Source organism: Asterias amurensis, chromosome 6, assembly GCF_032118995.1.
Source record: "Asterias amurensis chromosome 6, ASM3211899v1".
Taxonomy (NCBI): Eukaryota; Metazoa; Echinodermata; class Asteroidea; order Forcipulatida; family Asteriidae; genus Asterias; species Asterias amurensis.
Window position 1 is genome coordinate 10,314,836 of NC_092653.1, and position 264,149 is coordinate 10,578,984.

General features: G+C 38.4%; 3 protein-coding genes and 1 long non-coding RNA gene across 10 annotated transcripts; 3 read left to right on the top strand and 1 right to left on the bottom strand.

Annotated features, from left to right (window-relative positions):
* Positions 1 to 7,734: 7,734 nt before the first annotated feature.
* Positions 7,735 to 43,817, bottom strand: LOC139938440 (cytosolic arginine sensor for mTORC1 subunit 2-like). Its single transcript, XM_071933972.1, has 11 exons — positions 43,797 to 43,817; positions 24,089 to 24,255; positions 22,627 to 22,751; positions 21,758 to 21,828; positions 20,820 to 21,007; positions 17,944 to 18,085; positions 16,295 to 16,421; positions 14,908 to 15,006; positions 14,404 to 14,483; positions 11,580 to 11,674; positions 7,735 to 8,493 (listed from the first exon to the last, which is right to left on the bottom strand). The coding sequence occupies exons 3-11, from the start codon at positions 22,737 to 22,739 to the stop codon at positions 8,380 to 8,382; spliced, it is 1,029 nt and encodes a 342-aa protein (XP_071790073.1). The 5' UTR covers positions 22,740 to 22,751; positions 24,089 to 24,255; positions 43,797 to 43,817; the 3' UTR covers positions 7,735 to 8,379.
* LOC139938437 (unconventional myosin-XVIIIa-like) lies at positions 24,327 to 173,520 on the top strand. 6 transcript variants are annotated; one of them, XM_071933963.1, is made up of 39 exons: positions 24,327 to 24,427; positions 25,388 to 26,512; positions 44,119 to 44,316; positions 45,311 to 45,487; positions 49,656 to 49,667; positions 59,341 to 59,551; positions 60,405 to 60,547; positions 61,474 to 61,574; positions 62,035 to 62,095; positions 62,937 to 63,081; positions 63,886 to 64,144; positions 64,911 to 65,103; positions 66,029 to 66,109; positions 66,540 to 66,684; positions 67,758 to 67,917; positions 68,602 to 68,785; positions 69,544 to 69,757; positions 70,678 to 70,778; positions 71,441 to 71,464; positions 73,328 to 73,393; positions 83,563 to 83,691; positions 87,127 to 87,270; positions 88,685 to 88,774; positions 90,826 to 90,945; positions 91,666 to 91,783; positions 92,777 to 92,904; positions 94,973 to 95,127; positions 95,664 to 95,787; positions 96,409 to 96,720; positions 97,540 to 97,791; positions 98,272 to 98,385; positions 99,715 to 99,831; positions 100,821 to 100,904; positions 105,246 to 105,383; positions 106,741 to 106,926; positions 143,120 to 143,253; positions 143,919 to 144,077; positions 144,873 to 144,959; positions 166,660 to 173,520. In XM_071933963.1, the coding sequence occupies exons 2-39, from the start codon at positions 25,409 to 25,411 to the stop codon at positions 166,883 to 166,885; spliced, it is 6,396 nt and encodes a 2,131-aa protein (XP_071790064.1). In that variant the 5' UTR covers positions 24,327 to 24,427; positions 25,388 to 25,408; the 3' UTR covers positions 166,886 to 173,520. The 6 variants fall into 6 exon arrangements, with proteins under 6 accessions (XP_071790064.1, XP_071790070.1, XP_071790068.1 ...); XM_071933969.1 differs by lacking the exon at positions 144,873 to 144,959 and adding an exon at positions 147,094 to 147,132 and having other exon boundaries at positions 166,660 to 166,757; XM_071933967.1 differs by lacking the exon at positions 144,873 to 144,959.
* On the top strand, positions 29,893 to 33,055 carry LOC139938441 (uncharacterized). Its single transcript, XR_011786159.1, has 3 exons — positions 29,893 to 30,523; positions 31,244 to 31,356; positions 31,805 to 33,055. It is a non-coding gene; the product is annotated as an uncharacterized lncRNA (long non-coding RNA).
* A 32,752-nt stretch (positions 173,521 to 206,272) lies between the features above and the next one.
* Positions 206,273 to 213,012, top strand: LOC139939081 (adenosine receptor A2b-like). Of its 2 annotated transcripts, none has more exons than XM_071934815.1 (2): positions 206,273 to 206,783; positions 209,259 to 213,012. In XM_071934815.1, the coding sequence occupies exon 2, from the start codon at positions 210,478 to 210,480 to the stop codon at positions 211,558 to 211,560; it is 1,083 nt and encodes a 360-aa protein (XP_071790916.1). In that variant the 5' UTR covers positions 206,273 to 206,783; positions 209,259 to 210,477; the 3' UTR covers positions 211,561 to 213,012. The 2 variants fall into 2 exon arrangements, with proteins under 2 accessions (XP_071790916.1, XP_071790915.1); XM_071934814.1 differs by having other exon boundaries at positions 206,273 to 206,779.
* Positions 213,013 to 264,149: the final 51,137 nt, after the last annotated feature.

Consider the following 264,149-nt stretch of genomic DNA (forward strand, 5'->3'; position numbering starts at 1 on the left):
ATGAATTACACCAAGCGTTTCATTTACAATTCAGACAGGTTGAATTTAATTAATTACATTATGCACACGTTTGTTTTTCTTTGATGTTCCCGCAAACAATAATATTGTCATCAAGGAATTGCATTGTGTTCCTTCCATTTTACAATATGGAAAACTTCCACTAATATAAAACAGATTTGTACCGAGGAGCGAATACAGCTGTAGCCTATTTATCAGTTAAAAATCATGTCAGATTTGATGTGTTTGCACATCTGTGTTGATAAGCTCACATTTCAAGACTCAATCTGCCAGACGATATTTTCATTAATCTTGGTACATCAACCGAGGCGAGAACGAAGATTAAAAAGGCATCACATTTTTACGAGAAGTACAATGGTATTTTTACGACTGCAACCAGGAGTGTAATTTCCGAAAGAAGTTTTGCAGCAACGTAGTGTAGAATTCACTGATTGTTTTTTCCAAGTAAAATGACAACATTTTGGCAGTGATGGGTTCTTCCCACAGTTTATTTTTTTGTTAATGGACCTGCTGATTGTCTTTTTGTATCAAGTTACATTTATCTAAAATGCAATATAAAGCAGGGACTTGAAAAGCTAAACTAAGAAAGCTGAACAAACAGGCATGATATTGGGTATGTTATATCCTATTAAAATGGTAAATTTTTTTGCAGTGATGGGCTCTTCCCAAATTTTATGTTTTTTTATTATAATGGCTACCTGCTGATTGTCATTTTGTATCAAGTTATTAATCAATCAGGCAGTACTAGAGCAGGGACTTGAAAACCCAAACTAGAGGAATGGAACGAACAGTCCTCACCCAACTCTCTTAATGTTCAAGAGTGAAAAAGCACTTTTTGAAGAGCCATATGAAGGACAACTCTTTTTTCGAGTGGTCTTCCACTCTTTTAGATTGAATTTTTGCATCTTTTTGTGATTTTTCACTCTGTCCTGGACTGAAACCCCTCTAAAAGAGTGAATTAACCACCACTCTTTTTGAAGAGCCGTATGGAGGACAGCTTGAAATGTAAAGAGTGGTGTTTTTCACTCTTTTACATAAAGAGAGTATGGTGGTGTGTGTTTGGTGTATTTGTGGTGTCACTTTTGGTGCGGTCTCTGGTGGACACCACAACTACACCACCATAGTGGTGTAGTTGTGGTGTACCCCTGCCCCACGGTCTCCTCTGGTGCGTTCCCCCAAAAAAGTATTCATATTGTATCAAGGTTTTAGCCAGAATTTGGTAAAAGGGTGTCCAAATTTGCTGGAAATTTTAAAACTGGGTGTCCAAATTGTTCACTTACAATAAATTTACATGTAAATGACCGATGAAACAGGGTGTCCAAATTAAAAACAGGGTGTCCAAAAGACACCCAGACACCCCTCTGGCTAACACTATGTATTGTATTGAATACTGAGGACCGACCTACATGTACACTGTAGATGGTTTAGGCTCTAATATACATTTCAGGCTATTTAAAGACAATGGACACTATTGGTAATTGTCAAAATCCAGTCTTCTCACTTGGTTTATCTCAACATATGCATTAAAAAACAAACCTGTGAAAATTTGAGCTCGATTGGTCATCGGAGTTGCGAGATAACTATGAAAGTAAAAACACCCTTGTCACACGAAGTTGTGTGCTTTCAGATGCTTGATTTCGAGACCTCAAATTCTAAACTTGAGGTCTTGAAATCAAATTCGTGGAAAATTCAGAGGGAGCCGTTTCTCACAATGTTTTATACTATCAACCTCTCCCCATTACTCGTTACCAAGTGTGGTTTTATGCCGATAATTATTTTGAGTAATTACCAATAATGTCCACTGCCTTTAATAAAAACACAATTCCGAGGGCAAAAGATTTCAGAAAAATATTAGGCCTAAACAAATCAGCTCATCACCAACAACAACAAAACTAGTATATAAAAATCAAAAGGTTTAAGGTAATTCTCCTGAAGACGAGCAGAGTATCTGTTTGAAACGCTGAGACTAAACCGGTTCTTTTCAGAGCCAACACTGACACAAAAGAGATTTTACACATGGTTGTACTTGCAAGTTTACTATTTATTTATATTTTCTTCCTAATAATAATAGGTTTTCCCGGCCAAAATCATTAAAAAAAAAACCATTCCATTTCATCAAAGCTCAGTCACATATGCATTTCCCGTTATCCATTTAAACAATGATTTTGTTTCAGTCATTCTATTTCATTTATGGGCGATTATCACTTTGACCATTCTTGAGTTTAATTTCTATAATACAGAACCGATCCACTAGTGGCATATACTACTCATTTACACTTGATAAAATATAATGGTTGACTGGCTGTTCCTTATCATCTGGTTTTTACAAAGTTGAAGAATAACTCTTGCAGCGTAATGAAATTGAATGATCTTGTTGGACCATTAAATGCTAAACTGGTGAAATTGTGGAAATGGACTACTCCTTTGGACTGTTGAATGCTGATTCAAGGGAGCATTCATTTCAAACCAAAGTAAATGAGCTGGGTGTTAAAATGAATGCACATTTCTTGAAATGGACAGTGCAAATAAACAAATAATATTAAATTATAATAATAACAACAATAATATCGTAAGTAGCAGCTTAATTTAATTTGGCAGTGGATATTTGGAAGCACAATTTGTTCTGAATCATTGTGTGACATTGAAATAAATGTTTATCAAATTAAATTAAATTGGACATCAAGCCAGGTAATATTTCCGCACGGCGCCCTTGGTACATACACACAACCTAAGAACCACATTAGCCCCTTTCACACAAGAGCAATTTAGCAAGGGTCCCTTGCTAAATTGTAGCATAAAAATGTAAAATTTTACAAAATGTACCTCATGTGAATTAAGAGTCAGTTCAGGTAAATAGTTGACATACTTGCTCACGGTCAAAAAATGAATTTTTTTTATACTTTGTAGGTGGAAGGGCCTTGGGGTGCAAGTAAACAAAATTGCATTTTCAATTCTATATATAGCCCGTTGCCATGGTTACGGCTCATTTTAATTTTTTGCCATTTTAGGTCGATTTTGGGGTCTGAAAAACTGGTTTTTAGCTCATATTTACAACTCCACCCCACCAAAATGCAATATTAATTCAAAAAACCTTTTATATCACTACAAAGTATCATCTTTGGCCTTCCTTGAGAAAAAAAATTATTGCTTTAAATATCACCCTTGTGCTATTTTTGCATCATGCATTACAGTATGTTTTTAGAACTTGCAAAATCGACATTTTTACCCTATTTTTGGACCCCAAAATGTCAACTTGCCAGGGGTCTCAGAAAATTTTCCTTTCGTCTGTGATTAGGACCAACATTGGTCTTTCCATATCTGGTGTCAAAAACTTGGGCAATTGTATCCTGTTGGGCCAGTACTGCCTCAAAACTAGACTTTTTTCCCCAAAACATGAAAAATGCCTTTTTAAGGGTCTTTTCACATAATATCGACATTTGTGTCCATGGTAAAAGAAAAGGAATATTTTTTTTTATACTTTGTGGATGGTAGGGACTTGGGGTGCAAATAAACAACATTAACATTTCAAATCATAATATAACACGTTACCATGGTAACAGTTCATTTGTGTTTAGGCCACTTTGTGCCGATATTGGGGAATGAAAAACTGTTTTATTAAAAGTTAACATTTACAACTCCACCCCACCAAAAAACAAAAATATTTCATAAAACCTTTTACATCACTACAAAGTATCATCCTTGGCTTTACTTGAGACAAAAAAATATTGCTATAAATTTCACCCTTGTGCTATTTTAAGAACGTGCGTTACAGTATGTTTTTAGAGCTTGCAAAATCAACATTTTTACCATATTTTTTGCCCTCACAATTCCATTTTTTCAGGGGTCTCAGAATATTTTCCTTTCGGTTTTGATCAGGGCCATAATTTGTCTTTTTATTTCTGGTAAGAAAAACTCGGGCAATTGTATCCTGATGTAACAGAACTGTCTCAAAAATAGACCCTTTTCCCCGAAAACATAGAGAAATGCATTTTGAAATATTTGCTTCATTTTGAATTTATAACATGAAGAAGTTAGCTATAATTCCATCAATCTGGCAGCTTTTTATAAGCACTTTGTAGGTTTAGTGCATTACCAAACATTGATCAGGACTTGTTGATGACCTAAATCTTATAATTTGCCCCACCCCGGCCCTGGCCCAATCATATTTCATGACATTGCATAAAATAAAATAACAGTTTTGTGAACAGCGCCTCTTTTTTGAAAGTCACATTTGTTAATTCCCCTTGCACATCAAGAAAGTTTGTACGTCTTTAATGTTTTATTGATTCTCGGAATATTTCCCTTTTTGTTTTGATTGGGCTATCATTATGGTTTGCATGTCTACTGGGGAGAAACACTTTGGTTTATTGTATCCTGTTGTGACACTTCTGCCTCAAAAATGGTAATTTTTCCAAAAACAATAAAAATGCATTTTGAAGTTATCCCTTAGTTTGAATTGATAAAAAACAAAAACGAGCATGCTTGTTAAAAGAATATGGCACTGTTTCCATGCTCTTTAAACCACTGAGTTTTTGTTTTGTCATAACTACTTTACCTAGTTGTACAGGTATGATTCACATTGCAAGAAGAGAAGTAGTGCGATGAGCAAGCTTTACTGTTCTTGTCTTTACATGGCCTTATAACAGTCTTCTTGGTCCCCTGCCCGCTACCAAACTAAACATTTTCATCCCAATCAGAACAAAGAGGCTCTAAAAGTGAGCAAGTACTGTATCCAAAGTATCTAACCATGTAGCCGCTGTACCGCCCAGCCGCATTATAGCGATACACTGTATGCGGTACGAGGAAACCTCGCTAGCTTGTGTTTGTAGAAAAAAAGGAACATCAAAAGAAAACTCGATAGTCATTAGTAGGTCTACGCATTTGTTAATATATCTAGTTGTTATAGATCGTTATTAATTCTCCCTTCACAGTTGACTTGTCGAAGCTAGTGATGATGAAATAATTTAGCTCTTACGAAAAATAAAACGCTCATTAGTAAACAGGAAACTGTTCATCATTTATTATATTGTCAAAAATTAACGCCTTCGCATTTAATCAGTATGAGCATTGAGCCAGAAAAAAGCCTTGAAAAGCTATTGTGTTCATTTTATCCGTGCACAAAAATATTCGCCATAAAAATTACCGTAGCCGTTTAACGAGAGGCATTTATTGTTCCCATGAGAACTTTTATACAAATATTACCGAAAGGGTAAAAAATTGTACATACACATTAAGCCATGGCTATCTTTTAAAATTTGAACTATGATTCCAGTAATTTACTAATTTGCAAGACTCTTGAGAAATTGGATTTCAGCAAACTCGGGGGGTGCAGGGACTAACGGGGCTAAATGGCCATTCACCTGATTTGGCCTTCTGTAAGCAGTTCCCCCATCTATGGTGGGGTTCCTTTCATTTGTACTGTTGCAAACAATAAAAGAGTTGGTTTATTTAACGTGATAAACAATTCAATGTTTTTTGTTGATCGTTCTCAGAGACATATATAATAATTATGAATTAGTAAGATAGTGAATGGAAAAAATATCAAACTAGCCTGAATAGACTTTTGTCACTGCAAATGCATCTTACTTATTTATGTTCAGCAGGTGCAAGTTTTTACAACTTCTTTCAATGTTGTTTCATTAAAGGAACACGTTGCCTTGGATCGGTCGAGTTGGTATTTGAAAAGCGTTTGTAAACGTTTATTAAAAAATGCATATGATTAGAAAGATATTTTAAAAGTAGAATATAATGATCCACACTAGTATCACTCAAATACATCTTTCTAACCATGCATTTTAAAACAAACCGTTACAAACGCATTTCTAAGACCAACTTAACCGATCCCAGGCAACGTGTTTCTTTTAAATAATCTCTTACGCTCATCTTGCAAATCGTTAGTATCATTGTTTTTAATAAGATCTTGGCAAACTTTTCCAACACTTTTAAGCGGGCTTTTTAATTTCCCACGTTTGTGTTGGACATGATTGGATGCTCCAAACCATCTGCCGCAAGCACAGAAACTACATTGTTTATGATCTCTATCTCTAAGAAAAGTTTTACATTTGGTAGCAGGCAGGGACCAAGGAGAGTAGGCCCTGTATTAAAGACAACTTGTAAAGAATGCTCATCGCACTCTACTTGCAATGGGAATCATACCTGTACAATAGGTATAGCCAAATCAAGAACTCTCAGTGGCAAAGCATTGGTTATGGTTTGGTTGGATACCATTATGTTTAAATAAAAACTTTGTATTCATTACTCAAAGGGCATGGAAACAGTGCCAGATTTTTAACAAGCATGCATTGTTTTTGGAAAAATTACTATACTCAAGGCATGATCAGTCACAACACGATACAATAAACACAGTGTTTCTACCCAGAAGACATGAAAACATCAATAACAACCGAAAGGGAACACTTTCACAAAAAGAGGCGCTATTCACAAAACATTGTTTTATGCAATGTCAAGAAATATGATTGGGGCTGGGCCGGGCAAATTGTAAAATTAAGGTCATCAACAGTTCCTGATCAATGTTGGGTAATCCACTAAGTGCTAAGGAAAAGCTGCAAGATTGATAGAATTATTACTTTTTAATGTTAGAAATTCAATATGAAGAAAAAACAATTCAAAATGCATTTTTCTGTTTGAGGAAAAAAGTCTATTTTTGAGACAGTACTGTTAACATCAGGATACACTTGCCAAGTTTTTCTTACCAGAAATAAAAAAGACAAATTTTGGCCCTGATCAAAACCGAAAGGAAAATATTCTGAGACCCCTGAAAAAAATGAAAAATGAGGGCAAAAAATATGGTAAAAATGTTGATTTTGCAAGTTCTAAAAACATACTCTAATGCACGTTCTAAAAATAGCACAAGGGTGAAATTTATAGCAATATTTTTTTGTCTCAAGTAAAGCCAAGGATGATAATTTGTAGTGATGTAAAAGGTTTTATGAAATAATTTTTATTTTTGGTGGGGTGGAGTTGTAAATATTAACTAAAAAAACAGTTTTTCATACCCCAAAATCAGCCTAAAGTGGCCTAAACACACATGAACTGTTACCATGGCAACGTGTTATATTATGATTTGAAATGTAAATGTTGTTTATTTGGACCCCAAGTCCCTACCATCCTACCATCCACACAAAAATGAAAAATATTCTTTCTTTTTTTACCCTGGACACGTATTTCGATATTATGTGAAAAGACCCTTAAGAAGGCATTTTTCATGTTTTGGGGAAAAAAGTCTAGTTTTGAGGCAGTACTGTCACAACAGGATACAATTGCCCAAGTTTTTGACACCAGATATTGCAAGACCAATGTTGGCCCTAATCACAGCCGAAAGGAAAATTTTCTGAGACCCCTGGCAAGTTGACATTTTGGGGTCCAAAAATAGGGTAAAAATGTCGATTTTGCAAGTTCTAAAAACATACTGTAATGCATAATGCAAAAATAGCACAAGGGTGTTATTTAAAGCAACAAATTTTTTTCTCAAGGAAGGCCAAGGATGATACTTTGTAGTGATATAAAAGGTTTTTTGAAATAATGTTGCATTTTGGTTGGGTGGAGTTGTAAATATGAGCTAAAAACCAGTTTTTCAGACCCCAAAATCGGCCTAAAATGGCCAAAAAACAAAATGAGCCGTAACCATGGCAACGGGCTATATATAGAATTGAAAATGCAATTTTGTTTACTTGCACCCCAAGGCCCTTCCACCCACAAAGTATAAAAAAAATTCATTTTTTGACCGTGAGCAAGTATGTCAACTATTTACCTGAACTGACTCTTAAGGACAATAATTTTTTCTACTGTCCAACTTTTTCTTGCAAAATCTTGTCAAACATTGCTACATTTTACAACCATGATAAAATTGTGACCCACTCTGTGAAAATGAGTCACATGTCGCCCAATGCAGTATTAAGTTATGGACAGATTAATGTTTTTTTTTTTTTTTTTCCTTTTTAAGATCTTTAGTTGCATGGTCAACCTTTAGAACACTTACTTTTAGGCAGTAAAGCTATGAATACAACAATTTTGTGATCATACTTATGTCTAATTTGTATCCTTTTGAACACAATGGTAGTTTAAAATATCATTTTACTTGTAATTCGTTTACACAAAAAATGGTGTAGTGGCTAATTTCAAACGGGAGTAACTCAGCAACGCGATACACCCCAAAGCTTAGACAAATACCAAATTACTGCTGCTGATGTGTTCTTTTAAGCCATGCATATAACTCAATTCTTGAAATTGCCTACATGTGACTCATTTTCACAGAGCGGGTCACAATTAAGCGAGGTACCCCAGCTAAATTGTTGCCGTGTGAATAGCACTATTGTCCCACATTCAGATGATTATTTATCATCATCTGTTGCTGAAATGTAAGGAATCGTCAGGCTCACAAGAGTTTCCATCTATCATTTTTCCTCGTTTGCTTTCAAGTATTGCAAAAGCACGCTCTATATCGGCCTCCGAGACCTGTAATGCAGGAGAAAAAAACAAAATGCTGTTTTCTGTTGTTGTTTTTTTACCCTTACCCCTATGTGTGTAAGGCACTATAGTAGTGTCCCCGAGTACTGTGAACAAAAATCAATCAGAGGCATGTTACTCGGGTAGGATTTGAACCCAAGATCTTTGCCATTCCAGAGGCAGGGGTCGGTTTCACAGAGAGTTAGGAGGAGATATTAAAAACGTATGGCTTGTCCTAAGTTAGGACGAGTAACTCGTCCTAAGTCAAGATAAGACTAGTCTTAAAGACACTTGACACTACTGGTAATTGTTAAAGACTAGTCTTCACAGTTGGTGTATCTCAACATATGCTTAAAATAACAAACCTGTGAAAATATGAGCTCAATCGGTCGTCGAAGTTGTGAGATATTAATGAAAGAAAATAACACCCTTGTTGCACCATGGTCACACGAATTTGTGTGCTTTCACATGCTTGATTTCAAGACCTCATACAAGTTCTAAATCTGAGGTCTCGAAATCAAATTTGTGGAAAATTACTTCTTTCTCGAAAACTACGTCACTTCAGAGGGAGCTGTTTCTCACAATGTTTGATACTATCAACCTCTCCCGATTACTCCAAAGCAAGAAAGGTTTTATGATAATAATTATTATGAGTAATTACCAATAGTGTCCACTGCCTTTAACTCTTTGTGAAATCCATACCAGACCAGATTGGTATCAACTAGACCACTGAAGGCATTTTGAATCCTATAGCAGGCAGTGTGTACCCCAGCGATTTGGTTACCTTACACCAATGTGTATAAAGCACTGTATACTCTTCAGTACCTTCCCACGCTCTGTGAAAACAATTGACAGGCAAATCGTTCCGGCATTTTGTCATTCTACATTATCCAGTCACAAGACTTGACCAAGTCAGATTTCTTGTGACATATGAAATTTTCCTAGTAACTAATTACTTCAAGCAGATGCTTAATGCATTAAGTGACACTGCTTCTCAGTACACTGTTTCACAGAAACTCTGTGATGCTATAATTAAATGTGATTTGCAAAATCTATGACAAATTTGTGTCTTCAACCAAAGCACATGCCTTACATAGCCATTATTGCATGATAAATTGTCTATTAAATTATCATAATATATGTATACTTTGTATTGTTTTTTTTTATAACAGTTTTTACAATGAAACACACACTTCAATGTTTTCTGCTATGTTCCTATATTGCATTGTTCCTGTTACCTTTGTTTCTGGGCTCTACATGTGTGCGATTCAAGGAAACCCATTTTAGTTGCCTACATTCCGGTTTGAGGGTTACCCTTTGCACAAAGTTGTATTTTGATGTTTGTGCAATAGAGGTATAACAAACTAAACTAAACTGAACTAAATACATTTACACGAATTCCCATAAAGACTCAAAATACCAAGGAATTAGGACGGCTGCTTTTGGCACATTTTTGCCGAGCCTTGCCTAATACATCGGGGTTTATAACACTCGTATCCTTCCATGCAGCTGAATATGATATTCTTATTAGAACTGCAATGTGAGGGGGAAGTTCAAGTTTTTGATCTAGATACTAGAATATGTTGAAGTGTTGTGGCCGAGTGGTTAAGAGCACCAAATTCAAACTCTGGTGTTCTGATAATTGAGATGGAAATTGGCATCAGGGATAACGAGTATTAGTTTAGGTTTACCCATATACACCTACATGTATGTGTGTTGGCACTGCACTCCGTACTTTCCCGAGCACCGGGACAAAAATCATAGGCATATTGCTTGGATGGGATTGGAACCCACGACCGTTGTAATTCTAGAGCAGTGTCATACCACCTAGATCACGAGATTGCCCGGTGTATAGGCAGTTCGAATCCTATATTTTAGACTAGTCTTTAAAGTTGGTGTATCTCAACATATACATACAATAACAAACCTGTGAAAATTTGAACTCAGTCGGTTGTCGAAGTTGCGAGATAATAATGAAAAAAAAATCACCCTTGTCACACGAAGTTGTGTGCTTTCAGATGCTCGATTTCGAGACCTCAAAATTCTAAATCTGAGTCTCGAAATCAAATTCGTGGAAAATCGCTTCTTTCTCGAAAACTACATTACTTCAGAGGGAGTCATTTCCCACGATGTTTTATACTATCGACCTCTCCCCATTTACTTGTTACCAAGAAAGGTTTTATGCTAATAATTATTTTGAGTAATTACCAATAGTGTCCACTGCCTTTAAGGCACTGGACACCTTCGGTAATTGTCAATCGAGGATAAGAATATAAATTTTTGGTTTTACTTAGGTGGGTGTTAGCACTATACTAAGTACTTATATAATACATCTTAATTTATTACACTACTGAAGCAGTTAGCAAAACCATTTTTTTTATTTAATGAATGTTCTCCATCCTTAGCCAAACTGGACCCCTGCAGGCTACTCTTCAACGGCTGTCTATCATGAAGCGTGGAGCTATTATAACTCTTATTTCAATTTGTTTGTTAATACAACCAAAATCAGTTGATTGCACTTTTTTTTTTGCTTTTCAGGAAAGGTTTTTCTTAAATGAATATATTGTCATAGACCACAGATTTACATACTGTACACTTACACGGTCTACTGAATAGTCGAAAACACTCCTTAAAACATTTCTGTCTGAAACATCATATTTGATGAGAAATACATCAAACTAATTTCCGTTTGGAGTTTGTTGCCCAGTGAGCGTTTTATTCCTTTCTGTCATAAATCAATGCCATGCAAAATGTGCAATCGGTTTTTCATTATTTTCTCAGGACCAAGATGGCTGATTGATCTCAAACTTCTGCATATTTGTCAGTTCATGTGTATGATGGATTACATAAAGAACACTACTGCCAGCAACTGGTTTGTAAGCAAAACCAAATATGATTGAAACTTTAAGTTGAAACTGACAGTTCTTTCCAGAACCACCCCAACTCATTTAGAGATAGTCATTACATGATGTTAGCCGCAAACCTTTCCATATCGTATTTCCACCGTGCAAAGTTTCAAATCCTAAAAATCTGGGAATGTTTCTTTATAATCAAATTAAATGAAATTGAAACGGAATGAATTAAATCTGACTTACCAATGTGTGATCATTCAAGAATGTGCTGATGTAGTAGATCGGAATACCTGCCTCCGCTAGAGGTTCCGATATTTGTGCAACTATCCCTGACTCATCTGAAAATGAGATCATTCAATCCTAATAATAACGTTTGCTGTTTGTCTATTAAAGTCAGTGGACACTATTGGTAATTGTCAAAGACTAGCCTTCACAGTTGGTGTATCTCAAAATATGCATAAAATAACAAACCTGTGAAAGTTTGAGCTCAATCGGTCATCAGAGTTGCAAGATAATAATGAAAGAAAAATAACCCTTGTCACACGAAGTTGTGTGCGTTTAGATGGTTGATTTCGAGACCTCAAGTTCTAAATCTGAGGTCTCGAAATCAAATTCTTGGAAAAGTACTTCTTTCTCGACAACTATGGCACTTCAGAGGGAGCCGTTTCTCACAACGTTTTATACCATCAACCTCTCCCCATTACTCGTCATCAAGAAAGGTTTGATGCCAATAATTATTTTGAGTAATTACCAATAGTGTCCACTGCCTTTATACCCTAATGCACACAAAGACTTCAACAGAGTACCACACATTCTAGGCGAGTATTGGGTGTACGGTTTCTTCTGTACAGCAGGTGTTCTGTTGAAACCACTTGGACTGTGTAATGTTCACAGAGTCTCCCGTGTAATTTTGTGGAAAGAACTAGATTTGGGCTAATAGTAATAGAGATGTATGTACTATTTATACTGCATTTAGCTTCTGTAATCACAAACCATGTATCGGTTTCAGTCATTCACCTATGGACCGTTCCGGCTTTCCACATAAAGCTCCGCCCACCGCACACGTGAGCAAGACACGTGTACGAGCACTCCAAATGACATTCTGCACGATTCTACCGCGCGTGCCACATTTACGCACACGCATGACCGAGTTAGTCCGACCACAATCATTGCTGTGATTGGTCAAATGGGTGAACGCGCACAGTTTGATTGACAGGCCGGATTGGTCCATTTAGTTCACTCACCATCTACACCAAGACTGCTTCTTTTACCAGTTTCTAATATCAACTGATCTGATGTCAACAACCATCCCCCCCAGTATGATTAGAAACATGGCACATATTTCCATGCACCATTCCTTCCAAGCTCTTCTGTTAACAGTCCTATCCCAGTGTTAGCAATCTGTATACGGGTCACGTAAACATTCTCTCCCCAGTTCCTCCACTCCATGTTGTTAACCCCAGCTGGAGGGCAAATTGCGTAATACGAGCCAACATTGAATGGGGGTCGGGAGGCGGGAGCCTAACAAGACGAGATATGGCTGGGACAGTACATAAAGTACTCCCGTTACATTAAGCAGATATTTGGTACCGGTATGATCTTTAAAGGCAGTGGACACTATTGGTTATTATTAAAACTAATTACTATCACAAAACCTTTCTTGATTACGAGTAATGGAAAGAGTTTGATAGTATAAAACAACAGCTCCCTCTGAAGTGAGGTAGTTTTTGAGAAAGAAGTATTTTTCCATGAATTTGATAATGAGACCTCATCAGATTTAGAATTTGAGGTCTCAAAATCAAGCATCTGAAAGCACACAACTTCGTGTGACCATGGTGCTTCAAGGTTGTTTTTTTCTTTCATTAATATCTCGCAACTATGACGACAGATTGAGCAGGTTAGTTATTTTATGCACATGTTGAGATACACCAACTGTGAAGACTAGTCTTTGACACTTACCAATAGAGTCCAGAGACTTTAAACAAAATTCTAAATGTTGCTAACCCCAGCTGGAGTGCTAACAGCGTGAGCCAACATTGAACATGTCGGGAGATGAACACCCAATGAGATGGCATGGGGGATTGGACAGGAGGTGCTCCGGTTGCATTTAGCGGAATATTGGTGTTAAGTTTAAAAACAACTTTTATTGTTAATAACCCCTCCTGGAGTGCCAACCGCGTAACGAGAGCCATCATTGAACGGGGTCGGGGGATGGGGCCCAATGAGATACATGTATGCCAATGGGGAATGTACAGGAAGAGCTCCGGTTACATTAAGCAGAATATTGGCGTTATCTTTAAAAACAAACATAATAATGCCAGGCACCCAATATTTGCATTCCACTCATTTCTTTGTGGTGGACTTTCATTACTGATTGTCTATGTATTCTCCATTCCGTAAATGTTGATGTGCTTTTGATGAACTGTGATCACTCAACAATCCAGGTTTTTCGTATCGTATAAATGATTTGATGTCTCATTGATGATAACAGAGTCTTTGTCCACGCTATTAAGACTTACTAAAAGTCATCTGCTCAGAACTATAAAGTCATTAAGGAAGTTTGTGTGGGTTTGATAAACTCCTTTTGCAGCTCCTGGTTATTGGGGTTTATTGATCAAAAGTATTCTTCATAATAATTGTTTAAGAACTATTCAATTCTATATTAAACATTCCTTTGTTGATTTTGATCTATTTTGACACTTATATGCATTTTTCATTTATTTAAACTTTTGCTCACTTAGCAGACGCATGTTCATACACCATCCACTATGGATCAATGATGACTTGGGCCCAGCCCCAATTTCATGACTCTGCTTACCACAAGCAAAGAATCACTGCTGACGGAAGCAGGGAACTTGGCACTTACGTCAAGCGTATTTTACGGGTTAGCGAGGAATTTTGGCTTGTGCGCATGCGTACTCCACGTTAAGGCATTCTATGCTTACACAGCTGGACACAGTTAGAAATTCAGCGCTTGCAAGTAAACGGAGAATGGCGATAGTAAGCGTAAAACTTGACGTTAGAAGGGCCATGAAATTGGGCCCTGATGGTGAGATAGCGTACTTACCGAACCCCAAAGGGAGATTTCCAATCTTGATCATCCTCCAGTATTCTTCGGCTCCTGTGCACAAACTCCCACCTGGAAACCTTCAAATAGAATCAGATAACGAGAATAAATGTAAGTAACATTAATGAAGACAATGTTTTATTGATGATTGGATGTAAACAATTGTATCAGTTCAGCAGCTTTGGATAGAACAAAGCACTTTGAGAATCTTTTCACTTGGAAGTAATGTGGTTATGGAAAAGGATGTCAGTCTTTACCCCCCCCCCCCCGACAAAAACAAATTCAATATGAAAAGCACTACTGTACTTTTATTTCCTTCTCAGACTGTATCCCACAATAAAAGATTATAATCTTCCTGCCTGGACATAGCGATTTTTGTTGACGACATCTAAAAAACGCTACCACCTTTTCAAAAGAAATTTTCCAAAGATAAGCATCCCTTTAGCAACCTCATAAACAAAGATTTAAGAAAAGAAACAAATAACACATAAATAATAAACTTACAATGCAATTGACTCAACATCTACTACGAGAGATATCTTCTGATTGATGATTGAGAGAGATAGAAACCGCTCATGACCGTCCTTGGGTGAGGGAAGAAAACTGAAAAGATAGAACGAGAAAACACTCTGTCATTTTTATTTCTCTAGTGCAAATAATATCGCATTGAAAACAGAGTTGTGACTTCAAGTTTGCATCTCATTCGCAGGGATTTTATGCTCTATGAGAAGGGGTTCGGCCCAATGATTCTGGCAGTGGCTGCTGAATGTGCCGAAGCGCATAAATTTGTCTCATAATAAAAAATATTTAAAAAAATATCAAGTTCCTTGACTACGTCGTAAAAAAAAAAGAAAGAAATTCCATTAAATGCTTTTCTGTTTCAAGTGCCTTGAGAACGTGGGTCCTGTCATGACAGAATGTGCTTTTAAAAGAGTGATTTATTACTATATAGTTTGCTTGATAAATCATTATTGTAAAGAATCCCATCGACTGTGACAATACCAGCAAAATTAACCATTGTATGATACCTTTATGTATAAGTTTCATGCATTTACAGCACATTTGGGTCTTGTCATGGACGAATGCGCCAAGTACAAGAATGGTTTATTATACTTTTAATGGCTTTATAAATCATAATTCTTAAGAATCCCACCGACCGTGACAATACCAGCAGAATTAAAAGTTGTACGATACCAATAGTATCCCACCCACCAGGAACAATGGCTTAAGGGATGTGAACCACTTAACCAGCATAAAATGTAGAACCAACAGATACAGAGACAGTTGCATTCCAAATTTAACCAGATTATTAAATGTGCAGTTATGATCCCTAGGCCTGGAGCTAATTGTATTCCTTTCTTATCTGGCCAGTACTTTCCAAAGTTCTTGGCGCTTCTTTTGTTATATTATTGATCTCTATGGGTTTTAATGATGGCATTTCTATTCACAATGTGTCCCTTTGATTAGGTTCATTTGTTTTAAGTCTCATTCAGTTTGGTTTAGTGTTGGTTGATTGTTTGTTGTTGTGATTGTTTTTATTTCTTGCTCATTTCCTATTGTGTGTTTGACCTTTAAAATACTAAACAAACAAAAAATTTTTTTTAGTATTCAGTACTTACCGGAGTTCTGTGAAAACAAAATCACAGGCATATTACTCGGGTGGGATTCAAACCCACGACCTTTGCAATTCTAGAGCAGTGTCTAACTAACTAGACAACCGAGGTTGCCCAGTGGCTTTCGAATCCTATGTTTAGCAGCGGGTACTGCAGTAATATTACCAAGTAATGTGTCTGGGATTTGTTTTCTTTAAAAATTGGGTAAGTACTGAGTATACAGTGCTAAACACACATCGGTGTGTATGAGTATAAATACCAAAAATAGAATCTTATACCTGTTTGAATAAAACATGAGTTTTAGAAGTGTGGAGGTAAGATGAGAAAGTTGTTCGGGCTGAAGGCAGGTCACTAGGAAGCGATTATCCGGACTGTGGAAGGAATGTACCACTGGTCTGGGAGTGTCTGTTCAGAAAAGAAGAATAAAAAAGGTTCACATTTGTACCAACTTGAGCGCTTGTGAGTTGTTTTTGGTAGAGGTGAAAAGTGAAGGAATGAGTATAGGGTTTGGGCTTGAGATTTCATTTCATTTTAAGATATTCATTATGCAGAGAATAAAAAAAAACAAAGAACAGAAATATGAGGAGAACTGGAAATGGGGGCATCTCAGAAAAGCCAAAGCTTGTGGTAGGCATGCCCATACAAAAAACACAAAAAAAAACCACAAATGGATTAACATTAACATTAGCAAGTATAGTTAGAATAGGTAATACAAAATATTAAACTTAGCTAGATTAGACTCTATGTGAACTTCAGTGACTTCAGAGGGATGCAACTTATAACAATACTTTTATTACAATTATTTTTTCCCCGGAATTTGGTGTATGTCTCTTTTTACAATTTTATTATAGTCATAGCTGGTCTGTTTGTACAATCTCTTTGCATTTTAAAATGTTGCATACTCCTACATGTACTCTATGTTTTATAACTTTTCATTGTAAATTGTTTATTTCTACAACTGCTTGTCAATTTTTTGCTGACTTTAAACTTATTTTGTAATACTTTGTTGTTTTTTCTGTTTATCTATATTTTAAATGTTTCTCTGTATTAGCACCACGGAGCATTGTTTTCGATGGATATGGCGCTATATAAATGTTTACGTTTTTTATTAATAATACATATAATTAAGCATAGTGGTTTCATTAGTTATAACACAGGGTATTTAATTCACAATTGAACTGTTTCCAACAATTATACATTATATGTTATTAAAAAAATATACATACTTGTTTGTAAACACAATCCTTTTGAAATGGTCAGATAAGATCCATTAGACTTGAGCAAACATAAATCCATCCCATCAATCCATCTGGTGAAGACATAATTGAGTTGTGGCCCTCAGCCCCAGGCCCATTGATTCCAGTGGGAATTCTTAAAGGGTTGTCATCGATGGAAATATTCTCAACCGGAGGTAATTTGACAAATGACATTCCCAATGCTATTTGGCGAGGTCTCAGCAGGGAATTTAAAATTGTTGAGATGTTTTGAGAACATTTTTCGTGGAGTACACAAAATTGCTTTCATTTGGTTTATTGGCAACAGTGGGGTGGCATCATAAAGGCATATGGCATCACTGATGCGCTCTCACTGGCTTTTAACCTATTAGAAAGAATCGCAATTTCTTGATTTGTGCAGTTCATCAACATAGAGAGTAAACCTATGTTTGTATGAGAGAGATTGTCTGTTGCCAGCTTGGCATTTATATACCGGTACCGCTTGATGGGAAGATCATCTCAACAAACAAGCAAACATACAACAATCTTATCTTTTCTAGGAAATGACATCATGTTCTGCTTTCGGGTTAATTCTTTTTCTCTTGTTTTATCTGTACGGGATAGCCACACCTGACATTTGTACAGCTTTATAAAAACTTTGTATTATATGTAACAGATGCAGAAATAAACACATTGTCATTAAAATGACTTACGCAATCCACAAGTATTCCTCCTGGAGTTCTCATCCACTTCTTGGCAGACAACTGGGATCATCTCGCCATCTTGGCTCTCTTCCAATATCTTGAAGTCATTGCTCAGACAAGTCACTACATCATCGTACTCATCTTCTTTCACCTTTCAAAAAAGCGACACAAAAAATAATAGTACATTTATTTTCTGTATTTTTTCGTATTTCTGTGATATGGAAATAAATGTTGTGTGAATGAAAATATGATCTTAGCTTATAAAGGCACTGGACACTATTGGTAATTTCTCAAAATAATTGTTAAAGTAAAAACTTACTTGGTAACTACAAATGGAGAGCTGTTAATAGTATGGGACATTGTGAGAAACGGCTCCCTTAAGTAACACAGCTTTTGAGAAAGAGGTAATTTCTCACTCAAATATTATAAGACTTCAGGCCTGAAGTATTTTTAGGCCTCCGAAAGCACACAATTTTGTGCAACAAGGGTATCTTTTCTTTCATTGTTCTCTTGCAACTTGATCAATTGAGCCCAAGTTTTCACAGATTTGTTAACTGCGTATGATGGATACATCAAGTGAGAATTGTCTTTGACAATTACCAAGGGTGTCCAGTGCCTTTAAAATACTATAAATACACGTTTGTATCTTGGGATTTTTTGAAATATTAAGATTAAAAAGACAGTGGACACCATCGGTAATTGTCAAAGAGCAGTCTTCTCACTTGGTGTATCTCAACATACGCTTAAAATAACACACCTGTGAAAATTTGAGATCAAATGGTTGTCAAATTTTGGCGATAATAATGAAAGAAAAACACCCTTGTCACACGAAGTTGTGTGTTCTTTCAGAAGCTTGATTTCAAGACCTCAAATTCTAAATCTGAGGTCTTGAAATCAAATTCATGGAAAATTACTTCTTTCTCAAAAACTACGTTACTTCAGAAGGAGCCGTTTCTCACAATGTTTTTTACAGCTCTCCATTGCTAATGTTACCAAGTAAATTTTATGCTAAAAAATATTTTGAGTAATTACCCATAGTGTCCACTGCATTTAAAATAAATGGATTCTGCCCGAGAGCAAACTTCTTACAACTACTACACTGTGTTGATTATCAAAGATAATCAAAAAATCAAAAGATACTTCATAGATAAAGTCAAGATACCAATAAATCAAAATTGGACGTAACTCATCTTCTCTCATGACAGTAAATCTTCAGTGTTTACGTGATGATTGCTTCTATAAGCTACAGGGCTGAATAAATAAATGGGACGCACAAAATGTACTTCATTAAAAAATATCTGAAATATCTCTGGAGTTGAACTACCAAACATTGTGCCTTTTCCTGGAAGTCTGATGCATCACCACTTTTTGATGCCAGATACCGGGCGTCCAAAACCATCACATCAGTCAACTGCTCAGAACCGTAGAGTAATTAGTGCAATTCGAGCCTTCCAAGGCAAACAACTCGAAAAATGACATTTCTCAGAAAGACAAGCACAGAGATGAAAGTGTAAAAAGAGGATGAGATTGAAAATGCTATACTCATTGCATTACACTGTTGATCTCTCTTCCTCTTAATTTGTTTTATTTTTCTCAAGGCTGTTTTAAGAGAAGTAGCTTCTCCATTTTAAATTTTAAATCCATGTTTTACGCCCACTGGCAACTTGTCACCTTTTGTGATGAAGATTTAGATTTTAAATTGTTCTTCTGTTTTCTTTTAGTTAGTTTATCCTATTTTGTGTTTTTTTTTTTAATGTTTTTTTACATTGTTTATTCAATAATGCGATTTGGTTGTTGAACCGCAAATTATTATTTTTTTTTTAAACAAACCATAATTAGTTTATATAAACCAATCACATCCATACCTTTGCAACTTTAAGTTGAAAAAAAAACCCACCCTCAATTTATTTAGGAAACCAACATTATTGAGTTCAGCTGTATTCAGCTGTACTGCCATGATATCCATATTTAAAGCATTTTATAAAAACAAAATTGGGGTATATTTTGGAGCTCCTGGAAAATGGAGTTTATTTATCAAGAGTGGTCTCCAAGGTATGTGTTTGGCAAAAAGAATCATTAATTTTCTAAGCGAAACATTTATTTGTTGATTTTGATTTCATTTCTCGAATACATACCTGTTTTAATTATTTAAAGGCAGTGGACACTATTGGTAATTACTCAAAATAATTATTAGCATAAAACCTTACTTGGTAATGAGTAATGGGGAGAGGTTGATAGTATAAAAAACATAGTGAGAAACGGCTCCCTCTGAAGTGACGTAGTTTTTGAGAAAGAAGTAATTTTCCGAGAATTTGATTTCGAGACCTCAAGCTTAGAATTTGAGGTCTCGAAATCAAGCATCTGAAAGCACACAACTCCAATAGTGTCCAGTGTCTTTAACAACCTTTTGATCACTAAGAATATGAGAGTGCCAATTAATGCCCCTATAAAACTGATAGATGTTATGATAGATCTGTTTTTAAATTTGTCTGATGGATTAATGTAAAACGAACAACAGATGGTAATAATGCAATAGGCAGTGGTCACAGTCTTAGATTTTATTTAATTAAAACAACTTGAGCAAGGGTTTTCAGCGTTAGCCCCTAATTGCTAGCCTCATAATTATTGTTAGTGCCTAAAATAAAAGAGAGACGAAGAAATTGTATAATGAGAACAGAGATTTAAGTTTTGATTGGCTTGATTTGTTATTATTTCCATTCAATATAAACCATTCAATTCAATTCAATTTCAACACTCATCAGGGCCCAACTTCAAAAAGCTATTAAGCAGAAAAATACTGCTTAGCAAGTTTTTTTTTGCTAAGCAATAATTCAAAATTCACCATCTTGACACAATAAGAAATCAAGCCACCCAATTAAACCTACAAGTATGAAATCTGTCTGGTACGTTGACAAGTTGTATACTGAGATGTTTTTGTCGGCCAGGCTGGTGATGATAGACTTTGTGGTCATAGTGAGACCAGAGTTGCTGTCAGCATCCACGAAGCTTGGGATGGCGTCAAGGGCGAGCCACACCGTGGACTGTACCATCAGCTCTGCCCTAGAGGGGAGTTCTACAGGGAAAAAAAAATGAGGGACACATCAGTTATTTTGAAATTGAATATTAAAATGACTGAACTGTAGGTACAACATTTGGAAAGAAATATAAAGTTACGTGCTCGCTACCTCGTTGGGGCAAGGAGGTATTTGCCCTCCATGCCCCCATTACCTTGATGCCCCGTTAAATGTTCAAGGATCGATACCTCACAGAGGCAACAGAGGCACTTTGGTTATTGCCTTGATACCCTTGAAAAGTTTCAGTGGGAATGCCCCTAACGTATTTCCCTCATGCTCTTATAATGTAGGAATGCTTTTTTGCTCTTTACAAAAATCAGGCATGATATTCACTGGCCCTTGAACAAAAAATAGGAAAATTTATTTGAGTACAAGGGCTGACATGTCATACACCAGGATTGCTTGAATAGACTTTCTCTGGCTATATTTCTTAAAAACAATGTTGCTGATTTGACCTGAGGGTTGAAAAAAATTAGAAAACAGATTTTAAAGTAAGAAGAATAGCATGCATGAAAATGTACCAGTCCTGTGGTTGGAGTTACTTTAATAAAAGTGACCTTTTCCAACTGATTTAAACCTGTATGTCGGTGAGTCTGTAAAATGAAGTTGTCCACACGAATGTTATAGTATAGAATTAATTATAAGTTGTAACAAGAAAAAATGAAGCTAGCAGAATTGAAATTTCACACCCCCCCCCTTTATTGAAAGTATTCAAATAGAAAATCCAGAAAAAATCTCTTTTAATTCACCTTTAAGACCCTCTTGATCAATGATTAACGAGAAATCATCGCAGGTCTCTGTGAAACTGAAGAAATTGCAACTGTACAAAATGATAAAAACGTGGTTTAGAAATATAATTTGATGTAAAAACTACATTACTAATTGAGAATTGAACTAAAAAGTTGAATCCCCTTAAGGTGATCAGACGAGTTGGTCTATAAAAAGCGTTTGTAACCGTTTATTAAATAATGCATATAATGGATAGAAAGATCTTTTAAAAGTAGAATACAATGATCCACACAAATTTGCCTCGAAATTGTGTGGTTTTCCTTTTACTCTGCGAACTAACACGGTCAGCCATTTATGGGAGTCAAAAATTTGACTCCCATAAATGGCCGACCGTGTTAGTCGACGAGGTAAAAGGAAACCGTGCATTTTCGAGTCATGTTTGTGTGGATCATCTTTTACAACCCCTTTCTACCCTTGCATTTTATAACAAACGCTCACAAACGCTTTTCAAAGACCAACTCGACCGATCCAGAGCAATGTGTTCCTTTAACTTATGTGTTTCTGGTTCACATAGCAAGCACCCTTGTTTACAGGTTTCCTTGAGCTTGTAAACTGCAGTGATTAAGAGTTGTTAAATTTGCATCAGGATAAAGATCTCTTATATCTTTGCGGTACCCGCTGCCAAAACATAGGATTCAAACTGCCTCTAGCTACCGGGCAACCTCGGTAGTCTAGTTAGTAAGACACTGCTATAGAATTGCAAGGGTATACAGTGTTAAAACACATCGGTGTATGTGTACAAATGAATAAAAATAAATACAGCAATTAAGTTCACATAAATATGATCAAAGCATATCTTTGGTTTCAATCTCAAATCCAAATGCCATACCTAACTTGTTGATGCAACAGTGACAGCTTAATGAGTGAATGAGTGAATAAATCAATGTCTTTCTTTAAGATGGAAGCAATCCGAAGACGATGAGGTGAAATATGAAGCTCCATGACTCAAAATCCCTAAAGAACAGGAAAGGATAAGAAAATGTCATGAGTTAAATGTAAAGGTGAAACCATTTATTTCTTTATTCAATTGTGTTATAAAAACAGATTTCAATATTTCTGCAAACTTTCAAATAATACAAAATGTAAGTCATCAGAGATACAGACCCAGTAATAGAAACACTGTACTACTTCTGTTCTCTCCGAATTTGCGACCATTACATACACACTCCTACAGCGCAGTTAATTGTCAATACGAACTATTGAAAATTAAAAACATGAGTATAGCGTTCCAACGTTCACGTTTCAGTTTACGTTGGTTTACTCGTCAGCAGGATCCACAAGTTTGGACGTAAAGCTAAGGGTGGTTGATTGGTGCTCAAGCAGTTCAAATTATATGTAGACTAGAAGTGCCTCCAGGCTTACAAAAAGGGCCTGGAGAAAAAAAGTTTTATACTTCTTCTACCTATACGAGTACAAGCCTCACGTGTGAGTATTATCGTACTATGAGACTATACGTGTATTCATAAATGGTCCCATAATCATTACTTGGAACTGTCTAAATCGGAGCAGGCCTGTTCGACAAATGGACATGATGGACATAGGGCTAGTCCAATATAGGCATTTCTTTAAAAATTCTTTAAATTGGGCTGAAAAGGGACTTATCATGAAGGTAGAGAGATAGGGCCCTCTTTCTAATCTCTTTTGATCTGACAGTACTATGAGTCGTTAGTCCATGGAGCCCTTTTTATAGCTCCATGGTTTTAGTCAGACTCTTTTTGCCCGGTTTTATAGACTCATCATTACATCATCTCCAATCATTCTTCCGTAATGTCCAAGCAAATAATAAATATACTTTGGTTTTAAAAACTTCAATCAGACACACGCAGAACTTACAGAAGTACAGAAGGTACAGGTGCAGTCTTCTCGCATGGCCTAATCTAGCCCACCTTGTTGAGCTGTTAATGGCTTCGCTTTTAATAGGTCTCATCACTGTCACCATGGTGACAGTGATGAGACCGATGTTAAAAGCGGAGCCATTAATAACAGCTCAACAAGGTGGGCTAGGCCTAATCATCATCGTGTGGAGGAACTCCTTCATCCATGAACAAATTACTATTAACTATTATAACAATCGATCAATCAACAGTCTGAGTCATTGATTGATCATCAATTCGATGATTGAATCAATGACTGAGATAGATATAATCAACCACATCATGACATCAAAAGAATGATCATGGATGGATCACATAATAAGTTTATACAGAGGTTGACTGATGATAAGGGTTGTAAATGTAATGCCATTACTAATGGTCATTATGGATAACTTTCCGTAATTATCTGCAATTTACCTTCCGCCTTCTGATACAGGATTTGAGATTGCGTAGAGCCTGATGATAAAGTGACTGATGAGAGAGTCTCGTGTCAATGTTTACAAATTTGCCACGTGCGAAAACCGGAAGTGTACAAAACGAAATCTACCACAAAAGATGACGACCGCCCTCTATAGTTCAGATCGCTGAAAATGTAAATAAATAAATAAATTACTTCCGTACTCTAGAGGTCGCTGTTTCTTGAATTAATCGCCGCCGCCGCCATTAGCTCTTCGAAAGAAGGTTGGGCACGGAAAAACTACCCACTTGAGTAGGTGTTTTACTATTGTTAACGAAGCTGACATATAATACAGTCTGGTAAGTATTTCGAAAGAGGAATTCCTTTTTAAATTATGTGTAGTTTGGTTATCGTGAATATGGTGGTTCGTCCACTTTGTGTTGTTATTTGAGAAACTTGTCATAATTTTGGAGCCTGCCTGCAGCTGCATGCAGAGAGCACTACAACGTGAACCAAAAAGGGTAACCCAACCAAAGTTATCAAGTTTGTGAATGTCAGGTTGTCGGCTGAGTTGCTTTTCTATGTGTTCCCCCCTAAAAGTTAATGTATGGCTCGATTTTACGAGTAAAATCCACAAGACCCTCATCTGCTCTTGTCAAACAAAGGTTTGCTTGAGTTGAGGCCAAACCAAAATTTGTTTGTTTTTACAATATTTATAAATATAAGACAAGCAAGATAAAAGACACACATTTTTTAATTTTACCTACTTCAAAGGCAGTGGACACTATTGGTAATTTCTCAATATTGTTATAAGCATAAAACCTTTCTTGGTAACAAGTATTAGTTACTTAAGGTTGATAGTAACATTGTGAGAAACGGCTCCCTGTGTTTTTAAGTAGGCCTAACATAGATTTTGAGAAAGAAGTAATTCTCCACGAATTTGAATAAAGACCTCAGAATTAGATTTTGAGGTCTCAAAATCAAGGATCTGAAAGCAGACAACTGCGTGTGACAACAGTGTTTTTTCTTTAATTATTATCTCGCAACTTCGATGACCGATTGAGTTCAAATTTTCAATTCAAAGGGTTGTTATTCTATGCATACGTTGAGATACACCGAGTGAGAAGACTGGTCTATGACAATTACCAATAGTGTCCCGGGTCTTTAACCGTTTCAATACATTTCATCAAGCAAGTAATGACAAGTCTTGCCAAACAGAAGGTTGACCATTTTTATAATGTAAGTTACATGTATAAATTACCATTAAAAGTTGAAGCTGTGTAAGTAATTGTCAAAAATGTTCCTTTTCAATTTTGTAGGAAGCTTAAAAGCAAGCAACCATGTTTCACTTTAAGAAGAAAGACCGAGATTCTAAGAAGGACAAAAAAGATAAGAAGGAGCGAGACAAACAGGACAAGTCCATCAAGCACAAAGACAGAACGAAGGACAAACCTATGACAGAGGAAGAACTTAGCCGTCTCGATGAAATCAAACGGGGATTATTTCCAAACAGAAAATCAAGCGTCACTAAAAAATCTGAGCGCACCGATAGTTATCATGCGCCGGGTGTGGAGATACGGAATAGCGAGTCCAACTACAGTATGGAGTTCACAAGTGGTAGCGAGGAGAGTCAAGATAAACGAAACAGTCTTGAGTTCAATGTTGGCCAGGATGAGGAAGACACAACAAGAGAGGCGAATGGCACTCAAGATAAGGTCACCAAGGCGTCCAAACCACCGCCACTTGTGAAGAAAGGTTCAGGTTCCAAGAGAAGTATACTTAAAGGGAAGTCTAGTTACGGGTCTCCGGAGGTTTCCAAAGGAACTGTATCATCAAAGCTTGATGACACTATTGTCCTTGCTGATAACACTGCCTACAATGAGCTAATCGCAGAGAAATCAAGAGCTGCGTCGTTAAAGAGCATCCCGCAGTTCGATGAAAGTTTCCTCGATCCGGCCGTCAGAAGTCCCGGTCCGGGGGAGAAATCATTCGACATGGAGTTACCGCTACCGGATATCCTTCCCCCGCAACTGCCAAAGAAGCGAGATGTCTCGTTGAACCGGCAACCCAACGGAGGGTTTGGATTTACGCTGCGCCGTTGCATCATCGAGGAACGTAGTGGTCCCGGTGGGAATATAGCCAGACGGACCGTCCACTTTGCCGAGCCGAGCTCCACACAAAAGGAAAATACGACCGGTTTGCTGCCGGGAGATCGTCTCGTGGAAGTTAATAATGAAAACGTTGAGTCGACACTGCGTGATGACATCATCAGTAAGATTCGAGGGTCTTCTGAGGCAGTCTTCTTAAAGGTGCAACCTATACCGGAGTTAATCGAATTGAGCCATCGTCACGGCGTGGATGGATCTGAAATGTATCTTGGGGAGCAGATATTGAAGACGGGATCGTTGGCACAAAGTTCAAGTCTACGCATCGAGAGAGGCAGGGTAAGTATTTTTTGTTGAATCAACAAGGGCGATAAGAAGAGAGAATTTAGTTTTATTAAAAAAAAAAAATTAAGCAAATAAATAGGCTACATGTATGGTGGTTTATGTAAAGTTCTTACAAATGTAAACCACTAGGCCTCACTGTTTTACATACATTAAAGAGAACTCCGTAATTACTTGTAGGCTCTTTTAGTAAAAAGTTAGGCGGTTTATCTGTTCTGGCACTTTGCAGTCTGATAATACACACCTTAAGAAAGGATCTGGCTATAAATACATAGTACATGAAAATCGGCTGATCTTAATCTCTCTTTTACACTTAATCTCTTATCTCCGTGGAATACAGCCTTGAGGAGGCCTCAGGATTTGTTTACCCTCAAGGTTACCCAGGCGCTGAAGGGCCCTGTTTCACAGGGTTCTGGTTGCCCTAGATTTTTACCAGAGCAGGGTTGGCTATTTATGTATGTAGCTATTTTACCTGGGTAGGCTATGTCCATTTGCGGGATGTAAGTGTGAAAGTGCGCTGTGTTTTTTTAAAACTTTTTTTTATCAGCACTTTGAATTAAACTCAATAAAATACTAATTAGGGCCTATGTACATGTAGCATAGTGTGAAGGAGATACTTGATGAGTCAGGTCAGGGGCCGGCTGCCCTGCATTTAGTCAGCAAGAAAAAACTTTGGGCTGAAGTTAACGATTGCCATTCCAGTTCTTCAGACACACTCTTTTGATTTTACTGCCATGACGTTGTAAACAAATTTAATATTTAATACCCAAAGTCAGATACATCTATTAGGCTCTTTTTATGATGCATTCCAACTACATGGTACATAAATTTTTACTGTATTCTGCAAAAACATTGCAATAACCTACAGAATTCTGTGGCTAGCTTCTAATAGAAATGTGTACACGTAGACTTCTACCACTCCCCACAGAATTAATTTGTAGTTGCACTTATGCAGTAGACCTGATACTTCATTCTTGTATCAGAGGGCAAGGCAGTTTTTCATTTGAGCAGAGGTCACCTGATGTATGTTCCAAAGGAATTGTACATTTGTACTGAAACATTCCAAGGGGCGTGAAGGCAATGACCAGGGGCATTGAGGCTTCCATTGCCTCGCCACGAAGTACCAGGCCTGATACAAGTATGACTACCACACAGTTTGTAAGTACACAGTTTTTAACTTGTACAATATCATGTTGATGATACAGGTAAAAATTAATGGGATTTGAAGCATTGCATGGTGAGGTATCAACGTTTTGTGGTAACACCATTCGTGTAATTCTACAACTTGCCTGGTAGATTTGTTCTGATCTACTACCAAGTACCAAGGAGTAGATTTTTTGAATTCTGGAAACTTCTCAATTTGGTAAAGAACTAAAGGTCCTGCTTTTAACTATTACCTGGGTACGGTGGAAGGTAGAAAAATCTGTTTGGACTATACTACAGCTGCTACATAGTGGATCATTATTAACTTCACTACCCTGGAGTGAGATCTTAGTATCTCGTCATCTTCAATGTAGTTCAAGTTGATTATTAGTCAATTAGAACACTACACTAGGTGCATTTCATTGCCTTCTCATCAATGTTACAAACTATATGATTACCTTTTGAATAACTGTAATACAGCAGTTAGATCGTCATGTCATAGGCCCTATCATTAAGTTTGGGCGATATCGATTTATTTTATTCACGATATATCGCCGACAATATATTGCGATATTCGATATAATCGTGATTAATTAAATTTGACATCATCAGTCTTTAAACTCCCAGTGAAAGTTGTAGAGGAGACAGTCACAGCATAAGAGAGGTGTTCTAATGACCTATTCTTCTGGTTTTACTCCAAACATATGGGGTGCAAGATGTCTCAGCTAGAAAATACATCACGATATTGCGATGTATCGCGATATATCGCGATATATCGATATTTCGATTAAAACAAAATCGATCCGATATCGAAATCGTTTCCAAATTAGTATCGCGATATTCGATAATATCGTGGTATCGCCCAAGCTTACCTATCATATGAAATATCTTCAATGGTCTTTGAGGGTGGCGCTCTGATCAATGTTTTCTAGTAGCCAGATGTTTGTGTTTATCAGATGCTTTCACATACAACTGTAATACTGTACCATTATAAAAATGACCATGGAAATACATCTGTTAGGACTTTAGCTCTAATACTTTCACGATTCTGTTATGGTTTGGCTCTCTGATTCAATTGTGTTTCTTATTCAAGGACACAAACTCTATGACTTGCCTGAGGATTGAACCTCTGTCTTCACTTCGCTTTTAACCTTCCTGTTAGGGTTGTTACTTCATTACCATTTAAATGGCTGATCCTGTCATGAGGAACATTGATAGTAGAAACTGCAATCACGGTCAAATGTTTCTCACATCCAACATCAGTGTAGGCCTTATGAATGCTAATATTAATTGTAGAAAAAGGAAATGGACTATTTCTTCTTCTAGTCTCGGTTTGGTTACGTTGATTTGCATAGGAGATGATCAAGATGGCTGAACCATGATTAAGGTCTATTGTGCAGTGATGATTCGTGTAGGCCTACAGCTTTCATGAAGGCAGCCTGTCACCTGAAATAATTTCAATATCATGGGGTCAACCTTTTTAAAAGAAGTTTGAGCAAAAAAGATGATACAAAGCATGTACTGTTTTATGGAGAAGAAATGTGTCTAGTTTTGTCAGTGACATAGGTCTTTGACATAAAGCACCAGTACCAGTCCATAAAAGATGCATTTTGCACTATTGTTTATGCACAAAAGGTTTAATTTCACTGATTGGGGACTTGCAAAGTTTGTGTTCTTTTAAAATCTATTTTAATAACAGAAGGAATTCCAGTCTATGTCTGTCTCTGCCCCTCGACTTTGGAATTAAGCTTCCTACTCCTGTTAGGAATTAAAAAAGGCCCTTTAAGCTTGATCTTTTCTCTGTTCAATGCTATCTAGGTATCTCCCTCCCGCTGACTTCCCTCAATTTTTCTAAGAACTAAAAAACTTATACATTGCACAGATGTACTCTGCGTCTAGTCTGCGAGCAGGCTGTTGAAAACATTGAGACCTCAGCAGCTCTTTTCAGAGCCAACACTTCTTCCAAATGAGATAAACGACAGGTTAGCTACTTTTTTCCCGCATCATGCAAAGCTTCAAACACAGTTGCTCTTTCTGTTTTCTCTTCTTGCCTTTTACAGCACGTTGCATCCTCTGGTTAATGCTATGTGTTAATACTATTAATTCTCACTTTAAACAAAATCCACTGGGTATCCTGAATGAATTGTGACTGTTATTGACTGAGCTGTCAAGCTGCAATAAAAATACACTCCACACAGAATACAAGGAGGTCTTTAAAGATGGACTATAACGGTACTCCTACATTAAAATCACTATCAGAACTTGTTTATGTTGTGTTCAGCTATCAATTCATTGTTGTGGTCATGTTTTTCTCCAAATAATTTTGCTACAATTTGACCGAAAAAATTTGACCTCGATTCTTCGATTTTGAAATTTCCCGCCCTGGACTGGTTCCCGGCTATTAAACCAACACTGAAATCCAAGCGGATTTGTAAACCAGCGGACGTCATGAACGCGGTCAAAAAATGGTGATGTCATACCCATGAAGCAACGAGAGTAAACAAAGATTACGCCATGTTACTCCGTGTGTTGTGTATGCGTTTTCATCCACACTATAGGCGTGCGTGTGTGCTACGAAGCTTTTTGTTTCTAATGTATCAGCTATAAATACTGCCGACTATTTGGTTGTTTGTGGATGCACTAGAAGTTTCAAAGTTTGTGTAAGAAGCCTGGATCGATTCCGAAATTTAAACCTCTAAGCATCGAGAGAATTCAGGGGGATCTTCTACCACCAGGCCCCAGCCAGTGCTGCTTGTGCATGTTACGACGTCGGCGGGGTCCCTCTGCCGTGGCCCTGGTCGCAAGTGGCCGTGGAACAGCAAAAGAATCAAGTGGCATTACAGAAAAGAGAGAGAGAAAAGCCTGGTAAGTACTTGTTAATAATTTTTAAAAATCTACTACTGAGAAACTATCTCCATTATTAATTCAGGCCCAATACATGTTCATGTAATTGTAATCAGAAAAATAGTAAACAATCTCTACCCTTTTCATGCAAGGAACAATCATCTTGTTGTCAAATGACACGATGTGCATGCTCTGAATCTGACCCGACTACCATAAAATAGCTACATAGTGTATTGACTCTGTTGAGTGATGAATCCATGTAGCCACCCAAGTGCTTTAGGCATGTTTATGCCCTGGTTTACACTTTCTGGCATGTTCATGCTCAACCATGTGTGAATACTATATGAATCCATTTAAAAATTTGATTGTTACAGTTAACAGTTTATTGGCCTCGCTGACATGTATTTATATTGGTCTATACTGGATTGCTGGACATTGTTTTTGCCAAAGCTGCCTAAGAATTGTTTGCTTTTTTTTTTTAAGGCACAGCTCAAAAATATGTTCAAACTCTCATCCATATAATTGCCCATCCATGGTCATTCAGAATTTTTCTCTCCTAATTCAGGAATTACCAATTCCAGAGAAGTTTAGTCTGAAGTTTTCCTATAGCTGTGTTTATTGGCTTGGCACGGTTAATTATGGAGTGTTTACTATATTTGCATTTGTAAAATAAGGCCAGTTCTTTTTCAGCACTAGTTTTTTTTGTTTATTTATTTTTTGTTTTTATATTTTTTTGTACAGAAATAACTCGCAGCTCTACACTACAATGAGAATGCAGGACAAAGACAATGCAGTACGAAGACATGCTAGCCAGAACTAGAAATGGAGACCTAAGATTCTCAATAGCACTTTAGGTAAGTAGTAGGCCTATGCATGCAAATTTTCAGAGGATCAGATGATTTCTTCATTTTTAGTTTTTCAGCTGCCCCTTTGAAAACTGTTCACGGTGGAGGGGGGGGGGGAGGGGATGGGGTGTTGAATCGCAAACCCCCCCCACCCCGATCTGTACCTGAACAGTTTTGTACTAGGTGTAGATCTGGGGGAGGGGGGTGGTTGGAGGTCATGTTTTCTATCAGACATAAAGAAAACCTGCCCCCTTGGTTTTGTTGCATGTGGACTCCTTTTGTACTGGTTTTGCGTTAACTCCTGTAAGGTTCTTTTCAAAACTACGCAAACTCAAAGAGAGATTGTCAGTACATGGTGTTACGTCAAACCTACCGAGATTGTATTTCTGCCTTGTAAATTTTCAAGAAATCCCACATAACGATTATTTGGTTTTGTTTTTTATTTTTCATTAAACAGATACGCATAGAATGCATGCACAATGCACTTGTTCATTGTCAGCAGGGTGACAAGACACGAAAACAACTCCATCCGCAGCTGATGTGTAACCCCCGTGTCATTGACATCAACCTTCACCAGCCGGAAAAGGATGCAACAGCTTTTTTTGGGGGGGGGGGGTGGGGGTTCAAAGGTAGTGGGTTCAACTTTGTTTGAAGAAAGAATGACCTGTGTCCAGTTTCGTGGATCTGTTCATCACCAAATTCTGCGCTTATGATCACCGTTCTCTGCTTACGTCCAAACGCTAAATTTCTGAGCTTACTTTGTAAGCGTAGAATGCCTGGTATAAACCAACTATGCACCCATGACCGGCAAAAGCCAAAATTCGCCGGTAACCTGTGAAACGCGCTTGATGTAAGTACAGAATTTCCTGCTTCCGCAAGTGTCGATTCTTTGTTTACAGTAAGCAGATCCATGAAATTGGGCCCTAGCTTGTACACATTGTTGTGGGTTTTTATTTTATTTTTTATATATATTTTTTTTTTTGGGGGGGGGGGTAACCAGGGTAGTACAATCAACTTTGTTTAAAAACAGAATGACATGGTCTGTACACAATGATTTTATTATATTCTTTTAATGTACAACTTAATTTACAATTTACACAGAGAACCACAGCTAACTAGGTACATAACATGGCTTAGGTTTTCTTTTTTTGGGGGTAGGGGCGTTGACAGGGTTGTATAGTTAACTTTTTTTGATGACGGAATGTTCAGATGATTTCGCTATCACTAGGCAACCTTTTTTCAATTTTGATATTTTAAACTCAAAAATAAACTATTGTCGTTTGCAAATACATACAGTTTTAGTGTTGTCGTTATTATGGAGGTGTACATGGCTTCTATTTTTTGTTTTGTTTTTATATTTCTGCTAACCAAGTTGAATGTTGTTACCATGTTAATCATAGTGTATTGTTGACAACAGGGGACAAGTTTATTGCACATAAGTGCTAAATTAATCAATTTGAACCACACACCTAATTTTATAAGCCATAGTAATTTACATTTTGTGTCTTTCAGAGGGGTGGGTGGTTCAAATTAAATTAATCAATTTGAACCACCCACCCATCTGAAAGAAACAAAATGAAATAGTATACATGTACATTTATACGTAAATTATTATGGCTTATCAAATTATTTCTCACTCCCTCCGGATCATTATAACTTGGAAAATTGTTACGACTGAAGACAAATAAACCAAAGCAAAGCTGCCTAATCCGTTGGTGGATACGAAAATCCTTCCACTGTACTGTACACGAGGGTTTGGAAACGTCCTTCGTGTTGCTGCCATCAAACATGATGTCAGTGGCAGCGGTTGAACGGACAAGATAGTCCTAAGCTCACCACTTGCTGATAATCATCATTGCAGTGTTTTCTGTAAAACAAAACAAAAGAATTCATACAAAATTATTAACAAAAGAATTCATACAAAATTATTAACAACAGATTTGTGGTTTGCATGGTGAAGTGTTAATATTGCATGTGTGTACCTGAATTGCTTTAAAACTATACCCATGCCAGAATGCAATCATAATCCAAAGTAGCAGTTACATACATGTACATGAGATATTTGTGTAGATGCACATGTGTCAACCACCATGCAGTTACTTGGTGGAGAAAAACAACAACATAGGTTATCTACAATATCAGTTTAAATTGATAATGTATGAATTTTGCCAACAAAGTATAAAACGCAAGACAAAAATTACCCCTCCCCTCACATTTCTATACTGCCCAAGTCAGTGCATGTGTTGTTCACATACATGTATTATAACGTGAATGGAGGTAAACAATAAACCTTGTCCATCATGTTCGTTCATGTTTTAATTTAGTCAAGGATAGCCTTCAACTATTTTTGGGAGCAGAAATAAACTGATCAAACGAAGCATCATTCAGTATAATTCATGAAACGTTTTGTGGCCTTACCAGTCTGTCTTTAGCCGTCGATCATCAGGGTTTGGCTCATCGTCTTCGGCCTGACGATCATCGTCCCCGGGCTGGTTAACTACATGTACTCATAACACGTCTTCGGCTTCTCTCTCGTCCGGTGAGCTCCCCTTATCGCTAGAGCCCTCACTTTCCTCTGAAGTGCCTCCCTAAAATGCCTTTTCCTCATCTATACTGTGGTTTTCCCGAGACCCGCTGCCATCGGACAGTTTCACTGTTTTTTTGTGTCAAAAAAAATGCAGCCTATAGTGTCCGATGTTATTCCACATTCAATGTACATGTAAAATGCACGCACACGATCGACCTGACACACTGTGTACAGAGCTTCGGTACGTGGTGTGACGTCACACACTGTGTATGAATGGTTCGTGGGTCACCGGCTTTTGCCGAAACTGAGTTTTCTGGGTCGGAGTACGCCGCGCGAATTCGTGTTTTTTTTGCATGAAGGTAAAGGTTTTATTGAATACTACTAAAATATCAGTCCTTATTTTACATTTCTTGTACAAAAATAGTAATATTGGCTATATCAATAATCTGTTATAGTCCACCTTTAAAGCCCCTTTTTCAGCTTACTGCAGAAATGTAAATTCACCTCCTGGATGCATAATCTACATTCCCCAAGTATAATAGCTTCACTATTCAGGGACTTTCTATCAATGGAGACAGGTTCAGATTATGGTCAGCAAAGCAAACTCTGCCTTTAGTGTGTCTGACAATAGCTGGGCATACATGAAGTGGCCTTGAGTGAGAGACTACAGCTTTGTGTGGTAATGGGGCTGAACTGGGTAGTGCTGGTTTTTTTTATAAAGCCTAGGTGATGATGAATTCGTCAAATATTTGGAATTTTTATTAGGGCATTGTGTGGTTGAAGAGGGTTTTTGTGGTGTTTAGTTGGAAATCTTTTTTTTTTTCTATTATGAATTTTGCTTGATCAATAATTTTTTTTATACACATATTGTACCGTCTACATGATTTGGTTTGCGGTGGCACCATGTGTGTCTCTACTCGCTAGGTAGTTTATGTTCTTTGAGAACTTGTTTTGCTACATGTACCCGTATCTACTACCACGGGTTAGATTTTCAGAATTTGGGAGACTTCTCAGTTCTGAAAAGATATTTTTTTTATTGCCTCAGTGTAAGGTTGGGAATCGGCTGGGACTAATTGCTTTAGTGGATCAAGGGGACTTCTTGTTATTAACTTCACTACTGCCGAGTGAGGACTTTCCTATGGTCCCTGTACGTTCTCTTACTACATTGTGCAATGGGTTTGGTTTAAAATCAGTCCATATGGTTTGCACACACTTAAAATTACTGTCATGGTGCACTCTGTACTGTACTTGTCCCTGGCTGTACAGTAAACTCAAACATGAACAACAACGTGCACAATATTTCCTGTCAGGAAACAGGATTATTTGGAAAGAAAGTTCAGTGTAAACAAACCATCCATACATTCCAACTAACGGTAAGCTTTTAAAGCTTGCATGTAGGTGACACATGTTGTGTATTTTATGAATTTTACGGGTTAGGGGGTGGTATGCCACTTAGGTCTAACCCTTTACTGCCCCTTACCTGTCAAACTCCAATGTTGAATTCTGTTGGATTGGAGTACTGAACATTTCAAGTGATGGATTAGGCGTCTACCATATCAGGGACCAAAAGCTTTGAAGTTGAGTTACCACATTATGAGGCTATTTTTGATGGCGTTTGATTTTGTTAGACAATGACTGCAATTTATAGGAACCCAGTCCTAGTTAATGATCACGAAGGACACTACATGTATGTACATAGTTTTCACAATGTTTTTTTGAATAGAAAGACAACTGGATAAAAATCACCCATGGCCACCTTGTAGGGCTCAAGCTTGTGGTAAAATTCCACTAGACTACAGGGCTTGTGACCCATAGTGTTAGTTAGCCAAATGTGTCTGGGTGTATTTTGGACACCCTGTTTTAAATTTGGTTACCCTGCTTTATCTGTCATTTATATAAAATATGTATCTTTATTTTACAAGCAAACAATTTGGATTTTGGATTCACAATTTTGAGATTTCCAGCAAATGATGACACCAGATCCTGGCTAGAACCTTGCCTCAGGAGTTAGGGTTTGTGTACAAAATGTAGGCCTAAATAAACAAAAACAAGCGAAGCGTTATTGTCTTGAATAAAATGCCAAAATATACTGCACTTGAATCCATGGTTTACAATGTATTATATGCTGGTTGTACTGCCATTGACCCTGGTCGTTCTACCTCCATAGTTTTTTTTATCAGAGTTTATCTCAAAGGTTGGAGAGAATATTTATTTTGCAATTGAGTATTAACCTTTGGGCACACGAACTGACAAACTTACAACAAATAACAATAGAATTCAAGTACAAAGGTCTTCAACTTTGCTTGGAAAACTTTGACATCGAGTGTACCTGTCCTCATAAAGAAATAGCTTGATACTGAGTTGGGTATGGAATTGGTTAAGGTGCTTGCACTCAGGAAAAACAACCGTATTGATCAAAGAATTGGTTTATTGGGGCAAGTAAGAACAGGTGCTAACATCCCAAGGATTATGACATGTCAATAAATTGTTTTTGTTTTAGTTTTCCTCAATCCGCTTGTAAATTTTGTACATAAAAAAAAAAAAAATGAAGTCAGAGATGGAGAGAGTGCAGTTGATAATTAATCATGTTTCAAATTTCTTTTTAAATAAATTTGGTTCAGAGGGAACAAATTTGGTTCAAACGCCTCCCTCTGAAGTAACGTAATTTTTCCTGGGGGTAAAAAGGTTTGCTTTTAGGTTTCGATAATATGAACTTTTGTGAAAGTGCAACCAGCATGAAAAATGTGTGCTTGTTTGCAAACGGCGTGAAAACTGAACTGCAACACAATTTTTGTTTTAGTTTTCTTCTTCTAATTTTCAAAATAAAGTATTATGCAAAACTGCTCGAGTGATGTTCCTGTTTTGTGTTTTTAAAAAGGGCAGTGAATGCTGAATGGTTTCCCTTCCCTTGTAATAGGGCTAGCGGAGCAAATATGCATAATGTATCAGTTGCTACTCACAAATCATCATTTGCTGCTCAATATTACCAATCAGTGTGCACAAAATGTGTTCAGTTGAAATATTTTGCTATGCAAAAGTGCTGGATGAAATCGGAAGGGTTTTAGTACTCTTTGTACGAGACAGAAAACACAATGTCCACAGACTTAAATTTTTACAGGGTTTGAAGACAATGAAGGTAGAAAGCTTCCCCTTGTAATTTTTTAGAAATGAAAAAAAACAAAATTGTCTCAGGAGATGAAAATTATTTTAGCTTGTTACCAGTTAATTTGTATCCAGAATAGCAAAGAAGTTTTCCCTTATTCTTTAAAGGCAGTGGACACTATTGGTAATTACTCAAAATAATTATTAGCATAAAACCATACTTGGTAACGAGGAATGGGGAGAGGTTGATAGTATAAAACATTGTGAGAAACGGCTCCCTCTGAAGTGACTTAGTTTTCGAGAAAGAAGTAATTTTCCACGAATTTGATTTGAGACCTCATATTTAGATTTTGATGTCTCGAAATCAAGCATCTGAAAGCACACATTTTCGTGTGACAAGGGTGTTTTTTTCTTTCATTATTATTTCCCAACTTCGATGACCAATTGAGCTCAAATTTTCACAGGTTTGTTATTTTATGCAGATGTTGAGATACATCAAGTGAGAAGACTGGTCTTTGACAATTACCGAAGGTGTCCAGTGTCTTTAAAACATTGTAAAATGAATGACTGTTCCGTGGCAAAGGGGTGACTTATGTCTGGGGTTCGTTCTACTTCTGGCAGTCTGACTACTACTTCAATGGCAAGATTATTTTGATCTTGATAACACGAGGAAGGAGTGGAAATGAACTTTGGTGATGTTGATCGAGCAGCTGAAGGTTCTGTGTGAGGTGATTCTTAGGCTACAAGCTCTGTATGTTTGTGTTGTCAGCCGTGGGCAGTGAGGCGGCGCATACTCTGCATGCAATAGGGTTAGAAAGAGTTGATGTGATGGATTTTTTTTTCTTTTTTCTTATAGGCCTAACCTTATAAATTATTCTTTTTCGATAGGGCTTTTGCTGTGAGTTTAGCCAAAATATATATTATAAGGTATGTAGTTCACGCACGTACATTAAGACTGAGTGTACACACTGTACATCATGTAGGTTTCCAGTTGAATGAAATTATTTTACATAAAATTTGAATTAGATAAAACTTGTTTCCAATTCCGGTAAACCTTGCACAATTGAGTGCAAGTTGCGTCATTGCAAATTTAAAAGGCAGCTACATTGTCAGTCAAGCCATCTGGATTCACACAGGATTCAGTTAGCATGATTTATTATACAACTGGGAGAGAAACTGTTTTTAATAAATTAGGTTTCCAGTCGAATGATTGTGCCACTTGAAAAACCAGGCCGCATTGCAATAATTGAATTGGTTGTCAAGGATCTCCATCAGGCGATTGTAAAATAGGGGGAACAATTTATCATAAAATAAATTACAAACTGTAAACCACAACTGTATTAATTTCAGATTGTGTTAGCAATGATTTGTTACCAACATATATTATAAATTTTTTATTAAAATTTGTTCTCAACAACCCAAGGTTTTATTTATTTTAGTGATAAGATTAATGACCAAATGAAAAATTGTTTTGTTTATTTATTTAGTATTGACTCGACTAAGCAATCAATAGTCGCAACTTCGGCACTAGTTGCCCAGGCTTACTACCAAGTTTCCGTGGGAGTTCCCTTAGAGGTTCGTCTGGTGTAAAAGAGGGGCTTAAGGATCTGACTTCATGATTTGATTGAGGAAAGAATTAACTCTGATTCTTTCCTTCCTTTTGTTGGTATCCGTACTCCGTTGGTCAAACACTCCATTCTTAAGTACTGCATCAAGGGTAAAGTAGGTTTGGATCGATACCAACTGAGGTTTGGTTTTATATTCCGTATTATGCTTGCTGTATAGGCCCTACTTCCTGCATACTTATTCATGCACCATGGCACAATATTTTAGTGTGTAGATTTGGCTGGCCTGGGGGGCTTGAAATTTCATCTTTGAAGGGGAAGGGAGTTTTTCATTTTAGAAATCTCGACGTCAGTATACTGTAATAGGAGTATTTTATTTGGACAATTATCTGTAGTCCCTGTGAAATTACAGGCCAGCTGCTGTTTCAACAACAACTTTTTCTTGCCTCTAGCTGCCTCTAGCTACCGGGCAATCTCGGTAGTCTAGTTGGTAAGACACTGCTCTAGAATTGCAAGGGTCGTGGGTTTGAATCCCACCCGAGTAACATGCCTGTGATATTTTTTCACAGAACTCGGGGAAAGTACTGAGTATACAGTGCCAACACACATCGATGTGTGGGTAAAAAAAAAAAATGAACATTTTCTTGGGTAAAACTAAAATGTAACATAGCATTTTAGCATAGCAAATGATCACATTAAAGTTCCTAGATAACTTTCAATGAGTTGGGAATTAAAAAAAGTGAAGTGAAAAGTGAGTGAAGTTTTTCTCTGTAAGAGGCCATTCAGAACAGTCAAATGTTGAAGAAAAAAATGTTGACTGCCCACCAACCCCAACTTCTGATTTTTAAATATTGAATTGCTTTGCATAATATACATTGAAGAACAAAATAATGCCTCAAGTGAACCAGATTTTAGATCAAAGGTCTCCAACATCAGTAGTTTTCAATGGATTTTCCTGGCCTAAACTTTAAAAACAAACAAATTTGTGTTTAGGTTATTTTACCGCTTGAAGAGGAATGAAATTTTGACCTTGTGCAGCAGGATATTTTTTTAAAGCTTTTTTTTGTTTGTTTAAAAATAATATTTAAATTATAAAAACTGTATTTTGATTTTCGGTTGATTTCTTTTTAAAACCGCAACTATCAAAAAAGAAAAGAACAACATTTTTGACTTTGACTATTCTGAATGGCCATTAGTAAGTATGTGAAAAACAGTATGTTTGAACTACAAAATACACTGCTTAATACTTCAATACACTGCTTAAAAAGTTCACTGCCTCAGTGCAGTCAATCTTAACAGTTCCGACTCCTTTCATAAAATCAAATTTGCCAAAATGAAGGATTCTAGAAGAACTGGGGTCAGAGTCCTAACAATTGCTTAAATCATTTAGGTATTCAAATCATACCCAAGTCCAAACAATTTGGTGTGGACTGGGCTTCTTTGTGACTCTGTAAAGGAGAAGAGCAGATGTGAGGATCTGGGCCATGCCACACACCAGCCATGTTCCTTGATTTGTCTGGGTTTTTATTACCCCTACCTTTATTGTCCCCACTTGAGGTCACAGCTGATTAAGTTGACACCTTGTACCATCTTGTACTGTATGTAGATGAATAATAGCAGTAATGACAAAAACCATTTTATCAGTGAGATGCTAATTAACAGTTTTGTTTTCATGATAAAGTAGAAATAGCTGTTGCAAACTGCTTACCAACCAAAAGTACATATGGTATCAATGCAAACAAATAGTTGATGGCCCAATGTTTAGCATAATACATACCTAGACTTTCTGGAAGGCTAATGACAACACAGCAATCATGAACAGATAACTAATTGTAACATAATCAGTGGAGGGAAGTCCATGAATAGAGAGAGAGAGAGAGAGAGAGAGAGAGAGAGAGAGAGAGAAAGGCAGAAAGCACACAGAATAAGCAAGGGGTAAACAGTGATTTATAGGAGGACAAAAGCAGGAGAGCAGGGGCTGGTTTGACCATAACAAGATGAAAACACAAAGGACAATATCAAGTGTGTGAAGAGGGAGAAAAAGTAATTAATTATTGAATGTTTTTTTTTTTATGATGTTGTTTTTTCTCACTTCACTGTTTGTGTGGAGTCCATCATGTATTTAATGACCTAACTGCCTACAGTTATGAATTGACACCTGGTGAGGCACAGCAGGAGACTGTCAACGTTGACACCCATGTAAAGGTTCTGTGGTTGACATTTATTGATGCATGTTTGTCTGGTCTCGTTTTAAAGAGCCCATGAAGTATGCATTTATTGGTACCTACTACAAGCATAAGCTGATAGCAAACTGCTGGGTTTACAATTGTACTTCAAGGTCTAATTTAGACGCCGATTTCTGAGGAAACTTTGGCTTTTTACAATTTTTCTGGTAAACAAGCCTACATTGTACATGAGTCTAGTGTGTGATATTGTTTTCACTATCGGCCACATTACAAAATGGTGTAACGCATTTTAGGTGAATCAGGTTTTAGTTTGCTTAAAAGCAAATAGTAGACCTGTGTACGCACCACACAGATACTCCTCAAATAAGTGGCTGTCCAAAGATATCAACATTTTAGAACCCTCCCCCAAATACATCAATGTTTGTTTGTATAAGTATCAACCATATTCATGGTATCACCAGGCTTGATACTTCACAGAGGCTTTGTAGGCGATGTTCCCCCTGGTATTGCCTTGGTGATCTTAAAATGTTCAATTAGAATGTGTCAATTTCCTCATAGGGTGCCGTTTACCAATGAGAAAATGCCTTGGTGCCCTTGCCTTTTCAAAATGAAGATTGACAGGCCTGAACACCCCCCTCCCCTTCCAACATGTCACAGTCACCTGCCTCTTCAAGATAATAGTTTCAAGGTCTGAAAATATATGATGAGCCTTATTTAAGTACTTCTCCAACTTGACCCAAATACCAGCCACATAGGGGTCAAACATGATTGTCTTAAAAGTTCATCCCAATCAGACCCTTATAAGACACAGCACCGAGATGGTCGACTCCAAGTCCTCAGCTGCTCAGCATGTATCAATGATGTCATCAGGCTACGGAATTCCTCCCCTCCTCCCTCCATGGCTGGCCTCCAAGAGAAGAATCTGACTCCCCATATCAAGATGATGTTTCTTAAGAGGAAACTGAGTAAGGGATCAGGGTATTCAGTGTGCAGGTAACTGAAGATGACTTCGGGGAGAAAGTAGCCGTTTCCTCTGGGGCTGATGGATTCCTCCTGATTTTAATTAAAGCAACTTTATCTTGGACGTAATTTCCTTGAGGATTTCAGAGATGTTGTATCATTTTAGTTGAGGAAAGTTGGTGAGAAAGTTTGGATGCCCTGGGACAGGAAACAATGGAAGAAGAGGAGCTCTGCAGTGGAAAGATCTTCATGGATGCATACAACCCAGTGTGGGATTTGAATTTTAGGCTTGGTACAATGAGTGAAACCTAAACCGGCTTACAAAAGTATTGACTACAGATGTCAATGAAATCAGCAAAACTCCTGAGTAAGAAGGCTACATTTTAAGTACACTGTGGATTCCAGTTCTTTATTTCAGTGTAATTCAATCATCTTGATTGAGTTTCCTTGTGTTTTGGATTTGGGTGTGGTTTTATTCTTTGGGTTCATTCACCCAGTGACCTGTGACCTGACTTTTGAGGAGGACGACCTGCCATGACCTCCAAACGATCTTCAGTTGTTGTTTTCCTGAGCTCCAGATCGCCAAAGTTAAGTTACTTTCCCAGAATCTAATATTTGTGGGACTGCTTGTTATGTTCGAGGTCTCTGTTTCTACAACAAGTTTGTCTATACTTGTTTTGTTCACTTTTAAGGGACAATTATCTAAAGGCATTGTTCCTTGTGACTGTTGTTTCGAGAGTTCGTTTTATCCTTCCTATTTCTCTTGAGTGTTCTGTTTTACTGGATGGCGTTTTGGGGTTCATGTTGAAGTGCACAATGTCAACTATTTGTTGCCTGGTGTAGGGTTCTGGTAATACATACCTCATAACAACTCAAGGCACAACACCAATTGCTGTAATAATAATAATAATAAACCGTTCTTATAAAGCGCATTACACACGGAGTCCCAATGCGCTGTACAAAGTCAAAAAAGATAAAGAAAAACAAACAAAATTATATAGACTTTAACAAGTGAGTTTTGAGAAGGCGCTTGAATAAATCCAGAGTTTGTGCGTCTTTGATGTTACGGGGGAGTTTGTTCCAAAGAGTAGGAGAAGACGTAGAAAATGCATGTTGGCCGTAAGACTTAGTTGAGGCCAATGAACAGGCAAGTAGAGATTGTGATTGGGAGCGGAAATTTCTAGAAGGCTGGTAATTGTGAATAAGTGCCCTAATTGCATTTGCTGTGGTGATCTCTGCAAGGTTCCAATACAAAACTACATTTCTTCATACTACAAGTGCCCCATTGCCAAAGGGAAATTCAAGGCCTGATAATATTACAACACCACAACTACTTTTTTTTCTATTTCCCTTGGTCTCCAGCATCCCTATCAGCTTGAAAACCCTTTTCCACATAGATTGTATTACGCTAACTGTGTAATGTTGTATTGTACTGTAATTTTTTTGCTGACAACAAATAATTGTTAAAGAGCCATTTCCTTGAGTGGCTCTTGGGGATTTGTTTAAAAAAATCCCTATTTTATGACACCAGTCTTATAATGACACCTGTGTTCTGTATGCCTTTAGTGAAATGGGTTGAAGAAATCAAAGGCTGTACAGTGAACCTTACATTTTATAGTGTATTGTATCATCGTAATCTCTTTACGTACACTACAAGTACTGTATGTGCTACTTTCAAAACTGGAAAGTGACAAGCAGATAAATTTATTTTTTATCTTGATGCCATCAAATAATAACCTGCGGCTTAATGATTGAAGGAAAATATTTTGTTTCCTCCCCCATGACAGAACTATTATACCAACAGATAGGCCTTCATGTATTACATGAATTACAGTCATGCCATACTATAATGTTCTTCACAGAGGCAATGAAGGTAATTGTCTCTGAACCCCTGGCCATTGCCTTGGTGCCCCTTGTAGTGTTCCAGTAGAAAATTTTCCTCATCGAGGTGTCCTTTTGTAATTATAGGCCCTCTGCATTGTGCATGTTCCAGGCGTTACTACTGTACAAGGTGGAAATATCATCAACATGCATTTTGAACCTCTTTTGGGGTTAGAATTTTTGACTCTTTTTGTCAGCAATCATCTCATCCCGATTTAACTGACTTACCCTTCCAAGAGTGATGTGTCCAGCGCTGTTCCTCTTCCCAGTTCATTTGATACATGTACTTTCTTGGGCCTAAAACTGTGAAGCCATGGCAACAATCTGTCTCAAATCCCACTTCATATTGGGTTTTCAGCTGATTGCGTGGGTTTCCCCTCAGATTTGGTCTTTCTCCTACACCTGAAAAAATTTAGATTTCTTCAACTTCATCTTCAGGCCTACCAGGTTACAGTGTGTAAGGTACTTCTGATTTTTCCTTGGCTACATCAGCAGACAGATTCACGATAATTGATAATTGATGATAGAATTGTCTTTTCTTTGTAAACAGGCCAAATCAGATGCTCAGTTGGATTCGGAGAAGGCATGGCTTGGAGCAGAGAAGGTTTGGCTCCTCCACAAGGAGGGATTCTCAGCCGCACAGCTCCTTCAAGCCGAGGGGATTGTGCCGCTAACCGAGGGGCGCATCAGGGTAAAGCTGGCTCACAGTGATGACGCATTGGAAGTGGATGAAGAAGATGTGGAGAAGGTAAGGCATGGGGTTGTAGATAGGATAAGATTAAGGAAGTTGGTGGGGTGCAGTCATAGAAATACATGTAGAACCTGGAGAATGCTGAGTGTGTCATTGTGCATGCGATTTCTTTTTTAGACCATTTTTATGAACTCGTGTACGCCCTTTTTTTACGCCTGTATGGTAATATATTTTGCCATACAGTGACGTCATGAACATTGACCAATGAACACACTAGAAACGGTCTATGTGGGCTGACATCTTGCCATTTTGCCATACACGCGTGTCACATGATGCTCATTTTGCCAAACAGGCATGTCACGTGATGATCGTTTTGCCTTACACGCAATCGATACGCCGCGTCCACAGACCACACAGAAGGGCGGCCGAGCGCAGCGTTCTCCGAGTACTATTTCTTATGGACCTTTTTATGGGGACAATTTCACAGTCAAATAATTCAATTTTCTGAAGGATTGGTACATTGTATGACTTGATAACAAGCATCGGGCTCTGTGAACTTAAGTCACAGGGGGACAATTAATTAACTTTTTGAGTTGTGTAGATGGCTATAAAATGCATGTATACAGCAATCTTCATTTTGACATCTTACACGTACATTGTGAGTTCAGGATTTTTTGTTCTAAAGTGTTTGGTTTTACCTTTTGAAAAATAATGTCATAGTCTGAAAATGACCTTATTGGAGAAACGTACAGCCACTCAGCAGCTAGCCAGCATAGCTTGTCATTACACTAGTCTGTCAGCTTTTTCACTAGTCAATATTTCAAATGAAATAGGGATGCTTTTTAACATTGAACCAGCCAGGTGGACCACTTGGAAAGAATTCTGACTAGTCCTCAGGTGCTTCAATTGGTATTTGGCCAGCGGACCACTGTAATGCCCCTAACGTCCCTCGTTAGTTTAGGCTCCCCGTGTTTCTTCTGGTGAATCATTTTTCGATTGTCACGACTAGTGTTCTCTTGTAATCCACCTCTTCTCCTTGCTCCCTCTTTAGGCCAATCCTCCTCAGTATGACCGAGCTGAAGACATTGCGTCCCTCCTCCATCTCAACGAGTCAGGGGTACTACACACGCTACGTCAGCGGTACGGAGCCAGTCTAATACACACCTATGCTGGTCGCAATCTGGTCATCATTAATCCGATGCACCAGCTCTCTGTGTACTCGGACAAGGTAAGAACCAGAGTTGAGTTGGGTCACGTTGTGAGTTCAGAAATGTAGGCTCCTCATAATTTGAGTTTTAAAGAGGCCTACATGTACAGTGTTAGGTAACGCTATGTTTTAGTTTGAAACCTCACAGTGTGAGTACAGAATTCTTCTCATAAGTTTGAGTACTAAAGTGAGTAGGCCTACAGTGTATAGTAACTCAATGTTTTAGTTGGAAAAAACTCGGAGTTGAGTTGGGTCACGCTGTGAGTTCAGATATATATGTAGGCTACTCATATGTTTGAGTACTGAAATGAGTACAGTGTAAGATAACCCAATTTAGATAAAGAAGACTGACTGCACAGTCAGTCTTCTCAACTTGGGTTACTCACTTGAGTATCTGCAGTTGGGAAAAAACTCAGCCTTCCGGTATGTGTGTGTCTCATGCAGAAATTTGTAGAATAATTGGAGTTTGATTTTTTGTGTACAAATGATGAGATTTTCCCTCATTTGTTAAATACAATTTAACTATACATTGCGAATGACTGTTAAAGAGCCATACCCAGAATCCAACTGAATTAGTTTTCTTTACAAACTCAAATGGCGGTTAAATTATTAATGGTTAAAATCTGGGAGGGTATTTCAATGACATCCCCATTCACCCTCCCCTTCCAACCTCAAACACAGCTCTGTTCATGCATCAAACTCGAACCTTGTCAATCCAGTTCTGCTTCAAAGCTTTCTGCAATAATGTTACCCTCCTTTCCTTGGAGCAGGTAATGAATTATTTGAGACCAATTAATAACTCACTCAAATTAAGAACTCACTCCGCAGTAGTGAAGTTAATAACAATTTGAACACTATACCTTTCGCCCTGCCCAGGTAGTAGTTAAAAAGCAGGACAGTTCTTTTCAGATCTGGGAACTCTCCTGAAATCAGAAAATCTACTCCGCTGTAGTAGAATATATAGCAAGACAGTTCTCTTCTTAGAACAAAATCTACCTGGCAAGTAGATACACACCGCAAACAATAATGAATTCAGCCGGTACAATTATGCGTCCTCTGTTTATATGGGTTTTCTACTTCAATCCAGACAGTCTTATATTGCACGATAATACGCAGACATTCATTACAGTCGGCCAATATCAGTATCAGTCATAAATAAAGCTCGTACTGTTGGCTTGGGTAAGTGACACCATGACCATCTGCGGTGTAAATTAAGCTTCTTGATGTATCGCTGGGTGATATGGAATCTGTACTGAATGAAAAGGGTTTAGCCATCGAGTATTTAACTCGTATCATACGTTCCTCAAATCATCTGAATTGCTCCTCAGTTAAGTTAATTTCCAAACATTTTACGGGTCTTTGAAGATGGAATAATGATACATGTTATGTGCATCGAAAACATGTAGAATATCTCAAATCTCGGGGGTACAAACATGTATACACACAATGAACTAACCTCCGCAGCTCGGTGACAGAATCGTTTTTTTTGACTGGACTTTTTTTCACAAAAGAAGTACAAGTACACTGAATTACGTGTACAGACACAACATATATATATGTACATGTATTTTATACTGTATGGGCACTTTACTTACGTACATTTAGTATTAAAACAATTTTGGGTTGCACATAGACTTGATGACAAGTCGTTAGGCGCTGCCTATTTGTCTGCCGTTCATGCAACAGTCACAGTGCAATTATACACATGCAACGGTCGTAGGTAGCGCGTGGCAGTACTAACTGCGACTGACTCACACACATACTGGGATCGAGGGTGTTTGTGTACCGTCCACGTAACTGCACCGCGCTTAACAATTACCGTCTTGACTTCAAGACTAGGTTGCACAAAGAAAAGTTGACTAGAGTGGTACTTGAACATGCATCCTCTTGATTAATGTCAACAACACGTTCAACATAACTCAAACATACAATGTATCTGACTGTGAGTGAATTCTTGGCTGAACAGGAAGTACAATGTACGTTCATTTATCATACTCACATTTGTCAAGAAATAAAACATAAATCAAGTCTAAATTTATTCAAACAAAATATATTAACAATATAATTGTGTTGTCATGCCTATTACAATCGACCATCTACATGTACATGTATGCCAAAACAAATAAAGTCAAAATACAGTAAAGTACATGTACATGTAGGTTAAGTACATGTACACTAGATCAAAGATTAAATTTAGTTTCTTGTTTAAGTTCCTGTTTTGGTTTCGTCTTTTTAAAAGTAACACATTGACAGTTTAATCTATTATGGGTTCTAAATCTATGACTAAGCGCTTTGGCAATACAGCTCATGTTGACAAAAAGCATTGGGCCTCAAACTTAAAAATGCACAAAAACTTCCTTTTCATAAACAAATTCATTAACTGCTTCAAAGAAAAGTGTAAGCCTATTTGCCAAAAATGTTGTATTTAAATTGGTCATTAGTGGTTCCAATTTAAATAATTTGTTTTTGATTCGGCATTGAATTTGGTTATCTAAAATTTAAAAATCTCTTCAACCGAGTGGTATGTGACTTTAAAATGAAAGCTAAAGATTAATGATTTTTAGAATGGACCATCTTGGACTTTGCTCAGTCAAAGTCTTAGATGGAAGAACGATGCCTTGTAATGCGAGGCTAAGATTTTAGGGTAAAAATCCACAAGACTGTAGCTCAAACTTTGACTGGACCAGAGAATTTGTTACAGGAATCAAAACTATAAGAACACTATGTACACAATATTATTTTTTATTTTGTTTACCCAGACACCGATGTGTGTTAATAGCACTGTATACTCAGTACTTTCCCGAGTCCTGTGAAAAAATATCACAGGCATGTTACTTGGGTGGGATTCGAACCCACGACCCTTGCAATCCCACCTGAGTAACATGCCTGTGATATTTTTTCACAGGACTCGGGGGAAAGTACTGAGTATACAGCTTGCTATAATAACACACATCGGTGTATGGGTTTAAAAAAAAAAAAAAAAAAAAAATTAATATTCTTTATCCCCGATGCAAGTTTTAACATCTCCACAGTTTCACATTTTAGCTGTTTTTAGAAAAAGCACCAAGAGAAGATTTTGTCTAATTTTTCTTTTGGTTAAAACTTTGAAAACTCGACGGAATTTATATTTATCAGTTGACATTTAAAATGCAGTGAGGTGTTATTATTCAATAACACAAAACAGTCGGACTCGTAAGGCAATAAGTTTACTGGCCCGATTCTACGGGCCTCGGGCGTGCAGTCCTGTATTAATTTTGATTCCTGTATTAATGATAGCATTGCGTGCCTTTTATGCAATGCTGAGTGTGCGATGCGTGTAAGGGGGCAGGTAGAGTGCAGTGATCAGTGCATGTGCGCCCTACACTTAGCATTCCTTGAATGTCATAAGTGATGCTCAGATTATTTATGTACCCATGTACAGATGGGTCAACAAATTGTCTGGCAATGTCTGGTCTGGTTCATTGTACATCATGATGGCATTTTGAGTAATGAGCCGGAATATGTTATTGTAACCACTCGTCTTTGTTATCGTTATGTTCACTTCTTAAAGAGGGTGAACATTATGTCTTCTTCTTCTAAGGGATTACTTTATTTGGAGTCTTTGTTTGTACCGGACCCAAATCTGCTATAAATGTATAATTAAGGTTCTTGTTTTAAGAAGAAGGGGATGGGCTTAGAATACATGTAGTATTGTACATGTATACCCTGCCTAATCTACTATATAAATGTATAAATCCAAGAAATTGAACTTTAAATCTGAGAATCAGGTAAGATTTTGTGCCTCAGATCTTGAAGAAACTTGGATGTTGGTAAGACCTGTGTCTTCATTAATATTGTGAAAATGGTCATGGTTAATTTCCCAGGCTCAGCCCATTGTTATATACATGTATTGACCTCATCCCTGGTATAACTGTAGCCCCTTGAAAAGTTCTGCCCAATTAATAATCAGCCCAATTAATAATCGGCCCAATTACTGATCTACCCCTGACCTGATACTGTATGCAAATTCATATTTAAAGGTAGTCCTGCCATAATTACCGCTACTAAATTTACTGATGTGTTGTTCTCTCTCTCGCTGTCCTTCCCCACCCCCACCTTTGACCCCCATCCCATTCAATGACCCTTCACCTTTGACCCTGCTTTTACCCAACCTCTTTCCACGAACTGCGCTTCTTGGAAAACCATGCAGCATGCCACGGCAGTAAGTAGACTTAAGCCCATTGCTAAGAAAAATCTTACGTGTGTCTGTGATGTGCACATAATATTGAACTAACTTAATATCATCTTTAATATTTGATTTTTGTTATGATATTTTGCATCCTTTTTTTCCCCTGTATTTTTATCCAATTACAATATTGTGACATTTAAGCTGTGTGGAAAGTACTTCGCAGTAGCTGGCTAAAGATTTTAACATGCACAAATCTTTTTCTAACAAGCACAATGATGCGTAGTCATCGATCACCCTTAATCAAAACTGAATATTAAGTAATATTTAGCCTTTTTGTGTTTTTAAGTGTTTTTTGTGTTTTTTTGCTAACTTTTAATAATAATAATTACCATTTTTAATCATTATAATAACAGTTCAAAGCATTTATATGGCACTCGACAAGAAACACAGCTCCTCACAACTGGCAACTTAATTGAATACAATGTAATAAAGAAAATGCATGAAAACAAACATATCTTAAGCTAGGAAATAGGTGAGTTATATGGAGGAATATTTGAAGGTTGCAGTAGACGCTGATAGTGCTTTAAATCTACAAGTATCCCAAAGCATTATTTTTTTTCTAGACAGAAATCCACTTTGGACTAAAAAGCTCACTTAAAGTTGTAAACAAGAAAGTGTTGGAATAATGCCATAAATATTAACCCAACCTGCTCGAAGGTTGTGCAAGGAATTGTTTGATTCAAGTGCGCATTACTTCTGATCTGAAGCAACAGAAAGTCATAAATAATTATGCACAATTGGTGGGCGTTGTCAGTAAATTTTTTGTCGCTGATTCTTCCGAGGTTTTTTTGAAAACCAATCTGGATACCGGGGAAGTACATGAGAATGGAAGCACAGGAGAACTCTTGCAAAATGCTTCATTGACCAATAAAAGCCACTGGAACAAAAATTTAGGCTAGTTGTTCATACTAAAATATACTCTGGCAGTCGCACTTAGGTAGAAGACGCCTTGAAATAAGACTAACCATGTTCGCTTAAGTCGCATACTAAACTGGATGCAAGTGCGTACATTTTGTATAATTTGTTAGTGCTGGAGTATTTATGATATGGTTAGGTGTATGAGGAATTTTAATCCAGTGAGCTGCTGTATAATTGACAGCTTGTAGGTTTACACCATGGCAGATTATTAATAACTCTGTACCAATGTGATATGAATTTAAGTAGTGCTTGTTTTATTAAAGGTGAGGTAAAGTTGGCCGGTTGTAAAAAAATCATGTAGCACACTCAGTGTTCTTCTCTAACAAGGGTTAGCTTGCTAAATGGCAGTTAAAACACCTTAGGACCCGTATAAATATCTCCAAAGTGATATACTGGCCTTTTCAGGGTTAAGAAGCATCCCTTAATCGTCTGGATTTAGGTGTTTGTTTACAAAACAAAATCCATAAAATTTCAAGTAATTTTCTTACCCTGTTTTTTTTTTATAGCAAAAAATGAAAAGAAAATCTGTACATGTTGTTAATCACGAATACTGGCCATTATTCCAACTCAACAATGTCTTATCTCACAACAACATGAATATAAACGTCAAACTGAAAACAATTAGTTGCTTCTGTGTATGTGATTATCTCTCATTTATCAAGTAAAACCAAAAGGGAACTCTGTAAATTTCAAGTCTAATTTACCAGAGTGGGATTTGAACCCGCATCCACCAGAAATATGAAGCACTACATGTATACCAATTGAGCCATCTATAGTCCTTATAGTGTCAATGCCCTATTTTGTAAATGTCTCTTACTTATGTAGTAACAGTTTCTGGTGGGAAATTTACACTGAAGATATTAAGGATCTGGGTTATTATAAACTCTAGGCCTGCACAGTCTCTTTAATTACAATATTTGCAGTGCACATTCCTAGGACGGGAGAATCCAGTAGCCCAGCAAAAAAAACACTATGTACATGTACATGACCAGTTTATGTACATAATTATTACTTACATGTACGCATGTAGGTGTTTAAACGGATGCTCATTGCATCATCAGATTACACCCAGAATGTGTGCCTCGTTTGGACCAGTGAACATTAGACAAATAATGAATGTTTATGAGTGCAATATAGTGCAACTATTTCCATGAGTTGAAAGATGGAATGTTCTTTTCAACGAGACGGAGCCGAGTCGAATGGAACATTCCATATTTCAACAAATCAATTGTTTACTCCATTGCACAACTAGAAAACATTCCTTTCTTTGTTTTACTTAACATCCTTTGAGGTCTGGATTTTTTTAGGGAACAAAACCTGTCAGCAACATAGCAATGTTGTTTTCTGGCATTCACTGCGAGGGCATTTTGTGCTGAGGGCATCCAACTCAAATGACATCATGTGAAAAGGGCAATATTATGCCCAGCCACAGTAAAGTAATAAAAAATAACAATAATGTTGACTAACCCCAAGTTAGATTTTTAAATACAGAATGGGTTCATAATAATATTCTAGACACTGAATAAGCCTCAAATCTATGACTCAAATGAACCAGATAATTTCAGGTGAAAGGTATCCAACATCAGTAGTTTTCAGTGGTTTTCCCTGGCTTGAACAAACAACTTTTACTTTGCAGTTTAATCAGGAATATAATTTGTGCCAATAGAGACCTCACCTCATTTAAGCCTGAAATAGTCTTGAAAGCTCCAGTTGTGTAATCAGGGGTGGATTTCACAAAGAGTTAGGACTAGTCTTATCTCGAGTTAGGACCAGTTACTCGTCCTAACTTAGGACTATCCATGTAATTTTTATATCTCCTAGGACTAGTCCTAAGTTAGGACTAGTCCTAACTCTTTGTGAAATCGACCCCAGGTCCCCCATAGACCCCCCCCCCAAAAAAAAAAAAAAAAAAAAAAAAGTGGGAGCGCTATCATACCTATAACCAATATTACCCCACAAACCACATCACGGTTACAGGAATGATGGCCCCCTCTGGTGGGGAGGGTTCCGTGGGGTGATAGCAGTTAAGATAGTGATTAGGTTTTCTTATAGCCTTAACAAAGTGAACAGAACCTTGTATTTTAAAACCATTTTTTTCTTCTTCTCATTTCTCATCTGCATGCAGCTTTCTGATAGTGTTGATTTTGCTTGGTGTGATGATTTAGTGAGTCGTGTTGTACAGCAGTAGAAAGCATGTCGGGTTTTCTTCAGTAACCTTTGATATTTTTTCTCTGACATTGTACTATAAATCTTTTTCTAAGTTGACGTTTGGCTGGTCAATTGGAAATTTAAACTGTGTCGTTTGCTTAGTGATGCATGCACTTCTTTTTCTCTAAATTCTACATATGACGTTATTTACAACGATACATCGTGTCTACATATATTTATCGCTTGTTTGTGGCTGCTTACATTTGTAGCTCAAAATGCAGTTTTGTGACATTTTGTGACGTTTTGTGACAACTGATCAGTCACAATGCTCCTTTGAATTTCTCGGATTTTCCAATGGTGAAAATTCTTCATGGTATCTGAGTTTGTTTCAAAAGTTAGAAAACATGGCTGAGGTCCTTTTTTTCCAGTTACAATGAGTCATGAAATGTAGTCTTTATTTAGTTACTTGTTCTTTGTTAGCCAGGGTAGCCCCAATAGTTATCAAAGACTGTTTTCCCTCAGGGGCCTAGTCTGGCGGATAACAGACTTAACAAAGACATTGTTTAAAAATATGTCGAAAACATGTTGATAAGTACAATTCAAGACAATGGTACATTCTTATGCGGGGTGCAAGACCTTTTTTAGTACACTTTTTTGTATTCCGACGAGTATTAAAAAAAGGAAGAGAACTGACCTGGATTAATTTTGGGGTGAACACAGACAAGTTGACTAGTACAGAAATTGAACCTGCTACATTTGAAGTTAACATGCAAGTGCTCCACCAACTGAGCTATCTATTAACCCCATAATTATGGTATCCTTTTGCAAAAAAATAGTTATAAAGGATACTAAAAGATTTGTAAAAAATCATTTTTTGTAGAAGAATACATGAAGTTCTGAGTTAGACGACAGGTCATCTAAAGGTGTTATTCGTGAATTTCATGCCCTGTTTTTTTTTTTATTGCAAATTCTTTGTCATTTGGATGTCCCACAAGTGTTGATCAATAGAATAATTTTCATTACAAAAGCAGAAATTTTTCAAATTCTCCAGGCAAATGTAGGCAACACCTAAACTTAAAAAAATCCCCACACCAATTGAGAAGACCCGAAAAAAAACACCCAATTGTCTGAAAGGATTCAATACATTTAAAAACTTGACGCATGCAGAAAACTGCGGAAAACTGTATTTTGCCAAACAACACAGCTGTCAAATGGTCATACTCAGATCACCCAAACTGCTGTGCACTTTGTGTTTTTTCTTGCACATTGTCAAAGAGGTGTTTACAGGTCAAGGCCATACATGTAGAGTGCGAAATTTCATGCCTGAATCGTTTCCTTTGTAAAACCTGTCAACGTTTGAAAAAAGTCATGGTAACTGTCAAGTTTTTGCGTTTATCCTGTACCTCTTCAAACATTTCTTTGCAAACATTCTTAAAAGTTTTAAGGTCTTCTAAGAATTTTAAGTTTTTGTCAAAAGAAATGCCTTTGGCATTTAATGGGTGCTTTTGGTAAAATTGCACATGTGTTACAATCAAACGGTATTGGGGTTACCTGACTATACACTTAGTATCTTTTAGATGATTTATGCACAGTCGCACATCATGTACATGCACAATGTGTACAATATGGATACCCCACTTCAGTATGCAAACATTAGGGTGAGATCTCTAGGTCAGATCTCTTACTTTTAACATGTTATCAGCAACTGTCATTCCTTGATTCCTTGCTTACATGAGCACTTACGGCCATTCATGAGAGTATTTCCAAACAGATGAGTACAACACAAAACGGAAGGTGTCCTCATCCATGGGCAAAACGACAACCTCAAAAGAAAAAGAAAAGTTGTATTAACAAAATTCCCTTCAGTTCATGATTTGTAAAGTGCATGTAGAGAGAATTGCAGTAATTCTACTTTAACAGACCAATCCGTTTTACCTTAGCCTGTACTGTTCAGCGAGCCTGCCACCATTGCCGGGATGCTGGAAGCTCAAGATTTTTTTATTTTATATATTTTTTTTTTTACAAATATGTTACTCTTCAATCCATACTTTCATAACTAATTAAACATTTTTTTTTTTAAATAATGATCAACATAGCAGTCTGAATTTAATTTGCTAAATTCCTGTTATGTTTCACACATTAACCTTTCAAAAACCTTATCTGCTAGGTATGGATGTTTTTAAAATGCACACTTTGATAATCTGCTGCAGGCATAGAGCGTGATTAACCTTGTGCTAATCAAACTGGATTAACGCTGATTAATTACTTCAGGTATAAGCCCCATCTAGGCCTCCATTTAGAATCATTTACAAGGAAACATCTGTTGTGTAGTGACCCTGGACGAGTGGTTGTGATAAAAAAAAAAAACGGAAGAGGAATCGAGAAATTGTGTCAAGGGCATTGACTTTAAAGGTACTTTTTTGGATTTTATAGATAGTTCATTCACTTTGGTTTATTACGAGCTCATGAGCCAACAGAGTTTCCTTCCTCTGTGATGCAAACCACCTTTGAAAACCTTGAAAAGGCCGTGAAAGAAAAACATGTTTAGCATCTAACCTTTATGAAAGGAGAAGAGCCCCTTTTTTTTCCAAATTAAAAATGGTCAGACGACACATTTTTAACATAACCGTCTGGGCTATATTTCAAAATTTGACAGAATTTCCTGCCCACCGCTGCTCCACAAATGTTGGTGGTGGTCCTCCTGTCTTGTCAAACAAATTTCTTTCGGCCAGAAGTCTTGTCAAGCTATCTTGTGCCCGGCAAAATAAAGAATGGTGGGTTTCCACTCATTATTCCCTGCTGCTTACTTCTACTTCAACAACTACTATATTCCATGTTGCTGGTTTGCATCGGCTAAGGAGCATCCTTTAATTCCTTGCTCTCACTTGAGGCTTCTTGGATCTGATTCACACTCTGCCGGTTATTTTTAGGGACCGTAGGGACAGCTCTCCCACCAGTTCAGTTATTTCAGCTCCGATGACTCAGGCAGAGTGACTGATCGCAATCTTTCTAAACCTCAATTGTGATGAAAACTTGCACATCCACAGAGCCTCGGTGAGGGGATTAAAATAAATGTAATCTCTGGATTAGCCTGAAGATTAATTTCAGAATTAATGTGGCGGATATTGTTTGATTGGGTAGCAAAAATTTGTCAGTGGTCTCTTGAACCAGCGGAATACATCTGAGACATTTTGATGAAAAAAATCTGCAAAGTTTTCACAGTAAATAAACTCAATATAAACCACAAGGGAAACTGACTGGGTAAATTTTGAAATGATTTTTGGGGTTGAAGAAAGAATTGACTAGAGTGGGATTCAAACCAACGACCTTCGGATTAACGTGCCGGCGCTCTACCAACTGAGCTATCTAGCCCTATGTTGTCAATATCTTTGTTCAGGGGGGTGCCAGTCAGAAGCCATTCAACCGTTAACTACCGTGTAGCCAGGGATCACACCCAAATTACGATACAACCTGGGAAGCGGCAAGTAAATAAAATCCGCAATCATTTTGATATTGGAAGCCTTTCCGAACTCTAAACTAGGAACACTTTTGAAACATTGTGATCAAAACATAACAGCAAGGTTTTGCTAGTAAGTTGACCACACAATAAGTTTAATAATGTTAGCTTATTTAAATACTAAACAAGGAACAATTAGTCATGAAAAAACAGCAACGTGTTGACAGTAATAGCAAGCTTAAATCTGAATTGTAAACTACGGAGCAATCCTGAAACTTTGTGATGAAAACAAAACAGCAAAGTGTGCTAGTGAAAGTGGACTCCACCATAATCAGTTTAAAGGCAGTGGACACTATTGGTAATTACTCAAAATAATTATTATCATAAAACCTTTCTTGATTACGAGTAATGGGGAGAGGTTGATAGTATAAAACATTGTGAGAAACCGCTCCCTCTGAAGTGACGTTGTTTTCGAGAAAGAAGTAATTTTTCCACGAATTTGATTTTGAGACCTCAGATTTACATGTAGAATTTGAGGTCTCAAAATCAAGCATCTGAAAGCACACAACTTTGTGTGACCATGGTGCGACAATGGTGTTTTTTTTTCTTGCATTAATATCTCGCAATTTCCACGACCGATTGAGCTCAAATTTTCACAGGTTTGTTATTTATTGCATATTATGTTGAGATACACCAACTGTGAGGACTAGTCTTTGACAATTACCAATAGTGTCCAGTGTCTTTAACTATACTAGAAACAATTCTGAAATGTGATAAAAAAAATAGCAAAGTGTTGACAGGTGTTTGATAAATGCTACGATCGGTTTAATATTACAGGCATATCCGAATACTAAACTATAAACAATTCTGAAACATTATGATGAACAACAGTAACATCTTGACAGTAATGGCAAGCTTATCTGAATACTAAACAAGACACAGCTCTGAACCATTGTGATGAAAAAAACAACTGCAAAGTGTTGACAGTAAGTGGACTCCACACTTTGATAACTCAAATGGTATTTGGATCAGAGTACTTCCTATTACTGGATTGCATGTTGCTCATATGACGCTCATAGGAAGTGGATCAATGTTATCAAATAATGACATCAGCAGGATGACCTCAGTTTGACCTTAGTGTGAGGACAAACAGTGTGTGTTTTTTTTTCTTTTTTTTCGGCAAGTTTTATGGAAACCTGATGGGATTGCTGTACATTGATTCCTGGTTCTGGTAGCCATTGTGGCTGGAAGTCATGGCTGCAGTGTTGCCTTGACTAGAGGGCCAGGGTTGAGCGACAAAAATTGATTAAATTGTTTAATTTGAGGAGGCGAATATTTTGCACTTTTGAGGAATATGACACTTTCCTAATTGATGTTAATTACTAACTATGTAAAATGTTAGCATCTTCCTACAAGATTGCTAAGCGTAAGAGCATATTGCTACAAGATTGCTAAGCTCAAGAGCATCTTACAAGATTGCTAAGCTTAAGAGCATCTTGATAACAGATTGCTAAGCTCAAGAGCTTCTTGCTGAGCTAAAACAGGTCATTCAGTTAAACAATAAAAGAAGTGTATTGGGACTTGGGAGGTTCTAGGTTTATTCAGGCTAAGACCAAGAACCAGTGATGCTCACAACGTAGTATAAATATGAAAATCTTAAAGTTTTTGTAAATTATCTGAAGAACTTTCGGGACCTGGTGGTGAGATAATCTTTCAATGTAGCTCCTGTTATTTTTTTATGAGAACTAACAGAAAGATGGTGGCGGTTGTGAGAAAGTGTTTTGGTGAAAGTGAATTAATCCTACAATAATCTTCACTGTGGAGCTGCAAAGCGTTTTCATAAAACATTCCTGAAGTGACAACCAATTAAAATCGTTTAAAGCAAAGGTGTTTAAGTTTTATTTGCAACCAATCACACTGATTAATACTGCACGAGTGACTAATAATACACATGTAGCCTTAATAAAACAGGGGGGGGGGGCTGTCCCTTGAAGATAATGGGGCTATTAATTACACAGTGAATGACTAATCAGCCTTGTGTTACCAATTAACTTACAACCTGTGGTGATTTACAAACGCGTGTTGTGCGCTAACAAGTACAGCATACCAGCTAGACATTGACACTTTTTGGACTGTAGAGGGCAGCATACAAATATGAAGAGAAACAGTTTTTTTTGTTTCATTGTTAAAAACTTAACAAATTTGCTGACAATGCTTGAAGTATAGGAACTAAATTACAGCGCTTAAAAATGTAAACTAATTAAAGGTTAGGGCTCACGGCTATGATTGTGGCTAGATCCCTGCATCATAATACATTGAAGTACATGTATGTACATGTAGGATGTCCTTAGCAACAGTTGTAGCCGTAGCCATAATTGGACTCTGTGTCACAGCAAGTTTTCTTATGTCTGTTATCCTTCCACCAAGCAATTTAAGTTTTTACAAACCTTTTCTCTTCTGCATGATAAATAAAACGTTGCCCAGACCTGATACTTTGTTCTTGCAAGGGCAAGGCGGTTTTTGAACTTCTCCAAAGTCACACCTCTTTGAAGGAACATTTGAAAATAAAGGTTGCCTTCATTGCCTCTGTGAAGTATCAGGCCTGCTAATGAAAAAAACTAGTAGTAGTGTAACATTTAAATGTGTAAAATATTGTATGAAAAACTTTGATAAAAATATATTTGTTTATCATAATTAAAGAAATATCCAATAACAAATAACATACACATCACTGTGCCGTATCATGCACGTGTTATCTACTCAAGTATTAAGCCATTTCACTACGCGGAGCACTCTGACACACGCTCATACTGTCGACCATTTTTGGGAGTCAAATTGTGCGCAAATAAATGGACTCCGAAAATGGCCAACATAGGAGGCGTATACCGTGTGGAAGTGCATCCCGCGTCTTGGGTTTTAATTTACAATAATTTAATATCCAACTAATAATATTAATAAAAATTAAAAATTTTTGTTATAAAGGGCATTACACACGAAGTAACTAATGTTACTCAAGCCTTTTTTTTGCACATGTGCAACTCTAAACATAAATTTATCTAATGATACTCAATAATCAATAATCAATAATTGTAACAAGTCTACTCCGGTCTTGCTACTTCCCAGGTCATCCAGCTGTTCAAAGGATGTAAACAAGAGGACATGCCCCCTCATATCTACGCCACAGCGCAGACGGCGTATCGGAATATGCTCGCTGCCAGACACGATCAGTCCATTCTCTTCATGGGGCGGAGCGGAGGCGGGAAATCCTGGAATGCTAGACACACCTTGCAGTATTTGACGCAGGTGGCCGGCACCATCAATAATGCAGTCACAGGTAGGATTGGCACTAAGCAGACCGGTGACGATTCAATCTTTGATCCAGACTATTCCAAATCTTGTAACAATTTTTATTGTTGTCTTCTGTTATTATTCTTATTATTATTTTTATTATTACTATTATATAACTCTCTGGTACGAAACGCTCAAAAGTAGCTTGCACTGTGACACTTACATGTCTTAGGTTTACTTCGAGCAATAGGATCTGCAAACCACCAAATTTTAGAGAGTACATTGTATGAAAACAACAAAAACATGCTGTATGCATGTGTCATGGTTGAATGGTTTAGAGCGTCGAATTCAAGTTCTCTGATGGTTGGGTCTTCGGAGTTTGGGTTTGAATCCCGGTCATGACACTTGTGTCCTTGAGCAAGATACTCTACTGTAATTGTTTCTCTTCACCCAGGGGTAAATGGGCACCTGTAAGGGCAGAGATCTTGTGATTGGTTCAGTTTAGTGCGCTACACTGTACATACTTGGCAGCACAGGTTGTACATGTATACTCCCCAGGGAGCTGAGATGGTTTAAGGAATGAAATAAAATGGCCCAGAGTCAGTCATCACTGGGTGACGGACCTGACCTCTTTACAAGAAGCCACTAATATTATTATTCATACGCAAATGCAAACCAAATTTTAGAGATGTAAACAACAACAACAACAACAAGCTGAGAAAATAAAATTAGCTGTTGCAAACAACTTACCAACCAAATGGACCGAGGGTATAAATGCAAAAAAATAGTTAATGGCCTGACGTTTCGACCCTAGCAGAATCTTTCTTGAAGGCTAAATAAGAAAAAAACTAAATGAGACTACAACAAACATGAACAGGTAAAAATGTGCTTGTTTTCAGTGGATAAGATCCAAGCGGTAGCAACCTTAGTGGATGCCTTTGGGAGTGCTAGGACCATCCAGAATGCCAGTGCTACACGATGTGCATCAATACTCTCGCTGGATTTTGACCACATGGGCCAAATCGCTGCAGGCTCTCTACAGGTAGGAGGATTCGATCGGTAGGGTACAAGTATTCGGGTAGATTATGACCTGGTAGGCTTGCAAAAGCAATCTTGCTTTTGGGAGAGGATCTTACCTTGAGTTAGGGCGAGTAAAACTTATGGTGGGTTCAGTGCCCCTAACGTCAATGGTTACGGATCTTAACTCATCCTAAGATTAATCCCAAGTGAGGAAGAGTTTGGTGAAATTGATGACTGGACCATCTAGAAAGCCAGTGCTACACAATGTGCACAAATACTCTCATAGGATTTTGACCACATGGGGCAAATCATGCAGGCTCTCTACAGGTACATATAAGATGATTCAATCGGTGTGCGCCAATGCTCTGTGTAGATTTTGTCCACATGGGGGAAAGTCACTGAAGGCTGCCTAAAGGTAAAAGTGTCTGACGGATGGTTGATGTTTGGTAAAAAGTAGGTCTGCAATATTAGTGAATAAGATTGGAAGTGAAAGATCTTTCCATTCACAGCGTGTGTATTGATGCTCTCTGAAGTTTTTGACCACATGAGGCAAGTTATGGAAGGTAAATGTGACAGATGGATAACATGCATGCTAGATAAAATGTAGGTTAGCAATTCCAGTGGGTGCTATAAGAATTGAAAGAACCATTGTAATGTGATATGCACAGATGCTCTCTAAAGATTTCAACCACATGGGTGAAATGGCTGCTATTAAAATACTTGCACGTCTTGGTCAGCTATAGATGGTTTGCACTTAGCGTTATCGAACGCCATATTTGATGAAATGTGCGTGCGTGCAAGGCTATAATTGGCTGAGAGTTGTGCGCAGCGCGTACACGCATGTACTTTCACATTGTTTATCATCAAATATGGCGGTCGATGGCGCTTACTGCAATCCATCTATTGAGCTTTAATAATAACATGAGTCTTGCTTCATGTATTTTTCAGTTGTTGTTACTTGAGAAGTATCGTGTGGTCAGGAGACCAGCGAATGAGCGATCGTTTAATGTATTCTACAGTCTTATAGCAGGAGCTGATGAAACTACAGCGTAAGTTGTTTTCCCATGTCTCTTCGAGTTTCAATTTGACTCAAAAGGACTCTGCGTTTATGATACCACTTTTGCTCAAAAACACACGATTGACAGACAAACTTTCAACCTCTCACATGATCACTGCATCGGTGTGCCAGACCACAGTAGGACAGTACCGACAAGCAAAAAAATGCAGACATTAGTTTGGACATGTTCGCTTGCATCTGTCAGTGAAAATGGAAATGTTGTCACAGATCCATGCACTGGGCCAAATTTTATAGGGGTACTTACAGTAAGCACAAATAATGTAGCTAAGCACAACAAGATTATGCTTACTACTGACCAGCAAAAATGCCATTTCTCATATTACTTCAATTCGATACACACAAAATTACACACAAAATCAATGACGTTTTGTTTTTCCTTAACATTCTTGTACTGTATAATAACTCTATACATGCGATAATTGCACTTGCAGGAAAGAGCTGTTTCTGAACAATCTATCGGCTAGCAATGTTTATGTCACTCCACTGGAGAGGGTAAGTTAACACACTACCATAATCAAATCAAGCCACACCTACTAAACAGATTGAAAACTACATGTATGTATGCTGGAGGGGTTTTGGGATGGGGGTTGTTTAGTCGCCCACTGATGACCTTTTGGCCAATCAAGTAATAACCATGGTTGCTTTTTATAGCTACATGTACTAATGTCTAATGTTAGACGGATGAGTTCATATGCTATGCATACAAATTTTCCTCTTTAAAAAAAGGGTCAGATTTATTTTTTTTTGTTTTATAATTTGTTTGACCTTTACATCGATGTGTTCTGAGCATTGTATACGCTCCCTAGTTCCGTGGAAAAAAATGCACCGTAGGCAAATAACTCGGTGAGATTCGAACCCATAACCTTTGCGTTGTCAGAGCAAATCTCTTAGCACTAGACCATCAAGCAAGCCCAGTGGCTAGGGGCAGTTTGAATCCTATGTCATGTATGTCAGCAGGAGGTACCACAACAATTTAAAGGCAGTGGGCACTATTGGTAGTTACTCAAAATAATTATTAGCATAAAACCTTACTTGGAAACGAGTAATGGGAGAGATTGATAGTATAAAACATTGCGAGAAACGGCTCCCTCTGAAGTGACAAGGGTGTTTGTTCTTTCATTATTATCTTGCATTTTCGATGACCGATTGAACTGAAATTTTCACAGGTTTGTTTTTTTATGCATATGTTGAGATACAGAAAGTGAGAAGACTGATCTTTGACAATTACCAATAGTGGCCAGTGTCTTTAAGAGATGTTACTATTAATTCCTGTTTTTGGTGTGTAATAATCTCATTCACTCTCCCAATTTGTATGTGGTCATAATTATTACAGTCCGAAGACAGACAGCCTGCGGTGACTGCATGGAATAAAATCTTACATGCTTGCTCTGTACTGAGTTTCTCAAGTGATAACTGTAAGACGCTGTGGTGTGTCTTGGCTGCAATTATACATATAGGAGCAGCTGGGGCTGTTAAAGGTACGTCTTAAATAATTTCTTCTTGAAAGAAATGTTAAATAAATAAATAGGAGATGGCTCTTGCAAACTGCCTACATGTACAGTCTCCTGACGATGAATAGAGCAAGTAACTAAAGCGAAAGTAGTTGTCCCAGCCGATTCTACCTTTCACCAAAGTAGTAGTTAAAAAGCAGGACAGTTCTTTTCAGAGCTGAGAAGTCTCTCGTGTTCCGAGAATCTACTCTGCGGTAGTAGAGAAGTTTTTCGATTTCTGAAAAATCTATTCCGCGATAAATGAATATAAAGCGAGACAAGTAACCTAAATGTACATGTACCTGGCAAATAGATACACACATGGTGTTACCGCAAACAGATACATAATGCTTACACAAACCAAAGTGATATGTGGTGTAAAATCAAAGGTTTTTGGCCTGGTGTTTCAGCCCTACATGTAGCTGAGTCTTGCCCGGTTCACACTTCTTGGGAATACTTTGTGCGATGCATATTTGACATCACAGCTTTGTTTTCACCGCAAATGTTTCGCAAGAGTTCAGCACAGCCCAAATCTTGCAACCTACTTTCTTTTTGAATTTGTGACTTCAAAATGGTTTGTACACTGTACAGGTGTTTTAATGGCACTTGGCTAGGGGACAACTATTAAACTTGGATAACACTAAGGCTAGTAGGAAACACAATTGGCACTTCATCGTACCAATACGTGTGAGACTTCCACAGTCAGGACCTTTAGCTCAAACTGAATTGTTGTAAAAAAGACCACCTTTTTACCCATGTTTTAAAACATTATTTTGTTTAATATGACTGTAGGGTCGGGGAGCAACAAAGCTCAGTTCCGCAAACCCTCGGAGGCCCAGAAGGCGGCTAACCTCCTTGGAACCACCCTGGAGGAGCTTGCTAAGAACACCTTCAGCCCACGTATGATGGGCAATGCATCCCGTAATGCACTGAGACCCGTTGCTCCTGAGCCTCAGATGGATCAAGGAGGCACGGCACAGGAAGCTCTGGAAGGGATGATGGTGGGACTGTACGGAGAGCTGGTCAATGCAGTAGTCGCTCTCGTTAACAGGTAATAATGTAGTAATAACAATAATAAAGACTTGCGCAATATAATGCGCACATATTCAGCCTGCTGGGTGTTCAAGGCGCAGTAAAACCAAAAACATAATGAAAGGAAACAACAACGAAATTAGTCCTTGAAACCCTGAGAAATAAGATGAAATTTTAGAAGCGATCTAAGATTAAGTGGTAAAGAGTTCCAGGTGCCTGGCGCAGCTGAAGAATTTTGTTGTCAGCTTTATTTATTTCAAGGCCATTTTCATTTTGCAAAGGGCACTTCCATTTGAAAATGTTAAAGTCTATGTGAAACTTTTGAAGGGGTTCAAATGCCAAGACCATTGGCAACAAAGACCATGACCTCCATGACCTGTATGAAATTTCAGGCCAGTTATTTACCAACTGTTAATAAGCATTCACTTCACAAACAATGTATTACATACAATTTAATTAGTAAGGTTATTAGCTTAGTGAATTTGTATTATATTTGAACCATTTCGCATTAGTAAAGAAAAATAAATAAATAAGGGACCAGTTCCTGCAAGCTCTGCTCCTAAAATGGACCCCTCTGCAGAGTCATTTGTTTGCATCCAGTTCTTGAAATCTATAAATATAAAGATTTTTCTACATAGCCCGTGCAGTTTAATGGTATCAAATGGTTGGTCCACTTACATGAACCAGAAAATGTTGGCAAAAGTTCTTTTCTTGGTGACCGTTTTTTTTTTTTACAGTTTCTTACACTTCATTTTCCCCTAAATATTCATATCTGTATCTTGCAGGTCTCTATCGAGTTCCTATCGCACCATGTCATCCATTATCGTTGTGGATCTACCAGGGTTTCAGAACCCAGCAGCGTCTGGACGGCAAGGCGGTGCATCGTTCCATGATCTATGTATTAACTACGCACAGGAGAGGATGCAATTATTGTTCCATGATTCCATGTTCACTACCCAACAGGATAAATATGCACAGGTACGTCTTCATGATCTTATAATAATATGTTATCGAAGTCTTATATAGCGCATGTATCTACCAACATGACCAAACAAGGTACTCGAGGCGCTGAGTTTATACAAACTTTCAGAAAGATAGGTTATTGCAGTGATGAATTCAATTCTGAGACCCTGTTATTTAGCACATTATAAGGGTTTACAGGGTGCTATGGGGCATAAAGCAGCCACAGCCAGGAACACTGGGGCGAACCCCTTTTCTTTTCGATAAGTGTACTGGGTTCTTTTACATGCATTACACAACACATGGGACCAACGGCTATACGCCCCATCCGAAGGACGAAGCAATGAATAAGTGTCTTGCTTAAGGACACAAGTGTCACGGCTGGGGATCCGAACCCACACTCTGCTGATCAGAAACACCAGAGTTTGAATTCGGTGGTCTTAACCGCTAGTCTTAACCGCTCGACCACAACACTTGCATCTTCCACTTTCATCTTGGCTTGTAGAATAGACTATGCAAATCTTGATTGTACTGAAAATGAGAAAACTACTTGAGTAAAGACTACTTTTTTCTGTGAAAAAAAGTCTTCTTTATGAATTTTAATTAAATACAAAATTAATGAAACAAAAAATCACACTTGTAGCCTTAAACACCCTTAGCAATTTGTTACAATTACAATTTTAGTTTAATACAAGTAATTTGTTAAAAAAAGAAAGAAAAAGCTTGGGGCGAGGACGCTTAGTACATGTAAGTTTTATGGTGAAAATTTTGTTGAATAATTACCAGCAGTGTCCAGTGCCTTTGAGGAATGAAATAAAAAACTCAGTGACCAAGAGTGATATTAATGAAGCTCATTGAGCGTCACTGAGTGACAGTTTTGAGTGCTGTATAAGAAGCCTCTATTATAATTATTAATAATAATAATTGATATTTTGGTTTGCAGGAGAATATTGATTGTGAGTTTGAGCAGGCAGAGTCTACACCAGACAGGATGGTTCGTCTCATGGACAAGCAGCAAGGGATGGTAAGATTCTCTTACTTTCTGTTGTTTGGTTCTTTCACCTGAATCACAGTTTTGTGTATAAATTTTGTTTATGAGGTTACGCCCAGCTCACAAGGCTGGACTGCTTCTTTAAGGTGAGGTCTACACGTAACTGATTTGGGCTATCAACCCAAATCAACTGCCACCAGGGGCGCTTTGCCACCTACTCCTAGGGCAGAAACAGGGTTACCCCATTCACAGTCCTTAAGGACGTAGGCATGATGTATCATCCACTAGGAGCCTGGCTGGTAGAGCAGAATGCACTACCTACCCAACTTTTTAGAAAAGCAACGATGGTTAACATGGTTAAGTGCCTCGCCCAAATTGTTTTCTTCTAATTTCTACCGAAATGGTAATTATGAATGACAATAAAGGGTCTCTGTCTTTGACTTGTGTTTATTTTGCCATGTAGATGCGGACTTCTAACATGGACCTTCGTGATGTAGATCAGAAAGGGTTGCTATGGTTACTGGATGAGGAATCAATCTTCCCTGGAGCCAACGATGATAGCTTCATGGAAAGGATTTACGTCCACTACGGTGAACAGGCCACAAAGAGTAAGTCTGTTTCCAAAGAAACACATTCTTATCGATTGTTCAAGGTTATATGAAAATCTTACTAGCTTGAATGCATACCTGTCGTCAAAATAACGAGTGTCCAGGGGCCGATTTCACAAAGATCTAAAATTGACCGTAACTGTAAATCAATCACAGTTGCTTAGTAAAGTGTGATGTCACTATGGTGATACTGAAAATTTGTCTTGCGATGAATTTTATTGCTTTGTGAAATCGACCCCTGGGACAATTTCTACTATTATAAATTTGATTTGATTTTTCTAGGGTGAGTTTGGGAGACAAGTGAGTGATGGTTTGATTATTCAACCAATACTTAACAGGTTGTCATGCCTGATTGGTCTAGTGCACTGGACTCAAGCTCTGGTGTTTGAGTCCTGGTCTTTACACTTGTGTCTGTTAAAGCCACTGGACACTATTGGTAATTGTCAAAGACCAGTCTCGGTGTATCTCAACATATGCATAAAATAACACACCTGTGAAAATTTGAGCTCGATTGGTCGTCAGAGCTGCGAGAAAACTATGAACGAAAAAAAAAACCTTGTCGCACGAAGTTGTGTGCTTTCAGATGCTTGATTTCTGGACCTCAAATTCGAAACTTGAGGTCTCGAAATCAAATTTGTGGAAAATTACTTGTTTCTCGAAAACTACTCCACTTTAGAAGGAGCCGTTCCTCACAATGTTATATACTACCAACCTCTCCCAATTACTCGTTACCAAGTAAGGTTTTATGCTAACAATTATTTGGACTAATTACTAATAGTGTCCACTGCCTTTAAGCAAGACCATTGGTGCTTCGTCCTTCTGATGGGAGTTAAAGCTGTAGTTTCCATGTGTTGTGTTATGTATGTAAAAGGAACTCACTTACTCTTATTCCTAAGAGAAGGGGTTTGCCCCTGTGTTTCCAGCTGTGCCAGCTCAGTGTGTCGCAGCACCTTGTCTTAAAATGTTTTTCTTTGTTTCAGTGTTGTGAGCACCATTTTGGTAGTTACATAATGTAACTCTGATACTATTATTATTACATCCAAGTCATCTTGTGACATTTCCTTCCCTTGCAGAGGATGGTTTACTACGAGGTTGCAGAGAGAAGAACAACTTCATCCTGAATCATTTCCAGCAGACGACGCCAATCCAGTATAACTCGACCGGCTGGCTCAAGGCATCCAGGGAACACCCGGTGGTCAGAATGGCTATCGTTATACTCCAAGAGTCACAAAAGTAAGTAGTCTCTAAAAGTGCAAAAATAATTTTCACTATTCCACCTATTGACCCTAGCATAGTTTTTTATCAACTAGATGAGTTTTTATTATTTATAGCAAGTCTTTATTGACCCTCTAGAGCAGCGTTTTTGTTGACTCTAGCAGAGTTGTTACCGACCCTAACAGAGTTTTTAGCAACCCTAGCGAGTCATTATTGACCCTAGCAGAGTTATTTTCAACCTAAACATATTTTTTTCCTAGTTTAGTTAAAAAAGGCACATACATGTAAACTTACAAAAGATACAAGGGGGTGTGCAAGCAAGAATTTTAAGCAACCTACATGTAACAGAGTTTTGCATGAAGTGAAGTCATGGTGTTACCGCAAACCTTACTATATCGTATTTCCATCATGCAAAGTTTCAAATCCTACTTCAGTGAAGTCATGTTGGTAAAAGTTACCTTTTGTTAAAAAATGCATGTGTGAAATTTGCATCCCCTGGCTCATGGACTATTATTATACGGACCATTGTCGACCATTGTAGACCATTTGTTTCTCAATGGATCCCGTCGCAGTAACACACCTACTTTATTGTCATCTCAATAAGTTCGTTTACAAATGTTACTTTTTAAGATTAACTTTCTTTTGTCTAAAACTGTGAAACAAATAAACTTGAAAACCTGAATAAATTGTCTTACCCTGCAGGACCTACATCAGCAGTTTATTTGTGAGTTTGGCTGGGTCGTTGCCCAGTACCATGGTGGGGTCAGTGGCTGGCATAGAGGGTAGTTCGTCTCTACGTCGCGCATCAAGCATCAGGAGAGCATGGTCCAGCGGTACTGCGGCCATCAAGAGGAAGTCAGTCTGTCTTCAAGTCAAATTCCAAGTGGTGAGTTTGTGGCTGTCGGCAAGATGTGCTCTTGTTCATTTTATTGAAGTCGGTGATCTTTAACAAAAATATTATTTGTGCTATCCACACATTAAATTTGTATTTGTTTGCACTATTTCAGTATGTATACCTTTTTAATTTTTTTTATTTTTTTAATTTATTTATAAATATTGTCCAAGGAATTTATTGTCTGAGCCAGAGGCTGTGTAAAGCTAGCCCTAACTATTTGTATGTTTCAAGTGTAAACTATGTTCTCAGGCCTATCAAATTGAGACAAAGAAACACCCCACAAGAGGGGCATCCTGTTATTATTTTTAGAGAGAGGTGGTCAAAGGGTCTGGGTACTTTTTATGGGACAAAAAAAAGACAATGTCCACAGATTTACATTAAACTTACACAGTTTGAAGATATTGATGGTAGAAAGCTTGCCTGAAAATATTACCTACTGAGGTGCTGTAGTTTTTTGAGAAATGAGTAAAACAATGTCATGAAAATAATTTTCGTCTCAGTGATCATGAGACGAAAATTATTTTAGCTTATAAAACGTATTATCATGACATTGTTTTACTCATCTCTCAAAACATACAGCATCTTAGCAACTAATATTTTAAGGAACGCTTTTCACTATCATTATCTTCAATCGGTGTAAGTTTAATGTAAATCTGTGACTTTGTGTTACAAAAAGTACCCAAATCCTTTAAAGCCTGGACAAAAAAAAATTATGTCTAAAAAATAAAATTGTTGTTGTCATTGAACAGGACGGTATCGTAGACTCGCTGCGTCGTACACATCTCCACTTCGTCCATTGTCTCTTACCCCAAGTAGATGCCGGACTCTGTGAGCTGAAGAACCTTACATCCAAGTCCCCAACGTCTCCAACCCTGACTTCAGACGGGCTCATCAACGTCCCACTCCTCAGGAACCAAATCAGATCATTGGAGATTCTAGAATCAACCAAATTACACAAATATGGTGAGTTTTTTCTGAAACCCCCTGTGTTCACGTCCTTGCTGTCACCTTTGGGGAAACTGTTTAACAATTTATTTAAAGGCAGTGGACACTATTGGTAATTGTCAAAGACTAGTCTTCACAGTTGGTGTATCTCAACATATGCATAAAATAACAAACCTGTAAAAATTTGAGCTCAATCGGTCGTCGAATTTGCGAGATAATAATGAAAGAAGAAAAAAACCCTTGTGTCACGAAGTTGTGTGCTTTCTGATGCTTGATTTCGAGACCTCAAATTCTAAACTTGAGGTCTCGAAATCAAATTCGTGGAAAATTACTTCTTTCTCGAAAACTACGTCACTTCAGAGGGAGCTGTTTCTCACAATGTTTTATACCATCAACCTCTCCCCATTACTCGTACTCAAGTAAGGTTTTATGATGATAATTATTTTGAGTAATTACCAATAGTGTCCACTGCCTTTAATATTGCCAGCTAACATGGAGTGACAAACCTAATAACATTAAACTGGTTTACAGGCACTTTTTCAGACTGACTTTCACTGGTTAATGTTAAGGTATGATTTGTGAAACACTTTGGTTTAAAGACACTGGACACTATTGGTAATTGTCAACTACCAGTCTTATCACTTGCTGATCTCAACATATGCATAAACTAACAAACCTGTGGAAATTTTAGGTCTCGAAATCAAGCATCTGAAAGCACACAACTTCGTGTGACAAAGGTGTTTTGTTCTTTCATTATTATCTTGCAACTTCGACGACCAATTGAGCTCAAATTTTCACAGGTTTGTTATTTTGTGCATATGTTGAGATACACCAAGTGAGAAGACTGGTCTTTGACAATTACCAATAGTGTCCAGTGTCTTTAATTAAATCAAAGCTAAAAAATAATTTATTCGCCCAAACTTTGTTTTTGTTTTCAGGTTTTCCTGAGAGTATGTTATTTACTGAGTTTAGTCGGAGGTTTGATTTATTGGTTCCTGCCTCTGCCAGGACGACCGAACCACAACTAGATGAGAGGAAGGTAAGTTGCAGTTAGCATTTCATTAATTACAGTTACTGACTTATATAGCGCATGTATCTACCAAACAAGGTACTCAAGCCACTGAGTATACATGTACATGTAAAAACTTTCAAAAAGGTTATTGCAGTGATGAATTCAGAGACCCTATAAGTTAGCACCTTTTAAGGGTTTTGATGGTGCTGCGGCGCATAGAGCAGCCACAGCCAGGAACAACGGGGCGAACCCCTTCTCTTTTCGAAAAGTGATCTGGGTTCTTTTACATGTATGCGTTACACAACACATGGGACCAGCAGACCAGTGGCTTAACGGAGACCACCAACATAGTGATACTGTAGGTACATGTAGCTCAATTGATTGGGCTCTGGTACATCAATTTTGAGGTCATTGGTTCAAATCCATAATAGACCGAATTGAATATGACGTCACGCGGCTGAAATATCTGACCTACAAGATGGCGTCTGTGTGTGAGAGTGCATGTGTGCGTGCATGTGCCGTAGAAATCAAACCGGGAATGTTGCGTCCTGCGTGCTTCGATGATGTACACGTTTGGACGCGCATACGGTTTGCAAAAAGGGGTTATTCAATAGGGTCTACATGTATATACATAGAAAGCCTTTGGTTAGCTTTGTTATAAATCTTGTATGTGTTTTGTTTTGATTTAGGTTGGCGTCAATAAACGTGCAAAGGTACTTGTACTCAGTCACAATCTCAACATCTCTACATTTGTAATCTTTCTGGAAATTAAAAAAGTTATCTCTTTTTATTGTATGAACAGTGAGCACTAAATTGTTGCCTATAAAATTTGGGCCACTGCATGGTGAGGTATCAATGTATATTTGTGGTAACACCATGTGTATATCTTCTTGCTGGGTAGATTATGTTATTTTAAGAACTTGGCTTGCTATTTCTAAAGGCCCGGTCCCACTGCAGCGATAACGAGAACGATAGCGATAACAACGCAAAGAGAACGCATTCCATTGGTTGAATGAGGGTGTGCGCATTCTGCGTGGAGCAATTCAACCAATACAATGCATTCTCTTTGCGTCTTGATCGTTATCGTTTTTCGTTATCACTGCAGTGTTACTCGTCCTTTAGAGTAGTCTCCCAAATTCTGGAGAAAAAAAAAAGGTTCTTAAAAGAACATAATTTACCCAGCAAGTAAATATACGCATGGTGTTATCGCAAACCAAATGCACATTAAGTGGTTGTCTTCACACCAATTTCCAAAGCGAGCAGCTTCATTCATATATATATGCATGCTTATCATAATTTGGGGCATGGTTGGCTTGTGCGTAAAGCAATCGCCTCTCACCAAGGTGACCCTGGTTCGATACCCGGCCAGGGCCATATGTAAGTTGAGTTCTCTGCTGTGCCACGAGGGTTTTCCAGACATCCGGTTTTCCTCCCTATGGAAAAATCAAACACTTTCAATCTCTGGCCGATGCTCTGTGGTCATAGTGGGTTGATGCTGCTGGCCTGCCAACGGGCGCCCTTGCTTGCCTGCTTCTTGGACAAATTGTAGCTGCGTCCTTCGCAATTCAGCTCTTAGCTGTATAGCCTCTCAAATTATTATGATTATAATTTAAAACCCGCCCTGTCAGTGACAAATCATCTGCATGTTTAACAATCCAACACAAAAATTAAAACACCTAAGGTCACTCCACATACTCAACCTTGGTCTCATCAGAAACTACTCACACGTTAAGCATGGCTCATACTTCCTGCGAATGGGATACGAATTTTGACGTCAAAGTGCATCGACTAAATAGCCATGTGATGCCAAAATTTGTATCGTGTTCGCATTCGCAGGAAGAATGAACTGGGCTTAAATCAAGATGCTACCAAGCAACTTGTTCACGCCTCTCTGACTTAACATGGGGAACTCTCTTCTATATGGTCTGTCTAATAATTAAATTAATTGCTTGTCTCGTCTTCAAAACAAATTGCCGCTTATGTAAGTTGAAACCCAACCCAACACTTGAGCACAAATCACAGCCATCATACAAGATTTACATTGGCTATCCGTTAAGGACAGAATCATCTTAAAGATCTTTGTGTATGTCATATCGCTCATCAAACCATATCTTTCAGATGGACTCCAACCACATCTTTCCAACCCCCAGTCTATGCGCTCAAATACCAAACATCTTTTAAGGAAACCCCTGGCCAAAACATCATGAGGTTAAAGAACTTCTGCGGCCCCTTTATTATGAAACGACTTACCAAATCATATTAAATAATTATTAAAGGTAATATGTAGTTATTAAATGTTGTATTTATCTCAACGCAACAATCAGTTAATATCACTTTTGCCACCATTTCTTGACACATTAAATTCCTAATATCAATAACTTTGAAAAAAATTTGCACAATTTGTAACTTTTTTTATTATATTTTGAAATAACTAATTTGGCACCTCACGGTATTTTCTCTACAATTTTAAAACTGTATGGATTGTTGTTAAGCGCACAGGAGCATGTTTCATGGGTGGAAGCTAAATAAGTTATTATTATCATTATAAATTGAAGCTTTATTTATTGATTTTGTAGGCCGTGGAGAACGTGTTGAAACACTCTGATCTGGATGCACCAATGTACAGGCTTGGTCTCAGTCAGGTAAGATATCATTCTCTTAATATTCTCTAGTCTGTAATGGACCCTTCCTATGAAATATGCCAACTACATCCACGCATGCGTACATACCCCATTGGTAGGCAAGCGCCATAGAGTTGTGCACTAAGCAGACGCGCAATCGCATAGATGCGTCACGCAGCTGTTAGCCGTGTACAAAAAAGGCGCGATGTTCACTCATTTTGCCAAACAAAATGTTAGTGCGCACGCTTTGTGCAATTTACATATTTCATGGGAAGGGTCTATTGGTTGTATTCTGCTACCTTTCCTTCATTTTCCACAGACTATGAAACTGCATGAATGGAATGCAAGGGAAGTGTTCAAACTCTTAGATCTGTATAGGATAATGCCCAAGGTGCGCGCCATTCATGGGTAGGAATGGCCCGAGGGCGAAGCCCGAGGGCCATTTGTACCCACGAATGGCGCGTTCACCGAGGGCATTATGCGACTTAACCCACACCTGTGACGTCATGCTATTGTTAAAATCGCTCCATTATTTCGCACGAATTGCGCGATATTGTTTAATTTTTAAGTCAATTGTTTGTATGTATTACGTAAGCTTGTTCACTCCAGTGAACACCACTGGTGGTGTGTGAACAATGGATGAAGACCAACATTTAGGAAATATGCTCGTTCCTTCGATAGTGGCATCATAGATCGGGAGCGAAAGTGGCAGCAGATAAGTGATTTTGTTTCTTGACTTTAAGTAAATTTATACAAGTTAGTGATAGAAACAGATTATCAGATGATGTTGTAGCCGACTTTCTCGGTCTACAAAAAACCCAAAAGGTGAAGATAAAAGAAGTGACCTACCCGCGTACAAGCCTGTAGTTTCAGATTTGTTTTTAGTAAACAAATTTAAGCTACCTTTATGATCAACAATTTCAGTTGAATTCCTGTTATTTTATGATGATATTGAAAAAAGTATCTTTGCAATCTTAAATTTTAGGGACTTTACTCACTTACCATGTTTGTGTATGATAAATTAAGCATTTTGAATTAATAAAAACAAAAAACCAAAATACTGGTTAAAATGAAATTGATTTATCTGACTTTAAGACCTGCCTAAATTACTGTTGTAGTTCTATTATTATTTTTTAACATCTCAGCTAAATAATAATTTAATAATATAGCTGTTCACTTGTGAAAAGTGTTAACGATCATTTTGCAATACATGTGTAGCTCTATTAACCTGTGTTAACCATTAAAAACAAAATAATATATGGTCCATGGCGTCATTGACTTCATTTACTTTATTCCCTAACTCTTTTATGCACAATGGGTGAATAGATGTACCCATCGCGCCATTCGTGCAAAATAATGGAGCGATTTAACAATAGCATGACGTCACAGGTGTGGGTTAATCAACGTGAAAGCCTCAATGTGCAGAGTCAGTCTTTTTGTTTATTTGAGGATCTATATGTTGAGAGGTTTGGATTGCAGGTACACACAGAACATGTCTTTTTTAATATTCTAGTCTTTGCATCTGTGGGTTTTTGAAAAAAAAGTGTTGAAACTCTTTAATCTTAATAATGTTTACAAGTAGTAATAACTTGTAAACTTGCTGTTACACCCATGTGTAAATGTCCTTTGGGAGGTGCGTTAACTCTGAAAAGAGTTGGTGGGAACTTGACGTTCCAAAAACTATGCTCTACTCATCTTCTGGAGAATGCTGATGATGCTTTATAGCATAAAGTAGTGTTGGAGTGAAGCCTGTTTGGCTTGGGAAGAATTGAAGCTGTTCTTGACTGTATTTGCACAACTTTGTTTATTTCAATAATGCAGTATTGTTTATCTGAACTTTGCTTGGTTGCCTGTCCAAGTGTACTTGTTACTTTTTCGGCGTCAAACATTTGGCATTTAATTGTTGTTTATTCCGAATCTGGATAGCCACAAGTATGTGCAGACTTCACGTTCAACTTTTAATGTTTGTTTTTGATTCTGTTCCACCCAAACCACTATATGGCAATGACATGTGAGGTAACAACTAGTTTTTCATGCCATTCTTTGTTTATGATGAGGTAAAACACTAAGTCGAGGAGTATTTTCTACTCTGAGTTACTAACCACAAGGGTTGGTAGAGTGCAGGGCCCAATTTCATAGAGCTGCTTAAGCACAAAATTTTGCTTAAGCGAAAAAAAACCTTGCTTAGTAAAATCAGATTACCGGCCAAGACTCCACTCCATTGTTATGCTAAGTAAACAATGGCTAAAAAACAGTCACAAGCAATGTATGTGGCATGAAATTTTGTCCAGTAACATGTGTAAAATAAGCGAGCTATTTTCGTGCTTAAAAGCAAATTTTTTGCTTAAGCCGCTCTATGAAATTGGCCCCTGGTGTCACAGGGGATTTTTTGTCTCATCAGTGCTTGTTCCCCCTTTAGTTAAGTTGACATCGATCTAAGGGAGTGGAGTCGGAATTGGAAGTCAAAATTTCTCGATAATTAGCTGTACAGGGGGACAGAATCTCAGGGGGAGGGGAATACCTCTCAGCTGCCGCTCGTTAATCTGGAGGTCGTAGGTTCAAATTTTTCTTTGTTCAACCCAAAGTTGTTTCTATTTTTAAAGGCAGTGGACACTATTGGTAATTACTCAAAATAGTTATTAGCATAAAACCTACTTGGTTACAAGGAATGGGGAGAGGTTGATAGTATAAAACATTGTGAGAAGCAGCTCCTTCTGAAGTAATGTAGTTTTCGAGAAAGAAGTAATTTTCCACAAGTTTGATTTCGAGACCTCAGACTTAGATTTTGAGGTCTCGAAATCAAGCATCTGAAAGCACACAACTTCGTGTGGCAAGGGTGTTTTTTCTTTCATTATTATCTCGAAAATTTGATGACCGATTTAGCTCAAATTTTCACAGGTTTGTTATTTTATGCACATGTTGAGATACAGCAAGTGTGAAGACTGGTCTTTGATAATTACCAATAATAAAAAAAGAATAATAATAAATAGCATTTATAGAGCGCCTTTTACAAAAGTTACAGTGCGCTGTATAATAACTACGAATAAACACAAATTGTAATAACTATTAAAGCTTAGCATAGAAGTAAATGAGTCTTTAACATGGTTTTGAAGGATTCAAGAGATGAAGCCTGAACGATGTGAAGAGGTAGATTGTTCCATAATGTAGGTGCGTTGACTGTGAAGGCTCGTTGGCCATATCGAGTGTAGGTGCGGGGTGGAGGAGACAATCACAAAAGGGAAGTAGAAGAGGAACGAAGGTTGCGTGAACTGTGGGCTTTGGTATAAATAAGGTTCTGAAGATAAGTAAGAGCAAGACCATTTCTGACTTTGAAAACAAGCAGTGACTTTGAATTTGATTCGCTTGTTAATGGGAAGCCAGTGAAGGGATTGGAGGACTGGTGTGATGTGTTCTTGGAGTTTTGCTCGGACAATTAGACGTGCTGCACTGTTTTGGATGTGTTGGAGGGGAATTGTGGATGTCACCGGTAAACCGTAAAGGAGACTGTTACATTAATCCAGCTGTGAAGATGGACAAGGCGTTCGGTGGAGTTCTGGTCAAGATAACGGCGCAATCTTCCAATTTTGTAGATACCATAAGATGCATTTTGACATCCAGTGTCTTTAAGGAGACTGTCTGGCTGGCATTGTGATGTCTTTCCTCGTGTTCCTCCTTTAGGACCCCGGTTCAGAACTTGCCAGGGACATTATTTGGATTGCCAGGGACATTATTTGGATTGTCTTCTCTTCATTGGGTTCTTGGCTAATATTATGATCAGCTCGGATTTTGCTATTTTCAGAATCCTTGGCTTCAAAACCATAAAGAAAACAAAAAATTGACAGTGTTTTCTGAGCTTGTTTATTCTGTTAAAACCACAGCAACTGAGATGTGTTTTTGTTTCCTTTGTCATTCACTAGTGTATTGTATGCATTGTTGCAACATTGCATTGTGAAGTGTACTTTTTATTTTAGTGTTTTCTTTTTATGAGGTTGGACAACTTTGACATTTTAACTGTTGTTTATTGAGAGATAATTTCTAGAACTTTACAACTTTTGTGCAGACAGCCCTATTATTTTCAAAGCCTATGTTTACAATGCAAGTCAAGTCATATAACAATAATCAAATCTGAGAAGAGGAACTTTTTGATGGGTATTTCTATCCGAGGTAAAATTTATTAGCAAACTTATTTTTGCAGAAGTTTAAGAGTCTATTTTTCATCACCACTTCCACTGAAAGGAAACTGTTTTGTATTGCCATTGCAATAAATGTATGTTGATTGATTGGTTAAGTGCATTAGTTTATTGGAAAGTGGTGTATACATTAGGTGCAATTTTGTTATTATTTTTTTCACCAATTGTTTTTCAACCATTGTCTTTTGACCTTGCTTGTCTCAATAATAACTATGATTTATTGTCTATTATTTAGCAATGCCTTGAAAAAAATAGTAAACCATATACACACATACATAAAAGCCCCCAACATGTAGCATATATAATTAAAATGCCCTGTTGTCATGGTAACCGTTTCCTCCCTCATCCCGATAAGAAATCCCTTTTGTGAGTATCACAGCTGAGATAACCATTCGGCAATAGTCTGTCTGCAGATGTTTTATGTACAGCATCCGTGCTGTATAGTTTGTTATTATGATCTAGTGTCAATGGATCAGTCATGGGTCGTGTACGGTCATTGAAATTCTGAAGTCGGAGTATCCGGTAAGATTGTCGTGTACAAGACACTGAAATGTTGAAGTCAGTGTACTGCAAGATTGGAAACTACTTTGTGGGAAATCTAATGATAACAGCCATGGATCCTGCTCGAGAGTAATTGAAATATCACATCGTTTGTTGACATTGGGTCGTATCAACTGGCTAAAAATTGATGGTTTTGGTGATCACGGTTGACAGAATCAGCGGAGCAAGAAATGGTCGGAGGATGCACGCAGCTAGTGATTGTATCACAAGTTTAATGGAGAAATAACCTCAAAGTAGCACATCAAACTGATCGCCCAAGTGGTTCAGTACAGACTTCTGTCAGAGTGTTTATCTGATGTATTTTATACCATTCTTTGACTGGAATAGATCTGTACGATCTGAGCAGTGATAGTGCAGGTTGCTATCACTATATAGTCGTCATTGTTTACCTTTATGTCAAACATCTGTGCTAGTTCACTGGAAGGAATGTGTAGACATTGAGCCTGGTATGCGATTTATCAGGGTTTTTTATCAGTCTAGATGTACCTTCAGCTTTTCTTGAAAGAGGTTGAACTGCTATCACTGAGACGAAAGACTGGCCGTTGTTGTGACCAAACCTTCAAATCATCTGAATGAAAGTGATGTACATGTACAGACTTTTTCATACAGTATCAACCCTGTCTGTAAAGCTGATGGATTTGCTGTATGTATTCACTCTGGTGTTCGCCTTTGCACGTAATTGAGTTGTGCGCAAACTGTTACACATGTTTGACAACATTGTGTGGAAACTGTTTGTAATGTGAGACACCACCTTGAGCCAAGAGTGAAGAGCAGTGAACGAGAATATTTTGTACATCGCAGAAATTTACGCATCTACATGTAGCACACACATCCACCAGACGCTTATTGTTATCAGAAAACATTTGTCAAAATGGAATAATTTTTTATGATGAGACCAACAATCGCAATCGGGGTGTCTACAGGAGTCGATTTATAAGCGTTCGTTCAAACTTCACAGCATTGAGAGCTCATTGAATTAAGGTCTTGTTATCAATTTGAAGCATCACGGCAAGAGACTGCATTTCTTGACATTTCTTGACAGTGTACAAAGTACAAATTCACATTCGTATGACTTTTACCTGACTTAAGCGTGGTTATGGTTGTTCATTGAGACTGAGAAACCTTACTCTTCAAATGTCATCGTGATTTTCAATTAGTGATCATTTCACTTCAGTTTTATTTCTATATTTATTTGTTACTTCAAGAAGACAGACCTGAATCAAACTCGGTTGGGATTCGAACCCACGACCTTTGCAATTCTAGACCAGTTTCTTAAACTAGATTAAGAAAATTTACAAAAGAAATGTACAAGTTCTAGTTGGCATCTCATCCAGATGTGTGTTCCAACCAGAACCAGTCCGACACCGTCTGAAAATATGTATCCTGTCTCCCTCATCTACAGTGTGGTTTCAGCTGCTTAAAGATGATAACACCAAGAAAGTGATGTAGTTGTTTTGGCTGCAGAGGAAAGCACGTCATTTTCATATAAGCCTACTTTTACAGTGGGATACGTTTACTTGAGTGTGTGTTATGATGCAGTGTTTGCCACTTAAGGTTAAGTGACAGCGTTGGTCTCTTGCTTGCTCTCTGTGAGTGATGCTAATAAGCTCTGCATCCTCAGTGTCTTAAAAGACATTGGATGTCCACCCAGGGTCGTCCTTGATCTCAGAATCTCTTCACCTTCAGCGAGCCCAGCAACCAATCACTCGGCAAGCTCCCCTTAGGGAGATGAGGCTTGGGATCTCGTTATGTACATCTCCTCTGTTGGTTTCTTCAAAGTCACTCCTGTAGCATCTTGAGGTTCGCGGGGTCAGATTTATAGGTCGACACGTTATAAGTAACCTGAGAAGCTAGGATGATGTTTTAATCAACACAGATTGGGTGTGACAGAGAGACAACAGTGGTTTTAATGGACTTTTCACCCGTAGTGATTTGGTGATCTTGGATTCTAGCTGTCACATGTGCTCAACATCACTAATCCATGTAGTGTTAAGTTGTGCGCTTCGATACAGGTGCACTTTGAGACTGAAGCTGCAATTGAAATAGACTGGTCCCTATTTATCTAACCATTATCAACTGAATGATTGATTCTGGGAACTGATTGATGTCAGTTGCTTTGGGTGCTGCTAGAGGATAGTTTTATTTTCTCAAGATTTTTTTCTACAAGTTCATGTATTGCCTCATGTTATTTTATATGAGAACTATTGGGTTGAATGTGAATCTACATGCTCTTCTCTTTAAACATGTTCTTAACTTCTGAAAAAAACTTCTCTTACGTCTTACTTTACAGACATTTCTCTGTTTATCTGTCTTAACAAATGAATTACTTATAAATCAGTAAATAAATTTATTGGCTGGCTGACCACAGACCCTGGAAGTGTTCCATTTCATGACCAGTTGAGCAGGAGTGCCACATTGAGAGAAATTAATGACTACATGATCTGACCTGGAGAAAGACATTATGTAGAGGTATTGCATTATTCACTACGCGATGTGTGATGAACACAACTTGAGGATTTGAGCAGGTGTTTCATGCATTCATTGTGGATATCAATTAGCCTTAATTTATTCAAGAGATCTAAGTGACACTTCGCATGGTGAGGTTTCAATATACGTATATTTGGTTTGCGGTAAGACCATAGTGTGTGTCTACTTGCCAAGTACTTACAAGAATGTCCATGGAGTAGTGAGTTATCGTGACTCATGTTTATTCATGAGGTGTTCCACCAGATGAAGCTTTTGAGATATTGATTATCATTCTCCAGTCAAGAGGCAGAGCCTTGTTGAGCACTGTGTACAAACAGTCGTATTGATTAGTTTGAGTACCACCAATCCATCTCCAATGACAGGGTCAAACATGCCTCATGTTTATTCATGAGAACTATTTTTGGTACCACCAACTCCAGTGACAGGGTCAAACATGCCTCATTAATATTCATGAGAACCATTGTCAGTACCACCATCTCCAATGACAGAGTCACAACATGCCTCATAAATAATTCATGAGGAGCATTGTTATCGGGGGAAGTCTTTAAGCATTGATCTGGCTCGGTGGGTTTGAGAGGGGTAATTGGATTGAGACGATGTCAGTATTTGCTGTGGTATTGAGCAGAGCGGACGTACAGCTGAGGGTTGCACGTTATGAACAGCAATGCAAGGAGCAGGTGGGTTCATTTACATATACTAGATTTTATGAATATATTTGCATAAATAAACTGTCAATGTGGTCACACATATTGGTGTATTTTAGTGGAATACTGAAAGTTATTATTTTTTTCCTTTAGTGGTTACATTTTTGTCTTCATTTTTTATGTATACAATAAAATGTTTACAATTTGTAGACATTTTATTGAACACCTACAATAAATTGGTTGTAACCAGTGTATAATTTACTAGCATTTATAAGCATTTGGGGGCTTTGCCACAACAACAAAAACATTTTAATTTATGGGCATGCTGGGACTGTGCATGGCTAGTTAATTCACACTCTATTGACACACACAAAATAATGAATATGTCGGCAGGCCTTACCAGTGTATACACACAAGTGTCTCTTACCGCAGCCAGCAACCATCCGTAGCCTGGCTACTTTACCACAGTAACCTATATAGAGTGGACTGATCAGAGTCTGGTTACCAGATCAGCCTATGTCAGAGATTGGTTGCTAGGTAACCATGGAAGCTTGATAAGGTTTAAAGTGAACCCAAAGTTTATTTGGTTTCTGATACCAGATATCTTGATTATTTTCCTGGGACTATGGCTGTGGTCAATCGTAACCTGCAATTAAAGAATCGCATTACAGATGATAAGAGTTTGAGAAATAAAAACCATCATATGTAGGTATTGAGCAGAGGTTGGATGCAGTTACTGTAAACTAATTTACAAAGTACACTGTAACACTGAAGAGGAGTGAGTACACGGTTTGAAATATCGAGACCATCATCACTGGCTATTTTCAGAGCTAACACTCCTCCAAAAGGAGATTTACATGTGGTTGTACTTGCAAGTTTGATAGTTACTTCATGTACTTTAAAGGCATACTTTTATTAATTGTCAAAACCAAGTATCATCAAAACTTGAAAAACCAAGTATTCTCAAAACTTTACATGTAGCTCAACTGTTCATCGAAGTTGCAAGAAAATAGTCAAAGAAAAACAAAACACCATTGATGCTTATAGAATTGTGTGCTTTCACGATGCCTGAGAATGTCTTCATACATGTGTACCTGAAGCCTATCTCAGATTCAAAACTATTTGTGAAAAATAATTTGTTTTCATATCAAAGCTTACTTTAGACATATTTTAGATATCTACAGAATTAATATTCTTTCTTTTCCCTGAAAACCACTGTCCTGAAAAAAAAACAACTCTTGAAGAACATCCAGTGCAGTCAATATCACTAGAGGATAGCCACTCAAGCGATTTACATAACAAAGCATTATGTGTAAATATTAGATGGAGCGTGTATGATTGCATTGGTGTGTACAAGCCATGATGCTGTCAGCTTAATACCTTATTGAGTCTACACTTAAGAGAGCCTTGGCTACTGCTATGGGGTGATTACCCCTGGTGGTGTCTAATGCTGGTTATTATTACAGATATATATGTAGCCATTATTTGGGTTGAGAGAGGGTCATCGGAAGGCGCCGATAGTGGATAGTGAAGTGGTCATGTTGGATGGTAAAGTGTTTCAAGTGTAATATTTAATTTTTTATATTTGTGGGGGGGAGTTGTGGATGTTTGTTTGATTTTGATGTCGATTTATGTTGCAGATGCTAAGCCAGATTAGCATTTTGATTGTGGTAATCAGAATTAGCGACAGTGTTTTTGGGGGTTTTCACAATCTGTGTTCTGCCTGGTGCAAACCATCTCGTAAAGTTAACAGTTCTTTTTCGATCTAGTAATTTTAAGCTACAAAATGTAGTCTGGCAGGCTAGCCAAACAAACGTGATATTGTCCTGATTGTGTAGCTTTATGAAGATGGTTTGGATGCAAGATAAACTCTTTAAAATGTGGGGGGAAAAAACAGAGAATTATTTCAGGGAAAAACCACGAATTTAGGTAGGAATCCACATAGTACCCCCAGCGTGATTTGAACCGGGGTCCTAGAGATGGAAGGCGTGGAAAGATACCACTCCGCCAACCCTACTGCCAAATTGTACAATTTTTCCTTTAAGGTCAGTGTTTTGCTACCGCATTCCTACATCTAACTAATGATGTACCAGCACAGCGTAGCTGGTCTTTAGTTTCCCTTACCCATGGTGTCATTAAATGTTGTCTTCTTGAAGGTTCTTCAAATCTCTGTTTTTCTTCAGATTTTTTTGCAAAGGTCTGTGTTTTGCTACTACATTCCTACATCCTACTAATGATGTACCAAAACGTGGCAGCTGGTTTTTAGTTTCCTTTACTCATGGTGTCATTAAAATGTTGTCTTCCTCAGATTTTCTTCAAACCTGGTGCCTTGGTGAAGCTTGAGGACCGTCGAGATGAGCAGTTGGCTAAGACGATAACTGATTTCCAGGCTTTCTGTCGAGGATACATACAGCGACGAAAACTCAAACAATTCAAGGTAAAATTTATGTTAAATTTGCATCGGGGATAAAGAATATATTTTTTTGTTATCCATACACCAATGTGTGTTAGCACTGTATACTCAGTACTTTCCCTGAGTCCTGTGAAAAAGTATCATAGGCATAAGTAAGTCAATGTTTCAATTCAAAAAAACTTTATTTATCCTAGATTGGGCAATTACAAAAAAGGGGCAGCTCCATAATGAAAACAGTTTTGAAAATACCAACTAGGAGAACACCACAATTAAAAGAATTATACAAAAGTGCATGAACATCAATAAGGAATAAATAAATAAAATAATAATATTAAAATGGCATCCCAGCAAATCTGTCTGCTCACTAGCCTGGCGTCGTCTGGTATCGGCCTCACAGGCAAGCATTTATGGGATTGTCTGTGAATCTTGCATACAATTAACCTCATTACTCATACCTTTCATTTGTGATGTTACTATGATAAATCACATCCATCTAAGAGCCTGAAATCAAATTAATATCAGGGACTCTGCCGCAGTCGGCTGATGTAATAATGTCTACGGCAACCAATTGTGTGTGGTGTATTTGACCATTATTAGGATTCTGTCCCAGTTTTACTAATGGAAATTATGCGCGCTGATATTTATTAATTTCGTTTTCAGAGATGATTTTGTTTATGGCCACATCTGATCAGGACATTGCTATAGACCTTTGTATTGTTAAACAAACTGCAATGGTTGGCATAGACAGGTAGAGTGGTTGGCATAGAGACAGCCAGATGTTAGCAAAATATTCAATCGTGTTAACATATGTTGTAAACAAAAACAGTCAACATGTCTGCAAATTTTCAATTAAAAAAAAATACATTCCATGATTGGTTGCTTTTTTTCCCGACACTCATTTTGAATGTCTGTGTCACATCATTACAAACTATGGCTGTCTGTTTTTACTTTTCTTCCAAATTCTAAAACTATCCCGGATTGCTGTACAAAATCTCCTGATTGCAAGATTCAATGTTGGTTGTGATGGTTGTTTTACCCTGGATGGACAAGACTTGAATGAATTTCCATTTTTCTGGATGTAAGGATTACACGCCCTACTCAAGATGTTGTGTCATGGATCATAAACTGATTAGTAACCACACAACACCTGTTTGTATCAATGACTGGTACAAGGGCAGTGTTGCAAAGGTAGATAAATGTGTACTGATGTGTACATGATTTAAGACTAATAATAGTGGCTTCTTATAGCAGCACTCATTGACACTCAAGGCACTTCAGCATTCAAGGTATGTGGGACTACGTTTGAATTATGAGACCTACTCCTTTTACATAGCACCATGTAATGGTTTACAAGGTGCTGTGGCACAATATGCAGCTGATCAAACCAGGAACACCGGGACGGACCCCTTCTCTTTTCAATAAGTGTACTGGGTTACACAACACATAGGACCAATGGTTTTATGTCCCATACGAAGGATAAAGCGTCATGGTTAAGTGTCTTGCTTAAGGACACAGGTATCATGACTTGAACTCGAACCCATACTCTGCTGATCAGAAACACCAGAAATTGAGTCTGATGGTCTTTACCTAGGCAACGACACGCCACTTCTCTAGTAAGGATTTGTCTTCTACTAAGGATCTAAACGGCCTTTTGGTTCATCCCAGCATACATCTCAGGAGTCTTGAATGACGGTCAACTCTGTCACATTGTCTGAGAAGGTTTGAAGTAGTGTCTCTAATCCTAGCTACATGTACAATGGTGTTCAGGTCCCAGTTTCATTGAGCTGCTCAAGCAGAAAATATTACTTAAAAATTGTTTGCTTAGCATAAATGATTGGGATACCAGTCACATGTTGTACATGTGACATGGTTATGTATGTTTGGTTGGTAACGTTTTTCTGACCAGCTGCTTTAGCACAAAAAGTAGAGCCTAAGCACAACAAAATGTCGCTAACCAGAATAAGGTTACCAGAAAAACTACCATGTCACATGTACAATTTGTGACTGGTTTCCTGCTCATTTCTGCTTAGCAGACAATTATTAATCAACATTTTCTGCTTAGCAGCAGCTCCATAAAATTGGGCCCTGGTCCTTGATAATCTTCAGGAGATATCAGACGCATCCTTAACTCTCAGTTTCTACGAGACAGAGCTTCAACTTCATGGACTCTGATGATCCTGTAATTCCAACTAACATTTAATCCACCGTGAATATTAAATAAACGGTTGCAGATCAATTTCCTTGTATGAGCAGACGCCCAGCGCCATGAGCCAAAACCAGCCTGATGTTTATGAAACCCACTCCATTACTGATAAACTCTAAATGCTCCTGAGCAACCATGGTTTTTCTGCCTCAGTGAACCTTCTAGTGGTAGTCCATTACTGAGTGTTATTGCATGCCATTTCTGGGGCGCTATTACTTCTCTTGTGGTTAACCAGAAGCGATCAGTTTGCATTTTCTATGATTCCATTTGGACTTGGTAGTACCAGGGTCATTAATGGTGAAAGCCGAGTAACGCCAGCTGGTTCCTGCTAGATCACTTTGCTTTGATCTGTATGGTGATGCTCTGTCCTCTTTTAACCTTCAAGAAAGACTCTGCTAGGGTCGAAACATCAGGCCATTAACTATTTTTGTCATTTATACCATCGGTCCTTTTGGTTGGTAAGTTGTTTGCAACAGCTTTAATTCTATTTTTTCATGTCTGGCCTCTTTTCGTAATATTTTCTGTTGGCTGGTTGGGAATGAATGCTATGATAAGATGTGAATAGAACTTGGCGAATTGAGAACATTGATTGCATTTGTTTGCCATGAGTTAAAGGGAAGGTACACGTTTGGTAATTACTCAAAACAAATATTAACTTAAAAACTGACTTGGTAACTAGCATTGGAGAGCTGTTGATAGTATGAAACTTGTGAGAAACGGCTCCCTCTAAAGTAGCTTAGATTTTGAGGAGGAGGTAATTTCTCACTAAAATAATAAAAGACTTCTAGCCAGAAGTCTTTTATTCCTATCTGAAAGCACACAAATTCGTCATCAAGGGTGTTTTTGCTCTCATCATTTTATCGCAACTTCGATGACCAATTTAGCTCAAATTTTCACAGGCTTGTTATTTTATGCTTATGTTGGGATACACCAAGTGAGAAGACTGGTCTTTGACATTTACCAAATAATGTGTACATTCCCTTTAAAAGGTAAGTTTAAGCTTTGTTGTAAATTTGTTCATCTATCTTCAGAGTTGCCGTACTCTACTTCCGTAATTCCATTTTGTCTCGGTATTGGTCATAGTTGTTGTTGGGTTTTTTTGTGATTTTTGCTGTTTGTTTTACTCATTGTCCTTTTGCTGCTGTTGTTTATTTATTTGTTTCTTGATTATTTTGTTATGTGCTTGTGTACATTTTATTGAATGGGCGAAATGTACAATAAATTATTATCGTTATTATTTTTTCTCACCTCTACAGATCCAACATCTAGCCATCACCGCTATCCAGCGCAATGTGCGCAAGTTTTTGGCCGTTAAGAACTGGCCATGGTGGCGACTGGTAACCAAGGTGATGCCATTGCTGGATGTTCATAGAACGGAAGAGGAACTTAAAATGAAGGATGTAAGTCAATTCTAACATGGGGGATAGGGGTGGGTGGGGGAGGGTTTGACATAGTTTCAATACCTTAATTTTGAATCTGGTAGTCATGGTACAGTGTACATGTAGTTAGTCAGTTAGTACAAGCCAATAAAAAAGCAAACTGCAGTAGCATTGTGCACTAATTCTAAAAATAGAAGCTCTGTACCTGTATCCCAAACAAGTGTCAATTTAACTAATGAACTCGTGTATAGACCAATCCGACGCGCACCGGGCGTGCAAGTGTTGAGCACCGCACCATTTGCTGCAGTGTCTTCAATACTTAGATTGTGCACAAAAAGACATTGCAGTTGGTAATTTTCAATAGAGGGCGCTACCAATTTTGTTTTGTCGGATTGGTCTATACATTATATGGTTTTTGTTAACTTAACTCGTGTGTACTGACAGTGACTGTTCTACATTTGTCCTACTGCGGAATGGCGCACTGATGCGGTGATTGCGCGAGTGGCGCAAAGTTTGTCTGACATTTGGGTATTTTGAGCAAAAAGTGATGTCATTGGCAGACTTCTTCCTACTTCATTTCATTTAGGCCCAGCCCCTAAATGGTGTGCCTTCCTTTAGTCTGATTTCTAATGTTGTTACCCTTTGTAAAACCAGGAAAAACAATTATTCAGAAAAAACTCTCTTAAGTGATGTCATTAGCATTACTGTGGAGTGCTATGAGCTGACTTGTTATCACTTATCAAGTGTTTATGATATCTGTTTCAGAACAGTTATGGGTTGTAATCCTACCCCTAGGTACTTGTGGATATTTCCCCGTCCAGATATTTGTTTATTATTTTACAGCAATATAGACCCAAACCGAATATCATTATACATTGCTTATACAAACAAGACTATCAAAACTTTGGATGTAGACTTCCTTAATTCAACATTTAATGTACATTTCTTCATCTTTGTCTCACACACATATCCTTTTCCCATAAAATAACAGCAGAATTGTTAAAGGTTTAACTTTGTCCTTTTCTTGTTAAAGGGTTAGGGTTCTTTTTTGTACAACACAAACAGATTTACATTTAATTTACATGGGTTAAAGATAATGATGGCAGAAAGCTTTCCTGAAATTATTACTTGCTTAGATGCTGTAGTTTTTGAGAATTAAATAAAATGATTGTCACAAAAATCACTTTTAGCATGTTCAACGGATTTGCATGACTGTCCTGAAAACATTGTTCTGTGATTTTCACTTTTTTTTCTCAAAACTTGACGACTAATGCAGCTGAAACTTCCACAGATAAATTTTATTACTTGTACATCTGATGTCACAGTGAGTGGGGGTTTATGTTATGGCCAAAAACTTGATCTACAAAAGGTATCAAAACCCTTTAATTTAATGTTGTCCTTCCTTAGTTATTAATCTAACTTTGTCCTTCCTTAGCATGAACTGACTGAGTTGAGAACCCGAGTCGAGAAGTTGGATAAAGAACGGAATATTTTGAAACATAACTGCGACAAGATGGAGTCCAGGGTAAGTGTTTGAAATATTTAGATAAAGGTTTTTTATTTAGTTATTTATTTCTTATCTATCCTGGAAAAAGCCTTTCAGTGAAACACTCTTCTGCCAAAAGTACCCGGCAAAAAACAAACATTTTTTAATAAGCAATGACGTTTGCAATATACCTTAAAAAATGTTTTAAAACTGTAGCTGAACTCTTCTATGCTTATACACACATTGTTTAATTGTATTCAGTATCCTGGACCTTGCTAGAGAATTTGACATGTTTTGTTAGTTAGAATAGAATAGAATAATGTTTTATTGTCACTTGTAAAAAACAAATATTAGTACAGTGAAATTCGTTTTGGTTTTGCGTGTCTAAAAATATGTTGTATAAAAATTACACTAAAAATTTACCATTTATACAAAAATGCATTGAAATATAATAAAAACAACTCTGAAAAGTATTACAATATACAGGCGAAATACAAAAGATAAAAACGATAGAATTAAAATCAGAAATAGACATTCATGATTAAAACATGTCATTTAGAACATGAACAGCTGTGGGATAAAAACTCTGCAAAGTACGGTTGGATCCACATTCAATTGAACGGAATCGATTCTTAGACCGCATGGGCTGAAAGAGGGAATGTGCCGGGTGAAACTTGTCATCTACTAAAGAGAGGGCTGGTTTTTCAACTCGAGAGAGATACAGTTCATCAAGTGATGGAAGTTGGCAACCTATGATCTTACTTGCAGTGCGAACGATCCGGCTGATACGCTTCCGGTCATCGGCTGTTGCATTTCCCCACCAAATTATCATTGTCTGGCATAATTAGTTAATGATCAACTCAATTGTTGAGTACATGTAATAAGGAATTGAGTTTAACAATGCCCTACTCTAGAAGTTACTGAATAACTATTAAAGGAACAACATCATAAGTAATTGTTGGAAAGGTTTGCGGTAACACCATGTAATGACTATCTATTGAGTTGAAACCAACGGTTCTTTTCAGAACCACCCCAACTTATTAGAGATTACATGGTGTTACCGCAAACCATTCCATATCGTATTTCCACCATGCAAAGTTTCAAATCCTACTTATCATAAGTAATTGTTGGATCTCTAAAAAAAAATATGGAAAATGCCTGACCTTGATCCTTTTAGTGTTCTTTTAAGTGTTAGCCAGCCTTCTCATCTTAACAGTGGTCTGCTGGCCAAATGCCAGTTTATACACCTGAGGGCCAGTCAACAAAAAAGTTCAAAACGGTCCGACTTGCTAGTTCATTTGAAATTTGGACTAGTGAAAAGGCTGGTGGACTAGTGAAATGGCGAGCTAACAGGCCCACTGGCTAGTCACTGAAGAAGTTAAGGGCAAACCCTGTCAGCATTTACCAACCCCCTTGTGGTCTTGATAAAGAATACAGGATATTTGTGTCTCACTATAATTCTATATTTACCCTTATTAGCATCCTCCTCCTTCCTCCTTCCTCCCCCCTCCAACCTGACCCTCTTCCTGCTCATGGGGCTAGGAACATTCTTATAGTAAAGGCAAACCTGTTCAATGTTGTGGTTGAGCTGTGAAAACTTAACCCAATCAACCGTCTATTTGGAACATTGTTGGTAGAATCAAACATCTGATGCATTCTTGAAGGAACATGTAAAGTGACAGATTTTGATAGAATGAAATTTTCACTTCAGACTCAAAGGAGTGGGTAAGATCAAATTTACTTTCTGTGGGACTGGAACGTTGTGTGAGTAGAGCCCTATGTTGACAGTCTCCTTGTATTTTGGTTAATATTTTTGTTCTTGGGCATCAGTCAGAAGGGGATACAAGGCTGGCTAGTTATGGCTAGTTACATGTATCTACAGCACCGGTATGTAAACCGGGAGGTTTTGGGTTCAAATCCCGCTCTAGTCATTTTTTCTTTGTTCACTCCACAATTTCCCAGTTAGTTTCCCTTGTAATTTTTATTTTTTTTTATACATCACCTGAAATTCATGTTTTACAAATACAAAAATCTCGTCAAATTAATTCAGAAAAATCCTAATCTCAAATCTTTCCTGTTAATTTTTGCAGATGGCTGAAATGAGCGCCGATCTTGCTGAAGAGCACACAACGGCCAACAACGCATCTGAGATGTTAGAAGGAGAAACGTCCGAACGGCTTAGACTAGAGAAAGAACTTAAGGATATGAAGGTGAGGGCGCTGTTCAGGGCTTTTAGCTGTGGCTTGGTCTAGTGGCAATACAGCTGTAGAAAACTGTCGGTCAGATAACTGACCTGACAGAAACATGGGATATTATTCAAACCTCGACTTGGTTCCGGCTTGGGCTGAGGCTTGGGATCCGGCTCTGGCTTGGGCTACGGCTCTGGATTGGACTCCGGCTCAGGATTGGGCTCCGGCTTGGGCTCCGGGTTGGGCTCTGGCTTGGGCTCTGGATTGGGCTCCGGCCCTGGCTTGAGCTCTTGCTCCAGGGCTCTGGATTTGGCTCCGGCTCAGGATTGGGCTCCAGCTTGGGCTCTGGCTTAGGCTCTGGATTTGGCTCCGGCTCAGGATTGGGCTCCAGCTTGGGCTCCGGCCCTGGCTTGGGCTTTGGCTTTGGGCCCGGCTCTGGCTTGGACTTTGGATTGGGCTCTGGCTCTGGCTAGGGCTCCGTCGTCTATTTTAGAGCAGTGTACATTTTGCACCTACATGTAGCGTTTTCAACATCGAACGCTGTCCTGAGCTGAACTGAAGCCTGGGTTGTTGAAAAAGCACCTGTATCAATTCGTGCCAGTCAAGTGAGGTTTTCAGTGACATCCATGTACATATCTTTTACGGGTAGCTGAGGAGAACCTGTATCTGAGTAGTGGTTTTGAGAAGAACCTGTATGTCTTTCTTGTCAATGATTGTGTGAATGATTTTCTTTCTTGTCAGGCTTCTCATGTGGCTCTACAGCGTAAGACTGAACGTCTTGAGATGGAGGTGATGGAGTCCAGGATGATGAGGTCATCTTATATGGACGGGGACATGGGGAGCAGTGATGAAGAAGAAGGTAGGGAGACTGTGAATATTGACATCTTCATTATTCCATATCTTAAGCTCCGAAATGTTTTCGCCATTTACCATTTTGTATACATTGGGTAAACCAAAATAATGAAATTTTAAGCTGCCTGGAATTAGGTCAATTTTTTGGGGGGCTTTGTACTTTGAATTTATGATGTGAACAATTTATGAGTGCATGCTATGTACATTGTAAACCAGAAACACAGAGTTAATCCCTGCTCTTCCACAATAAGTGGAACCCTAGTACACAGAACCTACAGCTTCAAGGCACTGTACACCTTTGGTAATTGTCAAAGACCATTGGTGTTTCTCAACATATGAATACAATTTTAAAAACGGTGAAAATTTGGACTTAATTGGTCGTCTAAGTTGTGAGGAAACAATGAAAGAAAAAACACACGCTTGTCGCACAAGTTGTATGCTTTCAGATGCTTAAATTCGTACAGTATGTTATTATTTGTGTTTTCATGTATTTGAAATTATTTCCCTTACAGTTTGCCAAATAAATTAAAACAGGTCTCAAAATACCATGTAATTAAAATTATTATTCGACGGAATAAAACAAATTGTTGATACATGTGTACCGTGTATAGCATTGGATACTGCCCAAAGAAGAAATTGCTTTATAGCAAAAATTAGATTGAAACCAGTCAAAAACATTATATTTCATCATGATTTATGGAAACCTGTTTTTTGTATTAATTTTGGTTTTTATCCATAAACCGATGTGTGTTAGCACTGTATACTCAATACTTCCTCGAGTCCTGTGGAAAAAATATTACAGGCATAATATTACTCGAACCCACAACCCTTGCAATTCTAGAGCAGTGTCTTACCAACGTGATTGCCCGGTAGCTAGAGGCATTTTTTTTTTTTTTTTCGTTTTTTTGTTCTTCTAACTTGAATTATTGAGCATAGCTGTTCAGTAATATTTACCTCCAGACATGGGTTTGATTCCTGTTGATAACATGATTGATTGTAGATTCCATTTATCGGACCAAGTACGAGCAAGCAAGACGAGAGATTGAGCTGACTAAGAAGAGATTGAACCAAGAGCATGAAGAGGAACTGGAAAGCATGAAAGCTGCCAAGAAAGCCATTGACAGACGGGTAAGAGGCATTTTCTTTCTGTTTTGGGTTGGGGGGTTTTCCTCGGATAGAGAAGTCTTTTTTATAAAGAGAATTCAAAAGGTCGACTCAGAACTATGAGTTTGTTTCTAAGGATTGTGTGGATTTCATAAAATTGGTTTTGCATATTTTGGAGCTCCTGGGAACTTTTTTTAGCAAGATTGATCTCCAAAATAAGTGTTAATTTATAGTTTTTTTGAATGGCACAAGTAAAAGCCAAGTATAACATGTATACGTGTACATGGTATAAGAGAACATATATTTGAAAGGCATTTACTAAACTTGATTTGTATAGGCGATTTGACCTGTGACATCACATGTTTACAAAAAAGCCACAGAGCCTGGACTTCCTGCAGGCACGATTTGTACACAGCTCAATGGACGAAAACATAAAATCTTATGTTTTATAGAGATTGCACTGTCTACTATATATCCACTTTTGATATGATGAAAGGGGCACATTTTAAAAACTTGTCCAGCTTTTACTTTCATAATTCTTGGATTTAGGTGGAAATTGACACAAAATGTCAACTTTCCCATATGACCTGTGCAATATTGTGCCTGCCGGAATACTCAAAGAATGTACAAGGTCACACTTATTGTAAACAAAGTTCACATGGTCTATAAATCATTTAGACAATTTGGGTCAATGCAACTCCTATGGGATTTTGGTAATCGGTAAAGCTAGTTTGTAAACTGGGCGTAGCCCTCATTGAAGTTATATAACTCTTACAAACAGGATAGTGAAAATAAAGCTACATGTATGGAGATAATTGTAGGTTTGTCTTTGTACGAGCACAAATCTGAAAGGATGGTCAAGTCTTGTCAGAATAAAAACTGTCTGTTGTTGGATGGCCAGACAGCCCCATCAATATGACGTTTTCTTATCTTGACTGATTAAGACTGACTGAGTGAATTATCCTCATTCATTGACTCATCCAATGTCTTGTGTAGAGTAGTGCTACCTTATTATATGGTTACCATAGCAACCACCTGGAATCTATAGTCCGGGGTTGAGGTGACCCGTAACTGCTAAAACTTCAAGACAAAATCTAAACAAAAGATTGATGGTAATTTGTCATCAATGCTGAGTGTTATCCGCTTGGACAGTTGATCTCACTTCAGATAAGGTTTGATCAGTTAGACAGAAAAAAAACATGTTTAGCGTCCCAGCTTGTTTCCTTTTCAGAGGCAATCCCTTAATTTTTTTAACAAAACAAAATGATTCTTTTTAAACGAATGCAGGCAAAAAAAATATAAATTTTGAAAAAATACCACAGTCGGTTGTCTTAAAAAATGTGCAGGCAGCCATTCATTTTAAAAAACTAAAATAATAGGTCCTCCTTCCTTTTTTCAAAAAGGCAGGACGCAAAACATGTTTATATTTTGTTTTGCCTTGCATTTGAAGCTTGGCATGGTTCTGGGTACAGGAACTAACCTATGATTGCCTTAAACGGTCAGCTCTATTCTTTAGGAGGAGTGGTCTCGTTGATTGAAAGAGGTACATGTATCGATGTGATGTGAGTGCATTGCAAGAGACAAAAGTCATGGCTGTTTCGTTTCTGAATCACTGGTTTGACCAAGACGCAGCTCTATGCAGCCATCTGTTAAGTATTGCTGATTTGATGTGCAGTCAAATCTTGCTAAACAAGCATTGACCTGGTAACAGCCACAATGTAATACAATGTTCAATACATCAGTTGTGACTGGTACGTCTTTTATTTTTGCACCAAGGCAAGGTTGTCCGTACATATACCTGTGTCATACTTGGATCTATATGCCGTCAGAGGGTTAAGCAGTAAATTTCTTTGAAAACATAAGAAGTGTTAAGAACCAGCCACTTGCAGTGTATTCCAACATGGAATGTTGACGAGGAACCACTTTCTACAGGGAGATTTGTACGATTAAGCACCAATGGTCGGGGGTGCGTTTTCGTAACCGAACAACTGTTTCAGTTGAATTGGCCTTGGTTAATAACTGGCCTATGAGCGAAACAGTTATTGGTTACAGCCGCAAAAATTCTGATCATTTCGTTGTTTTTGTTTCCAAGATGGCGGAGTCCTTGGAGGAAGTCGAGGAGGAGAGGAAACAGGTCAGCATGCTGAAACGCAAAGTACAGAAACTCATAGGAGAGGCACAAGATACCAGACTTCATCTGGAGTCGCAGCAGTCCAGGAATGCTGAACTGGAAAAGAAGCAAAGAAAGTGAGTGATTTATTCATTTTTACATCCACAGAATTTGTTTACAAAAAAAAACATATTCACTACATTTATAACTGTTGTGGTGTAGCGGTTTAGTGCAGTAGACTCAAGTTTCGGTGGCTAAGTTACATGTGAGTTTGAATCTAGGTCGAAGGCCCTAAAATAATTGGTCCTATTTGCCGAGAGAAATTGGGACATTTTTCAAGATTGATGCTTTGACGTTCAGAAAATTACACCGGTGTAATGGTGTTTTTAATTGGTGGGGGAATAACTTGACGGGTCCTCGGAATGACCCATATCATATTGGGCAGAGATTATAAGCTCAAGAGTCAATGAATAATTTCCCATGTGATGTAAAAAAGTGTGAGACTTCTAAGTATTTGTTTGCGTATTTTTGAATATTTAGCATTTTGCACTGTATGCTACGGGAGTTTATTTAGTTGGATGCACCCTAAAGGTCTTTAACAACACAGCTTAGATTCGAGTGAAACAAACTTCCGATATTAATCTTCTTCTTCTACTTCTTTTCTTTCTGACAGGTTTGATGCCGAGTTACATAAAGTGCAACAAGATCTCCACACGGAGCACTTAGCCAAGGAGCGATTACATCGGGAGAAAGAAGCGTCGGAAAGTGAAAACTACGTCCTTAAACAAGAACTTGAGGTAATCTACACTTGATTTCAAACAGAGATAGAGCTTAAGCCATTGTTTTGATGTCATTTGGGGTTCAACCTCAAATTACTCAATTTACCGCTTGTTTAAAGACAGTGTACACGTTTGGTAATTGTCAAAGACCAGTGTTCTCACTTGGTGTATCCCATCATAACCATAAAATAACAAGCCTGTGAAAATTTGGGCTCAATTGTTTATCGAAGTTGCAAGTAAATGACTAAAGAAAAATCATCCTTGTTGGAAGAATTTGTGAGCTTTCAGATTTAAGTACAATGTATAAAAGACTTCTAGCTAGGAGTCTTTTAATATTTTAGTGAGAAATTACCTTTTTCTCAAAAACTAGGTTACTGCAGAGGGAGTCGTTTCCCACAATGTTTTATACTATCAACAGCTCTCCAATGCTCGTTATCAAGTCAGTTATGAAGTTAATATTTGTTTTGAGTTATTACCAAAATTGTACCTTCCCTTTAAAACTGAGTTTCTCTGTTACTCAACTGTGCAATCATCATGTGAGAGATATTCTCCTTAGGATGATTCTAAGGTGTTCAAAATGTTACAGATTATTAACATTCTGGTGGGTGATCATTAAACTTCCCAATTGCCTTTTTAAAGGACCTCCGAATGGACATGACCGTCAAAGAATCTCGCATCGAGGAACTTCACTTTGAGATGACAGACCTGTCCTCTCACGGCACCAAGGAGGTGATGGATATCGCCTCCGTCAAGCGACAGAAGAGGGAGCTGGAAGCCAAGATTGAAGACCAAGAAGAGGAGCTGGACGACCAGGCCGGGAAGATACTCCAACTGGAGCAGACTAAGCTCAGATTGGAGATGCAGCTGGAGAGACAGAAGCAAGCTAGTCAGAAGGAGTTGGAAGTGAAGGAGGAGGAGTCCGAAGCTGCCAGGAGCACTTTCCAGAGCAGGGTGAGTTGGAAGAGGTTTTAGTTTGTGAACCTTGAAAAATCAATCGGCTAAGATTGTTTAAATTCATCTCGACTTTTAACCACTTACTGCTGGGTATTTAAAAAAAAAAATAGTTGTGCTCACCTGCTGGGTTTATTTTTTAGAAAGTTCTGAAATAGTTGTATGGTGTTGAGAAAATGTATGTAATTTTGGTTTTTACCCGTACACTGATGTGTGTTAGCACTGTATACTCAGTACTTTCCTGAGTCCTGTGGAAAAAATATCACTGAGTACACAGTGCTAACACACATTGGTGTGTGGGTATTAGCCAACATTAATATTCTTCAAATCCCGATGCAAATTTAACACCTCCTATAATATGTTGAGAATATTGTTGTCACAATGACACAGAGACTTAATTAAGTAAAGACAAGAAGTACTCTCATAAAATGTGGCTAAATTTTTGCCATAAGTCACAGTCATGGCATGCTGGGATCTTGGGCTTACTTCCTAATGTTAAATAAAGTGGTGGCATTCTAATGGTCAATATAAAGGATTTACCTTTACCTTTAGGTGCTGGGCTAGTTTGATGGTCTAGTGGTAAGACATCTGCTCTGGAAGGGCAAAGGTCATGGATTCCTTTTTAAGCTTGGAGTTGAACAAAGAAACCACATCAAGAGAAATATAAAACACAAATAATAGTCTTTCAGGGTTCAAGATTTAATTTTTATTCAATCACGCTAAACAACTAGATAATTTTCTTTTTCAGTGGATTTTACAGCAGAATTAAAAAATGATGCAAATTTAACATTTGAAAACTTTTCTGTCTTTAAATTTCAGCTGAAGCAACTTGAGAACCAGATGGAGGAAGATTACAAGGAGCGGCAGTCGCTGATGAGAGACAAACGGGACCTGGAGCACAAACTCTCTGACTCGCAGGAGCATCCTCGCACCTCGGATCGGGACGTCGAGAGACGTCTCAAGAAAGATCTCAAGAGGACGAAGGCGTTGTTGAACGACGCCCAGACGATGATGGACAAACAGAAGGCGTCAGCTCCGAGCAGCACCAAGATTAAACAGCTGAAGAATGAGGTAAACAAATAATCACATTTGGTTGAGGGTGTTGTTTTAGGTGCTGCTGTGTTGTCTGCAATGTCTGTAATTTTTATGGTTTTTTTTAGCTGCTTTAAATTCTGTTCTTTCCTCAGATATTTTGCTTTTATATGTAAATTGTCTATAATTGATGTTTGATAGTGATATATTTATTTTTTGTGCATTTTATTTTTAAATTGTTTATTGAATGTAACTAATGTAATTTTTAATGTTTCTTTTGATGTATTTTGCATACATGTTCATTTCTAATCAATAAATTCAGCCATTTGGTTACAATGTGATTTCTTATTAATGAAATAGAAATATATAATACTATCATAAATTTTCATGCGGATTTCAATTTGTATTTATGGTCAGCTTGAGGGTGCAGCTTCAGACTTAACCAGTGTGATTCGCATTAATTTAAATATATTTAAATATATTTGATATTTTTTCACCATAATATTTTATCTTTACTAGTTGGAGGATTCACAGTACACCGCGCTGGCTGCAGTCAAGTCCAGACAGAGTATGGAGAATGAGTTATCCGAGCTACAGAATCAGCTAGATGATGTCAGTAGGGCTAAGGTAGAGGTAAGTCAAAGAATAAACGGACTCTCCTGGGGTGCGTTCCACTTCCCCAGCCGTGACACCTGTGTCCTTAAGCACGCCACGTAACCATTGCTTCGTCCTTCGGATGGGACGTAAAGCTGTTGGTCCAATGTGTTGTGTAACGCATGTAAAAGAACCCAGTGCACTTATCAAAAAGAGAAGGGGTTCGCCCCCGTGTTCCTTGTTTGGCTGCTGAATGCGCTTATAAGGTGCTACATAATTGGTTCTCATAACTCATAACATCAATATCCCTTCTTTCTGTATATTGTATATACTAAGCGCCTTGATTACCTTGTTTGGTATATATAAGACTTCGATATTATATTATTGTTATTACTTGCGCAAATAGATAAAATGTTTTTTATCGTTTGAACGATTGTTTGCACACTTCTTGATGTCTGTTAATATGGCTGCACTCTGTAATGAAGATGGCGATACCGCATACATATTTTGTTGTAACATTGGTTTTTGCTATATTGAAGTTATATTTTAAACCTCTGTTGTACATGTACATACATCATAATATCAACTAATTAAGTTGTTCCACCTGACTGTGTTATCAACCAAAAAATATCTTCTGCTTATCGTTTAGTTGTCCGCCATCACTTACACCTAAGAAGTACTTCACCTATAGTTGATAACATTTGCCAATGGTGGCGGTGCACAATTCTTTGCACCCGAAATTGCTGGCGAAAGTGCGTAAACATTGGCAACGTGTGCACCATTTCAGTAGCCGAGTCTGCATACTCCTAAGGAGGTTGAGATGCTTTTAGGAATACTGAAGGTCCAATGAACAGGAGCAATAATGCTACATGTATAATAATAATAACTTTCGATTTATATAGCGCCTAATAACTAATACTTAATTCTCTAAGCGCTTTACATTAGTGCCCTGGTCATAGGGCCAATAACATCCCTTTTTAATGTTTCTCAGCTCCCTTGGGAGTATACAACCTGGGCAACAGTTTATATCGCTCCAAAGGCTTTTTCATTCACAATGTCAACCTCTACCCTCGCAGGTACCCATTTATACCCCTGGGTGAAGAGAAGCAATTATAGTAAAGTATCTTGCTCAAGGACACAAGTGTCATGACCGGGATTCGAACCCACACTCCGGTGACTTAGCACCAGAACTTGAATTCGATGCTCTTAACCACTCGGCCATGACACTCTACAAGACGCATTGATGGCCCTACTTGGCTTAAAACAAATGCATAATGACTTAGATTAATATTAGTTATTGTCATTATTATTATCATTATTTGTTGTTGTTATTATTTTTATTGACTTTGACTGATTTGTGTCGTCTAGGTGGAAGAGAAGTTATCTCAGCAAAGCCGTGAGATGAACGACCTCACGACGAGACAAGAAGATCAAGAGGAAGATTTCAATGATCTCCTCAAGAAACACAAGGCTCTAGTACTGCAGGTGAAAAAAAAAAAATGTCTCTCAATTCTTAAATATTATACTGAGCAATTGATAACAGCTTTTTCTCCCACATTTGATTTCTGTTTTTTTTTACATCTCAAAGTGGGACCGGTAATGGTTGCTTGCAATGTTTGAAGAGATGCCAACATTGATTTTCAAAAAAGAGCATTATCGCCGAGCACTTTGTTCCAGGGCAGATTATACATGTAAAACCAGGCATGCAACCCGTCAATCGTAAAATGTGGACAAAATTTGTACACTTTTCAGCGCAGATCGCTCAATGCAAAGACAATATGTTAATGTATAGTTATGGTTTAAAGGAACGTTACAGAATTGGTAAGAAACAAAAATCGTGAAGACCACAGATTTACAAAAAAATTACACGGTCTAATGATGATGATAGTTAAAAACATCCCTTGAAATATTTCTGTCTGACATATGTGATGAGAAATAAATAACCTACATGTACTTGTAACTTCGCGTTTGGAGTTTATCGCTCAGTTAACGTTTTAATTAATGTTTATTTTGGCATCGATGCAATGCGAAATTTAGAATTGGTTTTTCACTAATCTCTCGTGACCCAGATTACCGATCGATCTCAAACTTTAACAGGTTTGTCAGTTTATGTATATGGTGGATTACATAAAGTGCAGACACTGCCAGCAACTGTTTTGTTAGCAAAAACCAATTCTGCAATAATCCTTTTACAGGATTGCTTTAAAAAAAAAAGTCAAACAATTCAGAATTTTGATTAGGCTTGTCGCCCCCCTTTTTTTTGTGTGTATTGTAGACAGGTACAATGTACCACAGGTTGCCCTTGCTTGTGTATGGGTACAACCCATACAAGTATTTCCAACAATATTTAACATAATGCTTTGGTTTCTGTCCCATTGTTTATGTACATTTATGATTTTTTTTTCAATTTTTTTTTATTCTGATTAGTTTTGTTAAAATTTCATCCTGTACTTTTTTTTGTGTTTTGTTGACAGAGTTCCAATGATCAGATCAAGATGAATGAATATTTGAGTCAAATCAGTGAAATGACTCTTGCCAAGCACGAACAAGAAGAGAAGGTAGGTCCTGATCAGTGTTGTAGCCACGGTGGGCAGACAATGTTCACCCAGCACTCTGAGCACAGATTTGCCCTAGAATAAATCAAAATATTGTCCACTGTTTAGGTTTAGGTTTAGGTTTATTGTTTCCACAGTAACGTTGTAGAACAGGCAATAATATATACATGTACCAAATAATACAGTTGAGCCAGGAGGAAATAAATACACTTTTATGATACTGCAGGGAGCTCACTAAGAAGCAAGGCATTGATCTGAGACACAGCTAATGATAAGAACTATCAAATGTCGCCGAGAAAGAACACAGTCAAATTGCTACTCAACCTATTGCATGGGCCAATAACTAGAAGAGTTAGGAAACCTGGCATCATGCCTGAAGCTTACACTTCAGCGATAAAGGCCCAATAATTAAACACAAATAATTTTGTTGATCCGGCCGCCCTTGGTGGACCTCAAAGTTGGTTTTATTTTCTATGGCTGAAAGTGGTTTAGCTTCATCAACCCTGGTCCTGATACACCAATCCATTTAAGATCAGTTGTATGAATCTTGGCCATGGTTTTTCTACCATTACTGGCCGGAAGCTTTTCACCAATCACTCAACCAAACAGGACATGGTGAAATTCATGTCCTGAATGATATTTGCCAACATGTTTTGACAATATAAAAATCTATCACTTTAAATAGAGAATATTCAAAAACAAAAACCACGTATTTTTGTTTCTTTTGTTGGTTTTCTACACATTGTATTGAAAAAAAAAAAATGGAATGAAAAATCATCAAAACTTGCTACTTCTGGTTGTTGAAGTCACAAATAACAAGTTCATTGTGAAATAAAATAGCTTTAAAAAAAGTATTACCTCATTCGTTTTTCAAAGAGAAAGGTTCGGTTGCACTTTGCAGATCATTAATGTACAAGACGAAAATAAATCAATATCAATACAATCAATGCGTCGCCATCGCTCAGCGTTTTCATCTCCCTGGTGTCCAGTCCGCATTTATTGCTGTCGCTGTATCAAGGGACAGCTCTGATGTAGAGTACAGGGAAGACACCAGTCATCCTGTTGATTGTTGACCCAGGGCTTGAGAGTCGATCTCAGTAGTGAATCGGCACGCTTTACTACCCGTTTTCTTGTGTCAATAGACGGTGCATTGTATAAAGTGCGAGCGTGAGTTCACATGATCTTGATATAGCCACGGCAAATATGCCAAGCCCTGTTCATACAGAGCAGGAATGTGTTGGATGTAAGTGGGCAAGGGGATCTGGGCCCAATTTCATAAAGCTGTTAATTAGAAAATACTGCTTGACAAGTTTCTTTGCTAAGTAAATAGTGAGTGGAGCACCAGTCACCCAAAACCAAATTAATGTAATTTTGGCCGGTAACCTGTTTCTGCTAAGCAATACTCGTATGTGCTTAGCAATCTTTTTGCTTACGAAGCTTTATGAAAGAGACGAAGGAAACTCTTAGCTGGTACATTTGGCCCTGGATATATTCAGGTTTAAACTCTGACTTAAAAAAAAAAAAAAAGCTGCAGGCATGAATGCACAAAAAATGATAAAATTTTTAAGAGTTAAAGGGACACGTTTCCTTGTATCGGACGAGTTGGTCAAAACAAAAGCGTTTGTAACCGTTTTTTATAAAATGCATATGGTTGGAAAGATGTTTTAAAAGTAGAATACAATGATCCACACAAGTTTGCCTCGAAATTGCGTGGTTTTCCTTCTACTGTGCGAACTAACATGGTCGGCCATTTATGGGAGTCAAGATTTTGACCCCCATAAATGGCCGACGTGTTAGTCGACGAGGTAAAAGGAAAACCACGCAATTTCGAGGCATGTTTGTGTGGATCATTGTATTCTACTTTTACAACATCTTTCTACCATATGCATTTTATAAAAAACGGTTACAAACGTTTTTCAAAGACCAACTCGACCGATCCAAGGCAACGTGTTCCTTTAAGAGTTGTCAAATGTTCACAGATTGGCACATGACTTATGTGGAGTAAAGATAGTCATTGTGGAAAACTTACCTTGAAAATATTCTCTTGAAATATAAGAATTCAACTCAGTTTTGAGTTTTGGCTAGAAGAGCCTTATTTCGCGTTGATTGAGCGTCACCCACGTTTCACGATTAAACTTTAATTCAATTGAAGTCTCTGATGATCACCGCAACTGCCAAGGCTTCAATTTATGGAATTGATCCGGAAAGAAATTGTCTGGCAATTTCCAAGATAAAAAGTGCCAAAGGAGATGTCTCTAAAATTCCAGTTGATAAACATTGTCTAATTCTACTTAAAGGGTTTGGGTACTTTATGTATGACACAAAACATGAACCTCCACAGACTCACATTAAACTTACACGGTTTAAAGATAATGATGGTAGAAAGCTTCCCTTAAAGTATTGGTGGTTAGTAAGCTTCCCCTTGTTTTAATATTACTTGGTGAGGTGCTGTAGGTTTTGAGAAATGAGTAAAATAATTGCACACCAATAATTTGTGTTTCGGTTAGACAAACAATTTTTAAGCCAATACAGATAATTTAAGCGACTCGCCTGAAAACCTGGCTTGTGATTTTACCTTTTTTTCCTTCTCAAAAACTTGATTTGACTTATGAAGCTGAAACAATATCACATAAATCTTCATTTACAGTGAGTAGGGATTCACGTCATGGCCAAACTTGATCTACAAAAGGTATCAAAACCCTTTAATAACACAATGTTTGAAGAATTGCTGGGGTTAATTGAAGTGAGTTTGTCTGCAGGGAAAACAACTTGGTGTTAATGATTTGGCAGGTTAATCTGATTGTGTCTATTGTAACATCATGCTTCATACCTTCAGGGTAGACATGATGGAATTTGATTATTCTGCAATGACGATCCAATGATACGTGTCTTGATAAAAAGGAAATATTATTAGTCCCTGAGTGTAAGATGTTACTGATGAAGATTGCGTTCCTTAGGGCATTCTCTCAATGTGATGAATGAAATGAAGTCAAGCTGTGACTTGTTTTTTTAAAGCTTTTTTTATTAATATTTTTTATACTTCTGACACCTTTTTTAGATCAAGTTTTTCGATCATGACATGAATCCCTACTCATTGTCCGAGAAGATGTATGTAACAGAACTTACATGTAGAGGTTTCAGCTTCATTAGTTGTCATGTTTTTTTGAGAAAAATCATGTTTTTAGGAGATCGCTAAAATCTGTTGTACATGTATATGCTGTAATAATTTTCATGAAACTGTTTTACTCTTTTCGCAAAAACTACATCATCGTTCTCATAAAGTTATATTTTAAGGGAAACTTTCTACCATCTTTATCTTTAAACCGTGTAAGTTTAATGTAAATCTCAAGAATGATTGTGTCTTTGTGCATTGTAAAGACTGATTATTGCCGACCAGGAATTAAGCTATGTTGTTAAACTGTGGATTTAGGTCCTGGGAACAATTTCAACGAGCTGCTTAAGCAAAAAAATTTGCGTAAGCAGAAACATCCTTGCTTAGTAAAATCAGAGTACCGGCCAAGACTCAACTCAATTGTTATGCTAAGTAAACAACAGCTAAATTCCAGTCACAAGCAATTTTTGTTCTTAAGCAATTTGGTCGGCCGCTCAACTTGTGTCCTTGAGCAAGACACTTAACCATACTGGAGTGCGTTTTGGCGACCCCAACCAGAAACATTGGTCATCGTTTGAGCATGTTCGCGTGTTCAATTAAGGCGCGGTGACGTTGCTGTTCAGACATACCGGTAACCGACTTATTGACTCGATTGGGCTTTGGTTGGGGTCGCCAAAACACACTCTTGGTTTGGTTCGTTTATTGGGACACCAAGATGTTGGTTCTGTGTGTTAAAATGACCTGGTAACCCGTATCTGACTACTGCAGGATTTCCCCATAGAACACACAAATGCTGTTAGCCAAAACCTGTAGATGAACAAGAAGTTAGTCATTCTTTGTACTCTCATTACTAGTGATATGATGGGAAACATGGCAAAGTACATATCAAATCAAAGAAGATTGTGCGCTCTTTCAAAAAATGTACAGTTTATTTGCGTACGCTATTTGCTAGGCAATAAATAACAAATGTTTCATGGCAGTAACTGTCTGGTTTTAGGTTCTTTGACTAGTGAGGTAGATATGGGTTAAGAGATTAGCGTTCCCCCAATGTTTCTAGCATGGATGCCTTCAAGTTCTTAAATGAAATTCTGTTCCATATTTTTTCATTAATTTTGACTAGAACAGGGTAGGTAAAAATCACTTTGCAAAATCGGACATTTCTAGGTGTATTGTGACAGTTGTGTAGAAATGCAATGATTTTGACACATCAGCTTTTGATGTTTTTTCTGCAGATTTCTGAGCTTCAACACAAGCTGGAGTTCACTCTCACAACGATGATCGACAAATCTCAGATGATGAGATTAGAAGGCAAGACACGTGACTTGGAGTTGAGGCTAGCCCTGGAACAAACAACAAGGCAGAAGTTTGAGGTACGCGTGTAATGTAGACGTTTACTCAATTCCCAAAGCCTATCACATCAGCCATGTGTCAGCCACATGTATTTACATGTGTTATTGATTTTTATCATGTTTATAACAGAGTTTGAAATTTTTTTTTCTTTAAAGACACTGGACACCTTTGGTAATTGTCAAAGACCAGTCTTCTCACTTGGTGTATCTCAACATATGCACAAAATAACAAACCTGTGAAAATTAAGTTCGATAGCCTAAACCATTCAGTCATGACACCCGGTGCATAATAATAATAATAAAAATGACCAGTTTACATATAGTGCTTTTCACACCTGGAGGGCTTCTCAAAGCGCTTCCAACATTATAACCCCTGGTCACTGGGCCTTAAATCATCACAAGAACCATCTCTGCCCTCACAGGTACACATTTAACCCTGGGTGGAGAGAAGCAATTATAGTTAAGTGTCTTGCTCATGGACACAAGTGTCACTACCGGGATTCGAAACCACACTCCGCTGCACAGAAGCACCAGAGCTTGAGTTCGGTGCTCTTTATTTGCTCGGCCACAACACCCTAGCGTGCAATGCTCTCAATGTCACCATCCAACAGTGTTGTCAATCCTCACATTGTATAGACAGAAGTTTCAGGACAGACAGTGTACAAATTATGGTGTGAGGGTTGGACAGTTGATATTAGCTCCCCTCGGTACTAGAAGATGACAAACTAGTTCCAGAGGCAAAGCCAGGGGAACTAGTTTGTCAATTGTCAGCTTAAAGAAGAGCTATGATACAAATGAAGCATGGTTTGAAGATGGACAGTCAATTTTAGTTCCCCAAGGTATTGGAAGTTGACAGACTACGTGTTGTTCCGATCCCTAGGTGAAGCTGAGGGAATTAGTTTGTCGACTTTTTACAACATTGATGAAGGGAGCTAATATCGTCTGTCCACCCGATATAAAACCATGTTTCACTTGTTTTTTTCTATACCTCATAATTCTTTAGTTCAGCAGCATTGTGTTTAAAGGCACTGGACACCTTTGGTACTTGTCAAAGACCAGTAATCCCACTTTGTGTAAAAAAAAAAAAATGACAAACTTTGAAAATTTTGATTCAACTGGTCATTGTCAGGTCTAAAGTCCTTACATATTTTAGTGAGAAATTACCTCTTTCTCAAAATTATGTTACTTCAGAGGGAGCTGTTTTTATTACAGTGTTACATGTATTTACTATCAACAGCTCTACATTGCTCCAATAGTGTCCAGTGCTTTTAACGTTCACATTCGCACAAGACTTTCTATTGAATTATTATCTCCACATGACACACCTATTCTTCACTTCTGTCCATCCTTCCTCCAACCTCCCTTTACATTTACACAGAATCAAGTGGAGAAGCTAAAGGAGACCATAGATAAACTAAACTTGGAGCATGATAGCAAAGGTATACGAGACACAAAGATGCAGGACAATGTTCGCAGGCTACAGAGGGAGTTACGGGAATTAAGGGAAGAGCAAACGGATCTGCAACGCAAGGAGACTGACACCACCAAGAAGAAGTTTGAATTGGTAAGTCCTGAAATGTTCTTGTTCTTCAACAATTTTTTACTTTACGGAGGTACTTTTTAGCGAAATGTATGTACTTCAGGTTTGTGTCATCAACGGTAGGGTCAAGATTTGGACCACAGATTTCTACCAAAGAATTTGCATTAATAGTCCCTGCGCTCTGGCCCTGAAAAGCTGTTTTTATCCTCTTTGGAATGGGCGCTGCTATTTGCACAGATACTTCTCGATCATTCACCACTGAGTACCAAAGTTTCTTACTTTAAGGAGGGACTTCTTTTGTGTAAAATACATGTACTTCAGGTTTTTGTTATCTTCAAATATGTGACGGTCGGTTCCAGATTTGAACTACGGATTAATACCAGAGAAGTTGCTTCAACAACCTGGCGCTCTCTGGTCCCTGTAAAGCTGTTAGTTTCCTCTTCTGAACGGGCATTGCTATTTGCTTGAGATTTTTCTCAGTCATTCTCCACCAAGTGCGAAACTTTCTTCCTTCATGGAGGTACTTTTTCAGTCAAATACATGTACTTCAGGTTTGTGCCGTCTACAAATATGTGACGGTCGGGTCCAGATTTGGATTTCCGTCCAAAAACGTGCTACAAGAGTGCGGTGCTGTGGCCATGGAACATGCGCTGCTATTTGCTCAGAATCTTCTCAGTGATTCTGCAATGACTACTAAACGTTGCAAGTGCCTGTTGGCAGTGTGGTGGGTACAGGTTTCACGATTTGTTCAATAATCCGAGCATGACTCAGTATTTGTTTAGAGTTTACCTGCCGATTTTGTACTTTTACAAGAGCACGTACAGGTGGACACGAGAAGTTGCCATTCCCCCTTTAAACATATTTGAACTTGTGGCAGTTCAAATACTGTTGCATTCTAAACTATTTTGTGACGCAGACTATGCTAGTCCTTATTCTCTTCTGTACTTGTGAGAGTAGTGCTTTGTACGGGACCAGAATTTGTATTTGGTCTGTGGCATGAGGCCGTAATCATCAAGCTGTTACGCATCTTGATTGTACAACTCTGAAAGTTAGCCAAAGGAACAACAGTCAAAGCATTTGCACACCTGTCGCACAAACAAATTTGTTAATATCACCAAAACCAAAGCAAAACAAAATCAATCAGAAAATATACACAACATGTAGGTAATAAAACAACACTTCCTCCAATTTGATTCAAACACCACCAAAAAAAAAAAACAACAACAAAAAAACAATTGAGTATACAATTCGCCTTTTAGTTTGCCTCTTAGTGCCAAGAGATTGTGTGAAGTGGTTGCCTCCTGGGTTACTTTTTTACAAGATTCAGGATGCACTGTAATTATTCTGACCAAGGTGGGAGCACTTAGTGCAGCAACACCTCTCACTTTGATTGGTATTCAGGCCTCATCTTCAACACTAGCCTAGCCTACATTGACACTGTCGAGTAAGAACTCCTGCAGGACCCAATTTCATGGCTCCGCACACTGTATGTGAGAAATTGACGCTTACGTTTTACAGCTTTGTCTTATATCATCGTTCATGAACCAAATTCACATCTCAAGAGCTTCCTTAAGCTAACTCACATAGCATTGTTACACTGTCCCCGACCTGTACATGCCACCTTTTCAGACTGACCTACTATTTTTAATTCAATGAAGAAAACTAGGTTATCAATTAGTCCATTCTTATCCCCATTAATCTTTCTTGTTGTCTTCTTTCCTTAAAATCAGAAACCGACCTATTTTCCCAATAATGGCTCAACCGGACAACAAAACAGACTTGTGTATTGTGATAAGAATGTGACATAATTCCTGAGGGCCAGGGTCAAGTAAGAGTGATGTGTTAATTTAGATCAGGGGTAGACTGTCTCCTTGGGATAGGTGTGGGGGTAGATTTGATTCAAGTCCCTTTCTCGTGTGAAGTCCCTAACACGCATGTAATGCACCCTCTGTATAGATATGTAATACCATTGCGCCCTAACAGACAAAATGTAGCTATTGCAGAACAGGTTTGGGAATGCAGAGCGAAAAAACAATAGGTTTGTTTACGACGAGGCAAGGGGCTTGCACGGGATTGGGACTTGCATCAAGTCTAGTGTGGGGATCTGGAAAACCTCGCCACCTTTGGACCATTTCAGTGCCACTTTAAAATGAAATTATGGGACCTGAAGGACGTCCTTAAAAATATCCCAGGGCCATATTTTTTCATCATCATGACCCTGATCGGATTGTACCTTAATGGTGCTGTAGCCATTTGTCTGGATCCCTGTATTCAGTAATTGTGAATACAGGACACTTGCTTAGCAAACAAATGACCCTGACGTTTTACTTCAAGCACCATTTTGGGGTGAAATTTTGTTTTGAGTTGGGGGAAATTAAAAAATGATGGAACCATGGTGAAGGCCTTTCTGATTTTGATTTGGTTTTAGGGAACATAATGTAAGGTGAAGGAACAAGGATTAAACACAGAGACATTTATGGTTAATTGATGTGTAAACTTGGGCATGAATACATGTACGTTTTTATTACTCCTCAAAGTTAAGTTCTGTCATGGGTTCAGAGTAGTTTTGTGTACTTCCATGGTTGTATTTGACAATAGCTTAAAGATTGAGGTCTCATAAAAGTAAGCTTGTGTAGTGGAGACTCTCCGTAAACATTTATTTATGTACAAAAAGTTTGTTAAACCCCCTTCCTCAGTTCCGTTTTCAGTAGGCCTACATATTCAGCTATATTCTATTTCAGCTACACATGTCCCACATTTATAGATAATACGTGTACTGCCCTCAAGTGGTAGGGTATTGCCAATAACCCAAACTCCTCTTTAGGTTCACTGACGTTTCCTTGTATTTTGCTTCTTCCGTTTTCTTTTGTGTTTGAGTGACAGGAAAAGTTTATTTGAATATTTTTTTAAATGAATAATTCTGATGCATTCTTCTCATCACACTCACTCTTCCAAGCAAGGGAAGGGTGATTGCCACCTCAATTTTCTTATGGCTCATCGCGCTCATTGAAAGAGCAAAATAATTTCGACAAAAATACAAACCCCACAGTGGTCAGGTTTTGCTGAAAACAACAAAAACCGGACGTTTTTTGCATAGCCCTGGACACAATTGCATATGCAAAAGTGTCGGGAGCGGACAGTGGACAGTATTTCATGGCGGACACAATTGCATCTGACACCGTACCTGGTGAATGATTTGACATTTTATTATTAGAGGCAAGCATTGTGGACTGTACACAAAGACAAGAGGTTTATAAACTATAGCTCAATTATGCCTTATTTTATCGGCTAACCCAAGTCTGTTGCCAGGGGCCACAGGTGTCTACCGAGACTGAATGCAAAAGAAGATGTTATAAAACGTCAACTGATTGTCTTTACACTGCGCTACATGTTTGACATACATGTACTTCCGTTGCAAAGGGGGAAACAAAATCATCCAAAAAACAATTTGTCGTTCAATTTTGCGGAAGTAGTAGCCTGCAGTCCTCCTTTCTCTCTGTGTAAAACGGCATGTTTTGTCTGTATCTCGTCAGACTCTACGACCCGGAGGTGCCCTTTTCCAGGATTACTTGCTCTTCCATCAAAATGATGAGATTTTAATATTCCCCAGGGTCGTCTCGTTGGAATGTTTTTTTTCTCTCTGTAAATTGATAGTGGGAGAATCTGTTCACTTCATCATCGTTACGATGGGACATTGTAAAGCTTTCATTTTGTATCATTCATTAAAGGGTTTGGATACTTTTTTTTGGACGGTACAAAACTCAAACCTACACATCTACATTAAACTTACACGGTTTGAAAGTAATGATGTTATAAAGCTTTCCTTAAAATAATACCTGCTGCGGTGCTGTAGTTTTTGAGAAAAATTTGTGAACAAAATCACCAAAATCATTTTTCGCCTCATTGAGATGAAAATTAGTTTAGCATGTACAACGGATATACGCGACTCGCCTATAAGTACATTGCTCGCTGGTTCTTACTTATTTTCTCAACAACTTGACCACTAACGATGAGGCTTGAACCTCTACAGGTAATTGGTATTACATACATCTTCATTAACAGTTAGTAGGGATTCATGGCATGGCCAAAAACTTGATCTACAAAAGGTTTCAAAACCAAATGAATCTGAAACTTCTACGTTAAAGTTATATTACATGCATCTTTATTCACACTCCTCACAGTGAGTGGGAATTCATGTCATGGCCAAAAAAGAATGGATCTTCAAAAGGTATCGACACCCTTTAACAACATATTCTTACACTGTATGCAGGCCATAGAGATAGGACAGGCATAGCTATACCTTCCTCCATGATATAACCCAACAGCACTTTCAATAAGAGTGATTTCAAGATATTGTTCCGTCTACCCCTCTTCCTCCCTTTACCTTTTGCAATCTTCCCCAATCTTCCTCGGTTCAATTTCCCAGACAGTTTAATTCTGCGTAATGCGATGTAATCAGGAGAGAGGGAAGTACGCGCTAAATCTGAATCCATCTAAACGCAACCCGATCCGTCAGCAATCGGATCATTTCATGAGTAAATGTCCCATCACTCAGGCTATCCAACTGTATGAGTGCAACCTGTTTTAAAGTGTCAGAGCATTGATTGAAGGCATGCTCCCTGCAAGCTCCAACCCAGTATCCCTACATGCCCTAATACATGTTTTCTCCCCAGTTGTGCTGCATCTTTTCAGCCCACTTTAAGTTAGATATACAGATTTCCATTGAAATTCCTATGGATCATATAATGCTCTTGTGGATATCCCAAGAAATTTTGTAACCCGTAATACACTTGTTGTATAATTTTGGGCGTCGTGCATGGTATCGCATTTGTAGATACTCATTATGCATTTGTATATTATCACTTATAGGCTTGTGTAATGTGTACGGTAGATATCACCTTATGCAGTTGTAGACACCCCCTCATGGTCCCACCATGTTTTATTTCAGAAAAGACTTAAGACTAAAAAAAAACATACCAATTGATTGCAGGTATTCCCCTTGATGATGAACATTAGAATCAAAATCACTGTAAGCAGTGACTAGTGATTAAATGTATTCTATTTGCATTCCAGTAGGTTAATTTTTCTGACTGTCGCATAAGGAATGATTGAACGTGCCCAATTTCTATTAGTGTTCAGCCTCACTTTAGTAACGGTATGAGTGGACGAAACACAAGATAGTCTACCCGTCAGTGAAGATGTAATTCTCGTTGAATTGAACCATGAATTCATCAGAATGAATGAATCTGTAAACAATCTAGAGATAACTAAACAAGGTCCCTCGTGACATGCAGTCATCATTATTATTATTCAAAGGATTGGGACTGTAGATAAGAACCATGCCTGCTCCGTATCACGATTAAAGGTTCTGGACACGTTTGGTAATTGCAGAAGGTTAGTATTTTCCACATGGTGTATCCCAACATACATGTATGCATAAAATAACAAACCTGTGAAAATTCGGGCCCATTTGGTCATCGAAGTTGTAGGAGAATACTGAAGGAAAAAACACCCCAACAAAGTTGTGCTTTAGATGCATAATAAAAGGCTTCAACTGAAACTGGTTATTAGTGAGAAATTACCTCTTTCTCGAAAACTACACTACTTCAGAGGAAGCCTTTTCTCACAATGTTTTATACTATCAACAGCTCTCTGAAGCTCGTTACTATTAATGAAGTTTTTATTATGCCGACAACTATTTTAAAGCCATTATACACTTTCGGTAAACAGTATTGTTTAAGTCCCACACTTTGTGTATCACAACTTATATAAAAAGCAACAAACCTGTGACATTTTAGGCTCAATCGGTCATCGGAGTCGGGAGAAAATAACGTAAAAACCCACTCTTGTTTCCGCGCGTTTCGCCGTGTCATGAAATGTGTTTAAAACAAATCCGTAATTCCTCGAGAATTGATATTGTTTTAAACTTTTCTCAAAAAGTAAAGCATTTCATGGACTAATATTTCAAGAGAAGTCTTTCACCATTACCTTCTGTAAACCCTGTAAATTATTTGTAAATCTGTGAATTTTTTTTGTTCCTGTACCCAAAGTGTACAATGGCTGTAAGTAATTACCAATAGTGTCCAGTGCCTTTAATCACGAGGTTATAAACACATACATGTACACACACCTTCAAGTGTGGGACAGTGAGGTACACATGATGATCAGTGAGGTCGAAATAAATGGAGCGGGAAAATCTACTCTGAACCCTTGCACGACGGAAATGGAATAATCGGCAAACCTAATAAAAATTGATGAATCAATAAGTAACACCATAGAGCAAGGGTAACATAGACATCTTGTCGTATATTAATATTTTTTGGTTTGCCGTTCTTCATTTTGTGTCGGGGAAGGTACCTTAAAAATTGATGAATCAATAAGTAACACCATAGAGCAAGGGTAACATAGACATCTTGTCGTATATTAATATTTATTTGGTTTGCCGTTCTTCATTTTGTGTCCAGGGAAGGTACCTTTGGTAATCGCTCTTAAGGGAACACGTTGCCTTGGATCGGTCGAGTTGGTCTTTGAAAAGCGTTTGCATTCATTTGTTATAAAATGCATTGATTAGAAAGATATTACAAATATATTATAAAAGTAGAATACAATTATCCACACAAGCATCACTCGAATTTGCGTGGTTTTCCTTTTACCTCGTCGACACGTATGGTCGGTCATTTATGGGAGTCAGATTTTTGACTCCCATAAATGGCCGACCGTGTTAGTTCGCAAAGTAAAAAGACAACCACGCATTTTCGAGGCAAATGTGTGTGGATCATTGTGTTCTACTTTCAAAACATCTTTCTAACCATATGCATTTTATAACAAACGCTTTTCAAAGACCAACTCGACCGATCCAAGGCAACATGTTCCTTTAAATTTTGTTGAGAAGCCGTCGCAGCTTTCAATAGTACAAAGCATGTTGAGCAACATTTCACTTTTAGAAGTAATGTGGTAAAGGTGTTTTATGCCACACAATTTGAATATGTGAACTGAAAATTGCTTATTCATATATAGAGATTCTTCTTCTTGTGTGGACAATCATATTCATTCCGGATTTCTGGCGAATTCTCAAAAAAAAAAAAAAAAAACGCGACCATCTTTTGAAATTAAATGTTTAACAGTTTTCATGGTTAGTTTTCATCGTTAATATCTACTTTATACAGGAATACATTTGTACAGGTTACAAATAACTTTGACGACCAATTGAGTTTAAATTTTCACAGGTTTGTTATTTTATGTATAATGTACCTTGTTGACATACACCAAAGTGAGACGACTGGTCTTTGACCAATAGTGTGCCTTTAAAAGAAGGACCTTTTCCATAAATTGATGGATGGTGGCGAGACATGTCCTTCCCTCTTTAGGGAGGCTCTAATGTCATACGTTTTCGGTTACATGAAAATGCATCCATCAATCAGCCCTGATGGATTTTTGAAGACAAATATATCACGGTGTACATGCAGGCATGTGTTCTTCGTTTTTGAAAGGGGCGAGGGTACCAGTGCATTATCTCCTTGATAATGGGCACTCTATGAGGAAATCGTAAATTTATATTGGAGCATTTCAAGGGCAATAATGCGGTGACCAGGGGACGGAGGCAATCGCCTTCATAGAGGAATCAGGGCCCAATTTCATAGCGCTGCTAAGCAGACAAATTTGCTTAGCATGAAATTTCTTCCATGATAAAAACAGGATTACCAACCAAATTTCTATTTGTTGTATGTTGCTTCTTACTGGCCTTCAGCTGGTGTATGGTTGGTTGTCCTGAAAATCACGTGAACATTTGGTTGGCATTCCTGTTTTTATCAAGGGAGAAATTTCATGCTAAGCAAATTTTTGTGCTTAGCAGCGCTATGAAATTGGGCCCTGGTCTGTCTGCGGCTATTGTGTTAGACGGAATTGTTTGCCTTGGCAGGGTTGGAAACTTCATTTTGAAGCAAGGCCACCTGCTTCCATCTCCTGAGAAAAAGCAATTATGTCATACTACAGGGGCACCAATCTAGGGGCTAAGGCCAGGGCCAATTGTGTGGATACCGTGCTAATAAGAGAATTTGAATGGTTCTCTTCCCACTGGTCAGCTGAGTGCTCTAGTATAGACGTCTGCTCTAGCACGGCGAGTGTCTTTGGCTCGAATCCCACCCGAGTATACCCATGCCGGTTTTTGGGGGTTTTCTTTCCCCAGTGATATGGAGGTTTATGCATAGCACCATTATAGAGTTGAAATGTGCTGGCTTTGGTTTACTTCCCAAAATCGCTTAAAAAAATTGACTTGGAGCAAACCCCTCTTCTCTTTAACGAAGTGTGTTTTGGTTACAGGTGACATATTGCTACTCGTCTCAAGTAGATATACGCATGCAGCTGTTAACGCAAACCAAAACTGACACCTTACAACATGCAATGCCTCAAATCCCACACACACACACTTCTCATCATAATCTGAAGACGAGTCAATAATGGCCAAGTGTCTTGCTTTAAAGGACACCGAGTCAACCGGGACTCAAACCCGAACTATGCTGATCGGAAACACCAGAGCTTAGCCCAGTGCGCGGGACCGCTCGGCCACGACACGTCAATTATGCAAAAAAAAAACAAAAAAAAAACAACAGAGTTAGATGATCTTGATGATCATCTAACTGTTTTTTTTTTTTTTTTTTTTTTTTTTTTTTATCGCATTTCAAAATATGAGAGTAAAAAAAGAAGCTGTTGCAAACTGTTTACCAGCCAAAAGGGCGTCACAAAAAGGGCAAACACCATACACATTAAACCACTGTTTATATTACAAGAGATTGCCTTTGGGAAGCTCGGCAAGCTTTGCAATCATAATACCCTTTTGTATACCATGGAGGAATTCGTCATCCATGGTTGTGCCTGATGTGTAATCTGTCTAAAGGCCGAGTCACACTGCAGCGATAACGAAAACGACAACGACGCACAGAGAACGCATTCTATTGGTTGAATTGCTTCACGCAGAATACGCACACGCTTATTCAACCAATAGAATGCGTTCTCTTTGCGTCGTGATTGTTGTCGTTTTCGTTATCGCTGGTGTGTGGTTCGGCCCTTAATGTGGATATTGCTTTGGTGTCATGTGGAATGTCGACACTCTGTATGTAGGACACAGACAAATCAATATTGTGTTAACATTATGTGATGTCAATGCGCTGAAATGAAGTGAATCATTCGAGTGATCATAGTCAGGTCCCATTAGTGCGTCAGACACATGTCTCTTGTATAATGGGGTATTTTAAAATTATGTTGGGGGAATAGACATAGGATCGGGTAAAGTAGTATAGTTCTTAAAGGTAAATTATAGGATGGACAATGGCAGACCTGGAGTTACCCAGAGGTTGCGGAGGCCATGGACTATGTTGTTCTAGGCCTGGGCCTTGATGCCCCTTTCATTACGTTTACCGTGTTTTTGTGATGATTTCTGTTGTGTTTGTTTGTATTATTCTGCCAATGTTGATTAATGTGGTATGCTGGAAATAACATAAGTTGATTCAGATTATATTATTATATCCCCATGGTAACTGTTGCTGATGCCCTAACAACAACATGTTTTGTTGCCCGGGTGTTTCTGGCAGTGATCGCTGTATGCGCCACAGCACAAATTTTCTGCATAAAAGTTTGGTACCATTAATTAAAAACAAACTACCTTGGTGAACGGAAAGTGTTTTGAACAAAAGGTGAAGCGTACAATATAGTAAGCATAAATAACGAGCGCTATAAAAACTATTCTGGTTATCACAGAGTTGTTTAAAGGAACACGTTGCCTTGGATCGGTCGAGTTGGTCTTTGAAAAGCGTTTGTAACCGTTTTTTATAAAATACATATAGGTAGAAAGATGTTGTAAAAGTAGAATACAATGATCCACACAAACATGCCTCGAAATTGCGTGGTTTTCCTTTTACCTCGTCGACTAACACGTCGGCCATTTATGGGGGTCAAAATTTTGACCCCCATAAATGGCCGACCATGTTAGTTCGCACAGTAGAAGGAAAACCACGCAATTTCGAGGCAAACTTGTGTGGATCATTGTATTCTACTTTTAAAACATCTTTCCAACCATATGCATTTTATAAAAAACGGTTACAAACGCTTTTGTTTTGACCAACTCGTCCGATCCAAGGCAACGTGTTCCTTTAAGACTGACACCATATATAATATTCCACCAAATCAGCCAGAACATATACCCCTGGCACGTAATACCTCTACTGAACATCAAAAAGGATATCAACCATCGTCTCCTGACGATGACTAGAGCAAGCTAGTCGAAACGTTGAGACCAATTCAGAACTGATTCCGCGGCAGTGAGTCAGGGGTCGAAATTGCCACTAGCCCGCTAGCCCGGGACTACCAGATTTACAGCCGGGCTACTCATTTTTCCAGTTTGATAGCCCGACGGGCTAGTGGAAAAATAATGCAAAAATCATCATCACAAACAATAAAGATAAAGAACTATGTTATTGGTGTATTGTAAAGTTTGAGCCGTGACGCGAGACATAATGTGTCTTTCGGGCTACCAAAATCTAATCAGGGCTACTAAAAATTATTGGTCACTAGCCCTGCTGACTACCATGGAAATACACTTAATTTCGACCCCTGTGAGTACAGTTAATTACGATCATATAAGCTAAAGTAGTAGTCCAGTCTATTTTCTATACCATCCGCCCTGGTAATAGTTAAAAAGCAGGACAGTTCTTTCCAGAACTGAGAAGTCGCCCGAACCTCCGATTATCTACTCCGCGGCAGTAGAATAAAGCAAGACAGTTCTCTAAGAACAACTCTACTTGTTATACCTCGGTAACAAACTGTGAAGTTTGATTGGTCGAGAACCAATCATGTGACGCGCAACAAAAACGCATGTTACATGGCTCGCGACGGGCCGGGTAACATGAAAAGTGATGTACACCGGTGTACATCACCTTGATCGTTCCCACCGTTGGTCGATTTCCAGTGCTGTGTACGAAACAACCGCGGGTTCGGGGGAATTGTTTCTCGTTCGTCTGCTTATTAAACAATGAATAGTCCGTCGTAATAATGTTTGAAGATGACAACAGAACTTCGAGAAGAGGAATAACAATTATACAAAGGTATAACAAAAAAATTGTTGCACGCTGTGACTGGGGTCCATGGGTGTTGTACACCCTCGAGGGAAAATAGCACCCTCGGCTTCGCCTCGGGTTCCATTTTCCCCCTCGAGTGTACAAAACGCCATGGAACCCGTCACAGCGTGCAACAATTGTATACTGGCAAGTAGATACACACATGGTGTTACCGCAAACCAAATATACATTGATATCAACCATGTAACCAACATCCATACTCCTACATTACTCAACCCAGTGATGTTTCCAATACTGTTGTGATGTTTTTCTTGTGTTTCTGTAGATAAAATTCTAGCAATGTTTATTATTAGATATCATAGTTATAAGGTATAGAGATGTGTTGAAAGAGTGTATTTGTCACATCAACCAGAAGGCACATAATTTATCCGCTGAACATCAAACAGAATCAATCATGTGCGAACATTCATGCTCCTGCATTACCCAACCCAGTGAGTTTTCCCATTCGGCTCCACATGAAGTGAACCGAGTTCAAATTGCAGTGCAGTAAAAGAAATTCCTCTTGGGAAAACAAATTGCCATCGCTGTCAAAGAAATATCTGATCTTTTCAATAAAGAGTCTCTCTGCGGATCAAAACAATTTGTTTCTGTCACCACGGGGTTTTGTTTTGAAACACGACAATTTTGGAAACTGCTTCGGCGTTAATGAAAACTCACTTTGAGTCGAGCACGTGTTCAAAGTGATTGGAGGTATACTCTCACAGACATTGAAATCATTCGCAGGGAAGGTTGGCTCTGATGAAATGTTCACAAAGTTCTAAAACAAACTTATGGACCTCCGGGACGAGAACGCACGAATGAAACTCTGTTGTTTTACACACTTACTCCTTCTGTGTTTAGGAGTCCTGTTCACTTGTTTGTTTATATTTCTAGTTTTTCTTGTTGTGTTTTCTTCTTGTTGTCTTTCAATTTTTTTTTCTATTTTGAAATTAATTTTAAACTGAAAAAAATAAAAAAAATAAAAAAATGTTTTGTCCATATAAATGCAGACATCAAATGCATCTCCTTTAAGTACAAAATGTACGTTGAAACACAGTTATTGAGTTATTTGTATACGCTTGTCCTAAACAAAAATGTTGACCACATTTGCGGGGAACTGTTAAATCATTTGAAGGGAAGGCTGGCTTTGTTGAATAATTCACAGAAGTAGATAAATATAAAGGCCCGTATATGTTTCATTTTTGAAAGGGCAAGGGCACCAAGACATTTTATCCTTGGTGCACCCTAGGCAGAAAATTGTAAATTGCTACATGGAGGCAATCGCTATATATTTCATAGCAATTAGTACTTAGCTTGTTATTTTGTTAAAGACCATGTTTGTTTGTTTTTTGTTTTTGTTTTTTTGTTTTTTTATGCTGCTGTATTTTTCTATCCCAAGGTAGGTCCTTGAAAAGAAGTATATTTAATATCTTGATATATTTCATGCTTTATTGTGAATGGAATATTGTTTGTGTAACCTTGATTAAATCCCAGTTGCCGTCCGGTGCGTGCTTTTGAATTGGGTTTATTCCAGCCTTCAATAAATGTCTTTATTATTTAATCTGTTATTCTATTTTTAGCGTCGTGTATTATTGTATTAACCAAATAGAGTCAGTCCTTAGAACTTTTTTGTTTGGTGATATAATTTTAAAAAACCTAAAATTTAATTTAACTAAAAAGAAACTTTAAGACCAAATAATAATCAACGGTGAACTTCGCCTTTAAAGGTACTGGACACCGTTGGTAATTGTCAAAGACCAGTCTTCTCACTGAGCACAAAATAACAAGCCTGTGAAAATTTGAACTCAATTTGTCGTCGTCGAAGTTGCGAGAGAATAATGGAAGAAGAAAAAAAAACCTCATCACACAAATTGTGTGCTTTCAGATGCTTGAGTTCGAGTCTCGAATTCAATTCAAATATTTTAGTGGGAAAAATACTTTTCTCAAAAACTACGTTACTTCAGAGGGAACAGTTTCTCACAATGTTGTATACTGTCAACAGCTTTCCAATGGTCGTTACAAAGTAAGTTTTTGTATGCTTACAATTATTTTGAGTAATTACCAATAGTGTCCAGTGTCTTTAAACGAGACACACTCTCACAGTTCTACCTGAGGAATTGATGAAGCTGTAATTGATGTTAGACTTTTGTAGGTCTGTCTCCCTGAAGGTAAATAAACAGACATTGATATTCCCTTTTCAATTTTCAAGATCCGCTGGGTAGGATTGATTTATGATCTATTAATGACGTCACCCCCTCTGGGATGGGTGGGAAGGGGAGGGGGTTGAGATGGAAAATGAGGGCTTTGTGTTGCTCACTGTTTCACCCCATCATCAAACATTTCAAACAAAAAACTCAATTCATCATGGGATGTGCAAAAGAGTTTATGTATCTATATTTACCCATACCCTTATTTTCTTGATAATTAATTACGATTCTGTGGCTGATCATTGAGACTGGCGGGGTTTGTTGGCATAGCGCTGAACGTCGGGTGTTGGCTTGTTTGCTCTTTACCAACCTCAAGGGACAAGACGCTGTAGTAGTCTTCACATGATCTTAAAGGCGCTGTATAAATAGTTGATATAGGGATTTTGCTTCCATTGAAATGTTGGGTCCCGCAATGCCTAATAATACATGTATTCAACCCAGGAGCTGTCTGTATTAGTCCTCTGTGTGGTTGGTTTGAGATGGAAAGTAATGTTATACTAGGTGTGTTTTTTTTTTGTGTGTATCCATTACTATATTACTTCAAGTTTTGTCAGCAATGACTTTCGGCCCCTGCTTTTTGCAGATACAATGTTATGCAGTACTTCACATGATCTGCGTAATATTTATCAGAACAGTTTGTGTGTATCTTGGTTATAAAGCATGGTTTTCAGATTGAAAACTTGTATAAAAAGAAAATGTCCACCGCACGAAATTGCACGAGATAATGTGGGATATCGTTGAGGAAGGATACATTGACCTGTGCCGGGGGGTGGGGGGAGGTAGTAGCTTGGATGGTGTATGATGTTTGTTCTACCATAGGCATGTTATGATAAAGGTAGCAATGATATCAAACTGAAACTGACTGGTATTGGTGATTGGCTTACAGCCCATGGCAGCTATTGGTGCTGTACATCTTAGATTACGTCAAAGGCTTAAAGGGTTCAGTTGTATAGTTCTTAAAGCAATATTCGCTTGTCGATCAATCGATATCAATCAATACATCCATGGAGGGCCAAATCCAGTCATTAACTACATGCTGATAATCCTACCATAGTATCAAATATGATTCAATATCGTATCGGATTCGAACCCCCTAACCCCTGAGATGTCCTAAACTGCCAGTCCACGCTGCTTTTTGTTGCAGTCACTATGTAGACATTCCTTTGTCTTGTACACTTGAGGACAATCTTATTCATCAACACTGTTTATAAAACACTGCGTGGACATGTGTAAGTCCACATAATGTTTCGAATCCCTACATTATGCTGGACCTCTTTTGTTCTCAGGTACACACTATAGCGTTAAAACACCGATGTCCTAACTGCTTCGTCCACACAGCTCTGCCTAACAGTCACTCTGTGGACGTTCCTTTGTCTTGTACACTTGAGGACAATCTTATTCATCAACACTGTTCATAAAACACTGAGTGGACATGTGTAAGTCCACATAGTGGTTCAAATCCCTACATTATGCTGGACCTCTTTTGTTCTCAGGTACACACTATAGCGTTAAAACACCAATGTCCTAACTGCTTCGTCCACACAGCTCTGCCTAACAGTCACTCTGTGAACATTCATTTGTCTTGTACACTTGAGGACAATCTTATTCATCAACACTTTACATAAAACACTGAGTGGACATGACTGTGTAAGTCCACATAGTGTTTCAAATCCCTACATTATGGTGGACCTCTTCATGTCCACACTTCATATCTTCATAAAGATTGTTGCAGTCACAGTTGATATTTTGATTCACCAAAATAAGAATGTTTTTGATTCGCGTCTAATTAATTGGTTTTGCCATCTGCGTGCTGTGACAATTTGATGATTCCACAAGGGGTCGTCGGGATATGGACCTGTCTTAAAACACCCCTCCCTGTCCATCACAACTTATTTTGATTTGAATAATCCCTCATCCACGACGCGCCGACGTCATTCCATTCACTGTTATTCTAACCCTTTGGAGAATCTAAGTAGCAGACGCTACAGCCAAGACAAATATTATTGTTAGTCACAAATTAAGAAGAGCGAAGTGAAAACATGCTTTTCAAAACTGCGACCGGGAGTTTTGTTTGTTTGTTTGTTTTTGATTTTGTGGCGGTCATGGTTTTAGGCATGGATGTTTGTGCGTCTGCATTGTAATGTCACATTTGTCATGATGAAAATGACATTATTGGCGTTTGTATACTTTCATTTAATCTGAGAATTGTATTTTCTAATCATTTTTGGACAGGAGAAAACAAAGTTGTGTGTGTGGCTGGCTAGATTGTTATTATTATTATTATTTTTTATTCCTCCTGTTTTCCATTCATACCTTATTATGGTTTAAGCCGGACAAGCTCTTCTCGGAACAATATACAGAGCAAAGTTACACACACTGTTTGTACATTGTTACTCTATATGTTCCGACAATATGTTCCGAAACCCCTATCTTCCAACACCCCAATGCTCAAACACCCAATGTTCCGACACCACTGCGGCTGACTCCCCTTTTACCAATACTTACCATAGGCGTGTGGATCACGACGGGTTGTCGGAACAATTGAGGAGTCGGAACATATAGTTCAGTCACCGCACTCTCTTGTTGTTATCACAGTTATGTTCCTTGTAATCCTAAACCAAGCCCTGTAGCCCTAACCCTATCGCTAGCGTGTAAGTCACGAGGGGTTCGGTGTCGGAACATAATAGCCTCTGGACTCAGGGCACTCTCCGTTACCACAAACCATTGGTATTTTCTATACAAACAAATTATGAAGTGCTGAATAAAGGTGTTCATTTTGGCAGAGATTTTGTGCGAAAAGGAACATTTTTATTTAGCCAAACAAACTGAGAAACCCGAGTGTTTGTGGAAAAATTTTCTCTTTACTCTGATGACCGATTCAAATTTACATTGTTTTTCTTCATGGTAATGTTGGGTCATGTGAAATGGAGATACTGGTCTTTGATTAGTTACGTTGGTCTGCTACAAGAATCACGAGACGTTTTTTTGTTATTGATAACAAATATTATTTACCACAGCCCCTTGAGAGGTATTTTACAGGCAAAGTATGACATTTCAGTTCTGAGAAATCAAATATTGAATGTCAACTCTTTTATACCATTTTGATTCGCTGCTGTCTAAGAGTGGACCCTCGAGTAGTTACCTCTGCGAGCTCGTTAGTGTGTCATATTACATCTAGACGTGTCTAATGTTAGACTTCATTGAATCTTCAGGCATGACGATGCATAAAATGAACTCAAACTCTTCAAGTTAGATGAACTCAGTCTAGAGTGAAGTAGCATTCTTGATTGTGTCGCACTTTCCTTTGGAGACGAGGGTCTTGATCTATCTTTAGATCTTCTTGCATGATGTGGTTTTGATGCAATGACCCTAGTTTTGGGGTGTTTACTAACTCCTATCTCAAGTAAGGACGAGTAACCCGTCCTGACTTAGGATGGGTTCAATGCGTCATACGTCTTCGGATACGGAACTGAACTCGCCCCAAGTCCTAAGTTTAATCCGAAGTTAGGAAGAGTTTGGTGACATCGACGGCTGGACTGTTTGCCTCGTTTGTGAAAAGGCAAGGGCACCAAGGCATTTCCTCTTTGAGAAAAGGGCAACCTCCCCTTTGTTGCCTCCGTGACGTATCAGGCCTGCTTCCGAGTGGTTCAAAAAGGTGACCACGTTCTCTTTAGGTTCCAGCTCGTTCATATTCTCACCGTTGTGTATACACAGGGTTTCTGTGTGTCTTTCGGACACCCCTGTTTTGAATGTGAACACCCTATTTTGTATCCGTCAATCATTTGCATGTAAATATATTGTGAGGGAAGAAATTTTGACATGAATTTTTAGTTCCAGCAAATGTGGACACACTTTAACCAAAGCCTGCCTAAAACCTTCATTCTCACTATAAAATAGTATGTGTCGGTCTGCTCCCACAAGGCAGCAGTATTCCATAAATTGTAACCTGTCTATAAAAATGAAAAACATGGTGCCCAAAATGATTGCTTGTAATATGACACGTGTACATTTTGATGAATTATAATAATAATAAACAAACTTATAAAGTGCATAAGTTTACAAAAATGCTCAAGGCGCTAAAATAGTAGGTGTAAAAGTTTAAACATGGACACTCAAAAGGCACATCTAATGTTAAAACCTAATCTGTCTATAAAAAAAAATGCTTCCATAGCTTGTTATATTTCGTGGTTGACAGACAGGTCACAGCATAGTTTTACATCCTTCAAATAATATCACGTTTTCACACAGATATTGATTGTGAAAACAGTAGGGAATTTAAATACCTTTAGATATAGGTCAATTAACCGATGCATCAAATTAAACAACGAGTTTGCTTTATTCCCTCGCGGCAGAAAGTAGGTTATCAATCAGAGATGTTGTGTGTTTAGTAAGATGAGGTTGGAACAGGCTGTATGTTATTTTCTTTCTTATATATACAGTGAATGAAATATTGGCGTTTATGAATTATGGGGTGTTGGACAGTGGGCACAAGCCGTGGGTTTAATTACTGAATGAAATGATGGCGTTTAGAAGTTTTAGGTGGGCATGCAGTTGATGCAACCTGTGATGCTGAAATTGTATGGTTTTGTTATGAATGAAATATTGGCGTTTATGAAAATGGGGTGTTGGACAGTGAGCACAAGCCGTAGGTTTAATTACTGAGTTATCGATATCACTTGAGAAAATGTGTTTATATACAAATTATAAAATATGTTTTTAGAGTAGTGTGTTGGCCCAGCACATACGTTCCTAATATGATCACATGTGTTGCACCAGATATTTAGAATTCTGAATCAATTAAGTCTGAACTGTGTTTTTAGTGCAATTGGAAAGGTGCATTGATACAGTTGGGTTATACAAATTGGCAACATTGGAGAACGTGTAGCCCCCTCAATCAAATAATCTTCTTCACTCATGTTTATTTCCCTTGATAATAACCTAAGGCTGTATTAGGATTATATCATGCACAAACGAAAACTGAAATGGAACACATACTAAATGTACAGTAGCATTTCAACTATGTATAAACTTAATGCTTAAGCATGTATCTTCAAGCCCGGCTTATCCTCTCAGATTAGTGTGCTTTTTTTTCTTTTTTTTTTTCTTTTTCAACACGTCCACTGTCAGAACATGCCCTTCCTGTCAGTCCAACCATCGATAAAGGAATGACCCCACCGTCCATCTTGGATGTTGTTCTGAATGAGCATCCCATGGAGGTCACGCTGGATATAACGACACCGTCTTCCGCTTTGCAACCAAGCAACATGACTCCACTCAATCTTAATAGGCCCCATACCCCCCCCCCCCCCCCACCCGCCCTCCCTCCCCCATGTCCCTCCCAAGGATATCTGGTTATCATCTGATCTCCATTGTACCCTTGTCCCATACCGGCGCAAACTCATCTCTGATGAATTGCTGATGTTTTCCCCTTGTCGACCCTTTCTTAAAATCATGCGGAAGGAAACAATTTCCACGGCCATAAATTACCGGCCGTTATCATTTATAACCGGCTGAAAATTTCTGGTTATGTGGCCTGGACTTTTTCTGTTTTTTTTTCTTCATTTTTTTCACTCTAAGAATGCTGCACTGGTTTTGCTCGTTTGAAATAGACTGGAGATGTAAAACTTTGCAATTGTAGCTCAGTGTGCTGACCTACACGTTGATCTGGGTCCGTTGACCCGGGCCCAATTTAATAGACCCTCTTAAAGCACAAAAGAGGTTAACACGACAACATTATTCTTACCAAATTAAGGTTACCAGCCAAACTTACTTGTCACATGTACAATTTGTGACTGGTATCCTGCTCATTTCTGCTAAGCAACAAGATAGTAAGCACATATTGTCTGATTTAGCAGCTCTATGAAATTGATGGGCTCTGATGGAGGACTTGGGCATGCTTCCACGACATCTTACAGGTGTCGGTCAACAGAAGGGTCTTCGGATCGCAATATTTTTTGTCTGCACATTAGAACTACAATCCCTCAAAATTGTCATGATGTTTTGTTCAAGGATTCCCTGTTGTGAATCAATTTAGTGTATTATCTGAAGTGTATTAGTTTTCGAGAAAGAAGTAATTTTCCACAAATTTGATTTCGAGACCTCAGACTTAGAATTTAAGGTCTCGAAATCAAGCATCTGAAAGCACACAACTTCGTGTGACAAGGGTGTTTTTTCTTTCATAGTTATCTCGCAACGATCAATTGAGCTCAAATTTTCACAGGTTTGTTATTTTATGAATGTGTTGAGATACACCAAGTGAGAAGACTGGTCTTTGACAATTACCAATAGTGTCCAGTGTCTTTAATGCATGGAATTTTGCATAACAAATCCATGTTTGGATGTCTACAGTGGTGTTTAGACTAGAATTACAGCCGACACACACACACACGACAGGAATATGCCTTATGCATGTCAAAAATCACACTCTGCCATATTCCTGTTGTTTTAAGCACCCGAACGGCATGATCGAACACCAATCGTGCTGACTTGGTTTTAAGGTGGTGACATACATAAATTTCCTTTTCTAATCGTTCAACATAAACCACTGCGAACATGAAAGATATATATAAACCTTGGATAAACTAGACCAACCTGCAATTTATATGATCTCGCGGTGAATGTACATGTAACATGTACCAAGTTATGTGCACAACTGTGCCAATAGACCTTTCTTTTGTTGATAAACAAACCGCCTTGGTTGGCATGGTCGGCCGAATGTTAGTAAAACACTAAATCTTAAAAAGAGATGTTTTAACCAAATTCAGCATTTTCTGCAAACTTTCAATTAAATAAAATACCTCTCATAATTATTTGTTTTGTTTTAACAATATCAACAAACTTGGTTACATTGTTACAAAAAATAGCGATCTTTTCTTAATCTGGGTTGGCAAAAACTCGGGCTGTGACGTTGCAAAAGAAAGGTCTATGCACAACTTTTGGATGGTTTCAATTGGTTGGTACCTGGGTCCAATTTCATAGCGCTGCTTAACGGTAAGCAACTTTGCGTGCTTGCTGTAGCAGAAAAGTTTGCTTAAGCCTTAGCGTATTTCACAGGTTAGCAGAAAAATTGGGCAGCCATATTGCGTGTTTACCGTGGATTTGCATTGTGACGTCATTTATTTTCGTGCGGTAAGCACCGGAAGGTTAGCATGCCTTTTCGTGTGCTTACGGTTAGCAGCGCTATGAAATAGAAATCGCACAGTAAGCAACAAATCGGCCGCTAAGCAGCGCTATGAAATTGGGCCCAGGGAAATGTTGCCAATAGTGGTAGCAGAAATACAAACGATTCAAATTGGTGGTGCAATCAATCTGTTTACGATCGGTTGTGGGGAAAACTTTCTGACTGTAAATGTCAACTATAACACTGTAAAGTGACGACAGTTGCAGAGACCACATCGAACGTCACACAATTCCCATAGAGTCAGTTGGACTTTCACAATATTTAGTCACCACATTCCACAGAATCTAAGTGATGCTGTCCTCCATTTAAGTTTGTTTGTTGTTTCGGTTTGCTATACTGTTCAGCTCTTCTGACACATCACTTTCCGCGTTCCAATTTCTTTGATTTGTATGACCCAAGGTTTCGTCCAGAAACAACAATTATGTGTTAATTCACGATATTGGACGTCAAACTTAAAGCTTTCCTTATAGATCTTCCATCACGTTTCTATTTAGTATAGCTAACCATTTACCCTGGATTCGCACCACTTAAAGTATACCCCAGCATTTCAATCAGCATTAGGAACATTAACTATCCAGCATCATTGTCCCGCGTCATGTCCTCCCGTTTCCATCTTAACCACATCTTCTTGTCAGAATGCTTTTAAGAAAGTTACAGCAGGCAGCGAGGATTAGATTACTCCCCCTTGTCTCCACCATTAAAATGTCCGGGGTAGACTGAGCGATAGACGGGGGATAGATAGAGAGAGTGCCTCCTGTAGGGGCCTGATGGTCGCTTCAGGAACCGTTCCTTCCTGTTTTGTTGGTGTGGTTTGTGTTGGTCTTTGGCTGGCGATTGCCACCGTCTGTGGTTAGTGGCATCAGTTCCACATCAATACATCAATCCATCTGATCTACCACTTTGCTCTCATTTGCAGGTTTGCTTCATCTTGGCGGTTATTCAATTAGCACCTTAAAGCTGGCAGTACATTTCTTTCGGATGCACTTCTTTTTTTTTATTTGCTTTTTTTTTTAAGACAGACTTTTTTTTTTTTTTTACTGAAACACCGGAGAAGTGGACGAGCAAAACGGAAACCTCTATATTTGATTTGCAGATTAGTAATGGCATTTGATGGAAATGGCTGTAAATCATCCTGTTTTTGTGTCACTGGAAAAAAAACAGCGCAAGAGGAAGTCGTGGTTGTCCGGCTAATTTTTCTCCCCCCCCCCCTTTCAAATGCAAGATTATGTGAAAATACAGTGGAAGAAGACACAGGCTCTGGCACAAATTGGTGACGTGCGTTCAGGCCAAGACGTTTTATTGGGGATGCTGATGATAGCATAAACCATTGTGAGAAACGGCTCCCTCTGAAGTAACGGCTTCCTCTTTTTCAGAAAGAGGTAATTTCTCACTCAAATGTTAAAAGACTACTTATGCAAGAAGTTTTTTTTTTCATTATTCTCTTGCAACTTCGATGACCAATCGAGTCCAAATTGTGACAAGTTTGTTATTGTATGAATGTATTTGGGATACACCAAGTGAGAATTCTGGTCTTTGACAACTACCAAAGGTGTGTCGAGTACCTTACAAGCATGTACATGTAAAACAAACCCTGATACGTATGTCATTAAAATACGGGTGTAAGCTGTAGTGTTTTGGGGGCATGCTTTGGCCGCAACACCCCGGATGTCCCTTAAAGGCAGTGCACACTATTGGTAATTACTCAAAATAATTAAAAACCTTATTTGGTAACGATTAATGGCAAGAGGTTGATAGTATAAAACATTGGGAGAAACGGCTCCCTCTGAAGTGTAGTTTTCTAGAAAAAAAAGTAATTTTCCACGAATTTGATTTCGTGACCTCAGATTTAGAATTTGAGGTCTCGAAATCAAGCATCTGAAAGCACACAACTGCGTGTGACAAGGGTGTTTTTTCTTTCATTGTTATCTCGCAACTTCGACAACCAATTGAGCTCAAATTGTCACAGGTTTTGTATTTTATGTACAAGTTTAAATACACCAAGTGGGAAGACAAGTGAGAAGACTGGTCTTTGAAAATAATCAATTGTGTCAAGTGTCTTTAAAACGGTGTCAGTGCAAGGTTGATAGGTCGTGCTGAGCCATCAGCAGCCTAATATACTCAGATCAGAATGTGCCCGAATTGTTCCAGATATCAAATCGTCATAGGAGCTTAGGGATTTGATGATCATGTATTACCAGCAGTCACGAGCATAATCTAAACCCCCTTGGCTCTAACGTCTCACGTCCAAAAGGCATTGTATTCCTTGAACTTGAGAACAATCCTGGATAATAATATCAACTTATTCCTCTTATCCATCTTAGATGTGTCTTTTATAGACCATCATTATCGTATTTCACTCTCAATTTGGCTAGGGTTTCACCCATTTGATGTCAAAATCTGCCTTGGGGGCTTTTCATGCAACACTCATGTATTATTAGCAACCCGTCAAAAACTATTAACAATGCCTTTTCATAGAAAGGAGAGTGGGTGACCGTGATTTACGGGGTTCGCACACAGTGCCACCTTTAAAGGCAAATTGTCTCTTCAAAGTCTTTGGTTTTGTTTTATATTATAAGGTAGACGTAGGCCCTGGACAAAAAACTCGCATGTGAAGATTTCAAATGGTGGTTGCCTTTTTTTTTTTTTTTTTTTTTTTTTTTTATTATATATATATATATATATATATATAATTAATCCGCCGAAAGTCCGTAGCGATCTTGTCCACAAAAGGTGGTGGAATAACCCGTGTAATGACAATACACAATCTGAGAACAGTGACTGTGAAAACGCTTCTTAGATTCAAATTTGGTGCACATTTTTTAGTATATAACCACATAATACTTTGAAGGGAAAGTGGTTTCCAAAGTGCTTCCAACTATACATCTAAACCTTTTGTAGGCTTCTATAACCAAAGTGCCATTCATTCACGCAGATAAACCTTCCCTTTAACACTTGTTCATTCATCGGCTTTGGCTCCTGCTCCCAACCTGATATGGTATTTCATGCAAAAGGAGACCTGTTTTTTCTGTATCGGGTGTCACGCTGAAATCACCCTCTTAACAAAGTCAGAAGTCTACCGTGACATTTCTCACTAGGTATGGTTTTTTTTCTTCTTTTCGTCCTGCTTTTTTTTTTTTTTTTTTTTTTTTGCCATGGAGATTAGAAAAACATCAGGAGGTTCCTCAGGACCAAAGGGTCCAGTAATGTGTACATTTTGAGAGAAAAAGCAAACATGAAAGTGAAATCGAGGGATTATGTTTCTTGTGTCAATGTTGGGGAATGGAGGATGGGTTCGGATCGGGAGGAAAATGCCCGTCAGTCATTCTCTAACTCGTATTACATGAGGTCTGCTCGGGCTAATTGGAAATTAGTGAAGTTGTAATTAAACACCAGGTATGAAATGTCAAATCACCACAGTTTAGGGATTGGTGTCTCAGATGGGTGTGGATGGAAATACTTGGCAGGGTAGATGAGGACGAGAGAGTTTCCTGATCCTGTCCGTACAAAAATAAGACCCCCATTAAAAAAAAACATATTCATACAAATGTATTCCACATACATATATTAGTATTTGTTGTAATGAAAATTTTAACGTTAATAAATTAAAAACGAAGAATTTGTTATAAAATAACATTGAAACAAAGTGAAAACTTAGGACGAGGATTCTTATTTTTTGAAATTCCATTTGGAAATAACGCCCATTTTCAAAATCTATCAACCATTACACAATAATATAGCCAAAAATATAGATTTAACGACTGCATGAACGTCACAAAAAAAAATACTAACTATTTACAACACTATGACATATTTTTTAATAGCCATAAACTAATCTAAACTTAAGTGTTTAACAAAACAGGATCGCTCACAAACGTAAAACTCAATATGGTTGGGACCAAAATGGTCCCGGAATTCGACTACGCTTGAGACTTCAAAGTCTATTATGGAGAATCAACTTTTTTTGTTTGAAGTCACACTCAATCCAAAACGTCCGTAAAAGTGTCTTGGGGCGAGGCAAGCTGGAATCCCATCTCACGATGCACCTTGTTCATAAACGACCCCTCTTTGTGACAACGTTGGTGTGTATTTAGTTCCAGCCCCAGATATAAAACAAACATCCAATCTCTCTTACCCGTAGGGATTGCAATGATAAAAGCACAATAATGACTTAGGCCCATTTAGAAACAACGGCTTCGGCTTTGGATTCGGCTTGGGCTAGCTTGGCCCCGCGTTTGTTTTGAGTATATTGCGAGTGCTTCGCGTATCAGGACTTCAGACCAGAGAACAGAGCCTGAAGCCAAAACCGAAGCCTTGGTTTCGAAAAGGGCCATAGTATTGATTTAGAGTTAGGTTTTGTAGTCTGGTGCCGTGAGCGTTCACTCTAACGCAGTCTCTCTGGTTCGATTATCACCCACGGCACAGCTGTCAAAACGGGTTGTCAAGGGACTAATTGAGAATGTTAAAGCTCCACTTAACTAGGGCACAATTTCATAGAGCTGCCTGTAAGTGTAAGCACAAAAACTCGCTAAGCACAGAAAAATATTGCAGTACCAGCCAACATTCCATTATGTTTTACATTGCTGGGACTGTTGCCCCACTCATTTTTTGCTTAGCAAACAAACTTGTTCAGCAGTATATATTGCTCAACAGCTTTATGAAATTATTTCGCTTTTCATTTTAGATATTTGTATTTGTGTGAAGGGGGGGGTAGTTATGTCGCTGAATGCCTTATTATAATATTGTGTCTCAGCTGTCGGTTTGTAGGGCAGGCGATCGAGCGATGGACGTGTATTAGACACGCTTCATTGTGTATGTGCTGTTACTTTTATCTTATAATTTTCTGTTTTTGCGATGTGATTTTGTGGAAAATATATGCAAATATTGAACTGAATTGATTTTTTCTTCTATAAATAACCTGTGAGGAAAGCATTAGTGAATAGTCCTTCTATACTCGCCATTCACCAGTTTCCGGTTTACCCTTAGTTACTTTGCAAACAGTAGCAAGCACCATTTTCTTAACACTTAACGTCTCCAGCATTTAAGGGACAGTGAGTTGAACAAACAGATACAGGAGTGTTGGGCACTTCTTTCTCCTTTTGTCAAAACACTGTAAAATAGCGTAGATTTACAGTGCAGACGAGAACTCGAGAAAAATAAACGCGCGAATTCTCTGTCAGTTCGAGTGCATGGTGTGTGCAGTGTGCATTTTTGCTTATTTTCTTTCAGGCGTAGAGGGACTATATAAACATCAGTTCCAGTGATCACAATACAGTGCTCGTTTATTGCTGTTTTCTCAGCGAGTTAGGGATTGTATTCAGCTGAATATTTTACATGGCGATCTTTCTTTATTATTTTCCCCATATATCAGCATTGCGTTGACTAAGATTAAATGGCCCTACATTTAAATGGAGGGTAAACCTTTGGTAATTACTCCGAAAAAATGACAACTGTAAAAAATTCGCCTTTGTTATAAGAACCACTGCAGTTGTTGATAATCTGTACCATTTTGAAAAATGATTCCCTTCTATACATGAAGGAATGTGATTTTTTTGAGAAAAAGATTCAAAAAGATTTCAACCTAACAAACGATTACGCCTGAATCTTCTCTCTGACTCTGCATTCCAATTATAGAATATTTTTCAAGCGTGGACATAACCGCTCCAGATTAATATATAAACAAAAAGAAAGAAGCAACCTTTTGAAATGAAGTTTCCTCAGGTTGTAGTTGTATTGTATTGAACCTCATTACCTGTATGTATAGAGGATTAAAAAAAACATCGACTTGTTCTAAAAACAAAATGTATCGTTTGCCTGCTGGTTGGTTTATTATGAAAACGTGACATAGTTATACCTAAAAGGGTGCCCACAGTAGCGTCACAAGCATATCCTGTCCTGCCGCCATGGGCTATGTATGTGATATCTTCACTTAGACCGTCGGGCGGAAGTGATGCTGGAACATACAATGTTGAGCTCAGTGTCAAAGCGTGTTAGTCAGGATCACTCAAAGAATGTTTGCCACACGTGTACTCTCGACACACTCAAAAGCCATTGCACTTTTCTCATGGGAATGTGTTGATTTTCATACGTTTGAATTATCACCTAATTAGGTCGATTTACCTGTTACCATTGTAAATACTATTTCGCCACGAACCAAGTTGATTTGAAATTTTGTTTCCATCAACGACTACTTAATCCCACTCAGTTTGTTATTACATTTTAAAATAAGTATTTTTAGAATGTAGGTTAAGTACTGAAAAGTCAACCCCTTTCCCCTAGGGCGGGATTGAAAAAAAAGATGACATATAGCAATTGCAGCCAATCCATATAGGCGCAGTTTGGGGCTATCTTGGTCAGTGTATAGCTTTCCTGTCATCAAAGATGTGCTTGGATGGAATGTTTTGAAATGAGATGACGCAGATTCACAGGGCGATGAGAGAAGTGTGACTGAAGACGTGGAAAGATATTGTAAAGAGAGGGCAGAGACATAAATTAGTTTGGTGATCCAGTATTATTTGATCAGAATTATGTAGAGCGTGCTCGATCAGGCGCACCCTGTGAAGGTGTAATTATTGTACGTTTACTTTACATGAGACCTTGAACTTCTTATGCTTAGAGTTTGAAATCAAAGACCGAGACCTTGATGACTGAGGATGGGGGGAAACAGGGCTGTCAATAAATATCCACCAGGAGGAGGGGGTATTATTAGTTTCAGGCAGGCAGTTCACTGATTGTGAATAATCAGACACACATGGAAACATCTGCTGTAGAGGGAGAGTATACTGTGAACGTCGGGAAAATATTATTTGAAGACAAAACGAAAAACACTGTTATTTTTGTTGTTGTTGTTGTTGTTTTGGGTTTTTTTTTCTCTCTTTTTTTTTCGGGGGGGGGGGGGGGGGGTTGTATGCATAGACTTACGGATGTCACAGAGACCATGAGTTTCGTTTCCCCTGGTCTTGACCTTGGAGTCTCTTCAGAAGTTTCCCATAGCCTTTATGATCGAGCAATGGCAAATACCTTTGCAAAATAAAAAGTGCCTTTGCCCTTTCAATGAGGATATCCTATACCAAAAAAATACATATGTATTGACATATGATATTAACAATCAATGTATTGACGCGTTGAAAATAACTGTATTGGAAAAAATCCAGGTATGACTAGAATGAAACAGAATACAGAATGACCACGATTGGGACATGTTGAGTACAAAGATAATCATGGAAATAATGCAAGATAATAATAAGTATAGCATTAAGTATGGTTTTAAAGTGTGTATGGGCCATTGGATTTTGTAAATCATAATTTATATGGAGACCACTCAAGCTGTTACACACTCGACAAGAACTTGTTTTTCTTTCTAACCGAGTGTCCTCGACATTTTTCACACTTTCAGCGGTATCCATTAGCACTTAATGCATTTATTATTAGTCCGTTCACACAAGGTTGTAAAGTTTGTATATTTCACACGTTTTGGCAACGAGAGCGCGACATAAGACACTAATATCAAGATTTAATGGATGTTATAATTGCATCGAGGATAAAGAATATTACTGATGGTGTTACCCTTACACTGATGTGTGCTTTCCCGAGTTCACAGACAGATTCTCGGGCGGGATTCGAACCCACGACCTTTTTCATCGATGATCATTTGAGCCCATATTTTCACAGATATGTTCATTTATGCATATGTTGGGATACACTAAGTGAGAATACTGGTCTTTGACAATTACCAAACGTGTCCAGCCGTCGATTTCACCCAACTCTTCATAACTTAGGATCAATCTTAGGAACTTGGGGAGAGTTCCACATCCATAGACATTAGAGCGTATTAAAGCCATCCTAATTTGTAACTAGAGTTAGAGTACTATTCCTAGCATTTCGTTGAATCGGCTGGGATGTGCCTTTTAGAAACAGACTGAGAGAATGTGGCATGAACGACGCCCGAAAGAACGGGCTCGGATGACCGAAGAGTAGATGATAAAATGTCAGGAGTAGTCTGAGATTAAACTCGGTCGGATTGCTCCATCTCAGCGCAAACATACGGGGTGTGTGGTATCTTATCTGACGTAGCACCTGCTTGAGTGTGGCTGCTCGGTGCGCACAGGTGGTTCGCGGGAGAAAAGAAAAATCCATCACCTCCACTCAAGATCAGACTATGGTTCCTGTCATTAAATCTTGGTTAAAGGTACATTACAGAATTGGTTTTTGCTAACAAAGCAGTTGCTGGCAGTGTAAGCACTTTATGTAATCCACCATATACATTAACTGACAAACCTTTAGAAGTTTGAGATTAAATGGCCATCAGGACACCTTTGGTAATTATCACTTGGTGTGTCCCAACATATGCATAAAGCAAGCACAAACCTGTGAAAGTGTGGGCTCAATTGTCATCGAAGTTGAAAGAGAGTAATAAAAGAAGAAAAAAACATTGTTGCACAACTTGTTGTGCTCTCTTCAGATGCATAATATTTAATATTTTAGTGAGAAATTACCTCTTTCTCAAAAAAACTAAGTTACTTCAGAGGGATCCGTTTCTCACAATGTTTTATACTATCAACAGCTCTCCATTGCTCGTTACTAAGTAAGTTTTCATGCTTCCAACTTATTTTGGGTAATTATCAATACTTTACATTCCTTTAAATGATGGTGAAAATGGAGCGCCTGACATATAAAGGGGATGGCCGCTCTCACGACCTGTCGGGACAAATTTACGTAGTCTACTTTCCAGATCCGGTGTTTGTCACAACTCCTGAAATTTGAGAGGTTTAGATTGTAACTCGAGACAGATTGATTTGTGGAGAATTTTTGGAATGAATAAAAATATTCAGTTTCATATTACGATTTTTCTTCCCACTTTCTCTCTTTCTAATTGTTTGGATGGAAGTTTTGTCATACTGGCTATTGAAGTCTGAGAGGCGTTTCGCCTCGATGCCCTTTGATGTGTTTCCAATGGACACTTGGATTTTTCAATCTCATGCTGTTAAAGGAATGGTATAATAAAAAGTGTTTCTTTTGGGAAAATATTTATTGAAACCGTCGAGATCTGGAGAAAAATAAGATGAAGATGGGATTTGCTGTGATTAGTTCATTGATACAGATAGGTGGCTGCCAAGCATGATACTCAGCGGAGGCAACGAAAGTGATTGCCTGTATGCCCCCTGGTCATTGCCTAGGTACCCTTTCAAGGAGGCAATGAAGGCGATTGTCTCTAAGCCCCCTGGTCATTGCCTTGGTGCCCTTGAAATGCTCCTGTATAAATTTACAATTTCCTCTGAGGGTGCCCTTTACCAAGGAGAAAGTGCCTTGGTGCCCTTGCCCTTTCAAAAATGAAGCAGACAAGCCTGAGCTGAACTTCCAATATCCATAGTGTCACTCCTGTGTAATCATTGAGTCAGTCTTAAACACTTTTAAAACCATATAGTTGCTGCAGCAAAATTACAGCGTTGACGTTTGAGTGATGCTTTCTTCCTTACCCCCCCCCCCCCAAAAAAAAAGAAGATAAATACCAATAAGAACCCCAAACCAAATGATGTTTGCAGTTTACCTCAGAGTGAACTGCATGAGTTTGTCTGTAATTGATCTTGTCCACACTATTAGCTCATCAAGCAGGATCCTTGTCGAAGGAATGAAATGTGTATTTGATGCATGGACAGTAATAAACACCCATCACTAGCCTGGACGTTTCGTCATCAGTGGCTTCATTTAGGGCCTTGATCGTTTTGTTTGCGAAGCTTGCAAACCTTCCAAACACTCACATCAACCATGGAACAACACAAACTATCATCTCAACACTGTCTAATATAAAGCTACGGGCGGTGATTTTGTTCTCCTTTAAGGAAACTGACATGGCAAACAAGTGATGTACGCTAAAGTGTCAAGGAGCAATAAATGTAATTAATCTATCGCTAGCTACTCCCGTGTCGAGATTGTCAAACGGGGCCGTGGAACGAGCTGAGGGACTCGGGCTGAACACGGACCGGGAATAATGAGAAAATGAAAGGTTAGGCAGGCCTGTTAAATCAGTCTTGTCTTGTCTTGTCTTTATAAATACAGATATATGAAGGTAAACGTACACCATGTTAAAAACATAGGATTCGAACTGCCTCTAGCTACCGGGCAATCTCGGTGGTCTAAAGTTGGTTAGACACTGCTCTAGAATTGCAAAGGTCGTGGGTTCGAATCCCACCCGAGTAAAATGCCTTTTATTTTTTTCACAGGACTCGGGAAAGTACTGAGTATTCAGTGCTACATACATCGGTGTATATGGGTAAAAACCCAAAATTAATATTCTTTATCCCCGATGCAAATTTAACATCTATTAAATGAACATTATTTGAACATTTCGAGGGATAGATATCAAGGCAATGACCAGGGGGCATGGAGGCAATTGCCTGTGTTGCCTGTGTGCAGTATTGCCTGTTAGGAATACTGTGTTAACGTGACCGTTAGGAAGCAAGGTTCTTCTAATGCCTCTAGATTTTATGAAATGAACCTTTACAAGTTATTATCGTCGCAATTTTTGAAGAGTGCATTCAATCTAATCTCGAAATTTCCTAACCCGAGCTTTTCCGAATTTAGGTTTCACAAATTCAGATGAACTACATTAGTAGGTTATTTGTTTGTCCAAAAAAACACGACCAATGTATGAACATTATAACACTGGATTGACATGTGACAATGATACAAGTTTTAATAAGTATTTTCCTCAGCAAATTTGGTACTTGTATGAAACAAATCTTTCATGGCTTGATTAAACTTTTCTATAAAAAAAAAATAAATAAATAAAAAGACAAGACAACTAGACATATTATTGTAAAAAGTTATATATTTAATTTCGTTTTTATGTCTTCGAATTTAAAAGCAATTTAGCAAATGAAAAGGAAAGTCTGAAATTCGAGAAAGGGTTTCTTCAGGTCACACTCCTTTAAGCTATATAGGATGAGGGATTGTTTTCTTGTATTTGCATTAGTGAACAAATTGTAGCAAATACGGAAACAGCTGACAGTTTGCTTGAGATGAAACTCATTCAATTACTCAAAGAAAGTCAGTCAACATAATTGAATGCTATGACAAAGAAACAACACAAGAATCTGTTGAAAATGCGATTACAGCGTCCGAGCCAGAGTTTTGTTATCGCTTCTTCCCTTTGTATTGTTGCGTGACATTAGAAGATTTCCAATCGATAGACTCCGGATAGATTTCAAGATCGTCACACGGCTGTATCACAAATTGATCTAATCTTGAGACTAGACTTTTATTTCGAGTCGGTTGGAATCTGGAAAAAAGATGTCCGGAGAATCTAATAAAGGGAAAGGGAAATTTAATAACGGATCAACTAACCCAGTGCCTGAAGGGAGGGAAGGAGTTGTATTGGTAGATGTCGTACAATGGGGACTGTTCACTGGTCCCCCCTGGTTGGGGACAGGGCTTGCATACTTGTCTCATAAAACCCTTGTGGACAGAACGCGGGAGAAATTTCCTCTACAGTCTCGGGGAAAATGTGATACTTCTCGGAGAATGTTGGGGAAAGAGCTGGGGGTAATGAAGCAAGAACAACAAGTGAGTTTGGTTATTCACCGGGGAGCAGCGTGTTGCCCCGAGAACGTGTTGTCGGGTTGTCTGCTCTCTGTCAGTATGCGGGGGGGAACGAGCGAGCCGTGGGAAATGAGGGATTGGGAAAAATAGCACCATCAACAGATCGCTGCAGATTAAATTTCACTTCTTATTAATTGATTTTTCCTGGTGATAAATGCCGTGTGTGGGTTTCTCCTTTTATGATTTTTTTTTTTTTGGGGGGGGGGGGGGTATAGTTGAAATGTGATATTGTGCACTCGGCGTAAATATATATACTTGGCATTTGAAATAACAAACGACAAAGATGTGTGTGAAAAGTGACAAGCCTGGGCTTCGCAGACAAATTGAAGAAGCCTATATTGGAAAATCATTGCTTTGTCCGGGCCGAGGTGGAGACAAGTAATACCATCAATGCATAACCGTCTGCCAAGATAGAGTTAAAGGCACTGGCTACTTTTAGTAAACTCTTGAAATAGTTGCGAGCACAAAAACCTACTTGGTAAACGAGCAATAAGCCTTTTTGAGATATGGCGGACGTGATAGGTGTGTACTGTTTAATTTTGGTGTTTACACATAAATTTGCCCAGTGTTTTCGCATTGTGTCCGCCATTTCTCGTAAAGGCTTATAAATGGAGAGCTGATGAAAGTATAAATTAAGTTGAGAAACGGCTCCCTCTGAAGTAAGATGATGAAGAGGTAATTTCTCACTCAAATAATAAATGACCTCAGTTGAAGCCTTTTATTATGCATCCAAAAGCACACACGGTTGTTTAGCAAGGTTTTGTTTTCGTAATTTTCTTGCAACTTCGATGACCAATTGAGTCAAAATTTTATCAAAGTTGTTAATGTATATGTTGAGATTACACCAAGTAGGAATTCTGGTCTTTGACAATCACCAAACGTGTGCAGTGCCTTTAAAGCTTCAGTCAAGTTCATGAAAAAGTTCGTCTATAGAGGAAGGGTCGTCTGTAGAGTGGACTGTATAATTGATCCATTCTTGCAACTTGGTGCAGTGAGCTAGGGTCAGCAAAGTGTAACGTCTATTGAACTGGGTGCAGTGGTTATTAAATCTTGTACGGATAGATCATGGACTTGGTTTGGGTCGAATTCAATGAGGTCAGACACAGGACACTTGGCGCCAGTCGCAGATAAAAGCTTGCTTAGTTGAGAGAAATTGTGCTTAGAAGAAACATGTTACGCTGGGTTACACTGGCTTCTATCTTAAAGAAACATACTTGTGTAATGGTATGTTTCAAAAAGTAGAAATATATTTACATAGATTAAGACATTATTTGTTATCGTTGGCAGGGGTCTGGTTTTACACATCTTTTGATGTTTTTGTTTTAACATTGGCAGCCCCTGTACAACTTGTAACTGTTGTGTACGTCTAAAGACTTAAAATAAATAAATAAATAAATAAATAAATAAATAAATAAATAAATAAATAAATAAATAACCAATAGAATGTAGGGGTCATTGGTTCGAATCCCACTCAAGTAGCTCCTGGATTTTTTTCCGGCAGTACTAGGGGTGAAAGCACTGTATCACTGAGTGTATAGTGCTACCATATTTTTGATCCCTAATGCAATTATTATACATCAAACTGTGCCAGCTGCTAATGATCATTTAACCTCTCCTTAAAGGATGCCTAAAGAACAGTGATCCATCGGGCCACGAGTTTGTTGTTTTTGAATCCCAGACGACTTCGGTTTAAATCCCAAACCTTTTAAAAACACGGAAACTCGTACTCTCAACAGGCTAAATAGACCTCACATTGTAAAACTGACCGTACGTTCTATATATACCCCCCCAGCTTCCCCAGCTGCATAAGACATAGTTGTCTTTCAAGTGAAGTCCCACTCTTTCTTTTTATTCTTCTTGAGGATGCAATAAGGCTGAAGTGATGCGTAACTTTCGGAGACAGACTCCCAGAGGTTGTGAATAATTCATGGATGCCCTCTCTCCCCCGCTATTTCTCCATGTCTCTGCTTTACTGCCGTGCCTCGCCTCCGTACACTGCCTGTAGTCTTTTGTTACAACAGGGATCTCAATTCTCCGTTTCAACCAGAAATCCGTTTTATAACCCCTGGTTTTTTTCCATAACTAATATCAAATTGTTAGGAAAATGAATGTAAACCTATATAGGTAAACCCAGATTGCAGAGTAGGGCTTTCAAAACCAAATATAAATGGATGTGAGCAGGCTTCGCACTCGCAAAATTTTCGTGCTCGCTAGCTGTATGCACGCTGTACGATCGCAAGCTTTTGCGCTCATGGTTTTTTTTGGTCAACATCATTTCCATGGAATTTACAGCCCATTTCACTTTCTGCGATGTCGTGTATGACGTGTTGGCTGCCCGTCAATCGAGATGAAGACTCCCGTGAAGAGAAGCTTGAATCTAAAGGCATTTCATTTGAAATCCGGTTGGATTGAGGGAGAGTCACACACTCGGACATATTTTTAAATTGCACAAGTGTTTTTCTTGGAATTTCTTATAGAAGACTGGGACAAAGTTTTAATCTCAAAAACTGATGTTAATTCACGAGTCTCCGAATTGTGACAAATGGAGGGTTAGCGGTTTATTTCGAGATGTCAATATTGGCCCCTTTTGGAGGTACCTTGTTTTTGGCAGCCCTTTAAGTGTGAGAATAATGGATACACTTGGTATAACACCAAGCTATGTTTCAAAGTGGTGCTTGGATTTCTGTTTGGCTACACTTAGTTAATGTTTTCTATCTGTGATGTTACTGTTGTTAAATAATAATTTAAAAAAATTACAACATTTATAGAAAGAAACACAGATGTTTCCAAGGGCTAGGACCAGATTGACGAAAACAGATAAGTTTCAAGTAACTATTTAAAAGTGTCAAAATGAAGGAGCTGCTTGAATGTGGGTGGGTAGCTTGTTGCAAAGTGTTGGAGCTATGACTGAAAAGGCGCGATTGTTGTGTGTTTTTCAAGTTTGTTTTTTAGTGGAGCATCATTCCTACAAAGGTTTCAGGGATACAATAGAAACATGATTTCAATTGTGTAACTGTATTTTATTTAAAGGAACACGTTGCCTTGGATCGGTCGAGTTGGTCTTTGAAAAGCGTTTGAAACCGTTTTTTATAAAATGCATATGGGTAGAAAGATGTTGTAAAAGTAGAGTACAATGATCCACACAAACATGCCTCAAAATTGCGTGGTTTTCTTTTTACCTCGTCGACTAACACGTCGGCCATTTATGGGGGTCAAAATTTTGACTCCCATAAATGGCCGACCGTGTTAGTTCGCACAGTAGAAGGAAAACCACGCAATTTCGAGGCAAACTTGTGTGGATCATTGTATTCTACTTTTAAAACATCTTTCCAACCGTATGCAGTATATAAAAAACGGTTACAAACGCTTTTGTTTTGACCAACTCGTCCGATCCAAGGCAACGTGTTCCTTTAATGTGTGTGCTTTGTGTTTTTTTGCCCCACACTTACTTACGTCAAGGCACTGTTTATATCTATGGGCACATTGGGCGAGACTGGACAAATAACCATTTACACTTATTGTATAGGAAACCAAGCTGGTCTGGTGATGACAGACCAGTCTAAATGATATGTTTGTGTACAATCAGTTATAAATTGAAACGGGGGGGGGGGAATACCTCAAAATTATGTACAAAATCAATGTGTCATAAGAAAACTACGGGTTGATTGCATGGTACTGAAGTACCCAGCACAGTCAGAATACGTCGCTGTACTTTGCCACCGCCAGACATATGAAGTGCTCAGACTGTATTTTATTACAAACAGCACTACAAACAGGCCCCCGTGCAGTGGACATCTGTGCCTGGATTTACAAAGCTTCGAGAGACCACAAATTTGCTGAGAATAGAATATTCTTAGAATATTGGGGTATTTTTTCATTATGATGTTTATAGTGAATCCAGAATTACACGCTTGTGTGTTTTGTTAATGTTTAAGCACTGAATACGCATTGCATTCCCACTCCTGTGAAAATATCTACATCATGTCCTGGTAAACCCACACTTCCTAACCACAGTTATGCTTGTTACTCGGTGGGGATTCGAACCCACAATCTCTGCCAGTTGTAACGTTTGATGTTAATCGATTATTTGTTGACCTTAATTTTCACTTTTTTATTTTTGTCTTTAGGAATCTACCATTGAAGGTCTGGAAGAGAGCAATGAAAAGCTGCAGAGTGATCTAAAATTGGCTTTCAAGAGAATATCTGATCTGCAGCATGCACTACAGAATGATGATGATGACAGTGATAGTGATCTAGGAAGGTAATTGCTTATGTGTACATTTGTATATACAGGCATACTATATTAGGAGGGGACTAGCACAGAGCTTTGTCTCAAGAGAATACCTGATCTGCAGCTTGCACTACAGAATGATGATAATAGTGATCTGGAAAGGTAATTGCTTACTTGAGAGGTTCCTGTGTATTTGTCCATGCCATACCCATAGAGGAGTGTAGGAGTGGGCTTGCACAGAGCACTGTTTCAAGAGACTATGTGGGCCCAATTTCATGGCTCAGCTTACCATAAGCAGAGAATCGGCGCTTATGGAAGCAGGGAATTCCATGCTTACATCAAGCGTATTTTACAGGTTAGCGGCACATGTTGGCTTGTGCGCGTGTGTACTTACGCAGAGAATGGTGATCTTAGCGCAGAATTCGGCAGTAAGCAGAGCCATGAAATTGGGCCCTGATCTGCAGCATGTACTACAGAATGATGACTGATAGGAAGGTATTTGCTTACAGTTTGCATATTACAATTTTACGTTGTTAGGCAGGATAAGTGGACTAAAAAACAACTGCACTTTTGTGAGAAGGAAAAAACTGTACCTGCTGTGTACATCAATTGATTTCTGTGGTTTGGTTTGATTTCTGTGATTTGGTTTGATTTCTGTGATTTGGTTTGATTTCTGTGATTTGGTTTGATTTCAGTGATTCTGATAGTGACGTTGACATCCCTAGTTACGATCCGCGCTATAAACGTCGCTACTCTTCCCGTAGTTACCGCGGCAGCACGAGCAGCTTGGACTCCACGCCTCGTTTGGGTCGACGCAGGGTGTTATCATCGGCATCTGACGAATCAGGCACAAGGTAATGATCAATCATTCCTATCCAAAATGTTTGTCCTCAAAATGACAAGATCTAGAACCCTTCATGTAAAGGGTTAATCAAATCATGGATGTCAATGTATTCCAAGAACTAATTAATGGTCAAAGATCGTTGCTAGAGTCAATGAGACTTCTGTTTGGGCCAACCATTGTGCTAACCTTGTTCCTGAATATGAAATACAAGCTCAAAATGTAGTCCCTGCAAAGGTATCAGGTTTTTTCCCAGATGTCTTAGGATTTCCCTAGTTTCCTTGGTTCTCCAGGACGGTTTTCCGTGGTTTTGAAGGATTATCTAGGTGCAGGTTTTCCAGGATAAACTGCAAGTTTTCCAGGATAAACTGCAGGTACCGCAGGTTTTCCATGATAAATCGCAGGTTTTCCAGGATAAACTGCAGTTACCACAGGTTTTCCACGATAAACCGCAGGTTTTCCAGGATAAACTGCAGTTACCACAGGTTTTCCATGATAAACTGCAGTTACCACAGTTTTTCCATGATAAACTTGCAGGTTTTCCAGGATAAACTGCATGTACCATAGGTTTTCCAGGATTACCACATGTACCCCAGGTTATCCCTGGATTTTCATGGTTTTCCAGGTTTTTGGGGGATTTAAAAGTATTGCATAGTATTATCCAGAAAGTTCCATGGATTACTTAACCATTTCAAGATTTCCTAAGTTATTGTGGGATTACTCAGCTTTTCCATGATTTTCCCAGGTTTCCTTGGAATCCCCCGTATCAAATGAAATAACAGCTCATTTTCCTTACTATTTATTTAAGTTCCGTAAGGTCGAGCTTCAGCGATCAACACACTAACAATTCTTCAACTTCCAAAAAGGCAAAGCGGAAGAAAAAATTGCCGAAAATGTATGTTAGATTATTGAGTTCTGCACCTTAGGTATAGACATGTGTGAAGAGACAACACGCAAGCCTAGTGAAGACAAACTGAAAGTCCTTTTACTCTGGTGGCCATGTTTGTCTGGTTCCCTAATGACAGAAAAGAATCTGACCAATATTGTGTTGCAATAGACCGTGCAAGTCACGCGCGTATTTTGAATGTTCAACACACGCTGGACTAGCACAGTCACACCAGGGCCCATTTCCAAAACAACAGCATTGGTGTCACTTGTGACTGAGGCCCTTTCAGCCATTTTGATAACTTTTAATTTCTGGTACGGGGCTTCAAACAAGCCACTGGAGCCTGAGCCCCTAGCTGAAAACGGGGTTTGGAAAAGTCCCTTTATAATTCTGAGCAAAAGCAACGTGGCTGCTGTTTTAAAAGGTCTTTTCATATTAGTTGGGAAATAGTGTTGGTGCAAGCTACTTATTGTAGGCACTTCAAAAATACTTGTGTTTTCGCTCTGCAGTAATTTCTATTAGAAAAGTCAGAAAACCATGCTTTGCTATAATCATAGTCGCCTTCAAACATTTCAAAATGATCTGCTGTGTGTATAGGTAGTACATAGAGGTAGTGGTCTATTGGAATTGGCTTAAATCAAAACATCTTACATTTACAATCAGATAATGATAATAACAATTTCACAATTTTTTTATTTCATAAATATTTATACATGTATAAGGTCACGGGAAAGGAAAACACCTTATACACTATATACATTTGACACGTTTTAACTTTACCCCAAACAAGTTGTTTCTGAACAACAACAACAATGAACAACAACATTTTGATTTAAATATCAGGTGATTTTGTTGATGGAAATGATTCACGATGGAACATTTTCTCTGGTAAATGAGTTGAACAAAGCATCTTGACTTCGTTTTTTTGTGGGGTAGTTTTTGCATTTGCCTGTATGCAATTTGTTTCCCCTTTAAACTCATCAAGTATGCTCAACACCTTTTCTAAAATATCCCCATTTGAGGAAGTATAGCACTTCAAGCGACAAAGCTCAGAGCACCTCGGTGACCGAGAAAAGCTAGATGCTTTAGATTTTGTATCAAGGGATCTCTGAGACAGTGACCTTCAAAAGTATGTTTAGTTAAGGTGTGAACGGCACACCTCCGGAATTCATTGAGTGTTAAAACGCGCTCTCAAACCTTATCCTTTTTGTTAGATAAAAAAAGGCACTCCATTAAACCTTCTTAAAGGAGATGGGTATTTATTCGACTTCTGGCAGAAATGAATTGTTTATATCTTCATTTTGTAGTTGTGTTCATTTTTTTTTATATTAATTTTTTTTAATTTTTAGGGAACAGGGATTCGGTGGGGAAAAAATACATTTCATGAAGCTTGGACCTGTCATTGAATTTTGATTAATTTGTTTGATTCGTATTCACAGTTCAAAAAACTGAAAATTGAACTGATTATTTACCCTGTGCCCTAAAAGACAGTGGACACTATTGGTAATTGTCAAAGACTAGTCTTCACACTTGGTGTATCTCAACATATGCATAAAATAACAAACTTGTGAAAATTTGAGCTCAATCGATCGTCGAAGTTGCGAGATAATGAAATTTAAAAAACACCCTTGTCACACGAAGTTGTGTGCGTTCAGATGCTTGATTTCGAGACCTCGAGTTCTAAACTTGAGGTCTTGAAATCAAATTCGTGGAAAATTACTTCTTTCTCGAAAACTATGTCACTTCAGAGGGAGCCGTTTCTCACAATGTTTTATACCATCAACCTCTCTCCATTACTCGTCACCAATTCAGGTTTTATGGGGATAATTATTTTGGGTTACCAATTACCAATAGTGTCCACTGCCTTTAAACAAATATCAAATCTGTCTTGTAATCACTTGTGGGAAATGCAATTAGAAGAAAAGATTAAAGGAAATGGATGCCATGATTTTTAATAAGCAGCCAAGGGTGTTTTGAAAAGAAGGACACCGCTCCATAAACATGGAGATCTGGACCCACTTGAATTCCTTTTTGTGATTTGATATATTACCTCGACACACTTGTTTCATCTGGAGAGGTTAAAAGCAAAGTGAAATTTATCAAACCAAGTGTATTTTGAACTTTGTCATTATTTTTCGTGAAGGAAAAAGTGAGCTGTATTGATTTTGATGGATCTGAGACGGTGAGTTTGTAAGGCGGACTAATATCCACACCAAAGACATAAAATATAACCTAAAACTCCCGTGGTCGAAGCTTTCCCTAGTTTACTCCCTTTTCCCTAAAGTCTGCACCGCCCTCTCTTGACATTGTGCAACAGCGTCACATTTTTGCTCAACCATTTTTGCGTGAAATCACCTCTTCGCATAACAGGTTTCTGCATAAAAAAAAACTATAAACAGGGAGCCAGTGAAACAACAGGGCACTGGACATGGTTCTTTTTGGCTGGTGACCTTAATCTGGTAAGCAAAGCTGCTTCGTGCTCAGTCAACTCCTCTCCAAAAGCCGCTGTGTGAAATTGACGTGATTTTGATCAGCATTTTTGTTACCATAGGAACTATTTTACACCCGTCAGAACATGTTTCCATGCTCTAATACTTCTCTCTTGTACATTCCAAAAACTCCCGGGTCCAAATAACTCCGGGTCCCAGTTTGACCAATTTCTACGTTTTTACTCAGTTCTGACTCGGGAATTCTTAGAGTGTATTTGGGCAAAGCACTCTATCCACGGCAAATAGTTGACCTTTTTCTAAAAAGGGGAAGCGAATCAATTGCCTTTATAGCCGTCTCCACAATGTGACAACCCAAAGCTTGCACTGCATTACAATAGTCACATACGCAAAGTCTCATTCTCCCTCACTTCCCATCCCAGCCACACAGAGCGGCTCAGAGCTGCGTCTCTGATTGTTAACCGTTGACACGCAGCTCAACCGTGCACGCAGTACTCGGCACACAAACCCAAAAGTACATTTTGGGTAATCTAATGACAACTGATGCACAATGTCGTCATTCCTATACATTCCTCTATTTATTGCATCCACCTCTTACAACCCTAACTCCGATGTTGATGTTTGTATCCTCGTCAGAAAATATAACAGTTTGTTGAAAGTCTTGCATGCACTTGGTGCTGACTTGAAATAATTTTTTTTAACTGTGGGTTTCTCTTCTTTTCCCTTTTATTGTTGATATGAAGAGCTTTCCTTCCCTTAACTAAATGTTTTAGAAATACTTCTACCTTAATACGGTCATCTGTGTTTACTTAAATCCATGTGCAGTTAGTGGATAACATGTTGTTCATTTGAGTTTTGCCTGAGAGGTTTTTGTGTGTGTGTTATGTACATTGAGTCACAGACTACTAGGGTCTATTGTCTCTAGCAAATTAAGAAGTAGAACTGAAGTTGTTAGTTGATTCACCATTTGTAGTGACCTAATTTAGTTATCTTCCCACTCTCTAGACTGTCTGAATCAAGGTTCTGTCACTCACTGATGATTTGACAACTCTTCAGTCGAAATCGTTGATCTGATTTCTTCTTTCTAGCCTAGATTTTAGCACTTCTTTAAATCTATTTGAAAGTTGTGTTATTTTATTTTAAAAAAAAAATTAAAAAAATTGTGTTTGTAAATATTATTTCATGTGATTTTATGGTGTCTATAGTTGGATGCTTTTTATTTGTAATGTTTGACTCATTGCTTTCCTTATCAAGTTGTTATGCCATATCGAAATGGCCACAGTGAGAAAGCGGTGTTCCGACGAAGGTAAACATTGTAAATAGATAATTGAAAATTGGGCGAAGGGATTTTGGAAGTTTTTCCATTCAAAAGATCTTTATGTACATGACGTCATTTTAGTAGAGCTTCATTGGCTGGAAGTAAAAAAAGGTTGTTCGTTGGCTCATTCTGCGCACCGCGCGTGCTCAGGTGTCCATGGCGGCATTATGACGTCAACGAAATCGATCCCTACATTTGAAAGTATTCTTAAGTCATTTTAATAATGTCTGAGAACACCTCTTAGGACAAAGTTAGCCGGAAATGACGTGCAATGGAAGACGCTAATTTCAGGATTCAATTTTAATCAATGGAACAATCCTCACCGTGGAGGAAAGTATTCACACTGAATATTTCACAGCCGGAAGGTCTAAAGCTTTAGTGCGAAAAAAAAACTGGTGTCGTTTTGTGTAGTTGGAAGAAAAAAAGGTTTTTGCAAGTGGAATAAAGACCATCTGTTCGATAGGAACTACAAAGTACATTCACGGTAATCAAAAGACTTGAAGTGGCTGTTGTGAATCGCGATCACCTAACCTGGAGAAACCAACCCCAGTGGAGGAGGCAGCATTAATGAAGACCTCTAACCCCCCCCCCCCCCCCTTAAAGGCACTGGACACTAATAGTGAAAACTCAAAATAATTGTTTGTATAAACACTTATTTGGTAACGAGCAAATGGAGAGCTATTGATAGTATAGATCATTGTGAGAAACGGCTCCCTCTGAAGTAACGTAGATTTTGAGAAATAGGTAATTTCTCAAATAATAATGAAGTCTTTATGCATCTGAAAGCAACTTCGATAACAGGTTGGTTATTTGATGCATATTTTGGGATACATCACTGAGAATACTAGTCTTTGACATTTATCAAATGTGTCCATTGCCTTTAAAGGCGGTAGACAGGGGCCCTTCAAGCACGGTGACGCTGCTCTTTACACCCTGCCCCTCATCATCTGTGAGATGCGTACCTTCAAGAGGTGTCACATCAGGGATTTGCCTGAGGACAGTGGAATGCATTCCCTGTGGTCTTGAAGACGTGCTGAAGGGCATTCTTCAAGAGGTGGTGAGGCTGAGACAGACATACTTACCTGATTGGTGTGGGACACACACTTCAGAACTTGACAATTCCTGTTGTCAATTAGAATGCCCTTTTTCTCTCGATGGTCTAATTAGTAGTTGCTCAACAGTTGAACGAGACGCTATTGTCTTATTTATCTTATCATATTTTTTTTTTAGGGTTTTCAATGAGAAATGCAGGTAAATGACTTGGATAAATAACAAATTGGTTTCAATCGTTTATATTCCTCATCTGTTTTAGTATGGCTCACTATGAAAAAGAAATTGTATTGTTTCGGTTGTTCTTTCATGGACAGATGATGTTTTTTCTAATACTTTTTGCACGATGCCACATACATTGCACACAAAAATGCAACATACAAACTTGTTGGCTGTACGAACTTATTTGTAGTACATTTTGCACGCGAAAAAAACCAAATTGTTTAAAAACTCAAATCAAAATTTCCTGATAAAATTAGCCCAAGATCGGACCCTACAATGTAGCATCCTTCCCCTTTGAAATGGTCTTTCTGTTTTGCTCGCATTTGACATTTACCTTTCCAGCGAATGTTGGAAAAAGTTTATTACTCTTGGGTTTTCCTGAAGTTTGTTTCCCCATCATTCAAAATGTGTCTGTCTAAATAATGTTTACCGGCTAGAAGTGAAAGAGATGCATTGAAAGAAATTGTTTCCAAATAACCATTGTTGAGATCTCAACTTTGTCGACACCCATATAGCTCCCTGGGAATTTGGCGTAATAACCATTCTTTCTCGAGTGAAACTGTTAATTTTTTCCTTGTTTCTCTCAAGGTTGTGGTTTATTTTCACTCCCATGGTGGAAGTGTTTTGAAAATGCTATAGATGTTGTTTCCTCTATGCTGTCAATTAGTTCTCATGATGTCATTTTGAGCTGTTGTTATATTTTTGTTTTGCATGGGACGTCTTCAAATGCTCTGCGTCCTGTGTCAATCTTGTTTTCATCGCATCATCCCTTCGGGATCATCATTGTTTTTTTCTGTTTTTTTTTTCTTCTTCTCTGGTTTTCCTTTGTGCTCTCTGTCGGTTGATATATCAGCCTGGCAACTAGCCAGGTATTTTGTTCGTTGATGGTGTTTTCCCACAATTTTCAACAACTCTAATGATTCTGCAGAAAATAAACCAATCCTTCCTTGTTTTGATGGTAACATTTAAAAGTATTCCTGATTTTTGAAATGTTACCCCTATATTGAATGTAATTCTATATATCTTGCTGATTGTTGGCCAATTTCTTCCTGATTGCAAGATGCAAATGTTGGGAGCTCTAAAGTTTGAATTATTTTGTTGCTTGTGTAGGAGATGAGGTGACTTCTGTTATGGCTAATGCTAGCTAGCTGAATGGCTTCTAGGGCAATGCTGTTGAGTAGACACTTGTTGTCTAGCCTTAGCCACTGCCAAGGCTTTCATTCTGGCATGTTTTCTTTTGTTTTGTTCAAAGTAGCTGCTATTTTATACGCTTTTTAATTGTTGAAACCTCAGCTTTATTGACCACGCTGAAAAAGAAGCAATTAAACTTTGCTCTTTCGCTTTTATTGTGGAGTGATTTTAAATAGCCAGTTTCCACGCTTCCATAAGTGACCTTTATTTTATCATTTTATTTCGTTTCTTTCTTTATATTGCCAGAGAGACCTTTTGAGCAAAACATTGCCCATGTCCGCCTGACAGTTTTGACACTATCATCAGAAAATTGCCGTATGAAATCAAACCCACGGAAGGGATTACTGTATTCATCCATACCGAAGTGAGAAGTAATAGTGTCCCTGTTAAACAGAAAAGGTGACAATTCTTTAACAGGCCAGCCTCAGACTTCAAGTATCAAATGTCATTATGCTACTCAAAAGGTGTCGAGGAGTTCGTACGCACTTTATGTGTTAATGAATGTGTGGGCAGGATCAATCGATAGCACTGCATGTCATCCGTCGCCATGTCTAAGCGACTGAAGTTTCAACTCAATTTTGTCCTTTTTCTACCTCAGGGTGCACCTGATAAAGCCTTATAAAAAGGTGATTTCATGAGGATTTTCTTCCCTTTATCCACTTCCAAGTAAATTAGATACAGCAAAGAGTGTAAACAGACAGAGGCATGCAGTTATGGGTTGATAGTTTTTCACTTTTTGAAGTACTTTTTGTCTTCTCTGAGTAACTTCACTTGCGACTGAAGTTTCAAAATCAATTTTGTCATGTTTTCCCCTGATGGTGCACTTGGTATACAATAAAGTTCTTAAGTACCTTATTAGGAGGTGACTTTATGAGGATTTTCTCTCCAATTATCCACCTCAAATAAGTTAGATACAAAAAAGAGTGTAAACAGACAGAGGCAGTTATGAGTTGATAGTTTTTCACTTTGGAAGTACTCCTTCTTTCTAGTATATTCTAAATAACTTCACTTGCGACTGAAGTTTCAACTCAATTTTGCCTTTGTTTAAAGGCAGTGGACACTATTAGTAGTTACTCAAAATAATTATTAGCATAAAACCTTTCTTGATTACGAGTAATGGGGAGAGGGTGATGGTATAGAACACTGTGAGAAACGGCTCCTTCTGAAGTGGAGTAGTTTTCGAGAAAGAAGTAATTTTCCATGAATTTGATTTCGAAACCTCAAGTTTAGAATTTGAGGTCTCGAAATCAAGCATCTGAAAGCACACAACTTCGTGTGACAAGGGTGTTTTTTCTTTCATTATTATCTCGCAAGTTCGATGACCGATTGAGCTGAAATTTTCACAGGTTTGTTACTTTATGCATATGTTGAAATACACCAACTGTGAAGACTAGTCGTTGACAACTACCAATAGTGTCCACTTCCTTTAACCTCACGGTGCACTTGGTTATAAAATTTAACAAAATTGTATGTACCTTATCAGGAGCTGATTAGTGACGATTTTCGTCCCATTGTCCACCCCTAACAAATTAGATACATAAAATAATGTCAACACAAAGAGGCTGTTATGTAATGATCATTTTACACCTGTTGAAATACTTTTGTCCTTCTTTCCTTTCAGTATATTCTGAGTTACTAACTTGCCTTCAAGTTTGTTTGTATAAAGTTTTTTGAACGGGATTTATTTTTATCCTGAATCTCATTCGTGGTCTGCGGTCAAATGTACTTGTTTCAAGCTCAAGTGTACTGGGCTCAAGCTCAGGTGTTTGGGTTCGGGTCCTGGTCACGTTCTTGAGCAAGGCTCACATCCATGAGTGCTTTGTCCTGCAGAAAACATCCCAAAACCTTCTGCACTGTTTGTAGACTGGGCTTCAAGTCTGATTATGTGTGATATTTATTGAAGAGAATGTATTTCCCTACCCAACCCCCCTACAAGTCTCATGTTGGAGTGTCGTGATCGATGGTCAAGTGCACGGGACTCAAGCCCGGGTGTTCGGGTTCGGTTCCTGGTCGTGCCACACCAATTGGCACAAACTATTAGTGCTTGTTTTACTTGTAGAAAACTTCTCAGCACCGTATGCACTGTTGAAGATGTGCTCAAATTGGCCAAATTCATTTTTCGATGCAGTCATTTTTCAGTGATAGATGGGGTCCTTATGAAACTTTTTTCTTATCTTGTTTTTTTTTTTTATTGGGGGCGGTTTACAAGTCACATGCCTTAATCAGTTACTTCTGAATGCATCGCAGCACCTTTTCAACCGTTTGAAGGTGTTTTATAAATCAGTCTCGTAACGAAATAAACTACAATTTTAAAAACATGTCTAAAAAAAGCCTTGCAACGCCCGGAGATAATGTGGAAAAAACTTAATGTGAAACATATTTCCTTTGAATGTCTCTTTAGTGAAGAGGTTGTAATCATACCGAAGGGAGGATTACGAAATCCAATACATAATTCATAATTATCTTTTACAAGGATTCTTTAATTCCTTTTTTTTATCTGGGAATATCTTTACAGTCAGGAATGCATCAATACATTAAATACGTCTGAGTGAGTCAACGCCCTGCCAACCTAAATTGCTTCTTTGAAATAACGTTTTTTTTTTAATGTTATATATATGATTATTCAGTCGTACTTCCATTAATCATTTATGCTCGAAACATAGTCTCAGAGCATTTTGATTCAAAAGCAAAGTATACCTTTTGGTTTTTGGATTGTTGTAATCTTGTGTAAGTGTAGATGTTTCTGTTAGGCCTATACACAAATTGTTTAATGTATACAACAAAACGAACGTGTGAAAACTTAATGGTGGCGTTCTTGAGATATCGCAGAAAATCCGGATTGAATATGTCTACGCACAATCTGAGAGACTTTACCGACAGTAGATAAAATCTGACATCTTTCTATAGCCGCATTACACCGAAGTGAACTGTTTGTTAAAATGCTATACATATCTAAAGCCGTTGCAGGCTTATTACCAAGTAAGATTTGTAAGAGTGATTAACAAACGAGTATCTTCCTTTTTTCCCTCTTGTTCATGCAAGTCACCAGACACACAAGGCCTGAAGGCCACTTCAGGGAGTGGGTTTCAATACCCTATTTTTCCAGGGGCCGTTGCCATCTTCTCTTGGGGCTTTAACAGGGTTACCCCCTTTACAGTCCATACGGATGTAGGGTTGGGCTATTAGAAGCATGGCTGGTAGAGCAGAAAGAACTAGCCATCCCAACTTTACGAAGCAATCATGGTGAAGTGTCTTGCTTAAGGACACAAGTGTCGCGACCTTTAATCTCAACTCACCAAACAGCAAAGTTAACCCATCTCCCCCATCTTGTTCCCATTACTGCCTTTGTACTTATATGGGTACAGCGCTTAGCGCGAGATGGTAAGCTCAATGTACAGTGACGTCATAAACACCACGATATTTGACAAGCAAGTTTGGCTGATATGTATCTGATGGGTAGAGCTCAGTGCCCGTATCTTCACCTTTGATTCCATTTGATGCATTTTATAAATATTGTTAGATGTTACCCTCTCTTTACTCAGACAGTTAACTTGTACCCCTTATTTGTTTATTTTATAGTCAATACCCTTGCTTGGGCCGCCCTCCCCAAACATCCTATACTCAAGTTCCAATCTTGTGGCAGTTTTGTTTCCGTCGACTGTCTTCTTTTTCTTTCTTAAATCAAATGTCACTTGGCAAATATTATTACAAGATTACAAGATTATTACTGATCTTCATTGAGATTGCCTGGAACTGGCCTGTAAAATGCCTCATGTGACATGGGTGAGAGATTCGATCATGCGAGGAAACTTCCTCTTGTAAATGTTCCCTCTTCCATCAAGGCTCTGGGACACTGATGTAAATTATTTATATCCAACGATGCACCATTGTTTCATTAGCCACATAACCAACGGCCTAATTACTCAGCATAGACATTGTTGTAGTTTATTTGTTCTACTCCCAGTTGTTGCAGTGTTTGTTGTTAAATGAGGCATGAGTAGGGGAACCAATTTGGTGATATTTGTTTATTGTGTGCTGACTAATCGTAGAATGACGCGTTCAATAAGGTAGCTTGCAGTGATTGATTGAATGCTCGTGTGTAACTTAACCTGTAGTCTACGCTGCCTGGGTTCTAAATAAACACAACGTAACCAGCAGTATTGCGATAATGCCGTTCAAATGACACCGATTAATGTATTAAATTAGGGGTGATATTGTAAAGCTTTGGATATTGTTTTGTTTGGGGTTTTGTTTTCCTTGGGAGGGGGAGTGTTCTTGCTTTCGGAATTCTCCAATAAATACAAAATGATTATGAGCTGTGCGAAAAACATGTCTTATGTGGTATTAAAAGCATTAATATGTAGACAATACTTAATATTACAATCCTCTGCAGTTTTCAGCAAATTAGGGGTTCCTTTAGAGAAAACTCCAATTGTCGAAACTATGCATCGGTACCGTTCGCCTACTTGTTGTTCCGTTTTGAATTCTTATGGCTTTTTTTTTTAGTAGAGTGTTGGTTGTTATTCACTATGCTTGTGTTTCGAGCAAGGCACTGAGCTATGGTCTAACAACCCGACGTTTCGATCAGAATTCTCTGACTGTCTTCAGGAGGAAGACAAAATGAATTTGCTAAGAGAAGTAGGACGGTGTCTGACCTCTCAAATGCAATGAATATTAATTGCCAGTTATAATTTGAGTGTGATCAGAATGGATTCCAGCTCTTAGCTGGACTTGACACGATTATCTGAAATTAACAAGAGTCTGTAAGGGCCTGAGTACCCACTTGATATTTCCACACTGCTGAACGACTAGCAAGAACTCGGTCATAATATAAGTTATCACACAAGCGCGAGTGGAATACGGAAAAATATATTTTCCGTATTTCCACGAGCGCGCGTGTGATAACGTATTTATCTTCAAGCAAACTTGGCGCGTGACATAGAACACACAATACGCATGGTAGTGATATTAGCCGTGCAATATAGGTTTTTATCACCACTCCATTCTGCCAATCTGTTTGGATGATTAGCGCGTACTTGAAGATAATAGCACTTGGCCATTAACCCCTAATTGTTGAATCTCTTTGCCGTGCCATTTTGTTGTATTGCAGTTTAATATTCCTTTGAGGCTGAGGAATTTTGAAGTTGTGATCTATTAAGGCTTGGTCACACCACAACTAGTTCTCGAAACATCCCAAACCGTCCTTAGACGATTGTAAAACTGCTTAGGTCTGGCTTGAACCATGGAGGAAGAAAATAGTTTCTTCCTCCATGCTTGAACTAGCCTTGGCCGGAAATTGTCTGTAATGTGACCCTAGTAACTTAAAGATCAAATCTGCGATCGTCACCAGACAGCCAGATATATTTTTCATGACATCCTCTGTGTGATGCATTGTGTGGTTGTTGATCATCAAAGGCGGACAACCATTGCCTGCCTGATGTAACCCGCAGTCGATTTCACGAAACGCTAAGATTAATCCTGTCTCAAGGTAGGACGAGTAACTCGTCCTAACTTAGGATGGGTTCAGTGCGTCCTAACGTCTATGGAAATTGAACTTAAGGCATCCTTGGTTCAAGATGAATCTTAAGTTAAAGGAAGAGTTTGGTGAAATTGACGCCAGCGCTTTTAAAGACTGTGTTACTGACCGCTCTACACGTTTTGTTTCTTGTTGCCTTCGTTCGACTCTCCAGACTCAACAAGTCTTTGTCCCAGTCTGTAATTCTGATGCCGGTGATGCTGAAAATTTGAAGATTTTTCTGTGTCATTCATCTTTGGTTTACTTCCGGAAAATCACTTCGAATTTGAAGGAAGGAAGAATAAAAATCTGTAGTAATCCTAATGTGATAAAGGAAAACACTTCACCGAACGATGTATGCAATTTTGCTCCGAAAGTGAAAGGGGATTTCTGAGGTCACCTTCTTGAATATAATAATGTCTTGAAGGACTGTCTACCGGAAGGCGTGTCAGACACTCATAAAAATGTCGCCAGATAAAATATAAAAAAATAATACAATTTCAATATGATTTTTCTTTCTTTAAACAATTTTTTTACCGTTAATTTTTCTTTTTTTTCAACAACATCTTACATTTTCCTTCCTATGGGTGTTGTGTGTAAGACCATTTACCCACATGATTTGCCCTAATTCCACCATGCAGTTCGTCAAAATTGCCCTTATTCGTAAATGTCAATCACCGGTTCTCAGAACCAACATTACAAAGAGAAATTCACATGGTGTTACCGCCAACCTTTTCTACGTAGCTTATTGAGGGAATGAAATTCTATTCAAATGCAACACTCTCTTGGTAAAGTCTTTTAATAGTATTTGGTTGACAAATTACCTCTTTCTCAAAAGATACTTACTTCAGAGTGAGCTGTTTCTCACAATGTTTTATACTGCAACAGCTCTCCATTAGTCGTTCTTTTAAGTATGCTAACAATTATTTTGAGTATTCTACCAAAAGTGTTCAGTGCCCTTAACGTCCCATCCGAAGGGCACATTTATTTATTGTCGTGCGATGTTACGCACAGTGAATACGGGTGGGTTTTTATACAGCGGTGGTCTTTTTTCGGAGTGAATAATTCGACTGCCTTGAGCAAGGCTAAGGAAGCTTGCGATGGCATGGTTTACCGAAATGTGGAGGATTGACTTGCAATGGCGTATCATGTGCAACTTTGTATTTTGTTTTCGCAGCGGAATTCATTAATCCTCAGTAACTCGGGAGTCATGTACGCGGAAAAACGGAAATTAAACCAAGATTGCCGTAGCAAAAAGCGATGATACATGTAACATGAAATCTTGTCGTAACAGAGATAAGGGTTTTAGGACAGAAAACAAAATAAACGTTGTTGAATTAACTTTCACGGTGTATTGATTGATAAAGGATCAAGTATTGATTGAAAAATGTAGTACGACAATAATCTGTGAAAAACCGGGGATTATTTGAAGTCAAAGCCCTGGGAATTAAGGTTTGAAACCTGCGGAGTTATTACAATAATTTTATATCCCATATCAACATGGACACGGAACTAGTTATAACACAATGTCAGATCAGCGCACAACCAAATTATTTATTTATTTAACTTGTTGATTACACTTTGTTTCCTGAACGGTTAAAACTGGTTTCCACCTGTTTTCTTATCAACGGTGTGACAAGTGCTTCAACTTTAGAAACAAAGATCAAATTTATTGCTGCTTAAATTCAGTGTTCAATGCTTATGAAAAATCAACAACTGTTGCCAAACCGATCCGTTCAGATTGTGCCTTTTCATTTTTGCAAATTCCTTGTTCCGTCATGATGTGAATGCATACGAAAACCAACAACTGTTTGCTGAACACATTCTGGCAACAAATACTATCAGATTGTGTCTTTTCGTTTATGCAATCGCCAGATTTCAATTTTTTTCTTAATTTGTTTGGTTAATTGATATTTTTGATACCCTCCTGAACGCAATCGTTATGTCGCAATCGTTATGTCATAAACACAACCCATCTTTCCTTAAAAAAAACATAATAACTTTTTATGAAAAACTTATATTGATACTCCCGTGAAACTTTATCATTCTGTCATAAATACAAACTCAGATTGCCGACCATCTCGGGTAACCCGTCACTTTAAATCGGCTACTGGGTCTCCGTCTCGATCAATTGTATACATCCCGTTGAATCTTATCCGGTAGAAGGAAACTCTAACACTACACAGCGACAGGTGCAGATAGCCCCAGCCACCTGGTTCTCAGCTCACAAAAAGAATCCGGCGATAATAATAGTTTTTACCTCTAACATTATCACACAATTCTGTGTTTTCAGGAAGAGAGATTGTGTAATTATAGCTTTTGCCAGCCGTGTTTGTGTCTCAAATTCCAGGTTGTTTTTTACTTTATTTTTTTTCCAGCGGGAACCAAGAAAAAAAGACTTTAGAAAGAATAAACTTTTGCCTTAAAAATTTTTTTATTTAACGAATGACACATCCCTTGAAATATTTGTTGTCTGAAATGTCTTGATGAGAAACAAATAAAAGTAACATCCCGTTTTGGAGCGTATCGTGAGCTTTTTATGATTCATAATTGATGTCTGATACGTTCACTATTTTTCTCGTGAACCAGATGCCCGATCGATCTCAAACTACATGTTTGTCAGTTCATGTATATGGAGGATTACATAATGTTGTTACACTGTTTTGTTAGAAAAACAATTATGTTATGTTCCCTTGACTTAGGATTTGTCCACATGTATTACTCGTCTGTGCGGCACCTAAATGTAGCCCGAGCCTAAATGTAGATGGGGCTACATTTAGGTCCGGGCTACATTTAGGTACATGTTTGGGGCTACATTTGGGTCTGGGCTACATTTAGATACATGTTTGGGGCTACATTTAGGTCAGGCTACATTTAGGTACATGTTTGGGGCTACATTTAGGTCCGGGCTACATTAAGGTACATGTTTGGGGTTACATTTGGGTCTGGGCTACATTTAGATACATGTTTCGGGCTACATTTAGGTCAGGCTACATTTAGGGCCCGGGCTGCATTTAGGTGCCGCACACTTGTCATTACTGTATCTTTTTCTTTTCCTTTCTTGTTTCCCAACAGAGACTTGAATTAACATTAATGAATCAGCCATTCTCCATTTTATTTTCTCAGAAAAATGTATCTCCAATTTGCAGGAGAGACTTAAGAGTGTGATTTGATTCACACTGTCTCAAGATAAAACTATTTTAATCGACAGACTTCAAGTCTTTTCCCCTTGGAAAGTATTCCGTCTTCGGGTTCCTTGAGATGTTCCATTCTGTCTTGTTTGTTATACTGATACCATGCTTCTGACTGACATGTTTAAAGACACTGGACACTCTTGGTAATTGTCAAGGGCCAGTCTTCTCACTTGGTGTATCTCAACATAATATGCCCAACTAACATACCTGTGAAAATTCCAACTCAATTGGTGGTCGAAAACAATAATGGCAAAAAAAAAATACCCTTGTCACAGAAAGTTGTGTGTTTTCAGATGCTTGATTTCGGGACCTCAAAATCTAATTCTGAGGTCTCGAAATCCAATTCAAACATTTTATTAGTGGAAAATTACTTCTTTCTCAAAAACTACGTTACTTCAGAGGGAGCGGTTTCTCATAATATTTTATACTATCATCAGCTCTCCGTTGCTTGTTACCAAGTAAAGTTTTTATGCCAACAATTATTTTGAGTAATATTACCATTAGTGTCCAGTGCCTTTAAATCACGGAGTCTTCTAATTTAATTGGGGACGCCCACCGATGTCTGATTTTTTTTCTTCCTCTTTCGGGCAGCAAGCTTTAAATTGTGTTAGTGATTTCTAATGTCTGCAAATTGTTATTTGTTTTTTCTTCTTTACGTTTGCGTCAGCACAAAGTGGATCAGGACAAAAATGAGTCAATAGTAGAATCCATTAAGGAACAGCGTGGTTTGATCATTTGTCAATTCATACCAAAATGGAATTTAAAGGGATCGTAAACCCTCTGCTAAACTAGAAGTAACTGTAAATACTAAACAGTAAACTTGCGGGCACAACCATGTTAAATATATCTTTTTTCTGTGAGTGTTGGCTCTGAGAAGAACCAGTGTGGTCTCGATGTTTCGAACAGTATACTCTGCTCGTCTTCAGAAGAAACTTACACCATTTACTCTGCTAAATTGTTGTGTAGCAGCAATATCACTTGCGGGATGCAGGATAGATTTCTAAAAAGTATTAATGAGAATCAGTCTGGAATCTTGAGATGTTCCATTCTGTCTTGTTTGTTATACTGAACCATGCTTCTGAGTGACATGTTTAAAGACACTGGACACTCTTGGTAATTGTCAAAGGCCAGTCTTCTCACTTGGTGTATCTCAACATATGCCCAACTAACATACCTCAATTGGTGGTCGAAAATGTGAGATAAAAATGGCAGAAAAAATACCCTTATCACATAGGAAGTTGTGTGTTTTCAGATGCTAAATTTCGGGACCTAAAAATCTAATTCTGAGGTATCGAAATCAAAATTAAACATTTTATTAGTGGAAAATAACTTTTTCTCAAAAATTACGTCTGGAATCTTGACCCTTATAAAAAAAAAATTATAGCTCCACTCTCGCAGAGGAACATTAAAAGTGAAGAAAATGAAATCTCAACATGTCTGCTCCTTGTTTCGAGTGCCATCACCAAAAACAAAGCCGATGCGATGTGCACAAAATACCAACCTTTTATGTTTTATTTGCACTGATCATTTTTTTTTTTCGTTATATTGTTATTTTGTGTTATTTAATTTGCTGTTACTGTTGGTTATCTCAACAACAACAGAATGGATGCTGGTTTGCTTCAAAAATGTCAGCAATTGTCAATACAAAAGGCATGCAATATGTGGGGGTTATACACTGCATCCTCACATCCTCTTTGTAAATATTTTTCCCCTCGTTTGAACCATCTGGTTAATATACACTTAATAATATCGAAGCTAATATATACACTTCATGTCACAAGACCTACCTGTCAATGCATCATCATCATCATCTTGGAGCAATTTATGAAGAAGAAAAAAAAAATCAGATTTCGGCTTAAAGCTTTTTACCCTAGACTTTAAAAAGGCATTTCAAATTACATGGTTTCCGTGATAGTAGATTGATGTGACGTGAATAAGTTTTGCACCTGCTGGCAGTGACAGGCATTAGGGACGAAACAAATGTGTGAAGTTTTAATAGAGAATTTGAGGCTTGGCACGGTCGAGATGAATATTTAACTAGACTGGAATTTCATCTTTTTGAATTGGCAAGGAACAAGGGCACCTCCGTTAGGAAATCTTGAAGGCACTGGACTCCTTTGGTATTTGTCAAATACCATTATTATCACGTGGTGTATCCCAACATGCATAAAATTACAAATTTGTGAAAATTTTTGATAATTTGGTCATTGAAAAAACAAACACCCTTGTTGCACAAATCATACTTTTTCAAATTCGAATATTTTAGTGAGAAATTACCTCTTTCTCAAACATTGTCTACAGAGCTCTCCATTTCTCGATTCAAAGTAATTTGTTTATGCTAACCTTCGTTTTTGAGTCGTTACCCAAAGTGCCCAGTGTCTTGAGGGGTGTTTTGAGATACACGGAGGCGCAGACCGCAGGCAATAATAAGCCTGCCCTTTGTATAGTAGTTCTGGTCTCTCTTTTCAGGGGTTTTGAGATCTGCACTTGACACTTGAGCAAGGATTGGATGTGTGGTCCCGTGTTGTGAACTTAAAACTCACCATTAAATAAAGGGGTGCTTGCCCCTAAAGGTTATGGCATGGTTGGGTTAGGAATAGGGTTGGGTTTAGAGGCACATTTTGCCTCATCTTCCATACGCAGTGCCTTAATGCCCCATAATTTAAAAACCAGGCAAAATTATCTTCGAAATAAGTTAAATAAAATAAAAACGCTTTGAGACACCTGTTGATAAAGGATTATGTCAGTATTAAACTGTTATTTGTTTTTAATTTATTTTATTTATTTATTTTATTTTTTAATTTATTTGATATTTGTCGACTCATTGTATAGGACTGATTTTTACAATATTGTCACATCTTTTAACAATCACTGAACAAAAATTCTCGGGCAAAATCGGCCAACCTTCTCAAACGACATTCGCCGTCAATTGATTCAGATTGCTTCCGTACAAAATTCCTGCCGTGGGAGATACATTTATTAAAAGAACCATTTAAAGTGCTGCAGTAATAGTTTTATGGCCCATCATCTTTGTGAAGTTTTTCTGAGAACGTGGACATTCCCAACTACATGATTTGCCACTAGGCCATTGCCGTCATTAACGACAATAGGGCGACACAATTACGCTAATAATGGTTTTTACGATTCTCAGGATACAAAGGTTTAGCTACAGGTCTGAGTTACACGGCGCCAAACCAATCCTATAACCCAATTGGAATTTTTGTATTTCTTCTTTCCTTTTCGGTTGTAAGACGAATGATCAGTCTCAGCTCCGTGGCTAGTCGGTGGGTACTCTTTCCAAACGGGTCTTGAATATTGATTAGGGGAAAAAAGCTATATCGTTTAGAAAGGCCTTTAAATCTTGAGGTTTTTTTCTGCTTTTGTTTCCTCATTTTTCCTTTTTTTTATGAAATGCCGACTTGGATGGAATTAATTGGAGTTTGTCAGTGAGAATCTCGGGTATATGCTTATTTTATTCAGGCTCTGTACATTTTCGCTACAAATTTGACCAATATATACAAGTTGGTTGCACTGCTGGACATGTAGCAATCATGGTGGGATTAGAGATGCGTTACCCATGGGATTCAACACATAAGTGTGTGTATTTTTGAGAGTATTTTGTGTGGAAGATTACTAAATGAATAAGTCAATACCTTCCGTAGTGTTTGCCCTTGTGTTTATTTTGTTTTCTCAGACTTGGAGCCGTGCATGTTGATGCGGTTTACAGTCCCTATCTAGTTTGTTTGTCCCCAACATCTGGAAACTGAACTTTTGTTCTTGTGTCTCAGTCAGCACGTCTCATCGTTGTTCCTATAAAGCCAAATGTTAAAATGATGTTCCTTTTTTTTGTAATTTGTCCATTACTAATGCCATGTTCAGCGCCCAGAGTAAGATTAATGCACTGCATGCGTGCTTGTATAAATGTGTAATGGTAATCAAACCAAATGGATCACCCCAAGTAGCAGAGTAGGGCTTTTTTAACCAAAGATAAATGTCTGTAAGCAGGCTTTGTACCCGCAAGCTTTCGCGCTTACAAGCTTTTCACACATTATGCTCGCAAGCTTTCCCTTTTTGCACTCTTAGTTCTGAGGTTTATTTTCAACAGCCAATCACATCCCTAGATAAAGAGTTCAGACACAATGCTAAACCGCATTGCTCAGTGATCCTTCATAACTTTATCAACTTCATGGGCTGGAAGTAAATGGAACGTGAAGTAAGAGCCATCACATAAATCAATCTGTCCATTTAGTTTGTTAATTATTAAATTCTCAGAAATGTTGCACATTTCTTTATAATCAGAAGGCTTTTGAAAAGGATGAGAACTGAATAATGAATCATCTTTGACACCAGATCTATCAACCAAAGTCATTATTTTCGTTGGTGGGGCGGGGGAGATGGTTAATCTGTTCATGCACATTGTCTGATTTCCTGTGGGAGTCTACAGTCGCCTCTTCTAGATCGTTGGACACGCTTGGCTGCTTCTAGCTCGTTCTTAAATGTCTACTTGTGAAGTTTTGTCTTGCTCCGGTGAGCACCAAGATAGTAAGCACTAAAGAGCCTTTCGCCTGATCTCGGTGTGATCTTAATCAAACAGTGGGTGTACACAAGACTGGGGTGTGCCGAAAGGGAACTTTTTTTCTAAGGTTGCCACCAAACCTGATTTGAACTTGGCGTAAATTAATTTAAGTTTCAGGGACAGAAAGCAGAAAAAACGTCCTAAAAAGCGACATATTGAAACATCATACCTCGTCAGTAAATCATCTGAAACCCAGTGCCCTTAACTAGAAAACAAGGTTCGCACAAGGACCTTTTATCGACTTGGAGTTGATATAGTGCCTGGTACCCATTAAACACCAGCCGCAAGTTGCCAAAAGGTTCTTGTGTCGAACTTGGCCCGTATCATGTTGCCAAAATAGACACCGTGTTGTAACTCGCCCATGCTACAATACCTAATTGTCTTACCCACACGCATACCCTAAAACCGTACCTCGTGGCATAGACTTTACATGTTAGGTTTCGCAGATACATTAGGTAATGTTTATAAATATTATATAATGAATAGGGTAGATGGCCTTAGCTTTCGATCCAAACCGGACCTTCTTCAGAGGCATAAAACAAGTACAAACAAATACATATCCATTTATAGAAAAAGAGAGGGGAAAGGGATTAAGGGAAGGATCCAGAAAGAAACGGGAAAATAACAGCCAATCAAAGTTTCTATTTTTAAGAAACAATATTGGTGGCTATGAACCAATAGCATATTATATAAAGTGTTGTAGCCCGAATACGGTTTCCATGATTATAAAGCACGTAAGTTTTTAAGATGATCATGTGATTATTTGTTGTTGGGGTACAGTTTGCAGAAGCAGCTGTTTGTTCATCGTTAATATAAATATTTTTTTAAGCAGCATTAGGGAAATGTACTGTAGTCAATCACTTGTTGTTGTCTAACCCTACCCTTGATGTGTTAATATCCAATGTGTATTCCTTTAATTTATGAAAAACTTAAGTTTTTGAGCTGTTTTAAGAAATAGTTTTGCCTGAGCCCAATTTCATAAATAAGCTGCTACAGCATATAATGCTTGAAATTTTTCTGTTAAGCACGACTAAGCAGGGTACCAATTACATTTTGTACATGTAAACAGCTCTATGAAGCCGGGCCCTTGTTGTATGCTAAGCACGGCTGATGTTGATTTGCATGACTGTTAATCAAACTGTTTGGCAAACGATCTTTGGAAGAGATTCTGAGTGTTTGAGTTCGTTCCAGTAAATACTTGTTATCATCTGTCCGTGAAACTAAACATTAAGATGTGTGTTTTGATAGATAGACGCCAGCCATCTTAGCGAGAAAATTGGTTTTTGTGTTGAGCCGCGTCAAGCAATTGAAATCGGTACAGCCAAGTGCTTTACAAACCAATCATGGATTTTTAATTAAAGTCAGTGGACACTATTTGTAACTACTCAAAATAACTGATAGCATATAAACTTACTTGAAACAAGCAACGGGAAGCTTCAAACAATGATATATCCTTGGCCGTTAAGAGATAGCCGACTCCACACTCTTTGGCGTCTAATATGAACTATTTGTTGGATGTTAATTATTACCGATCCGTCATTAAATTGATCGAAAAGTAATCTCAAGATTCACCTAATGTAGATATCACCACGTAATCGATTTCCAATAGATCAATTCCGACATCAATTAACCAATCAACTAAATTCAGATAATTCGCTATAATAACTAATCAATCAGCCCGTAATGTTTTATTTACTCATCCCACCAAGCACTTCACCTACCATGTAGGGTCATCGATCAGCAGATCAACCTACATTAATCACTCCTTTATTACAGGATGTAGGTACCTTTTGTAGGTCACAAAACACTTTATCAACATATTTACATTAAACCTACACGGTTTAAAGACAATTATAGTAGAAAGCTTCCCTAAATATATTCCTTGGTGATATGCTGTAGATTTTGTGAAAAATAGTACAACAATGTCACGAAAATAATGTTGACTCAGGGTACCAAGATTATTTTAACATGCACAACGTATTTACCAATACCAGTACTTGAATTTACGCGACTCTCCTATATGAAAACATCGCTCCGTGTTTTTTTTTTCTTCTTCTTTCTTTCTCTCACACACTTTATGCAGCTGACACCTCTACCGGTAAAATATATTACATGCAATCATTCACAAAAGAGATTCATGTCATGAACAAAACTCAAACCCTCTAATCAACCACCCTTCCAATCGCTCCTCAACAGGAAAGCCAAGTACACAGTCAACCACGCAAGTTCCGATGAGGAGGATTTCGAGCCAAGGAGTACCTCCCGCCCTAGCAGTATGTACAGCGAGGACAGTAAGGGGAGTAAAGACTCCGGTGATCTCCTCGCTTGCTCCTCGCCACACTCGGAGGAAAAGGACTCCACGCTTACTACACACACAGGAACCAAGAAGAAAGGCTTTGTCGTCAATCCGGACTACTTGTGAGAATGAAATAACAAGCTCTTTGTCTTAAATATTCGAAGCAATTTATATGACTGTATTTTTTATATATAATTATGGCTGCTTAATCGACTTAGGCCTATGGAGTGCGATTTACAGGCAACCAGTTCTAAGAAAATGCAAACTGCTCACCAACCAAAAGGACCTTATGTTGAATGTTCACATATGTTTCTTGGGTTCGCAAGACATTGTTAGAGAAACTACTCATGTGCTACTAAAGCTAGATTTGTAGCATGCACTGCAGTTGGTTGCCTGTAAAAGTTGCCTTGTGAAGAGGCCCTCAAGAATGTGTTTTTCATTCGCTTCCATAGTTGATGTATTTTACGCACCTCTTATTGACTCTAAAAGTTCAAGGTCTGCGAAGCATTAAATGTGGTTGAAAATTTTCCTTTCAGCTATTCCAATGTTTGCATTCACTTTAAGAAACTCACACCTGAACGGTCTTAAAAGACTCAGTATGCTTTAATATTTCAAGTTTTCTAAGTGTGGTATTCCCATGAGACGTAATGCGAAAAAAATGATGTCAATGGAATCCAATGCAAAATGAGAGTTCTGTGAATAACTGAAATGGCATTAAAAGTGCAGACAACTGAACCTTGAATTCAATGTGATGTGATGTCTTTAACATTATATGCTTTGAAATACTAAAACACCCGTTGGACCATAGTCGGCTAACAATTGAAAGCTGTGTTTCTCATGTATTTGATCAGCAAATAAACCCAGTTTTGAGTTTTACCGAGGAGTGTCTGTTTTTTTGCATGGAGCGTCGCATAAAATTTTCATGAAAGATTCCTTTCAGCCGAAAATTTTTGGTCGAATGTTTTTCTGGCTCTGATGGCAATCGGTGCGTAACTGTGTGCATGATTTAAAGTCGTTTTATAGACACATTACAAGCTAACCTTTTACGGGGAACATCTCGATGTGGACAGGGTACGTGCTTGGCCTGTTTAACTTCCTCTGTATGTAGCCAACTCCTTTTGGTGCACCCATCAGAGTCCGCCTTTTATGTACGAGTAAATACGGTTGCACATTCCCGTCTAGTCCCCGACTATATGGAAAACATCGCTGAGTACATTACACTTCATGGTTTAAGGAGACTTCCAAATTATAGATTATTTGAAAGTAAATAATTAGACATACTCCTTATTTGAATGCATGACCATTTTTCTCTCTCCAGCCAGAGCTTAAAGTCTAATCGCGATATGATATTGAGGGGGATTTCCAGATAAGTTCAGATTCAGCTGTCATGTATATAAGCAATCAGCGTCTGTTTGATTTTTCTTGATATCAAACCAGATGGCCAAGTGCAGTGAACTGCCTGTGTTCTTTCTATCATGCGTCAACCATCTCTGTCGTGCGCCCGGCCTGCAAATTGTATTTAACACATAACCAAAACTAAGGTACCAGACGATATCACCTTCCGGACTCATTTTGGATATATTGCTTTTATCTTGAGAAGTGAAAACAAGAACATTTTCCAAATGTTTTGTTAGAACCATTCAAAAAGTGTTTTGATAAAAGACTACACGGATGAGTGCAATGTAATATGATATAATGTGACAATTGCATCCACACAGTACATGGTCGACCCTTTTACTGTCTGACCATTCAAATCAAACACCTGCAATACTTGTTGTGAATGCATCTACACAGTACACAGTCAACCCTCCTACTGACTGCCATTGAATGACCCAAAAGTTGGTCAAACTTTCTAGGAATCGTTTCTTTGCGCGAGAACGTAATTCCTTTTTCAAAAACGTCGAGCATTTGGATGAAACTTTGAGGTTGTGTGTGGTCTATAGAAAATTTAAACGGCTCACCATTTTCCTGTTCACGATTTTGCATAATATGTTCAGCCACTTTAACACGAAGCGTTTTATAATTATCTTCTGGGGTAATTACACAGAGACAGATGGTCTTGTCTAGTCTGAGTGAGCCCAATGTATTGAACTTACAGGAAATTCACTGACTACCGTGGCACATAGATCAATCAAAGACATTCATTTTACACCGTTTCTGCACCCGACCGCGTCGTCATGTATTGCTGATTAAGTGTTTGGCTGAAAAATTCACTGCACCATGTCTTCTCAAAAAACAATTAATTAAAAAACACCACGGGACATCAGGCGTGCAATTCTTAAAGATTTTTCTTGATATCAGATTTTTCTCAAAATCTCTTGACCCTTTAATGTTTCTTGAACACAGTACAGCAGTCGCCCAAGGGAGAAAGAGATTGTGTCCAAACATGGAGGAAGAAATAGACTTCTTGTAGTTTTGTATGTCTGGTGGTGCACAGACTCTGCAAACCTCTCGTATGCGGGTGGCGGGCCCGGACTCTTGAGCCGTTTGCCAGGAGTGTTCGCATCCTCTTAATTCCACCCCGAGATACTCGTGGGCAGGAAAATCACTTTAGGGTTAATTGAAATAAGAAAATACCAACATTCTATAGGCTAGAGACATATATTTTCTCGCATTTCCCCCCTGTCATATACACCAAAGTTACCAAATCGAGGTTGGAAGGGTTAAATAGTCTGGTACCTACTTTGATATATGCATTGTTGAAATTGCATTTATTGAACACGTCCACGATAGTGACAGAACTAAATGGTGTGCTACGTGAACACTTGGTGACACCAGCTCATTGTGGGTGTGAGATGACGGCAATCTTATTGAAGTCATGTTCTCGTATAGCGCTCCACATTAATCACAAAATGTCAGTTCGCTAGAAATCCTCTTCAGTTACCCGTCAAAACAAGACGCTTATTAGCTTGATTGCTATTTACACCCAAGCCCCTCCCCCTTCCGTGTCTCTCTAAATCAACATTGATCGCATGCTCTTTTTGCTTGCCATTTCTGTTGTTTTTTCTCTCTCCACCGCAAATGTTGGTGTAGAAGAATTAGCGAAACACTCTCTCTGATGTGATGATTATAATAAGGCACTTTACATCGTGGCTAATCACGTTACGCTCAGTCACTGAGCAAAGTCCAATGCAAGAGTCTTTGCCTGTTTTGGTTCTGCCCCGGTAATGCATTCTACGTAGACAAAATCTCTTTCTAGATTATTAGTGCTAGGTTTGACGCACCTGTTACATATACGGAGCCGCTGTCAGTATTATAATTGGGGGTTTGTATTCGAAGTGATGTGTGGGACTGGGAGAGTGCTGGGTAAATACAACAAATCATCCTCGTTAAATGGCCGCTGATCCCTATACCATGCTGCATTATTGTCTTCGTTTGGGTAAATAGTGTTTCTCCTCATTTTTACGTCGATGTATGACGAGACTGAGTGTCAGATTGAGAGTCACTGAACACAAGGGTGTCGAAACGTCGGCCCTTTGCGAATCATCGGCTTCGGCTCCGGATTCGGCTCAGGCTAGCTTGGCCCCGCTGTTAGGAAAATAATGAGCTTGCTTTGCGTACATGCTCAGGGCTTCAGACGAGATGACGGAGCCTGAAGCCGAAGCCGTGGTTTCGAAAAAGAAGATTTGGTGCGTTGGAACATTAGGGTTGTCGGAACATTGTTGGTAACCCAAATTTGGGATGAATTGTTAACACATGTTATGAACATGAACACATATTACTTTACCTATAGTCTTTTTTTTTATATAGAGCTCTTTTTGTACGATTTGGAAGTAAAAGAGGAAACTTGATGTTGGACCATTTTCTGCTTCACTTCAAAATAATGCTGAATAACCTGATTTAATAAAAAAAAATAAAAAAAAATGATTGCTATATTGGTGTAAATACTTGGATGTAAATATTGTAAAGTGTATAAGTTTAGTAAAGTGTGGAGGTAAATCTATGCATGATCGTTGAACTGATAGTATAATCTTTGGAAATTAATTGATACAAATTTATAAAAGATTTATTATAATATTAAAAGGCTTCCCTTTGGGCGCATCATATTATTATCACCCCAATTTGGGTAAACGTGTACTACCCTGTTTGGAACATATTTCTCTCAGTGAGGGATATCATTGGTATAGTCTTTGGAGATCCCTAGGAGAATGTAACCCATTACTGCTATAGGGTGGCTTATAAGCCGAACTATAAGCCGAACTATTCCAATGTGGGTATACCTTTACCCCGATTGACACTTTGTTCTTCTGATTGGGGTGTAAATTGTACCATTTGACAGAGAAACTGTTGCTAGCACGAACCACAGGTTCGTTATCACACAAGTTACCCAATCTGAATATTATACGTTCACCCTGATTGGGGTATCAATGGTGCCTAACTTAGTATATCCTTGACTGAGAGTAACCCAGTCTGTAGGTTTGGCTCTCGCTTGTTGCCAAACTCTCTCAATTGGGGTACACATCTACCCCGCGTATTACACCTTCTCCAATAGAGGATACCTATAACCCCGAGCATGAAAACAACTGCAAAGCAAAGAGCTACGTGTTTAAATACCTGTTTACACCTATACTACATAAAGCTACGACGCATGTTCAAGAATTAAATTTGTCAACTTGCTGTTCATGCTTCATTGTATGTTTGCTCTAAGCTAATTTGGTTGTCAAACCCTAGAGCGTATAATTATACGGGGCGTCATTGACCGCTATATTTGATGATAAACAACGGGAAAAAGTGCACGTGTATACGCGCTGCGCCACAACTCTCAGCCAATTATAGCCTTTCTTGCGTGCACGTTTCATCAAAGATGGCGGTCAATGACGTCACGCAATCCATCCTTACACTTATGTTCTGTATGAAATGACATGGGTGTAAACCCGAGCAACACGTTGCATTACTTAGGATGTTCACATCATATATCGTGGTATCCCAAGCCCTTTGCCCTCTGTATTACGAAAGTGTGAGGCCGCCAGGGCTAGTGGTATCCCCAAACCCACGATTATCTTTCATGTATATTTAACCCGCGAGGCATTCAAATGGAATTATATCAACTTCCCTAAACCTAATATATATATATATATATATATATATATTTAACCGCAGCTCTAAATTAGCTGCAGCTCAGTCGGTTATTATATAAATAAAATGTTCATACCTCAGTTATGGTTAGTTGTTTTTAAGTCAACCTGATAAAATAAACCACCTTTTTATAGGGTTGCCCCGCCCCCAAAAGGCAGGGGTGGTAATTTCCAACAGTAATAATGAAGAAGTCAAGTATTAATTCAAAGTATTAATTTAAGCGATGAATTTATGAAACAGGTTGTCTATACTATTTTGTTATTAATATTAATATACCATGTGGCTCGTAAACATGGAAAATGTTATAGAAAGTACAAATTGATTCCTAAAAACAAGGATGGCCTGATAATTTTCTCATGCTTGCGATTGTTCTCCTGCTTCAAAACGAGCACCCACTGTTTTAAAATGACCGACAGACAACGTTGGTAATCTTTATTAAATGTGGACATTTATTTGTATTATTAGACTTAAAGTTAGGTATTTAAAAAAAAAACATGAAATTGTTAATCGTGTACTTTTTGTTTTCCCAGGCCATGGAAGTTTTGTGTTTCTCTCTTTAACGTTTTGGTTGTTTTAACTTTAGTGTAATAGGAGAATGCATGTGCATCATTTGCTAATGTACAATATTATTCGTAACTTTTTTTAAGGGAGATTATTAATATAAAATATGTGGCGTCCTAAAAACTTCCTAAAATCGGTTGACCAAAACATATCCACTGCAAACTGCAAGATCAATAAACTCAAGTCTAGCAAGTGCGGCGGTGGCCGGTGCGCAGTCGACATCGGCGAGAAAGAAAAAAAATACATTTGCTGTGGTCCAGTGGAGACTGCCTCCTTACCAAGAGTCTCAATTTAAACACGGCCCAATTTCCTCCAAAGCTTTTACCGGAACGTTGACCCCTTTTTTGTCTTTCTTATTGTCAACCTCTCAAACTCACCTGTCGCTTTTATTAAAACGAATGCAGTCATGGTCAAATTGTCAGGAAGAGTCAAATGCAACTTGCTGTTAAAGTAAATGTTGAAGTACCGTGTACAGCATAAATTTGAATCAATATTGAACTAGTCATTGAAAGATGACAGCAAGTTCGTTTCCGAATCGGCCACGGCTACAGCGGCTGCGGCTGCTGCTGGTGTTGCTAAACGTGGTTCTACCCCCGGAACGGCCAATTTGGACATGGCTAACATTTAGGAATGATACTATTTGCATACACTTTTCGCATTTAAACTAAATTTCGAGAAAATTCGTTTGTTGTGAACCGATGTGGCAGATTTTTGCAATGGGCTGAGATTTTTAGCTAGAATTATTATTTGTTTTGTCTGCACTACGAAAGTAACACTGTCGTAGTGCTTTTCAAAGGGGAATTAAGTTGGGTTTTTTTCCGATACAAAAAAAGAAATCCTTATAAAAAAAATCATGAAAATTGTGGGGGATGGCAGTTTTAAAGTGCAGAAACATGTGCTTTCGTGGACAAATGATGCACCTTTCCAATCATAGAGGCGTGCAGCAGAAGGTTTTGTTGTTCGTGTGTGTTATTACAGTTACTCGTCATTTAGTATATTATGTTATATATATCAAAATTATTCTGTCCTCGCCAAGTCTATCTTTTCCTAAAAAGCATAATAATATTCAATGTAAAGTAAGTTAGTATTCTATTGTAAATATTCTTTAATAAATACCGAGTAAAAACTGCATCTAAAGAATTTGGAGTGAGCTTTTGTCAGAATGTTATTTCTAAGAGTCTCAGGTAACTCACTGTGGTGTATATAGTTTTGATTTTATGGGCTTAGGTGTTTTTTGTATACAACACTAGACAAACCTACAAAGTTTACATTTGAATTACACAAAGATTATGATGGTGGAAAGCTTCCCTTGTGGTGCTGTAGTTTTTGAGAATTTAGTAAAACAATTTCACAAACGTAATTTTCGTCTCGCGAGTCTCCTGAAAACATTGCTTTGTGATTGTCGGGGTTTTTTTTTCTTCTCAAAAACTTGTCGACTTATGAAGCTGAAACTTCTACAAGTAAATGCTGTTACATACATCTTCACGTACATAAATTATAGGGATTCATGTCATGGCCAAATACCTGACGTAAAACGTAGCAAAACCCTTTAAGATTAAATTTAAGGTTACATTTGTGTCTATAGTGGTAGACGATATTATAGTTAAACGCCACACAGCATTGCGAAGGCTAATGCAATGGCGGTTTTGCCATCAAAACTAGGTTGGATAAACACATTTTTCGATATAAAATTGCGGTGTTGCCTTCAAAGTAGGTTGGATCAACAACTTCTGTCATTGGGTGTATGTGTATATAGTCAGCTCCTTCAATGAAACACGTAATTACCATAACATTTTTACAACGCGCTTTTTTCCAAGTGCGCAAAGAATTTACTCTGATATTCAGGAAAAAAAGGAAGATTTAACATTCATAAACTAAGCAAAAAGTAGGTATTAAAGGTACTGGACACTATTGGTGATCACTCGAAATAATTATAAGCAAAAGACTTACACTTATTGAAGAATGGAGTTTCCATTTAATGTACAGGGCCCAATTTCATAAAGCTATTTAGCCAAAAATTCTGCTTAGCAAATTCCTGAGCAAGAAATTACTGGCGTACCACTTACAGCAGTGGTAAATTTACGGTATTTTTTAATCGGGTTCTCTATTTTTGGTATGCTAGAGTTTCCTGTGTCTATGGCTAACAATTACAAGCTTAATGAAATCAGGCCTATAGAACAAATGAATTTACGCATTGACTACAACGCATAGCTGTGTGTGGCGTTTAGGAAGGGGGAGATGTCTCAAACTGCTTCCTGGTACCCCGCTGCTGTGAACCATTGATTGGTTCAAGAAGACTTCATATCTTCTGTGTATAGACCTTTCTTTTTGTAGACAAACAAACCGCCTAGGATGACATGATCGGCCGAACTTTTGTAAAACACTCAATCGTATACAGATGTTTTAAACACAATTCGCGAATTCTGCAAACTCTTAATTAAATGAAAAACCTTCCTTAATTAGTTGTATTGTTTACTACTAAATAAACACAGTGTTTGATTGTTTGTTGTAACATTGTTACAAACAGCAACGATCTCTTTTATATTTGCATTGATGGCTTTCCATACTTTCCTTCCTGGGTTAGCAAAAACTCGATTTGTGTTGTCGCAAAAGGGAGGTCTGTATATTATCTTCTGTGCGTGATCATTGGTAATACTCCATTGGTTATCGTTGATCTAAGTATTTTAATTGCTATCAAAAGAAAGACAGAAATAACAGAAATCCTTTGCAAGGCCGAGCGTAATCGCATTTGATTCTATTTTTAAACGTAATCTTTCGTCGACAATAAAATAAAAACATAATTTAAAAACAGGTCTAGGACAATCGAATGAACATCGGCCTCGGATTTATCTCAAATCCCAGATTTGTTCGTCATTATTGAATTGGAGACGAATATAAACGTTTAACTTAAAGAGTCCCCCAGTAATCGTAAAACCATTATCTGCTCCGGTGATTTTTAGGATACCACTTTCAGATGTAGTATCCTTTGTGTACTGACGGAGCTTCCTAGTAAAACAATCATGACTGCGTATTCTTGGTTTTGTATCTTGCGGCCAGACTTGTCATAATTTGAAGAGATATTTTAACAAATTACTGCAATCATGATTGATTTATAGACTGTCCAAATATCGCTTTGGGTCTTCTTTTTATTATTTTCTATTCGTTTACCTGCCGTCTGTGTTTGTTGTTGTTGTGTTCTTTAAAGACAGTGGACACTATTGGTAAATACTCAAAATAATTATTAGCATAAAACCTCACTTGGTAATGAGTAATGGGGAGCTGTTGATAGTATTTATACTATCAACAGCTCCCCATTTATAAAACATTTTGAGAAACGGCCCCCTCTGAAGTAACGTAGTTTTCGAGAAAGAAGTAATTTCCCACGAATTTGATTTCGAGACCTCAGATTTAGAATTTGAGGTCTCGAAATCAAGTATCTGAAAGCACACAACTTCGTGTGACAAGGATGTTTTTTTTCTATCTTATAACTTCGACCACCAATTGAGCACAAATTTTCCCAGGTTTGTTATTTTATGCATACGTTGAGATACACCAAGTGAGAAGACTGGTCTTTGAAAATTACCAATAGTGTTCATTGTCTTTAAGGGCGTCGTACCCCATTTTGTATCCGTTTTCATTTTTAATTTTTTTTTTATATAGTTAACACTTATTTGTCACTTAGGCTATTAGTCGTTCGAGACAGCAAGGCTAAAAAAAATGATCGAACACTAATTTGATTATTAAATGTTGTCATTTTAAACAAAATTTGCAGAGAAAGCCTTGAATCATTTGATCAGTTCAACCCCTTTTCGTTAACTCTACTTCGTCTTTCATTGTTCAGTCCTCTTTCAATCATCATCATCTCTACCTTATTCCATTTGCAATTTGCTTGTATGCATTCGGGCATTCTATCCGTCCTAGTTCCAACCCTCTTCAACAGCAATTGAAATGCTTTTAGGCGAAGAAAGTCTAGTAGAGAAATTAAGAAATAATTGACCCGTTTCTCGTAATCTTCACGTCTATTGTTTAGTGCACTAAATTGATATCCAGTTAGGACTACGTACCCTTCTAAATTTTAATAACGGTTGTAATGCAATCGAGAATACATGTTTAATCTAGAGACAATGGTCAATGGCTTTGGTTTATGTCCTATGGGTTGGAGGCATTATTACTGATGAGGGTCTTCAATCACGATCCGAAGAAATCACCTACCCCCCCCCCCCCCCCCCCCTCTCTTTCCTCCAGGGCTCCCCGTCCCTCTTTGTCTAACCAGAAAGGTCTATGGATGTTAGACCTGCAGGGTTAATACGGCCATAAACATCAAGGGGCAAAAAGATTGAATTCAAATATCATTTCGCCTCGGAACAAAATTACCACATCTCGTCCGTAATCATGTCTGCCCTTTCACAACGATTGTTGTGGCAGTCCCTCTAGTGATTTCCGGCTTCCAACTTCGAACCAAACCTTAAAGGCACTGCAAGCGATTTCACGAAACGCTATAGGAATCGAGTTATGATGGGTTCAATACGTCATATTACGTGTACGGAACTTATCCAAAGTCCTAAGATTATTCTAAGTTTAAGAAGAGTTCAAGGAAATCAACGGATGGACACCTTTGGCAATTTACTGTAAAAAGGTAATCTCACTTGGTGTATCCAAATATAATTATGCATAAAACACAAATAACTGGAAATTTGGGCTGAACTGGTCATTGAGTTTGCAAGAGAATAAATACAGAAAAACACCCTTGTGCTTTCAGATGCATAATAAAACAAGGCTTAATGCCTGAAGTCTTTCAAAAAAGTGAGAAATTATGCCTTTCCTAAAAACTACGTTACTTCAGAGGGAGCCGTTTCTCACAATGTTTTATACTATCCACAGCTCTCCATTGCTCGTTACACGTTGTTATGCTAACCATTATTTTTTTAATGTATTACCAATAGTGTCAAGTACCTTTAAAGATAGGTTTATTAGACTACAAAAACTGACTTGGTGCGAAGCACTGCAGCTGTATATGGTATAAACTATTTTTTTGAAATTGAACCTGTCAAATTGATACGGTTTCGATAATTTTTCACCCCAGAAACAAATTAATTGCATGTTTTCCTTATAATTTTGCAAATAGATTAGCACTACGTTAGCACAACCCGTTCCAGGAAACCCTACTTTTAAATGCCCGAGATGAAAATATCTCAACCCTCTTGGCAGACAGTAAAATTTTATTATCGAATCTATAGGCCTATTCAAAGAAATTCTCAAAATCGGGGCGGGGGGTGCTGAAACGAGAAGCTCTATGTTTTGACCTAACGGGATTCGCCACTTAAACTGACTCAAGGATACCACAATACGTGTCCGTGCACACATAACGTTCCAGCAGATTTGTTTATACCAAAAATACATATGGGTTTGTGATATTTTTTTTTTTAGTTCTGTGTGGAAAATAAACTGACTGCAAAGCACGTAAGTTGTGTGGCCTTTTTAAGATAGAACTTCTGCCTATTGGGTCACGTCCAGCCAATTCGTTTGTGTACGTCATGCGAAGAATTGATCTAGACGTGTTCAGGTCAACCATAAACACAACTCGTGAAAGGCTCTATCAAGGCCTTTCTGTTTGTCAGTTTACGATTAATACTTCCAGAAAGTCTTGGGGAGCGTTCGATTAGCTTCCCTGGGTCGACCCCGGTCTGCCCAGGTACGTTCGAACAGCTTTGACGTCATTCCAGGGACTCACCCGGGTCAGCCCCTGATCAGTGCCCTGCTTGTGGAGTGGGTCACTTGTGGCTGGCCCTAGGTGCATGACGTCACCACGAGAGGGTGAGTGATCGTTCGATTACCTCTTGTGAGGGGCTCACCCTAGTGAGCGCCGCTGGGTAGACCCAGGGAAGCTAATCGAACGCACCCTAAATTTACTCTTCATGCGGTTTATTTTAGGGGTGTTATTATTCTGGTGAGCTGACGGCGGAATCTCGAAGTTTACGGTTCTGTTATTATGGTCGGAAAAAAGCTCTGACCATAAACAAAAGTAAACAAAGCTGTTTACCATTGACAATAATATACACATAGCAGCCACTCACAATAATGACACAAAATACCCAATTTGAGATTGTCATGTGACCGTAGAGAACTTGGTTGTCTGTGTTGAAAAATAATTACCATGAAACGTTGTTGGGCATCAACCTAATTATCAACTGTTTGATTTTAAATGGGGTACAACTTTAAAGGTCCAATATTAGGTCACCTTAGGAGTGAAAGACAACACTTTAATTTATACAAACAAGGAACTGGTTATGATGTTGAAGGGAAAATCTTGTATAGGGACATCCACAACAACAGCCAAATAACAGGAACAACAGCCGAAACAACAACAACAACAACCAGTACAACAACAACAGCAAAAACAACAACCCAACCCAACGAGTTTTTCAGACAAACAAATTAAAAGGAAAAATATAAATCGACAACCAACTTTGTTTGTGATGATAACCTCTTTTCCATCATCGATTATTATAACCCTTGGCTTCGTGCTGCCAATTTACTGTATCATGCCCAGACAACGTATGAACACCTTTGATCTAAGGGTCGTTGAAACAAACGCAAGGGGGATTCAATGTTTGTGCAGAGACGTCACCATTCGTTTCATTCAATACCAATATTTCAACAGCTTACCCTTGATGATATTATAAAAGGGCATTGATGAGAGGCAAATCATTGATAGGCGAAACTTGCATTCACCTTAAAATGGTTCTTCAGTATTATTGAATTCGCAAAAAGAAATGAAGTAAAAAATAAAAAATAAAACATTTCTATAAAATGATTGACAGTTGCACTGTTTGGTTTGGGTCAATATTTCCGCATTCGCCATTACAAAGGCCTATTGTCCCGTTTTCCGAGGAAAATCTAAGAATTTTGAGACCTTTGGAAATATTTGGTATTTTAAAATACTGCCGGTTTCTAGACGGCTTGAATTAAGTACTCCTGTTCATTCGTTCTTTTACTTTATGTTAAAATGCTTAAAGTAGCCATGCGGATTTTGAACAAAAAGTTCGTTCCCTCATTTTCTTAAAAAAATACTGTTGGAAAGTTGAGTAGATAACCATCTGAATTTTTTTGACATAACGTCCCATCCAAAAGACGAAGCATTTAAAGTGTTTTGCATAAGGACACGTGCGTGGCTGGAACCCAAATCGACACTCTGAAAACAACAGAGCGAGTCATGTGGACTTAGAAGTAAACCCCGAATGTTTATAAAGGAATGAATGGCACTGTGTTAACAATCTTTGGTATCCTTACCACCATAAATACCTGATCTAGTCATCTAGGAGAAAGTTGTTACAAAGCAATCCAATGTAACGGTCCAGTGAACGCTCATTCCTGAAATGTGTGGACTTTCACCTTTCTCAGAATGCATTGTTGTGTAAAACAAAAAATGACAAATACATTCCTTCAATCATTACAAATTCAGTTTTGGTTATTGCTGTCTGAAAATACTTGCCCAAGAGGATCCTGCGTTGTACCACGGGAAAGTAAAATTGCCCAGCATTCAACAACATTTTGCGTAGGTCTGTACTTACAATATTTCAATATAAGAACTGTACTTGTGTGGTGTTTTAACATTGTGAGGTGACCCGCGATGTTTTTGAACGGGGAAGATTATAGAAAAGGGATCATAGACTACACATGGGGAAAGCCCACAATGGCGCTCTACCAAACAACAATGTCCACGGAGAAAAGGGCATGGGAGAGATTCGAACCTCCCGGAATCTCTACTGCTGCATGTGTGTCGTGGAACTACTGACACCTTGTTTTTGATCATTATTGACTCGCAATGACAACAAACATGAGAACTTTTGGCAGGAACCAATGTATGTTTTCTATGGATTTATGTTTGCCGAATGACGGGTGAGATGACTTTGAGGAATTCACTCCGTGATAACGGTAAAGAATAACCAGAGACTGGTGGGGAAACCAAAGCAAGTTTGGGTAAGTTTACAACTTTATCTTCTCTGTCTTTGACTTTTCTTTCTCAGATATTAATTTTCTCTGCATTTCAAGTATTTTTCTGTACAATTTGCTGATGCGTGCTTCCAGTATATCGACACGCGTATATTGACAATTATGTCACTAAAAAAATGACTAACTATTAAAACCAAACGACATACAAACAAATACACACACAAAAACAGAATAAGTTAATAAATAAATAAAGAAACAAATCAAGAAATTAAAAAAATTATTAAAAAAATTACAAAGATTTAAGAAATGAGAAATAAAGAAATAAAGAAACAAATAATGCTCGACACAAAATTTTCTTGTAACGTTTGCTTTTTAAAATGTTACAAAGAAGGATAATATTATTTGTTAATAAACATTATTCAGTACCCAGATGTTGAATCAAGCCAACAAAAAGACTAGAGGACACGAAACCTTCCACAAAATAACATGATTTAAATACACCCTCCAAATAAACACGCTGCACTAAAGAAAGACAACGACCAAAAATGTCATGCAACTTTTTTTTGTATCAAGGAAATAATGCCAACCAAAAATCACATCTCGGAAGTAAAATCCATTCGCATGTCGCCCTGATGCCCGGTCTTCACCAAAGATGTCAGATTGATTTAGAATTACAATAAAGTCCGTCTGTTATGCTTTTCACGTTGCCTTTTTCTCCTTTAATGTAAGTTCGAGATATTCAGAAGGCTGGTCTGTTTTCCCTAAGGTGGGGATTTGCTTTAGTTTTGGCCCGTGCGCATGGTCCTTATTTATACGCTCTTGACCGACTTGCATACAGCTGATGTAAACGTGTACTAAAACGGACACGGGGCTTTTACTTGGGGAGAGATATGGATGGACGTTGTGTGTATGTATAGTCATCGACTTTTACCGGTGGCAGTCGACTAATTATGGTTTCAGCCACCTATCACTTGGTTGCTGAAGTAAGGTGTACTAAAACGGACATCGGGGGCATTACTTATGGAGAGATATGGATGGACTTTGTGTGTAGGTATAGTCATCGACTTTTACCGGTGGCAGTCGACTAATTATGGTTTCAGCCATCTATTACTTTGGTTGGTGCGGTAATGTTTACTAAAACGGGCATCGGGGGCTTTAGAGATAGTAGGCAGACAGTCATTGTATTTTACCGGTGGCAGTCGACAATTATAAAACTCGGTTGCGTCCACCTAAAGAATTGCTTGGATGTTTTTTATAGGGGACGGTAGCAGCAAACATTAAGTAGGATTTGGTAACTTTGTATTGTGATGAGGTTTAGGGTAGCGTAATGTGTAAATCTTTTTTGTAAGCTTAGGTTCTGCAAAGAACTGGTGGTTGACAACTCACCATTTCGATCAGTGTGTTCTGATTGTCTTCAAGAAAACCGCAACCCAACAACAACATTCTTTACTTTTTGACAAGCTTTGTAAAATAATTAAATAAGAAGATTATTATCACGGGGTTCTAGTGCTATCTATTTTGGTTAAGCAAGGCCGTGATTTGGGTACACGGTTGAGGCCTGGGTTTGTGCTACATTTAAGTCAGGGCTACGTTAGGTTAAGATTGTGTTTTGGGGATTAAATGTGTGCAGGGTGTTTAGGTCTGCAGCAATACCTTGACCACATTAACTAAATTTGCAGTGGCGAGTTAGGGCAGTGAAGAAAGAGGGAAAACATAAATTGTTAATTTTAGGCAGTAGGGTTGGAGGGGTGTTTAGATAGATTATGTGTGTTTTCGTGAACGTTGGGGGCTTGTATAAGTAACTCTTATTCTGGTACCGAACAAATACCGCATATAAATTAAACAGTGTACTATATACTTGAATAAAATTTCACTCGCAGTAGCAAACTCACCTAAAGCTTCACAAATTACGCTAAAGTGTTTAAATCAACCTTTTCAAGATTCAGTTTTCGATTAGTTTGTCATTGAAATGAATTGCCGAGCTCAAAATGTCAACACATTTCTCTCGCTTAGCATAATTGGGCTGTAAAGACAACTGCCACTTCCTGTCTAGAAACTTTAGAAAGGTTACAATTTACATGACGGTTGTGTGAAGCAACTTCCCCGAACGTAATTTTATTTTGTATAAATCAAACTTGCCACTGTCGTAGTGCTTTTTAATGGGGAATTGTTTTTCTTAATCATTCAAATTGGAATCCTCCTGAAGAAATCAGAACGGCAGTTCTTTACTGAAGAAACAAAATTGCATCCCGAACAGGAATCGTGATGAGCAAGGAAATCGCAGGTTTGAGTGTCCCACCGAACTCATACACCCCAAGCAGGACCCTTCATCTGTGCTGTATGGGCCTACTGACACAGACTGTATGGGCCTACTGACACAGACTTTTTGTAATCTTTTTGTTAACGTCCCCAAAAAAAGAAAAGACACTAATGATCTCCTGCGTAAGCGTAGCAACTATATGTACACAGAATTGTAGACTAAAATACGTCCATTAAAAAAGCAATCGAAAGTATTAAAAAGCAGGATATGTTAAGCAAAAAGGACTTAAAAATACATACAAGCATACGTAAGTGAAAGTAAAACGTAGGGCTAGCTGCAGGGAACTTCTTCCTGCGCATGTCGCTATGATGACCACCTACTGCATTAACATTCATAACAAGCTTTGACTTAGTGTTTAAGGATTACCACCCTCCCTCTACACTCAACCAAGATGATTGTCTTAAACCGTGGATGACCAGAACGTGTACGTCACAATACGAAGAAATGACACCCTATACCCCCCCTCCCCACACCCGCACCCCACCCACTCCTCTCCTACATCTTGCGGAGTGAAATACACGACGTGACTGATTATTGAGGTAAATCATTAAAGGCACTGACACTATTGGTAATTACTCAAAAAAATTGTTAGCATAACAACTGCTTTTGGTATTAACGAGTAATGGAGAGCTGTTGATAGTATAACACATTGTGATAAACGGCTCCCTCTGAAGTAACGTAGGTTTTGAGAAAGAGGTAATTTCTTACTCAAATAAAATCAGCAGAAGCCCTTTATTATGCATCTGAAAGCACACAAAGTAATGCAACATGGGTGTTTTTCCAACATTATTCTCTTGCAAATTCGATGACCAATTGAGCCCAAATTTTCACAGATTTGTTATTTGATGCATAATTATGTTGGGATACATCAAGTGAGAAGACTGGTCTTTGACAAATTAATTGCCAAACGTGTCCAGTGCCTTTAAGGACGATGGTAGTTGATGTTAATCATTATGTCAGGCACTGTGTTGACATAGAGCGATCGCCATCACATCTTCTTCTTCTCCTCTGGTCAATTGGTTCCGTGAGGTGAATTTAATCAAATCTTGTAAGACAAGACATCGTTGCCTCAACTGACCTAAGGAACAACACTCTAATCTAATATTGCTGTTGTGGTGTGTCGGTGTTTGTTGTCATGTAAAGACTCAATGCATGTTTGTTACGTCATTGGCGGTGTTGGATGAAACGTCAAGTGGGAGTCATAAGAATTATTGTCTTCAGGCTAAAATGTGCTGGGCATCTCGACTTTGGCCAAGGTCCATGCAAAAAAAAAAGGTCTAAGCTTAGAGTCTCCATCTTAGACACGAACGAAGCGCTAATAAGTGAGCAAACCAATGGAACTATTACACTTCATACAGATAAGTTTTAAGATTTATCTTGAGCATTGCCAAAGAATTAAAATGTGTAACAGATAATGTGAAATTGTTCTACACATTATCTCGGGAATTGGAGGGGTGTCAGTTCTCGGGGTGTTTTAAGGGTTTGATGATCGGGTTGGCTTGCTGGTTTCTTCTCCTTGAAATTAAAGTACAATACCACAACACTACCCAGCCAACAAAATCTGCTGAGTGTCTTTAGCATCACGCTCAACATTGCCCAAACACATTCATCTTCATCACAATCATCATTTAGGTTAGATTGTGCTCATCCATTGAAAGGTAGAGCCCTCTTCACGTAAATCTCATTCATTTCCCTTTTTGCAGTTCTGGTCAGTGTTGTTCCTGCATTTCTTCCTTGATAAAAACAGGATTACCAACCAAATTTCCATTTGTTGGATATTGCTTGTTACTGGTATTCAGCTGTTGTTTGCTTATCCTGAAAATCATGTGGAAACTTAGTTGGTAATTCTGTTTTTATCAAGGCAAAGATTTCATGATAAGCAAATTTTTGTGCTTAGCAGCTCTATGAAATTGGGCCCAGATGTCATCTCTCCATCGTCTTCTATGTCTACCTCTTTTCATTTTCCCTGCCCTTGGTTGCCAATTCTTTGTTCTTGTTGTCCGTCTAAAGTCGTTTCTGTGTCCAGCCCATCTCCGTTTAGCTTGTTTTATTGTTCTTTTGATGTCTCTTACTTCCTTCAGTTTCTTTCGTATTTCCGTTTCTAATTGAGATGTACTGAAAAAGTGGAATTATTAATCACTCTGAGCAACTCTGTATAATTTCCAGGTGCCCTTGGACACGGAATCCGGATCGCCGGACCCATTTTCATCCAGAATGAAGTAATCTATCGTATAAATTGCAGTTAGTTTCTTTGTAATCTTCAGATACAAAAGAAGATGTTGTAACTTTAGATGAGGGATGTTCATGAAAACAGTTATGTTACAAAGAATCAATGACTGTGTTGATGAATTTGCCACATTCGAGCCAGATGGGGGTGTTATTGTCTTGAGTGTCACTGTGATGACTGTACGTGGGAAGAGGATATTAAAACCGATAACAACATCAATCAACTGAAATCGTTTTTGTTTCGGAAAAGCTTGTCCTGCCTCTGGAAAAAGGCTATATTAATAATCTTTTTGTCATTTGGGAAAAATACTCTAACCATGGATAAACAATAAGGTGGTAGTTGTATCTGCCAATGATGAGTAACAAGAAGAGCAACTTTTCCTTAGAGAGTGGCAATTGGGATTTATGATTTTGCATAACAGAATTGTTTTGTCAGTTTCTTTTATTCCGTTTGGCTGACTGCAGACGACCACCTGTAACAGCACGATGTCCTCATTCCCTATAGTTAGGTTCATCTCCTACTGTCACCTGTCGTTTGTGTGACACCCCCACCCCCAGAAAGGACGCATTGTCTAAAGATTGGGCGTTGTGGGCTATACATGCGTTTGTTATGAAATTGATATGCTTGGTAAGCCGTTTTCACCGTACCAGTAAACCCTAATGATTCAAACAAATATCCCTCGAAATTGTGTGGTTTTCAAGACTTTTTAGGTATTTCAAGAAATGACACGGTCCGTAGTTTGGTTTTATTAAATTAAAAAATTAATGTTAACACACAAAAAAGGTTGGTTTTTATTTTAATGAAAAACTAAAGAATAGAAGAATATTGTTTATTTGTTTACTTGTTTACTTATTTACTTGTTTATTAGAAAACATTGCCTACCTTACACATTAACACCCCCTTTCTTTTAAACCAAGATCATGTTTGTTTGGGGTTTATTTTTTGTTTGGGGGGGGGGGCACAGAAAATAAGAGTTAGTTGTCCCTGACCATACCTGTGCTGACACTGTAAAGGCATCCAATTAATTCCCATCCTGCTACAATTTTCACCTAATCAAAGAACATCCGCACTCAGTTCGTCTGCAGCTGCTTCGTTTTGGCAGTTTTCGGTCTGAAAAAATCTCTTAAAATGTGGAAATTTGTACCAATTTCATGTAAAACACATCCGATCACAAAAGTGGTGAGTGATTTTTAAAAGGTCAGGGTAGTTTTAAAAATATCTAGTCCTATCTCCCCAGACTGTTAGTTTCCGCATAGTTGAAGACAACAGATGAGTCAATTAAATAAAGGTTCCGTAGTGTCGGTCACTGTAGGTCATTTCCGTGTATGGACCACGTGAAATGTCCGTACAAATTGTCACCAGGAAATCTGTGAGGTTTGAGGCATTACAGAGGTACCACTGCGTTCCGTTAACACCGTGTGAATATTGACTAAATGACTATGACTCATTGGTACACGGAACTTCAATCTGAACAAGCAAAATTGTTGTTGTTGACATAAACATAATATGCAGTATCAATATATATTCAGTGTGCAGACACACCCAATACTGAAGAAAAAAAAATAGTTATTTGCAAAATTGTTGTAGTTTCTATGAACACAATCTGTATTAATATGATATATATTCAGATTGCAGCAACACCATGTGTATATTTGCAGTGTAGATTTGCTCTTTTGGGAACTTGTCTTTTGTTTGTTGAGAATTCTACTCCGATGCAGTAGATGAAACAGCAAAACAAGTTCCCAAAGAACAAATGTACACAGCAAAGTATTATAACACATAAAACTGAATAATATACATTTATTTTATACAATTTCTGTTTATATAAAGTAGGCCTACAACAATTTTGCTAATAACCTTTCAAGTATTCATAGTTCCATATCAGTATATAAAGCTCAATATCGCAAGTCAATAGTCTTGTCTTATGTTTATTCATAGCTAAAGAGATACAAATCAAATTTATGATTTTCTCTCAATATTATTTTTAAGGCTTCAGTACCTCGGCGATACCTACTCGTAATACGTTTTGCAAAATGTATTTACTTTTGAAACGCTGCAGAATTATTGTGATTGCAATAATATAGACATTAATGAAGGGATAATTTGGATATTTCCCGTGCAAAAACACCTCGATTGTACTATCCCTTTTGCGTCATTACTTTTATGACACCTGGTCAAAATAGTTAAGTTTTGCAAGATACTATGTGTTATCTTTATAGTCTAATTAAAACCACATCTAGTGTTTTTCTTTTATAATTGTCGTAGGGCCTACATAAACTGAAAATTTTGCATCAATTCTCACCAGCAGCGCATTGTGTCATTGGAAAATGCGCTTAACTTAATATCATTGCACCACGATAACAATGTCATTGCGATAATGTTATCATGAACGAATAAATGCATCACGAAATAGATTAAGAAGAACACTACATTAAAGTCAGTGGACTCTATTGGTAATTACCCAAAATAATTATTATCATTAAACCTTTCTTGATAACGAATATTGGGAGAGGTTAATAGTATAACACGAAATCAAGCATCTGAAAGCACGCAACTTCATATGACCATGGTGTGACAAGGGTGAATTTTCTGTCATTAAATATCTCGCAACTTCGACGACCGAATGACTTTAAATGTTCACAGGTTTGTTATTTTATGCATGTGTTGAGATACACCAACTGTGAAGACTAGTCGTTGACAATTGTTGACAATTACCAATAGTGCTCACTGTCTTTAAATAATGTCACGTCACAGTTATAACTTGAACAGGTCCTCTGCAGGTTCTATCATGGAATCTACCGTATCGAAAAGTCACCATCCGAACAATGATGTGTCCTTTTTTAATTTAAATGTTTATGTTTTTTATAAATAGAACATACACATTGAAATCGCATTGCTGAGCCCACGCTCCACTCTGCACGCAAGCCAGTTATAATTTAATCAATGAAGGCCTATACAATTGCTCTCCAATTTACCATTGCAGAATTGTAATACACTAATAAAACCCAGCCACTGTATATATATACAGGACACAATACAAGACCACAGGACAAGATTTACTATCTAATCAAGAGCTACTCTTGTTACCCTAATTCTCTTAATCCAATAATCACAATGAAAAGGAAGGCTACAGATTCTTTGTGATATTGGTTGTTTTGTAGTTCGTAGGTTTTCAGGAGGTTATCAAAGTTTGATTGGATCGTTTCGTCTGTGAAGCCGTTTCTCAATCTACCCAATTCGGTTAACTCTTATAACGCTCTAACTGAAAAGGGAAAACAAATTGAATTGATTTAAAGATATGCTGCAGTGACTTCTACCTATGATTTTTCTCTTTTGGATTATAAAGGGCAAAATGGTTTATTTATCATCCTTAAATCTCCTCGTTGAATAAAAATGAGGTACACAATTGGTGAGTTTGAGACCAAACTTAATTTATTTTAAAGATAAACTGCAGTGACTGCGACCTCTGAAGAGTTCATTATCTGTGAATCAGAGTTACGTCAGTAAATTGGCGTCGGTATTAATAACAGCAAAATGAATCCGGGTATAAATTGGTACCTGTATTAACATAGCTTTCTTTCATTTGAATGTTTTGCCAGGTATATGTCATCATTCGTTCTTTTTATATAAGTTGTTATTTTTATTAAGTTGTTGTTTCGTTCTTATTCATACGTCCTCTGTTTGTCCGTTTGTCTTGTCTCTGTCTGTCCACAGGCTGATTACTACAAGCCTCGGCTTATCAAATCAGCCTCCATACTGTTTCTTTTCTTTGACCCTGCAAACTTTTAAGGGAAGGTACACGTTTGGTAATTACTCAAAAAACAAACATTAACTTAAAAACTTACTTGGTAACGAGCAATGGAGAGCTGTTGGTAGTATAAAACATTGCGGGAAACGACTCCCTCTGAAGTAACTTAGTTTTTGAGAAAGAGGTAATTTCTCACTAAAATATTAAAAGACTTCTAGCTAGAAGTCTTTTATTTTTATCTGAAAGCACACTAATTCGTCCAACGAGGGTGTTTTTTCTTTCATCATTTTTCTCGCAGCTTCGATGACAAACTGAGCCCAAATTTTCACAGGCTTGTTATGTTATGCTTATGATGGGATACACCAAGTGAGATCACTGGTCTTTTTCGCTATTCTGTAAATGCTGTGTTTTTGTCAGTAGGGAAATAAATGTGAGTTGAATTGAACAGCAAATTGAATGAAAAAAACTGCCATCACTTTATACCCATTCTCGATCTGAACCAAGAGAGTAATAATTGTAAAACCAAGAAAACTCCTCTTGGTTGGCTTCATCTCGTCAGACATGACACTTGTGTGATGTCTGGAGACAGTTCTTTCTTGCTTACTATCTTTGAATCAATATAAGATACAGCAATATCGCGTGATTATTACATTCCTCTCAATCTTCACCGATTCCATTTCCACGGCAGCGGAAGTCCTCACCAAACACAAATCTCTTCACGTTCCAATTCGTTCATGTTTCTGCTTTTTTTTCCGTCGCTGTTCCAACGACACGCATGGGCTCCTTGGGAAGATGCACTTAACAAATTGTTCCACATGAAATTAAGTTACTGAATTATCCCAATGATAAAGCTGTCAGTATGGTCATCTATCAGGACTCGCGCTAGTCAACTTAAATTTGGCAGCAGTTTACTAAGCCAAGACAGTGGTGTCTATGTGAAACTCTGGCATTAATTAAACTTAATCAAAATATATTTCTTTGATATTTATTTCAATGATTGCCTACCAACTTTTGGTGAATTAGCTTACAGTGTGCTCATTATTAATATTAGAACTGTAATGATAACAAAAAATCATTTGTGTTTGTATTATTTCGTCCAATCTTGTATCATAGGATTGCGACCTGCCTCTCTACCGGACAATCTCGGTAGAATAAGTTGGTAAGACAATGCTGTAAAGTTGCAATGGTCGTGGGTTCGAATCCCACCCGAGTAAATGAAAGTACTGATATAGAGTGCTAACAAACATCGGTGTATGGGGCAAAAAATAAATAATAATCTTGTATCATTTTTTCGTTGAACAATTTTTTGTTTCTGCTTTTGATCCATGGCTTGTTTATTGCTCTGTGTTTTACCATTTTACTATTTTACTTTTTACTGTTACGCAATGCATCTTATAGATAGCAGTTGTAACACTGATGAGGCTCCCCAGTCTAAATAAATCAAGCAATTGATCATTATATACTAAATATGTATATTATTAATCGTAATCATCACTCATCAATTTAAGGAGAAGTGAAACTAACTTTATGCTTTTTCTTCATAGTTCTTTATTTTAGAGGAGATACTAGTCAACGGTTATACTAATGTGTTCTGTAATGTGGCCTTTCTCCGCCAGTTTCAACAAAAATCCAATCAATCCAAAACCCGGCTGATTCTATTTTCAATTGGAAGTGAATGCTCCGTTGCATCAGCACTCAACAATGAAAATGAGTAACTCAATTTCACCAGAGTTTATCATTCGCTGGTAAACTAAAGATCATTCAGTTTCACTCTCGTCACAACATTCAATTAATTTCGTAAAAGCCAGCAGCAAGAGCAGGTCAACCATTAAATGTCATTACGCGAGAACAGGTATAGACCATGGGATGATCGCTATAATTGTTCAAAACCGTAGCCCCCACTTTTGGACCACGCAATTTTTGTATGAAGATATGAAATAAAATACAGAAAATCCATTACTTGCTGTTGCTTGTCGAAAATCCTGCACCGAATCCCGAAAAGAAACACTTACGGCGACAAATAATGATCTAAAAATCCCCGGAAGCCTGCGATGTGGGTGACGTCATTCGAAGCATTATCGTATTTCGTTCCCACACTGTACCATTATAACATACAGTGTACTTCTTCAAATCCCTGAACAAAAGGATGCCGATTTACAGGCTCGTTCGACAAAATTATAAGTTATCACACAAGCGCGAGTGGAATACGAACAAAATAGTGCGTCTGCGTCCCCATCTTACTCATATATATAGAATAGAATAACTAGATCGGCCGCGCGTACATACGCGGGTTCTGGGCAAGGGTGCCGCCATTGCCTATCTCCCGTGTACATTTTCTGTGCGTTGCCGTCAGCACGTGACTTTGTGCCGTCAGCACGTGACATTTAGCGCGTCAAAGGCCTATCTCCCGTGTTCATTTTCGCGCGTAACCTTTCGAACATGAATTTTTTACCGCGTCCATGGCGAACCAAAACTTATTCTACACAGGCAATGGCGCGTATGTACGCGCGGCCGATCTAGTTATTATAATTCTATATCTATGATCTTACTCGGCCGCGCGTGTGATAACAAAAATTTAACACACGCACGTCGTAGCAACGAAAAACACATGGCATTGTACTTGATGTTCAACCAATACAAATCATGGATTTTTGTTGTTATGTAGGCCTTTGCATGCTAATCGGACAGAAAAGGCGAAAATTTACATTGTTCCTATTAAACACTTGGAAAAGGTTCTTGCACTGCCGTGAACAATTGGTAAAAAGTCCCAGTGTATACAGATGTTATACAAAAATACTGTTTTTGACCTAAAAAGACCCAAAAACTGGTCTGTCCACGATCTGTGCAGTTTTAGAGCTTAGCAACAACCAAATTCGGAATCAGTACCATTGCAAACCCTTGAGCGTCAAATTTCATGCGTTCCGGAGATGGGGACCACGGAACCCAAAAAATAGGCCCCTTTTCAATACCCATCCCATGGTCTAGTAGTAGTCTTGAATGCATATAGAATGACTGAAACGAAACTGACTGTGCAAAACGTAATCGTGTGTTCACGACAGCAAAAATGATGCATTAATAGCTAAAACGAAACCTTGGTTTTGGTGGATTAGGGCAATGCGTGAATTTGAATTCGTGTTTTACTGAAATTGAATTATCTTTGTTTGTTAAAATTTGCCGTTAAACCTGTAATGCTATTAGTTACCATAACAATAGACCCGTAATATCGACAATACATGCCCCTTAAAAAAGAAAATAATATAATGATTTCAAATATCTTCGCATAATTTTGTTGATGACTGACAAGGTTTGTCAGGTAGGTATGGGATGTGCCTTTGATGTAAGTCAGAGTATCTCATGAGAAAGCTATTTGGTTATAGGGCCATCGCAAAGGTTTGATCTTTAAAGACAGTGGACACTATTGGTAATTGTCAAATAACCGCCTTCTCACTTGGTGTATCTCTACATAAACAAAAAACCTGTGCAAATTTGAGCTCAATTTGTCGTCGAAGTTGCGAGATAATAATAAAAGAAAAAACACCCTTGTCACACAAAGCTGTGTGCTTTTAGATGGTTGATTTCGTATGGTGGCCCCGAAGGGACATCGCATAACGCAAACGTGTGCGCACATGTATGCAATGTCGTGAAACAAATCGCGAATATATGCGCACACGTATACAATATCGTGAAACAATTCGCGAATATGTGCGCACACGTATGCAATCTCGTGAACCAAATCGTGAATATGTGCGCACACGTATGCAATTTCGTGAACCAAATCGTGAATATGTGCGCACACGAGTGCGATTTGTTTTGCAATGTCGTGAATTTTATTGCATACCATGTTGCATACCATTAGGATGATGTCATAGTTGTGGATAATTTGTTACCGATCTAGGGAGTACTGTGGCGCTACAGCAGGCTCCCTCTGTAAAGCATGTGTATACCCAGGAACTTGGTACCAGGCCAAGGACGACCACACGCCTCGCTTGCCTCACAACAAAGATTACTGCTGCAATAACTACCGCTTATCTCACTGTTGGAAAGAAACCCCCCAGATCATTAGACATTTTATTCAAAGGTATGCAACATGGTATGCAATAAAATTCACGACATCGCAAATAATATTCGCAGACGTGTGCGCACATATTCGCGAATTGTTTCACATTGCATACGTGTGCGCACATATTCGCGAATTGTTTCACGACATTGCATTCGTGTGCGCACATATTTGCGAATTGTTTCACGACATTGCATACGTATGCGCACACGTTTGCGATATGCGATGTCCCTTCAGGGCCACCATAATTTCGAGACCTCAAATTCTAAATTATTATGAGGTCTCGAAATCAAATTTGTGGAATATTACTTCTTTCTCGAAAACTATGTCACTTAAGAGGGAGCCGTTTCTCACAATCTTGTATACCATCAACCTCTCTCCATTACTCGTCACCAAGTAAGGTTTTATGTTAATAATTATTTTGAGTAATTACCAATAGTGTCCACTGCCTTTAAGATTAAAAACATGACACTATGTGTGTCAAATTTTATGCTTGTATCATGAAAGGCACAATTATTTTCTTAAAATACAAAAACTGCAATAGCTAGCCACTCATATGTAAAAGTCTTGCCCCCAGACGTTCGCATGGGTAACAAATCAGCAAGCAAATGGTTCGGTTTATACCATTGATATCAACAGTCATTGTCCGCACTTATCTACAGTTAAATCACAAGCATCATTTGCTGAAATTGCGACCAATACTCATTTCACATTTCAGCCACAGTTCCACACCCGTGAGACTTCGGCGCTCATAATCTTAACCTCCACCTCGTGTGATTTGAAACGTTTCCCCACTTAAATTAGGACTGTAAAATGTAAAATGAGTATTTCACAAAACTGTAAAATGACCTTGGAGCTTCACTTCAAGCACAATGTCCGAAGTGGGGCAAACTTTGCATTACTTATACATCGTAGTCTTTGCATCAACAATAAAAATGTTTCACTTAAAGATTATTGCTAAAATGCACTATTTATAGCCAAGTACATTGAAATGCGAACAAATGTGCACTCGAGATTTCCGCCAGCATTTATATATCTGTCGCGACACGGAATTCTTTTAGAATTTATCTACGAGACTTCACCACATAGTGCGGAATATCAGAATCCAATGGTCACATACGTGTTGAAACCTCTATCATACACACATCATCACATGCATTCACAAAACTTAATATCCTCTCTACTATCTTTATTCAGTAGTTCCTCTAATAATGTTCCCAGACAATATAAGACCCTTCAATTATAGACACATTATTCCTTCCGATCATGAACTCAATTACGACAGCCAAAAAAACCCTTGTCCTCCATACACATCCACTGAGAATTCATTTAATACATGACCGTGCACGTAGAGGTCGGTGACCGGGTAGAGAGTGTGTGAATTACGGCATGGATGCCTGTACAAGCTACGGTCGAGCTACCTTAGAGTAGAATAGGAAAACACTCCACATCCTGGCAACAAAAAAACAGCCTCTCTGAGGAGACCCTAAGAGCTTGTTGCGTGCCCTTCTCAACTCTCTCATCATTTTCGCCACTTCTCGTATTAAATAAAACTTCTCAAGACACCGTTCCCCCGATCCAGGCGTCTTTCTTTCGTGTTCTTGGAGAGAGAGACCAAACCACATGGCTGCGTTTCTCATTGAGACTAGGGCTATAACACACGATGAGAGGGTGGTCGTCTTCACAATTGGATTGGAGATTTAAGAGCTAGCGGGGTTTGCCCGAATGCTGTTTCTGATTTGACTCGAGAACCAAGAGAAGTACATCAATGCATCTTTCTTCCTGTTTTCTCTTCTCTGAGGCCATTTTTGAAACCGTGACTTCGGTTACTGGTTTGGCTCAGTTAGCTTGGCCCCGCGGTTGTTTTGGTGCTGTCGTGCGTACTTTGCGTATACGCGTTCAGGGTTTCAGACGAGAGAACCGAGCCTAAAACCGAATCCAAAGCCGAAGCCGTAGATTCGAAAAGGCCTTATGAATATTTAGGTCTCAGAATTCATCACTGCAACAACCTATCATTCTGGAAGTTTGTATATACTCAGCGTCTGGAGTGCCTCGTTTGGTAGATACGTGCGCTATATTAGATTCTCGATATTATTATCATCATTATTATTACCATGTGCAAAATTTGCCCCAACTCAAGTTCCCATTCACTGGAAACTCATCGCCAGACGAAGAAAAAACACGTGTAATTTGAACCTCAACTGACAACCGCAAGCTTTCCGTTCACCCCTTGTCCACCCTTCAAGTCCGCCGTTTCTTTTTAAAACAATTGCTTTAAAAATAGAAATTTGACTGTCGAGGAAGAAATTGCGCACTTGAGCGGACTGCGACCTTGTAGGAGCATTACTCAGCCCGTCAAGTCTTCTTGTCATGGAGTGGTGTCATTTCATGTGGAATGCAAAACGACATTAAGACAATCATTGTGGCGTGTATAGTATTCTTAAGAATTCATACTAGCAACACGAGATACCTCTAGAATCGAAGTGTGAATATTATTTTGTTATTGCAGAAATATGTTTTACTAATAACGATCTCTGTTTTTTTTACATACATAGCTCTATGAATGATATTTATGTGCATGTTCGTATCAATAAAAGATGAGTAACATTATATCTCTGTTAATAAAAGATTACAGGGGTGGATTTCACAAAGAGTTAGGACTAGTCTTATCTCGAGTTGGGACCAGTGACTTGTCCTAACTTAGGACTATCCATGCAATTTGTATATCTCCTAGGACTAGTCCTAAGTTAGGACTGGCCCTAACTCTTTGTGAAATCGACCCCTGTAGGGATGTCTTTGAGTAAGAGAGATATCTCTATTTAAGACACCGGACACTATTGGTTATAGTCAGAGACCAGTCTCCTCACTTGGTGTATCTCAACATATGCATAAAATAACAAACCTGTGAGAATTTGAGCTCGATTGGTCGTCAGAGTTGCGAGATAACTATGAAAGAAAAGAAATACACCCTTGTCACACGAAGTTGTGTGCTTTCAGATGCTGGATTTCGAGACCTCAAATTCTAAACTTGAGGTCTCGAAATCAAATTCGTGAAAAATTACTTCTTTCTCGAAAACTGCGTCACTTCAGAGAGTGTCGTTTCTCTTAATGTTTTATACTATCAACCTCTATATATCACTTGTTACCAAGAAAGGTTTTATGATAATAATTATTTTGAGTAGTTACCAATAGTGTCCACTGCCCTTAACAAAAATGTTTATTATTAAATCTAGGTATCTCAAATAGTACATAATATATCTCTGTTAATTTTACATTACATAAAAGGTGAGTGTGAGTAGACATCTATCTCTATTAACAATATATATATATGTTATAAAAAAAATAGAGGTAGGTCTATCTCTATTAATGGGTACAGAAATATCTATAATAGCAATGCATATATGCGGTACTAACAGTTTATATACCCGAGAGTAACTCTGCTAGCATTGAACTCGATTTCTCTTTTCATGTCTTGAAAATTGTTATCGAAAGATTTGTCTTTCACACGGCCTCGCTCATGAAAACAAAATAACTATATTATACTAATGAGATAATAGAATTAGCTGTTGCAAACTGCTTTTTTAACCTCAGAGAAAGACCCTGCTATTGTTGTAATGCCTTTTGATAACAAATTAAACAAATATTGAGGGGACTCGGGTTGAAAACGTTTAGTCGTATAGTTTATAGACATCAACTACTTTTTAGAGAAAATTTCCCCACATAGTATTATAATCATCTCTGCTGTAAATCGAAAATGGAAGCTTTTGCGAACGTGTTTTTTATCTCTCTTCATTTAACTGAAAGAAATAGATTAACCGTAGAATGTCTACTGAATTTACGCGTGAACACGATTCACAATTTTACTTGTCAAGAAATATGATCTAAATCGGATATGAGTTTCTGGGTCTGTGCAGGAAATTAGTTAAGCTTGTTTGTTTGTGGTTTTTGAATTAGTGTCTCTGCAGGGAGTGAGTTCAAATAAAAACCAGTTCAGTCAGGAAACAAGCACCCGCCCGGAAACATGGTACGCAAATGTTGATCGAGCTGTCCGTGTGCTGAGTGGTAGTTTTATAACGTAAGAAATTATTGTCGCAGGATATTTAAATAGGTGGAGTTCTTAGAAAATCAAAGATTTGCGATCGAATAGTAATGTTTGTTTTTCATTTATTGTATTTATTTTGTTTTGGGGGAGGCCCCCCCCCACTCCTTTGTGCTTTCTTACCCTATTTTTACATAGGCATATATCTCAAATTTTGTTTATGACTACACAAATATAATTAGCTTGAATTGAAACGTCGTTGATTTTGTACAAAGTAATGCTTAACATAAGTGACAAATCTAGGCGCATGGTGCGAACTGATGAATTGACGGGGTGAGGGGAATGAAGAAAACGATAGGAGCGGGGTCATCATGATTCATTTATGAAGTTTTGGACAAACAACTTGGATTCCATAGAGTAGAAAAAGCTGGTCAGCCACCAGCCCCTTACCTGTCGAAAATTGAAATCAGAGTTAATGATTCTTGAAACTAGTCCCGCACTACGTGTTATCTCCGCAGCAGGATCCCCCCCCCACCTTTAGCTCGCCGGTAAAATATGCATCAGTCCCCCCATTAGAATTCCTCTGGGCCGCGCCAGCAGCGAGGGGCCGCAATATTCACAATCTCCGTTTCATCATGTTTGATTTATACTGATATTAAACAGAAGTGTGGTGTGGTTCTATGTACAAGCACTCCTTCAGCTGTTGTAGAAAACAAGTTCATTTAATATTCATACGTTCCACGAGTGTTGTTTCACCGGGCATAGCTGTTATACTTATGCGACTTTCCACTGCGGTTTAAAGATACAACCTTCGATATGAGCTTTAAAATTCAGCTTCACGTGTATGTCAGCCCTGAACCTCTGACGTCACACTTCTAGGCTCGTGAATAACGCCAGAGAGTGGCCTTTAGCCTGTAGGTCGATCCCCGTCCATATTCACCCTTCACCTTCGTTTGTTTTTTACATGGAGGCTAGTGTAGCTGCCAATCGAAACACCAATCAAAACACAGATATAGAAGGCTTACGTCACTGCACGTTTATCCAATGGAATAAATGGTATCTAATGAAATCACTGGTTCTAAAAAGCAAGTACCTGTCTTTGCGGTTAAAGACAGGGAACCAGTCTACGTGAATGTATGCACAGAATTTAACGGCATTCCCCCACGAGAGGTCCACGGAAGAGTGTGCCATCTCTGTCATCGGATGATCCGCAATAGTAAAAACACAAAGCCTTTGAGATTTGCAGTCGATTTCGATTTTTAATTAACTGCAAAACGTAGATGAACTGTGTTGTACACCCTCTGATCAAGGTTAATGTCTTCTCTAAAATGACAGCTTTTGTTTTTGTTTTGTTTTCTCTAGGCAGAAACTGAGCAGTTCACCAGTCACACATACTCGTGGCATGGTAGTTTGGCTGATAACCAATGATCGTGTCAGCATAAACGTATTGTGCTTAGCTGCTTTTTGTGCTTAATTGAAATCGGAAACTAGACAGGATATAAGTACGGTTGTAGTCTCCTCAAACAATAGTGGTATACTGTCCCTCCTTCGCGATATAATTGTTTTCAAAGAATACACTGATTTTCATACTCTCATAAAAGAATAACGACAGTTACATGTATTACGGAGTAAAGCAAAACATATCTTTAAGTAAGAGTAAACATGAATAAATAAATAGAGTACGGGCCGTTTGGGTAAGCATGAGCCTCTGAAAAACAGCCAGACGGACAGCGCCATGAGAACTGAAGTTCTCAATACAGGCGTATATACTCCACTAACCAATAATATAGTATAGTATCCCTTTAAAATGTTGCTCACATACCAAAACAAAGTCTCGAATAATAGACGAACACTTTGGGTGATCATACGATCTTCAAGTGTGACTCCTATAAACACTTGACACTGTATAGAAACCTAACTACCCCCGTGTGCGAATCGAAGACGAGAAAGAATTCTGTAACCCAAACTCATCTCTGTGAATCCCCAATGGCCGGGACCTCTGCATCTATCCCTTCATCACAAATCTTAGAAACCTTAGTTCTGTATAAGATAGCGGTCAAGTACCGTGGGATTATAAAGGTGTAACTTAATATTGAAGTACTGAAGTTGGAAACACACATTTTTATACCCTGCAGTATATTTCCATAAGTGTGGTTTGATACATTTTGAATATTTGATATGCTGTGTATATAATACGCTGCTATTATAAACATTCCCTTGTGTAGCACTCAGTTTACTTTTTCAAACTTGACTTCTTCAAAGGTAACGACCTTTTAGTTTATACTTTTGGTTTATGACGTTTGCGTTTTGCGAGTAAAAAATATAACCACAGTCAATTTAATATTCCTCTTGAAATGCATTCAAATTCGCAGCAGCTTTTTGATGCAATCTGCCTTTCTGCTAAATTGAATGCCGATTTTTCATGGCTTAAAAAAACACCCTGTACTAATATTATAATAGTGGCTCCTCCAAATAGATGGGTACCCCCCCCCCCTTAACTTCCCCACCTTAACTAATTACTTTAATGGAGTATGATTTCTATAATAATAAGTTCGCAAATCTCTTTTGAGTGATGGTTCCTTTGATAAAAGGCATCATTGTTTCATATTACAATCCGTGAAATTGAAATAAGCAATGCTTGCCGAAAATGAACGGGGAAATCGTTATTATTAGGCCTAATTGAATAAAACCGCCTACGTTAATAATAATGATAAATCTTTGGCCACCAATTAACGATTAATGTAGGAGAACGACATGTTCCAAGATTCTACAAACGTGACTACAAAAGTTGTTGGGAACCGAGACTTTGAGATTGCACTATTGAGAATATTTGTTTAGCTTTCTACAATGCATCCCACCAGCTTACAAGCTTTTTGCTTTTAATTGGTCATGCCTCCGACCACACAGTTTCAGTTTTGTAAAATCAAATAGTTTATATAATTATGTATATGTTTGTATGAAAATAAACGATGTTTGTTGACTTTAAGTGTCACCGGTGCTCACTTTAAAGGATTTGGGTACAAAATGCCCAGATTTACATTAAACTTACAGGATTTGAAGATAATGATAGTGGAAAGCTTCCCTTTAAATATTACGAACTAAGGTTGTGTAGTTTTTGAGCAATGAGTAAAACAAGTCACAAAATAATTTTGGTCTCACGAGACCAAAATTATTTTAGCATGTAAAATCCCCTTAACCAGTTATGATATTATACCAAAACCATAGCATAAATGGTTAATACGTTTTTACATGCTAAAACTGAGACGAAAATTATTACTTTTTACTCATTTCTCAAAAACTACAGCACCTTAGTAAGTAAAATTTCAAGGGAAGCTTTCTTCTATCATAATCTTCAAACTGTGTAAGTTTAATGTAAATCTGTGGAAATTGTGTTTTTTGTTAGGAAAAAGTACATATACCCTTTAAGGGTTTAAAAAACAACTTCCGTAAGACGACACTCTCCGGACCCTTGTTCACCTTTGATGGAAGGATCTCTACCGACAAAGCCCCACTCTATCACTACAAGTACGGCAATAATCACTGTTCTCGTTTACCCCAGAATTTGAATGTTCATTTAGAAGGCAATCTGACTGACACCCTCTACTCCGATGCCCCAATTCGACTACTAGATGACATAATTAACAATCAGGGGAGTTAAAGGCAGTGGGCACTGTGATGGTAATTACTCAAAATAATTATTAGCATAAAACCTTACTTGGTAGTAACGGGGAGATGTTGATAGTGTAAAGCATCGTAAGAAATGGCTCCCTCGGAAGTGACGTAGTTTTCGAGAAAGAAGTCATTTTTCACGAATTTGATTTCGAAACCTCAGAATTAGAATTTGAGGTCTCGAATCAAGCATCTGAAAGCACACAACTTTGCGTCACAAGGGTGTTTTTCTTTCATTATTATCTCGCATCTTCGACGACCAGTTGAGCTCAAAATTTTACAGGTGTGTTATTTTTTACATAGTTTGAGATACACTAAGTGAGAAGACTGGTCTTTGACAATTACCATTAGTGACCAGTGTCTTTAACACACATGCCACGGTCGCTTCTTGAGATTGGGAGTGATTTATCAAAACACTTACTTCTAGTGTGATTGACTCACTTTGCATGTGACTTTTCTGTCAATGAGGGCAATATCCAATGGGGTGCACACCGCTAAATAAACTCCCATAGCAAACAGTAGAAAAAAGCCTAATATTAAACAGTAAACGTAAAATACTCCACAGCTTTTTACAATTTAGAAGAAATCATGTATTCCCCTTGAAGTTATCATCTGCTCAAATTGATATGTGTGGGTTGGGTTGGGTGTTCCATCTCGTATAGCGTCTATTGTGTGTTCGCTTGTTTTTGTATTTTTCGAAGCCACTGAGCTGATCAATGTTTTCTATATAAATATATACATAAAAAATACAAATATGTGTTCCTAGCCATTTTTTGTTTTGTATTGTAGAGAAATAAATTCATTAATTCAATCGAATTTGATCTAGGAAACCTGGTCGCTAGTGCACCTTTATGCGTTGTAATGCGATATACAGGGGATAATAAATCACGAGAATTATCATTATGAAATCTGAGTTATTCCACTGCCCCTGGATTACCATTATGGGCAAGTCTGCATAAAAGCACATCTAATATCACCATAAGTGATTGATTGATGGAGAAACTGGGCTGCAGCAAAATTCCATTTTTTTTTTTTTTTACTATAGCTTCAATAAAACTCTGAAGTTGTAGACATTTTGTAACTGGCAGGTTTTGTCTAAAACACGGCAGGTTATTATAAACAAAATAATTCTTTTGAATATTGTTTAACAAATTGAAAATGTAGTGTAACCCTAAGAATTATGGTGACCGACAGACATAGAAAACAATACATCTATAATCGTGTTGTTCTGGTGTTGCGCAATTTATTTACCAACCGTGTTTTTTTTTCTTCAAACCTTTCTTTTAGTATGCTGTTTGTTTTCTCTAATACATAATTTTCACTGTTGCATGAAGAGCTTTGAGATGTCTGAAGATGCAGTATTATCAGCCTTCCACAGGGTTGTGCGATCCAGAAGTCATGAGCACATAAACAACGTCAGAGAGATATAAATGGACATGTATCTGCAATTGGGCTAAAACAACTTTCTTTTTCATGAAGACTACCTACGCATTACCATAGATTGCGACTTTTTTTTACGAATTGGGTATCCGTAAATGGGAATCGCGTGGAAGTGGTCTCACATCGTGACCGACGTATCTAGTTTATATTATAGCCGCAGTCCCCTTTACTCTGTCATGGTTTAGCAAAATAGCAAAATACATTTGTGGCGTAGTGAGAGGGCTGGCTCTGTAATTTAAAATAATACATCCCTAGTTTTAAATAAGGCCCTAGTTTCCCTGACCCTTAGGAAGTTCCTTGTGGGGTCCAATCAGAACCGATCTCTTTGATTATGTTATCCAGCTACGCGGCGATTTATTGTATTGGGATGAAGCGATGGGTTGCATACAAAGCAGGTACATAGCCAAGCGACTGACAGCAATAAAACAACGCTGTGAATAGCTCCCGAAACATCAACCTCCAATGTTGCATTTTTTTTAACCTTGACCGCGCCATTTTGTCTTTAGTCAAACAACGAACAGCAGCGAGAAGGGGGATTCAACAAAATAGAGTTCAGCGATTGGAAAAACACTTTCTGGAGGGAGTTAGTTAGTCAGCTATCAAACTACTGTAACCACACTCTGGCGGGAGGCATTTTTGTTCTGTAGTATAGAATTGCCTTCCTCAATTTGAAACATTTTTTTTTTTTAATGATTCACGTATTTTATTTTTTATTTTTTTAGCTATTCAGAAGAACAAATTTCCCCATCGAAAAGCATGTACAGCCAACAAAATTGCTGGCAGGAGCGTCACTCGTTTTTCTTTATTATTATCTTGCAACTTCGATGACCAACTGACCCAAATTGTTCACAGGTTTGTTATTAGTTGATGCATATTATAATTGGATACACCAAGTGAGAAAACTGGTCTTTTGACAACTAATAACGTGTCCAGTGCCTTTGTAAATTAGCAATGTACAACCCGCATTCCCATAATAGTCGAAGAACGATCGCACCCGTTCTAATTGAGGGCAGTTTTTTCCCCTTTGAGTTCGAACAACCACCTGCATTCATCACCGCTTCTCTTGCTCTTGCTAAAAGGGTAAAAAAATAATGTGGAGTGACGAAGCGATAATAACCGTTTCCCTTCCTCGTAATTTCAATGTTTAATTCAAATGTGGAGATAGATTCGGTTCATATCTCTTATGGGCTTCTAGGCCTGGGGCAAAATGTCTCGTCGACTATTCTGTTCGTGTGACGTAATTCTATGATGCTCTACATATCGGGCTTAGTTTGTTTGAAGTTTTTTTCAATGTATATTAAGTTTTCATTTTTGGTCGTTATTTTCAATATCGTAGGAACGCATTCTTATCTCAAGATAACGAGTACTTTTCTTTTGTAATTATTACGCCCTTTTGTCTCTTAATTACGCATTCTCATCTCGCAATTTGTATTAGACCTATGCCTGCTTATTTTCGAGTTCTTGTTTTGTAATTATTGTGCCTTCTTATCGTCTAAACCTTCTTATTCTTGCCTCAGATTAGAGGGTAACGCTGATCAAGAAAAAGGTCTGGCAACCCAGGATCCAGGTTAAATATGACCCGAGGGTTTTTAAGAAGAGTACGTATAGGCTAATGCATGGTTACAAGTGCCAGTATTTTGATCGTGAATATTGACGGTGGCTCCTGTCCAGCGTCATCAACAATTGTCTACCTGAAATAATGGGGAACATTTACAAGCAACACAATCACGGATTTACCTTTTCACTTTTCATTACAGATCGGTTTTAAAATGCTTCAATATTTGCGTGTTTTTTTAATGTAAACAAAGCACTACCAAAAGCAAAAGGTGTATCCGTAAGTAGTATGGTAAATTTTTAGCACTATGTAAGGTGTCCAACATTTTAAATGCACCAAAAGTTACAGCTGTGTAGAACGGGGATATCACTGCAACACTGCAGAAGATGTACTGAGTGCGGTGGCGCTATGATGTACGTATATAGTCTAGGCTACTGAGTGCTTGCTGCAGTCCCGCATACAAGCTCAGATTGTGAGTCGCTACTATTTGTGCGCACTAACGACTGCGCTTAAGGCTACATCACCCAACACGGACTAATATCTATTTTCGAATCATCGTCACTTTGCGGTCTTTCTTTTTTACTATCAAAAACACAAACTGAAGAAGATCCAAGTCGCTTCGCTCTCTTGACCCCGGCATTTACTCTTGAAGAGCGAGTATTTCATTTTAATTGTTTTGGCTTGGGGTCATCCTGCTCGGTGTGATTCGCATCGCTTGGGAACTTTATTGAAAACGACTTTGGATTTAATTGAAAGCGCTGACTGCTGACGGTAAGTTGAAAATCAGGCGATCGGACGCGATATAGTAGAACGGCTCAGCACCGTGGGGTGACTTGGTCTGCTTCAGTGTAGCCTACATACATAGCGATGTTTAGTGGTTGCATTGGAAAATATTGGTATAACTACTCAAATCAATGTTAGCATAAAAACTTACTTTGTAATGAGCAATGAAGAGCTGTTGATAGTATAAAACATTTTGAGAAGTGGCTCCCTCTGAGGAAACGTAGAGGTAATTTCTCACTCACAAAAATTAGACTTCTGCTGAAGCCTTTATGCTCATGGAAGCGCAAACAATTTTGTTTTTTTTTCTTTCATTATTCTCTTGCAAATTCGATGACCAAGTGAGCCAAAATTGTTATTTTATGCATATGTTGGGATACACCAAGTGGGAACACTGGTCTTTGAAAAATACCAAAGGTGCCTAGTACCTTTAAAGGAACACGTTGCCTTGGATCGGTCGAGTTGGTCTTTGAAAAGCGTTTGTAACCGTTTTTTATAAAATGCATATGGGTAGAAAGATGTTGTAAAAGTAGAAAACAATGATCCACACAAACATGCCTCGAAATTGCGTGGTTTTCCTTTTACCTCGTCGACTAACACGGCGGCCATTTATGGGGGTCAAAAGTTTGACTCCCATAAATGGCCGACCATGTTAGTTCGCACAGTAGAAGGAAAACCACGCAATTTCGAGGCAAACTTGTGTGGATCATTGTATTCTACTTTTATAACATCTTTCCAACCATATGCATTTTATAAAAAACGGTTACAAACGCTTTTGTTTTGACCAACTCGTCCGATCCAAGGCAACGTGTTCCTTTAAACATCAAGGTCCACGACGCACTGATTTTTTTAACAAGTTCATTGAAAAACGAGGAACGTATCTGATGTCACGCTGCGCGGATGCACTATGAAAACAAGTTCAAGGGTAAAAACAGCATGAAACTAAAAGCTGTTTGTGGGATTTTGTTCTGCAAGCATAGTTCTCTATGCACCTAGCGTACCTGATGTCGTAGAGCTATTGTCATAGAGCTAGGACCCACACACCTCTATTAGAGTTCAATCACAAGTCACTGACACTGTGTAATGGTAAAGCGAAACTGTGTAAAATCCTAACAAGCTTATGGATATGCATCTAATGATTTTGACCGGACATTTTGACGGAATTGGATAGGCTGTACGCGGCAAAACTCAGTTACCCGCATCTAACTGGGGCATTATCAAACATAAACATGACAGACTTGTTGGGACAGGAGTAAATCGTGTACCCGCCACCTGATGCGGAGTACATTAGAGACATGTGCCCATTAGAGATGCACATCAGAATTTAATACCCGCATTTAACAGTGTCTCAAGGTTTTCCCAACCACTCTCATGTTGACTCATCTCCACAAACATTTTCTGTTTCAATGGCTTTTTATATGGCAACACGAAAATGCATTTTGTTTCCGTGTGTGAGTCTATGCTATACTTGTCACCACTCGTGTTTTCTTCCACCATGTGCAGTACGGATAACGGACAGCAGGGGGTCAATAGTGTTGATGATGTAACATGGATGATCGATCTTTCTAATTTTAATCGGGTAATCCATGGAGGAATGGGTAATCCAACAGTTATCGTGTTATACTTGATATATATATATAGCTGCATTATCTGACTGTGCTATCTGTTGAACCTGCTATATAGGCAACAGCTGTGCTTGTCAACTATGCACAACTAAACAAGTTGCGTGAACTACCTTTAACGTAATTTCAATTGTACGGCTCATCCATCTAACCCACATCAAATTGAAGTCTCCTGTGGAACCATTATATACAATAGCTAGACAGTCAACTGCAGAGCGTACCTACCAACCCTACCAACCCCATTACCGATGGGTTTAGCATCGAGGTAGAGATTTATCCCTCCGTGGTTTGAGCATGGTCCTTGCTATATGTTTTGAGCATGGTTTTTGAGCTTCTCATAATTCTGATCAGAGCAACGATGGACAGAACTTCCCAATCACAATCAGCGCAAACATCAACACCACCAACGTATAAGCTGATTAATAACCTGTGTGATGCTATAGTTTTATCTCCGGTGGAACTAGCTACCGCGCATGTGGACAAAACAGCGAGTTGGGTGCGCACGTCCTCGCGATGATTTCACACTCGCGTCGTCGTGCGTTAGTAATGTGTCACCATTGAACTTCAGCCAACCACTGACGGAGGAGGGGAGCTGTGTATCGGGATTGCGGTAATGTTCAGGCTCGCGAATCTCTACAGCATATGCGAGTAGACTCTCCAACTGTTCACATACCTATAAACATAGTTTTACCTTCCTGTGAGTTTCTGTGAGCTTAACAAAAACGGAGATAGAAATGCTGTGGTGTATACACTACTTGTATGGACAGCACATGATGGTGCACATGGAATAAATCAACCGATGAGTGGATTTGCAAATGCTGTTCCCGCCTAAATGTTTTGTTGGTGGATGAACTACGGCCGTTCAGCCGTTCTGGAGTTTTAGTGTGCGCGGACTGACAACTATCGGAACTATAATATGATTGTACTACCGTCCACCTCCAACTTGATACATGGATTGAGTTTTTGTAACACCGTAAGTACGTTTCCATTCTATTGATTGTTTTTAATGGAAGATCAAGGTTTTTCTTTCGTTTTTGTCAAGGAATTGAGCTATTGTCAAACAGACCTTGGTTATAGCTAGAATCTAAATTTAGAGAAATGAAAATAGACGACATTCTAATGCCGGAAGCTTGTCGTTCATTGTAGTTACTTTTATCGGTTCTGAGGGCCGAATTTTCTCGGTGCCCTTCAATGTCGAGATACTGATGGATAAAGCGTGTGTGCCTATGAATTTAGAATTGTTTCCCAATCTGTCTGTACTTAAAAAAAGGTCAAAACATAAGTTCAGGAAAAACATTCGATTAAACCCCGCAGTTTTACGTGGCCACAGTGCAGAACAGTGAGTGTGCCACAAACCGGCAACTTGTTCATGTTTTTGTTACAATCCAAATGTTTAAGAATTTTTTTTCAATTGCCAAATCATAATCCAGCATTTCATTTCTTTATTGCTGTTGTTTTGATTTTCTGTTTTTCATCACTGCAAGCAGTTGTTCTAATAACTGAAAGCAAATACCATCGTCAGCTGATTCTCATTTAAAGAAAATTCAAAAGCTCACCGATGGAAATGTTTTAGAATGCATATCCCCATCCCACAAAAGTTAACAAGTAAAAATAACAATGATATTAAATTTCAAGGAAATTAAGTGTAAAAATAACAATGATATTAAATTTCAAGGAAATTAAGTGTTTCCCTTAAACATTCATATTTACCAAGCTGTATAAGTTAATTCTACTGCAATAGGCCTACCCTGTAATATAATGGGTTTTTTTTTTACATTAAAGTTGAAAATAAATGTGGGAAGATTTTAATATCTTTTTGAGATAGTCACATGGTGCTACCGCAAACCTTTTTCAAATCCTACTTTATAATTTTACGAGCGTGTGCATTTGATATTGAACATGCTTTAAGCATACACCGTTCCTTTTGTCTCAATTTTTTTTTTGCAGGACTAATTTTCTATTGCAAATGCACTCGGTTGTCCTTGAAAAGATGCTTTATGAAATTGCTTCTCTTCACCCATGGGAAAAACATGGGCAGGGCAGGGTTACAGGCTGATATTGTGTTTGAAACAAAAACAAAACTTGTGAGCGTTACGGCTGCTTGAGGCTGCATACTCCTCAGGGAACTGAGAAAGATTATATAGGAATGTTAAAGGAACACGTTGCCTTGAATCGGACGAGTTTGTCTATAAAAAACGTTTGTAACCATTTGTTTTAAAATGCATATGGTTAGAAAGATGTTGTAAACGTAGAATACAATTATCCACACAAATTTGCCCCGAAATGCGCGGTTTTCCATTTATCAAAAAATTGACTCCCATAAATGGCCGACCGTGTTAGTCGACGAGGTAAAAGGAAAACCGTGCAATTTCAAGGCATGTTTGTGTGGATCATTGTATTCTACTTTTACAACATCTTTCCACCCATATGCATTTTATAAAAAACGGTTACAAACACTTTTCAAAGACCAACTCGACCGATCCAAGGCAACGTGTTCCTTTATTGGCTGAATGACAAGGGGATGAATGTAAAGCGCATTGATACGTTGTTGTCAATGCGCTATATACAAATTAGTTATTTCCAATTTTTTATATCATTCTCGTTAAAAGAACGAGAGACTTTTTCCTAACAACCACGCCTGGAATTGCGTCTTTGAAGGGCAAAGCCATTTAAATTTTGCAAGTGCACTTGAGTAAGCCATGTTGAGGTATGGTGGACCACTGGTGATCAGTAGTGTCACACTATGAGGTTTGGGTAAATGTGTCTGTAGACACCCAAACCAAACAGTGCACTCCTAACAGTGACCACCATATATCTTAAAACGGCTTATTTTAAAATCTAAGTAATTTTCCACGAATTTGATTTCAAGACCTCAGATTTAGAACTTGAGGTCTCGAAATCAACCATCTAAACGCACACAAATGTGTGTGACATGGGTGTTTTTTTCTTTCATTATTATCTCGCAAGTTCGTAGACCGATTGAACTCAAAATTTCACAGGTTTGTTATTTTATGCATATGTTGAGATACACCAACTGCGAAGGCTAGTCTTTGACAATTACCAATAGTGTCCACTGCCTTTAAGTCAATGGGAAACTTTTGAAAGGGGCTCCAAGGCCAAGACCATGGGCAACTGAGTCCTTCTCCGTTGCCTGCGTCTATATTGTAGGCCTGAATGACATGCCCAAATCACGGGACACTGACTAGCGGGGACCGTCATAAAAAGTCATCAATGACAGGAAATCCAAGTATTATACCCTCCTGACTTGACACGATCGTGGCAAGGAAAAGGCCTTGTAGTCACTTGTGGTATCCGCTCCCGACGGGACGCATTCACGCTAGGAGATTCCATATCATGTAAACTCCACGTGTGTTTTCTACTTTCAAGTGATATCATCTACACCATATTACTTTGTAACCAAAGTATTTTTGACCTGTTTTGTTCCGTTCTAGATTTGATGGCACCCACTCTCGGCCAGACACCGGCTGTGTACAACAGACAGCATACTACCCCAAGGTGTTTGGGAAAATTCTGTCCGTTGCTACCGCTATTGTGAACGACATACGCTACTTTTGTACGGCGCTCATCTGAAACTGTACGGATTGAATTTGTGGATGAAATTTGAATTGTCTTTGCATCTAAATGAGGTTGAACAAAGCATTGGAGGATTGACAACCACCTGTTATCGAGGCTGGTATTCATTTATGCACGAGTCGTGTCATTCACCCTGGAGGTTGACTATAGTAACTTTGTATTGGTGTGTTCGACCCCGCCACCCCCGGGACGAGATGACAACCCCCAGAAGCAAATTAGCAACAGCTGGGGAAAAATCATATTCAATTCATTTCGAAATTGATATGGCGGTTTAGGCAAAAGAATATTAATATCGGGAGCGCTTTGCAGAGAATTATATCGACATCCTAAAGATATTAAAACAAGAAGAAGATGAAGGTTTGAATCGTCTGGATTTATTTAAATGACCGTTAAGTTTGCCGATGGAGTCGGGGGACAGTCTACCTATCACGGCACACCGTGTATGTGGATTACAGTGAAAAGTGCGCCAGACCCTAGGCTAACATTGGAGGGAATCACTACGGATAAAAGAAGGGTGCTTACTCCCTCCGTTAACAACGCATGGCTACTTGGCATCGGAGGGATGGATTAAAAAGGATGTGACAGGATAACAACAGCTTTTCTGAACGACAAGATATTTCACAGATATTAAAAAATGTTTTATATTTAGCAGGCTTGGCACGTTATTCACGTTGAAACATGTTGGATGTGGCATTCGTAGTGATTATAATACCGTGTGATAATGTATGGCCACGCCTTGAATATTAAAACCCACCACTTCTCTTCATAAAAGCGTCAAGTCAGCTTAGTTATAACGGCTAGAAATATTCACAGCTCTTCGATGAACGTGACGTGGTTTAGAATAAAAATGAGAGCATCGAAGATAGAAAGTGCAGGTCACTTTTGATTCTCTTTGATGAGGTAGAAATATATTGCAATTCATCACATGTTTTCTAACGGAGGTGTGAGTGAAATTGACAGCGCATAATTCCCCACTGGCACGGTGAGTTTTTCTGTTGGATCTTTTTGTTCTCAATTTAATAATGTGTGGGTGCCTATCGTTTGGATGATATAGGAACCTAGGGTATCTCTGAAATAATGGCATTCTACGTAACAGTGGGCTTGGCTGCTGAGATACCTATCGCCATCTTGGCAGCGTTTGGCAACGCGCTGGTCTGCTGGGCCGTACACCACAACCGACGTCTCCGCAACGTCACCAATTACTTCATAGTGTCTCTAGCCGTTGCTGATCTTCTAGTAGGTCTTTTAGCCATACCTTTCGCACTCCTAACCAACGCCGGTGAGCCAAAGAATAGTTTTCACCTGTGCCTATTTATGAATTCCTTTGTGGTGACGCTGACGCAGAGTTCTATACTTAGCTTACTTGCCATAGCGCTGGACCGATACTTCGCCGTGGTATCGCCGTTGAGATATCGGCGCGTCGCCACTGCACGGCGCGCTATAGTCGTCATCGTATGCACGTGGCTGTTAGCTTTCATCATCGGCATGGTGCCGGTATTCGGCTGGAATCTCGGCCATCCTTCAAACAAAACATTTGATTGTGTGTTTACGGACGTCATTGACATGCAGTACATGGTGTATTTCAACTTTCTGGGCTCCGTGCTACCGCCGTTGCTAATCATGCTCTTTGTCTACGTTAGGATCTTCCGTGTTGTCAGGAAACAACTGGCGGCCATATCGCGGACCATGGTGGCTAGTAATGACGAGATGACTCGTCAATTGTCAGCACTGGCTGTAAAGGAGGGACGAGCTGCCAAATTACTCGCCATCGTCATCATCCTATTCGCTGTCTGCTGGCTACCCCTCCACATTGTCAACTGTCTTATCCTTTACAAAGTCCACGTGGAATATTACATTCTCCTTGTGACGATTATTCTCTCGCATTCCAACTCGGCAATGAACCCGATTGTGTATACGCTAAGTAACCGTGAATTCAGGCGTACTTTTTACCGTCTGATATTCAAGGTGTTATTACGTGGTGTTGTGTCTATTAGAAGCTGCGAGCCGGATCGCATTGACGAGTTCACCGGAGGCTACACGAGTGGATCACAGTTCCATCACGTCCGCAATGGCGTGAATTCCAAGGACACGCCCAAAGGGACGCCCCTCCCTCTCAAGAAGTTTAGTCATGAAACTAAAGGAGGTGACCACCGCCTATGATTAGTACGACGTCACACACAAGTATTTATTTATTAGGGTCCTAAATATCCATATTTGGTTTTTTATACTAGACTTGTACATAATTCTGCAAAATAAGTTTATAATTCCATCCATGTTGAAGGTTTGGGTTTTATAGTAGACATTTTAAATTTGAGTCTGTTTTGATAAGTTCACTGTGATACAGTCCGTTCGTTTCCATGGCAACTGATTAATTGGCCAATCCAGCACGTCGATTTATGATGTCAAGTCACAATTACTTGCACCTATTTATAACAATTGTATAGATAGCGATTTAAAAAACTTGTTTGTCAAACACGTTCGAAGAAAACTGTTTGTACATAATGTGAGAAAATATAGTGGTTACCCTTTTATGCGACACAGCAGTGACTTTAATGTGAAGGTTTTGGCTTGTGTTTTCAGAGTGTCGAGAGTTTAAACTTCCAACAGGCTTAACTCTCGGTGGGGATTCAAACCCCACATTGTCGACGTTTCGTCTGAATTTTTGGTGATTATTGTGCAATCACCTTGTTCTGTGAAATCTTTTCTGCTGAAATGAAGTCATAATCCAGAAAACTGATTCTGAAAATCAGAAACAAATTAAAGGACAATAATTATGTGTTCCATGCTGAAAACTGCGCGTTATTTTTCGCTATTTTCTTCGAACTCACACAACGGAATATAACCCACTATTTCACAGGTTTGTTATTTCATGTAAAATATGTTTAATCACACTAAACACGAACTCTGTCTGTCTAGTCTGTCTTTGACTATTTTTGTCAGGTCCACCAATCCTGTATAAAACCCTTAAAAACTCGGATTTCGCAATCAGTAAGATCATCGAAACTAAATGTTCTCCTCGTTTCAAGAATCCTCATAAACTATTGCACAACATTCCAGACACATATCACTGGCCAACATGACCATCTCCACACCAAGCAAGGGCGTGTAAATCCTATGTTCAATTTGGCCATAATGGTGCACGTGTAATATGACTTACAAATTTGTACAATATTTCAATACAGAAAACATTTAAGAATCTGCAACGTAGTTTAGAAATATAAGACTGTGCAAGTCTCGCGAATATCCCAACCAGTTACTTTTAAGAGTAAACGCGATTCTGCTTGTTCAAATAATTCAGTTTTACGGTGTCTGTGGCTGTGCAATTTGTATCATGATTGTGTGGGGAGTGAACATTTTGACCATTAACTAATGTGCATGAGAAAATAAATTAAACCAAATCAACAAAGAAAACCCGATAATAAGACTTGGTCTCTGTTTCCGAATACTTATGAACAATTAAGAATTTTGCCCAACTGACGTTCATGTTAAAATTAAGCCTATGTGATGGTTAATACACGCATTTGGGCGTGATTAAAGGAACACGTTGCCTTGGATCGGACGAGTTGGTCAAAACAAAAGCGTTTGTAACCGTTTTTTATATAATGCATATGGTTGGAAAGATGTTTTAAAAGTAGAATACAATGATCCACACAAGTTTGCCTCGAAATTGCGTGGTTTTTCTTCTACTGTGCGAACTAACACGGTCAGCCATTTATGGGAGTCAAAATTTTGACCCCCATAAATGGCCGACGTGTTAGTCGTCGAGGTAAAAGGAAACCACGCAATTTCGAGGCATGTTTGTGTGGATCATTGTATTCTACTTTTACAACATCTTTCTACCCATATGCATTTTATAAAAAACTGTTACAAACGCTTTTCAAAGACCAACTCGACCGATCCAAGGCAATGTGTCCCTTTAAGCAACTGGGGTTTCTTTAAAATAAAAAAGCTATCTCTTCCAAAGTTAGAATTTTGTTTCAATGGTACTTTAACAATAATTTATCAGTATTATACAGGCATGGCATTTTCTTAATAACAAAGTGCATTATTGTGTCTAAATATCATGTGAAAAGTTGATATAAACAGAAACAAAAACCTCTTTGTTCGAGTTGGTTTCTCGCTTTCGATACGCGCAAGACCTGCACAGTTCATACAAAAGGTCCCTCCAACTTGAAGTGTTTGAATAGTTTGATGAAGTGATTTCCCTAAAGTCTAAAGGAAAAATCTCATTATTCCTACCGGTTATCAGTTTGTTCTTAAAGCGACATGCTTGTCTACACTTCACGTGGTATAATTTCCCTCTAAAGAGTCACAGTCAGCCGCCGTGACCTCGCTTGACCTTGCTTGACCTCACTTGACCTCACCACTCTTGATTCCATAGCTTTTTTGTTAATGAAACATTATCACTACTGGGGTCAAGTACGGAGCTCTTGAAATGCCATCAATATATTTGATCTCTGGGTGACAATATCCTGAATATAGGGTTTTGTCTTCCCAATATAATGTATCTTTGACTCTCGCCGAATTTGAGGATGTTACCATCCCAGATGAATTAATCCCACGTTCAGGATGTCGACACCCCGAATTAATTTGTTCCTTATAGGGTCGGCATCTTACTTTCATGATGTCGACATGGAAGAGTAAACTCTATCATAAGGACGACATCTTACTTTGGGTGTTGTCATCCCGAGATAACCCAACATGTCGACATCTTACTTTCATGATGTCGACATATTAAGATAAAATCCATCGGAAAGACGACATATTACCACCTTTAGGATGTCCTTATCCCCTCTCTTAGTGTCGTCATCTTACGTTTATGACGTCATCATCCTACAGTAAATTATTTCATAATCCCAAAATGTCGGATGGCGTTTCCAGAGTTCCGCATTCAAGCGAAACCGTCGCTAAAACGATTGCCATATTTTTTTAATTTACCGAAATAATTAAGCTTTTGTGATTTCGAATTGAAAAACACGTTAATGTTGGCAGGAATTTTATTTTTGTTCTTCCCATGGTTTGAAAAAAAAAAAACATTTAAACAAAACATTTATATTTATCATCAATTTTAACAAAATCATACCTGAATTTTTCACTGGTTAATTGTTTTTGTAAAGAGTTATTTGTTGAGAGTACAGCGTAGAGTGAATGGGTATACTCTCTTAAAGGAACACGTTGCCTTGGATCGGACGAGTTGGTCTATGAAAAGCGTTTGAAACCGTTTGTTATGAAATGCATATGGTTAGAAAGATGTTTTAAAAGTAGAATATAATGATCCACACAAGTATCACTCAAAATTGCACGGGTTTCCTTTTCCTTTTACGGCCATTTATGGGAGTCAAAGTTTTGACTCCCATAAATGGCCGACCGTGTTTGTCGACGAGGTTAAACGAAAACTACGCAATTTCGAGGCATATTTGTGTAGATCATTGTATTCTACTTTTACAACATCTTTCTAACCATATCAATTTTATAACAAACGGTTACAGGACGCTTTTCAAAGACCAACTCGACCGATCCAAGGCAACGTGTTCCTTTAATGGCACTGTGGACACTTTTGGTTATAACTCAAAATAATTGTTACCATAAACAACTTACTTAACGAGCAATGGAGAGCGGTATAAAACATTGTGAGAAACGGTTCCCTCTGAAGTAACATAGTTTTTTGAGAAAGAGATAATGTCTCACTCAAATAATAAAAGACTTCAGCTGAAGCCTTTTATTCGGCATATGAAAGCACACAAAGTAATGCAACAAGGGTGTTTTTTGTTTCATTTTTCTCTTGCAAATTCGATGACCAAAAAGCCTTAATGTTCACAGATTAGTTATTTTGTGCATATGTTGGGATACACCAAGTTAGAACACTGGTCTTTAGACAATTTTACCAAATGTGTCCAGTGCCTTTAACGTTAGAGACGTGCCTGGTGCCACTAATGGGATCGACGCCCATGAGATCCTCGTTAAATACTTAATGGTATCCACAACGTAGATAAAAAATTACTAATAACTACTCAGTTGCTATGCGTTGGTTAATTTTTGAGGGTAGTTTACCGGCTAATACAAATCACTAACTACGGAAAAGCTAAACATTTAATATTTCCAAGGTTTATTTTGAAAACGCAAAGATTAGACTGTGTAATGGTGTTGTATGTGACTGGGTTTGTGGTTGGTGAATGAGAGTAAATGAAGCTTGAATGTTGCCGAATAATGTGAGTGTGTCTAACAGCCCGTTGAAATTGAGAACTTTAAAGACAATATTGGTAATTACTCAAAATAATTATTAGCATAAAACCTTACTTGGTAACGAGTAATGGGGAGCTGTTGACAGTATAAAAACATTGTGAGAAACGGCTCCCTCTGAAGTAATACGTAGTTTTCGAGAAAGCACACAACTTCGTGTGACATGGGTGTTTTTTCTTTCATTATTATCTCGCAACTTCGACGACCAATTGAGCTCAAATTTTCACAGGTTTGTTATTCAATGCATATAAGTTGAGATACACCAAGCGAGAAGACTGGTCTTAATCTGTTGTGTCAGTCAAAAGAAACATGAATTAAAAAAAACATGCACGTGTTACAGCGTGTAAACACCAAAATCAGCTGCTGCGGGCTGTTTTTTGTGGTGTTTTTTTTAAAAAGGTTTTCAAATTCATTTGTGTCGAATAAAAATCATTTCTGGGGGAAATATTTCCCAGAAAACGCTCCATAATCAGTAAAACAGTAGCAATTCGGATCCGGCTGTTTTGGCTGACTGTTCGTTTTGGTGTAAAAGAAAAGGGGGAAAAAAGACGTCTCTTTAGAAAAAAAGAAGAGAAAACGAAAAGACTAATCTAAAGCTGGGGAAACAAAACAAAAAGAGTTCAATTTACTGGGTTCGATAAACGTGTGTAGTGCTGAGTAAATACATTGTTTTTCTCAGTAGCATTTATTGTATATGTCGTTTCCACAATTACACCTGTTAATATAAATACAAAATGATAATGTCGTGTAACTGTTTTTAATAATAATTGTACAAATAAATTCCACGATTTGAGGCACATTGTGTGCTATATCATAATTATCTTAAAGGAACACGTTGGATCGGACGAGTTGGTCAAAACAAAAGCATTTGTAACCGTTTTTTATAAAATGCATATGGTTGGAAAGATGTTTTAAAAGTAGAATACAATGATCCACACAAGTTTGCCTCGAAATTGCGTGGTTTTCCTTCTACTGTGCGAACTAATATGGTCGGCCATTTATGGAAGTCAAAATTTTGACCCCCATAAATGGCCGACGTGTAGTCGACAAGGTAAAAGGAAAACCACGCAATTTCGAGGCATGTTTGTGTGGATCATTGTATTCTACTTTTACAACATCTTTCTACCCATATGCATTTTATAAAAAACGGTTACAAACGCTTTTCAAAGACCAACTCGACCGATCCAAGGCAACGTGTTCCTTTAACGCCATACAATGCAATAGGGATAGATTAATAATCACTCCTGCAGATAATGTAGCCATATAAAAGATGGAATTTGCAATATGCGTAATTGGCCGCCATCATTGATTTAAAACAATTCATCAAAGATGGCGGCCGATGACGTCTATTGAAGAAGCCCAAACCACTGCAGGTCGCACTGGTTGAATTGGAATATGGTCATTTTCGTTACTTTGTCCTCGATTAAAATGAAAAAATCTGTGCATAAAAATGAAGAGTTTGGATGGATGTGTTTGTATGTAAAAGGTTTGGCCTTGCCCTTTTCGAAACGGCGGTTTCAGCTTATGCTTTGGTATGCTTTGCTTTGGTAGCTTGCTCTCTTAATGTTAGGAGAGTGCGGCTCTGGCTTGTGGCTCCGTCAGTCATTTTATAAAAACACACTTTCCGTGCGGGACTTTAAACAGGCTGGCTGCGTCTTATACCCGAAGTAGAAACTAAAAACTGTCGTTTCGAAAATGCAATATGAGAGCTTTTGATGTATCCCAGTGCGATGCGGCCATCTTGTCTTTTCCGCCAATCTAATCAAATCAAATCAAATCAAATCAAATGAAATCGAATCAAATCAATTCAAATCGAATCAAATCAAATCAAATCAAATCAGTTTAGGCTGATCCAAGCTGAAGCAGCAAGGAAAAAATAGTCAGGTCACTTTTGGTTTAAAATATCAGTATTTATTAACGTTGTAACATACAGGGATTGAGACAAGATGGATGTGACAGTATATGATGGTTCTATAGTGAGAAAGTGTATGTATCCCCCAGAAAATTCCAAATACTCAACCTTCCGAATACCGACACACCACAAAACACCTCAATCAACAAACCACCTCCCTCATCCACCCAGATACCACATCCACACCAATCAGCCGTTGTAAACCAAATCTGGAATCGTGTTTACTTATGGATGTGACTACCTTACAAGAAATTCCTATCTGAAGGTAAAATGCCTATATAACCCTATAGGATTTTTACTGATTTTTGTCACTTCTTTGATTCATTGCAAACCTTGCAATTCTATTTGTTTCGTTAGTAACATTGAGAGAGGCTGATGCTCATTCCTAGATCAAACTACATCATTATGACCAAATCTATCGGCATTTTTTTCGCATTGTGAGCTGAGAGGATGCCATACTTAAATGTATCATTCTGTAATAAATCAATGTTCATGAAGTATTTATTTTAACGATGTATAATAATCTAGTTGAACAAAATGGAATCAAAAGTGTGCACTTCTTTGAAATTCATAAAGTACTATTTATGACAAAAGGATTAAATTATACGATGAGAAATATGAAATTAAAGTACTGCAGGTAACTTTCTAAACAACTTTGTGTAACAATGCCAAATGTTTGTCCAGCTTTGAGTAACTGTAACATCTTGAGCGTCTTTCCTTTTTTATTTGGTGCGCGTTCTTAAGTTTGCGCGTTTTTAAGTTTGCGCTGTTAGCCTATAACATGAAATTAAAGAAAAGTATAAAATGCAGAAAACAATTAAAGAAGATGATGAAACTTCCATCGAATGTATTGTTCACTTAAAGACAAAGTACACCTATGGTATTATTTCGAACCGTTTGATTGTTTTAATCCTATATAAATATAAATATAGGGCCTTTTCAACAGCCTGTGGAGAATTTCTAAAAGTCGGTAGCATTTTGGGGGATTATCACAAGTAACTCAAGCACCATTTTAAAAATGAATTTTCATCAATTGTTTCCTTCTGCAAATGTTTTACTCTACTAAATGGAAGTACTCTGTTTACAAGATTTTTTTTTTTTTTTTTAAATACATTCAACAATACTATTTTGAAGGTTATAATTTCTTGTAGCGCATGTGATGCTTACAACAACAGGTTTACACGTGACTTAATACACTAAGCTTTGGTGGAGAAAGCTTTTAAATAAACTCGTGAATGCTTTAAAGGATTCTGGTACTTTTTCAAAATGAAGATAAATTATTTTTGTGACATTGTTTTGCTCATTTCTCAAAAACTACAGTACCACAGTAAGTAATATTTCAAGGGAAGCTTTCTACTATCATTATCTTCAAACTGTGTTAGTTTAATGTGAATCTGTGGACATTGTGTTTTGTGTTTGAAAACAGCACATAGACCCTTTAAACATTTTAAGACACATTTTACCTGCAAACATTGTTTGCAAAATGACTGATTTGTATACCAAAAAAATATATAGATATCTGGCTGGATTATGCAGTCAGGGGATCAGATTGGCTCAGTGGTTTATGTTGCTACCTCTGTGGACCCCGGTTCCATTCCCACCTCAGGGCCCAGATTCATAGAGCTGCTTAAGCACAAAATTGTACTTAAGCAAAAAAAATCTTTGCTTAGTAAAATCAGATTACCAGCTAAGACTCCACTCAATTGTTATGCTAAGTTAACAACAGCTAAATACCAGTCACAAGCAATGTTTGTGGCATGACATTTTTGCCAGTAACATGTGTAAAATAAGCAAGCTATTTTCGTGCTTAAGCGAATTTGTTGCTTAAGCAGCTCTATGAAATTGGCCCCAGGCCAGAGCTTTGCACACGGACTTGGTCTTCAGTCCTTGCACACGTTTCCCCTATATTTATAATTCGCGTCAGAGTTGTGCTCAACTCCTGCGAAACAACCCGCTGCGAAAACAAAACGTCAAAGTTCGCTTTGCATTCACAGGAAGTATGAACCAGGCTTCATGCCGGCACTCACTAAGATCTTTCCCCCACTGCCCATTGGCAGGTTATCCCGGCTAATGCCACCGATTGCACTTATTCCATTTTCCCATTAGAAGACATTTGGAGCCCACCCATCCGAACATGCCAATCAGCCATGCTTAATCCAATCCATATTTTAAAATTATACGCCAGTATAGCTATAACAATAGCAGTCACTTTGACGGGTCGATTTTTCCTTCAAGACCATGAGAGGAGAGACCCCCCCCCCAAAAAAAAAAAAAAAAAAAAAAAAACGAAGTATGTTTTCACATGAGCATCTAATTCGTACTTGAACCTTAGCGGTCACATTACATCGCCATAACCATCAAAACTCACGGTGATTTTGCCTAACAATTACGATTAGATTTGTTATTGCAGTTTATTCTTCATTCCACATGAAGGATAAACGATGTAACGATTTCCATGTCAAGGCTACATGGATTAGGATGGGGTGCAAAGCGCCCGTAATGGTGAAATATGAATCCCATCAAAATCATGGAGAGCCGAGTCTGTCTCGTTTAAAATTAGCCGAAGGGATCGTCCTTGACTCTGATGGGGGCACTTTGCGTTATTTATGACCCCCCTCCCCCCTTTCAGCCCTGGATCACGTCTAGATGCATTACTATCGTATCTCTTGGATCCATGCTTCATTTCTTCGGTCAGTTAAAAGAATAATAAAAAAAAAAATTGTGTGCTTGCTAACAAAACAGTTGCTGGCAGAAGCCCTTTTTGCAATCCACCATATACATAAACTGACAGACCTGCAGGAATTATGGATCGATCGTTCATCTGGGTCACGAGAAAATAGAGAAAACCGATAACACGTTTTGCATGACTACGATTATTAGTTTTACTTATTTCTCAACAAATCTGATATTTCAGACAGAAAAATTTCAAGTGAGGTTTTCTACTATCATCAACATTAGACCGTGTATCTGTATGTAAATATGTGATCTTAGACGATTTTTTGTCTTGACCAATTCTGTAATGCTCCTTTAAGCGGGTGAATGCAGTGACGTATATCTACAGTCAATAATGATGATTAATTTAGTTTGAGAGGTGAAGCGAGTCTCAATATTAGTATGCGTTTAATAAACTGCTTTCCTGAGTGCAGATCCAGACCCCGTGAAAACAAAGCCCTATAGCTCATTTAGATTCATTAATTTAGTCCAATTTACATATTCTGAGAGTTGAAGACCTTTCTTGGAGGTATTATTTTAAAGGATTGGCAAAGCTAACAAAATAATTGCAGACAATGTTTAACAAAATTGAGAGTAATTCGTTTCTGTGTGTCAGGAGAAAATAATGAAAAACCGTGTACAATTTGTTTGTTTTTAAATCATCTGTTGTTTTTTAATCATCTGTGTTGCCTTTTATTAATTTGTTGCTTTTTCATCATCTGTTGCTTTTTCGTCTATTTTTTCAAGAAGTTAATAAAAACAGCAGTTTTCGGTCGTACGATTTAGTTTGAAAGTTTAAATCTAAGGAAGAGGGTGAGTGGTCATTTGAATTTATGGTTTAGCAACTTGATCCCTCTCGCCTTAGATGCAGTGCACACTATTTGGTAAGTACTCAAAATGTTTTATTATGACATAAAACTTTTCTTGGTGACGAGTAATGGAGAGCTGTTGATAGTATAAATCATTGTGAGAAACGACTCCCTCTGAAGTAATGTAGTTTTCGAGAAAAGAGTAATTTTCTCGAATTTGATTTCGAGACCTCAAAATTAATCATTTTGAGGTCCCGAAATCAAACATATGAAAGCACACAACTTCGTCTGACAAGGGTGTTTTTCTTCCATTATTATCTCGCAACTTCGACGACCAATTGTGCTAAAATTTTCACAGGTTTGTTATTTTATGCATATCTTGAGATATTTTGTCTCAGTTTGTCTTTGTTCAACATTTATGAAGGAGAAAAACATCCACAGAAGGATTGACTCTGGCCTTCCGTTAAGGCCTTCGGGATTTTTTTCTTAACGCAAGACATACAGTTAGCGCTAATGTTGACTGTGTTAAGTGTTGACATTTTAAGGTTGCCAAAAGAATCAATAATAACTTACATGCTCTATATAATGTTCAGTGGACGGTTCGTAATGTGATCCCGTTCGGAATTTTCTTCACAATTCCTTTCATTGAAACCGTTTTTCTGCAGGCTATGAGTTTCGCTCCCCCCCCCCCGCATTTTTTCCTCTGCACCTGAGAATTACCATCCTCAAAAATAATTCCGAGTTGTTTTTAAGAGTTCCCTTTTTAAATCCCAAACTGTGGACTCTAAAGACCTTTATCACGCTGTCACTATCTTGGACATGTTCCCTGTTTCCAATAACAGTAATGAATGCTAAAACATTCATTACGCAAAAATGGCACCAGACTCGGCTTTCGTCCACCCTCAGTTTGGTTACAATGAGTTGGAATGGAGTAAATTAAGATGGCCAAACCGTGTTAAAGACACTGAACACTATTGGTTATTGTCAAAGATCAGTCTTCTCACTTTGAGAAAAGTTGAGCTCAATCGGTCGTCGAAGTTGCGAGATAATAATGAACGAAAAGACACCCTTGTCACATGAACTTGTGTGCTTTCAGATGCTTCTTTCTCAAAAACTACGTTACTTCAGAGTTTCTCACAATGTGTTATACTATCAACAGCTCCCCATTACTCGTTAACAAGTAAGGTTTTGTAATAATTATTTTAAGTAATTACTAATAGTGTCCACTGCCTTTAAAGGTTCCCGGTGTGAACGTGTATACCTACTCACACCCACACATCACCAAAATTGACTGTTTTATATTCTGCCGTACATGTTTAAAGGGTGGCTGCAGTGTTTTTTTTTTTAATAATTTAAACGATTAAACAGGACTTTCTAAACCTGAAATATTTTTTTTATTAAATGCGCAAGTATTTTAAAAATGGTTTTCAAAGAGATTATGGGAACCCACCCCGCCCCTAAAAGGGGCATAAACGTGACGTCAAGTCGGGAACCCGAGCCGCCGGGCCTCCTGGCTGTGTGCATATAGAGACGTGTGCACTGTGTGGCCTGGTACCTGGCCTACTACTGAGCACAGACACAATGGTTCTGCGAAATGGTAAACACATTGTGACGTCAGAAGGTCAATTGAAAGGTCGATTATTGCGCAATGTAAGTAGCCTAATGAAAGTTTAATTGTTTATCAATTGAATCGTGATGTTATTTGCGAATATAATTTATAAGAATTTAACTAAATATAAAATAATGACGCATCCATTACACAATGCACGGGACCAGCGGCTTTACATCCCATCCGAAGGACGAAGCATTAATGGTGTCTTGAATAAGGACACAAGACGTGTCACCACTCTCTTACCCACACTCTGCTGATCAGCAGTCCGGTGATTTTAAACTCTCGGCCACAACACGCCTAGGCCTTGTTGAAATATGGCGGACACAATGCTACAACACTATAAGGTTTGGGTAAATTTGTGTGTATACACCCAAACCAAACAGTACACTCCTATCACGTCCGCCATACCTCAAAAAGGCTTATAGAATACGACGAAGACAACAGTTAGTAGTCGGCTGACTCCGAGGTAACAGTGTGTCTAGGACCAATAATTACCAGATGACATTCACAGGATTTCCTTTTCCCATAGATGACAAATAATACGACCTTTACAGCTTTGACAGCCAATAACTATACAGATCGATTCAATATTAAGGCAGCAGATTGCTCGCCAGGGTTTCGGCTGTAGATTGCCAGGGGGTTAGCCGTGTCTGAAAGCCAGTTGTGGGGTTAGAAAGATAGTGACGTTCGAGAGTTTTGATAAAAGGTCGATACATGGAGAAGGGCCGTATAACCAGCAGAAATTTTCGAGAGGGGGTGGGGATTAGTGTTGGGTACACGACCCCCACTCACCACTCTCGGTTGTTATGCCTACACGACGACAATACCCCCCATTCTCGGTAAACCCAGCCACGGATCTGGAGCATTTTCGAAGAGCAATCTTCAAGTACATTGTAGTTACTTGACCCAAACTCTGTATATAGACATCGTGGTTAACCATAGAGACTATTTAATTGTGTATAATCATCACAAACCCCCCCAGACACTGCTTATATTGTTCATTTCTAGAATAAGATTTTTTTTTCCAGTACAAATTTCAACAGAAATAACATGAAACAGAAAATTTATTTATTGTATTTAGAAATTGGGATACCATGTTAACATACAACATTGGGATATTTCATATCTGGACATGACCTTTACTTTGACATTTTTTATGATCAATGGAAGTATGTCAAACCGTTTGAGAATGATGTATATCTTCTTTTGAAAAACGTCTAGTCGCAAACTTGAACTAGCCTCATTCTCAGTAGTGAACATGCGTAAGCAATCACATGGTTGACCCCTATATGTCTTGTCCAAACTCTCTTCTCGTGGTGGGTAATCATTTCCGATTACACACATCCCTCTTTGAATCAGCCATCTTGTTTCTTAATCAGGTGTGGCGGTTTCAACTTTCCGCAGTGTTCAGTTTTCCGAATGACCAAATACGGTAATATTACGTCATGCGACGCCTGCGCACAGTAAGCGAAAGCAGTCAATAGTTATATTATGCTGTACTGTACTATGTATTATGCTGAGTCCCCTTCCGGAAAACTGAACACGGCGGAAGATTGAAGCCGCCACACCTGTGTTCAACTCTCGTCACAGGCTAAAGTAAATGAAAAGCAAGACAATTAACCATCGCTTCGTCCTTCGAATGGGAGGTAAAGCCGTTGGTCCCATGTGTGTTTAACGCATGTAAAAATACCCAGTGCACTTTTCGAAAAGAGAAGGGGCTCGCCCCGGTGTTCCTGACCGTGGCGGACATGTATGCGCCGTAGCACCTTGTAAACCCTTATAAGGTGCTAAATAATCGGGTCTCGGAATTCCTCTCTGCAATAACCTATCTTTCTGAAGGTTTTAATTTATATTCAGCGCCTTGAATATCTTGTTGGTAGATACGTGCGCTGTATAAGACTTCGATATTATACTCACATTTCATAAATGTTGTTTACAGAACTCTAATGAGGCATTTAAGTAGGTCAGACAATTGGCAAACAATCATGATGACAGGCGCCTCCTCCTCAATGATGTGAATTTCAAATATCAACAGAGCATTATTACCCGAAGCAAAGAACCGATTTACAGTGCCATTAATTGTCATTAGCAACTGAAAAAACACCATGTGACATTACATACACGCGGTGCACCATGAGGTGTTATAAAACACTTATTAGAAGAAAAACGCATTGTTGTTATTTTAACACCATAAGACCTCAGTTTTTGCAGTAATTACATAACTCACCATTCATCGACTTTTCCCATGAGAAGTTAACTTATCATCAGATTTGTGCATAATTTATGCTGTCCGCCGCATCTTTTTGTTATACTCATAACGATGGTCGGAAAAGAGGTCATAATTATATTTAGCAGTCCCTGCTCCTAAATTTAGCAATTCCCGTTCTTCAATCTAAAATTCTAAATAAAACATAAAGTGCCCAATATTTACTCACGTGTGACTTTTATTATCTTGCAATTTAATACACCCAGCCGTCCTTGAGGCGAAAGTAGTGTTTTGAAGCTTTGCACGATGTGGATGGAATAATAAGAACAAAATAACAAACTAATAGTAAACGTGCGGGTTGTACCCGCACGTTTATTCTTATTCATGTCCCTGATATACTGTGTCAGCCTCTTTGAACAAAATGTTGGCCATCATAAAAAATAAGGTTGCGCTTGAAGATTCGATGCAGTTCTTGTATAGTATGGGGCTGGAATAACAACTATAAAGTTGTGACCGTTTGTTTACCTTCCTCCTTCCCCTCCCTTCGCCAACCCCAACACCATTTAAAGGAACACGTTGCCTTGGATATGAATTTCATGACAAAACAGCTTCAAATGCTTTTCATTGACCAACTCGACCGATCCACGGCAACGTGTTCCTTTAACTTGACAATCCTTCGGTAATCAGTCATCTTCTCACGCCATATAAACTTTTCCAAGTTCTGTGTTAAAAAAAGGAATAATAACAACAACATAACAAAAATTTACACAATAAAAATCATTATTCCAAACCATAGTAATAGAGGCTGACACTCAGTAATGACGTCAACGTGACGGTTGTTTTGGCCTTCAGTGACCTGAGTCACTGTCCCGTGGTGCAAGTTCCCATCACAGACAACCTTCGTTTGGATCAAAATTACAATAATTATTGAATTCTTTTTTCTGTGAGGCATGACAATCTGTGATCGTGATGAAAACATGATTGTGTGTGCCGTACGACTACTTGAGAGGACACGGTGGTGATTGTCGTCCTACACAAAAAAAATGGTTTTGTTTTTATTTGTTCGGACGATCGTCACAAAAAATAAGCGAACTCGGTACGGCTCCTCAAAAGGGGTTATACTATACGTCAAGGTGACAACAGCCAATCTTTCTCATACTAACATTGGTTTAAAGACACTTGACACTATTGGTAATTACTCAAAATAATTGTTGTTATAGCGTAGAAACTTACTTGGTATACGAACAATGGAGAGCTGTTGAAAGCATAAAAACATCGTTAGAAACGGCTCCCTCTGAAGTAACGCAGTTTTTGAGAAGGAGGTTATTTTCCCACTCAATCTATTAAGACACTTCGGGTCTGAAGACCTTTTGTGTGTTTTTCTTTTATCACTTTCTCTCAACTTGGACGACCAACTGAGAATATACAGTGCTTAATATACTTCAGTATGAAGGTAAACAGACTGGAACATTTTTTGTTGTTGTAAATTTGAAAATGTAAAAAACAGTGCTAGCCAAGATAGTCCGCGGAACGTAGCTACACTTTCCTAGTATAGAGCAGTTGCTAGGTCTTTACCATAAGAAATACCCTCTTCACTATACACATGGATGCATATTATATGAAATAATTATAATCAGGTTTAATAATGAGTTATAATGGCATAGTATTTAGCGAGGCTGGCACTATGATATGAACAAGCCATGAATCTCTGAAATTTATGTCAATTATCAGATGGGCCGAGTAATCCCTTACTGGGAAGCTTTCCTTGTAGGCCATTGTCTTAGCTAATTATGTTTCTCGTACAATAAATCTACACAATATGAAAGACAGACTAAAGAAATTCGCAATCCTTTTTAATAGATTGGTTGTTTTTTGTGCTATAAAAACCTACTTGACATAAAATTGTTATTGTGTTCAATGTTAAGCTTTTTGAGTATTTTGTCTCAAATTTGTTGCGTTTGTTTATATGGTGTTTTTTTTTCAATAGCTATTTGATGCTTTCAATATTATTCTGAAGCACTATTCCTTTAAACAAAACAGTAAATTCGAATGGATGTGATGAAATATTTTGGAGAACAAAGATTGTGTTCTGCGTTAAAATTCAAACCGCGAATTTACTTCGTTTACGGGGACCGTATATATTTGGTTTTCGGGACTGTTTGATTATTTTATCCAGTATAAACGTAGATCCCTAAACAATAAAACTAACTAAAATTTCGTTTTAGTTTCTGATATACTTCAAACCAAGTAAAATTGTATTGCCAAGCCTGGACTGTAAAAGGGGTAACCCTGTTTCAGCCCTAGGAGTAGGTGGCAACGGCATCTGGAATAAAATAATTGTAGCCCACACCTTGAAGTGGCCTTCGGGATTTGTGTTTCTGGCGACTTGCATTTAAAAGAATTGTAAGAGTTAACCAAACGTACACATTCCTTTTTAAAAGTCAAGTTGTTTTTTAAGTGACAATTGATTTTTAATTCGCGAACCATTTTCAAATCGTGATGACCGAGATTAACTTAGCCTTAAACAAAAACCTACTCCACATTTGTATTGTTTGTTATACCAACAATGGTGCTTTTTACTTTCATTATTCACTTACAACTTCGATGACCCATTGAGCCAAAATGTTCACAGATTTGTTACTTATTTGATGCGTATGTTGGGAAACTATACACCAAGTGAGCATTCTGGTCTTTGACAATATTACCAAAGGTGGTCATGCCTTTAAAAAAGGAGTAATAAAGATTGACTTCAAGTACGAAAAATAATCTGACACTGGGAAAGACGACTCTTTTGAAACTGCCGCATTCGGGTTGAGGAGAGCACTTTACGCTAGAATTGATAGATTGTGCCCCGAAGCTGCATATGTAGATAAACACCCAAACATTTTTATTTGAAACTGTCTCACTGTATAATTGTCTTGTCGCCTCGGGGACACCGTAGCTTGAAAGCAACGCAAACTCATCTTCTCCCCTTTTTGTCAGTTTATATTGACAAGAATGGCTGGACATCCATGATTGCATCCTTCTTGTATAGGTATTATCCGATTGCTTTTCCATGTTTCATTATCTGTCCAAAGAGATCATTATTTTACCTATAATTATACTTCCAAAAACCGCAGGTGAAAGAACAAAAGCAGAAACGATGACCTTGTGGCACACTTGTCTATTCAGTGCCTTGTTCAATTATTCGATTGTTCATTTATTCATCTTTTCTTATATTCCTCTAGTCGTTAATAAAAACAAAAAGTGGGGGGGGGGGTGGGTAACTCAGATCATGGATCACTTTAACCCACTTCTGGGTCAAACCTAGCTTACCCTTTATGTAAAGAGGCCAGCTGGAAATACCTGTACTTTATAACCTCCTCCCTACCGTATTATAGAGGTATGTAGCTAGACTGGGCTTTATGCACAAGGTGCCGCTAGATATAGTGATTACATTGGCTACAATGATAATTGGATAAAAGTGCCCAAAAGTATGTTCAGGCTATAGCCTGTAGCAAGCCTCTGTCTTTTCTACAGACATTCAGAGTTTCATGTTTGAGCATGAAACTAGGATTTTCTTCTTACCTAGTTAAACTTCAAAAATTCGCAGGTGAAAGAACAGTAGCAGAAACTACAACCTTGTGTAAACATGTCTTAATTCAATGTGTCATAACAGGATACGGAAAGCACCAATAAATTCAATAGTGATTTTTGCAAAATCATTTTCCCCAAATGCTTAATTGTAGTAAATACATTCGTTTCGTTCAACTTTAACACAACAAAATAACTCAAATGATACACACATAGCTGTGACAAGATTTATTACTGCATTGTGTGTATGTTTTCTTTACATTAGTCAGTATGAAACGGTTGTTGAACTTTATTATGATTTATTAAATTAGTTAATTAGTTCACCAGCTGTCGTGTAAATTAGTTAATATATTATTTGCCGGTGCCAGCTTTTGCATAATCATTCCAGGCGAGGTCTATATAAAACTCGCGTAAACTGACGTGCATGCCATGAACATACGTGTCATAATGCAAAAGTTAATTTTTATAAAATTGCACACAGACGCCAGCAACACTTGATATGTGTTTTGGATAACATTGAGCCAAATCCAAGTTACGTCCCTTTAAGACATAGATCCAATGTACGTACCCCCTAAAACAACGCAAAGAAAACACACAAACAAACAAACAAACAAACGAACACCCCACAACGACAGCGACAGCCACACGGGGAACGAAAACAACAACCACAGCGACAACCACATCCACAGCGAAACCGACAGCACCACCAGCAATAGCAGCAACAGCAACACCATTTCGTGGAAGAGTAGGGTTAACTCCGGTGTAACTTGTTCACAAAACAAAATAGCAATCACTGAACAGGTTTTCTTATGAGAGCGTGTTTAGAGTGATCTTGTGAGACATCCTTGGTTTCAAGTTACCAGAAATATTGAATAATATCTTCAAGTCATGGCCGATATGTCTAAATTACACTTCGAAACAAAGCAACACAAATGAATTGGGGCAAGTTTCACTAAAGTTCCCCTAAGGCTTGTTAACAATAAGGTAATCCAATTTGAATCTGAAGTATGACGGATTTTGACGAACAAAGATCACATTTTACAGGGGTTGGTGAGTGCGCCGACATTCGATGCAATACGGAACCCCACACCTTTAAGTCAGTAAAATCGAATTCTAAAGAAAAACGGGGCGAGTTTTGTTTGGGTCAGCATCTATTTCTTTAAGGGCAAACGAATGTGACACCCGCATTCCCCGGCGTATAACAACACCCCAAGCTATTTATATCCTCCGAATAGGAAAATCCAGAATGAATGTAAGCGAAAATAATTATGAAAAATAGCAAATAAATGAGACACTTCTAGTCTTTCGTGCGTGCCAGGAAGAATAAAGTTCAATACGATAATAGCCTGCAACCACAATCCGACGTGAATATTACTGAATGTTAATCCGGGTTTCAGCTATTAAAAAAACAGTGCCAACTGTGCCGTGACATGAATTTGCTCGTTTTGTCATTTTCTTTTCTTCACCTCCTCGCAAAGCAACAGTTATATGTAGTGGTTGTTCGCAACATCGTCATGATTGGAAAATAATGTAAATGTTTACAGATTTCAACATGAAGTTACATTGTATGGAATAAAGGTGGAAAATTTCCCTTGAGACAGTGAAGCTGGAAGTGATGAGAAAATGAGTAAAACAACTTCAGTTTTGATTTAAAGCTATTGGAGACTTTCTAAACAGAACACAAATTAAAAATTCACAGATTTACAAATAACGTATCGGGGTTACAGAAGGTAATGGTGAAAGACTTCTCTTGAAATATTAGTCCATGTAATGCTTTACTTTTTGAGAAAACATTAAAACAGTTATCAATTCTCGATATCGAGAATAACGGATTTATTTGAAACACATGTCATGGTACGGCGAAACGTGCGGAAACAAGGGTGGGGTTTCCCGTTATTTTCTCCCGACTCCGACAATCTTGAGCCTTAATTTTTACAGGTTTCTTATTTTGTAATAAGTTGTGATACACGAAGTGTGGGCCTTTGGACAATACTGTTTACCGGTGTTGTGCGATTGCTTTGAAGTACAAGCCCGAACTTGGAAAACAGTGAAAACATGTGAGGTTTTGTAAGACTGAGAACTTCTGACGTCACACTTCGTGGCTCGTTTTAAAGCAGAGCCATGCAATTGGGCCCTGGTCTAATGGCAACTACCAACGGTACCCATAGTGCCTTTAAAGACAATGGGAATAAGACATTACGTCAGCAAGTGACGTCATACAGCGGCTCTCATTGGTGCAGGGTTATCAATGTTGCTTGATAAAGTTTGAGATAAATGACTGAAACAGTCGTCAGTAGTTTTCCTTCCCGTTGGGGATAGGTCTAGGCAGTGGAAAGGCACGAGTCATTTCTAGTGATGCAGACAGAAGGTTTATATCTCCATACTCGTACTGGACATCTTCCTTCAATAAAACCCAAGTCACGAGAAGGGGGTTTCACCACCCCGAATATGTCTCAAGTGCACAGGGCATTTCCCGTTCTTGTCCCCCGTTGATATCAGCGGCGTCTCGGTAGTGTTCACGGAAGTTTTTGTTTTTGATTGCTGCTTTGTCTTTAAGGTTAATTATTTTGACCTTGTTTGACTACAGAAAGCAGTACAACATCATAAGATAAGTCTACCGGCGCAGGCCTGCACCCCTGAGGGCAAGGGGCAACTTGACCCCCCCCCCCCCCCAAAAAAAAAAAAAAAAAAAAAAATAGAAGGAACATTTAGACAGAGAGAGCAAAAACAAATCCTCTCTAACCCTGTATTAGAATTTAATACCAAAATGCAATTTTATCCATTGTAATTTGTAATAGAAACACAACCACGTTGGCTTACATTTTGTTAAAATAAAGTTAAAGAACAAAAATAATTTGACCAAAAAAATGTTGGAAAAGAAAACATACCTAATAGTGGTCTTGTTTTTGACAAGTACTTGCCCTAAAGAATGTTTCAGACATAACATCACATCACATCGATATTAAGGCCTGTGCTGCAGCTGCTTTCACATTAAATGGCATTTCTCAGAACTGCTGAAAATAATTGAAGCGAGGGGGCTTCACAATTATTATGTGCTCGCCAAAAGCTTGAATGCATCTGCAGGGATTAAAACAAAACTGTCAAAACTCAGGGTATGTTGTATGTCTTGTTCGCCAGAAAAATATTGACAATTTCACCTGTCTGTGGAGAGACATTCGATAGTAGTGCTTACACTCTCGAGAAAAACAAAATAAGAAAAAAAGCAAAAAGGCCAACTTATTTCTTTGTAAAAAAAAAAAACACTTATAAAGTCGAACCTATTTTCGTGCATGTACGTGAAACGTATACGTAAACAACTTATACTTGGAACGAGCAATGGAGAGCTGTTGATGATAATCTCTAAACTAATGTAGTTTGTGAGAAAGAGGTAATTTGTTCACTCAAATATTAACAGACTTTAGGCTTGAGGCCTTTAAAAGCATCTAAAAGCACACACATTGTGCAACAATGGTGTTTTCTCTTGCAACATCCGTGATTTGAGTCCGAAATTTCGACAGGTTTGTTATTGTATGCATATTTTGGGACACAACAAGTGAGAACTCTGGTCTTTGAAGATCTGGACACTATTGGTAACTGTCAAAGACCAGTCTTCTCACTTGGTGTATCCCAACATGTGCTTAAAATAACAAACCTGCGAAAATCTTAGCTCAATTGGTCGTCGAAGTTGCGAGAAAATAATGAAAGAAAAAAACATCTTTGTCACACGAAGTTGTGTGCTTTTAGATGGTTGATTTCGAGACCAAATTCTAAATCCAAGGTCTCAAAATCAAATTCGTGGAAAAGTACGTCTTTCTCGAAAACTATGGCACTTCAGAGGGTGCTGTTTCTCACTATGTTGTTGTGTACTATCAACCTCCCCATTACTCGTTACCAAATAAGGTTTTATGCTGATAATTATTTTGAGTAATTACCAATAGTGTCCCGTGCCTTTAACCAGGTGCCAAATGCCTTTAAACCTCAACATCATTGACAGTCCAGCACTTTCTTGAAGACAAGGAACAACAGCAGCTCTTCTAAGAGCCAATACTTCTCCACAGAAATTTTACAAATGGTTGAGCCCACAATTTTACGACTATTTATTTTTTTCTTATAGTCTAAAAACTTAAACTGACCTTTGGAATCCTCTAAAGCTGTTTTCACTCAGGATGTTTACTCGCTTGCATAAACATTCAACATTAATGAAAGTGTCAAATTTGACGGGAAGAAGGCGGGAAGAAGACGGGAAATGTAGGCCTTTTTGTTCTTTTCTTTTTAAAGGAAACCTATATCTTACTTGTGTAATGTATTGTTTGAATATAAGCAAAGGTAATATGAAACGAATTTGTGGTGATTTTATTCTCTCTACTTAGGCTAATGAAGTGAACGTTCCCCTTGTGGATGGAGCATCAATGTCTGCCACCATTCTCTCGTTGGCATTGTGTACGATTATTGAACAAACGTAAATCTTTCTTTTCGATTCAATTAAATTGAATATGACGTTCATCCCATACCTTTTTTGTTGAAATTAGTTAAATGAGGAATAATATCAGTATAAAGAAAGGTAACACAATCAAAGACGCATAACTATACAAAATAAATATAACGTTAAAAACATTGGACAGTATTGGTTGTTAAAGACCAGTCTTTCTACATGGTGTATCTCAACATATGCATAAAATAAAATGAAATAAAAAATTTGAGCTCAATTGGTCGTCGAAGTTGCGAGATTATAGTGAAAGAAAAAACACCCTTGTCACACGAAGTTGTGTGCTTTTAGATGGGAGATTTCGAGACCTCAAATTCTAAATCTTAGGTCTCGAAATCAAATTCATAGAAAATTACTTCTTTCTTGAAAACTACGTTACTACAGAGGGAGCCGTTTCTCACAATGTTCTATACTATCAGCGTCTCCCCATTACTCGTCACCATTATGCTAATAAATATGTTGAGTAATTACCAATAGTGTCCACTGCCTTTAAAGCAAATAATAAATAAATAATTAGGACTGAACTTTGTATACATGATATAGGAGCGAGAGCATGAGGCCGCTAGAGTAAACCGATGCTTGTAAAACACCCTATTTTCAAACTCTCTACATCTGACAGAACACAAAAGGTTGGAGGTTGCAAAATTTACATTTGCCTGATGCGGGTTTTCTAACCGTGAGGGTTTCTTGTGTAGGTTTGGTGGGCAACATCAAATTTTCTGACCCATTTTCTTAAGCTGACTACCCCCCCCCCCTTATTTCCCTTTCTAATGTTACCCAACATTGATCTACCGCTGGAAATCCATAAGTTATTAAAATATCACAATGACCTGTTGATTTCTCATCTGAACTTTGCATACCCGGTTTTCAGGTCTCATGATTATACCTCGACTTTTGACAGTCAGGTACCGTCAGATCAATGCCAGGAATCGATGAAATGGCGGGAGATTTTTCGCGCCAAATCTCATGTACACCTTATTTTCAGAGCTGTATAGTGCAACACTCTTATGTAAAGGAACCCAACAGCTGTCTCAGGTGCTACCTCATCTGATATTACTCATGAACATTCAACACTTAAAAGTTTACATAATGATTTTTTTTTAGAAGGTGTAGAGATTGCCTGAAAAAATTGTTTAGACTCCAAGGTCCTTTTCGATTCCACGGCTTCGGCTTTGGATCCGGGTTCAGGCTCCGTTCTCTCGTCTAAAGCCCTCACACGACGTACGCAAAGCACGCAAAGTTTCAAAACAACCGCGGGGCCAAGCTAGCCTGAGCCGAATCTGGAGCCAAAGGAGTGGTTTCGAAAAGGCCCCAAGGTTGTGTCCGAAAAGATGGATATAGCTACGGCTACAGCTAGACTTCTGCGTCATCACGCATTGAAGTATATAGAACGTCAGTAGCAACATGACTAGCAGCAGCCGTAGCCGTAGCCGTAGCCGTAGCTGTAGACGCCAATTCGGATACGGCCTCATACTGCCATCATCTCCATCGTGTTCCTTGTATGCCTAAATAAAAACTCAAATGTTGACATTATTCTACATAAATAGTGGTCAGACCAATTTGTTCAATACCTCCAGTTTTATTTGAACTAAGCAAAGACAAGACGGCCACGCTGCGCTTGTTCAGTCTTTCACAAGGAAAATGATGTTGATAACTTGCTTTCATCAGATGCACGAATTGTGATGGGGAAAATAATGTTTGCGTTTGGAGGTTATTTTAAGCAATGTGACTATTAATTTGTGAGCTTTTCATTGAAGAACTGTCTGGGTAGGTAAACTCAGAGGTTCGCAAATAGTGTAGGAGGGCAGATTAGCTGACATGTATGTATTTATTATCTTTAAAGGGAAGGTACACGTTTACTCAAAGCAAATTACTAACTTCAAAACTGACTTGGTAAACGAGCATTGGAGAAAATGATGAAAGAAAAAATACCCTTGTCGGACGAATGTGTGTGCTTTCAAGTAGGAATAACAGACTTCGAGCTAAACGTTGTGGGAAACGACTCACTCTAAAGTAACGTAGTTTTTGAGAAAGAGGTAATTTCTCACTAAAATAATAAAATACTTCTAGCTTGAAGTCTTTTGTTCCTACTTGAAAGCACACACATTCGTCCGACAAGGGTATTTTTTTCTTTAATCATTTTCTCGCAACTTCGATGACCAATATTGAGCCCAGATTTTCACAGGCTTTTTATTGTATGCTTATGATGGGATACACCAAGTGAGGACTCTGGTCTTTGACAAAAACGTTTACATTCCCTTTAAAGAACGGTTGGATTGAATGTTTGTACACTGAAACAAAATTATTCTTGCTTATTTTTGCAATATCCTCGCTAAAATAGGTTGAACAGCTTCCTGAAAAACAACTACATGTACACTTTTTTTGAAAAAAAGAAAAGAATTAACCTTGAGACAAAACCCCATAAAGTTATAGGATCAGAAATGAAACAAATTGCTCTCAGTTTATTTTCAGTTTCTCATTTACGTGTAATCGTTTTTCAATACAAAGCTGGACACGTTTCAGTTAGTGGATTTAAAAAGGCCCTTCACGTTGTCCTTCGATCAGAAACAAATCATTGCTGGCGAGACCCCGCACCGTCGTGTAAGGCACTCTAATTCCAAACTAAGTCGCTTTCAATTACTATTTTGTGGGCCAAGTTCCACAGACATGCTTAAGCACCATATTTTGGCTTAGCACAAGCTGTGGCTCACCGGAGAAAGGTCACCGGAGGAAAATCAGAAAACATCAACGTCGCAATCATCGTTTTTGGACTCCAAAAGAAAATTGCAGTGTATAGGACATTGTCTGGATATGTTATTATACTTCATGGGAAAGGGTTGTACCTTGTGTGACTCTTGGTTCTATTGTGGGGACAATGACACGCCATTGCATCGTTGCGACAATCTAGCAGGGAACGACTATTTTGGGAACGACGTTGCGAAGCGCCAAATAATTAGCTACATTATGGACTCCAATATTAAATTTCGGAGCGTAGCAGCAGTTAACATTAGCCTGCTAAAATAAATGATGACGTGACCCGTGTTCCACCAGTCAAGTTTTAAAACTACATTGTTTATTAGTACTTTTGTTAAAGGGAGTGTCCAGGATTTAAAGTGTTGACAAAATGGTTCGAGACAATGCTCATGTTTTGTGTGACCAACCATAATGCATAAAATAACAAACCCGTGAAAATTTTGGCTTAATCCGTAATGTGAGTCACTCGGAGAAAATTATGAAAAACCATGTAAAATGTTCAGCATTGATAGTTGTGACCACCGAAATCAGCTTTTATGTTCAGATGGACTTATTTCACTCACTGGAAAATATGTTTCTAGTGTGAACTCCATAGGCTAATCAGTAAGCTTTCAGACTTTAATTAAAATATTGTTTTTGTTTTTTTGTTATTCTTATCAATCCTGTTAAAGGGAAGGCATTCAATAACAAACCTGTGACAATTTGAGCTTAATTGGCCATCGCAGTTGGGAGAAAACGATGAAAGAAAAAACACCATTGTTTGACGAATTTGTGTGCTTTCAGACAGGAATAAAAGACTTCTGGCTTCTTAGTGAGAAATTACCTCTATTTCAAAAACTTTGCTACTTAAGAGGGAGCAGTTTCTCACAATGTTTTATACTATCAACAGCTCTCCATTACTCGTTGCCAAGTCAGTTTTTAAGTTAATAATTGTTTTGAGTAATTACCAAACGTGTACCTTCCCTTTAAATACCTATAACTGTGGTTAGACGCATTTCAAGTAGAATGTTGTAGATGTTCTTTTTAAAAAACTATGCTATACCTTTTACGGTTTCTTCACCAAGATTAACAGAAGCGTTGGCGGAACGATCGATGATCATTTTCTGTCTTGTTTTGAGAGAAAACAAATCTCAGGTTACATATATATTATTTTGACATCTTATTTAGTTGTAATTATTTTATGCAGCACGGACCTTACACTATTGGCTTTGTGACGACGAACCTCCTCGCATGCAGTAGAAAGGTTGTATATAAATCAATTGAATTTTCTTCCGGTCAGACTGCGTAATTCACGGAACGGTCTCATTTCGCCTTCCGTCTCGTCAGGTTTGCTCCTTGGTAGTTATTTTTGAAGCCCTCAAAAACAATAAATCACCACGGTTTGTTCCGTTTAGAGAAAAAAAACAGCTCCGTGTGTGCCGCCAGGCATATGGAGGGTGAACAAATGAGGTGGCTATAAAAGGGAATGGGTTGAAGGTCTCGACATTTGCAGAGTTTTGCATGTTCTTGCTTTGTGAACCTCTCATCATTTGGCCATTTTCGCACAAAGATGGAGGTTTCCGGGAGAAGGGAGATCTCCGGAAATAGTCCGCCGGTCAAAGTTCACCCAAAGGATACTGGACCACTTGGTGTTTCTCTAACAGACAATGTAGCCGAGTAAAACAAACTGCCATTTATCAAAGTCTATGCTCGCTGATCCGATAAATTGGTTTCTGACCCCAAAAGTAGCATAAAATATAGGAAGTAGGGGGTCTGAACAATCCCACCCCCTGCGCAGAACCCATTCCCCCTCCTCAAAAATGAGATCGACACTGCGCAAGAAAAGGTTCGATACCTCAACTACACCACCAACAAATAACCCTTACCCCTCCTGGTTACGCTTCTGTTATACAGTGATTTCTAGCCCATGTTTGTTTTGTGGTACCCCCCCCCCCCCGCCACCCAACCAATCACCACCCCCCTCCAAATAACTCTTACCCCTCCAAGTCTGGTTACGCTTCTGTTCTATTTCCATTTTTTGTTTTGTGGTACCCCCCCCCCCCCTCACCCCAACCCAAGGGCCCGCCATTGAACCGTCTGGCACTCTTCCTTTTTATACAGCGGACGATATTCGTTACTGTTGTTGCACCTCGGTCCGGTTCTACACGAGGACGTACTTGAATTAGAATGAGTGTGCATGTACGTGTTATTTGGGCCTCGGGTGCCGCAAGCTCTGATTATCTATTGCGTTGATAATGCATGGGACTCTTTTACATGAGGACTTGCCCTAGTTTGTGTCAACCTTTTGAAGTCCCAATTATAACCAATCCATTTTGGAAAATAATTTTTTTTATTTTGTAAATTAAACTCCCAAATGAACTGCCCGACGTATATATGATGACCACTGGCTGCTAATAATGTAAGGGACTCTTTCGCCAGACTGTTCCAGTGGGTGTCAACCTTTTGAAGTCCCAATACCCAATCCATCTTGGAAAATATTCTTTCATTCTGAGAATTGAACTCTCAATGACCTGCTTGACGTAGGATGCCCACTGCCAGCTTTTATTCAATATTTACTCTGATTGTGCAATTTTCTGCAGTCTAGCCACTGTCACCTGGGAAATTACTGACCAAGCCTAAAATAATAAACCAACAAGCAGTTTACTATATATTAAAATAAAATAGACATCATAGAATCTTTCCAATGAAGATGGTTGTGTATTGCATATGCGATCAGTCAGCTATTGGATGTGGCTGATATATCTCTCTCAAATCTGGATAATTATCTGCAACTTCTTCGGGGGAGGGGAGGGGTGTAGTGCCTGAATATTTCGCAAGACTGTCCAGTGTGTCAACCGTTTGAAGTCCCAATACCCAATCCGTTATGGAAAATATTTTAGTTTTCTTTGGATTGAACTCTCAATGAGCCGCTTGACGTAGGATGCCCACTGCCAGTTTAAATTCAATCGTATACATGTGCAGTTTTCTTCAGTCATAGTAGTACATGTATATAGACAAAACAGTGCCACTGTACGCCATTGTCACCTGAGAAATTACTAGACCAAGCCTATGATAAAGCAACAAGCAGTTTACTATAATGTTTTTTTTTAAGTACCTCATAGAATCTGTCCAATATGAAGACGAATGTGTATAGTCTGAAATGTGACCAGTCAGTTATTGTATGCGGCTGATAGTGATATAGCTCTCAAACCTGCATAATTACCTACTAGAGATACTACGTCACGACGTGGCTCGCACACTTGTCGAGAGTTTTTTGTTGCCATGTTCCCAGTTGCCCTGCCCTACTTTGATTATATTGATATCAAGAATAACATACAATCTTACACGTCCCGAGAGCCAGCGTACATCTACAGAAATCGATCGTGCGTGGGCAAACATATTTTGTAGTGCGTTTTTTTCCATGCAAATGGAAAATTTGAACGTCTGAGGGTTTAAAAAATCACTTACACTCTAAAACCTTCCACGTCTCGTGAGTCTTGACCAATTCTAGGTCCGTATGACCGGGAACTTGTGCCCAAATGCCCCAGATGTTGGTCAAAATGACCACAATATTGGACACAGTGCCCCAAATATTGGTCACAATGACCAAGCTATTGGTCAATATTACACTGAATCCAACTTGAAATAGAAGTACGAAACATTATGCGCTTTTAGCAAGCTCGATGAGCGTCTCAAAGCGCTCACTATTTTGTTTTCTTGCGAGGTATGCGTAGCTACATTGTTAAATATGAGACCTATTCATTTACTTAGCAGAGATGCCAAGTCCAGAGGCCAGCTATGCGTGACATTTTTCAAAGCTCACCCCCCCCCCCCCCCCGAAACAAACTGCCAGTTTTAGAAGGCCTTTTGAAATCACAAACCTCTTCAGAGTAATTTAAACTAACATGAGGTACACAGAATATGTTCATGGTTAACGACTACACAACCATACACAAGTCAATTAGAAACTACACAACCATACACTAGTCAATGGGAAACTACACAACCATACACATGTTATTGGGAAACTACACTACCATACACAAGTCAATAGGAAACTACACAACCATACACAAGTCATTGGAAAACTACACAACCATACACAAGTCAATTGGAAACTACACAACCATACACAAGTCAATGGGAAATTACACAACCATACACAAGTCAATGGGAAACTACACAACCATACACAAGTCAAAGGGAAACTATACAACCATACACAAGTCAATGGGAAACTACACCACCATACACAAGTCAATGGGACACTACAAAACCATGCACAAGTCAATGGGAAACTACACAACCATACACAAGTCAATGGGAAACTACACAACCATTCACAAGTCAATGGGAAATTACGCAACCATACACAAGTCAATTGGAAACTGCACAACCATACACAAGTCAATGGGAAACTACACAACCATACACAAGTCAATGGGAAACAACATAACCATACACAAGTCAATGGGAAACTACACAACCATACACAAGTCAATGGGAAACTACACAACCATACACAAGTCAATGGGAAACTACACAACCATACACAAGTCAATAGGAAACGACACAACTATACACAAGTCAATGGGAAACTACACAACCATACACAAGTCAATGGGAAACTACACAACCATACACAAGTCAATGGGAAACTACACAACCATACACAAGTCAATGGGAAACAACATAACCATACACAAGTCAATGGGAAACTACACAACCATACACAAGTCAATGGGAAACTACACAACCATACACAAGTCAATGGGAAACTACACAAGCATACACAAGTCAATGGGAAACTACACAACCATACACAAGTCAATGGTAAACTACACAACCATACACAAGTCAATGGGACACTTCAAAACCATACACAAGTCAATGGGAAACTACACAACCATACACAAGTCAATGGGAAACTACACAACCATACACAAGTCAATGGGAAACGACACAACTATACACAAGTCAATGGGAAACTACACAACCATACACAAGTCAATGGGAAACTACACAACCATACACAAGTCAATAGGAAACTACGCAACCATTCACAAGTCAATTGGAAACTACACAACCATACACAAGTCAATGGGAAACTACACAACCATACACAAGTCAATGGGGAACTACACAACCATACACAAGTCAATGGGAAACTACACAACCATACACAAGTCAATGGGAAACTACACAACCATACACAAGTCAATGGGAAACTACACAAGCATACACAAGTCAATGGGAAACTACACAACCATACACAAGTCATTTGGAAACTACACAACCATACACAAGTCAATGGGAAACTACACAAGCATACACAAGTCAATGGGAAACTACACAACCATACACAAGTCATTTGGAAACTACACAACCATACACAAGTCAATAGGAAACTACGCAACCATTCACAAGTCAATTGGAAACTACACAACCATACACAAGTCAATGGGAAACTACACAACCATACACAAGTCAATGGGGAACTACACAACCATACACAAGTCAATGGGAAACTACACAACCATACACAAGTCAATGGGAAACTACACAACCATACACAAGTCAATGGGAAACTACACAACCATACACAAGTCAATAGCAAACTACACAACCATACACAAGTCAATGGGAAACTACACAACCATACACAAATCAATAGGAACCTACACAACCATACACAAGTCAATGGGAAACTATACAACTATACACAAGTCAATGGGAAACTACACAACCATACACAAGTCAATGGGAAACTACACAACCATACACAAGTCAATGGGAAACTACACAACCATACACAAGTCAATGGAAAACTACACAACCATACACAAGTCAATGGGAAACTATACAACCATACGCAAGTCAATGGGAAACTACACAACCATACACAAGTCAATTGGAAACTACACAACCATACACAAGTCAATGGAAAACTACACAACCATACACAAGTCAATGGGAAACTATACAACCATACGCAAGTTAATGGGAAACTACACAACCATACACAAGTCAATGGGAAACTACACAACTATACGCAAGTTAATGGGAAACTACACAACCATACACAAGTCAATGGGAAACTACACAACCATACACAAGTCAATGGGAAACTACACAACCATACACAAGTCAAAGAGAAAATACACAACCATACACAAGTCAATGGGGAACTACACAACCATACACAAGTCAATTGGAAACTACACAACCATACACAAGTCAATGGGAAACTACACAACCATACACAAGTCAACGGGAAACTACACAACCATACACAAGTCAATGGGAAACTACACAACCATACACAAGTCAATGGGAAACTACACAACCATACACAAGTCAATGGGACACTTCAAAACCATACACAAGTCAATGGGAAACTACACAACCATACGCAAGTCAATTGGAAACTACACAACCATACACAAATCAATGGGAAACTACACAACCATACACAAGTCAATGGGAAACTACACAAGCATACACAAGTCAATGGAAAACTACACAACCATACACAAGTCAATGGGAAACTATACAACCATACGCAAGTCAATGGGCACTCACACAACCATACACAAGTCAATTGGAAACTACACAACCATACACAAGTCAATGGGAAACTACACAACCATACACAAGTCAATGGGAAACTACACAACCATACACAAGTCAATGGGAAACTACACAACCATACACAAGTCAATGGGAAACTACACAACCATACACAAGTCAATGGGAAACTACACAACCATACACAAGTCAATGGGTATACACAACCATACACAATTCCAGAGATGCCAAGCCCAGAGGCCAGCTATGCGTGAGATCTTTCAAAGCTCAACCCCCCCCTCCCCCCACCGAAAAAAATTGCCAGTTTTAGAAGGCCTTTCGAAATCGCCGCCCAACTTTTTTTTATTGTTTTATTTTTTTTTTATAAAAAAAAAAAAAATCAGAAAATAATTGTGGACAAAAAAGTGTTCCAAAATGCATCAAAAACCTCTCCAGAATACTTAAAACTAACATGATGTACACAGAATATGTTGATGGTTAATGTGGAGTTACGATTGTGTCAGATTATTTCCTTCCAAACTAAAAAAAAAACTGACTAAAAATTATGTCCAAAATCCTCCGCTCACTTCCTCTGTCTGTTGCGTCTTCGCTAGTGGAGCGCATTTAACGAGTTTGCTAAAACGAATCGGGAAAAACTTGTGCGCACTAAGCGTTTTGCGCTCTGCCGAATTTTAGTTAAACCTGCTTGAAGAGCAAAAGCGTGCGCAATCTGCGAATATGCAGCCAATCATACCAGGAACACCTGTCCGATCCCTTTCTCTTTACGATGAGTGGGTTCGTTCCATGCTTTACACAGCACACGGTACTGACGGCTTTACATCCCATCCGAAGGACGCAGGCAGACGTGTTATATTGTGTAAGGTCACATGGTGTCAGGATCGGGACTTTGACCCACACTCTGCTGATCAGAAAGTAACATGGCTTGATATGGAATGGTTTGCGGTAACACCATGTAATGACTACCTCTAATGAGTTGGGGTGGTTCTGAAAAGAACCCGTTGGTTTCAACATGGCTTGAGTCATATGTGCTTGTCTGCTCGGCCACGACACACCACTGTAAAGTTTAATTGGGACATGACCCCAAATGTACTAAATTCTGACCCAGCTGTTTTTGTAGACGAAGTTCTCATACAATTTCCCTTTATAATTGTCTCTGATGCAGAAACCAATTTCCATTGATCGCTTTGTTTTTAGTGCTTACTTCATTAAGACTTCTTTTTTGAAATACTTGATAAATTTGCAAGAAGCAACATGCATCGCGTTTATTCTTTGAAGTTGCCGCTGGAAACGATAAAGAAAGGCGTTTGTTAGTTGATTAAGATGTCAAGGTTGCTTTGATTATTAACGGGCTGGAACGATTTCCCAAAACACAAGACCTTTCCGTTTTCAATTCACAACTACACAACCATACACAAGTCAATGGGAAACTACACAACCATACACAAGTCAATGGGCACTCACACAACCATACACAAGTCAATTGGAAACTACACAACCATACACAAGTCAATGGGAAACTACACAACCATACACAAGTCAATGGGAAACTATACAACCATACACAAGTCAATGGGAAACTACACAACCATACACAAGTGAATGGGAAACTACACAACCATACACAAGTCAACGGGAACCTACACAACCATACACAAGTCAATGGGAAACTACACAACCATACACAAGTGAATGGGAAACTACACAACCATACACAAGTAAATGGGACACTTCACAACCATTCACAAGTCAATGGGAATTGACAAAACCATACACAAGTCAATTGGAAACAACACAACCATTCACAAGTCAATGGGAAACTACACAACCGATTGATGGTTAATGTGGAGATACGATTGTGTCAGATTATTTCCTTCCAAACTAAAAAAAAACTGACTAAAAATGATGTCCTAAATCCTCCGCTCACTTCCTTTTGCCTGTTGTGTCTTCGCTAGTGGAGCGCATTTAACGAGTTTGCTAAAACGAATCGGGAAAAACTTGTGCGCAATAAGCGTTTTGCGCTCTGCCGAATTTTAGTTGAACCTGCTGGAAGAGCAAAAGCGTGCGCAATCTGCAAATATGCAGCCAATCATACCAGGAACGTGATTGTCTGCTCGGTCACGACACACCACTGTAAAGTTTAATTGGGACATGACCCCAAATGTACTAAATTCTGACCCAGCTGTTTTTGTAGACGAAGTTCTCATACAATTTCCCTTTATAATTGTCTCTGATGCAGAAACCAATTTCCATTGATCACTTTGTTTTTAGTGCTTACTTCATTGAGACTTCTTTTTTGAAATACTTGATAAATTTGCAAGAAGCAACATGCATCGAGTTTATTCTTTGAAGTTGCCGCTGGAAACGATAAAGAAAGGCGTTTGGTAATTAATTAAGATGTCAAGGTTGCTTTGATTAACGGGCTGGAACGAATTCCCAAAACACAAAACCTTTCCGTTTTCATTTCACAACTACACAACCATACACAAGTCAATGGGAAACTACACAACCATACACAAGTCAATGGACACTCACACAACCATACACAAGTCAATTGGAAACTAAACAACCATACACAAGTCAATGGGAAACTACACAACCATAAACAAGTCAATAGGAAACTACACAACCATACACAAGTCAATGGGAAACTACAAAACCATACACAAGTCAATGGAAAACTATACAACCATACACAAGTCAATAGGAAACCACACAACCATACACAAGTCAATGGGAAACTACACAACCATACACAAGTCAATGGGAAACTATACAACCATACACAAGTCAATGGGAAACTACACAACCATACACAAGTCAATGGGAAACTACACAACCATACACAAGTCAATGGGAAACTACACAACCATACACAAGTCAATGGGAAACTACACATCCATACACAAGTCAATGGGAAACTACACAACCATACACAAGTCAATGGGAAACTACACAACCATACACAAGTCAATGGGAAACTACACAACCATACACAAGTCAATGGGAAACTACACAACCGTACACAAGTCAATGGGAAACTACACAACCATACACAAGTCAATGGGAAACTACACAACCATACACAAGTCAATGGGAATATCCACAACCATACACAATTCCAGAGATGCCAAGTCCAGAGGCCAGCTATGCGTGAGATCTTTCAAAGCCCAACCCCCCCCCCCCCCGAAAAAAATTGGCCAGTTTTAGAAGGCCTTTCGAAATCGCCGCCCAACTTTTTTTTATTGTTTTATTTTTTTTGTATAAAAAAAAAATCAGAAATTTAATTGTGGACAAAAAAGTGTTCCAAAATGCATCAAAAACCTCTCCAGAATACTTAAAACTAACATGAGGTACACAGAATATGTTGATGGTTAATGTGGAGTTACGATTGTGTGAGATTATTTCCTTCCAAACTAAAGAAAAACTGACTAAAAATGATGTCCAAAATCCTCCGCTCACTTCCTCTGCCTGTTGCGTCTTCGCTAGTGGAGCGCATTTAACGAGTTTGCTAAAACGAATCGGGAAAAACTTGTGCGCACTAAGCGTTTTGCGCTCTGCCGAATTTTAGTTAAACCTGCTTGAAGAGCAAAAGCGTGCACAATCTGCAAATATGCAACCAATCATACCAGGAACACCTGGCCGATCCCTTTCTCTTTACGATGAGTGGGTTCGTTCCATGCTTTACACAACACACGGTACTTACGGCTTTACATCCCATCCGAAGGACGCAGGCAGACGTGTTATATTGTGTAAGGTCACATGGTGTCAGGATCGGGACTTTGACCCACACTCTGCTGATCAGAAAGTAACATGGCTTGATATGGAAAGGTTTGCGGTAACACAATGTAATGACTACCTCTAATGAGTTGGGGTGGTTCTGAATAAAAAAAAACGTTGGTTTCAACATGGCTTGAGTCGTACGTGATTGTCTGCTCGGCCACGACACACCACTGTAAAATTAAATTGGGACATGACCCCAAATGTACTAAATTCTGACCCAGCTGTTTTTGTAGACGAAGTTCTCATACAATTTCCCTTTATAATTGTCTCTGATGCAGAAACCAATTTCCATTGATCGCTATGTTTTTAGTCCTTACTTCATTGAGACTTCTTTTTTGAAATACTTGATAAATTTGCAAGAAGCAACATGCATCGCGTTTATTCTTTGAAGTTGCCGCTGGGAATGATAAAGAAAGGTGTTTGGTAATTGATTACGATGTCAAGGTTGCTTTGATTAACGGGCTGGAACGAATTCCCAAAACACAAAACCTTTCCGTTTTCATTTCACAACTACACAACCATACACAAGTCAATGGGAAACTACACAACCATACACAAGTCAATGGGCACTCACACAACCATACACAAGTCACGTGGAAACTACACAACCATACACAAGTCAATGGGAAACTACACAACCATACACAAGTCAATAGGAAACTACACAACCATAAACAAGTCAATGGGAAACTACACAACCATACACAAGTCATTGGGAAACTATACAACCATACACAAGTCAATGGGAAACAACACAACCATACACAAGTCAATGGGAAACTACACATTCATACACAAGTCAATGGGAAACTACACAACCATACACAAGTCAATGGGAAACTACACAACCATACACAAGTCAATGGGAAACTACACAACCATACACAAGTCAATGGGACACTTCACAACCATCCACAAGTCAATGGGAATTGTCACACAACCATACACCAGTCAATGGGAAACTACAAAACCATACACAAGTCAATGGGAAACTACACAACCATACACAAGTCAATGGGAAACTACACAACCATACACAAGTCAATGGGAAACTACACAACCATACACAAGTCAATGGGTATACACAACCATACACAATTCCAGAGATGCCAAGCCCAGAGGCCAGCTATGCGTGAGATCTTTCAAAGCTCAACCCCCCCCCCTCCCCCCACCGAAAAAAATTGCCAGTTTTAGAAGGCCTTTCGAAATCGCCGCCCAACTTTTTTTCATTGTTTTATTTTTTTTTTATAAAAAAAAAAAAAATCAGAAAATAATTGTGGACAAAAAAGTGTTCCAAAATGCATCAAAAACCTCTCCAGAATACTTAAAACTAACATGATGTACACAGAATATGTTGATGGTTAATGTGGAGTTACGATTGTGTCAGATTATTTCCTTCCAAACTAAAAAAAAAACTGACTAAAAATTATGTCCAAAATCCTCCGCTCACTTCCTCTGTCTGTTGCGTCTTCGCTAGTGGAGCGCATTTAACGAGTTTGCTAAAACGAATCGGGAAAAACTTGTGCGCACTAAGCGTTTTGCGCTCTGCCGAATTTTAGTTAAACCTGCTTGAAGAGCAAAAGCGTGCGCAATCTGCGAATATGCAGCCAATCATACCAGGAACACCTGTCCGATCCCTTTCTCTTTACGATGAGTGGGTTCGTTCCATGCTTTACACAGCACACGGTACTGACGGCTTTACATCCCATCCGAAGGACGCAGGCAGACGTGTTATATTGTGTAAGGTCACATGGTGTCAGGATCGGGACTTTGACCCACACTCTGCTGATCAGAAAGTAACATGGCTTGATATGGAATGGTTTGCGGTAACACCATGTAATGACTACCTCTAATGAGTTGGGGTGGTTCTGAAAAGAACCCGTTGGTTTCAACATGGCTTGAGTCATATGTGCTTGTCTGCTCGGCCACGACACACCACTGTAAAGTTTAATTGGGACATGACCCCAAATGTACTAAATTCTGACCCAGCTGTTTTTGTAGACGAAGTTCTCATACAATTTCCCTTTATAATTGTCTCTGATGCAGAAACCAATTTCCATTGATCGCTTTGTTTTTAGTGCTTACTTCATTAAGACTTCTTTTTTGAAATACTTGATAAATTTGCAAGAAGCAACATGCATCGCGTTTATTCTTTGAAGTTGCCGCTGGAAACGATAAAGAAAGGCGTTTGTTAGTTGATTAAGATGTCAAGGTTGCTTTGATTATTAACGGGCTGGAACGATTTCCCAAAACACAAGACCTTTCCGTTTTCAATTCACAACTACACAACCATACACAAGTCAATGGGAAACTACACAACCATACACAAGTCAATGGGCACTCACACAACCATACACAAGTCAATTGGAAACTACACAACCATACACAAGTCAATGGGAAACTACACAACCATACACAAGTCAATGGGAAACTATACAACCATACACAAGTCAATGGGAAACTACACAACCATACACAAGTGAATGGGAAACTACACAACCATACACAAGTCAACGGGAACCTACACAACCATACACAAGTCAATGGGAAACTACACAACCATACACAAGTGAATGGGAAACTACACAACCATACACAAGTAAATGGGACACTTCACAACCATTCACAAGTCAATGGGAATTGACAAAACCATACACAAGTCAATTGGAAACAACACAACCATTCACAAGTCAATGGGAAACTACACAACCGATTGATGGTTAATGTGGAGATACGATTGTGTCAGATTATTTCCTTCCAAACTAAAAAAAAACTGACTAAAAATGATGTCCTAAATCCTCCGCTCACTTCCTTTTGCCTGTTGTGTCTTCGCTAGTGGAGCGCATTTAACGAGTTTGCTAAAACGAATCGGGAAAAACTTGTGCGCAATAAGCGTTTTGCGCTCTGCCGAATTTTAGTTGAACCTGCTGGAAGAGCAAAAGCGTGCGCAATCTGCAAATATGCAGCCAATCATACCAGGAACGTGATTGTCTGCTCGGTCACGACACACCACTGTAAAGTTTAATTGGGACATGACCCCAAATGTACTAAATTCTGACCCAGCTGTTTTTGTAGACGAAGTTCTCATACAATTTCCCTTTATAATTGTCTCTGATGCAGAAACCAATTTCCATTGATCACTTTGTTTTTAGTGCTTACTTCATTGAGACTTCTTTTTTGAAATACTTGATAAATTTGCAAGAAGCAACATGCATCGAGTTTATTCTTTGAAGTTGCCGCTGGAAACGATAAAGAAAGGCGTTTGGTAATTAATTAAGATGTCAAGGTTGCTTTGATTAACGGGCTGGAACGAATTCCCAAAACACAAAACCTTTCCGTTTTCATTTCACAACTACACAACCATACACAAGTCAATGGGAAACTACACAACCATACACAAGTCAATGGGAAATTATACAACCATACACAAGTCAATGGGCACTCACACAACCATACACAAGTTAATTGAAAACTACACAGCCATACACAAGTCAATGGGAAACTACACAAACATACACAAGTCAATGGGAAACTACACAACCATACACAAGTCAATGGGAAACTACACAACCATACACAAGTCAATGGGAAACTATACAACCATACACAAGTCAATGGGCACTCACACAACCATACACAAGTTAATTGGAAACTACACAACCATACACAAGTCAATGGGAAACTACACAACCATACACAAGTCAATGGGAAACTACACAACCATACACAATTCAATGGGAAACTACAGAACCATACACAAGTCAACGGGAAACTACACAATCATACACAAGTCAATGGGAAACTACACAACCATACACAAGTCAATGGGAAACTACACAACCATACACAAGTCAATGGGAAACTACACATCCATACACAAGTCAATTGGAAACTAAACAACCATACACAAGTCAATGGGAAACTACACAACCACACACAAGTCAATGGGAAACTACACAACCATACACAAGTCAATGGGAAACTACACAACCATACACAAGTCAATGGGAAACTACACAACCATACACAATTCAATGGGGAACTACACAACCATACACAAGTCAATGGGAAACTACACAACCATACACAAGTCAATGGGAAACTACACAACCATACACAAGTCAATGGGAAACTACACAACCATACACAAGTCAATGGGAAACTACACAACCATACACAAGTCAATGGGAAACTACACAACCATACACAAGTCAATGGGAAACTAAACAACCATACACAAGTCAATGGGAATATCCACAACCATACACAATTCCAGAGATGCCAAATCCAGAGGCTAGCTATGCGTGAGATCTTTCAAAGCTCATCCCCCCGAAATAAATTGCCAGTTTTAGAAGGCCTTTCGAAATCGCCGCCCAACCTTTTTTTTATTGCTTTATTTGTTTTGTATAAAAAAAAATCAGAAATTTAATTGTGGACAAAAAAGTGTTCCAAAATGCATCAAAAACCTCTCCAGAATACTTAAAACTAACATGAGGTACACAGAATATGTTGATGGTTAATGTGGAGTTACGATTGTGTCAGATTATTTCCTTCCAAACTAAAAACAAAAAGGCCTTAAAATGATGTCCAAAATCCTCCGCTCACTTCCTCTGCCTGTTGCGTCTTCGCTAGTGGAGCGCATTTAACGAGTTTGCTAAAACGAATCGGGAAATAAACTTGTGCGCAATAAGCGTTTTGCGCTCTGCCGAATTTTAGTTGAACCTGCTGGAAGAGCAAAAGCGTGCGCAATCTGCAAAGATGCAGCCAATCATACTAGGAACGTGATTGTCTGCTCGGCCACGACACACCACTGTAAAATTTAATTGGGACATGACCCTAAATGTACTAAATTCTGACCCAGCTGTTTTTGTAGACGAAGTTCTCATACAATTTCCCTTTATAATTGTCTCTGATGCAGAAACCAATTTCCATTGATCACTTTGTTTTTAGTGCTTACTTCATTGAGACTTCTTTTTTGAAATACTTGATAAATTTGCAAGAAACAACATGCATCGCGTTTATTCTTTGAAGTTGCCGCTGGAAATGATAAAGAAAGGCGTTTGGTAATTGATTAAGATGTCAAGGTTGCTTTGAATAACGGGCTGGAACGAATTCCCAAAACACAAAACCTTTCCGTTTTCATTTCACAACTACACAACCATACACAAGTCAATGGGAAACTACACAACCATACACAAGTCAATGGACACTCACACAACCATACACAAGTCAATTGGAAACTAAACAACCATACACAAGTCAATGGGAAACTACACAACCATAAACAAGTCAATAGGAAACTACACAACCATACACAAGTCAATGGGAAACTACAAAACCATACACAAGTCAATGGAAAACTATATAACCATACACAAGTCAATAGGAAACTACACAACCATACACAAGTCAATGGGAAACTACACAACCATACACAAGTCAATGGGAAACTATACAACCATACACAAGTCAATGGGAAACTACACAACCATACACAAGTCAATGGGAAACTACACAACCATACACAAGTCAATGGGAAACTACACAACCATACACAAGTCAATGGGAAACTACACAACCATACACCAGTCAATGGGAAACTACAAAACCATACACAAGTCAATGGGAAACTACACAACCATACACAAGTCAATGGGAAACTACACAACCATACACAAGTCAATGGGAAACTACACAACCATACACAAGTCAATGGGAAACTACACAACCATACACAAGTCAATGGGAAACTACACAACCGTACACAAGTCAATGGGAAACTACACAACCATACACAAGTCAATGGGAAACTACACAACCATACACAAGTCAATGGGAATATCCACAACCATACACAATTCCAGAGATGCCAAGTCCAGAGGCCAGCTATGCGTGAGATCTTTCAAAGCCCAACCCCCCCCCCCGAAAAAAATTGGCCAGTTTTAGAAGGCCTTTCGAAATCGCCGCCCAACTTTTTTTTATTGTTTTATTTTTTTTGTATAAAAAAAAAATCAGAAATTTAATTGTGGACAAAAAAGTGTTCCAAAATGCATCAAAAACCTCTCCAGAATACTTAAAACTAACATGAGGTACACAGAATATGTTGATGGTTAATGTGGAGTTACGATTGTGTCAGATTATTTCCTTCCAAACTAAAGAAAAACTGACTAAAAATGATGTCCAAAATCCTCCGCTCACTTCCTCTGCCTGTTGCGTCTTCGCTAGTGGAGCGCATTTAACGAGTTTGCTAAAACGAATCGGGAAAAACTTGTGCGCACTAAGCGTTTTGCGCTCTGCCGAATTTTAGTTAAACCTGCTTGAAGAGCAAAAGCGTGCACAATCTGCAAATATGCAACCAATCATACCAGGAACACCTGGCCGATCCCTTTCTCTTTACGATGAGTGGGTTCGTTCCATGCTTTACACAACACACGGTACTTACGGCTTTACATCCCATCCAAAGGACGCAGGCAGACGTGTTATATTGTGTAAGGTCACATGGTGTCAGGATCGGGACTTTGACCCACACTCTGCTGATCAGAAAGTAACATGGCTTGATATGGAAAGGTTTGCGGTAACACAATGTAATGACTACCTCTAAAGAGTTGGGGTGGTTCTGAATAAAAAAAAACGTTGGTTTCAACATGGCTTGAGTCGTACGTGATTGTCTGCTCGGCCACGACACACCACTGTAAAATTAAATTGGGACATGACCCCAAATGTACTAAATTCTGACCCAGCTGTTTTTGTAGACGAAGTTCTCATACAATTTCCCTTTATAATTGTCTCTGATGCAGAAACCAATTTCCATTGATCGCTATGTTTTTAGTCCTTACTTCATTGAGACTTCTTTTTTGAAAAACTTGATAAATTTGCAAGAAGCAACATGCATCGCGTTTATTCTTTGAAGTTGCCGCTGGGAATGATAAAGAAAGGTGTTTGGTAATTGATTACGATGTCAAGGTTGCTTTGATTAACGGGCTGGAACGAATTCCCAAAACACAAAACCTTTCCGTTTTCATTTCACAACTACACAACCATACACAAGTCAATGGGAAACTACACAACCATACACAAGTCAATGGGCACTCACACAACCATACACAAGTCAATGGGCACTCACACAACCATACACAAGTCACGTGGAAACTACACAACCATACACAAGTCAATGGGAAACTACACAACCATACACAAGTCAATAGGAAACTACACAACCATAAACAAGTCAATGGGAAACTACACAACCATACACAAGTCATTGGGAAACTATACAACCATACACAAGTCAATGGGAAACTACACAACCATACACAAGTCAATGGGAAACTACACATTCATACACAAGTCAATGGGAAACTACACAACCATACACAAGTCAATGGGAAACTACACAACCATACACAAGTCAATGGGAAACTACACAACCATACACAAGTCAATGGGAATTGTCACACAACCATCCACAAGTCAATGGGAATTGTCAAACAACCATACACCAGTCAATGGGAAACTACAAAACCATACACAAGTCAATGGGAAACTACACAACCATACACAAGTCAATGGGAAACTACACAACCATACACAAGTCAATGGGAAATTATACAACCATACACAAGTCAATGGGCACTCACACAACCATACACAAGTTAATTGAAAACTACACAGCCATACACAAGTCAATGGGAAACTACACAAACATACACAAGTCAATGGGAAACTACACAACCATACACAAGTCAATGGGAAACTACACAACCATACACAAGTCAACGGGAAACTACACAATCATACACAAGTCAATGGGAAACTACACAACCATACACAAGTCAATGGGAAACTACACATTCATACACAAGTCAATGGGAAACTACACAACCATACACAAGTCAATGGGAAACTACACAACCATACACAAGTCAATGGGAAACTACACAACCATACACAAGTCAATGGGACACTTCACAACCATCCACAAGTCAATGGGAATTGTCACACAACCATACACCAGTCAATGGGAAACTACACAACCATACACAAGTCAATGGGAAACTACACAACCATACACAAGTCAATGGGAAACTACACAACCATACACAAGTCAATGGGAAACTATACAACCATACACAAGTCAATGGGCACTCACACAACCATACACAAGTTAATTGGAAACTACACAACCATACACAAGTCAATGGGAAACTACACAACCATACACAAGTCAATGGGAAACTACACAACCGTACACAAGTCAATGGGAAACTACACAACCATACACAAGTCAATGGGAAACTACACAACCATACACAAGTCAATGGGAATATCCACAACCATACACAATTCCAGAGATGCCAAGTCCAGAGGCCAGCTATGCGTGAGATCTTTCAAAGCCCAACCCCCCCCCCCCGAAAAAAATTGGCCAGTTTTAGAAGGCCTTTCGAAATCGCCGCCCAACTTTTTTTATTGTTTTATTTTTTTTGTATAAAAAAAAAATCAGAAATTTAATTGTGGACAAAAAAGTGTTCCAAAATGCATCAAAAACCTCTCCAGAATACTTAAAACTAACATGAGGTACACAGAATATGTTGATGGTTAATGTGGAGTTACGATTGTGTCAGATTATTTCCTTCCAAACTAAAGAAAAACTGACTAAAAATGATGTCCAAAATCCTCCGCTCACTTCCTCTGCCTGTTGCGTCTTCGCTAGTGGAGCGCATTTAACGAGTTTGCTAAAACGAATCGGGAAAAACTTGTGCGCACTAAGCGTTTTGCGCTCTGCCGAATTTTAGTTAAACCTGCTTGAAGAGCAAAAGCGTGCACAATCTGCAAATATGCAACCAATCATACCAGGAACACCTGGCCGATCCCTTTCTCTTTACGATGAGTGGGTTCGTTCCATGCTTTACACAACACACGGTACTTACGGCTTTACATCCCATCCAAAGGACGCAGGCAGACGTGTTATATTGTGTAAGGTCACATGGTGTCAGGATCGGGACTTTGACCCACACTCTGCTGATCAGAAAGTAACATGGCTTGATATGGAAAGGTTTGCGGTAACACAATGTAATGACTACCTCTAATGAGTTGGGGTGGTTCTGAATAAAAAAAAACGTTGGTTTCAACATGGCTTGAGTCGTACGTGATTGTCTGCTCGGCCACGACACACCACTGTAAAATTAAATTGGGACATGACCCCAAATGTACTAAATTCTGACCCAGCTGTTTTTGTAGACGAAGTTCTCATACAATTTCCCTTTATAATTGTCTCTGATGCAGAAACCAATTTCCATTGATCGCTATGTTTTTAGTCCTTACTTCATTGAGACTTCTTTTTTGAAAAACTTGATAAATTTGCAAGAAGCAACATGCATCGCGTTTATTCTTTGAAGTTGCCGCTGGGAATGATAAAGAAAGGTGTTTGGTAATTGATTACGATGTCAAGGTTGCTTTGATTAACGGGCTGGAACGAATTCCCAAAACACAAAACCTTTCCGTTTTCATTTCACAACTACACAACCATACACAAGTCAATGGGAAACTACACAACCATACACAAGTCAATGGGCACTCACACAACCATACACAAGTCACGTGGAAACTACACAACCATACACAAGTCAATGGGAAACTACACAACCATACACAAGTCAATAGGAAACTACACAACCATACACAAGTCAATGGGAAACTACACAACCATACACAAGTCATTGGGAAACTATACAACCATACACAAGTCAATGGGAAACTACACAACCATACACAAGTCAATGGGAAACTACACATTCATACACAAGTCAATGGGAAACTACACAACCATACACAAGTCAATGGGAAACTACACAACCATACACAAGTCAATGGGAAACTACACAACCATACACAAGTCAATGGGACACTTCACAACCATCCACAAGTCAATGGGAATTGTCACACAACCATACACCAGTCAATGGGAAACTACAAAACCATACACAAGTCAATGGGAAACTACACAACCATACACAAGTCAATGGGAAACTACACAACCATACACAAGTCAATGGGAAATTATACAACCATACACAAGTCAATGGGCACTCACACAACCATACACAAGTTAATTGAAAACTACACAGCCATACACAAGTCAATGGGAAACTACACAAACATACACAAGTCAATGGGAAACTACACAACCATACACAAGTCAATGGGAAACTACACAACCATACACAAGTCAACGGGAAACTACACAATCATACACAAGTCAATGGGAAACTACACAACCATACACAAGTCAATGGGAAACTACACATTCATACACAAGTCAATGGGAAACTACACAACCATACACAAGTCAATGGGAAACTACACAACCATACACAAGTCAATGGGAAACTACACAACCATACACAAGTCAATGGGACACTTCACAACCATCCACAAGTCAATGGGAATTGTCACACAACCATACACCAGTCAATGGGAAACTACACAACCATACACAAGTCAATGGGAAACTACACAACCATACACAAGTCAATGGGAAACTACACAACCATACACAAGTCAATGGGAAACTATACAACCATACACAAGTCAATGGGCACTCACACAACCATACACAAGTTAATTGGAAACTACACAACCATACACAAGTCAATGGGAAACTACACAACCATACACAAGTCAATGGGAAACTACACAACCATACACAATTCAATGGGAAACTACACAACCATACACAAGTCAACGGGAAACTACACAATCATACACAAGTCAATGGGAAACTACACAACCATACACAAGTCAATGGGAAACTACACAACCATACACAAGTCAATGGGAAACTACACATCCATACACAAGTCAATTGGAAACTAAACAACCATACACAAGTCAATGGGAAACTACACAACCACACACAAGTCAATGGGAAACTACACAACCATACACAAGTCAATGGGAAACTACACAACCATACACAAGTCAATGGGAAACTACACAACCATACACAATTCAATGGGGAACTACACAACCATACACAAGTCAATGGGAAACTACACAACCATACACAAGTCAATGGGAAACTACACAACCATACACAAGTCAATGGGAAACTACACAACCATACACAAGTCAATGGGAAACTACACAACCATACACAAGTCAATGGGAAACTACACAACCATACACAAGTCAATGGGAAACTAAACAACCATACACAAGTCAATGGGAATATCCACAACCATACACAATTCCAGAGATGCCAAATCCAGAGGCTAGCTATGCGTGAGATCTTTCAAAGCTCATCCCCCCGAAATAAATTGCCAGTTTTAGAAGGCCTTTCGAAATCGCCGCCCAACCTTTTTTTTATTGCTTTATTTGTTTTGTATAAAAAAAAATCAGAAATTTAATTGTGGACAAAAAAGTGTTCCAAAATGCATCAAAAACCTCTCCAGAATACTTAAAACTAACATGAGGTACACAGAATATGTTGATGGTTAATGTGGAGTTACGATTGTGTCAGATTATTTCCTTCCAAACTAAAAACAAAAAGGCCTTAAAATGATGTCCAAAATCCTCCGCTCACTTCCTCTGCCTGTTGCGTCTTCGCTAGTGGAGCGCATTTAACGAGTTTGCTAAAACGAATCGGGAAATAAACTTGTGCGCAATAAGCGTTTTGCGCTCTGCCGAATTTTAGTTGAACCTGCTGGAAGAGCAAAAGCGTGCGCAATCTGCAAAGATGCAGCCAATCATACTAGGAACGTGATTGTCTGCTCGGCCACGACACACCACTGTAAAATTTAATTGGGACATGACCCTAAATGTACTAAATTCTGACCCAGCTGTTTTTGTAGACGAAGTTCTCATACAATTTCCCTTTATAATTGTCTCTGATGCAGAAACCAATTTCCATTGATCACTTTGTTTTTAGTGCTTACTTCATTGAGACTTCTTTTTTGAAATACTTGATAAATTTGCAAGAAACAACATGCATCGCGTTTATTCTTTGAAGTTGCCGCTGGAAATGATAAAGAAAGGCGTTTGGTAATTGATTAAGATGTCAAGGTTGCTTTGAATAACGGGCTGGAACGAATTCCCAATACACAAAACCTTTCCGTTTTCATTTCACAACTACACAACCATACACAAGTCAATTGGAAACTACACAACCATACACAAGTCAATGGGAAACTACCCAACCATACACAAGCCAACAGGAAACTACACAACCATACACAAGTCAATGGGAAACTACACAACCATACACAAGTCAATGGGAAACTACACAACCATAAACAAGTCAATGGGAAACTACACAACCATACACAAGTCAATGAGAAACTATACAACCATACACAAGTCAATGGGAAACTACACAACCATACACAAGTCAATGGGAAACTACACATTCATACACAAGTCAATGGGAAACTACACAACCATACACAAGTCAATGGGAAACTACACAACCATACACAAGTCAATGGGAAACTACACAACCATACACAAGTCAATGGGACACTTCACAACCATCCACAAGTCAATGGGAATTGTCACACAACCATACACCAGTCAATGGGAAACTACACAACCATACACAAGTCAATGGGAAACTACACAACCATACACAAGTCAATGGGAAACTACACAACCATACACAAGTCAATGGGAAACTATACAACCATACACAAGTCAATGGGCACTCACACAACCATACACAAGTTAATTGGAAACTACACAACCATACACAAGTCAATGGGAAACTACACAACCATGCACAAGTCAATGGGAAACTACACAACCATACACAATTCAATGGGAAACTACACAACCATACACAAGTCAACGGGAAACTACACAATCATACACAAGTCAATGGGAAACTACACAACCATACACAAGTCAATGGGAAACTACACAACCATACACAAGTCAATGGGAAACTACACATCCATACACAAGTCAATTGGAAACTAAACAACCATACACAAGTCAATGGGAAACTACACAACCATACACAAGTCAATGGGAAACTACACAACCATACACAAGTCAATGGGAAACTACACAACCATACACAAGTCAATGGGAAACTACACAACCATACACAAGTCAATGGGAAACTACACATCCATACACGAGTCAATGGGAAACTACACAACCATACACAAGTCAATGGGAAACTACACAACCATACACAAGTCAATAGGAAACTACACAACCATACACAAGTAAATGGGAAACTACACAACCATACACAAGTCAATGGGAAACTACACAACCATACACAAGTCAATGGGAAACTACACAACCATACACAAGTCAATGGGACACTTCACAACCATCCACAAGTCACTGGGAATTGTCACACAACCATACACCAGTCAATGGGAAACTATACAACCATACACAAGTCAATGAGAATTGGCACAACCATACACAAGTCAATGGGAAACTATACAACTATACACAAGTCAATGAGAATTGGCACAACCATACACAAGTCAATTGGAAACTATACAACCATACACAAGTCAATTGGAAACTACACAACCATACACAAGTCAAGGGGAAACTACACAACCATACACAAGTCAATGGGAAACTACACAACCATACACAAGTGAATGGGAAACTACACAACCATACACAAGTCAATGGGACACTTCACAACCATCCACAAGTCAATGGGAATTGACAAAACCATACACAAGTCAATTGGAAACTACACAACCATACACAAGTAAATGGGACACTTCACAACCATTCACAAGTCAATGGGAAACTATACAACCATACACAAGTCAATTGGAAACTACACAAGCATTCACAAGTCAATGGGAAACTACACAACCGATTGATGGTTAATGTGGAGTTACGATTGTGTCAGATTATTTCCTTCCAAACTAAAAAAAAACTGACTAAAAATGATGTCCAAAATCCTCCGCTCACTTTCTCTGCCTGTTGCGTCTTCGCTAGTGGAGCGCATTTAACGAGTTTGCTAAAACGAATCGGGAAAAACTTGTGCGCAATAAGCGTTTTGCGCTCTGCCGAGATTTAGTTGAACCTGCTGGAAGAGCAAAAGCGTGCGCAATCTGCAAATATGCAGCCAATCATACCAGGAACGTGATTGTCTGCTCGGTCACGACACACCACTGTAAAGTTTAATTGGGACATGACCCCAAATGTACTAAATTCTGACCCAGCTGTTTTTGTAGACGAAGTTCTCATACAATTTCCCTTTATAATTGTCTCTGATGCAGAAACCAATTTCCATTGATCACTTTGTTTTTAGTGCTTACTTCATTGAGACTTCTTTTTTGAAATACTTGATAAATTTGCAAGAAGCAACATGCATCGAGTTTATTCTTTGAAGTTGCCGCTGGAAATGATAAAGAAAGGCGTTTGGTAATTAATTAAGAGGTCAAGGTTGCTTTGATTAACGGGCTAGAACGAATCCCGAAAACACAAAACCTTTCCGTTTTCATTTCATTTATTATGTTTGTGAAGCCAGGACTCTCAGGCAAAGAACCCAATAGAGAGAAGACAATGAAGAGTGGCTTTTAGCCTTGTTTTAGCCAAACTTGCATAACTACAATATGTATGCCCTCAAATAAACCGGAATTGTGTTCCACAGAAACACTCATTCTGATTTTTCAAATCCAAAAAGTCACACTTGTAGAAGGTGCATAAAGACGCCAATAGGCCTAGCACAGGAACCAATACTCAGGGATGTCTTGATGAAAACGTGAAACAAATTTCACAGGTTAGATGCAGTGTTTGTTTTTTATAGCGTGTGTGGACATTAGAGTATTTAGTCGTTCAGAACAAATTATGTGATGTATGAAGTTTGGCACAAGAGCCTTGAATACATGTGAAAGAACAGATGGGACATAACAAGATAGGGTGCGTTCGTTTAGCTTCCCTGGGTCGACCCCGGTGTGTGGCGTTTTTTTCCAGGACGAACGTGGGTAATTATTTGCACACGTTCGTCCTTGAAAAAAAAAAAACCGCCACACACCGGGGTCGACCCAGGGAAGCTAAACGAACGCACCCATTAATTATGTCTGGGATGGCCATTATAATTGCATTAGTATTTTATTGTACTGTATTGTAATATTTTTTTATTATACAACCCGAACAAGCCCGATACCCCGGGGACGGGTTAATAACAAAATTACAACAATTTAAACTGACAATATAAAAAAGAAGGAGAGGTTAGCATGAACAATGTTTTTAAAATTATGCTTTGTTTATGCATTCAAATAATCTATTCTTGGTTTTCCTTTAACTTAGAAGCAGAGAATGTACAAATCATAATGGTTTTATCCTGAGGACTCAAAAGGAAAGTAAGCGAAAATTAACTTGAAGTGTATATATAGCAGCTTAATATTTTAACTGTAATTTCGTAGTCATGTTCATCCCACCCTTGCCCCGTCCTTCACAACGGCTAGCATAGAACAACACTTGCATCAGATTTCTTCGTCTGAAACCCAATTCGTGCTAACGCACGGGCTATATTAACAACACAAGTGTGAAATTCATAAATTGTGGATTTCCATCCCGTCACCTCAACACAAAGAGTAGGCATTAGGTGATCGCGTGTAACTTAATCTCCGTGTTTTCATACCACGCGAGGCGTTAAACCGATGGGTACGTTGCCAGCTTCAACCGGTATTCCGTTCTCGCCTTCCACTGCCAGGCCTATAACAGGTGACCGCGTTGTCACCTCCCATATTATTTACTTTTCTTTTATCTGCTAAACAATTTCCATATTGACCACGCTTTATAATTTAAAAAATGTCATCTGGAGTGTGTACTTTTAAGGGAAGGTAGCTACCCTTTTGGTGTCAGTCGAGGTGTGTGATATAAATTACACGGGTGAACAGCTTTCAAATTTTGACTTAGCTCTGAAAAAGAACATGTTTTTATAGATAAAAGGATTGTTTCACTACCATTGCGAAAGTTCTTCAACTATTCACTTATATGAATAAAATAATAATGCTGTGGAAACTCGACCCTGGATCAGTGAACAAAACGCGGGAGATGCTGTGAGAGAATGTATCGCTTACATTAGGTCTGGAGAGGAGGTAGTCAAATCGGATAAAATAGTTATCATAGTTTGTTTGAGAATGAGGAACACGTTGAAACAAAAGTATTTCCTGTCGGAGAAATAATGTTTGTCCTTTATTGGGAGCGTATGGTTACAAGCCATAAAACCGTTTGCTTGCACTTCAGGAGACGTCCATTTTGTAACGTCTTGGCCGCGCAGTTCGAATGGACATTTTGTTCTTGGTCATGGCTCTTAAGTACGGAAGCTCATTAGTGCCGGTAAAATATAATTTCAAATCCGTTATTACGGATTCGCAATCCGTTATTTCGGATTCGCAATCCGTTATTACGCATTCGCAATCCGTTATTACAGATTTGCAATCTGTTATTACGGATCATCGCAATCCGTTATTACGGATTAGTAATCCGTTATTACGGGTTCGCATTAATCCGTTATTACGGATTCACAATCTGGACAGGGAATCTGTCCGCCGTCTTTTGGGAATCTTAGATCCGACGGAGTTAAGTGTAAGTAATATAGTATAAGAGGCTTCAGAGTAGGTCTTCGTTTATATAATTTTCTTCGTTAATATAATTTTCCTGAGAACAATGATTCGAAGACAGTTGTAGTTCCATTATTAAATTCTCTGAAAATTTACACCATTGGTGTTGTCACATACCGAAGAGAGAATCAAAATTAACATGGTGTTAAAAAAAACACTAATAGAATTCTGTTTGCATAAACTAGTGTTATCTTAACACCCTTGTTCTCTGGTGTAACTTTCGATTTTGTTTTTAGTATTTATATGTGACAACACCCCATTTTTGTGCAGTGCGTGTACATCCGTATGGTAAATTTTTACAACATTTCAAGTTGTTCACCTGGCCCTTTGTATTGGAAATTAAACCTTGTTACCCTGCCCCATCTTCTAAAGAAGAAAATGCTCCTCTTGTTTCCCTCTGCTCAATGAGCATCTTACGTTCCATCCCGACGGGGTCGATCAATACCAATGAGGTCGAGGCCGTCACCTTCATAAAGAAGCTATAAAAGCAGAACGTTCCCCCTTTTATCGAACCCCAAACCCTGACGACGCAACAATTAACCTTCCCCCAGTCCATCCAAGGGAAGGAGTTTTATGCGACAGTCGTGACCCTAAAGACAAACTGATTTAATCAATTTACATTTCTAGAGGAGGAAATAAAAACAGGTCATTTAGAAGATACGATCGGTGAAACCGTGTCTTATCCCCGCCGGCTGTAAATTTTAAAGAGAGTACTTTTTTTTTTTTTTTTCAATTTCGGGAAGCGCGTTTAGTCACCCGAACCGAAGAAAATTTAAATCATTAGACATTATTTACGGGTCAGGAAAACTCAAAATGCCTGTAATTACTTTTTCTTCTAACTTGTGGCAGAAACGATTTGTAAATTATCTGCTTCGACGATCTGTACGTCGGAATGCTTAAGTGTCCCATTTTGTGGCATAACTCCACATGAGCCACCATAATATTGACAAACATGGAGACATGAAAGACTCGAGGCTAAAACGATGTTTGAATTGTAAAGATGATCGCTACCGCAAACCTGCCAAGCAGGCATGAAGTATTTCAATATTTGATTGACAAAATACCCTTTTCTCAAACGCCCTATGTTACTTCAGAGAGAGCCGTTTCTCACAATGTTTTTATTACTAACAACAGCTCTCCAATGCTTTTTACCAAGTAAGTTTTTATGCTCACAATTAATTTTGAGTAATTGCCAATATTGTCCAATGCCTTTCAGCAAGCAATCCCAGCCCGTTGTGAAATCGGCCCCGTTACCAACACACCTTGACTTACAAGGTTTCTGCTAAAAGCCATTATACACTTTCGGAACAGGTTTACAAATAACTTACAGGGTTTACAGAAGGTAATGATGAGAGACTTATTTTGAAATATTATTCTATGAAATGTTTTACTTTTTGAGAAAACATTAAAACAATATCAATTCTCGATATCGAGAATTACGGATTTATTCTAAACACATGTAATGAGACGGCGAAACGTGGGTTTTCC

Coding starts and splice junctions, on each gene's coding strand:
- LOC139938440 (XM_071933972.1), bottom strand. CDS start 22,739: ATGGAGCTTCATATTTCACCTCATCGTCTTCGGATTGCTTCCATCTTA. Junction 21,829..22,626: donor CTGTTGCATCAACAAGTTAG/GTATGGCATTTG, acceptor CATTTTGTACAG/TTGCAATTTCTTCAGTTTCA. Junction 14,484..14,907: donor GATGTTGAGTCAATTGCATT/GTAAGTTTATTA, acceptor TTCTATTTGAAG/GTTTCCAGGTGGGAGTTTGT.
- LOC139938437 (XM_071933963.1), top strand. CDS start 25,409: ATGTTTCACTTTAAGAAGAAAGACCGAGATTCTAAGAAGGACAAAAAA. Junction 64,145..64,910: donor GTAGTCGCTCTCGTTAACAG/GTAATAATGTAG, acceptor TGTATCTTGCAG/GTCTCTATCGAGTTCCTATC. Junction 69,758..70,677: donor AACCAAATTACACAAATATG/GTGAGTTTTTTC, acceptor TTTTGTTTTCAG/GTTTTCCTGAGAGTATGTTA.
- LOC139939081 (XM_071934815.1), top strand. CDS start 210,478: ATGGCATTCTACGTAACAGTGGGCTTGGCTGCTGAGATACCTATCGCC.